The sequence below is a fragment of the Neoarius graeffei genome, chromosome 6, assembly GCF_027579695.1.
Source record: "Neoarius graeffei isolate fNeoGra1 chromosome 6, fNeoGra1.pri, whole genome shotgun sequence".
In the NCBI taxonomy this organism is placed as follows: domain Eukaryota; kingdom Metazoa; phylum Chordata; class Actinopteri; order Siluriformes; family Ariidae; genus Neoarius; species Neoarius graeffei.
The window spans coordinates 13738657-14027014 of NC_083574.1; the positions used below are offsets into that span (position 1 = coordinate 13738657).

A 288358-nucleotide genomic window follows, 5' to 3' on the forward strand; every position below is an offset into this window, starting at 1 on the left:
GAGGCAACAGCGCTAACCACTACACCACCGTGCCGCCCCCGAATACATAATATTACAGCATTTTTCTAAAAAATTAAGCCATTTTTCCATTACAGATAAACATATTTTAATTTTGTAAAAAGTATGTTGTTCTGTATTCAGTTCTGAATTCAATGAGAGCAGTTTCAAGCAATTTGGATTGAATTTGAATTTTCACCTGATATGTCTACCAGTTGTGTGACTGTATATGTCTTATGATTGATAATTTATTTAATTGTGTTCAGAAATGGTCGTTTTTTTTCCAAACGCTAAATAAATGGAATACTACAATGGTCATGATAGTCATTTTGACCATTTGAATTGAATGCACTTATTATAGAATAACACAATAACCTACTGTTCATTATACTAGTAAACATTCATGTACATTGCATTTATTTGTTTTTGTTTATCAAAGAAATAAACAATATGCAAATGCAGCTTTTGCAGATCAAGGCAGTTTGTGGCTTTAAAAAAGTAAATATTCCAAACGATCATATTTATCCATTGCTTGTTTTTCTTCATTTCAGATTTATTTTAGGGCTAAAATTAATGAACGATGTATGACCCGGTTGTGTATCAGCAATGGATATATTAAAGATTGCCATTAGTGTCAGATGCACAGCACACTATATAGATCACTATGTATTTTTTTAAAAATAGCAAGAGGGTGGCAGTAAAGGAGGATGGTATATTGGATAAAAAAATTAGCAAGCTGTTCCATGCACAGTGGTTTAAGAACATGTTTGTCACCAAAAACTTATTGCTCCATGTGTAGATCCTATTTTTAGATCCTATAATCATAGAATAGCCAACTTGTACTTCCAGTGGGTATTACTACAGTTTTTGTTTTCTTTCACAGATTTGGATTTGCGAATATTTGGTTTTGAGATGTTGCATGGTGGAAAAAAGAGGAACAAGTAAAATTAAGTGAATATTAAAAAAACAACAACACTTTTATAAAAAAATGTCTGCCATAGATAGATACAGTGGTGCTTGAAAGTTTGTGAACCTTTTTGAATTTTCTATATTTCTGCATAAATAACATTTTTTTGATATCAAAAAAATTGATAAAATATCATCAAATTTTCACACAAGTCCCAAAAGTAGATAAAGAGAACCCAGTTAAATAAATGAGACAAAAATATCGTACTTGGTCATTTATTTAGTAAGGAAAATGATCCAATATTACATATCGGTGAGTGGAAAAAGTATGTGAACCTCTAGGATTAGCAGTTAATTTGAAGGTGAAATTAGAGTCAGGTGTTTTCAATCAATGGGATGACAATCAGGTGTGAGTGGGCACCCTGTTTTATTTAAAGAACAGGGATCTATCAGAGTCTGATCTTCACAACACGTCTGTGGAAGTGTATCATGGCACGAACAAAAGAGATTTCTGAGGACCTCAGAAAAAGTGTTGTTGATGCTCATCAGGCTGGAAAGGTTACAAAACCATCTCTAAAGAGTTTGGACTCCACCAATCCACAGTCAGACAGATTGTGTACAAATGGAGGAAATTCAAGACCATTGTTACCCTCCCCAGGAGTGGTCGACCAACAAAGATCACTCCAAGAGCAAGGCATGTAATAGTCAGTGAGGTCACAAAGGACCCCAGGGTAACTTCTAAGCAACTGAAGGCCTCTCTCACATTGGCTAATGTTAATGTTCATGAGTCCACCATCAGGAGAACACTAAACAACAATGGTGTGCATGGCAGGGTTGCAAGGAGGAAGACACTGCTCTCCAAAAAGAACATTGCTGCTCATCTGCAGTTTGCTAAAGATCATGTGGACAAGCCAGAAGGCTACTAGAAAAATGTTTTGTGGATGGATGAGACCAAAATAGAACTTTTTGGTTTAAATGAGAAGTGTTATGTTTGGAGAAAAGAAAACACTGCATTCCAGCATAAGAACGTTATTCCATCTGTGAAACATGGTGATGGTAGTATCATGGTTTGGGCCAGTTTTGCTGCATCTGGGCCAGGACGGCTTGCCATTATTGATGGAACAATGAATTCTGAATTATACCAGCGAATTCTAAAGGAAAATGTCAGCACATCTGTCCATGAACTGAATCTCAAGAGAAGGTGGGTCATGCAGCAAGACAACGACCCTAAGCACACAAGTCATTCTCCCAAAGAATGATTAAAGAAGAATAAAGTTAATATTTTGGAATGGCCAAGTCAAAGTCCTGACCTTAATCCAATCGAAATGTTGTGGAAGGACCTGAAGCGAGCAGTTCATGTGAGGAAACCCACCAACATCCCAGAGTTGAAGCTGTTCTGTACAGAGGAATGGTCTAAAATTCCTCCAAGCCGGTGTGCAGGACTGATCAACAGTTACCGGAAATGTTTAGTTGCAGTTATTGCTGCACAAGGGAGTCACACCAGATACTGAAAGCAAAGGTTCACATACTTTTGACACTCACAGATATGTAATATTGGCTTATTTTCCTCAATAAATAAATGACCACATATAATATTTTTGTCTCATTTGTTTAACTGGGTTCTCTTTATCTACTTTTAGGACTTGTGTGAAAATCTGATGATGTTTTAGGTCATATTTATGCAGAAATATAGAATATTCTAAAAGGTTCACAAACTTTCAAGCACCACGATAGATAGATAGATAGATAGATAGATAGATAGATAGATAGATGTCTATTTCCCTGTTTTCCCATGTTCTTCAAAAAAAAAGTCTAGGTACACAGACTAATAAAGTAGCACCACTGGATCATTAATTGAACTAATTCACATAATTCTCTACACTAAAATCAGTAAACACCTATAAACAGCAAACACGCTTCATATATTGTGGGTTATTAAATATCTAGTTGAAATAATGAGCTAACATGAAAATAGTAAGATAATAACTCAAAATAATGATTTAAGCCACAATCATGAGATATTAAGGTCAAATTAAAACAGACTACGTTCAATACATTTAAATGAGTTTTTAAGTCAAACTAATGAGATATTAAGACAAAGCAGTGACATATGACTTTAATTTTTTGTCTCAATTTGTGATTCAGGGCTTCCTTACTGAACAAATAAGGTGCAATTAAAATACATTTCATAAGAAAAAACAAGAAGGATTTGATTTCAGGGAACATTTGATGTGCTTATTGCAGGTGTCAGTCAGTTCAATAATTCAAACTTTGTTAACAATGTTCCTGTGTGATTTGTTTTGAAATACATTCTCAGTTTTTTTCCCCACTTCCCGTTTGATTGAAGTCGAAATTTATTCAAGTTCCCGTAGTCTACACTTTACCATGCAGTTTTCTACTGCTTCTGAAGGCCAAGGTTGATGTAAAAGAAGGGTTGCATTTTGAAATGATGTCTGTTTTTGCCCAAGATCATATTTTTTTTATTCAACAAAATAAGAAGTATAAAACACAGACATCACTTTTCTACCCAAACAGCCGATACATATTGCACCAATAATGATAGACGTTAACGTTGGCCTTGAAGCAGTGCAATCTTATGTAAAGCCTCAAATGCTGTTTCATCTCATCTCTCCTTAGTTCATCACTAGTTAATAATATTCTCCAACCTTCTGCACATCGATCAGCACTGGAAGGCTTATTACTTCCTGTCTGGATTGGATTGCACTTTCCAATGAGTTTGCACCGCCAACATGCACTTCATTATATGTTTTAATTGGCTAAATAACCTCTCTAAGTTTTCCCAGCTGTGTTTTTGCTAGATACAAGCGAAGTAGGTATTGAGTCAGATCTCATAAGTAGTTGGTTCTGGGGAGATATTAAGTTCATCAGATGAAACAATATGTTGACTTATGTGTCTTATGATTCTCAGATCACTCATGATGAGCCAAACATTCTTGCACTAACAAACTGACATTTTCATCATTCATCTATAAAACGGATTTTTTCATTCTTTTGTCTATTTCAGTTGAATTCCAATATTAAGCCTATATCTGTAATTATTATCAACATATTTTTTCTTCTTTATGACCTTAGCTGAGGTGAAATAAAAAAAAAATCAAACAAATCATGGATGGGTGTAAGAGTGGCTAAAGCATGGCTTTTAGAGTCTGGCCTTGTTTCCATTCATGGTGATTGATGCGCTTTCTGCACGCCGATGCTGGTGCTTTGTTTGTTCATGTTAATGCATGTGCTGACCTGTTGGTCCTCAATCTAACTGAAGAAATGACAGGCAGAACAGCTGGGTGTAAATATTTTCAATTGTTATTCGATGCACCCTTCTCCCGGAGCGTCCCTGACATTAAATGCGCAAGACAAATGAAAATGTAAGCAAAACATCTACCTCTGCGTCTACTCAAGCCCCATGTTCAATTCTGCCTTAAAGATTATCACAATTTCTTGTCACCTTGACTACAACAGCCTTTGGTATTTCGTCATGATGGTAAATGATTGTCAAGTCATTCACTTGACTCTTCCTTTTGTACACTGAACCCCCCCCCCAAAAAAAAAACCTATATTCGATCAAGAAAATTGCATGCTGTTGACCATGTTAGATTGTACATCAAACTCATCTTTTCCTTTGCATGACTTCATATTGTTTTTTTTTTTAACATGTTCTTGACAAATAATGTGCAATGCTCAAACCATCACTGGAGGTGGAAACACACTGTAATCACATGGATATGTTTTAGATGAATCTCAAAAGAGTTAATTAAAGGCATAGAGAAGGGTCTAAATAAGCCTATCAAGAAGCGATTTTTACTTAAGCAGTTTAAAAAAAATTCTTCCTTTTTTGAAGTGATAAAAGTAAAACAATTTTTTTTTCTTATTTCTTGAAATCAAGAGAGACAATAATGCATTACAGTATATCGAGAGAAGTTTGGGGTGTGGGGTGTGATGCAATGAGAATATCTTTATCTGCGTCTGGCTCTGAGAATTCATAATTTGTATCAGAAAGAAATGTGCACAGTTGGGTTTTTTTAATCCCACTCATGCAGTTTTTTTTTTTTTTCATTCTTTGTAATGATGATGATGATGATGTTCTTTTTTTTTAAACAAATTTAGTTGGCTCTATTCCCCCAAATGTACAATTGTAAAAAAAGTAACAAACCTAATTTAAACAGCTATGACCCTGACCAGGCAGTTACTAAGGATGAATGAAGGCACAATATTCATCCATCCATCATCCATAACCACTTATCCTGTGCAGGGTTGCGGGCAAGCTGGAGCCTGTCCCAGCTGACTATGTGCGGGAGGCGTGGTACACCCTGGACAAGTCACCAGATCATCACAGGGCTGACAGATAGAGACAAACAACCATTCACACTCACGTTCACACCTATGGTCAATTTAGAGCCACCAATTAGCCTAACCTGCATGTCTTTAGACTGTGGGGGAAACCGGAGCACCTGGAGGAAACCCACGCAGACACGGGGAGAACATGCAAACTCCACACAGAAAGGCCCCCATCGGCCGCCAGGCTCGAACCCGGACCTTCTTGCTGTGAGGTGACAGTGCTAACCACTACACCTCTGTGCCGTCCCACAATATACATGCGTCACATTATTTGCATTCTATATAATTCAAATAACGCCTAATCTATATAATAATTTATTTGTATTTTGTTACTTCCCAAAGAGGAATAACTAACTGAGTTTTCAAAAAAAAATTAAAAAATGATAATTCAATTTGAGTATTGCCGAATGTACCAAATACTTCAGAGTTACTTGGATAACAAGTAGACCCTTATGGTTAATTACCATGGGATTCCCACTGACAATTTTCATAGGATTTCTATGGAAGTTGCCGGTGGATATTCAGTTGAAAATCTGTGTTCAGTTGCCACCCACTGATTGGGATTCATGCTACATTATAATAATGATTCTCACAATCCATTTGGGGGCAGCACGGTGGTGTAGTGGTTAGCGCTGTCGCCTCACAGCAAGAAGGTCCTGGGTTCGAGCCCCGGGGCCGGCGAGGGTCCTTCTGTGTGGAGTTTGCATGTTCTCCCCGTGTCCGCGTGGGTTTCCTCCGGGTGCTCCGGTTTCCCCCACAGTCCAAAGACATGCAGGTTAGGTTAACTGGTGACTCTAAATTGACCGTAGGTGTGAATGTGAGTGTGAATGGTTGTCTGTGTCTATGTGTCAGCCCTGTGATGACCTGGCGACTTGTCCAGGGTGTACCCCGCCTTTCGCCCGTAGTCAGCTGGGATAGGCTCCAGCTTGCCTGCGACCCTGTAGAAGGATAAAGCGGCTAGAGATAATGAGATGAGATGAGAAGATGTAAATATCCCAGAAACTACAGAGTCTAGGCAAATTAAACTGAACAGGTTTAATGGTGAGCAATATAAGATTTATTCCTCAAAATTTCAATGAGAAATTCAAAGGTATGTGGATTCCATGAACAATTTCACAAATTTTCAATATTCACGAACCCGCTCGACCGTCTCTTCCGATGCTGGTGGTCATCCAGATCCTTTTGTCCTGCACAGACAGCTTTCCTCTTTGAACTTTTTGTGACATGTCCAAATCTGCATTGCAGTTGGTGCAATTTTTAGAGAATTCTCTCATAAATGCATGCTGCAGTCTTGTTTGACTGTGTTTGAGCGTACTCTAACACACAAAACGCCTTTTCTTTTCCAGTGAATGGCATTTCTATACCTAAAAAGATTTTTTTTTAATTAAACATAAAATTTTGACCTGTTTCCACACGTTGTTAAAATATGAGGTCAATTGAATGAGAATTGGCAAAGTTATTAGATTGTGAAATGATATCAAATTTTTTGAAGCACCCTGTATAGTGCAGTTTGATTTCTGTGGTTTTCTATTGGGTTTCTACTACATGACTTATAAACAAGCTCATACTTTCATATACAGAAAATGCAATGTGAATCTCATATGGATGGACTTTATAATTTTACATTTTAATGGTCAGTCTGGGGTGGCATGGTGGTGTAGTGATTAGCACTGTCGCCTCACAGCAAGAAGGTCCTGGGTTCGAGCCCAGCGACCTGCGAGGGCCTTTCTGTGTGGAGTTTGCATGTTCTCTCCGTGTCTGCATGGGTTTCCTCTGGGTGCTCTGGTTTCCCCCACAGTCCAAAGACATGTGGGTTAGGCTAATTGGTGGCTCTAAATTGACCGTAGGTGTGAATGGTTGTTTGCCTCTGTGTCAGCCCTGCGATAACCTGGTGACTTGTCCAGGTTGTACCCTGCCTCTTGCCCATAGTCAGCTGGGATAGGCTCCAGCTTGCCTGCGACCCTGCACAGGATAAGCGGCTACAGATAATGGATGGATGGATGGTCAGTCTGGAAATTTCATGGACATCATATGGCATCTTTTGGGTTCATAAGATTAATGGAGCTGCCATGTGTGCTTCATGTAAGTTCCAAACACTCTCTAGGTCTTTCATGGCAGGATAAGTTGGAATAGCATCGACTTTCATGATCACATGGGTGCCATGGGGGCTCAGTGTGTTCGCACACAGTTCCAAATGATAACCCATGGACTGCAATGGAAATCCTATGGGATTTTTTTTTCATGTTGTTCCATAACTGGTTAAATTCAGAACAGTTATTGTTGGTTGGCTCAAATATTAAGATGTTCCTTTACCTCTGCTGAGTGGTGAAATCTGCCTGTATAAAACCCTTTAAGATGAAGCTTGTTCTTATAGATCACTGGGGAGGACCTAGTGCCTTTCCTATACCCCTAGGAGATGATTCAGCACTAGGTGATTGGAAAGCAAATGATCATGTTTGGGGAATAATTAAGACCAATCTGTCTTCAAAAGCTCTTTGGCTACTTTGCCCTTCATTTATAGTATTCCCCAGTCTCTCTCTTGCCGTGTTTCTCACTTTTTCTCACCATCTTACAATTCCTCACTTCCAGATCATCCCCCCCCATAGATTAAATACCAGGCTCTCTGATGGAGAGGTGCATTTTGTTAAAGAATCTCTGAGCACACACAGTAGAAGCCCACTCGCTGGGCCTTGAACCAACGCTATTGATTGGACGCTATTGGCATCATCCCTGTGAATAAAACACAGTACTATTGAGTCGCAACTCCCCACTGGGCCGCCGAATGGAGAGACATAACCTTTTGCATTTTGGCTTTGTGCTCTGGGTTTTAAGTCGTCACCCCCAACAACCTTGGCCTACAACTTCATGGAGAGGATAGGGGGTGGTGGGTAAGGGGTGGGGGTGGTAGCTAAATGTCACAGAGGAGAGGAGGCACTCGAAAATACAGGTTTTCAGCTATCCAGCCAGTTTCAAACTCAGCTGCAGTTGAAGGGATTCATTGCTGGAATGGTTTATAAAAATCAAGGGCATCAGCAATGGTCTAAGGTCAGCTTGCTTTTCTTATATCAGTGCTCAGGATAATATACCGCAATATGTTCGGTGTGCATAATACCCATGAGATACATAAGTGTGACCACTTAAAAATCTAAAAAAAATATTATACTGAGTTGTGAAGTATGGATCAAATTCAGAGAAGGTGAAAAAGATACAGTATGTCAATACTGATGGAGGGAAAGTTACTCATGTTTATAGTCTGGTCACGTCGGTACTTAAGTTAATATTCTAGGTGGTCCACTGGATAATTAAAATTTCTTGCCTGCAATTTGCAAGGTTACCAGAATTTATTTGAATAGAAACATTTGAAATGGGGTTATTCGTTAACATCTGGACCACCGCCTTGAAATACAACACTTGCCTTTAAGCCTGAAAAATCATTTGTAGAAAATGCATGACGCATGAAATGACATTTTTTGTACACTTTAAAATGTAATACAATATAACGTAAAAGCAGGAGATGATTTAAACATGAAGCAAAGAAATTTAATGATATATGAATGGGAAAATGTCAAGCATTGAAATAAACATTTGATAGGAGTCTAGTATAGTGTTATGAGTAGTATACTGCATGAATAGTCCTGCTTAACAATTATTCCACGAAATCGAGTTGTACATGAGCTGATAGCTGACGAGGTGTGTAGCGCTTAACTGTCTATAAGCCATGTATGACAAGATTGAGTGGAATAACTGTTTTATTCTATCCACATTCACTGGATTTTGAGAAACAGAGCATTTTTATTTTTATTTTTTTGCAAATTCGATAAATAAAAACTTTATACAAAATGTCAGACACAATCATTTCCACTTAGGCGGATTTCTTAAAAAACTATCGATGGCTGCACGAACTGATGAATTGAAAAGAAGAGCTTTAAGGCCCGGTCCCACAATACAGATAACTATAACTACAACTATAACAATAACCATAAATAAATTGGTCCCCTGCAGTTTATGCGATTACCAGACCAATAACGATACTGATAGTCCAGGCCTGGCTTTATCCGTATCGGTGAGATTGCTTCTGGAGCGATTTTTTTTTCCAGACCTGGACCTGATCCGATAAAACATCTGACCAATCAGGTAATTGTTTACATGTGACATTGTTTGAGCACGTGCTATTTTTCCCCGGGCATCTTTGTACATTCTTGTTGCATCATGAAGTCACGGAATCCGGATTCACAGAAAATAAAACAATCTAATACAAAGCACGGATCTTTTATTCACGGATATGTGACTTTTTTCCATGAAATATCAATAGTAAATTAATAAACATATAAATGCAGGTAAGATATTTTAATTATGAACTTCGGCAGTCCAAACATTTGTTTTAGACTTCTTAATTTTTTTTAATCTGTGATGCATCATCCGTATGAAAACGGTAACCAATCTGTAATATCCTGAAACATCTGTGACCAATCCATAAATTATTAGCATCCATGATGCATCCGTATTAAAATCCATAACCACGCTGGATTTTGTATCCTTTTTTATTATATTTCCGTAGTCCGTGACCTATCCGTATTATATCAACCACCAGAGTATGTACATAGGTAGTTTTGAAGTTCAAGCTGTACAGTATGACCTGGTATAATGTGCTACTACTTGGGGAAAAAAAAAAAAACTTCCATGGCTATTCCTAAATTGCATGTATTTATTTCCCTGAGTGGCAGGACCAACCGATATTATAGTCGGGATTATAGTTGTGGTGTTTCTGCTCCAGACTGGAACTAAATTCAGGCAGAGGTATAGTCAGAGTTGTAGTTATAGGCATAGTTATAGTTCTCAGTGTTGTGGGACCGGGCCCTTCCACATTTATTTAATTCTTCCTTGGACATTTCAGTTCTGTAAATTTCAAACTTCTTTGAGCTTTTGAACCAGTTTAAAAAATTCAACAAATTTTAATGCTTAAAAATGAAGAATGTAAACAAACTCGCGAAATGACAGTAGCAATTTGTGAAAAATTCTATAATAATAATAATAATAATAATAATAATTCTTGAAAAAATTAAAAAAAAGATATGCTCTTACCATCAAATACTTTCATTCCACATTTTGTTGCTTTTGTTTGTATTTTTTGGGGTTTTGTTTTCAAGCAGAGTTTTTATTTCGTCCTCGGTTGGTTCAGCACCACGTTCCGCCATTTTGTTTTACACTACTCATGGTGTATGAGCTGATAGCCTAGTCGTAGAGTAACCAATCAGAACGTGCGATTGCTCATACCCAGTGAATGTGGATAGAATAATTGTAATTATCATATTAATAACTGCAAATTTGGATGAACAAAATGGCTTCCACCATCATTCTTGTGAATAGCACTTCGTAGTCGCGGTCTCTGAGATCTCAATAGCAATGTGCACAATGTTAGTATGAAGTCTCACTCGACAAGTATAAACCAACTCTGGTTATAGTGTTTAAGCATGACTCAGTTACTCATTATGCATAGTAGTCGAGGATCTTTCTATATGGACATTATTAAATAAAGATATGAGATTCGTTCCACAAACGTTGGCACCATGTTTTACAAATTGGACCACTGCTTATTTCCTGAGTTGTAGAATGACTTCAAAGTCAGATTGGTTTCCCATATATTATTTATTTATTTAGTAATTCATTTATTAATTTGTGGCTTAATCTAGTATCTATGTATTTGATATTAAATAATATACAGTCACTCTAATATTCGTTCAGTTTGCTTTTCTGTTGAAGGTCTCCTTAGGGTTCCTTGCTTTTCTGTTTCGCTGGGATGTATGGCAATACTGTTTGCGTGCTTTTGTCTGATACTGTCTGAGTGCTGCTATTGCGCAGCAGTTTTTTCCTGCTGCCTGGTTTTAATGGACCCTTTCTAGGCAGAGTATGTGGCCCGAGCATGGTCATCTTCACAGGTGATGGCCCCGCTGAAGAGGTTTCCCGCCATTTGTGAAGAGTGGTTGAGCATTTGGAGGAGGAAAGAGGAGGGACAGGGGAAGAAGCCAAAGGGCTTGGCTCGCTGTCTGTGTCTGGCATCCCGCAGTCCACTTTATCATCATCCTCTCCTCCTTCCTCCTCCTCTGGTTCATCTTCATCGTCATCATCGCAGCAAAGCGCATGATAGAGGACCTTGTCACTGAAGCGAACTCGCTCTCTCGTCCCGGAGGTGCGTGATGTTTTCTGACTGTGCGTGGAACTCGATGCCTCCTCGCTGGAAGAGTCTGGAGTGACCATCAAAGGTCCGTTGGGGATTGGTAGACCACCGTTCATCTGCGAATATGTGTTGACAGTGGGCGTAGGGGTGGCCGAGGCGGAGCTCCCTGGCTCTTCCTCTTCCAGCAACTCATCTTCTTCCCGAGCCGTTTTGCGGTAGCCGCAGAAATCCCAGGCATCGGAAAGCACATCATGGCTGAGGAAGTCGAGCCTGAAGGCTTCGGTGAGGCCGCGTTCACTACTCGAAGTGCTGCTCGCCGTTGCCACTGTCCATTCATCTGGCTCTGGGTCGAAGTCAAAGTCCGCTGTGAGCTTGTCGATCTGACCCACCACCTGGCACAGAAAAAAAAAAGATAGAGATCAATGACCAGAGTTGGGAAATATATCTGAGGCAATTGTTATTTACATGTTTTATTGTCAGGAGAATAATATCTTGATAACATTTGGTTTACTTTGGTTTTTGGTTCACTTAGGCTTCAACTTTGCTTTACTACACATTTTAATTATTGATTTCCGTTCTCAGCAGTGTCCATGGCAAAAGTGTACTAAGTACTTGTAATCCCAAACTTTCTGTCCTAGTTTCAACTCCTTTTGTTCTCTGTCCTATTTAATTTGTGTTAGCAGACCTTTCTACTTTATTATTCTTATTCGTCTTATTATTATTCTCCTAACACTTTTAGGATGCTATTTCTCCCTCAGTTTTCAACCAATCATCACCAAATTTCACATGAAGAATACCTTTGGGCTGAATTACACAGCTATGACTTTTGGTGCTGATCTGGATCACTGAACTGGAATGATCCATGAAAAACGGGCTTTTTTTCAATCACAACTCTGTCAATTTTCATGATTTTTTTCAGTCATTTTTAAAATTTTGTTCAGGATGGCAGGGCGCAACTTTTCCTCACTAAGTGTCATTCTCTATCTCTTACCCTTCTGGATCTATAGGGTACTGTCACACCTGCGTGCATTGGCTGGCTCTGGACGGCGCACACTGTGAACTGATTCACATGACTCACACTGACACTGGATTAAGGCGCAATCAGCGCACCTATATAAGGATGCCAAAGACTAACTCAGGTTGTGAAGTATTGAGTTATTTTAACACATTTCCGAATTGTGTGTTTTGATTTCCTGGTTTCCAAATTCCTAGGTCCTGTTCCTAGCCCTTGGATGACACCTTTGTCTGTGCCGACAATATTCTGTTTGTGCCTTGCCTGACCTACTGCTTGTTTATCGTTTCTGATTTATGCCTGCCGATTTGGACTGTTTGCACTTTTCTTAATAAATATCTTCTGCACATACATTCATCTTCACCTATCCTTGACAGGTACGGTGACCTAGACATCCCCATTTGTAACAGCTAGCACAAATTACTGTGACTTTAGTCACAGTTTCTATCTAGTTCTATATTCTAGTCCATTGTGCTTTGGTATTATTGTTAAAAAAAGGCCTAAGTGCAAAAAGGGTGGTACAAGCCAATCATCATGAATGGTGTTAACTTTGGATGATGTTGTGTTAATTGCAAATATAAAGAAATAAATCAAAGGCTAGGACTATATATACAGTCTGTTCTCACTTTTATCCAATTTAATGAAAAGCTACAAGTCACTTGTCTGTCCAGCAGCTTGGCAATCCTAACTTAATTTCTTACTTTTATTGACTTCCTGCTTCCTTCTTTCCCAGTCCCTAGTCCTATGGACATAAACCTTTAGAACGGTTTCATCCAGCATCCAGAAGGGTTCTTTGGATTGTCTAAAGAAGAAAACTCTGAAAGATTGTGTGTTGAATGCTACAAGAGAGCACCTCACCAATCCATCCATAGAACCATGGAGGAAAATGTTTTTTCTTTTTGCTTGAAGTGTTGTAATGCCCCGGGCCCCTTTTCCTCTTTGTTCCTGCCAAACTAGCTCAAGACTACTGACTATCCTGGTTCCTCATTGGTGGAATGACCTTCCCATTGAGGTCAGAACTGCCTACTCCCTGACCACCTTCAAGCACAGACTGAAGACTCAGCTCTTCAGGCTGCACCTCTCCCCTGCTTCCTTGCCCACTGTACAACTGCGTTTTGGTGTCGACCAACCCAGGCTGTGTATGGTCTAGCCTGGGGTTAGCTGTATTGAATTCTCTTAGTTGTACTTTATATGGTTGGTTTGTTTCCTTGGCTGTCTGAGTGTTGTTACTTCAACAGCATACTGTATTACACTAGGTATTGCTGTCACTTGTTCAGCTGGCACTAGAACTTTCTTGTCTAGAAGTTCAGCACTTCTTGTACCTGACTTTTGCACTTGTTGTACATTGCTCTGGATAAGATCGTCTGTTAAATGCCATGTAATATAATGTAGTGTGTATTTTAGTAATATTGGCTACACAAGTGCAAAATGAATGAAGCAAAATGCAAATGAAAGCAATAGCAAAGGAAGGGAACAAATTGCTACTGCCATAGCTATAGTTGCAGCCATAATTGCAGACGATACCCTCTAGCCACCTGTGGTCAGTTTGGTATGAAGGTAGAAATACTTATGCACTCTTAGAAAAAAAAGTGTTTTTGAATAGTTAAGGGCTCAAAGTTGGGGCAGCACAGTGGTGCAGTTATTAGCACTGGCACCTTACAGCAGGACGGTTCTGGGTTCAGGGGGCCTTTCTGTGTGGAGTTTGCATGTTATCCTTGTGTCTGCATGGGTTTCCTCTGGGTGCTCCGGTTTCCCCCACAGTTCAAAGACATGCAGATTAGGTAAAAATACCCAGCCACTGGGGTTGCACAAGCCAGTGCATACTTCGTGCTGGTGGCAAGCCCGGATAGATCAGGGAGAGTTGTGTCAGAAAGGGCAGCTGGTGTAAAACCTACGCCAAACCAAATATGTAGAACAGATCTGCTGTGGCGACCCCTAACAGGAGCAACCAAAAGAAGGAGGAGAAGAAGAAGAGTTCAAACTTAGTTCTATAGAAAAACAGTATTTTATAGGTTTGGACATAAAAATATTAAGGGTGTCCCCAAAGGTACAACTAAAGAGCCCTTAAGGATCCTAGATTACACTTTTTTTTTCTGGGACTGTATATTGCTCCATAATAATACCAACCTACAATACTGTGCAAAAGTCTTCAGCCCCCAATTTTTTTTTTCATACAAACTTTGTTCTAGAGTTCTATTTGGATGACTTCTACACTGAGTCAGTACAAACACATTTTAGAGTTCCAAACGTTCATTTTCCAGCACAAAATTAAATGTTACAGGAAAAAAAAAATGTATCTGAGCAGCATATTCCATAAGACAGCACTTTTCAGATTAAAAAAGAAAACATCATGAAGCCTACTGGATTTTGGTGCAAAATTAAGAATCAAGTGTGACAAAGTGTCCAGAAGAACTGTGGCTGGTTCTGTAAGATGCTCAGTAAAACCTACAGCTCATTTCCTTATAAAACTGCACTCACTGTACCTGAAATTACTGTTTTGTTTTTTTTTAAGCAAAGGCTCATCTCACACCAAATATTATCCCCCGCCCAAACGAAGTTTGGCGGGGGATATAGAAATGGGTTCCGTCCGTCCATTTGGTCATGTTTTTGTTTCCGGGCCATATCTTTAAAATGACTGAAGATATCTTCATGAAACCTTGTATACATATAACACCACATGTGAACTTGTGCCTTTTGCTATTTTTTTTTAAAGCATTTTTCAAATATTTACGTAAAAAATAGATTTTGACTTAGTTTCTAAGAGCAATGTACATTTCCGGAGCATATATCCAAAACTATTCATGATACGGACTTGAGACTTGGTATACATGTTAACAAGGTGATGTAGATGTGCCTTTTAGAAACGGGTTCTGTCTGTCCATCCGGCTGTGCGTCCGGTCACGTTTTTGTTTCCGGGCCATATCTTTAAAACTACTGAAGATATCTTCATGAAACTTTGTATACATATCAAGCAACATGTGAACTGGTGCCTTTTTGCTATTTTGGATTTTTGAAAAAAAAAAAAAAAGGATTTTTCAAATTTTTACATAAAAAATTGATTTTGACTTAGTTTCTAAGAGCAATGTTCATTTCCGGAGCATGTATCCAAAACGATTCATGATACAGATTTGAAAATTGGTATACATGTTAACAAGGTGATGTAGATGTGCCTTTTCATACTGAGAAATTTGAGAAATTGTAATTTTTCATGTTTCCATGGACATAATTTCAGACTTAGTCTCTCAGGTTGATCTTAGGGGTAGGTTTTGTTTCTGGAGCAGAACTTGAAAACTACGATTGGTATGGTTTTGAAAGTTGGAATATGTGTTGATTAAGTAATGTATATGCACCTTTTGGTTCTAAGAAATATGATAATTTTTAATTTTTAGCTCACCTGGACCAAAGGTCTGGTGGGTTTATGCCATGGGCTGCTGAGGTCAGTGTAAAGAGGTGTAGGGTTTGTTTCCTGCAGCAGAACTTGAAAAATGTGACAAATAATATCTTGAAACTTGGTATATAGTTGGTAAATAGGGCGGGGGATATGGGTGACCGTCTACTTGTTGACTTTGTTTCATTTATTATGGCTTACTGCTTATAATATTTTTTCATGTTGAAAAATTTCCTTTCATTATATTTTTAGCCATTTTTGTTCTACAGCATTTCTTTACATGCGCCTAAGACTTTTGCACCATAGTGTAGTTTCCTGACTATTCTCTATGTGTTTTTGGTATTTTGTGTATTTTTTTTTTAATTTTCTGTTCAAACATGAATAAAATACATGTTTGCCAGTGATCTGTCCCCTGATATGTACCCTTATTACTTCAACGGCCTGAACACAGATGTAAAGTATAAGGGCATACATTCAGCTTCCTATAGATGCGATGCATTACAAGCACATCATTTGTTTCAGTATTCTTTGAATACAAAAGTGTTATAGTAAACGCAAGAATAATATTCAACAAAGGTTTATGTATGCATAATTGTAATTTTTCAGTTTGGATAATATTATTGCAACTTATGGAAGGATTCTGCATTAATAATAGAAATGATGGGAATTTAAAAAAGCTGGCTCTTGGGAGGAACGTCCCAATTTGTTCCCCAAGAAAAGTGACTCGAAAGGAGCAATTCCCATCTCTGAAGTCCTGTCTATGCCACAGAACAGATTAGAAATTGCACAATGTATCACTGATCAGTGACTTTTCAGTGATGTGTTAAATCAGTGATTTTCTGACTGATTTAACAGATGAATGGCCGCTGCGTGTGTCTCTCCTCTGAGTCTATAATCACTCAGTGTGCTTTTAATATGGTTTATGCACACATACACTGTATAACAATCAAAAGACAAACAAAGAACCTCAACAGGGAATTTAGTTGTTCATTATTTTTTGGCTGCCAGAGAAAATCTCTGTACCTTGTGGAGACAGTTGCTTCATTGTTTTATGAAGAGTGCTATTGATAGTTTTTGTTTGGCAGTGGAGAGAATGTTGGCCTGACGTGTCGTGTTTAAATGTGAGTCACGTGGAAGAGGAGGCTGATTAGTTTATGGCTATAAATAAGAAATTTGTTGTGGTTATGTTTTGTTTTGGACTCACACTTCATTTTACCACTTTTAACTCGCACCGTGGACTCTGAACTGATGAGACAAATCACTTTTGAATTTGACACAGGGAGAACAAACACATACTGTAAATGCTCTTTTCCCAATTCCCTCCCAATTTGCTCATTTCCCAATTCCCACCCACTAGCGCTCTCTCTCTCTCTCTCTCTCTCTCTCTCTCCACCCATGCTGAAGTCTAGCACATGCTCCCTCCCAAAGCCACATCCTTTCACAGGGTAGAAGAACAAGAACCCTTTATTTGTCACACGTACACACACGCGCACACACATACCCAGAGCAGTGGGCAGCTATGCTACAGCATCCGGGGAGCAGTTAAGGGTTAGATGCCTTGCTCAAGGGCACTTCAGCCCAGCCTTCAGGCCTATTGCTGCCCCATGTTAACCTAACCACATGTCTTTGGAGTCTGGGTAACGTAAGATACTTGGATAAAAGTGTTATCTACCATCTTCCTCATACACACGCTCACATGATTGGCTAGTGTCTCACTGATTGACAAGTGAGAAAGTTGATTTCTTCATCCATTCATCTAAACATGTTTTTAGATGACCAGAGAGGAGTAATTATAATGAAAAATTTATGAAAGTCTTTGAAAATGCACTCTTTTTCTTGCTACCTTGTAGATAGCCTCAAGTCTGATGCGTTCATTCGTTTATTCATTCATCTTCAGTAAGCAATTTATTGTGGTCAGGGTTCTGGGTTTGTACAGGGCATTATGGATACACATTCAAAGCATGGGGTGATTTAAAGTGGGAGAAAACTGGAGAACCCAGAGGAAACCCATCTGAATATGGAGTGAAAATAGAAAACTTCACACAGATCAGGATGGAACCCTAGACTCTGAAAAATATATTTTCATTCTTTCTGTTTCATTCGATAACTTTATAATGATGATGATTATTATTATTATTATTATTATGTCTGATAAAGCTGGGCATACATTGTGCGATTTTTGGCCTGATTTTGACACGATTTTCACTCGTGCGACTATTTTGGAGATCGGGCCGAGTTTTGGCTCAATCGTGCATCTCGGATTGTGTAGTATACATGGGGTAACGACAAGCGATTAACATCTCATGACCTCCTCCCGATCGATCTGATGAAAATCAAACCTGTTTGAAATCCTGAGCATCGCATCCGAGCATCGCATCTGAGCATCGGATCGTATAGTGTGAGAACAGGAATCGTAAGCTGCGTGCTGTTTACCCCTGCGATTCACTCGTACAGTGTGAGCAGCAGCTGAATACCGCGACTGAAAAAATCACACAGTGTATGCCCAGCTTAATGGGGACGGCACAGTAGTGTAGTGGTTAGCACTGTCGCCTCACAGCAAGAAGGTCCTGGGTTTGAGCCCAGTGGCCAGCGAGGGCCTTTCTGTGTGGAGTTTACATGTTCTCTTCGTGTCTGCATGGGTTTCCTCCAGGTGCTCCAGTTTCCCGCACAGTCCAAAGACATGCAGTTAGGTTAATTGGTGGCTCTAAATTGACTGTAGGTGTGAATGTGAATGGTTGTTTGTATCTGTGTCAGCCCTGCGATGACTTAGTGACTTGTCCAGGGTGTACCCCACCTCTCACCCATAGTCAGTTGGGATAGGCTCCAGTTTTCCCACAACCCTGCAAGGGGATAAGCGGTTATGGATAATGGATGGATGGATATCTAATAGATGATCTTCTACAGTAGCCAATCTGATTCAGAACAAGAAACAAGTTTAGAACCATCACTAAACAACAGACAGTTTTTATTGCACTGATGTGCTTTTTCAAGTTCTCACCAGTGATGAACAATAACTTCATTTATGACACCTACACTTCAGCACAGCGAAATTTCGGTTTGCATTTAACCCATCTGAAGCAGTGAACACACACACACACATACACACACACACACATATATATGTATACACACACACACACACACACACACACACACACACACACACACACACACACACACAGAGCAGTAGGCAGCCATGCTACAGTGCCCAGGGAGCAGTTGGGGGTTGCTCAAGGGCACTTCAGGCCATGGTTGCCCCATATTAACCTAACCGCATGTCTTTGGACCATGAGGGAAACTGGAGCACCCAGAGGAAACCCACACAGACACTGGGAGAACATGCAAACTCCACACAGAAAGGCCCCCGTTGCTGCTGGACTCAAACCCAGAACCTTCTTGCTTTGAGGTGATAGTGCTTACCACTCCACCACCATGCCATCCTCTTAAATACATTGCTCAGTCCACATCCAAAAACACCGTTGATAACCCCTGGCATCGAGATAGACCATGCTTCTAATTCCCTTCCATTTCATGTTATTGTTTTATGAACTGATGATACAGTGTATAAGAGGTTTGAAAATACTAATTCCCCACCACCACCACCACCCCCGAAAAAAAGGGATTTCAGTTAATCAGTGAATTTTCACACGGTCCAAAAGCTTACAGTTCCAAAATGATTTCACAATCCTCTGTCAATCAAACCAGTGACCTAATTTCCTCCTTGTCTAGTCTGTCATGACTCATGCTATTTTTAATATTAATTACTACCATAACACAGTAACACATTTTGCCGAGAATAAGTGAGCTGTCAGTCAAGATAAAGCTGCATTTAATAACATTATCGTAATCTACTTTTACAGCACAAAAACAAATAAGGACCCAACACCAGTCGCATCACGCTTATCTGAAACAGAATGCACTAAAATTTCTATGGCCATCTACAATGCTGCTTGAAAGTTTGTGAACCCTTTAGAATTTTCTATATTTCTGCATAAATATGACCTAAAACATCATCCGATTTTCACACAAGTCCTAAAAGTAGATAAAGAGAACCCAGTTAAACAAATGAGACAAAAATATTATACTTGGTCATTTATTTATTGAGAAAAATGATCCAATATTACATATCTGTGTGTGGCAAAAGTATGTGAACCTCTAGGATTAGCAGTTAATTTGAAGGTGGAATTAGAGTCAGGTGTTTTCAATCAGTGGGATGACAATCAGGTGTGAGTGGGCACCCTGTTTTATTTAAAGAACAGGGATCTATCAAAGTCTGATCTTCTCAACACATCTTTGTGGAAGTGTATCATGGCACGAACAAAGGAGATTTCTGAGGACCTCAGAAAAAGTGTTGTTGATGCTCATCAGGCTGGAAAAGGTTATAAAACCATCTTTAAAGAGTTTGGACTCCACCAATCCACAGACAGACAGATTGTGTACAAATGGAGGAAATTCAAGACCATTGTTACCCTCCCCAGGAGTGGTCGACCAACAAAGATCACTCCAGGAGCAAGGCATGTAATAGTTGGCAAGGTCACAAAGGACCCCAGGGTAACTTCTAAGCAAATGAAAGCCTCTCTCACATTCACTACGTTTACATGCACATAGAGAAAATCGAATTTCTGCCGTTGCTCAACTGAAATCGAAGTTCAAAATGCCATGTATACACCTTAATTCGGCTGAAATTGAACCGAACTTGATTTCTTGGAATCGAGCTACACGACCTAGTTTATGCGATTTCTGCCGAGCTACTTTGTGCATGTATACCCTATCGAGCTAGTTGTCGAGCTACTTCCGGAAGTGACGAGTGACGAGACCACAAGCGGGAAACACAACAGCCTCGGTCGGCATGACAACAGTAGTAGCGAGCAGCAGAAGAGGTCAGGAGGAACAAACGAAGAAGAGAAAATGGCGATGTAGAGCTCTCTGAAGTGTGGGTGGAGCACAGAGGATGGCAGGACAAAGCTTCTGGTACTAATAGGCTTTTTATTGTCAGACTTTTCAGTTTAACAGCCTACTTTTATTCTTGAGAGAAAAACACACACACACACGCGCGCGCTGTGTTCTAGTCCCGGGATGAGCTGTCCCCTCTGCTCTCCCTCTGCCTCCTTAAATAGGGCGCAGTTACTGGGAAGACACACAAACACAGGTTAATTACCGTCAGGTGTAGTGATTCTGCCACTCACCTTCCCTGGCTCCGCCCTCCTGTCACAGACCGGCGCTTGACCACGCCCCCACTGCCACAGGCAAGCAGAAACGTGCACTTCTGGAGCAATGAGGAGACAGAGTTCATGCTCATTCAGCTTAAGGAGTTGAATATATTAAAATCCATGGATGGGAGAAAAACGCGCAATGGAGAACACGGAACTGATAACTTTGTTTACACTCTTGAATAGCTCTTCTTCATGACGACAACCGGAAGTGTACCAACACGATGGGGTGTGTTGCGCCACCTGTGGTTCGGGTGCACAATGCACCTCACACAATAGCCCGATTTCATTGTGTGCATGTAGGACTGGATTTCTCTGGCACCCTGCTGGGACCTTCAGCTCGATTACCGACAGCAGCTCGATTTGGATGTGCATGTAAACGTAGTCATTGACTAATGTTAATGTTCATGAGTCCACCATCAAAAGAACACAGAACAACAATGGTGTTCATGGCAGGGTTGCAAGGAGAAAGACACTGCTCTCCAAAAAGAGCATTGCTGCTCGTCTGCAGTTTGCTAAAGATCACGTGGACAAGCCAGAAGGCTATTGGAAAAATGTTTTGTAGATGGATCAGACCTAAATAGAACTTTTTGGTTTAAATGAGAAGAGTTATGTTTTTGAGAAAGGAAAACACTGCATTCAAGCATAAGAACCTTATCCCATCTGTGAAATATGGTTGTGGTAGTATCACGGTTTGGGCCTGTTTAGCTGTATCTGGGCCAGGACGGCTTGCCATCATTGATGGAACAATGAATTCTGAATTATACCAGCAATTTCTAAAGGAAAATGTCAGGACATCTGTCCATGAACTGAATCTCAAAAGAAGGTGGGTCATGCAGCAAGACAACGACCCTAAGCACACAAGTCGTTCTACCAAAGAATGGTTAAAGAAGAATAAAGTTAATGTTTTGGAATGGCCAAGTCAAAGTCCTGACCTTAATCCAATCAAAATGTTGTGGAAGGACCTGAAGCGAGCAGTTCATTTGAGAAAACCCACCAATATCCCAGAGTTGAAGCTGTTCTGTATGGAAGAATGGGCTAAAATTCCTCCAAGCCAGTGTGCAGGACTGATCAACAGTTACCAGAAATGTTTAGTTGCAGTTATTGCTGCACAAGGGGGTCACACCAGATACTGAAAGCAAAGGTTCACATACTTTTGCCACTCACAGTTATGTAATATTGGATCATTTTCCTCAATAAATAAATGACCAAGTATAATATTTTAGTCTCATTTATTTAACTGGGTTCTCTTTATCTACTTTTAGGACTTGTGTGAAAATCGGATGATGTTTTAGGTCATATTTATGCAGAAATATAGAAAAATCTAAAGGGTTCACAAACTTTCAAGCACCACTGTACACAACTGTATTTATTCCTGCTCTGGAAACCCAGCTTAGCACAGAAATTATGTTGGACTGCAGTCTTTTCCTTGGATAAAACCAAATCACACAAATGAGCATGCATTTAACTTTGCCCTTGCACCCGTGCTATAACGTAGCCTGCAGCTCCACCAGCAATTCAGCTCGATAACTGTGCCAAAAGCTTATAGGGGATGTTAAAGCTTCCTAGGTCACAGAAGGGCTTAACAGAAACACAATGAGAAGAAATTCCTGAGCTTTTTTTTTTTTCCCTTCAAGAGGCACACTGAGTGGGTAGGCTATGGAGTAAATTATTGGGTAAACACATTGCCTAAGTGCAAAAAGGATAAATGAATACATCAGGAACAAGTCATAAGCAAAGGGACACAGTGTGTTCAAATGGAAGGAACACAATGAGGACCTGCAACGGTAATTGCAGCTTATAGACTAAAAATCACATCCTTTTGTTTTTGCAGCTGGATTTTTCAAGGTGGAAAAAGATATCTTCATCCTCTGGCTCTCAGCTATACGTAGATACAGTGTGAGCAAAATTATATGACACCACCTTGCATGAAAAAAGCTTTCGGGCCACGTGTGAAGCTTGGCAAGAGATACAAAAAGAACGGAATACGAATGTTTAAGTTACCTAATAGGATCAAATTGGAGCAAAATGTTAGCTAGGCAAACATTAACACCTTTAGCAGGAAAGAAACTCAATATATTTTTGTACGATCTCAAGTCCTGCTGGTAAAATACATGATAGGAAACGTCTAAGGTTTCCGGCATCTGTTTGTGCAGTGAAATGTGCAGCTTCATGTCCTTGCTGTGCTGTGTGTATGTGTGTGTAGTGGTCTGAGTGTGACTCCAGCTGAGCTCCATCTGCAAAGATTGGGCCGGGTAATTGCAGGTCAGAGTGTAGGCGGCCTCTTTCCACCATTTGGGGCAAGCGCAGGCTGCTGTAACTGAGAGTGACAGTTGACACTTTGACTAAGACAGCTACAAAATGGCATTGGCAGCAGCCATCCATGAACATAACCCACTGGCTCCCCTAAAACAATAGCATTGCACCATATACATCAGGTTCACACACTCTTTATGGATTGCAGGATCCCTAGGAGTCTGTGAAGCATAGGAAAGAGGGTCCATGGTTTATTTATTTTATTATCCACAACCCATAATTATCAAAGGTCTATTTATTATTGCCTTCTTATCACTATTAGCCTGTTTGACTTGAATTCATTGGGTCTCAATCATCAATAACATGATACCAGTTTGGACATAATGTATGCTCATGAGTGTTGATGTTAATCATGAACAGATTTTGATGAAATTTTGAGGAAAGGTGAACCATGGACCAAGGAACAATTGATTAGATTTTTATGCAAATCCAGATCTGTTTGCAGCTCCAAGATTTTAAGCTTGTTCAGCCATAGGCCAGGCTAGATGAGCTTATGCTCATCCATCGTCACCATCCGTCCACAATGTACAAAAATCGCTACTCCTCCAACAGGATTGATTGGATTTCGATCAAACTCACATCCAGTCTTCCCCAGGTGGGTGTGCATAAAAGTTGTCATGATGGTGGCGCCACCCGTCATATTTACAATTTTATGGACATCTGAAATTTTTGGGTGACTCATCACATTGAATGCTACTCTTCGTAAACTCCTGGGACGTTTTCACTGAAACTCACCCAGAAGACTCTAAAGACATATTCCAACAAGAATTGTTCACCAGGTGGTGCCACCTGCCATGGATGCAGCTACACAGGGGTCATATGCAATTTCACAAAAATCACTACTCCTCCTACAGGACTGATCGGGCTTCAAACTCACACCCAACAACAGTGGCTGGCATGAGCTGCAGCCTCATTGAGGCTATATTTTGTTTTCTTCTCAACATAACTCAAAAAGTAGTCAACAGATTTGGATGAAATTTGGTGGACAGCTTTAGTATTATCCTAGGTTCAAGTGATTTGATTTTGATGCTGATAATTTGTAGCTTGGTGGAGATATACACTATTGTGTGCCCTTCTATTTCAGGTTTGTCGTCTATCCTTCAATCCTGTTACTACAGTATATATGATAGACAGAGTGAGAGAGTACTGCATTTATCCACCATGCTCTGCTTGATGCTAATCTCTTGACTGACTTCATGACCTGAGGTTTGCCAGAACCCCAGCATGCCTACCTATATGAGAACTCTGATAATCCACAGCCAGAAATGCGACAAGGTATGCATGTGTGAAGGTAGGACAAGCTACTTAAGCCCAGATATCATTCAAATATCATCCTGATAATCAGGAGACTGCATTTTTTTCAACATGCTTTAAGGATGGGAAATCTGTGCTACTTTTTTTCCAGGCTAATGTCATGATGTGTACATCTTTTGTCATCCATAATCCCATTTCTCCTTCAACTGAAGACACTCTGTAGGTGGAGTGCATTTCACTTTCCACAGAGACGCATCTTCAGCACCACGTCCTGTCCCAGTAGACATGAAAGGAAAGTTTATCAAGCAAAGTTTTTAGGACTCTTTATATAATATCCAGCCGCTGGTGGGATTTTTCTCAGAACCTGACTGGAAACTGAACATTGTGCACATGACAATTAGACAGTGCACATGATTGCAGCGACATTCTTTTTGCATGCTGACTCCAAAATAACATCCCTGCGAACAGCATTCGAATGACTTTCACTCAGACAGTATCCCTGTTGTCTTCTTAGACGTTTCCTTGGCTTCCTCTGCTCAGTTTCACTCTTCTTTCCCCCCCGTGCCCAAGCAGAGCGGACTGTGTTGACTCTGCCTCTGTACTGTTTATTATATCCTGCTGAGGGGAATTCATCATCCTCCATATTTTTCTGAGCTGCAGGGATACTCCATTACTGCCGGTGCAAAATGTGGAGTAGGTCTTTAGTTGATTATGGATGCTCCTTGTAGAAAGTGTGTACTTCTGTGTGTTTTTCAATCATTTTCAGATGAATTTTATAGGGGGTACTCTCTATAAGTGTCTATGTGAGAATGTGAGAGAGAGAGAGAGAGATGTTGCTCTTAGAGCATGTATAGGAGCCTTATTTAGGCCTGCTTAGACCTCACTCGCACTTGGCTTTGGTATAAATAAATTGGGTCTTTGAAGTGCTCCTTCTGACCATTAGCAGCTAATTATCATGTCAGACATGGGAGTACCGGCCAGCGCATTCATTAAGAGCGCAACTCCTTCTTTTTCATCTCACCTCCAAAATTGCACTTCAGCCAAGACCTTAGTGTAGGTGTGAGGATTCTTAAAAAATAAACAGCATTATGATGAGTGTATGAACAGACCTCTTGAAAGGCAGCTAATCAAAGGCAGCATCAGAACGTTAGTGGGTAATGGGCATCGGGTGTCAGTTGGCTTGGCCAGCGTGGATTTGCCACAGAGTGTCTAATCCGCTGTATACGGATTGCACTCCTCCTAATTGCTTGTCAAAACAGGCCATTATTTTTGCCTCGATTTCCCTGGACCCTGGTAGTGTTTGAGAACTCGCACAGGACAGCTCACAGTTATTGTATGTGGGCCACTGCTATAGATATGGGTAAGACTATCTTTAGATATGGGTTTGACTATTTCAGGATGTGGGTTTGCTGGTTATTCATGGAAGTATGCAGATGGTAGTGAGCGTCAAAATCCTTTTACATAACTCCGGACCTGCAGGGGGCTTAAAGTAGGCTACGCATTAAGTCAACACTGAAAGCCTAAGAAGGTCATTGCAAAATATACTTATTTGCATGTTCTCGATTATTGAGTCATTTCATTCATCATGAAAAATGAACACCATTCCATTGAACAAACACATGAATGTCTACTATACATATAAGGGATATTAATTGAATTTCATTTGTATCAATCAGTTGTTAGTTGTTAAGAATAGACATGAAAGATTTCTCACTTTTGTATCTGTATACTTTGCAATAATTTTTTATCGTCATGCTGAACAAATCACATTGGTTACTGAATGAATAGATAGATAGATAGATAGATAGATAGATAGATAGATAGATAGATAGATAGATAGATAGAGTGATGCTTGAAAGTTTGTGAACCCTTTTGAATTTTCTATATTTCTGCATAAATATGACCTAAAACATCATCAGATTTTCACACAAGTCCTAAAAGTAGATAAAGAGAACCCAGTTAAACAAAATGAGACAAAAATATTATACTTGGTCATTTATTTATTGAGGAAAATGATCCAATATTATATATCTGTGTGTGGCAAAAGTATGTGAACTTCTAGGATTAGCAGTTAATTTGAAGGTGGAATTAGAGTCAGGTGTTTTCAATCAATGCAATGACAATCAGGTGTGAGTGGGCACCCTGTTTTATTTAAAGAACAGGGATCTATCAAAGGCCCTGTCCACACGGCAACGGATTCAGGTGACTCCGATACAATTGCTTATCGTTTAGGCCTGGCGTCCACACGGCACCGGCGTTTTGGGTGCCCAAAACGCAATCTTTTTGAGAACGGGTTCCAGAGTGTAAAGATCTGGCAACGTTGCCATTGTGAAGTCGTCTGGATGAGTAGAACGGATTTGTTTACGATGACGTCACAACCACATGACTGTGAGTGCTTCACGCCGGGTAGAAGTGTAACGAACTCGATGCGAGTTGTCAACAAATCCTATAACTTGGTTCATGAAATGCGCTTACAAAATATTTTCACTGTGAATATTTATTGTGTAATGGTGCAAAGTGAGAGAGAGAGAGAGAGAGAGAGAGAGACTCTGCCCTTAGGGCAGAGTCAATCCCGCCAGCAAAAATAGGGAAAAAAAGGAGCGATCTCACCTCTTCAGATGTTGATTTAAGTCCTACAATACATTCCTCAAAAAGGGCGTAGAAGAGCAAATTAATCCATCAATGTGTAGCATTCAATTTATTCCGGACCATTAAAGACGCCGCCTTCCGCGTAGAATCATACGTCATCCTCGCCGCCATATTGGATAGGTCAAAGCGGAGAATAAAGATTCATGTGCTGCGTTTAACTGTACCAACAGGTTTACCATCCAAACGAGATCACATGGGATTACCTTTCACAGGTGAGAAACAACAAATTAATCCATCAACGTGTAGCATTCAATTTATTCCGGACCATTAAAGACGCCGCCTTCCGCGTAGAATCATACGTCATCCTCGCCGCCATATTGGATAGGTCAAAGCGGAGAATAAAGATTAGCTGCGTTTAACTGTACCAACAGGTTTGCCATCCAAACGAGATCACATGGGATTACCTTTCACAGGTGAGACTGGAAAAATACTTTTCATTGAATTTGGTCATTATAATGTAATTTTACGAAAAGATTTTCCTGACTTTGTGGCTAATATGAAGTCTCGCGCATAATAGTTTATGCGCATGCGTCCTTACTACTTCTATTGTTCTGGTGTCTCCGAAGGGACCGTCTTACAGCGCCCCTAGAGGTGTGGCATGTGTATTGCATCGTTTTCAGCAAGCGTTGCGTTGCCATATGGACCTGATATTTTACTGATCGTTGCCCATTTGGACGCGATATATTTTTAAATAACATCTCGTTGCCGTTGTCGTGTGGATGTAGCCAAAGTCTGATCTTCACAACACATGTTTGTGGAAGTGTATCATGGCACGAACAAAGGAGATTTCTGAGGACCTCAGAAAAAGTGTTGTTGATGCTCATCAGGCTGGAAAAGGTTACAAAACCATCTCTAAAGAGTCTGGACTCCACCAATCCACAGTCAGACAGATTGTGTACAAATGGAGGAAATTCAAGACCATTGTTACCCTCCCCAGGAGTGGTCGACCAACAAAGATCACTCCAGGAGCAAGGCGTGTAATAGTTGGCAAGGTCACAAAGGACCCCAGGGTAACTTCTAAGCAAATGAAGGCCTCTCTCACATTGGCTAATGTTAATGTTCATGAGTCCACCATCAAAAGAACACAGAACAACAATGGTGTGCATGGCAGGGTTGCAAGGAGAAAGCCACTGCTCTCCAAAAAGAACATTGCTGCTCGTCTGCAGTTTGCTAAAGATCACGTGCACAAGCCAGAAGGCTATTGGAAAAATGTTTTGTGTACGGATGAGACCAAAATAGAACTTTTTGGTTTAAATGAGAAGTGTTATGTTTGGAGAAAGGAAAACACCACATTCCTGCATAAGAACCTTATCCCATCTGTGAAACATGGTGGTGGTAGTATCATGGTTTGGGCCTGTTTTGCTGCATCTGGGCCAGGACAGCTTGCCGTCATTGATGGAACAATGAATTCTGAATTATACCAGCAAATTCTAAAGGAAAATGTCAGGACATCTGTCCATGAACTGAATCTCAAAAGAAGTTGGGTCATGCAGCAAGACAACGACCCTAAGCACACAAGTCATTCTAACTAAGAATGATTAAAGAAGAATAAAGTTAATGTTTTGGAATGGCCAAGTCAAAGTCCTGACCTTAATCCAATCGAAATGTTGTGGAAGGACCTGAAGCGAGCAGTTCATGTGAGGAAACCCACCAACATCCAAGAGTTGAAGCTGTTCTGTATGGAGGAATGGGCTAAAATTCCTCCAAGCCTGTGTGCAGGACTTATCAACAGTTACCGGAAATATTTAGTTGCAGTTATTGCTGCACAAGGGGGTCACACCAGATACTGAAAGCAAAGGTTCACATACCTTTGCCACTCACAGATATGTAATATTGGATCATTTTCCTCAATAAATAAATGACCAAGTATAATATTTTAGTCTCATTTATTTAACTGGGTTCTCTTTATCTACTTTTAGGACTTGTGTGAAAATCTGATGATGTTTTAGGTCATATTTATCCAGAAATATAGAAAATTCGAAAGGGTTCACAAACTTTCAAGCACCACTGTAGATAGACAGAATGCTGTAAGTTTAAAGGATGTATAAGGATGATACACATCCTGGACAAACATTTTTAAAGAAGGAAAGAACAAAATGTATGTCCATATTTAATTTTATATGGATGAAATTTTGCAAATAGCAATATAACTAAAGACATGAATGTTAATAATAATTGACTAATTTTTCTTATTGTTATTTGTTAATTAATAATAATAATAATAATAATAATAATAATAACAACGAGACCGTCAATGATGGCGTAGCTCACTCCGGCCACGTCTAGTCCAGAAGGAACGATCTAAAGTGGGCCACCTTGCGCAATAACTGTTGCAAGATATATATAAGCTACCGTATTTACACCCTAGGAATACTGACCTATTTGCCAGAAAGAATCCAAAATGGCGAGGAATTGACCAAGAAGAAGCGATTTTTGTTGAACTGCTCATTAAGGCTTAATTAGTCCATAACTTCATTAATAATAGTCATGAAGCAAATCTGGGTAGATATTATATGCACCCTAGGTACCCCTACCTTCATGCCAGAAAGAATCAAAATCGGTGAAGTATTGAGGGAGCAGCAGCGATGTGTGGAAACTGCTCATTAGGGCTTAATTACTCCATAGCTTCATTATTAATTGCAATTATGCAAATTTGGGTAGAACCTACAGTATATGCACCCCTGGCAGACCTACCTTCCTGCCAAAAAGAATAAAAATTGGTGAAGAATTGAGAGAGAAGAAGCGATTTTGCGTGAAATGTGGACGACGTCCGACAGACGACAGACAACACATAATGGCATAAACTCATCACCTGTTGGCCGGATGAGATGATAATAATAATAATAATAATAATAATAATAATAATAATAATAACTAGACTGTATTTCCACAGAGAAAATGCAAAGTGTGCTTGCTGAGCTGTAGCAGAACAGCTATCATGCTAGCATGCTAAAAGCTAGCATGCCAACATGCTAACAACTAGCATGCTAACAGTTAGCATACTAACATGCTAAAAGGTAGCATGTTAACATGTTAATGCTAACATGCTAATAGATAACATGCTAACAGCTAGCATTCTAACATGCTAATGATTAACATGCTATTTGTTAAAATTCTCACACTTTAAGGCTAATATGCTGACAGCTATCATGCTAACAGCTAACAGGCTAACATGCTAATGGATAATATGTTAACTTTTAGCATGCTAACACGCTGAGGGTGACATGCTAACAGCTAACATGCTAACAGTTAGCATGCTAACATGCTCAGGCGAACTCGCTAACAGCAAACATGCGAACTCTGCATGCTACCATGCTAATCCTAACATGTTAACAGCTCTCATGATAACATGCTAATGGTGAACATGCTAACAACTCATGAGCTAACAGCAGGCATGATATCGTAATTGGGTAACATGCTAACAGCTAGCATGGTAACACGTGAATGCTTATATGCTAATTGCTATCGTGTGTGCGTGTAAGTATTCCTAATAAAGTGGACATTGAGTTGAAGTTGATTTGCTGTCAAAGTCTCAAATGAGCAGATCCTTGCCAAATGCATCATCACCTATGGGGGAAGGGAGGAATGACTCAGTCAAGCTTCCATTGATTAGCAGCAAAATGGAGAAAAAATGGACGGATGAAAGGCAAGACAAAGACGAGTGTGGGTCAGAACCGATATCATGTGTGTGATGGGTGATTTGGCCTGAGGTGCCGTATGAAGTTTGGTGGATGTGTCGTGAAGTGTTACTGAGCAAAACTCCATTCATTTGAATGGGGCCAAAAATCAATGGAAGCCTATGGAGGTAAAAAGAGATGCGTGAAAACCAAGGAAAAGATGAGTGCAGGTCTCAGACGAGGGGATGGATCTGTGCGGGGACTTGGGCTGAGGCATCAAGTGAAGTTTCTTGAAGTTTGGTCACTTGGTTAAAAAAATTGATGGAGAGTGAAAGTTTTTCTTCTGAAACACCATTCATATTCAATGGGGCCAAAAATCAATTCAAGCCTATGGAGGAAAAAGGGATGAGCAAAAAGAAAGGAAAAATATGAGTGCGGGTCAGAACCGATTGCATGTACACTATACTGCCAAAAGTATTTGCTCACCTGCCTTGACTCACATATGAGCTTAAGTGACATCCCATTCCTAATCCATAGGGTTCAATATGACATCGGTCCACCCTTTGCAGCTAGAACAGCTTCAAGTCTTCTGGGAAGGCTGTCCACAAGGTTTAGGAGTGTGTTTATGGGAATTTTTGACCATTCTTCCAGAAGCGCATTTGTGAGGTCATACACTGACGTTGGACGAGAAGGCCTGGCTCTCAGTCTCCGCTGTAATTCATCCCAAAGGTGTTCTATCGGGTTGAGGTCAGGACTCTGTGCAGGCCAGTCAAGGTCATCCACACCAGACTCTGTCATCCATGTCTTTATGGACCTTGCTTTGTGCGCTGGTGCACAGTCATGTTGGAAGAGGAAGGGGCCAGCTCCAAACTGTAAAAACAGTCTGCATGCCTAGGTGCTTGATTTTATACACCTGTGGCCATGGAAGTGATTGGAACACCTGATTCTGATAATTTGGATGGGTGAGCAAATACTTCTGGCAATATAGTGTATGTGTCGGGGGAGTTGGCCTGAAGTATCACATGAGGTTTGGTGCATCTGCGATGGAGCGTGTCCAAGTAGGACGATTCGATTCATGAGCCCTATTCATTCTCTATGGGAAAAAAAACAAAAGAAAAATGGCAAGAACAAGAGAACAGGCGTGTTGATCCAAAAGCTGTATACAAGCACACTACACCACTTCGGGCCAGACATCTCAGAGTTGGAACGGTGTCTCTATCTCGAACATCCTAGGAGGAGTAGTGGCTCCAAAAAACGTGTCGGAATAAGGCAGAATAAGTAAACTTAAGAAGAACAATAGTGTGCTTGCCTTTGGCACACAGCTGCCTTTGGCCTGCTGTGTGCTTGAGCAAGCACACTAATAATAGAGAGAGACGGGAGACTTGGGACAATTTGTATTCCCATAAATTAATTTCAACCAATTGGGTTTTAGATGACATCAGAAGTTAGATGTTGCCCCTGAGAGTAACCTACTTCCTTTGGAGCCATGAAGCTGGATGCTGCAGTAAGGTCTGTGCAGTTTAATATTTTTGTCAACCAAAATTGTATTTTCTACTTCGCCTCCACCTCCATTCTACAGTGTCATTTCCACTGGTGAATTGGGGATTTGTTAGGAATTAAAGGATGTCACCTAGAGTTACGAGGTACAGCATTATTTATTAAATAAATATTATATATTTATTTATTTATTATATTTATTATATTTATTTATTATTTATATCCAGATAGGGAGAGTTGGGACAGTTCATCATGTTAAAGGTTTTCTCTTGTGGTTTACAAATATAAAATTTGTTTACATTTTTTTGTTGAAAATGTGGGCATGTCCCTGCATGAGGATTAATCTCATTACATTTCTTCTTGAGAATGGAACTGTTTTATCGAGTCAGGTTTTTGGGTAAACGGACATTTTTCTATCGCTGTATCAGAATCGTGTTCTCATTTGTTACAAGTTTTGATCATAAATAAAAATTAAACATGTCAGATTAAGCTAGGTATTTTATTTTATTTTTGTTCCATGTCTCCCCACAGTGTCCCAAGTCTCCCAAGATAATGCCCCATGTCTCCTCTCAATGTCTTGTGTCTCCCTGCAAAAAATAATGACAGAAAAAGTGAAGCCTGAAGGCCAGTATATGTGATGAGCTGAGACGCTCATATTATGGTAAGAGGGTATAAGAAGTAAATACTGTCTAATGTGATATGAATGTGACACTACCTGCAAAGAATTTCACACAATCTACAAAATCTGAAAACTGGTCCCAAGTATCCCTGCTGTCCCCTAATAATGATAATAATAATCACAAAATTTATTTGTACAATCACATACTGTATTACTTTTGTTAGTTTTAGAAATAGAGCAAAGCAGCAAAGAATGTAAAAATTTGTCCATTTTTATCCTAATCAGTACAGAGGTTCACATCACATTCGCACCAATACCACGTAAATGACTCAGTCACTGTGAGCTTCTCTCCTACTCTCGCAGTGTGTGTGTGTGTGTGTGTGTGTGTGTGTGTGTGTAGGAGGAGAGTCCTGACCCCCTGAGTCATGGGTTCAGGAGGAGTGGGAAATAAAAGGCTTACGATCTGTATTTCTGAAGCATTGCATGCAAAAAGCTTGAAAAACATTCATTTTGCTAAAACGATTTACAACTAGATGAATATTTACAGGAGTACAGAATGTATCCTGTTTGCGCTCTTTATCTAATCAATTCTCATTCTCAGAATATGAGGGTAAAGGATAAACCTGTCTCTTAACACAATGCTCATGACACAGTTGAAGAATTTTCAGGAAGCCCCACAGAACAGATGTCACTGTATAACATTGCGGGCTCCTATACATTAAAAATGATTCAGTTATTTATTATTGCGTGCATTGTTTTTCTTCAGATTTTCTTCGAAAGTGCCAAGCCCTGGAAAAAAATAGCTTGCCCCACATTACAGCCAGTTGTGCTGCTATAGATTAAATATATCAATTATCATAATAAATACAAATGATTTAAATTATTTGGTTTGTCTTTGCATTTCATGGCATTGATTAGGCGTAGGGCAGCACGGTGGTGTAGTGGTTAGCACTGTCGCCTCACAGCAAGAAGATCCGGGTTTGAGCCCTGGGGCCTTTCTGTGTGGAGTTTGCATGTTCTCCCTGTGTCCGCATGGGTTTCCTCTGGGTGCTCCGTTTTCCCCCACAGTCCAAAGACATGCAGGTTAGGTTAACTGGTGACTCTAAATTGACCGTGAGTGTGAATGGTTGTCTGTCTATGTGTCAGCCCTGTGATGACCTGGCGACTTGTCCAGGGTGTACCCCGCCTTTCGCCCGTAGTCAGCTGGGATAGGCTCCAGCTTGCCTGCAACCCTGTAGAACAGGATAAAGCGGCTGGAGATGATTAGGCATATCAGACAATCACTGGCGGTGCTGTGAAAATTCTACATGCAGATGCTCATCTAAGTTTCCAAATCTGTCATTGCTTAACTCTTGAATATTTTCTATCATGAATACTATCATTAAAAATCTCATAATTTCTGCTTTCCAAAGAAATGTATCTCGTTGAGATCTGTTCAGTACTTTGGGAGTAACGGCAGGTTGAAATTGGCACAACAGAATTCACTCTCTGCTCATGTGACGTCAGGAAACTGCTGGTGCTTTTTGAGTCACAGGAAAGGGCTCAGGCACTCTTTCTTCTGATCGGTTTCCGACTGGATTACTCGTAAATATCAATCAGATAACTTTTATAGGAATGTTCTCTCACTCTCAGTTTCTGATGAAGTATTCAGCAAAATTTTCCGTCAGCTAGTTTTGATGTTATGCTTCACGGGAGACTTTGAAGGGAGTTTTCGTAGGTTTACCTACTTATTTTTTCAAATCAAACTGATTCATGTAAATGAATAACCATTTTAGAATATAACTGGAGTTGTTTTGATGAAAAATATTGAGATCTTAGTGATTGGAATGAGATAAAAAAACGGAAGTCAGAAATGCAAGTGTCGATTTCAATTCAGTAAACAATTGGAATTGTTTACTGGATGTGGCTCACACAGTTTTTTCGAGGTTAGCCTTGAAAGCTGTGAATATTAATCAAAATAATCATTTATATTCTTTCTTATAAAACACTAGTAGGCCCTACTTAGAAATTCAAAGGCCTACAGAGCACAAAGAGGGTATTAGAAATAATATTTTATTACTCTTTTTATTGATAGAGAATGGTAGATGTGAATGACAAAGCTGATTTATGCATATTTTAGAATTAAGATCAGATTTGTATTCCATAAATAAAGCCATTTGGTGAAGCTTTGAAGAAGAGAGTGTACTGATTTAACATTTTTACCTAATTGGCATAATTAATACTAATTAAATACAAATTTGCAGAATTTGTTTTTACTAATTTTTCAATCTTTGACAACCATCTATGTACTTGCCAATTTCCATGCAAATATCTTGAAAGGTTAAAAAAAAAAAAAAGTTAAGAAAAAACATTTGATCTCATTCATTAATGAGGCCCATTTTGGACCATGTGATCCTAATACAGAATATTACGGCAGTTTTCTAAAAATTAAGCCATTTTTTCAATCTTTGACTTGTAATATCTCAAGAACGGATAAACATATTTTAATTCTGTAAAAAGTTTGTTGTTCTGCGTTCAATTCTGAATTCAATGAGAGCAGTTTAAAGCAATTTGGACTGAATTTTCACCTGATAGGCATATCTTGTATAACAAATCATATTGAAATCACAAAAAGGTGCAGAAGTGCTTCCAGGGTCAAAGTTCAGAAGAATGTGCGGCCATTTTAACCAGTACCAGTCGCTGTATCTGAATTCTATGGATGTTCTAACAATTAAGTCCGTTCTATGAGTAGGCGAGTGAGTAGTAAGGACACAATTTGGATGTACTACACCACCACCATCGTATCTGGCCTCTTATCTGGATGATCCTGAATGACTTATACCCATGTATGCAGTGAAATAAAAAATATATTATCCAGTGTCTTGCAAAAGTATTCATCCCCCCGGTGTTTGTCCTGTTTTGTTGCATTACAAGCTGGAATTAAAATGGATATTTGGGGTTTAGTTGCATTCAAATGGAATTCATGAGCTTGTGATTGCAACATGGGAAGTCGTGTACATGAAATGCTCGGCACTCAAGTGGTGTCATCATGGGAACACTGCTGCTAAGCAACAGCAACATGGATGCCAAAAGTCTCCTCATTTAGGCTAATGTTACTACGACAATTTAACAAGCTAAGGAGCACATAACGTAATGTCGGAAATGCAAAAGCATAATAAAAAGATTAGGCCCTTGAGAATATCAACAATTTATATTATAAATACAACCCCCATTCCAAAAAAGTTGGGACAAAGTAAAAATTGTAAATAAAAACGGAATGCAATAATTTACAAATCTCAAAAACTGATATTGTATTCACAATAGAACATAGACAACATATCAAATGTTGAAAGTGAGACATTTTGAAATTTTATGCCAAATATTGGCTCATTTGAAATTTCATGACAGCAACACATCTCAAAAAAGTTGGGACAGGGGCAATAAGAGGGTGGAAAAGTTAAAGGTACAAAAAAGGAACAGCTGGAGGACCAAATTGCAACTCATTAGGTCAACTGGCAATAGGTCATTAACATGACTGGGTATAAAAAGAGCATCTTGGAGTTGCATTGGCTCTCGGAAATAAATATGGGAAGAGGATCACCAATCCCCCTAATTCTGCGCCGACAAATAGTGGAGCAATATCAGAAAGGAGTTCGACAGTGTAAAATTGTAAAGAGTTTGAACATATCATCATCTACAGTGCATAATATCATCAAAAGATTCAGAGAATCTGGAAGAATCTCTGTGTGTAAGGGTCAAGGCCGGAAAACCATACTGGGTGCCCGTGGTCTTCGGGCCCTTAGATGGCACTGCATCACATACAGGCATGCTTCTGTATTGGAAATCACAAAATGGGCTCAGGAATATTTCCAGAGAACATTATCTGTGAACACAATTCACCGTGCCATCTGCCGTTGCCAGCTAAAACTCTATAGTTCAAAGAAGAAGCCGTATCTAAACATGATCCAAAAGCGCAGACGTCTTCTCTGGGCCAAGGCTCATTTAAAATGGACTGTGGCAAAAGTGGAAAACTGTTCTGTGGTCAGAAGAATCAAAATTTGAAGCTGTTTATGGAAATCAGGGACGCCGTGTCATTCGGACTAAAGAGGAGAAGGACGACCCAAGTTGTTATCAGCGCTCAGTTCAAAAGCCTGCATCTCTGATGGTATGGGGTTGCATTAGTGCGTGTGGCATGGGCAGCTTACATATCTGGAAAGACACCATCAATGCTGAAAGGGTCTGAGTACTGAACTGGCCAGCCTGCAGTCCAGATCTTTCACCCACAGAAAACATTTGGCACATCATAAAATGGAAGATACGACAAAAAAGACCTAAGACAGTTGAGCAACTAGAATCCTACATTAGACAAGAATGGGTTAACATTCCTATCCCTAAACTTGAGTAACTTGTCTCCTCAGTCCCCAGACGTTTACAGACTGTTGTAAAGAGAAAAGGGGATGTCTCACAGTGGTAAACATGGCCTTGTCCCAACTTTTTTGAGATGTGTTGTTGTCATGAAATTTAAAATCACCTAATTTTTCTATTTAACTGATACATTTTCTCAGTTTAAACATTTGATATGTCATCTATGTTCTATTCTGAATAAAATATGGATTTTTGAAACTTCCACAGCATTGCATTCCATTTTTATTCACAATTTGTACTTTGTCCCAACTTTTTTGGAATCGGGGTTGTATATTAGTACAAATACGGAAGTGATTATTGAAAAATCGTATGCTGATTGGTCAAGAAATTTGGACTATTTCTCAATAATCACCTCCATTGACTCGGAAAAATGGCTGCTAATTGCTTTGTCACCGTAGGTGTGGAAGAATTTGAAATTATGAAAGAAAACGCTGTTCCTAAAAGCACTAAAGAAGCTACAAAGTTTGGTCTAAAACTATTTAAATGTAAGGTGGGATTGTGATTTTTTTTTACCGATTTCTATACAAAGTATTTTATGTGAATTGGCGTAGATAAGTGACAAGTCTGCACCACGCCTTTATTACATTTGCATGATGCTTTTGAAGTTTGAAATAAATTATTTTTAATACAATTTTTTTTTTAATAATCACCTGTGTATTTATACAAAAACAATTATTTGTCTCAGGCTCAGTGAATATCGGTGAATAATAACCTTGACTTCGTCTCAGTTATTATTCATCGATATTCACTTCACCTGGCGGCACGGTGGTGTAGTGGTTAGCGCTGTCGCCTCACAGCAAGAAGGTCCGGGTTCGAACCCCGTGGCCGGCGAGGGCCTTTCTGTGTGGAGTTTGCATGTTCTCCCCGTGTCCGCGTGGGTTTACTCCGGGTGCTCCGGTTTCCCTCACAGTCCAAAGACATGCAGGTTAGGTTAACTGGTGACTCTAAATTGACCGTAGGTGTGAATGTGAGTATGAATGGTTGTCTGTGTCTGTGTGTCAGCCCTGTGATGACCTGGCGACTTGTCCAGGGTGTATCCCGCCTTTCGCCTGTACTCAGCTGGGATAGGTTCCAGCTTGCCTGCGACCCTGTAGAACAGGATAAAGTGGCTGGAGATAATGAGATGAGCTTCACTTCACCTTTGGCGAATAATTGTTAAATACAAAATTACAAAGAAAACCCAATATGACTAAAATTACAATATATTCACTTATTGTCCACTGAAAAAATAAAATAAAATGCACTTCCATGGCCTCTGCCATTTGAGAAAACATCTCATGAACTTGGAGCTTTCAGAAAATTTCCACTTCCAATGTCGTGAATACCACAGGAGGGTGTTCATATGGAGTCTTCTTGTGAATACTAATAGGTTGCATTCAGTCATGTGACTTTTGCTTGCGAGTTTACTTCTGGTGAATAAAGTGGTGGTCAGACAAACCAATTTGGCTGTTGTTATTTGAAGAGCTAGTGAAACCGTCTCTGACTATTTTCACAGTTGAGAGGCTAATGCATGGTCAAGATCCCTTCAGAAAGTTGCTCTTTGTGATGGGATAAATCCTTCCATGTTATCAAAGAAGGATGTTTCCAAGGAGTTTAAAAATGATCCATCAGTTGAGTTCCCCAACATCTCAAACTACCTGGTGCGGCAGACATCATTCTACACGGACAAAGAGATCAAAACCTGGAAGAGCATGGAGGCAAAAAACTTTTTATACATGGCAGGTTTAAAGATCTGGGGATCAGGATGCTACAAGATAAATCCTGTGATGTTTATGCCCAAGTAAGTAGGAATTTTGGGGCTTTTTGTATGTATCTTTGCGATGATTGCTAGGATGCTACAAGTTTTAGCATCTGGTGTAAACAAACCATAGCCACTTGATTCTCAACCCTCCCTGCTGTTCTTTTCCAGCTAAATCATTCACAAAGGTCCACAGAAACACCTTTAAATAAGTAAAGTTATCAGGGCTCACTGTAACTGCATGGTCGGGGAAGCAATTTCGTTCTGTTAACTCGTGAGCTTTTGTGTTTCCGTGGATCGTCTCGATGATATTATCTCTCTAGTTCAGTGTAGGAGCCCAATCTACAGCATCACCTTTGTAAAGATTGCTCGGACATCCTGATAAATAAAGTGAAAACATGCGAGTTAGTTGACAATATGGCGACCATGATCAAACAGTAAACAAAAACACACAAGGACTTAAGCATCTCCTGAACTTCAAAACATCATGAAATAACAGAAAATGGTAATAAAAGTCATTTGCAAATCCAAACGAAATAAATCAAAGGAATTTACAAACATTTCACGAATTGATCACTGCAAACTCGAGCGTTGTTTGACTCTGCTCCCTTCCATCAGAGCAAAATGTTCAAGAGCCACCTTTCTAGTCATCTTTTGGGAAAATCCTTTGCTCTTTATCACTTCATGGGGAACCCAGAATAAACCTATCAGTTTTATGGTTTGTTTGATTTGAGCAGCCCAAACCAACGCAAGCATACAGCATTTTAATAAGTAGTTAGGCTCCCCAGGGATAGTAATGTCTTATGAACAGTGAGCTGACCACCACTTCATGTCTTGCATATCTAATGAGGCGGATGTGACATTGGATGTAACCCACCCATCCATCCATCCATCATCTGTAGCCGCTTATCCTGTTCTACAGGGTCGCAGGCAAACTGGAGCCTGTAACCCACCTATACCCCTACTAATACTATCGTCAATCAGCAATCAGTAACAGGAATGACTGGATCATAACATACCACCAGTGCTGAATGTTATGAAGATTGTTATAAAGGCAAAACTGTGTGTGTGTAGGGAGGCCCTTAGCCACTATTTTTTCCACATTTGAAGAAAGAGTAGAGTTTATTTATGCATTTTATGATGTCTTAAAAAATACTAAATTATACATTACAAGGAAAATCAACTGTCCTGTCTTTGTGCTCGACAGCTTTTATTGCACTTCTCTCTGATTCACACTGTGTCGTGAAGAAAATTGGAAGCAAGATGAGGTAGTGTTTAAGGAGAGACTTAATAAGACCTCATTGTCACTAATGAATTCACATGCATTTCCTTTCCCCTGATGCATTCATCAGCTTTTAAAACCTTCCGCATATTTCCCAGGAAGAGAGATTGACATGGATGAATTGAGAGAGAGAGAGAGAGCTCAACAAGAATTGGTTTGCTAGCTGATTTTTAAATGAACAGTGAAATCACTGCTGTGGTTTTGTACATTTTTTTTGTTTTGTTTTGTCATTGTTTTAACACAAATCACATCTAAACAAATAAGAACAACATCGCTGAATATTGGCCAAAAAAAGTATGAATGCTAACTCCATTCCTAACTTGAACATTACCCTCTTTAGCTTGTTACATTACTTGTATTGTTTCCAGTTTGCAATGATATTAGCTGAACATTAATGTCCAGATTTCATATCACATCATGTTTCCAGTACCAAAAGTTTGTATACCCCCTACTCATTCATGTTTTTTTTTTTCTTCATTTATGTATTTTGTATTTTCTACATTGTAGAACAATACTGAAGACATCAAAACTATGAAATAACTTCTGGAATTATGTGGTAAACAAAATACGTTTGATATTTTAGATTCTTCAAAGTATCCAGCATTTACCTTGATGACACTATTGGCATTACCTTAACCAGCTTCATGAGGTCGTCACCTGGAATGCTTTTCAATTAACAGGTATGTCTCGTCAAAAGTTAATTAGTGGACGAGTTTCTTGCCATCTTCATGCATTTGAGGTCAAACAGTAAATCGTAAATACATATACGGGCACAGTAAATATCCCTGTTCCACAACTGTAGTAATCCATATCACATCAATAACTGCTCAACTAAGTAAAGAGAAATGGCATCCATCATTACTTTAAGACATGAGGTGTCTTATTAATTAAAACAAAGAAAAACCATTGAATAAGAAGGCACGTCCAAGCTTTTGACTGGTACTGTATATGAAACGTGTTACACGTTGACTGTCAAAGTTCATGTCATATCATCTGCTACTCTAGAAACAAACACCAATACAGCACAGATGTAGATTAATTGCTTTATGTAATACACACTCATTGGCCACTTTATTAGGAACACCCATCCACCTGCTGTTTGATGCAGTTCTCTAATCAGCCAATCCCTTGACAGCAGCACAATGCATCAAATTATGTAGATACAAATCAAGAGCTTTAGCTAATGTTCACTTCAAACATCAGAAAGGGAAAAATTGTGATCTCAAACTGTGACTTTCTTTCACTGTGGCATGGGTGTTGGTTTGAGCCAGATGGACTGGTTTGAGTATTTCAGAAGCTGCTGATCTCCTGGGGTTTTCACACACACACACACACACTTTACACAGAATGGTGCGAAAAAAAAACAAACATTGGAGTTGAGTGAGTGACAGTTCTGTGGGTGGAAACAAACATCTAAGAGAGGTCAGAGGAAAATGGCCAGACTGGTTTGAGCTGCCAGGAAAGCTACAGTAACTCGTAGCAACTCTTTACAACCATGGTGAGCAGAAAAGCATCTCAGCATGCAACAGCAGAAGAACACATTGGGTTCCACTCCTGCCAGCCAAGCTCCTATTAAAGACGCCGGTGAGTGCAAGTCAATGTGGGATAAACCAGTCCTTTAGGCGAAGACAGGTGGGTGTGGCTTCATTCATGTATTAATTTAAAATAAACATTTTTGGTCATGCTTTTACAGGAAAATAATCAACGACAGGGTGGTTTGATGATAGTGTCAGGCATGATTTGCAACAGAAGAGTACCAGCAAGAGTGAAAGGGAAGGTATAGAGGATGGCAGTGAGATCAGTCATGTTATATGGGCTCAAGACTGTGGCATTGACGAGGAGGCAGAGTTGGAGGCAGCAGAGTTAAAGATGATAAAATTTGCTTTGGGAATGACCAAGATGGACAGCCCAGGTTGAATTGTTTGGAGACAAAGCAAAAGAGATGAGATTGAGTTGGTTTGGACATGTGTGGAGGAGATATGCCAAGTATATTGGTAGAAGGATGCTGAAGATGGAGCTGCAAGGCAAGAGGTAAAGAGGAAGGCCAAAGAGGTGGTTTATGGATGTGGTGAGAGAGGACATGCAGGTGGTTGGTGTGACAGAGGAAAATGTTGAAGACAGGATGAGATGGAAACGAATGATCTGCTGTGCCAACCTTAAATGTGAGCAACTGAAAGAAGGAGAAGGGTGGTTTGATGCAGCCTGACTTGAAACAGAGTTCCTGTTACCACCCCATAGTTAATTATTTTCTAATAACTGCACATCCTGACATGATTTATTCCTCGTATTCCAGAGCAATTTGTCAATTATGGAAAGTGTAGTTCCTGTTATCACTTAGGTTATAGCAGCTCTAAATACCCATTCCCTTACCAGCCTCCTCTCTCTCTCTCTCTCTCTCTCTCTCTCTGAGAAAGCTTCATCATATAAACAAATCTTGATTTCTCTTAGCTAAAGAACAGCATCCATTTATTATTAGGCTCAGATTGCTTTGGCAAATTTCACTGTACTAGCTGTTACTATAGAAATGATAACATATTAGAACAAGCTTGCTTATATAAACTAGCATTTGTGTTACAGCTGCTAGTGCTGGCAGAGCTGCTGTTATACAAAATGAATCAACACCTTCTGACCAGTGAGGTTTGATAACTGTTGTAGTATAAAGTATTTTATGGAACTGCATAAAAATCAGTGCTGAGCCATTACTATTAGAGCTGGGACTTCAGCTCAGCCAAACCTTAGCCAGACACCAAAAAAGCAACAGGGAAAAGGATTTTGCAAAGGATTAGCGGCAGAGTGCCAGGTCACTCAGTCATGTGTAGTTTTCAATGTTGATTTTAAAAATAACTAAGTAAATTACATAGGAAAATGAATACTTAAGTATGAGTGAAAAATACTGTAGCGAGCATGCATGGAAGAGGAGTCTGGAGACAGAAATCTTAGTTTCTCAGTCGTTAGCCTGTGCTACTTCCTCTCAATAGCACCGGCTTGACAGCTTTATTAGCATTCGCTAACACTACTGATGAATGCTACACTGGCTAGAAGGTGACTTCACTGCTGTGCTGATGGCACCAACTCACAGTTAAGCTAGGTTGGCCTTCGAGAAGGCCTAGAGCAATACATTTTTGGCCCTTCCCACTATAAATCAAAATCTGATTGGTTAATTCATCTGTCACTTCCTACATAACCATACACTGCCATGGCCTTCTGTCCCGGCAATGAAGTTCTAACCAATGAGTGAGCCAGCTCTAAACTCTTCTCAGCCTAGAGACAACAAATAAAAAAATCTCATTGGATAACTCTATTTTAATGTTTTCAGGACAGTAACCCTTTCATTTCTAAGCAAATTGGATAGAAAATGAGGCCACATTCAAATTAGAAGAGAATCATTATAATGAAATTATAAAATAAATTAAACATAACATTTGAAATGCTGATATGTTTGGACCTTTCCTGAAGGCCTAGAAGGCCCTGACGGTTCCTCTCTGATAAGCATTCACTGCATGCTTGTGATATAACTCAGTACTTTTTTTTTTTTAAAGAATGCCACATTGCTTGCTAACCAGCTTGACAAAAGAGCCAAGAGGAAAAAAAGAAAAGAAAAAAAAACAGGGGAAATAAAAGTCACATTAACCTCTTATGTTCCTTTACATTTCCAGAACCTAAGGCTTATCGCACAGTCACTACATCAGAAGCAATGCAAAAGGAGCAAGCTAATGTTCTAAATGTGGGGAAAGTGTGGAACTGTCAACAGTTTGTTGTAGGTTAGGAAGTCAAGTACCATTTACATTTATAGCATTTAGCGGACACACATCGAGAGCGATAAAAAGCATTCTCATGCTAGTACAATGCGTGTGAAGGTTCTCGGTCATCCAAGTCATCATAAACCGTAGATGCTAAAGAAACCTACAGGATGACTGAGAAGGTCAATGACCCATGTGACCTCAATGATTCTCCTTAGGGTTGCTTTTGGTCCACTAGAGAATAAATACCTGGAACTCCCCACTCGTCAGACAGAACTGAATTAGCCTTTTGGGTGAGAGGTGAAATGTCTTCAAGGATTTCAAACAAGTCCAGTTGCCTTCTTTAGCACCTACGGCATGCTAGTACAAATTGAACAGGATCTAAGAATCATTAAACATCAAGTGAAAACCATTTTAGAATGAATTAGTACAATGAGTCAGTGAAAAGTTGCTTGTTTAAGTGGATTTTCAGTCTTCTTTTGAACAGAAACAGTGACTCAGCAGTTTGGATATTCAAGGGAAGTTCAGTTTACCACCTGGTGCTAATACAAAGAGAGGTCCTGAGGGATCCTGGGAGATCTTGGGTCAAGTTGAGCCATGCTAGAGACTCAAAAGGGTGTGTAATGTCTTTAGGCAGGTGGAGGGTAAGACATATAACTGCGTATATACAGTGGTGCTTGAAAGTTTGTGAACCCTTTAGAATTTTCTACATTTCTGCATAAATATGACCTAAAACATCATCAGATTTTCACACAAGTCCTAAAAGTAGATAAAGAGAACCCAGTTAAACAAATGAGACAAAAATATTATACTTGGTCATTTATTTATTGAGGAAAATGATCCAATATTACATATCTGTGAGTGGCAAAAGTATGTGAACCTTTTTGCTTTCAGTATCTGGTGTGACCCCCTTGTGCAGCAATAACTGCAACTCAACGTTCCCGGTAACTGTCGATCAGTCCTGCACACCGGCTTGGAGGAATTTTAGCCCATTCCTCCGTACAGAACAGCTTCAACTCTGGGATGTTGGTGGGTTTCCTCACATGAACTGCTCGCTTCAGGTCCTTCCACAACATTTCAATTGGATTAAGGTCAGGACTTTGACTTGGCCATTCCAAAACATTAACTTTATTCTTCTTTAATCATTCTTTGGTAGAATGACTTGTGTGCTTAGGGTCGTTGTCTTGCTGCATGACTCATCTTCTTTTGAGATTCAGTTCATGGACAGATGTCCTGACATTTTCCTTTAGAATTCGCTGGTATAATTCAGAATTCATTGTTCCATCAATGATGGCAAGCCGTCCTGGCCCAGATACAGCATAACAGACCCAAACCATGATACTACCATCACCATGGTTCACAGATGGGATAAGGTTCTTATGCTGGAATGCAGTGTTTTCCTTTCTCCAAATATAATGCTTCTCGTTTAAACCAAACAGTTCTATTTTGGTCTCATCCGTCCACAAAACATTTTTCCAATAGCCTTCTGGCTTGTCCACGTGATCTTTAGCAAACTGCAGACGAGCAGCAATGTTCGTTTTGGAGAGCAGTGGCTTTCTCCTTGCAACCCTGCCATGCACACCATTGTTGTTCAGTGTTCTCTTGATGATGGACTCATGAACATTAACATTAGCCAATGTGAGAGAGGCCTTCAGTTGCTTAGAAGTTACTCTGGGGTCCTTTGTGACCTTGCCGACTATTACACGCCTTGCTCTTGGAGTGATCTTTGTTGGTCGACCACTCCTGGGGAGGGTAACAGTGGTCTTGAATTTCCTCCATTTGTACACAATCTGTCTGACTGGATTGGTGGAGTCCAAACTCTTTAGAGATGGTTTTGTAACCTTTTCCAGCCTGATGAGCATCAACAACGCTTTTTCTGAGGTCCTCACAAATCTCCTTTGTTCGTGCCATGATACACTTCCACAAACATGTGTTGTGAAGATCAGACTTTGATAGATCCCTGTTCTTTAAATAAAACAGGGTGCCCACTCACACCTGATTATCATCCCATTGATTGAAAACACCAGACTCTAATTTCACCTTAAAATTAATTGCTAATCCTAGAGGTTCACATACTTTTGCCACTCACAGATATGTAATATTGGATCATTTTCCTCAATAAATAAATGACCAAGTATAATATTTTTGTCTCATTTGTTTAACTGGGTTCTCTTTATCTACTTTCAGGACTTGTGTGAAAATCTGATGATGTTTTGGGTCATATTTATACAGAAATATACAGCCCCAATTCCAAAAAAGTTGGGACAAAATACAAATTGTAAATAAAAACGGAATGCAATAATTTACAAATCTCAAAAACTGATATTGTATTCACAATAGAACATAGACAACATACCAATGTCGAAAGTGAGATATTTTGAAATTTCATGCCAAATATTGGCTCATTTTAAATTTCATGACAGCAACACATCTCAAAAAAGTTGGGACAGGGGCAATAAGAGGCTGGAAAAGTTAAAGGTACAGAAAAGGAACAGCTGGAGGACCAAATTGCAACTCATTAGGTCAACTGGCAATAGGTCATTAACATGACTGGGTATAAAAAGAGCATCTTGGAGTGGCAGTGGCTCTCAGAAGTAAAGATGGGAAGAGGATCACCAGTCCCCTTAATTCTGCGCCGACAAATAGTGGAGAAATATCAGAAAGGAGTTTGACAGTGTAAAATTGCAAAGAGTTTGAACATATCATCATCTACAGTGCATAATATCATCAAAAGATTCAGAGAATCTGGAAGAATCCCTGTGTGTAAGGGTCAAGGCCGGAAAACCATACTGGGTGCCCGTGATCTTTGGGCCCTTAGACGGCACTGCATCACATACAGGCATGCTTCTGTATTGGAAATCACAAAATGGGCTCAGGAATATTTCCAGAGAACATTATCTGTGAACACAATTCACCGTGCCATCCGCCGTTGCCAGCTAAAACTCTATAGTTCAAAGAAGAAGCCGTATCTAAACATGATCCAGAAGCGCAGACGTCTTCTCTGGGCCAAGGCTCATTTAAAATGGACTGTGGCAAAGTGGAAAACTGTTCTGTGGTCAGACGAATCAAAATTTGAAGTTCTTTATGGAAATCAGGGACGCCGTGTCATTCGGACTAAAGAGGAGAAGGACAACCCAAGTTGTTATCAGCGCTCAGTTCAGAAGCCTGCATCTCTGATGGTATGGGGTTGCATTAGTGCGTGTGGCATGGGCAGCTTACACATCTGGAAAGACGCCATCAATGCTGAAAGGTATATCCAGGTTCTAGAGCAACATATGCTCCCATCCAGACGACGTCTCTTTCAGGGAAGACCTTGCATTTTCCAACATGACAATGCCAAACCACATACTGCATCAATTACAGCATCATGGCTGCATAGAAGAAGGGTCCGGGCACTGAACTGGCCAGCCTGCAGTCCAGATCTTTCACCCATAGAAAACATTTGGCGCATCATAAAACGGAAGATACGACAAAAAAGACCTAAGACAGTTGAGCAACTAGAATCCTACATTAGACAAGAATGGGTTAACATTCCTATCCCTAAACTTGAGCAACTTGTCTCCTCAGTCCCCAGACGTTTACAGACTGTTGTAAAGAGAAAAGGGGATGTCTCACAGTGGTAAACATGCCCTTGTCCCAACTTTTTTGAGATGTATTGTTGTCATGAAATTTAAAATCACCTAATTTTTCTCTTTAAATGATACATTTTCTCAGTTTAAACCAGGGCTTTGAACCAGAATTTTTTTCCTATTGGTTCGTTCCGAACAGAAACGGAATTTTAACGTTTCCGGTTTTGGGTTCCACCATTAAATAGACGTTCCCGAACCGGTTAGAACAAAAAAATTTCGTTCCCGGAACAGTTAATTACGTTCCCTGTCAGCGGTTTAACAAATGGCTATAAAATTATGTCTCTGTCTCATCCAGCTTAAGCCAAATGTAGGCTAATTATATTACAACCTTCATTAAATAAGACAAGAAATAATTCAAAACAATTATTATTTCAAATGTTGGTGATTTGGATTCTCAGTATGTCTTCCCATCTACACAAACAAAAAAGTGCCAAAAATGAAAGAGAATTCGTTTAGTGTGTTACCAAAGGCTAGTCAGGCCCTATAGAGGGCTACCGCATGACGTCACCGCGCCGCGAGATTTTGTTAGGCGCGATATTGGAAGTACACATCTATGCAAGTACATACATTCATAAACTACAGCTGAAATGTAGCCAGGGCCGGTTCTGCCCTAATCTGGACCCGGGTGCAACATCGTGCAACCCCCCCCCCCCCAAAAAAAAAAAAAACAACAGTCTAAATCAGGACAACCATCACATAACTATAACTATAAACATTTTATATCAACTATGTTAACTAAATGGGCTATAATAAATAAGCCTGCAGGCAGCCACGGCGGGCTGCCTCAGAAAAGTAACCATTTGTCCTACCTTAAAACTCATTTTGCATTTTCTGCCTCCTTCTTTGTATTTTCAACCCTCCGTTTATTTTCTTTCCTTTTCTGAAAACCCGATTTGTGTCCAGACATTTTGTTCTGCTACCAACGAACTAACTCGTCAGGTCTCGTCTCTCGAGCCCGCGATGATTCCCGTGGGAGGGGCAACAACTGATACATTTTTACAAACAGCCAATAAACAGCCAATAGGGAGGTTGCATCGTTCAGGCTCTTCTTTGCTCAGAGACACTCAGTAATGCACTTACTCACTAGTAGTCCACCTTCCCGCTCTCTCCATTCAATCAGCGAACGTCACACAGGAAGTGAACCCCAGCGGGTCATAGAAACTTGCGCAGGAGAAGAATGACTATTTGTAGGCTACAGAAACTTTGAGGAACGAAATAAAAACCGGTATTAACCGGTTACCATTATTTTTAATAAGCGTTTCTGTTCCGGAACATAAAAAATAATAAAGTTTCTGGTTTCGTTTCTGTTCCATGTGAAATAGAAAAAGTTCCCGGTTTTCGTTTTCGTTCCTTGAACCGGTTCAAAGCCCTGGTTTAAACATTTGATATGTCATCTATGTTCTATTCTGAATAAAATATGGAATTTTGAAACTTCCACATCATTGCATTCCATTTTTATTTACAATTTGTACTTTGTCCCAACTTTTTTGGAATCGGGGTTGTAGAAAATTCTAAAGGGTTCACAAACTTTCAAGCACCACTGTAGCTATATATGGGTGACACAGTGGTGCAGTGGTGAGCACTCTCACTTTACAGTTAGAAGGTTTTGGGTTCAAACCTTGCAGCCAACTGTGGCCTTTTTGTGTGCAGTTTGCATGTTCTCCCCAAGATTCCTCCAGGTACTTCAGTTTCCTCCTGCAGTCCAAAGACGTGGATTAGGTCAACTGGTTATTCTAAATTACCAACAGGTGTGAATCTGAGTGTGAGTGGTTGTTCGCCTCTGTGTTAGTCCTGTGATAGATTGGCGATCTGCCTAGGGTGTACCCTGCCTCTTGCCCAAAGTCAGCTAGGATTGGCTCCAGTTTCTCTGGCAACTCTGATGGATAAATGGTATAGGTAATGGATAAATATAGTTTAGCTGTATAACTATGTCATGATGGCACAAAAAGAAAAATTATTCAAATATATAATTATTAAGTTACAATAAGGGCAGCGCGGTGGTGTAGTGGTTAGCACTGTCACCTCACAGCAAGAAGGTACTGGGTTTGAGCCCAGTGGCCGACGAGGGCCTTTCTGTGTGGAGTTTGCATGTTCTCCCAGTGTCTGTGTGGGTTTCCCCAGGTGCTCCGATTTCCCCCCAATCCAAAGGCATGCAGGTTAGGTTAATTGGAGGCTCTAAATTGACCGTAGGTGTGAATGAGAGTGTGAATGGTTGTTTGTCTCTATGTGTCAGCCCTGTGATGATTTGCTGACTTGTCCAGGGTGTACCCTGCCTCTTGCCCATAGTCAGCTGGGATAGGTGCCAGCTTACCCATGACCTTGCACAGGATAAGCAGTTACGGATAATGGATGGATTAATACCACATTCATACAGTAATATTAACAAAGTGACACATTGTTTTTGGTAATAATACACTGCCCTGCTTAAAAAAAAAGTCGCACACACTAATATTTCTTTGGACTGCCTTTAGCTTTGATTACAGCATGCATTCGCCATGGAATTGTTTCAGTAAACTTATGCAGTGTCACAATATTTATTTCAGTCTAGAGTTGTATGATTTTTTTACCCAGATCTTGTATTGAGGATGGGAGAGTTGAACCACTGTGTGAAGTCTTCTTCAGCACATCCCAAAGATTCTCAATGGGGTTAAGATCAGGACTCTGTGGTGGCCAATTCATGTGTGAAAACAATTCCTCATGTTCCCTGAACCACTCTTTCACAATCTGAACCCTAATTTTATGCCTGTGCCATCAGGGAAGATAAAATCCATTGATGTGATGATAACCTGGTCATTCAGTACATTCAGGTCATCAGCTGACTTCATTTTATTGCCATGTAATATTACTGAGACTCGACCTGACCAACTGAAGCAACCCCAGATCATACCACTGCCTCCAGAGGCTTGTACAGTGGCCACTATGCATGATGGGTGCGTCGCTTCATGTGCTTCCCTTCTTACCCTGACACAGCTATCACTGAGGAACAGGGTAAATCTGGACTTATCAAACCACATGATCTTTTTCCGTTGCTCCAGAGTCCAAGCTTTATGCTCCTTAGTAAACTGAAGCCTTTTCTCCTTATTAGTCTCACTAACAAGTGGTTTTCTTATGGACATACAGCAGTTTAGTCCCAATCCTGTAAGTTCTCGTTACATTGTGAGTGTGGAAATGCTCTTACTTTCACTATTAAACATAGCCATGAGTTATACTGTCAATTTATTTTATGATTCGACTTCACCAAGCATTTCAGTGATCTCTGATCATGGTCAGTCAGGATCTTTTTCCAACCACTTTTTTTTTCCCCGAAAGTTGATGGCTCATCATGATCCTTGCAGGTTTTAATAATGCGTTGGACAGTTCTTAAACAAACTAAGGCCATTTCAGCTGGAATTGTTTGTTTTCTTTCTCCTTAGTTGTTTTCTTTGCTTGAGCCAGGCCGATAATTTGACCTTCTGAAACACAGTAACATCTTTTCCATGAGCATCTTCTGACATGCTTTTTTAAGAAATGAGAAGCTACTCACTGCATCAGTTAGGGTTAAAAGAATTGTTGCCAGCTAAAACACAATCATTGAAGTAATTATCCAGTCAAAGGCTCTAAAGTATTTGCTTATCTAAATCCAAATGGTGACTTTTTTATGGCTGGGCAATGTATTTCTTTTTGACTATATCTACTAGTTTATTCAATTAATTGTGAACATCAAGGCCACATAAATTGATATTAAATAAGTGACTAAGTAAATATTTGTGGTGTGCTGTTATAGGAAACTAAATTAACGATGGGGTGGTGTGATGCAGCCCAACATGAAAGGAAGTTACCAACCTAAAGTTGATTATTTTCCAAAACAGCATGTTAGAGTCATTGATACTCATACCAGCCTCTCATACAACAGGAAATCACCAACATTAACAACTATTTTAGCAGCTATAAGTCAACAATTATACATTTATTAGTCTATGTTCTTCGATTATTTTTAATGTCCACCATAGGAATTCCTATGAATGCGTTCCTACTCCAGAAATGCATTAGAATTAAAATTAACATGTTGATGATGAGGGCGGTACGGTGGTGTAGTGGTTAACACTGTCGCCTCACAGCAAGAAGGTTCTGGGTTTGAGCCAGTGGCTGACGGGGGCCTTTCTGTGTGGAGTTTGCATGTTCTCCCCGTGTCTGTGTGTTTTTCCCCCCCACAGTCCAAAGACATGCAGGTTAGGCTAATTGGTGGCTCTAAATTGTAGGTGTGAATGTGAATGGTTGTTTGTGTCTATATGTCAGCCCTGTGATGATCTGGCGACTTGTCCAGGGTGTACCCCGCCTCTCACCCATAGTCAGCTGGGATAGGCTCCAGCTTGCCTGTGACCCTGCACAGGATAAGCGGTTACGGATAATGGATGGATGGATGGATGTTGATGATGAACCATGAGCCGCATTTTCTCATCATGTTACAAGTCATAGCGATTTACTGTGCTCTCATTTCTGTAATTCTAGCAAATCTTTCATGAGAAAGGAAGCCAGGATTTGCATTATGTGTCCAGGGACCACAGTAAAACTTGCAGAGGCTGAAATAGAAACTAATTAATCAGGTTTAGACCTTACAATATGTTGAGGAAAGGTTGTGTTTGGCCATAAATATGCAAACATTGTAGCTAAGCAGCCTGAGGCCATAGCTTGAAAAGGAGAATAATGCTTGCAGTACAGCAAAAGTCATTTTTTTAATGCTCAGGTACTCAGAGAACCCAAATAGCTGAACATTAAGGAACAAATAAAGAGTGTATTATGCAATATTTATGGAGTATGGTAAAAGCTTTTTTTTTTGCCAAAAAGTACAAAAAGTTCTCTATGCTGGCGAGCCAAGCACCAAGTAATAAAAGACTAAAACTAAGAACCCTTTATTCGTCACATGCACACTTCAAGCACAGTGAAATTCATCCTCTGCATTTAGCCCATCTGAAGTAGTGAACACACGCACACACTCAGAGCAGTGGGCAGCCAGACCAGAGCGCCCGGGGAGCAGTCAGGGGTCAGGTACCTTGCTCAAGGGCACCTCGGCCCAAGGCCGCCCCACGTCAACCTAACTGCATGTCTTTGGATTGTGGGGGAAACCGGAGCACCCGGAGAAAACCCATGCAGACACAGGGAGAACATGCAAACTCCACACAGAAAGGCCCTCGCCGGCCGCTGGGTTCGAACCCGGAACCTTCTTGCTGTGAGGCGACCGTGCTAACCACTACGTGCCGCCACACTTGCTAATTCAAAAATATTCATTCAATCTCATTTAAAACCATTTTATGTTAGTTTCACAAAGTTTCACAAGCTTTTGTTACAGCACAACTTCTTCATATTCGAGCCACAGTTCTTCAAAGGGCAAAGCGTGGCCTTAAAATAGAATAATGACTACAGAGACATGGCAAAGCTCTTTCTCTTATTCTCGATTTCTTTTTTCCAGTCACTTATTCTCTCTCTGTCCAGTATAGGGCAATGGATCAATTGGACTCTGGCATTTCTTCACATTTTCTTCTCTTCCCTTAGCCTACAGTGCTGTTTTAATAGCACCCCTTTCCCATTCAGTTTTATTGTGCCGTTTTAAGTCCCATATATCATTACCCAACAAATGTAGCCAGCTCAACCATAGCAAAGTGGAAATACCAAAGCCCAGGGAGAAACAATTTATGCAATTTATTTTTATATTCACAGAGCTGCTTGCTTGTTTTGGGAGTTATGGCTGCTACGTTTTTTTCCCTCCATTTATTATATATTTTTGTATTATTATTGTTTGGCTATTTTGAAGTCAAGACCTCTATAAGCTACATACCTTTTTTTTTTTAAGAGTTCATAAGTGACAACACTCATTATAACATTGGACATCTCAGACAGATCATTGATTTAAAAAAAAAAGGGAGTCAGCAAAACGTCTTCTAACATTCAGTGAAACATACAACCCCAATTCCAAAAACGTTGGGGCGCTGTGTAAACTGTAAATAAAAACAGAATGTGAAGATTTGCAAAATCATGGAAACCCTATATTTAATTGAAAATAGTACAAAGACAAAATATCAAATGTTGAAACTGAGAAACTTTATTCATCTCATCTCATTATCTCTAGCCGCTTTATCCTGTTCTACAGGGTTGCAGGCAAGCTGGAGCCTATCCCAGCTGACTACGGGCGAAAGGCGGGGTACACCCTGGACAAGTCGCCAGGTCATCACAGGGCTAGAAACTTTATTGTTTTTTGAAAAAATATATGCTCATTTTGAATTTGATGTCAGCAACATGTTTCAAAAAAGTTGGGACAGGGGCATGTTTACCACTGTGTTGCATCACCTCTACTTTTAACAACAGTCTGTAAACTTTTGGGAACTAAGGAGACCAATTGCTGTAGTTTTGAAATTGAAATGTTGTCCCATTCTTGCCTGATATACAATTTCAGTTGCTCATCAGTTCAGGGTCTCCTTTGTCATATTTTGCGCTTCATAATGCGCCAAATGTTTTAAATGGGAGGCAAGTCTGGACTGCAGACAGGCCAGTTTAGCACCCGGACTCTTTTACTACAGAGCCATGCAGTTTTAATATGGGTAGAAAGCGGTTTGGCATTGTCTTGCTGAAAGAAAGAAGGCCTTCCCTGAAAACGATTTTGTCTGGATGGCAGCATATTGCTCTGAAACATATATCATTCAACATTAATGATGCCTTCCCAGATGTACAAGCTACCCATGTCATGTGCACTAATGCACCCTCATACCATCACAGATACTGGCTTTTAAACTGTGCACTGACAACAAGCCGGATGATCCCTCTCCTCTTTAGCCTGGAGGACATGGTGTCCATGATTTCTAAAAAGAATTTCTACTTTTGATTCATCAGACCTTGGGGCAATTTTCCACTCCGCCTCAGTCCATCGTAAAAGAGCTCGGGCCCAGAAAAGGTGGCGGAGTTTCTGGATATTGTTTATATATGGTTTTAACTTGCATTTGTGGATGCAGTAATGAACTGTTTTCACAGATGATGGTTTTCTGAAGTGTTCCTGAGCCCATACAGTGATTTCCATGACAGACACGTATCTGCTTTTAATGCAGTGTTGCCTGGGGGCCTGAAGATCACAGACATCCAATGTCAGTTTTCGGCTTTGTCTCTTGCATACAGAGATTTCTCCAGATTCTCTGAATATTTTAATGATATTGTGTACCATAGATGATGTGATCCCCAAATTATTTGCAATTTAACATTGAGGAACATTATTCTTAAATTATTGCACTGTTTGCCCACGCAGTCTTTCACAGAGTGGTGGACCCCTCCCCATCTTTACTTCTGAGAGACTCCGTTTCTCTGGGATGCTCTTTTTATATCCAATCATGTTAATGACCTGTTGCCAATTAACCCTTTTTTTTTTTTAAGCATTACACATCTTTTTCAGTCTTTTGTTGCCGCTGTCCCAACTTTTTGGAAATGTGTTGCTGACATCAAATTCAAAATGAGCATATATTTTTCAAAAAACAATAAAATGTATCAGTTTCAACATTTTGATATGTTGTCTTTGTACTATTTTCAATGAAATATAGGGTTTCCATAATTTGCAAATCTTCACATTCTGTTTTTATTTATGTTGCACACAGTGCCCAAACTCGAGCGGCACGGTGGTGTGGTGGTTAGCGCTGTCGCCTCACAGCAAGAAGGTACTGGGTTCGAGCCCCGGGGCCGGCGAGGGCCTTTCTGTGTGGAGTTTGCATGTTCTCCCCGTGTCCGGGTGCTCCGGTTTCCCCCACAGTCCAAAGACATGCAGGTTAGGTTAACTGGTGACTCTAAATTGACGGTAGGTGTGAGTGTGAATGGTTGTTTGTGTCTATGTGCCAGCCCTGTGATGACCTGGCGACTTGTCCAGGGTGTACCCCGCCTTTTGCCCGTAGTCAGCTGGGATAGGCTCCAGCTTGCCTGCGACCCTGTAGAAGGATAAAGCGGCTAGAGATAATGAGATGAGATGAGTGTCCAAACTTTTTTGGAATTGGGGTTGTATGAATACTCTACGTCCTTTCTATAATTTTGTGATATATACAACCCCGATTCCAAAAAAGTTGGGACAAAGTACAAATTGTCAATAAAAATGGAATACAATGATGTGGAAGTTTCAAAATTCCATATTTTATTCAGAATAGAACTTAGATGACATATCAAATGTTTAAACTGAGAAAATGTATCATTTAAAGAGAAAAAATAGGTGATTTTAAATTTCATGACAACAACACATCTCAAAAAAGTTGGGACAAGGTCATGTTTACCACTGTGAGACATCCCCTTTTCTCTTTACAACAGTCTGTAAACGTCTGGGGACTGAGGAGACAAGTTGCTCAAGTTTAGGGATAGGAATGTTAACCCATTCTTGTCTAATGTAGGATTCTAGTTGCTCAACTGTCTTAGGTCTTTTTTGTCGTATCTTCCATTTTATGATGCGCCAAATGTTTTCTATGGGTGAAAGATCTGGACTACAGGCTGGCCAGTTCAGTACCCGGACCCTTCTTCTATGCAGCCATGATGCTGTAATTGATGCAGTATGTGGTTTGGCATTGTCATGTTGGAAAATGCAAGGTCTTCCCTGAAAGAGACGTCGTCTGGATGGGAGCATATGTTGCTCTAGAACCTGGATATACCTTTCAGCACTGATGGTGTCTTTCCAGATGTGTAAGCTGCCCATGCCACACGCACTAATGCAACCCCATACCATCAGAGATGCAGGCTTCTGAACTGAGCGCTAATAACAACTTGGGTCGTCCTTCTCCTCTTTAGTCCGAATGACACGGTGTCCCTGATTTCCATAAAGAACTTCAAATTTTGATTTGTCTGACCACAGAACAGTTTTCCACTTTGCCACAGTCCATTTTAAATGAGCCTTGGCCCAGAGAAGACGTCTGCGCTTCTGGATCATGTTTAGATACGGCTTCTTCTTTGAACTATAGAGTTTTAGCTGGCAACGGCGGATGGCACGGTGAATTGTGTTCACACAATGTTCTCTGGAAATATTCCTGAGCCCATTTTGTGATTTCCAATACAGAAGCATGCCTGTATGTGATGCAGTGCTGTCTAAGGGCCTGAAGATCATGGGCATCCAGTATGGTTTTCCGGCCTTGACCCTTAAACACAGAGATTCTTCCAGATTCTCTGAATCTTTTGATGATATTATGCACTGTAGATGATGATATGTTCAAACTCTTTGCAATTTTACACTGTCGAACTCCTTTCTGATATTGCTCCACTATTTGTCGGTGCAGAATTAGGGGGATTGGTGATCCTCTTCCCATCTTTACTTCTGAGAGCCGCTGCCACTCCAAGATGCTCTTTTTATACCCAGTCATGTTAATGACCTATTGCCAATTGACCTAATGAGTTGCAATTTGGTCCTCCAGCTGTTCCTTTTTTGTACTTTTGACTTTTCCAGTCTCTTATTGCCCCTGTCCCAACTTTTTTGAGATGTGTTGCTGTCATGAAATTTCAAATGAGCCAATATTTGGCATGAAATTTCAAAATGTCTCACTTTCAACATTTGATATGTTGTCTATGTTCTATTGTGAATACAATATCAGTTTTTGAGATTTGTAAATTATTGCATTCTGTTTTTATTTACAATTTGTACTTTGTCCCAACTTTTTTGGAATCGGGGTTGTATCATCATGAGAGTTAAAATAGTCAAGGCTTATTCAATATTTATACCAAAGCACTATTGAATTCTCAAATCCAATGGGTCAGAAGGTCTTGACATATTTTCTATAACAGGTCTAATTCAGGTTTTTATTAAAGCACTTGTTCGAATATATTATAATTTCTATACCATCAAGTCCAGTGGAATGACACAGCCTGAAATTCAAATACAGTGTCTTGCAAAAAGTATTCATCCCCCTTTGTGTTTGTACTGTTTTGTCGCATTACAGGCTGGAATTAAAATGGATTTCTAGGGGGTTAGTGCCATTTGATTTATATAATATGCCTACTACTTTAAAGGTGAAAATTGTCTTATTGTGACAGAAACAATAATTAAAATGAAAAAAAAAAATCTGGAGTGTGCATCAGTATTCATCCCTCCACCCAATAAAAAGTCAATGCTTTGTAGAGCTAACTTTTGCTGCAATTACAGCTGCAAGTCTCTTGCGGTATGTCTCTATTAGCTTAGCACATCTAGCCACTGGGATTTTTGCCATTCCTCAAGGCAAAACTGCTCCAACTCCTTCAAGTTAGGTGGGTTGCATTGGTGGACAGCAGTCTTCAAGTTATGCCACAGATTCTCAATTGGATTGAGGTCTGGGCTTTGACTAGGCCATTCCAAGACATTTAATGTTTCCCTTTAAACCACTCCAGTGTAGCTTTAGCAGTATGTTTAGGGTCATTGTCCTGCTGGAACATGAACCTTCATCCCAGTCTCAAACAGGTTTTCTTCCAGAATTGCCCTGTATTTAGTGCCATCCATCTTTCCTTCAGTCCTGACCAGCTTTCTTGTCCCTGCAGATTAAAAACATCCACACAGCATGATGCTGCCACCACCATGCTTCACTGTAGGAATGGTGTTCTCAGGGTGTTGGGTTTACATCACACATGGCATTTCCCATGATGGCCAAAAAGTTCAGTTTTAGTCTTATTTGACCAGAGAATCTTCTTCCATGTGTTTGGGGAGTCTGCCACATGCTATTGCACAAACCCCAAACATGTTTTCTTATTTTTATTTCTTTAAGCAATGGCTTTTTTTCTGGCCACTCTTCCATAAAGCCCCGCTCTGTGGAGTGTATGGCTTAAAGTGGTCCTATGTACAGATACTCCCATCTCCACTGTGGATCTTTGCAGCTCCTTCAGTGTTATCTTTGGTGTCTTTTTTGCATCTCTGATTAATGCCCTCCTTGCCTGGTCTGTGAGTTTTGGTGGGCGGACTTCTCTTGTCAGGTTTGTAGTGGTGCCATATTCTTTCCATTTTGCTATAATAGATTTAATGGTGCTCCGGGGGATATTCAAAGTTTAGGACATATTTTATAACCCGACCCTGATCTATACTTCTCCACAACTTTGCCTCTGACCTGTTTGGAGGCTCCTTGGTTTTCATGTTCCTTGCTTAGTAGTGCTGCAGAGTCAGGGTCCTTCCAGAACAGGTTGATTTATACAGACCTCATGTGACAGATCATGTGACACTTTGATTGCACATAGGTGGATCTTAATCAACTAATTATGTGACTTATGAAGTGAATTGGTTGAACCAGCTCTTATTTTGGGGCTTCATATGAAAGGGGCTGAATACCTATGCACACTCCAGATTTCTTTTTTTTTTCTTCATCTTAATTGTTTGTGTCACAATAAAACAATTGGCACCTTTAAAGTGGTAGGCATGTTTTAAATCAAATGGTGCTAACCCTCCAAAAATCCATTTTAATTCCAGCTTGTAATGCAACAAAACAGGACAAACACCAAGGGGGGGATGAATACTTTTACAAGACACTGCAAGTTTAAATGTTCATTCCTCTGCCCAGTTTGTTGTCATGAATCATAAAAGCTTCAACTGAAATGAGCATTTGTGGGGAATAAAACAAAACAAAAAACAGTTGTGTGTTCATCAATCTTTTTAATAGTTTCTGCTGTTCTTGTTTTAAAGATTTTCTCATATTAGCAAGCATCAACGGATTATAAAAATGTAAAAACATCTTGTGGCAGCGGGGGTGTGGTCAAGCGCTGGTCTGTGACAGGAGGGCGGAGTCAGGGAAGGTAAGTGGCAGAATCACTACACCTGATGTCAATTAACCTGTGTTTGTGTGTGTCTTCCCAGTGACCGCGCCCTACTTAAGGAGGGAGAGCGTAGAGCAGAGGAGCTCATCCCCGAACCAGACGCCGGTTGTGTGTGTCTGTATAGTTTACAAGTTGTTCACTGAAAAGTGTGGCAATAAAACCCCTGGTTACGAACCTGATCTCTGTCCTGCTGTCCTCCTCCCACCCATAGTTTGTATGGGTGGGTGGAGCACAGAGGACGGCAGGACAGAGATCAGGTTTGTAACCAGGGGTTTTATTGCCACACTTTTCAGTGAACAACTTGTAAACTATACAGACACACACACACAACCAGCGTCTGGTTCGGGGATGAGCTCCTCATGCTCTACGCTCTCCCTCCTTAAGTAGGGCGCGGTCACTGGGAAGACACACACAAACACAGGTTAATTGACATCAGGTGTAGTGATTCTGCCACTTACCTTCCCTGACTCCTCCCTCCTGTCACAGACCGGCGCTTGACCACGCCCCTGCTGCCACACATCTGTACATAGTTTTGGCCTTTATTGACTACCATACAGGGACGGCATGGTGGTGTAGTGGTTAGCGCTGTCGCCTCACAGCAAGAAGGTCTGGGTTCGAGCCCCATGGCCGGCGAGGGCCTTTCTGTGCGGAGTTTGCATGTTCTCCCCGTGTCCGCGTGGGTTTCCTCCGGGTGCTCCGGTTTCCCCCACAGTCCAAAGACATGCAGCTTAGGTTAACTGGTGACTCTAAATTGACCGTAGGTGTGAATGTGAGTGTGAATGGTTGTCTGTGTGTCGGCCCTGTGATGACCTGGCGACTTGTCCAGGGTGTACCCCGCCTTTCGCCCGTAGTCAGCTGGGATAGGCTCCAGCTTGCCTGCGACCCTGTAGAACAGGATAAAGCGGCTAGAGATAATGAGATAATGAGATGAGATGAGATGACTACCATACAGACCATGCGTTATTCCACTGGACAGTAATTGTTGCTCAAGAAAACACCAGGCGAGTTAAAAATTCTGCTATTCTTCGTCATTTCTCGTTAATCTTTTTTTCTCTATTTTTCTTCATGACCAAATGTATAAATGGCCTAGCTATAAACAAAAACACACTTACTATAGAATAAACCATCTATATGATTACAACCAGGAACAGAAAGCTCAAGTGCTTCAATCCACTGGTTGGCATTGCAGTTACCAGCTCATTCACAGCATTGTAATATATGCTTAATGATAAATGCTGTTATTGAATAAATAAAACTATTATTGATATGGTGATGCTTTCTCTAAGGAGATGTTTATGCAGCATTCATGAACAAAGTCTCAATCAGCGCTTTGTAACAGACATTAAATTTTCCTCCATGGGGAAGACTTCAGAACAGATGACTTTGTAATAATAATAATAATAATAATAATAATAAATTACATTTATATAGTGCTATATATGTACGGTACACTCTATAGCGCTTTACAATTAAAAAAATGCAAACAATAATTACACTTCAAGTCTAAAATCACTACAAAATAAAAATAAATTTTAAAAAAATCATAAATTTTCAATAAACAAGTCAGAATCTAAGGTGCATAAGCAGATTTAAATTAGGTGGTTTTCAATTGTTTCTTGAAACTGTGAATGTTTACACGACTTAACTTCTCTCAGCAAGGTATTCCATAACTTGGACCTGTGTCGGCTAGCGTTCTTCCACCAAATGAACTTCTTTTGATACTAGCAACCGCTATATCATTGCTGTCATCTGCTCTAGTTCTCTTTAAGGGCCTCTTTGTTCTACATTCTTCAAGATATGGAATTTGTGATTTCTCACTAAGCTGCACTTGTGTCCTTTATTAACTGAGAGAGAGAGAGGCTCATGACTGTTTATAGCTACTATAAAGTAATTGATAACAGGAACTAACTTGTTCTTACATTTCATGACTATAAATGGATTAAAAGTATGACATGCCATGCTTTAATTAATACAAATTGTAATCCTCGGCAAATTGCTGTGCTATAAGAGGAATAAATCATTTAGGGACATGCTGTTAATGGAAAATAATTAACAATGGATTGGTGTAATGCTGATTTTCCATAACCACATGTCCCAAAGTGGTCTATTCCTGATCTCACTTGCTGTTGTTATGATCATTGCTCATGATCTTTCATTAACTGATAGCACAAACAAAAGATATTTCATTCATTTTCAAGATACTTTACCAAATACAGCTGTCCTTCAGCAATAAGGATTGAGATTTAGGACTTAGCATAGACATTACTTTTTTTTTTTAGTCCTCACATAGTGATGGTGTTTAAGGTTACAATAAAGTGATGAGAAATGCAAACCAATGGAATGAAAAGAAGTGTGGTGCAGTGAACTTGTAGTGAAGCAAACAGCTTTGGTTTGGTTGATTTTGTGATTGTTTCTTTGGTGTATTGGGATTTGGACAGGAGGCAGCACGGTGGCGTCATGGTTAGCACTGTCACCTCACAGCAAGAAGGTCCTGGGTTCAAGCCCAGTGGCCGATGAGGGCCTTTCTGTGTGGAGTTTGCATGTTCTCCCCGTGTCTGTGTGGGTTTCCTCTGGGTGCTCCGGTTTCCCCCACAGTCCAAACACATGCAAGTTAGGTTAACTGGTGATTCTAAATTGACCGTAGGTGTGAATGTGAGTGTGAATTTGTCTCTATGTGTCAGGCCTGTGATGACCTGGTGACTTGTCCAGGGTGTACCCCGCCTTTCACCCATAGTCAGCTGGGATAGACTCCAGCTTGCCTGCGACCCTGTACAGGATAAGCGGTTACGGATAATGGATGGGTGGATGGGTGGATTTGGACAGAAGTAGTCCTCTGTCCTACAGACTTTCCCATGTTGGGAAACTTTACAAAGCACCATGACCGTTGCAAAGCTCCGACACCCGGACTCCTTCCATTAAATGTTCAATAAAAATAAATAAATAAATAAAAAGGCTTTTATTATTTTTAGGGCTCTCAAACGATTAAAAAAATAATTAATTTCATACTCTAATCTAAATTAATTGCATACATCAATTTTTTGCTGTGAAAACATTTAAAAATATTTTAACTCAAATTATTTTTTGCCAGATGAGTGGCCATAAATATCAAAATATGATCTAATATGCTGAGGAAATAAATTCAAAAATGCTTCAGCAAGAAGAATTAATTTCACTGTACATACAAGGGCGGCATGGTGGTGTAGTGGTAAGCACTGTCGCCTCACAGCAAGAAGGTTCTGGGTTCGAGCCCAGTGGCCGACGAGGGCCTTTCTGTGTGGAGTTTGCATGTTCTCCCCGTGTCTGCGTGGGTGCTCTGGTTTCCCCCACAGTCCAAAGACATGCAGGTTAGGCTAATTGGTGGCTCTAAGGTGGGGTTTACATTAGACCGTATCAGCGGATCATCAGATTAACGTTTTTAAAACGATTAGCATGCACACAGCAACGCCAATGCACGATTCGCGTGCACACAGCAACGCCAATACATGGATACGCTCGGCTCCGCAGGCATCCTGCGCTCCAAATCACTCCGCCCTGAACAGCGAGTGCCCTCTGGAGGGTGTGCACTCCGGCCCTGCGCAGCTCACAGAGCGTGCGAGTGAAGCACACGAGCAGTGATTCGGGACTGAGCCGCTGTGTGTGTGATCTCAGTGCATATCGGGCATGCGCGTCACTTACCACTTGCAAGTGGAAGGATGGCAAGCCTAAAGACAATCATAACTACACAATGGGCAGTATTTGCATCAGCATTTGCAGTATTTTCATACTTTTATACTCTTTAATGAAAGGTGATACAAGGCGGAAGTCAGCGCCGTTTTTCAGTAGTCACGTCACATGACCAACGCCAGCGAATCAGGAAGGTGGATGTCACAGTGACGTTGTCCAATGACGACGCCAGCTAGAGCTCAGCACAGCGTATCCACGTATTCTCAATGTTTACACAGCACCGGACCAGACATGATCTGGATTGAATACGTGGACCCTGGCGGATTCCCGTTTCCCGGCGTTTCCAGGCGTTTTAATGTAAACGGACAGTGCATCCGCGAAGAAAATGAGACAGATACGGTCTAATGTAAACTTGGCCTAAATTGACCGTAGGTGTGACTGTGAATGGTTGTGTCTTTGTGTCAGCCCTGCAATGATTTGGCGACTTATCCAGGGTGTACCCTGCCTCTTGCCCATCGTCAGCTGGGATAGGCTCCAGTTTGCCTGCAGCCCTGCACAGGATAAGTGGTTACAGATAATGGATGGATGTACATGCAAGGTTTCTCAGGCCACAATTATAACCTAGACGTAACAATAACAATAGATTAACACTCCCCAGCATAGTGCCTGGTGTCAGTTTTTAGCATGGTTAATGCAAATGACTGAAGTTTCCACGCACTGTCAATGATGTGTGCAGTAACACCGTGACAACTGTGATTGTGCACTGAAGTCCAGTGAGCCCCAGTCAGCGCGATATATTCGGCTCCTGCCACTACATTATCTTTCGTTCTCTTTCTTGCGTTGTAAAGCTGCTTGATTATGGACACACTTGTGTTTCTCGATGGCGGCTTATAAGTTGTGTAAGAAGATGCTCTCTGTAAAGCCTCTGCGAACCCCCTGTCCTCAACAATCAAAACTGGTCTGCTGGCCATTGCAATCCATTTAGCAAGGGAGTTATTTAGTTGGTCACAGGTAGACTTGCTAAGTTTGCGTCCGAACGCCTGGTCAAGTGTGGCTTGACAAGGCTGGCTGCTAGCATTGGCATCAAGGGATGTGCTAGCTCATATCTCCAGGTTTGCTCCTAAATGCTTTGTGTTGAGGTGATATTTCAGACTTGACCAAGTCCTATGGTATGAAAATTCCTTATTGCAGAGAACAAAGCTCCTGTCAACCATTCCAGCTGAGTGTTTTTTTTTTTAACGTAAATATTCCATTCACTGGACCAAGCAGCATGTTCTCGTCTGCCTCCTTCATTTAACAGTCATTTGTGGCTAGAACGGCACTGGGTTAAAGGTCACTACGGAATGTGATTAATCAGAGTTAATTTTTTAAATGCGTTATTTTTTCTGATTAATTAATTGAAATTAACATGATATTTTGACAGCCCTAATTATTATTATTAGTTTTACAGTCTGCGGATCATACTGTAACATATGAGAAATGATAACGTTATAACGACCATGTTAATATCCACCTGTGATTTGCTTGATGGCCGAACTACCGTGAGAGCTGCTGTTCTAGAAAATTAATCAACACTTTCTCACCAATCAGATTCAAACATTCAGCAGCACTGTGGTATACATTTAATTAATTAATTGATTGATTGATTGATTGATTGATTGATTGATTGATTGATTGATTGATTGATTTGTTTGTTTGTTTGTTTGTACTGAGATGAGCTGAACTATCCTCAGGTTTGACTCTTTTGACCTTTTAAATATATGTAAATTCAGGACAGATTTTGAAATATATAAACCCCATCCATCACTGGCCAATAAATTACTCCAAGAAGTGCAGTTGTCATCATTTTCTGGTTTGCAGTTTGGACAACAGCTTCAGTTAGACGACAGAACGTTGATTACTTGTCAAGCAGATCCTCAATTAAGTAACTTTAAAATACAGGGAATAACATATTGTTGTCAGGGTTTTGCCTTCCAGCTGACAGCCTGCTCGGTGCTTTACAGCCCATAAACTGGCCATTAGTGTCATGATTCTATGGGCTGTGCCACTCCCGATGTCTTTGCACTACGAGCTGAAGATTTCAGACGACTTTCTTGTGAGTAAGCAGGTTTTCTGGACCTGTGTCTGGAACAGTACTGATTAATAACTACGGTATATAGATGTACACAGTTTAAAAAAACACTGTACACTGATTTCCAGGTTTCTCACAGGTCATTGGCAGTACCCAAAATCTGCTTCTTCTTCTTCCTTGTCCAGTACTGTTGCCAGGTCAGGGTCCATGTGGACCCTATTGATCCACATGTCCTATTAATTGGAGCAGAGTTTAACACCAGATGCCCTTCCTGCCACAAACCTCCCATTTCTGTGCTTGGGAAACAACCATTCACACACATGAGCAATTTAGAGTAGCCAGTTAGCCTAACTGCACGTCTTTGGACTGTTGGAAGAAACCCATGCACACACGAGGAGAACATGCAAACCCCACACAGAAAGGCCCCTGTCAGTCACTGGGCTTGAACCCAGAACCTTCTTGCTGTGAGACGACAGTGAGAACCACTACACCACCATGCTGCCCAGAACCCAAAATCTGCTACAGGACCAAGTTTTTTTATCATCAGCATATTTGACTTATGAAGTGTATGGCTTCGTATTCTTGTCATGAATTAATACATAGTTATGCAACAATAATAGATTAAAAAAATAATAAATAATAATAATAATAAATGAATAAATAAACCAAGCAGCAAAACCCAATTAAACATAGCAGTAATAAATATTTATAGATATATTTTTGAAACCATAGTTTTTGCCACTCAGTTTACAGCATTTTAAAATTTTATATATATATATATATATATATATATATATATGCCCTGTGATGACCTGGCGACTTGTCCAGGGTGTACCCCGCCTTTCGCCCATAGTCAGCTGGGATAGGCTCCAGCTTGCCTGCGACCCTGTAGAAGGATAAAGCGGCTAGAGATAATGAGATGAGATTATATATATATATATATATATATATATATATATATATATATATATATATATAGGGCAGTGGCTAGACCTGGCTTGGAGCCGGTCTAGAATGGAGAAGTAGGACGACTCCTTCCCTCCACTAGTCCAAGGGTTCACCTTGGGCAAGTGATAGTACCCTCTTGCCCTCCTACCTAGGATTACAGGTCAAAGCGCTGGCAGCAGGGCACTGGTAGATGCCAAAGGCAGATGAACCTATATTGGGTCAATGGCAGAGGCATCAGCTGGCATACAGAAGAGCCACTGGTTGGCCAATAAATACATATACACATATATATACACACACACACAACCCCAATTCCAAAAAAGTTGGGAAGCTGTGCAAACTGTAAATAAAAACATCTCATCTCATCTCATTATCTCTAGCCGCTTTATCCTGTTCTACAGGGTCACAGGCAAGCTGGAGCCTATCCCAGCTGACTACGGGCGAAAGGTGGGGTACACCCTGGACAAGTCGCCAGGTCATCACAGGGCTGACACATAGACACAGACAACCATTCACACTCACACCTACAGTCAATTTAGAGTCACCAGTTAACCTAACCTGCATGTCTTTGGACTGTGGGGGAAACCGGAGCACCCGGAGGAAACCCACGTGGACACGGGGAGAACATCCAAACTCCACACAGAAAGGCCCTCGCTAGCCACGGGGCTCGAACCCGGACCTTCTTGCTGTGAGGCGACAGCGCTAACCACTACACCACCGTGCTGCCCTGGAAAGTCTATATTTCATTGAAAAAGTACAAAGTCCACATACCAAATTTTGAAACTGAGAAATTTTATTGCTTTTTGAAAAATATGGTCATTTTGAATTTGATGCCAGTAACACGTTTCAGAAAAGTTGACACAGGGGCAACAAAAGACTGAAAGAGTTGTGTAATGCTAATAAATAAATAAATAAATAAATAAATAAGTTAATTGGCAACAGGTCAGTGACATGATTTGGTATAAAATGAGCATCCCAGAGAGTCTGAGACTCTCAGAAGTAAAGACGAGGAGGGGTTCATCACTCTGTGAAAGACTGCATGGGCAAACAGTGCAACATTTTAAGAATAACATTCCTCAATGTAAAATTTCAAAGAATTTGGGGATTACATAATCTATGGTACATAATATCATTAAAAGATTCAGAGAATCTGGAGAAATCTCTGAATGCAAGATACGAGGCTGAAAACTGACATCGGATGCCTGTGATTTTCAGGCCCTCAGGCAACACTGCATTAAATGCAGACACGTGTCTGGAGGGGAAATCACTGTATGGGCTCAGGAACACTTCAGAAAACCATCGTCTGTGAAAAAACAGTTCATTACTGCATCCACAAATGCGAGTTAATACCACATATAAACAATATCCAGAAACACCGCCACCTTCTCTGGGCCTGAGCTCTTTTACAGTGGACTGAGGTGAAGTGGAAAATTGTCCCGAGGTCTGACGAATCAAAAATAGAAATTCTTTTTAGAAATCATGAACACCACATCCTCCAGGCTAAAAAGGAGGGGGACCATTCAGTTTATCATCAGTATACAGTGCAAAAGCCAGCATCTGTGATGGTATGAAGGAGCATTAGTGTACATGACATAGGTACGGTAGCTTGTACATCTGGGAAGGCATCATTAATGTTGAATACATGTTTCAGGGCAATATGCTGCCATCCAGACAAAATCTTTTTCAGGGAAGGCCTTCCTTCTTTCAGGAAGAAAATGCCAAACCACTTTCTGCACATATTAAAACTGCATTGTTCCATAGTAAAAGAGTCCAGGTGCTAAACTGGCCTTCCTGCTGTCCAGACCTGTGTCCCATTTTAAACATTTGGTGCATTATGAAGTGCAAAAGCGCAAAATACTGCAAAGGAGACCCCGAACTGTTGAGCAAACAAAATTGTATATCAGGCAAGAATGGGACAATATTTCTCTTTCAAAACTGCAGCATTTGGTCTCCTCAGTTCCCAAGCATTTACAGAGTGTTGTTAAAAGTAGAGGTGATGCAACACAGTGGTAAACATTCCCCTGTCACAGCTTTTTTGAAACGTGTTGCTTACATCAAATTCAAAATGAGCATATATTTTTCAAAAAAACAATGAAATTTCTCAGTTTCAACATTTGATATGTTGTCTTTGTACCATTTTCAGTGAAATATAGGGCTTCCATGATTTGCAAATTATCACATTCTGTTTTTATTTACAGTTTACACAGCGTCCCAACTTTTTGGGAATTGGGGTTGTGTGTGTATATATATATCCACATGAAAATGTAAAAGCAATTTGAAAACAGTCATATGAGCATGCCCAGTCCAGTATGTGGTAACAGTATGTCATTAACCGTCATGTCAAACGCCTCAAGAAAAACATTAAGAGTTTGTGGATCGAGCAATAGAGAAGGCAATATGTGGGGGGAAAAAACAAAACAAAAAAGCAAAAAAAAAAAAAAAAACATAGCCAAAAAATTTAAAGTAAAAAAAAAAGACACAAGGATTCGAGGATTCAATGAGGTGAATCTGTTGCTTAAAATGCTAGTCTTACAAAAATGACATCACCCCTGGAAATTATACCTTATCAAATAAAACTAGACATGTTAAATAGTTTACTCTCTAAAGAGTATTTTAATACGAGACTGCATGTTCTATTTAGCCGGTAACATTTGTCTCTTCAAGTCTGCCATTACATGAATGTGTTCCTGGTAAGTTATTGCTAACTCAAAGGAAGTGACATCATACATGCAACGCTTGAAAGTTTGCAGCATTCCAGGCTTCGTCTGCTTGGCAAAATGTAGCACGTTTTTAACAATGTTTTATTCCAAAACAAAATTAAAACCAAAGCATGCCTCCTAAGAGGTGTGTCGTTCAAGGTTGTTCAAGTGTAACCGATAATAAAAAGCAAAATTTGGATCCATTATAACCCAAAGTCGGCAGGACACTTATGGAATGATAGGGTTTGATTTGTATGGATAAAGAGAGGTGACTTCAAGCCGACAGGGCAGTTTGGTGTCAGGTGGATAAATTTGTAAGGCAAATTCACATAGAAGGATTTGAGCAACATCTGGTATGTGGAGCAGTTCCTATGACCTGGAAAAAGAAGTCCGAAGCACCATCCCAAAGAGCTCACAGCATAGTAAATCTCAAGCTTGTGTTTAACCTGTTGCTTGAATTTTTAGTTGTCCTTTCATCAAAAACATTCTAAGGTAGTTTCTATGTGGCCAAATATAATACTTAGCTACAGTGTCTTGCAAAAGAATTCATTCCCCTTGGTGTTTGTCCTGTTTTGTCGCATTACAAACTGGAATTAAAATGGATCTTTGGAATGTTAGCACCATTTGATTTACACAACATGCCTACCACTTTAAAGGTGCAAATGTTTTTTTTAATTAATTTATTTTATTTATTTTTAAACTGTGACACAAACAATAATTAAGATAAAAAATAAGAAATCTGGAGTGTGCATAGGTATTCACCCCCTTTCATATGAAGCCCCTAAATAAGAGCTGGTTCAACCAATTCACTTCATGAGTCACATAATTAGATGATTAAGATTCACCTGTGTGCAATCAAAGTGTCACATGATCTGTCACATGATGTCAGTATAAATCAACCTGTTCTGGAAGGACCCTGACTCTGCAACATTACTAAGAAAGCAACATGAAAACCAAGGAGCCTCCAAACAGGTCAGAGACAAAATTGTGGAGAAGTATAGATCAGGGTCGGGTTATAAAAAATATACCAAGCTTTGAATATCCCAGGGAGCACCATTAAATCCATTATAGCAAAGTAGAAAGAATATGGCACCACTACAAACCTGACAAGAGAAGGCCGCCCACCAAAACTCACAGACCAGGCAAGGAGGCCATTAATCAGAGATGCAACAAATACACCAAAGATAACACTGAAGGAGCTGCAAAGATCCACAGTGGAGATGGGAGTATCATAGGACCACTTTAAGCCGTACACTCCACAGAGCCAGGCTTTATGGAAGAGTAGCCAGAAAAAAAGCCATTGCTTAAAGAAAAAAAATAAAAATAAGAGAACACATTTGGAGTTTGCCCAACAGCATGTGGCAGATTCCCCAAACACATGGAAGAAGATTCTCTGGTCAAATGAGACTAAATTAGAATTTTTTGGCCATCATGGGAAACGCCACGTGTGACGCAAAGCCAATACTTCTCATCACCCTGAGAACACCATTCTTACAGCGAAGCATGGTGGTGGTGGCAGCAGCATCATGCTATGGGGATGTTTTTAATCTGCAGGGACAGGAAAGCTGGTCAGGACTGAAGGAAAGATAGATGGCACTAAATACAGGGCAATTCTGGAGGAAAACCTGTTTGAGTCGGCCAGAGGTTTGAGACTGGGATGAAGGTTTGCGTTCCAGCAGGACAATGACCCTAAACATACTGCTAAAGCTACACTGGAGTGGTTTAAAGGGAAACATTTAAATGTCTTGGAATGGCCTAATCAAAGCCCAGACCTCAATCCAATTGAGAATCTGTGGCATAACTTCAGGATTGCTGTACACCAACACAACCCATCTAACTTGAAGGAGTTGGAGCAGTTTTGCCTTGAGAAATGGGCAAAAATCCCAGTGGCTAGATGTTCTATGCTAATAGAGACATACCCCAAGAGACTTGCAGCTGTAATTGCAGCAAAAGGTGGCTCTACAAAGTATTGTCTTTTGGGGGATACGTATGCACACTCCAGATTTCTGTTTTTTCATCTTCATAATTGCTTGTGTCACAATAAAACAAACAATGTGCACCTTTAAAGTGGTAGGCGTGTTATGTAAATCAAATGGTCCTAACCCTCCAAAAATCTATTTTAATTCCAGCTTGTAATGCGACAAAACAGGACAAACACCAAGGAGATGAATACTTTTGCAAGACACTGTAGACGACAGACAAGTACAGATCTAAAAGCAAACCAAAACATGCTTACTCTGAGTCACCTTGTTCTTGTTGTTGTAAAGGTGTGTAGAGAGCTTTACAAAAGAAGGCAGTGGCGCATATGACGTCACACATGCAGTGCTGCTGACCAATAAATCGCTCAGATCTAATGGCGGACAAGCTTTTAGTGATTTTTGGAACAGAATTCAGACACAAAAATTAGATAAGTAAGTAAATAAATAAACGAACCAATTTTTTTATTTATCGGTGCACTTTACAACCTATTTGAGCATATCGTACACAGAAAACCTGGAATTTTATGATACCATTTTTGTAAGACTGGCACTTTAAGGCTACACTTGAATACGAAACTGAAGTTCAAGGTATGATCTCAAGGTATTCTCTTGCTTCTGTACAAAGGTGTAATAATAAAACAAAATGAATTTAAATTGCAACACATTACCAAATAAGAAATGACAAACCAGCAAGCAGCTGCTATACCAGTGGTGTTGGGTTTTTTTAAACATACTTTCTTTTTTTCCTCTCATCAAGAAAACAGTGAAAACGGAGTGTTAAAATTTAAAAAAGCTTAATTTTCCGTGTCCAAAAGTGGACACAGGATGCCAAAACGCAGATAAAAACCCACGTTTAAAAATATATCCATATATGTGCTGATAAACACATTTCGGCAGTCCCGGGAGTTAGCTTGTATCTCTCCTGAGCTTGGGAACAGTGTAGGAGAGCGAGGTTTCTCACTGAGCCTCATGGGATGTTTCTACACAGCAGACGGCTGGCGACAAAAGCGAGAGAGAAGAGCTCTATCCTTCCGGGAAAGGCATGGAGGGAGCACTATAAGTGACGCCTTCTGGATGAGTCAATGAGTGGGACGGGCTTGTAGCCCTTGAAAAGAAGGAGGGAGGTGATGTGAGGCAGAGAGAATGAGTGGAGAGAAGCAAGATAGGGGGAGAGAGAGAGAGAGATAAAGGATGAGTGATGAGAGAGAGATAAAGAATGAGTGATGAGAGAGAGAGATAAGAAGGCGAGGAAGATACATGAACACAAGGAGATTAGGAGATCAGCTTGGCCACAAAGATGGTAAATATAAGAAAAAAGAAAGGATGGAGAAGGAAGAGAAAGGAGAGATTGAAGCGCGGTGGTTGAGAGTCTCACAGCGGGGTTTCATTTACGCACCACTGCCTCCATCTTGCCCCTGTCCGTGTGAGGAAGATGATGACATCACGAGGGATCACCGAAAGCTCAGTCAGAGCCAAGAGGGGAGTTAAAAACAGTTCAGAGTCACAGAATGAGGCAGGTTTGCTGTACTCCATCTCAGACTCTCCCTCTCTCTCTCTCTCTCACACACACACACACACACACACACGTTAAACCTGAAGTGAAATTTTTGTGTGTCAGGAAAGTACCGTTTGATAACCGTGGTACTGATAATGCTACTCCTCTGGCTGTATGCTGGAATTTTGCATTTGTAATTTGGCTGGTGATGGAATGACTGTTTTTATTTTATCCACATTCACTGGATATAAGCAATCATGCACTCTGATTGGCTGACCTGCTACTACAATATCAGCTCATATACCATGAGTAGAGAAAAACAAAATAGCAGAGCATATTGCTGAACCAACAGAGGACGAGATAAAAACTACTCGAAAACAACCCCCCCCAAAAAAAAAAAATCATCAAGTATTTAAAAGAAACAGAAAGCAAAACAAATATAGTCCATCCCCACAATATCTCCTGTTCTACACTCCAAGAAGAAGAAGAAACCTTTGTCACATGCACACTTCAAGCACAATGAGATTCATTCTCTGCATTTAACTCATCTGAAGCAGTGAACACACATACCCAGAGCAGTGAGCAGCCACACTACAGCGCCCAGGGAGCAGTCAGGGGTTAAGCACCTTGCTCAAGGGCACTTCAGCTCAAGGCCACCCCACGTTAACCTAACTGCATGTCTTTGAAGTGTGGGGGAAACTGGAGCACCCAGAGGAAACCCATGCTGACATGGACAGAACATGCAAACTCCACACAGAAAGGCCCCTGCCGGCCACTGGGCTCGAACCCAGAACCTTCTTGCTGTGAGGCGACAGCGCTAACCACTACACCACCGTGCTGCCCAGTCGCTGGCAATAATGCACCTTTAAGTAAAACATACATAAAAAAGGCAAGAAAATATGGAATAAAAGTATTTGATGGTAAGTACGGTACATATTTTTCAATAATTATTATTATAGCATTTTTCACAAATTGTTACCGGCATTTCGCCGCTTCAAAGCGGAAATTATTTTGTCGGATGTTTTGTATAAAGTTATGAAATTTGCAAAAAATAAAAATGTTCTGTTTCTCAAAATCCAGTGAATGTGGATAGAATAAAACAGTTATTCCATTCAATCTCGTCATACGTGGCTTATAGCCAACTCAGCACTATGTGCCTCATCACCTATCAGCTCATGTATGACTTGATTTTGTGGAATGACTTAAGTATGTAGTTGTTAAAAACACAGAATAAGTGATAATAAGGCCTAAGTTGTTCCACAATGTTGTAAAAAACTTAAATGTAACTATGACGAGTGACTGTTCTGTGGGTGTAAATGCTACGTTGATGACAGCGGTCACAGAAGAATGACCAACTCAACTAACAACTCTTTACAAACACGGTATGCTGAAAAGCATCTCAGAAAGCACAACACATTGAACCAGGAGGAAGATGGGCTACAACGAGAGAACCACATCCTCCTGTCAGCCAAGAAGAACAGACAGATTGGAAATATCTAGACCAGGTTACACTTTTCCGATCTTCATCTGTTCAGGTTTGATCAGTCTGCACCCACTGGAGAGATTCATGCACTCACTCAGATCGGTGCTTTTCTGCTCAACACGGTTCTAAAAAGTGGTTAAGTTACAGTAGCTTCCCTGTCAGATGGAACCAGTCTGGCCACTTTCCTCTGTCCTTCCTTTTTTTTTTTCCCCCTCTGCACCATTCCGAAGCTCTTGAACTATAAACTTATGATTTTATGATTTAGACAATTGCATGAATAAAGAGCTGCACATGTTCCTATTAAAGTGGCCGTCGAAATGTATGAAACTATTTAAACCTACAATATATAAACTATAAATGAATCAGAACTGTACTGTATATGTCTGTGTGACCATGTATTGTTCTGTGTGTGTCCTCTTTAAATAGCTCCTGATTCTAATCTGCAGACAGCAGCACACTCCTGACAGCTTCAGCCTCCTGCATGCCTCCTCCTCCCACCGCATGACACATTCTTTATTTATTTCTCCCGTTCTCGCTCTTTTTGTGTGTCTCTCTCTCTCTGTCTCTCTCTCCTCTTTGTCTATCTTTCTCTCTCTTTCTCTCGCAGCTCCTGTATTCCGCCCATAGTCCTCCAGCCCCTGAAGCCGTTGTCACTTTTATTCTGCTTCTCCGTCTGAAAAAAAACAAAAAAAACAATGGATTTACAGGCTTACTGTCCTCTCTCTCTCTCTTTCTGTATGCGTTCTCACTCGCCCGCTCTCTTTTTCTCTGCCACATGCGATTCCATTTTTCACGCCATCTTCTCAGTCTGTTGACACTGTCCTTATTCTCATTATGGTCTCTGAGCCACTGATGTCTAGCTCACTGGAGAAAGTGCCACTATCACTTGGATGTGTCTCGCATGTCTTGGTGTGTGTGTGTGTGTGTGTGTGTGTGTGTGCGCGCGCGCGCGCGTGCGTCTGGGTGTTTATGTATCTCCATGTGTCTATGTCTATGTCTGTATCCGTGACTAAGTCTGCGATTCTTCCCCTTGTCTCTTCCTCTGTCTGGTGTCTTAATAACCATCAGAGAGTGAAGAACTCACTCTACACCGATAAATACACCTCCACCTGATATTCCCGATGCTCTTGTCAAGTCTGTAGGTGACACAATCCTTGCAGGACACATCAGCCATAATGACAACTACAAAATGTCCCGCTTGGGTATATGGTGCACACAAAACAATTTTCAGATCACTATGAGTAAACATTCAAAATGAGGGTTGACTTGAGGATTTAAGATCTATAGTAAGTGAAAGTATTGGAACAGTAAAGCCAATTCTTTTGTTTTAGCTATACGCTGAAGAGATCTGGGTTTGAGCTCAAAGGATATCTGCTTGGGCGGCATGGTGGTATAATGGTTAGCACTGTTGCCTCACAGGAAGAAGGTTCTGGGTTCAAGCCCAGTGGCCAACAGGGGTCTTTCTGTGTGGAGTTTGCATGTTCTCCCCGTGTCTGCGTGGGTTTCCTCCGGGTGCTCCGGTTTCCCTCACAGTCCAAAGACATGAAGGTTAGGCTAATTGGTGGCTCTAAATTAACCGTAGGTGTGAATGTGAGTGTGAATGGTTGTCTGTCTCCATGTGTAAGCCCTGCGATGATTTGGCGACTTGTCCAGGGTGCATCCCGCCTCTCGCCCATAGTCAGCTGGGATAGGTGCCAGCTTGCCCACAACCCTGCACAGGATAAGTGGTTATGGATAATGCATGGATGGATTTTGGCTTCAAAATGGTTTACTTTTCTCCCATAGACAGCTTGCTGGTCTTCACATTGGTTTATCCTTTTGAACAAAAAATGCAGGAAAAACCTAGGGCTCAAACCAAGAATCATTCAGTGCTATTAATTGTTTCAACAACAAATCAAAATCTAGATTTAAATATCAAGAAATGAAAGCTCAAATTCTGATCTCTCATCTCATTCATATTTTGATCTCAAAACCAAATGTGATCTCAACCCATTTTTTGATCTCTAACCCAAATCTTCAGTGTAAAGGGCCGGGTCCCACAATACCAATGACTATAATGATAGCTATAAATAAATCCATCCCCTGCAGTTTATGTGGTTGGTGGTCACACCAGACTGATAACGCTCCCTACTGAGGTATTTCACTCACGTGACCAAGTCATGTGAGGCTGCCATTTTGGACGGCACGGCTCGAATCAGTTTGAATGCGAGGAAGGCGACAAACGAAAAACATAAAAGAAAAAGGAGCGAGATGCAGAAAACACCTTCACTATCCAGCGACGTAGGGCATTTACAGGGTGAGCAGAGGGAGAGGTATTTGCAAAAATTGAGGTTAGCAGGCTTAGAGAACGATGTTTACCTGCTTCCACCAGGATTGTTCACTGACAGCTAAGATTTGTTCACATTTTCATTTACTTTCGGTCCTCAGGATAAACAAAATGTTATTAAATGTCATTGAAATAACTTCTTAGTCTGTTGAGACATGGCCCGTTATAAGTTTTTCCTTTACTGTATTTACTAGTTTACTGAGCACGCTCCGGGGCTGGCTGGCCGGCTAGCTAGCGCTCCGGGGCTGGCTGGCCGGCTAGCTAGCGCTCCGGGGCTGGCTGGCCGGCTAGCTAGCGCTCCGGGGCTGGCTGGCCGGCTAGCTAGCGCTCCGGGGCTTGCTGGCCGGCTAGCTAGCGCTCCGGGGCTTGCTGGCCGGCTAGCTAGCGCTCCGGGGCTTGCTGGCCGGCTAGCTAGCGCTCCGGGGCTGGCTGGCCGGCTAGCTAGCGCTCCGGGGCTGGCTGGCCGGCTAGCTAGCGCTCCGGGGCTGGCTGGCCGGCTAGCTAGCGCTCCGGGGCTGGCTGGCCGGCTAGCTAGCGCTCCGGGGCTGGCTGGCCGGCTAGCTAGCCTCCGGGGCTGGCTGGCTCAGTAAACTAGTAAATCCAGTAAAGGAAAAACTTGAGACTGAAAGGTTTTAACAGTCATCCAAATGACTGAACGTAAACATTGTTACAGTAACATACTAGCTACTGTTGTTGACATTAGCTAGCTTGCCGTCCAAAATGGCGGACACCGGGGCGTCACGTGACCCTGTGACGTCAGGTGAAATACCTCAATAGCCCAGGCCTGGGTTTATCCGTATCAGTGAGATTGCTTCTGGAGCGATTTTTTTTTTTTCCTGGCCTGGACCTGATCCGATAAAACATCTGACCAATCAGGTAATTGTCTACATGTGACATTGTCCGAGCATGTGCTATTTTCCCCCGGGCATCTTTGTATATCCTTGTTGCATCATGAAGTCATGGAATACAGATTCACGGAAAATAAAAAAAATATAATACAAAGCACAGATCTTTTATTCATGGATATGTGACTTTTTTTGTGAAATATCAATTGTAAATTTAGAAAGTAAACATATAAATGCAGGTAAGATATTTTAATTATGAACTTCAGCAGTCCAAACATTTAATTGTTTTAGACTTCTTAATTTTTTTTTATCCAGGATGCATCATCAGTATGAAATCAGTAACCAATCTGTAATATACTGAAACGTTCATGATTATTCTGTAAATTATCATCATCTGTCATGCATCTGTATTAAAATCCGTAACCACGCTGAATTTTGTCTCATTTCATTGCATTATCTCTAGCCGCTTTATTCTATTCTACAGGGTCGCAGGCAAGCTGGAGCCTATCCCAGCTGACTACGGGCGAAAGGCGGGGTACACCCTGGACAAGTTGCCAGGTCATCACAGGGCTGACACATAGACAACCATTCACACTCACATTCACACCTACGGTCAATTTAGAGTCACCAGTTAACCTAACCTGCATGTCTTTGGACTGTGGGGGAAACCGGAGGACCCGGAGGAAACCCACGTGGACACGGGGAGAACATGCAAACTCCGCACAGAAAGGCCCTAGCCGGCCATGGGGCTCGAACCTGGACCTTCTTGCTGTGAGGCGACAGCACTAACCACTACACCACCGTGCCGCTCGGCCGAATTTTGTATTCTTTTTTATTATATTTCTGTAGTCTGTGACGCATCTGCATTATCTCAACCACCGGAGTGTGTGCATGGGCTGTTTTGAAGTCCAAGCTGTACAGTATGACCCAGAATACTGTGCTACTACTTGGAAAAAAACTTCCATGACTATTCCTAAGTTGCATGCATTTATTTCCCTAAGTGGCAGGACCAAGTGATATTATAGTCAGGATTATAGTTGTGGTGTGACTGCTCCAGACTGGAACTAAATTCAGGCAGAGGTATAGTCAGAGTTGTAATTATAGGTATAGTTAGAGTTCTCGGTGTTGTGGGACCGGGTCCTTACACAGTGTATAACAACAATCCAACTATCTCAAACTAAAGAGGAACATCACCACCAGAGACAGCTGTAGAACTTCCCAGCTGGTTCTGTTTGACAGGAAATGAACTCTTCTACCAAAAATACAGCTACACAGAGAAACGCAGCATACAAGCATCGGTTCCATCACAAACCCATACACAGTACTGTGCAGGAGTCTTAGGCAACCTTTTTTTTCATACGAACTTTATGGATTTCTATTTTATGATTTCTACAGTGAGTCAGCACAAAAACATTTTAGCGTTGTTTGTTTTCCAGCACAAAATGAAATGTTACCGAAAAAAAAGTTTGTATCTGAGCTGCATATTCCAGAAGAGAGCACTTTTCAGATTAAAAATGAAAACATAATGAAGGCTGCTGGGTTTTGGTGCAAAACTAAGAAGCGAGTGTGACAGTCAAAGTGTCCAGAAGAACTGTGGCTGGTTCTGTAAGATACTCAGTAAAACCTACAGCTCATTTCCTTATAAAACTGCACTCATTGTACTTGAGACTACTGTTTTTTTTTTTAAGCAAAGGATTGTCTCACACCAAATATTGACTTTCATTTCATTATTTTATTTTTCAAGCCATTTTTGATCTACAGCATTTCTTTACATGCACCTAAGACTTTTGCACAGCACTATAGATCCTCTGGTTGACCCTTTAGAAGACAGTTTGAAGTCTCAAAGTTTTTCACCTGTAAAATAATTTCCACAGGCCACCCAAGTACTGATTTATTTTAGAAGCAATATAATACACTCGTTAATTTGAAGTGTCTGGTCATCCAGGCTAATAATTATAAGACCTGTATAATAAAAATAATTGCTTTCAGGATGGTGCATTGTGATTTCCACCACTCTAACAATAAATGGATAAAATGAAATAATAATAATATTTAAAAAAAAAAAAATCACTGATCCCCTGGCGAGGAGTGGGTGATCTGACAAAACTTTATCAAATTTTTTTTTTCAGTCTGGATCACGATCCACAACATTATCAGAATTATCATGTTGACACAGAGCAACAAAGCAACCAAACATATCCCTTTTGATGAAAATAAAGCTCTACAAAAAGAGAAGAAACAGAAGAACAGAAACCACTTAGGCCTAAGTGCCTTTGTACCCTTTAAAAAAAAAAAAAAGCATTTCCCAAGAAATTGCAAATAATTATTTCTAAAATGAAACTAAATCAAGCATGGCTCGAAGATTTTAAAAAAGTTGAAATAGAAAAGTCCATGACCTCTACTAATGTCCTCAGTATTTAATTGTGTGATAAATGGAAAGGTTTGAAATGTTGAAATACTGGCTGCATTTGCCAAGTTGGTTTTATGTTTTTACTTTGGGCTGGACAATTTCACACTGGGTTTTGAATTTCATTATTTTGGCTTTGATTGCATTTCTCACAACATCAGTGATGTCTTTCCAGTGCCTACACATTTTCTCATCAGCAGTACCTTTTGGAAACACGTTTGTTCTTACCTACGCCGACTTTGTTGGAGGACCTTTTTGTTTTCATCTCCATTTGTTATTTGTTATTACGAATGCTGGTTCGGAAGTTATGGGCGATTAGGTGTTTTTACAAGATTTGACCTTGGTGACCTTGACCCACCAAAAACTAATATGATGTCTATGTGTGACCCTAGTGAGTTGTCCTGTGCATCTTGGTGAAGATTGGTCAAGAAATGACGATGCTAGAGCACCAAAAAACAAACGGACAGATCAACATACTTGCAAAAATCTCTGATTTTCGGAAGTAACAAATGGAGATGAAAACAAAAGGTCCTCCAACAAAGTCAGCGTAGGTAAGAACAAATGTGTTTCCAAAAGGTACTGCCGATGAGAAAATGAGTAGGCACTGGAAAGACATCACTAATGTTGTGAGAAATGCAATCAAAGCCAAAATAATGAAATTCAAAACCCAGTGTAAAATTGTCCAGCCCAATGTAAAAATATAAAACCAACTTGGCAAATGCAGCCAGTATTTCAACATTTCAAACCTTTTCCATTTATCACACAATTAAATACTGAGGACATTAGCAGAGGTCATGGACTTTTCTATTTCAACTTTTTTTAAAATCTTCGAGCCATGCTTGATTTAGTTTCATTTTAGAAATAATTATTTGCAATTTCTTGGGAAGTGCTCTTTTTTTTTTTTTAAAGGGTACAAAGGCACTTAGGCCTAAGTGGTTTCTGTTCTTCTGTTTCTTCTTTTTTTTTTTAGAGCTTTATTTTCATCAAAAGGGATATGTTTGGTTGCTTGGTTGCTCTGTCTCAACATGATAATTCTGATAATGTTGTGGATCGTGATCCAGACTGAAAAAAAAAAAAAAATTGATAAAGTTTTGTCAGATCACCCACCCCTCGCCAGGGGATCAGTGATTTTTTTTTAAATATTATTATTTAATTTATCCATTTATTGTTAGAGTGGTGGAAATCACAATGCACCATCCTGAAAGCAATTCTCTTTATTATACAGGTCTTATAATTATTAACCTGGATGACCAGACACTTCAAATTAACGAGTGTATTATTTTGCTTCTAAAATAAATCAGTACTTGGGTGGCCTGTGGAAATTATTTTACAGGTGAAAAACTTTGAGGCTTCAAACTGTCCTCTAAAGGGTCAACCAGAGGATCTATAGTGCTGTGCAAAAGTCTTGGGTGCATGTAAAGAAATGCTGTAGATCAAAAATGGCTTGAAAAATAAAATAATGAAATAAAAGTCAATATTTGGTGTGAGACAATCCTTTGCTTAAAATAAAAACCAGTAGTCTCAAGTACAATGAGTGCAGTTTTATAAAGAAATGAGCTGTAGGTTTTACTGAGTATCTTACAGAACCAGCCACAGTTCTTCTGGACACTTTGACTGTCACACTCGCTTCTTAGTTTTGCACCAAAACCCAGCAGCCTTCATTATGTTTTTGTTTTTAATTTGAAAAGTGCTCTCTTCTGGAATATGCTGCTCAGATACAAACATTTTTTTTCGGTAACATGTAATTTTGTGCTGGAAAACAAACACTTGGAACACTAAAATGTTTTTGTACTGACTCACTGTAGAAGTCATAAAATAGAAATCCATAAAGTTCGTATGAAAAAAAAGGTTGCCTAAGACTCCTGCACAGTACTGTGTATGGGTTTGTGATGGAACCGATGCTTGTATGCTGCGTTTCTCTGTGTAGCTGTATTTCTGGTAGAAGAGTTCATTTCCTGTCAAACAGAACCAGCTGGGAAGTTCTACAGCTGTCTCTGGTGGTGATGTTCCTCTTTAGTTTGAGATAGTTGGATTGTTGTTATACACTGTGTAAGGACCCGGTCCCACAACACCGAGAACTCTAACTATACCTATAATTACAACTCTGACTATACCTGTGCCTGAATTTAGTTCCAGTCTGGAGCAGTCACACCACAACTATAATCCTGACTATAATATCACTTGGTCCTGCCACTTAGGGAAATAAATGCATGCAACTTAGGAATAGTCATGGAAGTTTTTTTCCAAGTAGTAGCACAGTATTCCGGGTCATACTGTACAGCTTGGACTTTAAAACAACCCATGTACATACTCCGGTGGTTGATATAATACAGATAGGTCACGGACTACGGAAATATAATAAAAAAGGATACAAAATACAGCGTGGTTATGGATTTTAATACGGATGCATCATGGATGGTAATAATTTACGGAATGGTCATGGACATTTCAGGATATTACAGATTGGTTACCGTTTTCATATGGATGATGCATCACGGATAAAAAAATTAAGAAGTCTAAAACAATTAAATGTTTGGACTGCTGAAGTTCATCATTAAAATATCTTGCCCACATTTATATGTTAATTTGATTAATTTACTATTTATATTTCACAGGAAAAAAAAATCAAAGATCCGTGCTTTATATATATATATATATATATATATATATATATATATATATATATATATAAAATACTTTTTTTTTCCCTCTGTGAATCTGTATTCCGTGACTGCATAATGCAACAAGGGTGTACAAAGATGCCTGGGGAAAATAGCACGTGCTCAGACGACGTCACATGTACACAATTACCTGATTGGTCAAATGTTTTATCCGATCAGGTCCAGGTCTGGAAAAATTGCTCCAGAAACAATCTCACTGATACGGATAAACCCAGGCCTGGGCTATAGGTATCGTTATCAGTCTGGTGTGACCACCAACCACACAAACTGCAGGGGACGGATTTGTTTATAGTCATCGGTATTGTGGTACCCGGCCCTTTACACTGAAGATTTGGGTCAGAGATCAAAAAATGGGTTGACATCACATTTGGGTTTGAAAATAAAATATGAGTATGAGATGAGAGATCAGAATTTGAGCTTTCATTTCTTGATATTTAAATCTCGATTTTGATTGTTGAAAAAATTGATAGCACTAAACCACTCTTGGTTTGAGTCCACAAAACAAAGTTTGTATGAAAAAAAAACCCCAAAACAAAACAGGGTGCCGAAGACGTTTGCACAGTACTGTATGTTGTGTAATAGCTGTGTGATTTTACTTAATTTATCCATCACTTTGACCTTCCAGAGGTGTGTAATTAAAATTAAATATTAATAATGAACAGAGGGGCGGCACAGTGGTGTAGTGGTTAGCGCTGTTGCCTCACAGCAAGAAGGTCTGGGTTTGAGCCCCGTGGCCGGTGAGGGCCTTTCTGTGTGGAGTTTGCATGTTCTCCCCGTGTCTGCGTGGGTTTCCTCCGGGTGCTCCAGTTTCCCCCACAGTCCAAAGACATGCAGGTTAGGTTAAGTGGTGACTCTAAATTGACCGTAGGTGTGAATGTGAGTGTGAATGGTTGTCTGTGTCTATGTGTCAGCCCTGTGATGACCTGGCGACTTGTCCAGGGTGTACCCCACCTTTCGCCTGTAGTCAGCTGGGATAGGCTCCAGCTTGCCTGCGACCCTGTAGAACAGGATAAAATGGCTAGAGATAATGAGAGGAGATGAATAATGAACAGAGAGAATGGTATCTTTTATTTATTTATTTATTTAACTAGGGATGTAACCAAATCTGAATATACAGATTATCTGTATTATCTGTTTGTTCCAAATAATATGTCCTACAAATTTATTTGCATTTTGGTGAAGATAACCAATAGATGTGTGAGAAAATAGTGTATTGAGGCATCGACAAAAGTCTGAACGACAAGCAGGGTTAAGGCTACTATCACACTGTCTTGTATCTTGCCACGCAAGCGGCGTGTAGGTCAAATGGCAAGAAATGAGGCGTATTTTATCCAAAATTAAAGTCCTTTGACATACACGGCATGTGTGTGTGACTTTTCCATGGTGCTTCTGTGGCGTATTTGGGGTGTGTATGAGGTTCAAGGGATATAAAGTTATGGCGTATGCATGGCATATGATGTGTTGCCATGGTGTAACCATTTCGTTGCTTTCGTTGGCATGACGTTTCATTCTTACATGTGATGCTGCTGCGTACCTGTGGCATTCACAGGTGGGTATAAAAGGGGTCCCTACACTGCATTCGTTATTTTTCACAGTCAAAAAAAGCATTGTGCCAGCGAAGAAGGGCAAGGGAAGATATCAACCGCATCCACCCAGCCAGCCCCAGGGCCACCTTCATCAGACACATCAACTAAAGCGTTCGCATGGCATAATAGAGTGGTGCTTGAAAGTTTGTGAAACCTTTAGAATTTTCTATATTTCTGCATAAATATGACCTAAAACAACATCAGATTTTCACACATGTCCTAAAAGTAGATCAAGAAAACCCAGTTAAACAAATGAGACAAAAATATTATACTTGGTCATTTATTTATTGAGGGAAATGATCCAATATTACATATCTGTGAGTGGCAAAAGTATGTGAACCTTTGCTTTCAGTATCTGGTGTGACCCCCTTGTGCAGCAATAACTGCAAGTAAACATTTCTGGTAACTGTTGATCAGTCCTGCACACTGACTTGGAGGAATTTTAGCCCATTCCTCCGTACAGAACAGCTTCAACTCTGGGATGTTGGTGGGTTTCCTCACATGAACTGTTCGCTTCAGGTCCTTCCACAACATTTCGATTGGATTAAGGTCAGGACTTTGACTTGGCCATTCCAAAACATTAACTTTATTCTTCTTTAACCATTCTTTGGTAGAACAACTTGTGTGCTTAGGGTCGTTGTCTTGCTGCATGACCCACCTTCTCTTGAGATTCGGTTCATGGACAGATGTCTAGAAGAAGAAGAAACCTTTGTCCACCGGCGCGGGAACCGGGGGTGCGGGGGGTGCGGCAGCACCCCCTGGTGGTGGACCCTCAAAACTGACATGAACATAAAACAAAACTTACGTGAAAATATATTTGTTTATTTATTTGTTTTCATTTGGCTCTGCTGATTTTATGTCATGTTTTAGATGTAGGATGATGAGGGCTACATTTTAGTTATTTAAAAAAGGATTTAATTAAAACTTATAACTTAATATGTAGCCTAGTGGACCATCAGAATTTTTTTTGTCGTGACGTTGACGTTCAGCTTTTCAGCGCGCGAAATTACAACAGGAAGCGAGTACGAGTCGACCGTCTGTAGAGAAATACAATGTTAGCACATTTCCAGCTTGGTATCTGCGTTGGGTGTGTTAAACCGTGTGGATTTAAGTGGAATAATTGCGAGAAGTCATATGATCAAGACAGCGTTTTAAGGTAAGGCCATTTGGTTATTAATTTCGCCCGCTGTGTCGTGTTCACTTGAGCCTATTTGGTATGCCTTGAGCAAGTGCCGGTGTTGCTAGCATCGTGCTTTGAAGTTGACTCAGATGTAACTACAGTCTTAAAAAATGTTTGTTTAAAACGGTGTGTCCATGCTCATCATGTTTTACTTTTACTTTTCTTAATGGAGAGTGTGAAATACCGCTGCATCACTTTTATGAGTGATTTTTGCAATAGAACACTAAGTTAGTGTCACTAACCCATAGTAGTAGGATGAGTGGGTTCATGGATTTCGGTCTGTTGATTGAGAGAACCATGGGGTTTGTGTTGTTCCAGCGAGAGTGTTGTTCTGTTTCGTGTGTGTGTGTGTGTGTGTGTGTGTGTGTGTGTGTGCGCGTGCGTGCGTGCGACTAACTACTGTATTTGAAATGCACACTCGCTTGACTGGATCTGGGTATGTAAGGCTGTAATCGGGTGGAATCCGCGTCTCCTTCAGTTTATCTAGAGCAGATGTAAAACCTGCGACTGTTAAACCACAGCTGTGCGCTTCTGCTTCTAAAATAACCTGTCCTTCGTAATCATGTTAACTGAGAATTGTCATTGACAGACAGGCTTCAGATTCTTCCGTCATCACTCAAAAAAAAAAAAAAGTCGTTTTTACGGATTAGGCCTATAAGTAGTAAGCAGTTTAACGAAATATTGCAATTGCAAGCTTAAAAGGATTTCGGACGCCTGATTGGTTAAAATGCAGGAAATTGCATCTAAGAAATACAAAATTTTCTGGGGGAGGACCCCCAGACCCCCTGTCAAAAAAATGTCCCAGGTCACGTCACAGCACCCCCTGCCGACAATGTCTTCCTGCGCCGCTGCCTTTGTCACATGCACACTTCAAGCACAGTGAAATTCATCCTCTGCATTTAACCTATCTGAAGCAGTGAACACACCCAGAGCAGTGTACAGCCACACTAGAGCGCCCAGGGAGCAGTCAGGGGTTAGGTACCTTGCTCAAGGGCACTTCAGCCCAAGATCGCCCCACGTTAACCTAACTGCATGTCTTTGGACTGTGGGGGAAACTGGAGCACCCAGAGGAAACCCACACAGACAAGGGGAGAACATGCAAACGCCACACAGAAAGGCCCTCACCGGCTGCTGGGTTCAAACTTTTTCCAGAACCTTCTTGCTGTGAGGCGACCGTGCTAACCACTTACACCACCGTGCCGCCAAGAGAGGGAGATTTCCTGACATTTTCCTTTAGAATTCACTGGTATAATTCAGAATTCATTGTTCCATCAATGATGGCAAGCCGTCCTGGCCCAGATGCAGCAAAACAGGCCCAAACCATGATACTACCACCACCATGTTTCACAGATGGGATAAGGTTTTTATGCTGGAATGTAGTGTTTTTCCTTTCTCCAAACATAACGCTTCTCATTTAAACCAAAAAGTTCTATTTTGGTCTCATCCATCCACAAAACATTTTTTCAATAGCCTTCTGGCATGTCCACGTGATCTTTAGCAAAATACAGATGAGCAGCAATGTTCTTTTTGGAGAGCAGTGGCTTTCTCCTTGCAACCCTGCCATGCACACCATTGTTGTTCATGAGTCCACCATCAGGAGAACACTGAACATTAGCCAATGTGAGAGAGGCCTTCAGTTGCTTAGAAGTTACCCTGGGGTCCTTTGTGACCTCGCCGACTATTACACGCCTTGCTCTTGGAGTGAACTTTATTGGTTGACCACTCCTGGGGAGGGTAACAATGGTCTTGAATTTCCTCCATTTGTACACAATCTGTCTGACTGTGGATTGGTGGAGTCCAAACTCTTTTAGAGATGGTTTTGTAACCTTTTCCAGCCTGATGAGCATCAACGACGCTTTTTCTGAGGTCCTCAGAAATCTCCTTTGTTTTTGCCATGATACACTTCCACAGACATGTGTTGTGAAGATCAGACTGATAGATCCCTGTTCTTTAAATAAAATGGGGTGCCCACTCACATCCGATTTTCATCCCATTGATTAAAACAGCTGACTCTAATTTCACCTTCAAATTAATTGCTATTCCTAGAGGTTCACATACTTTTGCCACTCACAAATATGCAATATTGGATCATTTCCCTCAATAAATAAATGACCAAGTATAATATTTTTTGTCTCATTTGCTTAACTGGGTTCTCTTGATCTACTTTTAGGACTTGTGTGAAAATCTGATGTTTTAGGTCATATTTATCCAGAAATATAGAAAATTCTCAAGGGTTCACAAACTTTCAAGCACTACTGTAAGTGTGGACTTAAAAACACGGCTCATCCTGGCATACAAGGAGATCGTGTTCTGCATCCTAGAATATTAGCTACGTAAGCTGGCGATGTTGTGACGTTCCTTTCTTACCGCCACGTATCCTGATATGCCGTACATACGCAAGACTTAAAACACCAAGGTGTGAACCAAACATAAGAGAAAATCATCCAGTGTACATCTCAACATGAGTCCAATTATGGACTCAAGTGATGTAGCTGAGGTTGAGAAACTTTCAGAACCAGAATTTACACATTTCACAAATTTCTACCTCTGGGATTTTGCTCCCTCAGCGTTTCATTGAACAAAGTGGTCAGGTTTATAATAATAATAATAATAATAATAAATCTGCTTTAGACTCCACTTACTGTACTATACTTCAGGTTTAAATTGAAATATAGAGAAGGATTTTGGGTCACTGTACAGATCCACATACAGATTGTGGCATTGTGTTACACCCCTAATTTTTATTTCGTGGCTGATTTGTTGTCAGTTATTAAAACATAGAGGATGTCACCACTCTGCATAAATCGAAATCCTGTCTCATTTCTATTCTACAGACACATCAATGAAACTACTGTCACTTCTTTCATTGCAGTGTGGTTCAGCTCAACACTTTCTTACACTAAAGACAAACAAGTGCCTATTGTTCCCATGACAGAAAGTCTGACTGCCAGAAGCAGCTCTCAAGTAGGACCAGAAAAGATCATGCCAACTGACACATTTCTGTTAAAATGTAGCCTTTGCCTCTCATTTGCTGGGGAAAATAAACACACATAAATATGACACACTACATTCCTGGAGTCAACAGGCCAGTCGCTTGATACTTACCTCCAATGATATCAATATTGCAAAACTCAACATGTTGCAAGGTGAGACATCAGACCTGAAACTATGTGACCCAGATTCTCTCTCAGGACCAGATAACAAACATAAAATCCTATTAACAAAAATAAACCAGTCTGAAATCTAGCTTTAAGGGCAACAGAATTAAACTAAACTAAAATGCAGAGAGAAATGTGGGAACAAAAAATCTAAATGGTGATGAAAACTGCAGGAAAATGTGCATACAGTAGGCTAGTCATTAAATATCTTAACAATAAAGACACATATAACAATAATTGCCCTGACCCATTTCTCATTACAGATACTATTGTACTGGGAGAGAAGACAACAGCCTCCACGCGGCCTCCCCTGCAAGTAGTGAGAAATGGTGCAAGACTAACTCATGAAACTAATGTCGCAGAAGAATCATCGAGCTGGCAGACCAAGGTACAAGCCAAGGTCAAGACCAAGGCAGAGAATGTCCTCCTTAGGATGGGTGGATACCCCCACCGTCAAAAACCAAGGCCTGTCAGTGCTCCAACTCAACGTCGAGGGCCTTACCATTGCCAAACTCGAAGTCATCAGACATCTCACCGATTCCAATAAAGTGGCAGTTGTTCTCCTGCGAGAGACATACTGGGTTTCTGACGACAACCTCAAGCTGTCTGGGCTCCTCCTCACTCGGTCCATCCACAGCAAGACGCATGGAATGGCAACCTTTGTCCGGGAAGGATTAAGTTGGTCAGCCACCAGCCACTCTCCACCTGGTTGCAACATTGAGTGGCTGGTCACCAAAATCCAAGAAACATCTGTTGTGAATGTATACAAGCCCCCACCAACAGTGCTGACTGTATCATCACTTCCACCTGTGCCTGCTCCCGCCATCTATGCAGGTGACTTCAACTGCCAACATACAGTACAGATTGGGGTTACAACTACACATCACATGATGGTGAAGTGCTGAGTGAGTGGGCTTCTAACATTGAAGCACTGCTGCTCTTAGACCCAAAAGAGCCCCCAAGCTTCTTTTCTGCATGCTGGAACTCTTACACCAACCCAGAGCTGGCCTTCGCTGTATGCCACAGTAACAACCTGAAACTGGAGAGACATGTCTTGGAGAGGTTCCCTCGTTCACACCACAGGCCATCCATCATCAAAGTACCATTGCTGGTACAGCCGGTAGCTGGCAAACTGGTCAGGAGATGGAATTTCAGGAAGGCAAACTGGCAGTTGTTTATGGCAGAAACAGAAAGAAGAACTGCTGGTCTGCTGGACCCAGAAGCAGCTGATGTGGACACTGCATACGCCACCTACTGTAAAGTCCTCCTAAGGGCAGCAAAGCACAACATCCCGCATGGCTACAACAAGAACTACATCCTGGGCTGGAATGAGGAGTGCAGCTGCCTGCTGCACCAACACCAGCAGGCAAGCTCCAGGGAAGAAATGGACGCAACAGCAACATCCTTACTGCAGAAGCTGGATGACACCCGAAGGACGAGGTGGACTGAAGTAGTGGAATTTATTGACTTCACCCACTCTAGCCGGAAGGCATGGCAGACCATCAACCTGCTCTCAGGGAGAAAAACAACACTCTGCAGGTGTCAAGTGACAGCAGATGCCATTGCTTCCCAGCTCCTGAAAAATGGCCACTTCCAAGATGCAGACAAAAACCTCACACGACTGATTTCGTGTGAGGTATCGTCTCTTTCCAGGGCAGCCAGCGTTGATGCCAACCTCTCAGGAGACTTCACAGCAGCCGAACTAAGTGCAGCAATTAACAAACTGAAGCCAGGCAATTCACCAGGTCGAAACAATATCCACCCAGAGTTTGTCATACACCAAAGTGAAAGAACATCTTGCTGGCTATGCTCGCTCTTCTCAGCATGCTTCCGGAAATCCAAGCTTCCAAAGACCTGGTGCCGTGATTCCATCATAGCCTTGCCAAAGCCGAACAAACCCACTGAAGATCTGAAGTCCTACAGGCCCATCTCTCTGCTTTGTGTCCCATATAAGATCCTGGAGATGCTGATTCACAGCTGCATTGAGCCAGTGGTGGACCCACAACTCCCACCGGAACAAGCCAGCTTCCACAGAGGCAGGTCAACAGTGGATCAGGCAACCCTACTCTCTCAGGACATCGAAGACAGCTTTCAGGATAAAGAGAAAGCTGGAGTAGTATTCCTGGACCTGACAGCCACCTATGACACCGTGTGACACTGTGGACTACATCTGAAACTGTTGAGGACAATCCCGGACCAGCACATGGTGAGGTTCATCATGGAGATGCTATCGAACCATAGCTTTATCCTACAGACCAGTGATGGCCAGACCAGCAGGCTCCGAAGGCTGAAGAACGGTGTCCCGCAAGGCTCCGTCCTCTCACCAATGTTGTTCAACATCTACATTCATGACCTGCCGGATACAATTTCTACCAAGTACGGCTATGCGGATGATTTGGCCATCATCAAGGCGATGGAAGATGGTCTCAACCGAGACTTGGGCATCCTGGCAGACTACCTCCAGAAGTGGCACCTTCAGCTCAGCGTGGGCAAGACAGTGTCTGCAGCATACCACCTCAACAATTGGGAAGCAAGAAGGGAACTGGACATGTACAGTTAGGTCCATATATATTTGGACACTGACACAAATTTTCTTTTTTTACCTGTTTACTGAAACATATTCAAGTTATAGTTATATAATGGACATGGACATAAAGTCCAGACATTCAGCTTTCATTTGAGGGTATCCACATTAAAATTGGATGAAGGGTTTAGGAGTTTCAGCTCCTTAACATGTGCCACCCTGTTTTTAAAGGGACCAAAAGTAATTGGACAATTGACTCAAAGGCTATTTCATGGGCAGGTGTGGGAAATTCCTTTGTTATGTCATTCTCAGTTAAGCAAATAAAAGGCCTGGAGTTGATTTGAGGTGTGGTGCTTGCATTTGGAAGGTTTTGCTGTGAAGAAAACATGCGGTCAAAGGAGCTCTCCATGCAGGTGAAACAAGCCATCCTTAAGCTGTGAAAACAGAAAAAAAAACATCCAAGAAATTGCTACAATATTAGGAGTGGCAAAATCTACAGTTTGGTACATCCTGAGAAAGAAAGAAAGAAAGCACTGGTGAACTCATCAATGCAAAAAGACCTGGACACTCACAGAAGACAACAGTAGTGGATGATCGCAGAATAATTTCCATGGTGAAGAGAAACCCCTTCACAACAGCCAACCAAGTGAACAACACTCTCCAGGAGGTAGGCGTATCAATATCCAAATCTACCATCAAGAGAAGACTGCATGAAAGTAAATACAGAGGGTTCACTGCACGGTGCAAGCCACTCATAAGCCTCAAGAATAAATGGACTAAATTGGACTTTGCTAAAAAACATCTAAAAAAGCCAGCACAGTTCTGGAAGAACATTCTTTGGACAGATGAAACCAAGATCAACCTCTACTAGAATGATGGAAAGAAAAAAGTATGGCGAAGGTGTGGTACAGCTCATGATCCAAAGCATACTACATCATCTGTAAAACACGGCAGAGGCAGTGTGATGGCTTGGGCATGCATGGCTGCCAGTGGCACTGGGTCACTAGTGTTTATTGATGATGTGACACAGGACAGAAGCAGCCGGATGAATTCTGAGGTCTTCAGAGACATACTGTGTGCTCAAATCCAGCCAAACTGATTGGTCGGCATTTCATAATACAGATGGACAATGACCCAAAACATAAAGCCAAAGCAACCCAGGAGTTTATTAAAGCAAAGAAGTGGAATATTCTTGAATGGCCAAGTCAGTCACCTGATCTCAACCCAATTGAGCATGCATTTCACTTGTTAAAGATTAAACTTCAGACAGAAAGGCCCACAAACAAAGAGCAACTGAAAACCGCTGCAGTAAAGGCCTGGCAGAGCATTAAAAAGGAGGAAACACAGTGTCTGGTGATGTCCATGAGTTCAAGACTTCAGGCAGTCATTGCCAACAAAGGGTTTTCAACCAAGTATTAGAAATTAACATTTTATTTACAATTATTTAATTTGTCCAATTACTTTTGAGCCCCTGAAATGAAGGGATCGTGTTTTAAAAAATGCTTTAGTTCCTCACATTTTTATGCAATCATTTTGTGCAACCCACTGAATTAAAGCTGAAAGTCTGAACTTCAACTGCATCTGAATTGTTTTGTTCACAATTCGTTGTGGTAATGTACAGAACCAAAATTAGAAAACTGTTGAAAAATATTTATATAATAGAAAAATATAATAGAAAAATATTTATGGACCTAACTGTATGTTGGCAACAACCACCTGGAGTTTCAGCAAGCCCCCAAGTACCTCGGTGTATGCTTGGATCGGACACTGTCCTATAAGCAACACCTGGATGAAGTGAAGGCCAAAGTAACAGCAAGGGTCTCGCTCATCCGCCATCTGGTGGGTTCGACTTGGGGAACTTCCCCCCAGACCCTTTGCATACCCATGCAAGCCCTTGTCCTGCCCGTAGCCGAATACTGTGCCCCTGCCTGGAGCAGAAGTCCACACGTGAACAAGGTAGATACTGCCATCAACAGCACCCTCCGGATAGTAACTGGTTGTCTGAAACCCACCCGTGTCCCACCTCCCAGTCCTTGCTGGAATCACCCCGGCCAGTCTCCGACGGGATGCAGCTACCCTCACCCTGGCAAGAAAAGCCCAGAAGTACGACTGGCACATCCTGCACAAAACCATAATAACACCGGCTCCACCAAGTAGGCTCAAGTCTCGCCATCCTGACAACAAGGCAGCACAAGAGATGCTACAGCCTATCCCTGAGGACTTGTCCAGAGACACCTGGCTGGCAGCATCTTGGAAACAGACGTGGGAGATGGCTGGGCCCTCCCGCATCCAACGATACATCAGGGACCCAGGAGGCGGTGTAAAAGGAGAAGACCTGCCACGCCACCTGTGGACCTTGCTGAACTGGGGTGCACTGTGCACTGGGGTCGGCCGCTTCAAGTCATCTCTGAAGAAGTGGGGCCTATTGGACAATGCAGCATGCGAGTGTGGCGAACCTGAACAGGCTGCCAAGCACATAATCACCAGCTGCCCCCTATACAGCCCACCCTCAGAAGCTGGCCTCTTTGACTTAGGACCAGAGACGAGGGCGTGGCTGCATAACACTGAGTTGGCCATCTGATGATATACGAAAAAGAGAGAGATACTATTGTACTGTATACACTACTATAAAATGTTAATAACACTGTCTATGATGTACATAAAATATTTTAACTGTTTTCATTTTTGTTTGTTTGTTTGTTTGTTTTATCATTCTATGTAAGTAGGTAATAATTCAGAAATACCTCTAATAATATTCCATAAATACAGTAATTTTTGATAACTTATAATCATATAAGACAAATGTCACTATCACAAAGCCATATCACGAACGGCACATTTCCATTAGAAAGCAATTATAAATGTTTAGGAAAAATATATTTTAAAAAAATAAAACATTTTATTTAATTCCAGATTAAAACAAAAAAAAAGCCAAATTAAAAAAAAAAAAAAAAAAAATAAATATATATATATATATATATATATATATATATATATATATATATATATATATATATACACATAACGTAAAATTTAAAAACACCCATTACAAAACAAACAAAAGCACAAACAAAAAAAACCATAAATACATATACATAATGTCAAATTTAAAAAAGCACAAACAAAAATATACAAATAAATAAATGACACAAACACCTATTTGAATATAAAATGTGTAATGCAATTTAAACAAACAAACAAACAAACAAACAAACAAACAAACAAACAAACACCTTTTAATTCCAGATTATTTTCTTTCAAGAAATAAATGCTTAAAACAGCTGCCAATAGAACTTATCTATCTATCTATCTATCTATCTATCTATCTATCTATCTATCTATCTATCTATCTATCTATCTATCTATCTATCTATCAGGTGTGTTCTCAGGTCACTTTCCTATCACATACCTAAATTATCTAATTCTAGAATTTTTTCAACCCAATTCTTGCAGTTTAACCTAAAATATAGAGCAGGATGTTTAAAAACTGTTGGCTGGCAGTGAATAATGAACCCTCACAGTTACAGTACATGGTGGAATCGTTAGCAAGACTGCTTGTAGAAATGAAACTCTAAACAGACTCAAGGTCTGTAGCACACACATCCGTAAGAGCCTGGTTTTCTCTTCAGAATGATATGCAGTCACTGGCAGACTGCACTACACTTTTTTATCCTCCCGATATCCTCAGTGTTGGTGGGAAACAATAAGCACATTGATCAATACTTTGATGATTTCACTTGAATGAATTAATGACACAACATCACAGCTTCGCTCATCACTCATGAGACCATATTGGTGGAGCAGACATTGGAATTCCAAACAAACTAGAAGGGCACACTGTAGAGTGCAAATCTCCACTACGTTACATATTATCAACATCAAAATTAAATCTTTTGAACTTAGGATAATACTAAAGCTGCCCACCAAATTTCATTAAAATCCGTTCACTACTTTTTGAGTTATGTTGAGAACAGACAAAGAAAATCCTGGATCCACATACTCATACATATCTGGATTTGCATCATGGGCCCTTGTTCCTTGGCCCATGGTCCATGTTTCCTCCAAATTTCATCCAAATCTGTTCACTACTTTTTGGCTTATGTTGGGAAAAGACAAGCAAACAAACAAACAAATGGAGGCGAAAACATAACCTCCTCCAACAAAGTGGGTGGAAGTAATGGCTTGACCAAAGATGCATGAAAGGTTACCAGGGTTGGAGGTTGGGGTTCATGGTTGGTTTGAAGCTTGGACATTGTAATTTTAAGTTTGTTTAAATGAATAAAATATCACCATTTGCTCATTTGGATAAATTGTTCATCTTATTACACTTTAATTTTGGCACCTGCTGCACTCTCTTATCTCATGTCACCATATGTTATGTAAAGAGCAAAATACAACAGGGCATGCTGTTATGGGAAAATAATCAATGATGAGATGGTGTGATATAGCTTGGTGCAAAGTGAAGGCTAACAGGACAATCACGTTTATTTTTCTGATACCACAGCAAATTGTGAACACTTCAAATTTTAATTGATTAATTCAATTTTATCCCTCTATGGTACGCATTATGATCGCAATGGGTAAAATATACATTTGTAATGGTTTTTTTTTCCTGCTTAAAAATGGACACAAACAAGATCAGTAAACATTTATCATATTTGAGTTTATTTATTTTAAAAAAATGTGTTGCCTCAAAGCAACATTGTACTATAACAGATAAAACTCAACATGAATCCATAAACTTTCTATGGCAAGCTGAATAGAACTAGAACACAGGTGGCACTGCCAGTTGATGAAAGTGAGGATGAGGAGTAACCTCATCTTTCTCATCACTATAAGACACCTCCTCATCCTCATTTTCATCAGCTGGCAGCCCCACCTGTGTTCTAGTTCTATTCAGCTTGCTGTAGAAAGTTTATGGATTCATGTCTTGCATTAAAAATGTGCACATATGTATTATGTGATTTGGACATCCTTACAGATACATTAGAAACTCTTATTCATGGCAAATACATGTACATAATTCAAAATCTTCATATCACTTCATAATTCAAACTGTATCCTGACTAATTTTGCCTGGTATGGCCTTATGCGAGTCTATTATGGTACAATGTTGCCTCAAGGCAACATGCAGTTTTTTGTAATTTTCTGAGATATATTATTATTATTATTATTATTATTATTATTATTGTGTAAAATTCTTGAAAATACATCTTTACTTACCAATGAAGGATGGTGATTTTTTTTTTTTGTAGAGAAGAACTAAAGGAAAATTAGTGAAAAAGACACTTAGAGAAAATATGGCACAGTGCAACATGTGCTGAAAGAGGAAACCAATTGGCTGCCTGTGGATGATGTGACCACCGTTTTGCATTTTCATTGGTTAGTACTGGGGCATCCAGCTCTTAAAGTGCATATCACGGGTAAATTCAGGAGCAAGATCAATGTAATTATCCTATTTTAAATTAAACTTTGGCCAAATATCTGCCACATTTTGCATTTTGTGCAATTTTTTTTACCTTGCGCAATACCAAAAAAATTCAGTTGAAATCAAGCCATTTGAGGTGAATTGTTTCACCTCTGAAAAAACTTGGCATTTGGATTTCCTGGCAAACATTGATTTTCATGACATCACGTGCGGGACGCCTCCTTCTGAATCCTATGTCAGTGCTGGTTTGTTTATGAGAAAACGACCGTATTATTTACATCCCTGGTGTTGTCTCCGTCGTCTTCACTACTTGAATCATCATCAAATCCAAACAGATGAAGCCCCAATTCTGACATCTCATTATATTCTTCATCCAAAGGTGAAGTAACATTGCACTCAGGTGACAATTCCATATTTCAATGCAAAATTGCTAGCTGCTAAACTTGGTCTACACAGGCTGTGCACTGAAACCGTGCAAAGCTCTCGCAGCCTGCTGGCGGTTCCACAGGTGACGTCACAAATCTGGCTCCAGACTCCCTTGGGATTTTTCCAGACGCGTTTTGTTATTTTATTTTTGTCTGCTGTAGACAGATGGCCTTGTGCAAGATTACCCTTCTAGATGAGTGTGTAAAGGGGCATACTTTCATATAAAAAAAAAAACGAAATTGGTCCAGGATATGCACTTTAAAGTGATATTGACCAATGTAAGGGATGTCTCATTTTCTTTAAACAAGGTAAAATAATCTATGTTGCCTGAAGGCAACACCATACCATAGAGAGTTATCTGTAAACAGTCACCTTATAGACCCCTTATGGACAGCACCTACAGACAGTCCTATTGACAGTCGTTCCCACACCAGTCTCTCTTTTTTTTTCTCTCACACTCAAAGGTAATTAGACAAATTGCAACTTATGTTACTCATGTTGGAAGATTTCAAGGAACAGCTTTACCTCAGACTGTTCCAAAACACGAGTTGAGTTTATTGTGGTTCATCACAAATACAAACCAATAAACATGGTGGCAAGGGACAAGAAGAGGGCTCGCGTCCCAATTGAAAATCATCCCTTTTGCTAAAATACAAAGGGAAAAATATATAAAAAGCATGTAAATATCAAAATACAAATGTACAGGAAAATAACAATATTAGTAATGAAATAATGCTGCAATGTGTGTTGCATGGAAGAATATAAATAGCCTATGTAATTCTATTTTATTCAAAAATTGGGATGCTGTGTAAACTGTAAATAAATGCAAAGTGTGATAATTTACAAATCATGGAAACCCTATATTTCATTGAAAATAGTACAAAGACAACAAATCAAATGTTGAAACTGAGAATTTTTTTTTTTGAAAAAAAAAATGCTTATTTTGAAAATGATGTCAGCAACACATTTCAAAAAAACTTGGGACAGGGGCATGTTTACTATTGTGTTGCATCACCTCTACTTTTAACGACACTCTGTAAATGTTTGGAAACTCACGAGACCAGTTGCTCTAGTTTTGAAAGAGAAATGTTGTCCCATTCTTGCCTGATCGACAATTTCAATTGCTCAACAGTTTGTGGTCTCCTTTGTCATATTTTGCACTTCATAATGTGCCAAATGTTTTAAATGGGAGACAGGTCTGGACTGCAGGCAGGCCAGTTTAGCACCTGGACTCTTTTACTATGGAGCCGTGCAGTTTTAATATGTGCAGAAAGCAGTTTGGTCTTGCTGAAAACAGGAAGGCCTTCCCTGAAAAAGATTTTGTCTGGATGGCAGCATATTGCTCTGAAACATGTATATATCATTCAGTGTTAATGATGCCTTCCCAGATGTACAAGCTACCCATGTCAAGTGCACTAATGCATCTTCATACCATCACAGATGCTGGCTTTTGAACTGTGCACTGATAACTAGCCGCATGGTCCCTCTCCTCTTGAGCCTGGAGGACGTAGTGTCCATGATTTCTAAAAAGAATTTCTACTTTTGATTCATCAGACCTCGGGACAATTTTCTACTTCGCCTCAGTCCATCGTAAAAGAGCTCGGGCCCAGAGAAGGTGGCAGTGTTTCTGGATATTGTTTATATCTGGTTTTAACTTGCATTTGTGGATGCAGTAATTAACTGTTTTCACAGACGATAGTTTTCTGAAGTGTTCCTGAGCCCATACAGTGATTTCCATGACAGACACATGTCTGCTTTTAATGCAGTGTTGCCTGAGGGCCTGAAAATCACAGGCATCCAATGCCAGTTTTCAGCCTTGTCTCTTGCAAACAGAGATTTCTCCAGATTCTCTGAATATTTTAATGTTATTATGGACCATAGATGATGTAATGTCCAAATTCTTTACAATTTTACATTGAAGAATGTTATTCTTAAATTGTTGCACTGTTTGCCCATGCAGTCTTTCACAGAGTGCTGAACCCCTCCCCATCTTTACTTCTGAGAGACTCCACCTCTCTGGGATGCTCTTTTTATACCCAATCATGTTACTGACCTGTTGCCAATTAGCCAATTTAGGGTTGTTGTTATTGTTGTTTTTAGCATTACACAATTTTTTCAGTCTTTTGTTGCCCTGTCCCAACTTTTCTGAAACTTGTTACTGACATCAAATTCAAAATGAGCATATATTTTTCAAAACACCCAATAAAATCTCAGTTCCAACATTTGATACGTTGTCTTTGTACTATTTTCAGTGAAATATAGGGTTTCCATGATTTGCAAATCTTCACATTCTGTTTCTATTTATGTTTTACACAGCATCCCAACTTTTTTGGAATTGGGGTTGTAGTATTAAGGACGCTGGTAATTACATTGTTTGCATGAATACAAAAATGCAAAATAAACATCTCCTCATGGAAAACCTCACCATATCAACCTCACAAATCACACATTTTGTTGAGCTTTATACTGCACATAGCGCGATGGTTATAAAAATTCCTGTGTACAGTGTTACTAGCCAGAACTACTGCCTGAGCTTCAGTTATAGAAAATTAATCAACACCTTCTAACCAATCAGTATTGAGAATTCAAAAACAATACTATTTGTCCATTTGGTTCCATCTGGACTAAAAATTGATTGCATCAACACTAAAAATGTATGCATGTGTTTGTACGTGCTGTACATATTTCAGCATTCTAAGAAACTCATTCTTCCACAAAGAGTCTTTCCTCCATTGCAGCAGTAATCATGTGGCTTATGAAACACGCTCATACAGGTGCTCGGCACTCACAAAAGCTGAGCCAGGAAGAAAGCAGCTCTTTCCAAGCAGCGTCTGACTCACACAGGTCTAATTTAGCCTGTATTAACTACACATCCAGCGTTTACACAGGGATAAATGTCTCATCCAGAGCGGAAGCCCTTCATCACAACAACAAATAGCGAGCGATACAGAAGCATGTAGGCTGGGGAGTTTGTGAGGATCATTCACCTGAGATGCCTATGTGCTTATCACTCCACAAATGTTTATAGAGGAGAGGAAATCTCAATGCATCATCAAGTGCATGTGACGTTTAGAATGAAAAAAATCAGTTGTTGAATGAAATTAAGTTGTTGTTTGTTGTGCAAATTACATATTGTACTTTGACATCTCTATTAATAATTTTATCTGCGGTGACATTTTGAAAATTATATATATATATATATATATATATATATATATATATATATATATATATATATATATATACACACACTTTTTTTTTATTTAGAATGCATTCTAAGCCGTACACAGAATACAAAGTTCTATGTTGTAATAAATAAATAAATAAATAAGCCAATAATCAGAAGAAATCTGAAGTACTATTCAGACAGGATAAGATTTGCAGGCATACTTTTTGCACGATGTTGCTTAAAGCTAGACGACCTTTCGATTTCATACAAAATCAGTGAAATTTATTTCCTTCTGAAATTTGGTCATTGTGATATATGTTTATTTCTGTAATATCTCAAAAATATCAGGCCATTCTGCAGCGAGGAAGTTATTTAATTTGAGGGGATTAAAGCAAATAAATAATGTGCATGAAATTGCTTGCTTCACACAGTCAAGCAGACAGAGGAAGTCCATTTGCGCATATGTAGGTTTACCTTGACCATGCACTGACAGTTACATCATTCTGTCACTAAACGAACAGCTGATCACACCGAGGTGCTCGCTGAGCGCCAATATTTATTAGTTTGGTCCTGCGTTTCCTTTTCTTCCTATATAACAATGTTTTTTCTGCTCGCTTTCCATTACTGTAGTCAGTCTTTCACGTTTCATTCACACACTTACATCCTCCATTTTTCTCTCCTGTTTCAAATTTGTATCCCATAATGCCTTGCGCAAATGGGAAAGCCCACCACGTGATGCATGATGTAGTATCTTGAATTGGGTCATGGTGAAGAAGGAAAAAATAGTGGAGAATTTAGGGCCACGTGGCCCTGAATTCATTAATTGTTCTATTGAAAGAAAACTTATAAAATTGGAAGTCTGTGATTCGAATTCAGTAGCTTTCGGTCAACTAAACAAAAATAATTGGGTGTCAGGGAAAGTTCTTTTCATGACCTACACTTGAAAAATCTGAAAGGTAGTCTAGCTTTAAGGAATGTTTCAGCTTGCTCAAGAGATGCGATCTCCTTATAAATCACAGAGATGTGACATGTTCTCTATAGTGGTGCTTGAAAGTTTGTGAACATTTAGAATTTTCTATATTTCTGCATAAATATGATGTACACTGCAACAAAAAAAATCTTAGCAAGTGAAAATATCTTGAAAATAGTTGAAATGATCTAGCATTTCCTATTAGAAGAATACAAGACACCAATTCTAAGATTATTAAACCTAGTTCTAGATGGCAACCAACTTATTCTAAGATGTCTTATCAAGTAAAATTATCTGTCCATGCAGCAAGATAATGTCACTAGTATTGAGTAATTTTCTCTTCAAATTCAGTTTTCAATTTTTTTGCAGTGTAAAACATCATCAGATTTTCACACAAGTCCTAAAAGTAGATAAAGAGAACCCAGTTAAACAAATGAGACAAAAATATTATACTTGGTCATTTATTTATTGAGGAAAATGATCCAATATTACATATCTGTGAGTGGCAAAAGTATGTGAACCTCTAGGATTAGCAGTTAATTTCAAGGTGAAATTAGACTCAGGTGTTTTCAATCAGTGGGATGACAATCAGGTGTGAGTGGGCACCCTGTTTTATTTAAAGAACAGGGATCTATCAAAGTCTGATCTTCACAATACGTGTTTGTGGAAGTGTATCATGGCACGAACAAAGGAGATTTCTGAGGACCTCAGAAAATGCATTGTTGATGCTCATCAGGCTGGAAAAGGTTACAAAACCATCTCTAAAGAGTTTGGACTCCACCAATCCACAGTCAGACAGATTGTGTACAAATGGAGGACATTCAAGACCATTGTTACCCTCCCCAGGAGTGGTTAACCAACAAAAATCACTCCAAGAGCAAGGTGTGTAATAGTTCGCGAGGTCACAAAGGACCCCAGGGTAACTTCTAAGCAACTGAAGGTCTCTCTCACAGAAGGTTCCGGGGTCAAACCCAGCAGCCGGCGAGGGCCTTTCTGTGTGGAGTTTGCATGTTCTCCCCGTGTCTGTGTGGGTTTCCTCCGGGTGCTCTGGTTTCCCCCACAATCCAAAGACATGCAGTTAGGTTGACTTGGGGCGGCCTTGGGCTGAGGTTCCCTTGAGCAAGGTACCTGACCCCTGACTGCTCCCCAGGCACTCTGGTGTGGCTGCCCACTGTTCTGAGTGTGTGTGTCAGATGGGTTAAATGCAGAGTTCACTGCTTCAGATGGGTTAAATGCAGAGGATGAATTTTACTTTACTTCAGGTGTGCATGTGATGAATAAAGGTTTCTTCTTCTAATGTCAATGTTCATTAGTCCACCATCAGGAGAACACTGAACAACAATGGTGTGCATGGCAGGGTTGCAAGGAGAAAGCCACTGCTCTACAAAAAGAACATTGCTGCTCATCTGCAGTTTGCTAAAGATCATGTGGACAAGCCAGGAGGCTATTGGAAAAATATTTTGTGGACGGATGAGACCAAAATAGAACTTTTTGGTTTAAATGAGAAGCTTTATGTTTGGAGAAAGGAAAACACTGCATTCCAGCATAAGAACCTTATTCCATCTGTGAAATATGGTGGTGGTAGTATCATGGTTTGGGCCTGTTTTAGTGCATCTGGGCCAGGACGGCTTGCCATTATTGATGGAACAATGAATTCTGAATTATAGCAGCAAATTCTAAAGTAAAATATCAGGACATCTGTCCATGAACTGAATCTCAAGAGAAGGTGGGTCATGCAGCAAGACAACGACCCTAAGCACACAAGGCATTCTACCAAAGAATGATTAAAGAAGAATAAAGTTAATGTTTTGGAATGGCCAAGTCAAAGTCCTGACCTTAATCCAATCGAAATGTTGTGGAAGGACCTGAAGCGAGCAGTTCATGTGAGGAAACCCACCAACATCCCAGAGTTGAAGCTGTTCTGTATGGAGGAATGGGCTAAAATTCCTCCAAGCCGGTGTGCAGGACTGATTAACAGTTACCGGGAACGTTTAGTTGCAGTTATTGCTGCACAAGGGGGTCACACCAGATACTGAAAGCAAAGGTTTACATACTTTTGCCACTCACAGATATGTAATATTGGATCATTTCCCTCAATAAATAAATGACCAAGTATAATATTGTCTCATTTGTTTAACTGGGTTCTCTTTAGCTACTTTTAGGACTTGTGTGAAAATCTGATATTGTTTTAGGTCATATTTATGCAGAAATATAGAAAATTCTAAAGGGTTCACTAACTTTCAAGCAGCACTGTATTTTATAGAAGGTAACATACTGTATGGAGTGACATTCCCAGGCACATGTACGCACAGTGTGTAAAAAGTGACTGACATGATGGATCCTGGAGATACTCCAGTAATAATTACATTACTCCACCTCCCAATGTAAAACTAGTCAAATCTAAATGCGTCTTAATGAATCAGTGATTATTTGCCCATCAACGTTAGTGTGAAATCAGTCGAGTGAAGAGACGATGATGAATCTTGTGTTTAAATGCTATGAGTGACATTTATGTCAGGTGATGAGACAGAGACTGATGTAGCAGCCTTTGTCTCATCATGTAACATTTTATACACACTTACTGGCCACTTTAATAGGAACTTGTTCTTGATTCTAAGATTCCTGTTCTTGGCTGCAGGAGTGGAACCCAATGTGGTCTTCTGCTGTTGCATGCTGAGATGCTTTTCTGCTCACCACGGTTGGAAAGAGTGATAGTATGAGTTACTATATCCTTCCTGGCAAAAAAGCTCAAACCAATCTGGCCATTTTCGTCTGACCTCTCTTATCAACAAGACGTTTCCACCCACAGAACTGTCGCCCATTTAATGTATTTTGTTTTTCACACCATTCTGTATAAACTCTAGAGACTGTTGTGTGTGAAAACCCCAGGAGATCAGCAGTTTCTGAAATACTCAAACCAGTCCATCTGGCTCAAACCAACACCCATACCACAGTGAAAGTCACACTTTGAGATCACAGTTTTTTCCCATTCTGATGTTTGAAGTGAACGTTGACTGAAGCTCTTGATTTGTATCTGCGTGATTTTATGTATTGTGCTGCTGTCAAGGGATTGGCTGATTAGAGAACTGCGTAAAACAGCAAGTGGATGGATGGATACACACACACACACACACACACACACACACAGCACTAGTCGAAAGTTTGGAAGTTTGTACACCCCTAATCATTCATGTTTTTCTATTTTGTTTATTTTCTACATTGTAGAACAATACTGAGGACATCAAAACTATGAAATCACATCTGGAACAGATATGAATTTTGTGGTAAACAACAATATGTTTCCTATTTTAGAAATTATTTTCTTCAAACTAGCGACCGTTTCCCTTGATGATGCTTTACACGCTATTGGCATTATCTTAACCAACTTCATGAGGTAGTCACCTGGAATGCTTTTCAATTAACAGATGTGCCTCATCAAAAGTTAATTAGTGGACTCGTTTCTTGCCTTCTTAATGCGTTTGAGATCAAACAGCAAATAATAAACATACAGTAAGTAGCTCTGTTCCACAGCTGTATTAATCCATATTACATCAAGAACAGCTCAAGTAAGCAAAGAGAAACAACATCCATCATTACTTTAAGACATGAAGTGTCTTTTAATTAATAAAAATAAAGAAAATTCACTGAATTTGGACGTGTCCAAACTTTTGACTGGTACTGTATATATGTATATATGTATATATAATATAGATTTTCTGGGTCATAATCTGATCCAAATCTGAAAATATGATCACATCATTCATCAGATATATGGCACTGAAAGATGGCGGTCATGTAATCTGACCTTCCCTTGACCCTCAGGGGTGTGTTAGGCTGAAAATCCCTTGAAGCGCAGTCTCTAATCTCATGCAATAACATGTACAACAGCAGGACATGCGAGCGCGCACACACACACATTTGCAACCTGAGCTTTTCCATTATCTTTGTCCCTTTGAGTCATGCAATTTCTCAAACACAGTGAATGACTTCCCTGCCCTGGAGGAAAGCCAGTAATATTTAAACACTCCCATGCGCGAGCATCTACTGGCACTGTGTGCATCGTCGCAGTATCTTTTAGCATGTTAATTCGGAATATATTCCACACGAGGACAGATGAGTGAAGTGTGTGGAGCATATTTTCTAGCAATAGCACGAGAGCAAGGTGAAATCCATTTCTGTAAGTTATTCTCCTTGCCCTGTTGCCAGTATGTGCAATTAATTTAATACAAGCCTGCAACATAAATCCCTTGATGATTATTTGGTGTTCAGGAGAGACGAGTGGCGGATATTCCAATCTGCTTCCACAGGAAGAAATTGTTTTTGTTGTATTATGCAAAGGTTGGTGCATTTGGCAAGTTCCCGAGAAGAGGAACGGTGGAGGACGGCGCACAGAAGGAGTAGATATTAGATTAAAAAGGACATAATTCATAGCACTCTGGTTTGATGATGCATACCAAAAGGCAATTCGTGTTCGTGTCCGTGTTCATGTTTTTCCGCTCGCTGCTTCAACACTTTAATAGTAACCCCATTTTTGTCTCCAATGTTGCAGGTTGGAACACTTTCCTTTCTTCCTCCATTAATAGTGTGTGACATGGAGCCTTTCTTTTATTCATCTGGAGCACACTTCTGTTCTTACCTTAACAACTCAAAGATTGCTCAGTTGCTTTGAGTGTTTCTACGATTTTCCACACTGCAGTGCAGTAAATGCTTTAAAAGGTGCTTTTCTACTCTGGAGACTTATATTCCGTGAATGCTCTGGGAGACAGAAAACTATTAAACCATTACAACTTCATTAGCAAGGATGTATTTTGATCACTGTCGCAGCTTGGTAGTATTTTGCCTTGGAAATTATTTCCGATATATACAAGGTGTCCCAAAAAAAAAAAAAAATAGACTCATATTTTGACTCCTCATAACTCATTGGATTTTTCATTTCTTTTCAGATCAAATTAACCCTAATAATGGCAGAAGTACGACTAAGTTTTGAAGAAAGAAATTTTATCATAAAGTGCTACTGGAAGCACAAAACATCATGGAAGTGCAAGGACAATTTTGAAGACATTTTTACAAAGATCCACCAACATGACGCACCATTGCTCGCATCCTAGATAAGTTTAAATCAGATGGAACTGTGCATGACGTCCATAAGGAGGGTTCAGGAAGACTACGGTCATCAATCTTGTTTCTAAATCAATAAACAATGCATTTATTGTAATTTAAAGAGTGAGTAATTTTTTTTTTTGGGGGGGGGGCACCCTGTATTTATGACTTGAAAAGAATCTTTGAATGGTTATTTTGATTTGCAGCACAATTCTTGGTTCTGATTGGTCAGAAGATTGTGATTAATTTTCTATAATAACAGCTCTACAAGCAAAAACAGCTTTATATCCATTCGCTTGTTCACGTGTATTTAAATTGTTTGTGAATTGGTAAAACGTTCGTTGAGATTTTCTGCTAATTTCAATTTTCAAAATGGAAACAACGTCCAGGTTCAGAGGTAAAGTTAATTTACAGCTCATTTACTATGATCTAAAGGCACTGAAAATAATTAACAATACAGTATGATTTCATAGAAGTTTTCTTAAGGCATAGTAACTATATTGAAACATGCAAATCAAACTAAACCTAATCAAATAAAACATAAGTGTGAAGAACAGAACTGCTAGGATGGTCATTGGCTTATCCGTCTGGCATTGTCCATGTTTCACGGAAATCGCTTCTTCTCTCTCAATTCTTCATCGATTTTTATTCTTTTTGGCAAGGAGGTAGGTCTGCCTGGGGTGCATATACAGTATGTCCTACCCAAATTTGCATAATTACAATTAATAATGAAGATACGGAGTAATTAAGTCCTAGCGAGCAGTTTCCACACAAATCACTTCTTCTCCATCAATTCTTCACCGATTTTGATTCTTTCTGGCATGAAGGTAGGGGTACCTAGGTGTGGCAGAGGGGGCGTGGTCAAGTGTCAGTCTGTGAATGGAGGGCGGAGTCAGGGAAGGTAAATTAATTCATCTGACGTGAATTAACCTGTGTTTGTGTGTCTCCCCCAGTGACCGCGCCCTATAAAAGGAGAGAGAGAGCAGAGAAAGGGAGCTCTCTCCAACCTGGACCCTTGTGTGCATGTGTGTGTGTGTGTGTGTGTGTGTGGGCAAGCAAAGTAAGACGCTGAAAAGCACAAATAAAAGTATTTTTGAGAGAACTCAATTCTGGCCTGCCGTGCTTCTGTGCTCCACCCACCTTCAACTATTTCTACAACAGGTTAATTCATGTCAGGTGCAGTGATTCTGCCACTTACCTTCCCTGACTCTGCCCTCCATTCACAGACTGACACTTGACCACGCCCTCGCTGCCACACTAGGGTGCATATAACATCTACCCAGATTTACTTAATTCCAATTATTAATGAAGTTATGGACTAATTAAGCCTTAATGAGCAGTTCAACAAAAATCGCTTCTTCTTGGTCAATTCCTTGTCGTTTTGGATTCTTTCTGGCAAATAGGTTGGTATACCTAGGGTGTATATAGCTTCTATATATAGCTTGTATATAGTGTATATAGATGGCAACATTTACTGCGCAAGGTGGCCCACTTTAGATCATTCCTTCTGGACTAGACGGGGCCGGAGTGAGCTATGCTGTCATTGACAGTCTCATTAAAAATTGCCACCATGAATTGCACCTTGACCCTAGAGACTGAATGAACAGCAAGTGCGCATGGTTTAGTGCTCAGTGCTCGCAGAATTGAACTCCTCGCTTTCATGTGCATCAGGTTCTCTGCATGCTCGCTTCACTGCTTCATGCTCATGAATGCTGATTATACACTCACTGGCCACTTTATGAGCTACACCCATCCACCTGCTGTTTTATGCAGTTATCTAATCAGCCGATCCCTTGGCAGCAGCACAATGCATCAAATCATGCAGATACAAATCAAGAGCTTCAGTTAATGTTCACTTCAAACATCAGAATGGGAAAAATTGTGATCTCAAAGTGTGACTTTCTTTGACTGTGGCATGGGTGTTGGTTTGAGCCAGATGGACTGGTTTGAGTATTTCAGAAGCTGCTGATCTCCTGGGGTTTTCACACACACAACAATCTCTAGAGTTTGCACAGAATGGTGCAAAAAACAACAACAACAAAAAAAAAAACATTGAGTGAGCGACAGTTCTGTGGGTGGAAACAAACGTCTTGTTGATAAGAGAGGTCAGAGGAAAATGGCCAGATTTGTTCGAACTCCAGGAAGGATATAATAACTCATAGCAACTCTTTCCAATCGTGGTGAGCAGAAAAGCCTCTCAATATGCCAAGAACAGGAATCTTAGAATCAAGAACAATTTCCTATTAACGTGGCCAGTGAGTGTATGTTTGCATGCAGTTCAAGGCACTTTCTGCTCATTTTTTTAAGGATCACACTTGCTGATAGTGATCAGCCATTCTCATGCTCTCTATTAAAGGCATTGTTTAAACACCAGATGTTTCATGGCATCTGCTTGTTTGGACAACAGCATACATGGTTGTACTGAATGTAGTCGGAGTAGTAGAGCGTTGGTATCGGAGCAGTTTTTATTCTATACATATGAGTAAATGAGGACCAGAACCAGCACCTGATACTGGTATCATTATCAATACATCTGTAGATAAAACCATTAACCTTAGCCCTCTTTAACCTTTACATCATAACAGTTGATGCAAGTTGGTTTGTATAAATTCTTCCAAATTTGCACTCGCAAGACCTTGTATCTCATGGAAAAGGTCACAATTGGACGCTTTTGATACAATTAAAAGCCAGATGTTGAGAATAAGGGGCGGCACGGTGGTGTAGTGGTTAGCGCTGTCGCCTCACAGCAAGAAGGTCCGGGTTCGAGCCCCGTGGCCAGCGAGGGCCTTTCTGTGCGGAGTTTGCATGTTATCCCCGTGTTCGTGTGAGTTTCCTCCGGGTGCTCCGGTTTCCCCCACAGTCCAAAGATATGCAGGTTAGGTTAACTGGTGACTCTAAATTGACCGTAGGTGTGAATGTGAGTGTGAATGGTTGTCTGTGTCTATGTGTCAGCCCTGTGATGACCTGGCGACTTGTCCAGGGTGTGCCCCGCCTTTCTCCCGTAGTCGGCTGGGATGGGCTCCAGCTTGCCTGCGACCCTGTAGAAGGATAAAGCGGCTAGAGATAATGAGATGAGATGAGATGTTGAGAATAAAGCAGATTCAATTGGAAGTAAGTAAACTCCCACCAACGAACATCCATATGGCCAGGCAAACTGCCGTGAAAGCTGGCACGTGTTCAGCTGGAGGTTTGAGAGGATTTTCAGTGACCCTTTCTTCATCATCATCCACATGATCATGACCCAACCCATGAAAATGTATTGGAGGGAACAGGGACAGGGCTGGAGCTGAAACCTGGATGAAGGCCAGATATTGGAGAATGAATGGGTTTTGGCCAGACGGAGAGTTGACCGCTGGCGATGTTACTCCAACGTAAACACACAGAGACACTCAAACACAGACACATCGTCACACACTGCATAACTGCTGTGCTTGTCACTCGAGATGATGAAGCACCTGGACACTCCCTTTCTCTCGAACTCATTCCCTGACTCACTCTCGCATCTGAATCTCGCTCTTTCTCCACTCTTTTGTAATTCATTGTCCTTTCTGCTGCCTCTCATGCCAGGGTTCTATCTGGATTTCTCTTTATCCTGGTCATCTTTCAACATCCGTCAACTTTCTTCGCTTCGTCTTTGATTCTCCTTCACCAACTCTGTTTCTTTTTTGTCCTTTTCTCTTTTCTCACTCTTTGATTTCGATTTGTCTTTGACCAACCCCCTTTTTACTTCCTTTCTCTTCAGGTGTTTTTGTGCAAACCTGTTTGATCTGTATCCTGGAGCGCTCGAGCTGCTGAACAGCATCTCTGAAATTCAATCCAGTGCTACAGTGATCTGTGGGTACTTTAAATTATCTATGCATGTGATTTCACTGGATTTTTACAAACACAAAATGGCAACTACAGTATTTCCGTCAACCCAAGACTAATCTTGATAATCTGTAACTGCCCATCTACAAATTCTTACACCAAATGGATAATTGTATCACTGGTTTAGAGTTTCAACTTTAATGAAGGAGAAAATCCATCTGAGCATTCCATGGTTTTGGCCTAATTATTACTAAACTTCAGTGGGTTGTAAAATACCCAAAGGACATGAAGAAGCCCATCAGCTTTTGAGAAGTTAAAAAAAAAACATTCAAAGTGAGATGCATTGCACAGCATTGTCAAATATCCATAAAAGCTCAAGGGAAATGCACAAGGGAACATGATATCTTAAGTCAAAACACCTTCACTATATACATTTTCAGCCCTTTCTTTCTGATTTTTGACAAATCATTTTCAAAGCCGCAAGGCAAAAATGTCTATTTCATTGTGCGTGTATCACTTGTATGCCATAACTCGAGTAAACCCCTAACATCATCTGCTCAGATGGTTTTACGCAGATTGCATAGTAAACCACGCTTCTGAAGCCTGAAGGTTTTCCTATGCACAATAACCCATTGAATAACATTCTAGAACAGGTTGTGATAATATTGTTATGGAGTTACGGTATATTATGATTTCATCTAGAAAAAAAAATTATATATTGTTGATGCTATGCTTTACGACTATAGATTTTGACATCACGACTAAAGTGACTTTCAGGTGGAATTATGAAACGATCTAAATAGACTACATAATACAGAGTTGTTCAATCTTATGTAAGTGTGGGTGCAGCTTTTCATTCCAGCCAAGCAGAAGCCACACATGAAAGTCTATTGAAAGCCAAGATCAACTGATGAAACAGGTGGAATCAGGAGGGGCTTGTGCTGGATTATTGGAATGAAAAGCTGCATTCATGCTTTTGCACTCCAACACCAGCCCTTACCCTGTGGATAAGATTGGACACTCCTAGCAGAAGGGGAAAAGAAAAAAAAACCCACAGGGTGCACAGTTATTAGGTATTAGCATAAATATGCAGGTGATTATCGATAATCTCGCATGCTGATTGGTCAAGAAATTCGGACTACGTATTTCTCGATAATCACCTATAGTGACTCGGCAAAATAGTGGCCAATTGCTTCATCACCGTAAGTGAGGACGAATTACAAATTTTGAAAGAAAATGCTGTTCCTTAAAGTACTAAAGATGCTACGAAGTTTGGTCTAAAACTATTCAAAGGTAAGGTGGAATTGTGATTAATTTTATTGATTTCAAAGCAAAGTATTTTATGTGACTCAGTGTAGATAAGTGACAAGTCTGCACCGCACCTTTATTACATTTGCATACCGCTTTTGAAGTTTGAAATATATTTTTTTTAAATAATCACTGGTGTATTTATACTAAAACAATTATCCGCCTCAGGTTCAGTGAATATCGGTGAATAATAAACTCCACTTCATTTTGGTTATTATTCAAAGATATTCACTGAGCCTTCAGCGAATAATAATAATAATAATCATAATAATAATAATAATAATATAACAGCAAGTCTATTGATGGTGTGGTCCATAGCAGCCACAGAAATAACAGACCAGAGAATGCCACAACTGACCAGTCAAAATCTTTAATTTATTTGATTAGTCACATATTCACAACAGGGGAAGAACACAGGGCAAAGCCCCAACTGATTTTCAACCCCGTTAAGCATAGATTTTTATACTAGATGCCCTTCCTGACACAACCCTCCCCAATCTATCCAGGCTTGGGACCAACGTTAAGTATACACTCACTTGTGCAAACCCAGTGGCTGGGTATTTTTACCTAATCTGCATGTCTTTGAACTGTGAGGGAAACCAGAGCAAACCCATGCAGACACGGGGAGAACATGCAATCGGTCATGGGGTTTGAACCCAGAACCTTCTTGCTGTGAGGCAACAGTGCTAACCACTACATCACTGTGCCACCCTAATTGTGTATTCATCAAAGCCATGTAACACTGTACTGCCAGATTTGCTGTTGTTATAATAATAATAATAATAATATTAATAATAATAATCAACACCTGACTAATCAGAACCAAGAATTGACCATTCCTGTGTTATAAACCACAATTATGGCTTTTCATTTGCATATGAATGTATCAATTTTGATGTAATATCTAACATCAGCTTCGATATAAACTCCCTCTTCTGAATTTCCATATTCAACATCTCCATGCTGACTCTTGTCTGGCTACAGCATCAGGCATGCAGGTGCACTGGTATCTACAGCTCTGCCAAATGTTGCTTTTTAGTATTCCTTTGTCAGAGAGAGAGAGAGAGAGAGAGAGAGAGAGAGAGAGAATATTGGAGACCAGAGATCAGCCAGACTCAGGGAAGAAACAGCTGAGGTAGACTGGGACTGTAAACATTGTGAGGAGTTGTGTTATCTGAAGACAATAAAAACATGCTGAACCAGCCAGCCACATAGCACACAGCTCTATATCCAAATACACTACATGGCCAAAAGTTTGTCAAGACCTGACCATCACACCCAAATATAAATCTTCCCCAAACTGTTCTCACAAAGTTGGAAGCACGCAATTGTAATGAATATCTTTGTATGCTGTAACAGTACAATTTCCATTCAATGGAACTGAGGGGCCCAGAACCTGTTCCAGCATCACAATGCCCCTGTGCACAAAGTGAGCTCCATGAACAAATGGTTTGCCAAGGTTGGAATGGAAGAAATCAAGTGTCTTGCACAGATCCCTGACCTCAACCCCACTGAACACCTTTGGGATAAACTGCAATGTCAACTGCACCCCAGGCATCTTCACCCGACATCAGTGCCTGACCTTATCAATGGGCTTGTAGCTGAATGGGCACAAATCCCCACAGCAATGTTCCAAAGTCTAGTGGAAAGCCTGGAGGATGTAGTAGTAAAGCGGGACAAAATCTAGAAATGGATATTCAAAAAGTGCATATGGGTGTGCACATATGTTCTCTGATTCTACATAATTCTCAAGAGAATTTGTGAATTTGGTCTGGCAGGTTATAGAAAATTGAAGTAAAGGCATAACCTTGAAAAGGATTTGATGATTTTTGGTCTTGACTCAGTGTCATTTTCAAATGGAATCGATCTTGACTTGGCTAGTCCTGGTCTTGGACTGCTCTTGAACTTGACAATGGTGGTTTTGACAACAACCCTACTAAGAACACTTAACTGTCCAAAGAACTGTTGAGGAACCCTTGTCTTTTGGAAAGCTCATTCGTTCATTCATTCAATTTCAGTAAGCATTTTATCCTGGTCAGGGTAGGTGGTGATCTAAAGAACACTGGGTGCAAGACTGGAATGCACCCTGGTTGAAGCACCAGTCCATCACAGGATGAGGGTAATACCATCTTGCTTTTATTTACTTACTTAGGCCCATAGCCCCTAGTGGGGCATAGGCCATCAACGACAACTCTCCATTTGTCCGGGTCTTGGGTAATCTTCTCCAGTTCCGTCCAGTTGTGCCCTGTTTTTGTCACCTCCATCTCTAGATCCCTGCACCAGCTGATCAGTGGTCTTCCTTATTTCCTTTTTCTATGGGGAATCCATGTCAGGGCCCTCCTGGTGATATTGTTTGGAGGCTTCCTTAGGCTGTGTCCCAGCTATCTCCATTTCCTTTGCCAGATGTCTCTCTCTACTTAGTTCTTGTCCTGTCATTTCCCCTAATACAGCATTGCTGACCTTCTGTAACCACTAGATGTTTAGTACCCTTCAGAGGCATCTATTGATAAAAGTCTGTACCTTTTCCATGGCTTTCTTTCCATGGCGTCTTGCTTTTACAAGCTTTTAATTTTAACTGGATATTATTATTATTATTATTATTATTATTATTATTATTATTATTATTAATCCAACAACACATACTATACTACATGTCACCTCAAGGTGGTGAACAACAAGTCAGGCTTGTAGTACTTGAGTCCAGGACTTGGACTTGAGTCTGACTTGTGCCCTAATTTTAAGGACTCATGACTTGACTTGGACTTGAGCACTGATGACTCGGACTTGGACTTGGGCTTGTGCATTAACTGCATTCAGACTTGTAAATTGGAGATGAGGACTCAGATTTTTTCTTTTTTTTGTTACATGCCATAATAATTTGGCATAAGATATTTATAATTACATTAATTTGTATACTAATTTCGTGCAAGAGAATGCACATTCACCTGTTCACACGTTATGTTCAGGAACAAACTAATGTTAATGACGCTAAAATGCCTGGAGAGAACGCCCCTAGGATTGTCCGCTTTGCTTATACAGACTTCTCGTGCAGTGGGGAAAAATGCACTATTGAGGAGACGAACAGGACAACCTCGAACTTCAATCGTCATTTGGCAAGACTCCACCCAGAGAAGTAAGTGACATGCTATGTTCATTGCTTTGTTGATAGTGGGGCTTGCTTGCTGAGTGATGAACTAGCTAGTGTTAACCCTCTCTCATGTTATTTGCCCTGTTGATAGTGGGTGGGGCTTGCTGAGCAATGAACAAGCTTTTTATCTGTAGCCTATTAACTAAAATGGGGCAGTCAAGCAGTAACGTTAGTCCAACACAGTAGCAGAGACTGTTTCACATAAAGGCAGCAACAGCCACCGTCAAATGGTGCAGTTGGAGTTTTGTTCTCGTACTCGACTCGGATCAATAGTGGACTTGACTTGAAATTTTCTTTAATGACTTGTACTTGAACACTGGGGACTCAAGACTGGGCTCGGACTCAAGTTTAGTCACTTGACTACAACACTGCAACAAGAACTACAGCATAACCAGTGACACTAAGGCCCTGTCCACGCGGCAACGGATTCAGGTGAATCTGATAAAATTGTTTATTGTTTCGGCCTGGCGTCCACACGGCACCGGCGTTTTGGGTGCCCCAAAACGAAATCTTTTGAGAACGGGTTCCAGAGTGGAAAAATCTGGCAACGGCGCCATTGCGAAGTCGTCTGGATGAGTAGAACGGATTTGTTTACGATGACATCACAACCACATGACAATCCCACCAGCAAACATAGGGAAAAAAAGGAGCAATCTCACCTCTTCAGATATTGGTTTAAGTCCGACAATACATTCCTCAAAAAGGGCGTAGAAGAACAAAGTAATCCATCAACGTGTAGCATTCAATTTATTCCGGACCATTAAAGAATTCTGGAGGATCTCAGAATGTTGGCGTACCGGCTTCCATCTACCCCCGTTCATTCCTCTCTCTCTCCATCTACCCCGTTCATTCCTCTTTCCACGTCTCCATTCAAAAAACGAGCACGTGATTTAAAGGGACTATAGCCATAGGACAGGGAGTGAGAAGGTGTGCGCGTGTGACAGTGACAGGGAAGAACCTAGGCTCATGCTCGCCCTGAATTTCTCTTAAAGTGAAGGCAGAAGAACGTTCAGCGCCTGGCCAAGCTTTCTATGTATTAATTTACATAGACATTTTAATATGAAATATAAATAAGTGTCTTAGACAATAGATACTATTTTACGCTACTGACTAATAATCAAAACTTTATGTGGTTGATGCTACAGAAGAAGGGGTTTATGCGCATGCGTCTACTTCTTCTATTGTTCTGGTGTCTCCGATGGGACCATCTTACAGTGCACGTAGAGGTGTGGCATGTGTATTGCATCGTTTTCAGCAAGCATTGCGTTGCCATATGAACCTGATATTTTACTGATCCGTTGCCCATGTGGACGCGATATTAAAAAAAAAAAATCTCGTTGCCGTTGTCGTGTGGATGTAGCCTAAGTGTTTAGCAGCCAATTAAGTTAACAATTATGTTTTCTCTAATTCACTGACTGAAACCATTTCCTGTGCTTGCATCAGAATCATCCTACACACCTTTGGGGTTGTGCTATTTAGTCATACTAATTAGGATGTTAGCATGTGATATTCGCCGTGTCCACAGAGAGCTTTGAACACACATTTCATCTGTCTCTCTGCATTTTGGACAAATGTGTTCATCATTGTTTATAGCGTCATCTCTATAAAGGTTGATCGATATTCCAATTCCGTTAAGTATAAAACCATTTTTGCAATGTTTATCCTTTTTTTCTTGCTTTTCTGGAATTCCCTTCCAGTCTTGTTGTAGATCAGTGCAAAATTTACAACTAAACAGGTGGATGGAAACCCCACTTGAGCCTCTGTTTAATTCTCCCAACCATATTGGTGAATTTAGCATGTGAAGTGAACATTATTGGGCTGGGAGATTATAGCACACTTGGTGTGTGTGTGTGTGTGTGTGTGTGTATGCATGAGCTTAACGGTGCAGAAAGACGAGTTTGCCACTTGCTATCCACTCTGGCTCTGGCTTCGCACAGCACTCATTAGTATTCTATCTGCAGAGGAGCAGGCCACTCTAAATATAGCCAATGAAAACAAGTCCAGCGGCACGATGCTGTGTGTAGCAGAACGCCTGACCGCCTGAGCGTGTGGAGCCATCCAAAAAATCCGCACATTTCAATATTGATTTCAGGATTGTCCTCCATTGTCCCTAACAGGTTATATATTATAAAACACTAAACAGTGATTTGTGTAATAGGTAAGCAAAACCTGGGCCAAAAAAAGCTTGGAAGAAAAGAAAGATGACATCATAACACAATGACATTATGGACTCACATATTTCATGTTGTCCTTGGAAAAAAAAAAGGGAGTTATCTCAATATTCTAAGAGGTTCTTTGTGGAACACTACAAGTAGATAGACCCCATCCATCCATTATCCATAACCGCTTATCCTGTGCAAGTTTTACTATGGTCCCTGGACACATAATGCAAATCCTGGCTTCCTTTCTCATGAAAGATTTACTAGAATTACAGAAATGAGAGTACAGTATATCGCTATGACTTGTAACATGATGAGAAAATGCAGATCATGGTTCATCATCAACATCCATCCATCCATCCATTATCCATAGCTGCTTATCCTGTGCAGGGTCATGGGCAAGCTGGAGCCTATCCCAGCTGACTATGGGCGAGAGGTGGGGTACACCTTGGACAAGTCACCAGGTCATTAAAGGGCTAACACATAGAGACAAACAACTATTCACACTCACATTCACACCTATGGTCAATTTAGAGCCACCAATTAGCTTAACCTGCATGTCTTTGGACTGTGGGGGAAACCAGAGCAAACCCACGCAGACACGGGGAGAACATGCAAACTCCACACAGAAAGGCCTCTGTCAGCTGCTGGGCTCAAACCCAGAACCTTATTGCTGTGATGTGACAGTGCTAATGACTACACCACCGTGCTGCCCTAGATAGACCGTTTAAACATTTTTTTTTAACTTGCTTGTCTTTGTGCTGGTTCAGAGTTGCAATCCTTCTAAGAACTGATTTGCTTTTCCATGGGCTTGAGATGCACCACACAGCCATGTCATTATGTCACTGATTGCAAATCTGCTTTTCCAGCAATGCTAGTGTCAAGCACAACAACAACAGTAGCAGACTATTGGATTAGGCAGACTAGATGTTACACTAGTTCTGTCTTCTTTTTTTTTAAACAGTGGTCAGAAAGTTTTACTTTGTCCCGTTGGTCAAGATTATCCCACCCCCAGCCTCAGACAGAAGTGATTCTTGGTTCTAAACCAGCAAAGTCTTGGTGCTTCTCTCCGACAGCCAGCTCTTTGGCTGTTGAAATATAAAGATCTGGGTTGAGATTAGGCACCAACTCCGAACCAGCCCTCAAACTACCTTGGTGGAAAATGGGTACTCAAGAGTTCTTTGGATAGTTAAGGGTTCTTAGTTGTCTCAACGCTAATAACCTTAGCTTCATAGATCTCTTAAGGGTTCCCCAAAGTGACAGCCAAAGAACCCTAAGTGTTCTAGAGGAACAGGAAGAAAAACACAAAAGGGTGTTGAATAAAAGCAGAAAGATTAAAATGATCGATACATTCATGATAATGACCTTTAAAGAAATAATCCAGTCATGAAGGAGATAAGTATCAATATATGAAAATAATTAATATAGTATGTCATGAAAAAATTAGCAACATAAGCAGGATGCTTACAACAGACCAAGTTTAAAGGTATCTGGATTGTAAAAAAAAGGTAAAAATAAACAGTGGTGAGCACTGTCTCATCACTGCAAGTAGGTTCTGGGTTCAAACTTCATGGCTGATATATATATATGTAATTACTGTGATAATTACAGTAAGTATATATTTTTTGTTCATGACTTTTTCATTGTTTATACAGTTTTTGTCAATTTATTATTCATCTCATTATCTCTAGCCGCTTTATCCTGTTCTACAGGGTCGCAGGCAAGCTGGAGCCTATCCCAGCTGACTACGGGCGAAAGGCGGGGTACACCCTGGACAAGTCGCCAGGTCATCACAGGGCTGACACATAGACACAGACAACCATTCACACTCACATTCACACCTACGGTCAATTTAGAGTCACCAGTTAACCTAACCTGCATGTCTTTGGACTGTGGGGGAAACCGGAGCACCTGGAGGAAACCCACGTGGACACGGGGAGAACATGCAAACTCCACACAGAAAGGTCCTCGCCAGCCACAGGGCTCGAACCCGGACCTTCTTGCTGTGAGGTGACAGCGCTAACCACTACACCACCGTGCCGCCTCAATGTATTATTGTCTCTTATATTTTATTGTTTCCTGCTGTCATCAAGAGGACCACATTGGAAATAAGTGTATTTTATACTTTGTGTTGTCCTCGGTGCTATTTATACCATATCTTTTACATGTATGAATGTTACCAAATAAATCCATACCATACCAGCAGCTCGGGTGTTTCTGGCAATATTTCTGCCTTTTTTCATACAAATGCATCCCGCTGTAATGCTCACATGAATCCTGTATCGTAAAGCAGTGTTTGTTTACCCTCTTTCTGCATTGCCACGGGGATTGGACTGCCTACTATGATAATTACGGTAGGCTAGCCTGGGGACGTCTTGATGAAGTTTTTCATGAATGAGTCGAGAGCATGCTAATGAGTAGTATAATGCATAGTTTCAGCCTCGTTTTACAGGTAAAGAGTTCAGGTTTGTCCATAAGTCAAGGTTGCAGCTAATTAATACACTATTTCAGATGTATAGTGAAAAAAAATCAACATTGTCACCTTAGTAGACCTTTCGCTTTGTCCCTTCAGTACTGAAGCATACACTCTGCCTTGGACCCAAATGATGTCATGCATCGCCCTTCCAACAGGCAACATGGCAGCCTCCTGGTGGCATTAGAGTAGTGATACAAAAACGCTCACAACTTTCTTATAAATGGTCAAACATGCCTGAAACTTTTCTTACAGGCTCTCAAGATTACAAGCTACCAAGCCATGCATGTATTTACATTGCATTTCCTATTCCTTTAATGTCTTAAAGTAATGATGGATGTCGTTTCTCTTTACTTAGTTGAGCGGTTTTTGATATAATATGGATTACTACGTTTGTAGAACAGAACTATTTACTGTCTGTTTATTATTTACTATTTACTGTTTGATCTCAAACGCAATAAGATGGCAAGAAACGAGTCCACTAATGAACTTTTGACGAGGCACCTGTTAATTGAAAAGCATTCCAGGTGACTACCTCATGAAGCTGGTTAAGATAATGCCAAGTGTGCAAAGCATCATCAAGGTAAACGCTGGCTACTATGAAGAATCTAAAATATCAAACACTTTGTTTTTATTGAACACCTAATTCATGTATGTTCCAGATGTTATTTCATAGTTTTGATGTCTTCAGTATTGTTCTACAATGTAGAAAATAGTCAAAACACTGAAAAACCTATGAATGAGTCGGGGTGTAAAGACTTTTACCTGGTACTGGAGGTGTAGCATAGCATTAATTAGCTGCATTAATAATTATGTCAATGGACAACCTTCATAAAGATGATACACTTATGGAAACTGAATTGACACTTGACTCTGTCTTGCATGTCACGTGTAGGGACACTACATAACTGTGTTACAATAAAGCGTTCATTAAATGATCTGCATGGATGTTATCAGTTTGAGTATTAAGTTTGACAAATTAAGATGTTCCATGTCTTCTACACTGAGATGCTTCATGACATGGAAAACGTGTACACCTGTTATCCTATTGCATGAACTACACTACAGCAAACTGTATATCACAGTAAGCATTGGAAGATCTTTATCCACTCTTGATGTTTAATAAACTTGTTGATTGGATAATTTATATATATATATATATATATATATATATATATATATATATATATATATAAATATAAATAATGGCTTGATTGAGAATTCTCAATCATGCATCGATATATATATATATATATATATATATATATATATATATATATATAATGGCTTGATTGAGAATTCTCAATCATGCATCGATGAGTAAGCCAGAAATGTGTGACATACCTAAAAAAATAAGTTCAGTTCAGATCAGTTTCATTTGTCATATGGATGTTAACACAGGGTCTACTTTATAATTAAATGTGTTGGATGAGATTGGAACCAGAAACAAGTTTCTCAGCATTGGAGCCCTACAGGAGTTTAAGAGTATATAAATATAAAAATTCAAAGTCCTAAATATGAAATAGAACTAAAACTAAAGTACAAATGTGCACATGAAGTAAAATTGTGTAAAATTAAAGTAAAAATAAATAAATAAAATACATAAAAACTTAGCCCTGTGATGACCTGGCGACTTGTCCAGGGTGTACCCCGCCTTTCGCCCGTAGTCAGCTGGGATAGGCTCCAGCTTGCCTGCGACCCTGTAGAACAGGATAAAGCGGCTAGAGATAATGAGATGAGATGAGCCATAAAAACTTAGCCCTGTGATGACCTGGTGACTTGTCCAGGGTGTACCACGCCTTTCGCCCGTAGTCAGCTGGGATAGGCTTCAGCTTGCCTGCGACCCTGTAGAACAGGATAAAGTGGCTAGAGATAATGAGATGAGATGAAATAAAAACTTGACATGATTAAAAATGACTTCTGTATGAAATCAAATGCTTGGGGTTGTGCTTTTATAAGAAAATAATCAATAACACCACATTGTCAGAAACAGGGTAGAGTCGGAGTTAATTTCTGTTCCCCAAAGTACACTAATGTGGGCTATTATTGGACCTCAAGGTCACTATGTGTTGCTTTTTAGAGTCAAAAAGGTACATATATGTTCCCAAGCTATATTTTATATATATATATATATATATATATATATATATATATATATATATATATATATATATATATATATATATACACAGTCATTTTTGTTAGCTGTTATAAACTGGGATGTCTGGTCACTGTACCCAATAGATCCAGACTGGTAAGGGATAGAGAATGATGCTTAGTGAGGAAAGGTTGCGTCCTGCTGCCCTGAACAAAATAAAATTAAAAAAACCTAATTGAAAAAATAATGAAAATTGACACAAGTGATTGAAAAAAATCCCATCAGTGATCCAGATCAGCACCAAAAGTCATAGCAACTTAATTCAGCCCAGAGGTATTTTTGATCTGAAATTTGGTGATGACTGGTTGAAAAGTGAGGGAAAAATAACATCCTAAAAACATTAGGAGGATAATAATAATAATAATAATAATAATAATAATAATAATAATGTAGAAAGATCCTGAGAGAAAATAACAATTTGCGCCAGCACTGCTAGTGCAAATGAATTACTCCCCGAAGGCTTAGTGAATAATAACTGAGACAAAGTCGAGGTTATTATTCACTGATATTCACTGAGCCTGAGGCAGATAATTGTTTAAGTATAAATACAAAGGTGATCATTTAAAAAAATAATTTATTTCAATCTTCAAATGTGGCGTGTAAATGAAATAAAGGCACAGTGCAGACTTGTGTCGCTTATCTATGCCGAGTTACATAAAATACTTTGTTTTGAAATCAAATAAATCACAATTCTGCTTCACCTTTGAATAGTTTTACACCAAACTTTGTAGCATCTTTCGTGCTTTTAGGAACAGTATTTTCTTTCATAATTTGTAATTCGGGGCGGCACGGTGGTGTAGTGGTTAGCGCTGTCGCCTCACAGCAAGAAGGTCCTGGGTTTGAGCCCCGGGGCCGGCGAGGGCCTTTCTGTGCGGAGTTTGCATGTTCTCCCCGTGTCTGCGTGGGTTTCCTCCGGGTGCTCCGGTTTCCCCCACAGTCCAAAGACATGCAGGTTAGGTTAACTGGTGACTCTAAATTGACCGTAGGTGTGAGTGTGAATGGTTGTCTGTGTCTATGTGTCAGCCCTGTGATGACCTGGCGACTTGTCCAGGGTGTACCCCGCCTTTCGCCCGTAGTCAGCTGGGATAGGCTCCAGCTTGCCTGCGACCCTGTAGAAGGATAAAGCGGCTAGAGATAATGAGATGAGATGAGATGAATTTGTAATTCTTCCTCACTTATGGTGACAAAGTAATTCGCCGCCATTTTGCCGGGTCGCTCGAGGTGATTATTGAGTAATAGTTTGAATTTCTCGACCAATCAGAACGTATCATTTTTTTTAAATAATCACCTCCGTATTTATACTCATCTACTTTATTTTATTAGCGTGCCTGGAGTGTTATTTTCCAATAACTGTATATCTAGAAGTGTTTTATTCCTCTTATACTACAGTAATTTACCTGTAATTACATTTGTTTATTTGTTACAGAATGCAGTGTCATACTTTTTATTAATTAACAAATCAGCTCCTGTTATTGCTTCCATTATAGGAGCTATAAACAGACTTTCCTTGATTAGTGTCCCCTTTTGTCTCTCTCTTAAAATTAATTAGACAAAAACAGAGTGCTTATGCTGCTGTGAAACCACAAAAGTAAGTCTTCGGCCATGAAGATTTTCCTATGGTGGTGGGGGACGACGACAACAACAACACTTACTGACTGTTCCAAGCTTCAACACTGGAGACTCCTTCCACAGTTGATAATTAAGCATCTCCTTATGCCATATGATTCCCTGTGTAAGGTTTGACTCTTGAAATGATAATCCATTAGAACAAGTGGATTAATATAAACCTTGCAGCTGGAACAACTGTCAGAGCTGCTATAGAAAATTAATCAACACCTTCACACAGCTCTCGTCAGCCAGTGCTGACACACACACACACACACACACACACACACACACACACACACACACACACACACAGTCAGTCTATTTAAACGATAGCAGCAGTGTGCTGTTAAATCAGAGCGCAGCGATTACTCTCTGGAAAGGCAGCGTGAATCACACGTGTGAGAGCTAAAAGATAATCACTACCTTTGTAACCAATTTAGGCATTTTAATTTATTTATTTCAGCCACACTAGACAGGCAGGTAGGCAATAAGCTCAAATTCTTGCCTATGAATGCAGCTGTCTGTTCAATGTGCCTCAACCCCCACGAGGATTTACTCACTTATTTACCCATCAGTGTCATGAAGCAGTTTTCAACATGTTGACGCGTTGAAATGTGGTGAGATCAAGCTGGCGTCATGTGCCTGTCGTTTTGTTTTTGACTATTCAGAAATCAGTTAGCCGTTACCCACGATGCTCTTCTGTCAGTTATCGTGAATCATCTCCACCTTGGAGAGGGAGCTGTTCTGAAATCAGCTTCCATCCACTTCAAGCGGCTGCCAGTCTTCCCAAGGCAGGAAGCACTCCTGACAGATTTTTCATAAAGCACTGCCAGTTTGTCCTTTTAGAAAAAAAAAATCTACTGTTTCTATTGCTCTAAAGCAGCTTCATGTACAGAGATGATGCCATGAGCGTAATCGTGCTTTGCCATCGATTCTTAACTACTTTCTCTCTTTCTCAGCATGCCTTTTATAAAAAATATATTCAATCCATTCAAATAAAGTACTAGGAGAGTAAAGTCCGGAGGCTTATGGGTTGGAATATTTACAGAAAGAAATGTCCACACTAAGTGGCCCTGAGTTAGTGGTCACTCTCCAAAGGATGCCGCTTCTCAAATATTATCCGAGCTAGCCTTTAGCATTTTCCAGTTGGCTTCCGAGGGGTTTCAAGACAGCACACATACACACGCAAAGCAAATTCACTCAGAGAGAACAGGCTGTCATGCTGGCCTTTCCTGCAGTGCTTAAATACTCACAGCATTGTGTTCCCCCATTTACTATAACACTTATTATGACTTGAGCAATATTACATTTATCATTTTCATGACTCAGAGCTTCACTTAAGCATTGGTGCTTTTTGAAAAAAAGAAAAAAAAATCCAGGAAAGGCTTCAGGCTCCTAGGTTCTAGATTTTAACTGGATAACTATAGAAGTACTGCAAAGTACCAAAACATTTTAAGAGAAGTATACTGAGATATAGGATATGAAGCAGGTAAATGGGTGAAGCCATGACCTAAAGGTTAGAGACATGGCTTTGGGACTAAAAGGTTGCTGGTTCAATTCCCTAGACCAGCAGGAATGGCTGAAATGGCCATAAGCAAGGTACCTGCTCCCCAGGCTGCCCTGTGGGTATGTCAGGGTCCTATTATACATCGCTCTGGATAAGAACATCTGCTAAATGCCTGTGATGTACAATAAGTTTTATCATTTTTAGATCATCTGGTCAACAGGCGATGAGCTTATGCTATCATGTGTTGTCCATTGTCCATCTGTTGTCTGTCGTGCATCCAGCATCGTCCACATTTCATGAAAATCGCTTCTCCTCTCTCAATTCTTCACTAATTTTTATTCTTTTTGGCAGGAAGGTAGGTCTGCCTGGGGTGCATATAGCTTCTACCCAAATTTGCATAATTGTAATTAATAATGAAGATATGGAGTAATTATTCAATCCCTAATGAGCAGTTTCTACACAAATCGCTTCTTCTCCCTCAATTCTTCACCGATTTTGATTCTTTCTGGCATGAAGGTAGGGTGTACCTAGGGTGCATATAACTTCTACCCAGATTTGCTCATTATAATTAGTAATGAAGTTATGGACTAATTAAGCCTTAATGAACAGTTCAACAAAAATCGCTTCTTCTCGGTCAATTCCTCACCATTTTGGATTCTTTCTGGCAAATAGGTCGGTATTCTTAGGGTGTATATAGCTTCTATATATACGGTAGCTTGTTTATTGTCTCTATAACTTGCAACATTTATTGCGTAAGGTGGCCCACTTAAGATCATTCCTTCTGGACTAGACAGGGCCGGAGTGAGCTATGCCGTCATTAACAGTCTCTCTTTTTTTTTTTTGCATCAACACATTAACCTCAAAGCAAGACAAAATTCCATAAACATCAGGTGAAGCTACATCGCTGCACTGCACATGCTGCACTTTTCTACTAAATGCATTTTCATGAAATATCTGACTGGTTTGTAGAAAAAAATATTTGTTTTCTGAGTGCCATAACAAAACCGAGTTCACCCCATCATCGGGAAATTGCAAGTACAAGAATCATGATGATGCCACATCCATCTGTAGCCAAGAGTTTTATAAAAAGAATTACGTGAAAGAGAGAAGTTGCCCATGTTATCTGGGTGAGAAGGATGTGTCTGTGAGCGTGTGTATGTGGAAGAGGGTAGATAGCGCTTTCCTCCATGTGTGTAATGCTGCACTGAGCAACATAAAAAAAATGTAAGATGACATGTAGTCTGTGTGTTTTAATTACATTTGCCAACCATGAGGTATTTAATAATGTAATTTCATACATTATTATTAATACATATTTTACCTTAACACTTTACATGAAACCAATGTTATTGGGCATTAATTAAAATAAACATGAATTTCAGCAATAATACTTTTGAAATTTATTCACACTGTATTTTTTATAACCATTTTTTTTGGTGGGTGGCATGGTGGTGTAGTGGTTAGCGCTGTTGCCTCACAGCAAGAAGGTCCGGGTTTGAGCCCCGTGACCGGCGAGGGCCTTTCTGTGCAGAGCTTGCATGTTCTCCCCATGTCCATGTGGGTTTCCTCCGGGTGCTCCGGTTTCCCCCACAGTCCAAAGACATGCAGGTTAGGTTAACTGGTGACTCTAAGGCTACATCCACACGACAACGGCAACGAGATTAAAAAAAAAAATATATATCATGTCCACATGGGCAACGAATCAGTAAAATATCAGGTCCATATGGCAATGCAACGCTTGCTGAAAACGATGCAATACACATGCCACACCTCTAGGTGCGCTGTAAGACGGTCCCATCGGAGACACCAGAATAATAGAAGTAAGGACGCATATGCATAAACTATTATGCGCGAGACTTCATATTAGCCACAGTCAGAAAAATCTGTTCGTAAAATTACGTTATAATGACCAAATACAATGAAAAGTATTTTTCCAGTCTCACCTGTGAAAGGTAATCCCATGTGATCTCGTTTGGATGGCAAACCTGTTGGTACAGTTAAACGCAGCACATGAATGAGCCATCTTTATGCTCCGCTTTGCCCCATCCAATATGGCGGCGAGAATGACGTATGATTCTATGCGGAAGGCGGCGTCTTTAATGGTCCGGAATAAATTGAATGCTACACATTGATGGATTAATTTGTTCTTCTACACCCTTTTTGAGGAATGTATTGTAGGACTTAAACCAACATCTGAAGAGGTGAGATTGCTCCTTTTTTTTCCCTATTTTTGCTGGCGGGATTGACTCTGCACTAAGGGCTATTCTCTCTCTCTCTCACTTTGCACCATTACACGATATTTACAGATTTGACTGTGCCACCCCACCCTCCCCCACTCACCATAGTCCTGACCTGTCTGTGATATCACTTCACCACCCCCCGTCCCCTCATAATACGTCTGACACCAACAGCTCCCTCCTCACACCACATCATCCCCCTCCGCTCCCTGCCAGACCAATCCACACACTCCACCCCCAACCTCACTCTACAGGAGTCACACCTCAGCTACACCCCTCGCCTCTCCATAACAGCTGATCAGGTGTTGAAGGAGCTGAGGAGGATCAAGACAAGGAAAGCTTCTGGCCCTGATGGTATCAACTCCAGACTGCTTAAGGACTGTGCAGATCAGCTCTGTGGGATACTTCTGTACATTTTCAACCTGAGCCTCAGTCTGGAGAGAGTTCCACGTCTGTGGAAAACATCATGTGTGGTTCCATTTCCCAAGACTGTGCACCCCAGGGAGCTCAACCACTTTAGGCCAGTAGCTTTAACATCTCACCTGATGAAGATCATGGAGAGGATTGTTCTCTCCCACCTCCGACACCTGGTGAACAGCGAGATGGACCCCCTGCAGTTTGCATATCGACCGGGCATTGGTGTGGATGACGCTGTCATTTACCTGCTACACTGGTCACTTTTACACCTGGAGGGTACTGGGAGCACTGTGAGAGTCATGTTCTTTGACTTCTCCAGTGCTTTCAACACAATCCAGCCATCACTGCTTAGGGGGAAGCTGGAGGGAGCTGGTGTCGACTGCCACCTGGCTGCATGGATCATCGACTACCTCATTAACAGACCGCAGTATGTGAGGCTCCGCGACTGTGTGTCTGATGTGGTAGTCTGCAGCACAGGGGCTCCACAGGGTACAGTGCTCTCTCCTTTCCTCTTTACACTTTACACATCTGACTTCAGCTACAACACGGACGGCTGCCACCTCCAGAAGTTCTCAGATGATACAGCCATCGTTGGACATGTGTCAGAGGGGGACAATCTGGAGTACAGAGAGGTCATCACCAACTTTGTCGCCTGGTGCGAACTGAACCACCTGCACGTCAACGCCAGCAAGACAAAGGAGGTGGTGATCAAGGAGGTGGTGATCGATTTCAGAAGGATGGCTCCTCAAATTGCACCAGTGAACATCCAGGGTTTGGGCATTGAGATCGTGGAGGAGTACAAATACCTGGGTGTTCACCTCAACAACAAACTGGACTGGACTAACAACACAGATGCCCTGTACAAGAAGGACCAAAGTCGTCTCCACCTGTTGAGAAGACTGAGGTCTTTTGGTGTGTGCAGGACACTGCTTAGGACTTTTTATGACTCTGTGGTGGCATCAGCGATTTTCTACGCTGTAGTCTGCTGGGGCTGTGGAAGTTCAGAGAGGGACAGGAAGAAACTTAATAAACTGGTCAGAAGGGCTGGCTCAGTCTTGGACTGTTCTCTGGACTCCACTGAGGAGGTGGGTAAGAGGGGGATGTTAGCCAAGCTGACATCAATCATGGATAGCCCCTCTCACCCCCTATATGAGGCTGTGGGGGCTTTAAGCAGCTCTTTTAGTAGTAGACTGCTACACCCACGGTGTAAAGGCCAATTTATGCTGACAACCCAGTCCTCGCAGACGGTGTTGCAGATAGTGTCTGCGTAGCCCCCCCACCTTCGCAGACGCTCTGCGCGCACCTCCCAAAAATTGTGACCACCGCAGAAGCCTCGCAGACAAGAGGGCTCTGATTGGTCCACTCTACCCGCTGTACACACACTTCCGCTTCCCTACTTTCCCGGTTTCTTTTGTTTTCACGACCGGCATTTTTAAAAACACGAGCGAAGATGGAGCAGCATGAAGAGCGGTTGATTAAGGAAGTGAGGAAGTACGTACATCTATACGACTCCAGTTCTAGTCATTATAAAAAAAAAAAAGTTCTAGTCATTATAAGTAACCGGAGGATAAACACTCCACTAACCACACCCACCAACTACTCCTAGCGACTTCGCGCCCCCTTGCGTTGTGCCAGTGAATAACATCGCGCACGCCTATTACTCCCCGCTCAATGATAAATTACAACTGTCTGCGAAAAGCTATCTGCGAAAGCCTTGTTGCAAGAGCATGCAGAGGCCTTTAGAAGGAGAGATACTGCAGGTCATTCATACCTGCTGCTGTCAGACTGTATAACACCCACAACTTGGAATGTAGCACCAATAACCTGTTTGTCGTTATATTTGCACTACTTCACCACTACTACCTCTGCCATCTCTCATCGATGCAATTATTATGTGCAATAATATAGGCCTTAAACTATTTTTATACATACTTTTTACATATATATATACACACAGAGTCTACCTGTAATGTGCAATTTTTCTGAGCCTCTCAATAAGGCAATATTTTTATACTTTTTCACGGTAGATAATGCAAATATCCCTCTGTATTTAATCTTTCGTTTGTCTAATTTTTATTTCAGTTTTATTTGTCATCTGTATGACATTTTCTTGCTACTGTAACACGTGAATTTCCCCGATGTGGGATGAATAAAGTGAATCTAATCTAATCTAATCTAATCTAATCTAATCTAATCTAATCTAATCTAATCTAATCTAGCAATAAAACAGTGCTCTTGACATTTTACATTTTATCTTCTATTTATATTCCTTATATTCATTTATTTACTTGTACACAATTTTACATTTTGTTGATGCATCCTGGATCATTTCCATTAACCAAAATGCCATTTTGATTCTGATTAGGTTATATTTGTGTTAAAGGTGATTACGGCGAAACACAGTGTTTAGCACTGGCACATTCTGCATCACTGAGACTCATTCACCAGTTGTTAAATGCTTCTCTCCTGTCTGAATTATGCAAAACGCTGAGTCCTTTTAGCACCGCATTATTATTTTACATGATGAATTAGATGTTACAAACAGCAGCTTGGCGATTGCATGACTAGCAGCCGCTATTGCCTCATACTGCCACACCTCATTGGAGTTCTACCACCATCTATCCCCCTCCCGCTATCTCTGAATGCCAATATCTCAAAACATCCTTCTGGAAACGGTACCATAGGGACCCTTCAGGCCATCACATCAACCTGTCAGTCAAACCATGAGGGAAGTCTAGTGAGACGATACGACACCAGTATGGGAAGCTTTTTGTCTCCCTTCATATTAATTATCTCTGATGTCTTGAAACATGAATAATACAACCAACAATAATGTAAATACTGATTATTTGTGTCTTGAAAGAGATAAATTACAGGAATTTACATTTAATGATGAAAGGTACAGTTGTGGTCAGAAGTTTACATTCAGTGACATGAATGTCATCTTGGATATGAATGTCATGGCAATATTTGGGCTTTCAGTAATTTCTTTGAACTGTTCTTTTTCTGTGGCAGAATGATTGTACAGCATACATCTTTAATAAAAAAAAACACTAGAATTTGATGCACAAGTTTTAATTTTCTTTGGGTTTTCTGAAATCAACACAGGGTCAAAATTATACATAAAGGGTCAAACATTTACATATGCTTACTTAGATTATTAATTCAGTGGTGCTGAAACTTCCAAAATGTCTCTTATCTTGCCAAGGCTGAGGTCTCTTAACTTCCTGTTAGTGATCATGATTGACTACAGCTGGTAGCCTCTCTGTGCTTCACTGCCTTCATAAAAAAAGGGTTTGTTTACAGCACTCATTGGATTGACCAACATACAGTAAAAATGGGAAAGTCCTAGGAGCTCAGTGCAGATCTGAGAAACAGGATCGCAGATGTACACGATGCCGAAATGTCTCTTGGAGCCATTTCTAAACAACTGTAAATTCCAAGATCAGTTCAAACAATTGTATGCAAGTTATTGTGAAGTGCAGTCACTTTGCCAAGCCACTTTGCTTCAAGAAAACCCAAACTGTCACCTTCAACTGAAAGGAAATTGGTTTGGATGGTCAGGAACAACCTGGGAACCACCATGGCACAGCCCTGCCATGAACTAGAAACTGATGGATCACTGTCTACAGTTCAGATCACCATAGACTAAGAGGCTGCTATCCAAGAAATAATCCCCTGCTCCAAAATTGACACCTTCAAGGTTAACTAAAGCTAACCACACAGACAAAGAAAAAGCATTCTGGAGGGCAGCTGTGTGGCCAGATGAGACAAAGATTGAGTTGTTTGGCCACAATGACCACCATGTACAGAGGGACACTGTACCAACTGGTGATGGTGGTAGGATCATCATGCTCTGGGGCTGTTTTACTGCCAGTGGAACTGGTTCATTGCACACAGTGGATGGAATAATGAAGGAGGAGGACTACCTCAGAATTCTTCAGCATAAACCATCAGAAACTTGAACATGACTTGGGACTTGGGAGTTACAACAGAACAATGAACCCAAACATGCATCGGAGCTGGTTGTGGAAGATAACGCAGGCTAACATTAAGCTTAAAACAAGTCCTGACTTCAACCCTATTGAAAATATATGGACCGTGCTTATAAGTCGAGTCCATGCCAAGAAAAAAAAAAATAATTGAACTTGACCAGTTCTACCATGATGACTCATGAAATATCCAACCAGAATTGTTCATGGTCAACAAAAATATTTGGTCAAGGTGAATCTTGCAACCCAAATATTAGGTGTGCTGTGTGTGTGTATATATATATATATATATATATATATATATATATATATATATATATATATATATATATATATATATATATATATATATAACCCTGTATGTATAATTTTGACCTTATGTTCTACCCACATTCATTGGATATGAGCAATCATGTGCTCCGACTGGCTACTCTGCTATGAGGATATCAGCTTATATACTGTGAGTAGAGAAAAACAAAATGGCTGAGCATGTTGCTGAACCAACCGAGGACAAAATAAAAACTCTACTCGAAAACAAAACCCCAAAAAATTGGTATCCAGTATTTAAAAGAAACAGAAATAGCTAAAAGAATATAGTTTTTTTGTTTGTTTGTTTTTCTTTCCCTCCCCAAATGTTGCCTGTTCCACACGCCAGCCCACACAGTGGCGGTAATGGACTTTTAATTTGGTTTGCCAGCCGCCAAAAAACCCTGAAGAAGAAGACCCCAAAAAATACAAAACAAAAAAAAAGCAACAAAAATATGAAATAAAAGTATTTAATGTGAAGAAAGTTTTTTTTTCAAGCATTATTATTATCGCATTTTTCACAAATTGCTCCTGTCATTTCACCAGTTTGTTTACATTCTAAGCAGAAATGATTTTGTCCGAAGGTTTGTATAAAGCTTTTATTAATAAAATTTGCAAAAAAATAGAAATAAAAATGCTCTGTTTCTCAAAATCCAGTGAATGTGGATGTAATAATTAACAGTTATTCCACTCAGTCTCATCGTACATGGCTCATAGCCAACTCGGTGCTATGCTCCTCATCAGCTATCAGCTAATGTACGACTCGATTTTGTGGAATAACGATTAAAAATGTAAAAAAAAATATAGAGAGAGAGGGTGGCATGGTAGTGTAATGGTTAGCACTGTGGCCTCACAGCAAGAAGGTCCTGGGTTCGAGCCCAGCGGCCGGCAAGGGCCTTTCTATGTGGAGTTGACATGTTCTCCCTGTGTATGCGTGGGTTTCCTCCAGGTGCTCCGTTTTCCCCCAAAGACATGCAGGTTAGGTTAATTGGTGGCTCTAAATTGACCGTACAGTGCCTTGCAAAAGTATTCATACCCCTTGAACTTTTTCACATTTTTCCACCTTACAACCACAAACTTAAAAGTTTTTTATTGAGATTTTATGTGATAGACCAACACAGAGTAGCACATAATTGTGAAATGAAAGAAAATGATAAATTGTCTTCAAAATTTTAAACAAATAAAAATCTGAAAAATGTGGTGTGCATTAGTATTCAGCCCCCTGTCCTCTGATACCTCTAAATACAATCCAGTGCAATCAATTGCCTTCAGAAGTCATCTAATTAGTTAATAGAGTCCTACTGTGTGTAGTTTACTCTTAGCATAAATACACTTGTTCTGTGAAGGCCTCAGTGGTTTGTTAGAGAACACTGAAGAACAAACAGCATCATGAAGACCAAAGAACTCACCAGACAGGTCAGGGATAAAGTTCTGGAGAATTTTAAAGCAGGGTTGGGTTATTAAAAAAAATATCCCAAGCTCTGAACATCTCAAGAAGCACTGTTCAATGTATCATTCAAAAATGGAAAAAGTATGGCACAACTGCAAACCTACCAAGACATGGCCGTCCACCTAAACTGACAGAGCAAGCAAGGAGAGCACTGGTCAGAGAACCAGCCAAGAGGCCCATGATCACTCTGGAGGAGCTGCAGAAATCCACAGCTCAGGTGGGAGAATCTGTGCACAGGACAACTATAAGTCGTACACGCCACAAATCTGGCCTTTTTGGAAGAGTGGCAAGAAGAAAGCCATTGGTGAAAGACAGGCATAAGAAGCCATGTAGGAGACACAGCAAACATGTGGAAGAAGGTGCTTTGGTTAGATGAGACCAAAGTTGAACTTTTTGGCCTAAATGCAAAGCACTATGTGTGGCGGAAAACTAACACTGCTCATCACCCTGCACACACCATCCCCACTATGAAACATGATTGTGGCAGCATCATGCTATGGGGATGCTTTTCTTCAGCAGGGACAGGGAAGCTGGTCAGAGTTGATGGGAAGATGGATGGAGCTAAATACAAGGCAATCCTGGAAGAAAAGCTGTTGGAGGCTGCAAAAACTTGAGACTGGGAAGGAGATTCACCTTCCAGCAAGACAATGACCCTAAACATACAGCCAGAGCTACAATGGAATGGTTTAGATCAAAGAATATTCATGTGTTAGAATGGCCCAGTCAAAGTCCAGACCTAAATCCCGTTGAGCATCTGTGGCAAGACTTGAAAATTGCTGTTCACAGACGCTCTCCATCCAATCTGGCTGAGCTTGAGCTATTTTGCAAAGAAGAATGGGCAGAAATTTCAGTGTCTAGATGTGCAAAGCTGGTAGAGACATACCACAAAAGACTTGCAGCTGTAATTGCAGCAAAAGGTGGCTCTACAAAGTATTGACGCAGGGGGGCTGAATACTAATGCACATCACATTTTTCAGATTTTTATTTGTTTAAAATTTTGAAGACCATTTATCATTTTCGTTTCACTTCACAATTATGTGCTAGTCTGTGTTGATCTATCACATAAAATCTCAATAAAAAAACTTTTAAGTTCGTGGTTGTAAGGTGGAAAAATGTGAAAAAGTTCAAGGGGTATGAATACTTTTGCAAGGCACTGTAGGTGTGAATGGTTGTTTGTCTCTGCGTCAGCCCTGCGATAACCTGGCGACTTGTCCAGGGTGTACTCTGCCTCTCGCCCAGAGTCAGCTGGGAGAAGCTCCAGCTTGCCTGCGACCCTGTAGAACAGGATAAGTGGCTACAGATGATGGATGGAATATATATATATATATATATATATATATATATATATATATATATATATATATAATGTACAGTGGTGCTTGAAAGTTTGTGAACCCTTTAGAATTTTCTATATTTCTGCGTAAATATGACCTAAAACATCATCAGATTTTCACACAAGTCCTAATAGTAGATATAGACAACCCAGTTAAACAAATGAGACAAAAATATTATACTTTGCCATTTATTTATTGAGGAAAATGATCCAATATTACATATCTGTGAGTGGCAAAAGTATGTGAACCTTTGCTTTCAGTATCTGGTGTGACTCCCTTGTGCAGCAATAACTGCAACTAAACGTTTCCGGTAACCGTTGATCAGTCCTGCACACTGGTTTGGAGAAGTTTTACCCTATGCTTTAATTCCTAGCTAGCAACACAGTTAAAGTAATACTATGATCAAGTTTTCAGAAATGATATAAACACCAGCTGTCAAATAATCTGCGATCAGCACTGTTGCTTACGCTGTAGAAATAGCAGCGTATGGCAAGTTGTAATTTTTGAATGCTAATCAACAAAATGGTAATTTTAGTCCACAGAACAAAGCTCACTCATTCAGCAATTATTTCAAAACAGATGTTAGCATGAACAGTGATCAGTCAAGTCAAGAGCGATTATGAGGCTCCTGTTCCATGAAGGCCGATCTGGACGATGCTTATGATCAAAGCTATACAAGATTTGTTTTCTATCATTATTGGTTTGATATATTTTTATATGACATGCAAATTAAATCAATAAACACTAGTTGCTTTTAGACAATCCATTGGCGTCTTTCAATTGAATCTTTAAATAGCATTTTCTCCCTTTTTCACTGTTACTTGTGATTGAGATAATGCTCATAAAATATAATGTACACTCACTGGCCACTTTATTCGGAACACCCATCCACCTGCTGTTTTATGCAGTTATCTAATCAGCCAATCCCTTGACAGCAGCATGATGCATCAAACCATGTAGATACAAATCAAGAGCTTCAGTTAATGTTCACAATGTTCAAACATCAGAATGGGGAAAATTGTGATCTCAAAGTGTGACTTTCTTTCACTGTGGCATGGGTGTTGGTTTGAGCCAGATGGACTGGTTTGAGTATTTCAGAAACAGCTGATCTCCTGGGGTTTTCACACACAGCAGTCTCTAGAGTTTATACAGAATGGTGTGAAAAACAAACAAACAAAAAAACATCAGCTGAGCGACAGTTGTGTTGATGGAAACAAACAACTTGTTGATAAGAGAGGTCAGAGGAAAATGGCCAGATTGGTTTGAGCTGCCAGGAAGGTAACTGTATAGTAACTCATAAAATAACTCTTTACAACCGTGGTGAGCAGAAAAGCATCTCAGCATGCAACAGCAGAAGACCACATTGGGTTCCACTCCTGCAGCCAAGAACAGGAATCTTCGAATCAAAACCAAGATACTGTTTATAGCCTGAACTTTTTGTCTCGTTGTTGGATTACAGTGTTACACAAGCAGTGTTAGTCAACCTGCAGTATTATAATGTACATAATTATACACAAATTACACACGAATGTATTTATCCTCATGCATTTAACTGAGAGTTGCAGAGTCAAGTCCACTTATGTGATTAAGTTGATACATGATTGATTTGCATAAGATAATCATTTGCATAGTGCAGGCATCTGCACGAGTTACGCTATAGTTGCATGTACAGTATAATCCGTGAGACGGATTTTTTTTCTTTGCCAAAAATACAAATGTAAAGGTAGAAATTTACATAAACAGTGACACTTTGTCATATTATATTACATTCACAATAATCTAGACATGTTTAAGTATAGCAGAGACCGAGGTAGAATGAGCACTGCACTGCGTAATGAGCCACAGTTAGAAATGCTGCCATTGGTCAAGCTTTGAAAGAGGCAGAGTTAAGGGGGAGGGAGAGGGATCAGTTGTTGTAGCGATGGATGAGAAATTCAAGATGCCGGTTCACAAAGGAGACGCCAGCTTTAAAGTGCATATCACGGGTAAATTCAGGAGCAAGATCAATGTAATTCTCCTATTTTATATTAAACTTTGGTCAAATATGTGTCACATTTTGCATTTTGTGCAATACCAGAAAAATTCAGTTGAAATCAAGCCATTTGAGGCGAATTGGTCCGCCTCTGAAAAAACTTGGCATTTGGATTTCCCGAGAAACATTGATTTTCGTGACGTCATATGCAGGACACCTCCCTCTTAATCCTACATCAGCGCTGTTTTTTTATGAGAAAACAACCTAGTGGTTTTCTGCAAATTTCTTCAACGTTATCGCGTAATTATTAAAATGGTTAACAGATGTATCGTACGAGGGTGTAGCAACATTACATTCTTCATCCAAAGCTGAAGTAACATTGCGCTCAGGCGACAATTCCATATTTCAATGCAAAATCGCTAGCTGCTAAACTTGGTCTACACAGGCTGTGCACTGAAACTGTGCAAGCTCTCGCAGCCTGCTGGCGCTTCTGCAGGTGACGTCACGAATCTGGCTCCAGACTCCCTTGGGATTTTTCCAGACGCATTTTGTTATTTTATTTTTTTCTGCTGTAGACAGATGGCCTTGTGCAAAATTACCCTTCTGGATGAGTGTGTAAAGGGACATTCTTTCATCTAAAAAAAAAAAAAAACTAATTTGGTCCAGGATATGCACTTTAAGGAAATACTTTTGGTTGCTTGGAGTGAGCTGAACAAGAACAGTACATAATTAACCCGAGAGAGAGAGAGAGAGAGAGAGAGAGAGTGAGTTAGCTTATTATTGTAAATCCTCATACCTGTTCAGAAATAGTTTTTTCCCCCAAAATGTATTACTCCCTACTTTTGCCCCATTTTAACAAAATTAATTTTGTCACAATATTAACTCTGTGCCTTATTTCACTTCCTGCAGTGCTCTCTCTCTCTCTCTCTCTCTGTGTCTTTTTTTTTTCCTGGCTTCACTCTCCCCCAGGTGTCTGGCTGTCCCCTGCATGCCCAGTTTGACTAAATCATCTCATAGTGTGAAATTTCCTGCAGGTGCACCTTTAACAACTCAAGACCGCACGCTGGAGTGACACACTGAGACACATTTTGTTTATCTCAGCCCGAGGCATTAATTAGTGGTGATGCAAAAAAAAAAAAAAATCCAGTAAAGATTCTGCATTCTATGTGTGGAGAGGAAGAGGAGAGAGGCTTTGTTTAAAGTCAGAGCTCCATCCAGAAGGCACTTCAAACTTACATGTGCTGGGTTCTGCAGTCTCTCAGTTTGACAAATTAGTGTCCTTTTTTTAGAAATCCACTTTAACCATCTAGGTCATCATGGCCTCCTGCAAATTCAATGACTCACCAAGATGTCCTATCATGTTATGAGATAATAATTGATTAGTAGAATTGTAGCATAACATTCCTTGCACGTGTGCTTAAGTCTCTTGAGTCTGCTTCCCCTCAAAATTTCTTCCTCGTGACGCCATGTCACTGTCATCGTGTCACCCCAGCTTTCTCATGTCAGATCTAAATCTATACCTATATGCTTTTCAACAATATCCATACAAACACTGGCTTGCATAAGTATACACACCCTTGGGCTTTTTCACAATTTTGTATTGTTTCCACCTGGAACTAAAATTAACTTAATCGGGATTATAAAATGTACATAAAATATCCCATAATATTGGACGTAGTTGACAGGAGTGGGGTGATTTAGGGAATCATTATAATTTGCAAAATTACTTACAAATAATTACAGTTCAAAGACATGCAGATTAGGTAAAATATCCAGCCACTAAGGTTGTACAAGACCGTGCATACTACTGTAATGCCGCTTTTCCACTACAAACGCGGCTGAGTCGGGCTGAGCCGTACCGTGCTGAGTTGGGCTGAGTCGAGCTGAGCGGGGCTGTTGGAGTTGCATTTCAACTACAACCGCGCTGAACCGTGCTGGCTGGAAGTGGGTGGACACATTGGGTGGAGTTAGCGAAAGTGGGTGGACGTCACGTGATGTCGTTAAGCAGCGCAAACAGTGACATCAGTGAGCTTTTAAGCGGTAGTCTCACGACCCGAATAGTAAACAATAAACATGGAGTCGTTAGTGTTGCTGGTCTTGGTGCTGTGGCTTGTTGTCACCGACAACGGCAACAGATACTGGCAAGAGTGTATAGATGAGGCGAGGCGCATAAGGCTTCAGAAATTCTCGTAATTCGTAATTCTTCTTCTTCCGGGTTTACGGTGTTTACAGATCCCAGCGTGCTCGCGGGGCGTGTGTGGGCATGTGAGGACACTCCTCCTCACCAATCAGTGCACAGGGGAGTGTCTGCTCACGCCCCCAGCCTCACTCAGCTCGGTTTGGCTCGCTTCAGCCCCATTCCAAAACGGTGCGAGTTTTAGGGGCTAAGCAGGGCTGAAGCGAGCCGAGTCATGCTGTTCTTTGGTAGTCGAAACGCGAGCCGTGTCGGGCTGAAGTGAGCTGAAGCAAGCTGAAGTGAGCTGAAAAAGGGTAGTGGAAAAGGGCCATAAGTGCCGGTCCCAAGCCTGGATAGATTGAAGGCCCAGTGTAAGATTAGCATGAGCTAAAGTGGTTATTAACCTTCTGAAAATAAACTCAAAAAAAAAAAACACAGAAAAGTATTGAGTGCAAAAGTATTCCCCCCCCTTTTTCTGTGAAACCCCTGTATTAGTCACATCATAAGCTGAATGGAGTTCATGTGTGTAATGAAAGTGTCACATGACCTCACGCTTAAACACTGCTCTTGGAAGATCCCAGAGTTTGTCAGAGAGAATATACCTAGACGGCATCATAAAGAACGAGAACATCTAGTCGTGTCAATTATGGTTTGGTAAAAACTTGAACATCCCACAGAGCAGCATGAAATCTGTTATTTAAAAAAAATAAAATAAAAAAATTAAAAAATAAACACCTGAAGGAAGGCGGCACGGTGGTGTAGTGGTTAGCGCTGTCGCCTCACAGCAAGAAGGTCCTGGGTTCGAGCCCCGGGGCCGGCGAGGGCCTTTCTGTGTGGAGTTTGCATGTTCTCCCCGTGTCCGTGTGGGTTTCCTCCGGGTGCTCCGGTTTCCCCCACAGTCCAAAGACATGCAGGTTAGGTTAACTGGTGACTCTAAATTGACCGTAGGTGTGAATGTGAGTGTGAATGGTTGTCTGTGTCTATGTGTCAGCCCTGTGATGACCTGGCGACTTGTCCAGGGTGTACCCCGCCTTTCGCCCGTAGTCAGCTGGGATAGGCTCCAGCTTGCCTGCGACCCTGTAGAAGGATAAAGCGGCTAGAGATAATGAGATGAGATGAGAAACACCTGAAGGAATATCAACTTTGCCATCCACCAAAAGTCCGTGACTGGGTAAAGAGTGGATTTGTTAAAATAAATAAATAAAAATCCTAGTTAAGTTTGTAATACTACAAAGTTCTTGAATACAATGTCAGCGGGGGGAATATTTGTGCAAGGCATTATAAATGTGCCATCCAAAAAAAAAACCCTTGATGTCTGGGCACAGCCCGTCCTATCGATGGAAGACCATGTGACTATGTGATGGTCAGGGAGCACCGTCTTGATGTGGTGGACACCTAATGTTATCTAGGTGACACTCTTTGTGCTGATGGGGGCTGCGAAGTTGCCACCATCACAAGAGTTAGAGAACTTTTGTCCCATCTCTCCATACATGCGTCAGAGTATACGGTACAACTGCTGCATCAGGGGTGCCATGCTCTATGCCAGTGAGTGTTGGCCTATGAAAAAGATGGACTTGGCAAGCCTTGAGAGGAATGAGTGAGTAATGCTCCAGTGGATGTGCGGCATGGAGCCTATGGATGATGGAAGCTCAAACATCCTGTGTTCAAGGCTTAAGCTAGTGGACTTTGAGACAAAAATCAGATGCAGGTGCCTGCGCTGGTTTGGTCATACTCAGCGTAGGTCAGCCTGTGTCAGCGCCATCCAAGGTTTCCAGGTGGATGGCCACAGGCATAGAGGGAGACCTCAAAAAACTTGGATGGAGGTGATCAAGGACCATCTGTGTTTAACGGGCCTCACTGTCAAGAAAACCCTGATTTTCTTACCATTTAGCGTTTTCCATTTATAATCCATTCTCAATGGACAGTTACTCTGTACATACTTACATGTTGAGTGGAATGGATTAAATGACGATTATACACAATCTTGGTTTTCTAATATTGCAATAATGACAACAAGGATTTATCTGAGCACCATCTCTAACAGTAGGATGGAGTATTTGATCTGACGTGAAGATATGTATGTATAACAGCAAGTACAACAGTGTAACACACAGTAAATATACTTAGCAAAGTCCTCTGAGAATTCTCCTGAGTTCAGTGAGTGCACATGAGGTCAGTGAGATCCTGGAAGAACATGCCTCCAGTGTGTTGGGAAGTGTGTGTATTTCTATTTCCTAGACTTGTTTCCAGAAAAGATGAGACAGAGCCACAGGCGAACAATGGGATTAAATGCCAAATTTGACTTTCAAAATGTATTTCTGACCTTTTTTTTTGTAGTTTCTCTTTGCTCAAAGTGCAATTCACTGCCTTTGTCGACAGACACCATTTCCACCCACCATTAGCTACTCTTAACATCACTGAAATGATCAAAAGACAACAAAACCATAATACAAAATAGACATTTTTACCATTTATACTATGATGTGTGTTTTAAAAATTTGTCTTTTGTGATATTCATAAAGCCTCGGTCACAACCAGCCGTACGTGCTCCTATGGCCGGTCTACGTGCAAAAAACGCAAGAAACGCACAGAGGGCGCGCGTGAAACGCACGGAGGGTGCGCGTGTGACGAGCCGTAGACTGGCCGCAGACCGGCCGCAGAGGTTCTTTGTCACGTCAAACAAATTCTACGGGCGCTTACTTTTTTTTCAGGTTGCAAGACAAACTTACGGCCAACATGCGTCTTTCTCCACGAACAAAAAAAACGCAGCGATTTGGGAAACGCCAAAAATCGCACAGCCAAAAGATCATACGTCCGGTTGTGACCTAGGCTTTACACAGAAATGTGAAGGAGTTTAAATTTGACTTTTAATATGACTTTTTAGACTGTGTTTTGTTAAACAGTGTCAATTGCGATGTGGCCATTTTGTGAAGGAATTTCCACACGTTATCTTTAACATATGTACTATTTAACCTCCTAAGGCCCAAGCTGTTTTTTACATGCATTTTTTATTTCTCTTTGCTATTTGGGCTTATTAGAACCTGATTAGAATAAAAACTAAGCATCATCTTTTGATAAGATGTACTTTTCGAGAAAAAGTATGTCCACATATGTGGATTCTTGTTCCGAATTTCCATAAAGTGCTGTCCACGCATGTGACCGCTAAGCCCTAGGAGGTTAAATATTATGTGTACCATTTTCTGTAAAAAAAAAAAGTTTATGAGACAAAATGGAAAGTGTAGGATCTTTTTTTTTTATTTCAACAATTTCTTGTACAACAAAACACAAACAACCAAACAAACAAACAAATAAATAAATAAATAAATAAATAAATATTTCCGCCGGCTATCAGGTCATGTATGACTCAATTTCATGGAATTACTGTTTTATTCTATCCACATTCACTGGAATTTGAGAAATTAAGCAGGTTTTTTTTTGTTTGTTTTTTTGCAAATTTGATAAATAAAAACGATACAAAACGTCCGATAAAATCATTTCCACTTAGAATGTAAACAAACCAGCGAAATGACAGAAGCAATTTGTGAAAAATACAATAATAATAATTCTTGAAAATAAAAAAAAGATATGTTCTTACCATCAAATACTTTTATTCCATATTTTGTTGCTTTTTTTTTGCACTTTTGTTTTCAAGTTGAGTTTTTATTTTGTCTTCGGTTGGTTCAGCAAAATGGTCCACCATTTTGTTTTTCTCTACTCACAGTATATAAGCTGATAGGCAAGTAGTAGAGTAGCCAATCAGAGTGCTCGATTGCTCATAGCCAGTGAATGTGGATAGAATAAATTATTTTATGTAAACATGTGATGTGTGACTAACTACAAAATATGAAATAAATCTATTAAATAATATAATGCTGAAAACATGAATCTACTTTGACCTCACTGGGAGCCAAAATTCATATAAACATTTCATATGCTTACAGTATACTGTATGTATGCTTACATTATGTGTATTTGACAAAAAATATATATATTTACAGTATATGCACCGCTTAGACTTGAACTTAAAAAGTTTAGACTGTTTCATTAAAGCATGGAGCACAGAGGTCTTATTGATCTTTGTGGTGTGATATTAAGTAGCAGCATAAAGATGTGGCTGTAATTTACATACCAATTGGTTATGAGATAATGTTGTGGTGCACATCAGGGCTTGTTAAGGAACACTTTAATTAATTAGCGAATGCAGCAACATAACAGAATGTGTAAGTTTCCATAAGAGTGCAAATGTCAACTCAGACTCACGTGTACCGTAAGCTGAAATTAAGCCACAGCATGTGGTGAAGCTGTCACTGCAAATGTCACCGCAGCCAACAAATCACGATTGATTGCAGTCATCAAGGCTGTTTGAGTGTGAGTACTTATCAAAAGAAAGGTTCAGCCTTTTGGCTCATTATGACAGTGATCAAACATCAGTGGGGAATGATCCTTGATAAGCATATGTAGTGTCATGCTTAAGAAATACAGTGCATATATTATATATATATATTTATATAGCAGTGGCGAATCGTTACTATTAGAGCTGTGACTTCAACTCAGCCAAAACTTAGCCAGACACACCAAAAAAAAAGCAACAGGGCAAAGGATTTTGCAAGGGATTAGCGGCAGGCTGCCAGGTTGCTCCATTGTGTGTAGTTGTCGATGTTGATTTTAAAAGTAACTAAGCAAATTACACAGGGAAATGAATACTTAAGTCTGAGTGAAAAATACTGTTGTGAGCATGCATGGAAGAGGAGTCTGGAGACAGAAAACTTAGGTCGTTAGCCTGTGCTACTTGTTCTCAATAGCACTGGCTTGACTGCTTTACTAGCATTCGCTAGCACTACTGATGAATGCTACACCGGCTGGAAGGTGACTTCACTGCTGTGCTGATGGCACCGACTCACAGTTAAGCTAGCGTTGGCCTTCGAGAAGACCTAGGGTGATAAATTTTTGGTCTTTCCTACTATAAATCAAAATCTGATTGGTTAAATCGTCTGTCACTTCCTATATAAACATACACTGCCATGGCCTTTTGTCCCGGCAATGAAATCCTAACCAGTGAGTGAGCCAGCTCTAAACTCTTCTCAGCCTAGAGTCAACAAACAAAAAAAATCTTATTGGATAACTCGATTTTAAAGGTAGACAGCCTTTCAATTTCATAAAATCCATGAAATTTAGTTCTCTCTGAAATTTGGTCATTGTGATATATGTTTATTTCTGTAATATCTCACAAAATATCAGGGCATTCTGTGGCTAGGAAGTTATTTAATTTGAGGGGATTCCCGAGCAAATAATCAAGCAGACAGAGGAAGTCTGTGTGCGCAGGTTTACCTTTGACCGTGCACTGACAGTTACATCATTCTGTTACTAAACGAACAGCTGATCACACCGAGGCGTTCGCTGACTGCCGATATTTATTAGTTTGGTCCTGTGTTTCCTTTCCTTTGTATATAGCATAACGTCTTTTCTTCTTGCTTTCCATTACTGTAGTCGGTTTTTCACGTTTCATTCGCACACTCATGTCCTCCATTTTTCTCTGCTGTTTCAAATGTTTTCCCACAATGCCTTGCGTGAACAGGGAAAACCCACCACATGATGCATGACGTAGTATCTTGAATTGGGTCATGGTCTCATCTCATCTCATCTCATCTCATCTCATTATCTCTAGCTGCTTTATCCTGTTCTACAGGGTCGCAGGCAAGCTGGAGCCTATCCCAGCTGACTACGGGCGAAAGGCGGGGTACACCCTGGACAAGTCGCCAGGTCATCACAGGGCTGACACATAGATACAGACAACCATTCACATCTACGGTCAATTTAGAGTCACCAGTTAACCTAACCTGCATGTCTTTGGACTGTGGGGGAAACCAGAGCATCCAGAGGAAACCTATGCGGACACGGGGAGAACATGCAAACTCCGCAGAGAAAGGCCCTCACCGGCCATGGGGCTTGAACCTGGACCTTCTTGCTGTGAGGCGACAGTGCTAACCACTACACCACCGTGCCGCCTGGGTCATGGTGAAGCAGGAAAAAATAGCGGAGAATTTAAGGCCACGTGGGCCCAAATTCATTAATTGTTCTATTAGAACAAATAATAATCATAAAATTGGAAGTCTGTGATTCGAATTCAGTAGCTTTCGGTCCACTAAACAAAAATAATTGGGTGTCAGGGAAAATTCTTTTTTTGACCTACACTTGAAAAATCTGAAAGGCATTCTCACTTTATTGTTTTCAGGACAGTAACTTTCATTCCTGAAGAAATTTGACAGATAATGAGGCCAAATTATAATTAGAAGAGTATAATTATAATGAAATTATGAAAGAAATTAAAGAATGAAAGAAATTAAATATTTTTGACATGCTGATATGTTTGGGCCATCTCTGAAGCCCCTGACGGTTCCCCTCTGTGTATGTGTGTATATATATATATATATATATATATATATATATATATATATATATATATTTATACACACACACACACACAGAGGGATCCCGCATGACGTCACCGCGCCGTGAGATTTCGGTAGTCGCCATATTGGAAGACCAAGCACACATCTATGCAAGTACATACATACATAAAACAAACTACACCTGAAATGTAGCCCTAATCTGGACCCGGGTGCAACATCGCGCAACCCCCCCCCCCCAAAAAAAAAAACACACCAGTCTAAATCAGGACAACCAGTGTTCGAACTACGGGGGTACTCGGGGCATCCGAGATCCCCTGAAACAGACATGAGATCCTTTGAAAACATGATTTGGGAAATGTTGGGGGGTCTCTAAAATATTGGCAAAATGATGTTTATTGACATAGCAATCGTGTGTAACGGGAAGCATTTGCATATCCGAAGTGTTGTGTTTACATCAAAGATAAAATAAACTGATATGACAACGACTGCTGCTGCCAGGTTGGTTGTTGAGTGGCCTGACTGTTTTTTTTCTTGCGTGTGGTATCATTGTTGACACGAGGTTGTTTTTTGAACATGCCAATGCAGACACGATTTCCCCTGATGAGTTATGACTTCAGATGCGATGCGTGTGTGGAGGTGTGGAGTCCGCGTGATATGTGCGTAAGATAGGCTTCTCATGTGTTTGGAGATCTGCGCTCCGAGACAAGCGCAAGCACCCCCCCAGGGAAAAAAAGGGACCCCCCGAAAATATCGGCATAGTTCGAGCACTGAGGACAACCATCACATAACTATAACTATAAACATTTTAGATCAACTATTTTAACTAAATGGGCTATAATAAATAAGCCTGCAGGCAGCTACGGCGGGCTGCCTCAGAAAAGTAACCATTCAATGACACAACTGAAAGCCTGCAGCCATGGTGGGCTGCCTCAGAAAAGTAACCATTTGTCCTACCTTAAAACTCGTTTTGCATTTTCTGCCTCCTTTTTTGTATTTTCGACCCTGCGTTTATTTTCTTTCCTTTTCTGAAAACCCGATTTGTGTCCAGACATTTTGTTCTGCTACCAACGAACTAACTTGTCAGGTCTCGTCTCTCGAGTCCGCGATGATTCCCGTGGGAAGGGCAACAACTGATACATTTTTACAAACAGCCAATAGGGAGGTTGCAACGTTCAGGCTCTCCTTTGCTCACAGACACTCAGTAATGCACTTATTCTCTGTCTCCTGGCAGAAAGCTCCTTAGTTTGTTCCCCTTGTGTCTCAATCACAGCTGGTATTCTGAAGAACGACTTCTTTTCACCTTTCCCATCAGCTTTGTTGGAACACCCTAACACAGCACAAAAGTTTACCGTTGTAGTTTTATGATGAATCAAGTGCCTCGTGGGGTTAAATTCCGCGCGCTGCCGTTATTTCCCCCTGATCACGAGTTTGTTGGTCTTCCAATATGGCGCAGGGTCTGTTTACTTCCGGTTTCCGGTGACGTCAGTAGAAAGGGTCTATACACACATACTGTATTTAGCTATTTTGTGTAGATTCATGACAAAGTGTGTAATCCCAATGATGTTCCTTTCCTTTCAGATCCAGGTTGTAATCCGCAATATAACATGTAGAAAAGTTCAAGGTTCGATTCCCTGGACCAGCAGGAATAGCTGAAGTGCCCTTTAGCAAGGCACCTCAGCCCCAACTGGGTACATCAGGATCTTCTTGTACATCACTCTGGATAAGAGCATCTGTTAAATGTCTGTAATGTAATGTATCTCATAATGTAATGTATCTTCAGGTGGGTGAAAGCCAAAGTAGAAGCTCTCGACAATCGCTTTGCTTGTGTATTGTTTATCCTCTTTCTGTTTGAAATTGTGTGTGTGTTAAACCTTAACACCATACTTGCCCACTTAACATCCATAAACCATATACCACTGACCTTCATTCTTTACCTCAAGGCTATTGTCTTTATGGCCATCGCTAACACACAGCACTTTTTACAACCGTGTCAGACTGGGCTCCGAGTCCAATAAGCACAGGAATTAATGTCTTCACCCATTAGTCATTTAATTGCCTTTTGTGAGTGTGGCATGCATGCAGAATTAGAGCAGAGTAAGAAGAAAAGGGTTTATCAGAGATAACAGGACTGCAGCCTGCTATTTACTCCTAGTTCCCATCGTACTGCTTTCTCATGTATTTGAGCTAGAGTTGCAGAGTAAAGTTGAGGAAATTCTTCACCTTTTCTTGGCAAATTATCAGCATGACTAGCTTGCGAGGTACAGCAGAGCTCAACATGATCACGGGACCAAAGGCAAAGCAAGGTGACAGCATTTGAGGTGACAGACAAATTGCGTCAGAGTTGAGCCGAGGACAAAATGCGTTTCTCCTGTCACTCAGATGGATCTAGCATGCGCGTGGCCTGTAAATAATCACAGCACGCTCTATAAACTGCTCCAAACCTCAGCTGTTGATCCCTGAGGAAAACCAGCATCATCTGCCCTGTCACCTGGAAATGAACATCCAGTACTGGTAGAACAGAGAGCGAAGAGGCCAACAGGACTGAGGCGTTTTCAGAAATACCATCTTAGCACACGTGCAAGCTCTGGAGCTTCATATCAAATTTAGATGGTTGTCAGTGGCGTATTCCCAGCACTTGGGTAGTTATTTTAGAAGTTATTCTCTTGATCTAGAAGTAGAAGGTATAACAGAGCAAGAGAAGGAAAAGCAAGCCTCAGACACCCTTTTATAAACTGGTATCTTGTCAAGCTGTCCCCTCTGGGTCCCTTCAGCACTGGAGGATGCAAATACATCAAGTCGAAAGGAGACTCTGCCACATCATGTCCTTTTGCCTTCCACGGTGCAGCGTGAATAATGAATCTGTGCTCGGCTCTGCAACCTTTTTCATCATAGCCTGCCCAAAGCAGACATGCGAGCGCCAGATCTGTGACATGGACAGAGACAGGGATGCAGGCTGGCCACCTCAGGATTGACATTCATGTATACACAGCCAGCTGGCACAAAAACACCTCACAAGGTGACAGTAACATTGGGCCTGATTTATCAATCTTTTTGTAAAGCTATCTGTTTTTGTCTGTGACCATGAACTAAAAAATGCATGCCAAATTTATAAAGTTTTCTGGCTGATTTTCACCAGACTCACATGCTCATAAATTTTGATAAATGCAAATTAACTCCCAACCCAAACTTGGGAGCTCCATCAACACTTAATAGCTCTCAAAAGTGTACTTTCTTACTCCCTGTGCTATCATTAGTCAATTAGATTGATGCGAGCCTGGACGATTAGAGAGACCAAACAAAGATATGTCATTCATGCTATCTAAAAGCTTATCTTAGATTATCTTAGGTTTATCTTGTAGTTACAATGGAATAGTTGGTAAACTCCATCAAAACCTGGTAAAATAAATCCCCCCAAAAAACTGCCTGAAAAACACTTACCACACCGTTAGACATACAGGGGCCAGTAGGAGTCCATTTCTGTCACTCAAAGTACAACCAATGCTAATGTATCCCCCAGGTAGGCTTGTAGTACTCAAATCCAGAACTCAGACTCGAGTCTGACTTGTGCCCTAATTTTAAGGACTCGTGACTTGACTTGGACTTGAGCACTGATGACTCGGACTCGTGCATTAACTGCATTCGGACTCGTAAATTACAGACAAGGACTCTGATTTTTTCTTTATTATTTTTTGTAACATGCCATAATAATTTGGCATAAGATATTTATAACTACATAAATTTTATACTAATTTCGTGCAAGAGAATGCACATTCACCTGTTCATACATCATGTTCAGGAACAAACTAACATTAATGGCGCTAAGGCCCTGTCCACACGGCAACGGATTCAGGTGACTCCGATACAATTGCTTATTGTTTCGGCCTGGCGTCCACACGGCACCGGCGTTTTGGGTGCCCAAAACGCAATCTTTTTGAGAACGGGTTCCAGAGTGGAAAGATCTGGCAATGTTGCCGTTGTGAAGTCGTCTGGATGAGTAGAACGGATTTGTTTACGATGACGTCACAACCACATGACTGTGAGTGCTTCGCGCCGGGTAGAAGTGTAACGAACTCGATGCGAGTTGTCAACAAATCCTATAACTTGGTTCATGAAACGCGCTTACAAAATATTTTCACTGTGAATATTTATTGTGTAATGGTGCAAAGTGAGAGAGAGAGAGACTCTGCCCTTAGGGCAGAGTCAATCCCGCCAGCAAAAATAGGGGAAAAAAGGAGCGATCTCACCTCTTCAGATGTGGATTTAAGTCCTACAATACATTCCTCAAAAAGGGCGTAGAAGAGCAAATTAATCCATCAACGTGTAGCATACAATTTATTCCAGACCATTAAAGACGCCGCCTTCCGCGTAGAATCATACGTCATCCTCATCGCCATATTGGATAGGTCAAAGCGGAGAATAAAGATTCATGTGCTGCGTTTAACTGTACCAACAGGTTTACTGTCCAAACGAGATCATATGGGATTACCTTTCACAGGTGAGAAACAACAAATTAATCCATCAACGTGTATCATTCAATTTATTCCGGACCATTAAAGACGCTGCCTTCCGCGTAGAATCATACGTCATCCTCGCCGCCATTTTGGATAGGTCAAAGCGGAGAATAAAAATTAGCTGCGTTTAACTGTACCAACAGGTTTGCCGTCCAAACGAGATCACATGGGATTACCTTTCACAGGTGAGACTGGAAAAATACTTTTCATTGTATTTGGTCATTATAATGTAATTTTACAAACAGATTTTCCTGACTTTGTGGCTAATATGAAGTCTCGCGCATAATAGTTTATGCGCATGCATCCTTACTACTTCTATTGTTCTGGTGTCTCCGAAGGGACCGTCTTACAGCGCCCCTAGAGGTGTGGCATGTGTATTGCATCGTTTTCAGCAAGCGTTGCGTTGCCATATGGACCTGATATTTTACTGATTGTTGCCCATTTGGACGTGATATATTTTTAAATAACATCTCGTTGCCGTTGTCGTGTGGATGTAGCCTAAAATGCCTGGAGAGAATGCCCCTAGGATTGTCCACTTTGCTTATACAGACTTCTCATGCAGTGGGAAAAAATGCACTGCTATGTGTTCCATGTGTAGAAGAACTATCGAGGAGATAACAGGGATGACCTTGAACTTCAATCGTCATTTGGCAAGACTCCACCCAGAGAAGGAAGTGGCATGCTATGTTCATTGCTCTGTTGATAGCGGGGCTTGCTTACTGACCGATGAACTAGCTAGTGTTAACTCTCTCTCATGTTATTTGCCCTGTTGATAGTGGGTGGGGCTTGCTGAGCAGTGAACAAGCTTTTTATCTGTAGCCTATTAACTAAAATGGGGCAGTCAAGCAGTAACATTTGTCCAACACAGTAGCAGAGATAGTTTCAGATAAAGGCTGCAATAGCCACCGTCAAATGGTGCGGTTGCAGTCTTGTTCTTGGACTTGGCTCAAAAGTGGACTCAACTTGAAATTTTCTTTAATGACTTGAACTTGGCTCAGACTTGAACACTGGGGACTTGAGACTGGACTCGGACTTGAGGTTTAGGTGGGGTTTACATTAGACCGTATCAGCGGATCATCAGATTAACGTTTTTAAAACGATTAGTGTGCACACAGCAACGCCAATACACGGATACGCTCGGCTCCGCAGGCATCCTGCGCTCCAAATCACTCCGCCCTGAACAGCAAGTGCCCTCTGGAGGGTGCGCACTCCGGCCCTGCGCAGCTCACAGAGCGTACGAGTATAGCGCACGAGCAGTGATTTGGGACTGAGCCGCTGTGTGTGTGATCTCAGTGCATGTCGGGCATGCGCGTCACTTACCACTTGCAAGTGGAAGGATGGCAAGCCTAAAGACAATCATAACTACACAATGGGCAGTATTTGCATCAGTATTTGCAGTATTTTCATACTTTTATACTCTTTAATGAAAGGTGATACAAGGTGGAAGTCCGCGCCGTTTTTCAGCAGTCGCGTCACATGACCAACGCCAGCGAATCAGGAAGGTGGATGTCACAGTGACGTTGTCCAATGACGATGCCAGCTAGAGCTCAGCACAGCGTATCCGCGTATTCTCAATGTTTACACAGCACCGGACCAGACACGATCTGGAATGAATACATGGACCCTGGCGGATTCCCGTTTCCCAGCGTTTCCAGGCGTTTTAATGTAAACGGACAGTGCATCCGCGAAGAAAACGAGACAGATACGGTCTAATGTAAACTTGGCCTGAGTGACTTGACTACTGCACCGCTCCCAGGGCTCATTAACCTCAAGATAACCATGTGTACCTTTTTAGGGCCTTAAAGGTATATACATGTTTCCAAATAGTATATAATAGGTACAAATAAGTACTTTAGAGGGTACTGCCCCAGTGACAAGCCATTATACCCCTAAAGGTACAATATTTAAATAAGATTAGCTGGCGTTGAGTGGTATATCAGATATATTCCATTAAGCGAGCATGATATTGTCTGAGTCGAAGACAAGACCAGCCATTATTATTATTATTATTATTATTATTATTATTATTATTATTATTATTGATACACATTCCTTTCGGGTGTTCAACAAGTCTTTCTCTTTCAAAATTCTCTCAAAAACTCCCGTATTTAACGACGCGAACCTGGTGGCCATGTTTGATTACAAATTGTCACAGTTGCTCACTAGTGTGGAAGCTTTCTGTGTCCAATGTGTGATGTCATGTTGTTTGGACAACCATGCAATATCATAAACCATATTCAACACTCATTTTCCTTTGGGTAGAGTGACGTAATACACATAGGATAAGCGATATGCTAACAGTATTGCATGCTATCAAACCAAATGAATGAAACCCACTAGAAGAGAATAGAACATGTTTTTATTACATCAAAAAAGTGTCCTGTATGGATAATGAAGTACTTTATTTTCTGAGAGTACAGAGGAAAAAAAACAAGAACAGATTTTTGATATCTTTTAAAGTTTTGGGTTTGTGTATGGAGTAAAAAGTTTGCATTCTGATTTAGAGGCTTTTGTATACATGCCCTACTTGTATATAAGTGTGGATGGTTTTCAGGATAATCACATTACCAGGAATTCTTGGCATTTTGGAAATAACACACGATTGCACAACTGAAATAACTCTAATAAGAAAGGCATATTGGCTGGCATATTGCTACAGTGGTTGGTACAATTGCCTCATAGCAAGAAGGTTCTGGGTTCAAACCTCACAGCTGACCAGCATGTCCTTTCCATGTGTAGTTTTCATGTTCTGTCTGTGCTTTGTGGGTTTCCTCAGGGTGCTGTGGTTTCCTCCCACAGCCCAAAAACATGCAGATTAGGTCAATTGGCTACTCTAATTTGCCATTAGGTACGAATGCGAGTGTGAAAGGTGGTTCAAGTCCATGTTAGCCCTGCAACAGTTTGGTGACCTGTCCAGGATGTACCCTGCCTCTCACCTGAAGTCAGCTGGGATTTCCTCCAGCTTCCCCCGTGACCCTCACGGATAAGTGGTATAAAAAATGGATGTCAATACGATGTGATTTCTGCATTTCAATGTGTTTATCTTGTTATACAGCTGTACATTTATGCTCAAAACAAATTTCCCTCAAAAGGACAAATAAAATATTTCTGAAATACCAGCCAGACCTGAATAGCTTTTACGTGTGGTGTGAGGATAGAATACAAACTCTCAAATCTGAAACTTTGGTTAACACTTATTTTTATTTTATTTTATTTTATTTTTTTGAGGGCACAAACACTTTGCAATTATTCCACGAAATTAACTCATACATGAGCTGATAGCTGATGAGGTGTGTAGCACTGAGTTGGCTATAAGCCATGTACAACGAGATTGAGTGGAATAACTGTTTTATTCTATCCACATTCACTGGATTTTGAGAGAGGATTTTTATTTTTTGCAAATTCAACAAATAAAAACTTTATACAAAACATCCGACAGAATAATTTCGGCTTAGAATGTAAACAAACCGGCAAAATGACAGGAGCAATTTGTGAAAAATGCTGCTATAATAATTGAAAAATAAAAATATACATTCTTACCATGCAATACTTTCATTCCATATTTTGTTGCTTTTTTGTATTTTGGGGGGTTTTGTTTTCGGGTAGAGTTTTTATTTCGTCCTTGGTTGGTTCAGCAACACGCGCCACCAATTTGTTCTTCTTGTTCAAGGTTTTTTGGTGGTTCGCAAAACCACTTAAAGGTGCATCACCGCCACTAATGTGGGGTGGCACGGTGGTGTAGTGGTTAACACGGTGGCCTCATAGCAAGAAGGTTCTGGGTTTGAACCCAGCGGCCGGTGAGGGCCTTTCTGTGTGGAGTTTGCATGTGCTCCCCATGTCTGTGTGGGTTTCCTCTGGGTGCTCTGGTTTTCCCCACAGCTTAAAGACGTTAGGTTAGGCTAGGTTAGATTAATATGGGACGGCCTTGGGCTGAGGTGCCCTTGAGCGAGACACCTAACTCCCAACTGCTCCCCGGGCGCTGTTAGCATGGCTGCCCACTGCTCTGGGTATGTGTGTGTGCTCATTGCTCACGTGTGTGTGCATGTGTGTGTTCACTGCTTCAGATGGGTTAAATGCAGAGAGGAAATTTCACAAGTGTGTGATGAATAAAGTTGTGCTTTCTTTCTTTTTTTGCTTTTCTAATTGGGCTGGAGCATGGAACAGGAGATATGGGGGGGAATCAAAAACAAACAAAAAAAACCCCTATATTCTTTTAGCTATTTCAGTTTCTTTTAAATACTTGATAACAAAGCCGCCATTTTGTTTTTCTCTACTTATGGAATATTGAGCTGATATACTAGTAGTAGAGTAGCCAATCAGAGTGTGCGATTGCTCATACAGTGGGGCAAAAAAGTATTTAGTCAGCCACCAATTGTGCAAGTTCTCCCACTTAAAAAAATGAGAGAGGCCTGTAATTTTCATCATAGGTACACTTCAACTATGAGAGACAAAATGGGGGGAAAGAATCCAGGAAATCACATTGTAGGATTTTTAATGAATTAATTGGTAAATTCCTCTGTAAAATAAGTATTTGGTCACCTACAAACAAGCAAGATTTCTGGCTCTCACAGAGCTGTAACTTCTTCTTTAAGAGGCTCCTCTGTCCTCCACTCGTTACCTGTATTAATGGCACCTGTTTGAACTCGTTATCAGTATAAAAGACACCTGTCCACAACCTCAAACAGTCACACTCCAAACTCCACTATGGCCAAGACCAAAGAGCTGTCAAAGGACACCAGAAACAAAATTGTAGACCTGCACCAGGCTGGGAAGACTGAATCTGCAATAGGTAAGCAGCTTGGTGTGAATAAATCAACTGTGGGAGCAATTATTAGAAAATGGAAGACATACAAGACCACTGATAATCTCCCTCGATCTGGGGCTCCACGCAAGATCTCACCCCATGGGGTCAAAATGATCACAAGAACGGTGAGCAAAAATCCCAGAACCACACGGGGGGACCTAGTGAATAACCTGCAGAGAGCTGGGACCAAAGTAACAAAGGCTACCATCAGTAACACACTATGCCACCAGGGACTCAAATCCTGCAGTGCCAGACGTGTCCTCCTGCTTAAGCCAGTACATGTCCAGGCCCGTCTGAAGTTTGCTAGAGAGCATTTGGATGATCCAGAAGAGGATTGGGAGAATGTCATATGGTCAGATGAAACCAAAATAGAACTTTTTGGTAAAAACTCAACTTGTCGTGTTTGGAGGAGAAAGAATGCTGAGTTGCATCCAAAGAACACCATACCTACTGTGAAGTATTGGGGTGGAAACATCATGCTTTGGGGCTGTTTTTCTGCAAAGGGACCAGGACGACTGATCCGTGTAAAGGAAAGAATGAATGGGGCCATGTATCGTGAGATTTTGAGTGAAAACCTCCTTCCATCAGCAAGGGCATTGAAGATGAAACGTGGCTGGGTCTTTCAGCATGACAATGATCCCAAACACACTGCCCGGGCAACGAAGGAATGGCTTCGTAAGAAGCATTTCAAGGTCCTGGAGTGGCCTAGCCAGTCTCCAGATCTCAACCCCATAGAAAATCTTTGGAGGGAGTTGAAAGTCCGTGTTGCCCAGTGACAGCCCCAAACCATCACTGCTCTAGAGGAGATCTGCATGGAGGAATGGGCCAAAATACCAGCAACAGTGTGTGAAAACCTTGTGAAGACTTACAGAAAACGTTTGACGTCTGTCATTGCCAACAAAGGGTATATAACAAAGTATTGAGATGAACTTTTGTTATTGACCAAATACTTATTTTCCACCATAATTTGCAAATAAATTCTTTAAAAATCAGACAATGTGATTTTCTGGATTTTTTTTCTCATTTTGTCTCTCATAGTTGAGGTATACCTATGATGAAAATTACAGGCCTCTCTCATCTTTTTAAGTGGGAGAACTTGCACAATTGGTGACTGACTAAATACTTTTTTGCCCCACTGTATCCAGTGAATGTGGATAGAATAAAATATGCTATTTTCAATAGGGTATATTAATACATTTAACTGGCAAATAAATGAGCCATATGCCCATATTTTATTCGAATCACGTTTCAGTCACCAAAACATACTGAGCAGCATGCGATATCTTTCTCTTGAGCAATGAACTAGGTAATAAATTCATCATTTGTGCACCCATGCAATATATTCAGTGAATATACCTTGCCTTGCAAGTATTACGCCACTGCTTATGTATATCAGCCTACACACACCTATATATATATATATATATATATATATATATATATATATATATATATATATATATATATATATATATATGTTTACCTCTGAATTTGGACTTTTAATCTGCATTGATAGCTCACCAGATAGATAGTTCACAGTGTTCTGCTGTGTTTTTACTTTTTTTTTCTGAAAAATATGTTTGCTCTGCGAAACCTCATCATGGATTCAAGCCTTAACACAATCCTACTCGACGCTGATAAAAGCATCCTTTCCCCACTCTGTGTTAAGCATGCTTGAAAAACAATTAACTCGTGTAAAAGTCAGAGTGCCATTTTTCACTCCATTAAGTCCAGTTCAGTGGTTTAATTCATAGCACAAAAATGAGGCAGAACCATTCCTGAACACGCCCATCGCTACAACTGCTGTAATTGATCACAGCCTGCGTGCACATGCTGTCAGCATCCGGTTCTCCGTTCGAATGAGAACGGGTGGAGGATGGAAGGACGAGCTGTTATCTCTTCAAGTCCTGGATGTACCAATATTAGCTCTCCCCTGAGAAGTTGCTGAACACAGTGTAGTAGCCTTTTGTTATGACATAAACATGGTGCTAAGCTTATAGTTAAGTCTTCGGTGTAAATATGAACATAACCATGTTAATTAGAGCTACCATGACACTTGGATTGTCACATAATAATAAATGAAAAAAGCTTTGCTGTCATACCTTGTAAAAAGGTCGTCTGGCTTATGATAGTCAATAGTTTCAAGTTTCTATCTATTATTCATTATTATTGCGAGAGGTCCAAGCACTTGGTTGTGGAAGAATTCTGCAAGAATCTGTAACCCCCCTGCCATTTAACCATTGGCGTTGCCACTGTACAGCAAAATAATACTTTTTAACCTAAATCAGGAGACCATGTTCGACAGTGGCACAAGTCAGCTGCTTTCATGTGTCTTTCATATCAAAATTGGCTTTTCAAACCATTTTTACCTGTTTCTTATTGTTATGTACACCAATATGATAGTAATCAAATATACCATGCACTGAAAGACTCTGGTTGAAATTATGGATTCTCTGAGGTAACTGGCATAGTACTATTTTATGAATGGGCAGCCTTGAAGAAAATAGTGCTATACCAGTCACCTCAGAGAATCCATAATTCCTGGTGCCTCTCAGTACATGGTATAATAGATTTATATCCTTCATCAAAAAATTTCTAAACTAAAAGTGTTAAGATTGAATCTCAGCATAAACTCACTGGAGGCAGCAATGTTTGTTGTTTATGTGGGCGCAACCTTCAACCTGCACATGTGCAACGTACCATAGGCATGATCATGACATGTAGATCTACACACACAGAAATGCTTGTGGAGCCACAGCTGTGACTCGAGTCGACCATATAGCTTGAAATTGTGATGTGTAGTCATGGTATATCCAGGATATACCATGACTGACTCACAACATAACCATCCATCCATTATCCGTAACCATTTATCCTGTGCAAGGTCGTGGGCAAGCTGGAGCCTGTCCCAGCTGACTGTCGATGAGAGGCAGGGTACACCCTGGACAAGTCACCAGATTATCGCAGGGCTGATACATAGAGACAACCATTCACACTCACACAGTCAATTTAGAGCCACAAATTAGCCTAACCTGCATGTCTTTGGACTGTAGGGGAAACCAGAGCACCCAGAGGAAACCCACACAGACACAGGCAGAACATGCAAACTCCACACAGAAAGGCCCCTGGTGGCCATTGGGCTCGAACCCAGAACCTTCTTGCTAACCACTACACCACCATGCTGCCCACTCTATATTAAAAAAAAAGCAAAAATAGTTTTGGAGCTGTTCATTTTCTTTATAGTTTGTCACATTTTTTGTTGACTCATCTTGTACTCATCTTCTGTTTGTCCAAATTAAAGCTCTCGAGAATAGACAGTATATGTCCCACCCCTAGGGGCAGGCATTGCTCTGCAGTAGCTGCTCATTAGCAGTAAACATGGTTCTTCAATGTGTTTTTGGCAGGGCATCTTCCTGTCCTTTACTGCATTTTCCAACCATCTCTTGGTTGATTTTTAACAGGTGTGAATTTGCGCAAGTTGATGGTTATGTAACAGGGACATTTCAGAAAAAGTAATTTACCGTACCAAATTTGGTCTTGTTACCTCAGACTGATCAAGAACATACAGTAATTCCAGGGCTATGAACTACCATTCAGACACATCCAGTGCGTCCTGGTGATGACCCATCACCATCAACGCCTCTAATGGCCAACCTCAACTTAAACATGTATAGCATAAGTCACCATCTAGAATAATGTCTTCATTAAAGTCAACAGGCATGGATGAAGACGATAGTGAGGAATCTTTGACAGTTCAAAAATGCTCTCAAACTCTTTACCATTCATTATATTTAGCTAGTCTGCTAATCTACTGTTTGGCATATCTCGAATGCTATTAGATGTTGTCGAAATGATCCAAGCACTTCAACATGCCTGACATGCTTTTTTAAAAGGTCATTTGTCAATATACAGAATCAAATAATGCCTGTGAAGCCATTTCACAGGGATCTGGATTTGATAAAAAAATGCAGCATCCAGTCAGTTCATGGTGTACCATTATTGCCTTTGGGCTGAGACAAATACACTGCAGTGTAGTGGATCTACAGGGTCTTGGAGAAGGAGATAAGCAGACACAGAAGGCTAATCCTGTGGATTTTTCCCAGTGTGAAACTAGGCATAACAGCCTGCCTGGGATGAAGCAGGAAATTTGGAGCGCTTGTATTTTCTGAAATTCAGGCTCATTCTTAAGATGGTCTTAGGATTCACTCAAACCAATCTGCATGTAATGTTACACGGTTGTGGGTAAGGTCAGGATTGGGATTAGTATCTGGAGATTTTCTTAATGGTACACAATATATCAGAATCATTTTCACTCATGAGAAGTTGTACTGGACCTGACTGACATTTTTATCCCCTGCTGGCCGAAAGGCCAGAAGGGAGATTATGTCTGTCTGTCCGTCCATCCATCCATCCCAGGAAGGGTACTCAACTTCGGAAATCAACTCCTCTCACAATTTTTGGAGGAATTTCATAAAACTTGGCAGGATTCTTTGTTATATGTCAGTAATATGCATATTACAATTTCATTCAATTCAGTCACATTTTACCAGAGTTATGGCACAGTTGCCAGCAGGGAATATTGTGCTCTCAGAGCACTCGTTTCTTTTTGCTTGTTCTTCTAAATAAAGATACAGTTAAAATAGAGGTAAGGAAATTGAGGCAAATGGCATTTTCTTTCTTGTACTTGCATATTTTACCACAAGCTGGCCTAGTGGATAGCGTGTCTGCCTCTCAACTGGGTCGGGTCATACCATATACCATCATAAAAATGGTACCTACTGCCATCTGGTGAGGCACACCACAATACAGATGTGAGTCGGGAGACAAACTTTTGCAGTTACAAAGGGGACTAGCCCCCACTGCAATCCTAGCTATGTCATATGGGAGAGCCCAAGGGCTATAGAAACGGAGATTGGCACCACCCAATTCGCCTTAAGGGCCTGGTTAGTACTCGGACGGGACACTGCCTGGGAAGACCAGGTCCTGGCATGGGAGGGACTTTGCTTTGCATACTTTAAACCCATTTCAGAGTTTCTGCTTTAACTTGAGGCAAGATTTTGAAGTGGTACTCCAAGAAAATTTATTTCGATGAGAAAGATTTTACTTGAAGATTATTGCTAATTTTAGCACATGTACTGGAAAGTGTAGCAAATGTTTAAACATTCATCTTAAACTACCCTCAAAGGTATTCACTTTATGACATGACAATGTCATTTTGACCATTTTGACCTTATGTCCAAATGATTGTCTGTGTTTTCTCAGAAAGTGCTGAAGAAAATGCTGAACAGAAAATCCTTAAAAAATTTTCTTTTTGATGAGATGCACCTGCTGAGAAGCATTCCAGGTGACTACCTCATGAAGCTGGTTAAGATAATGCCAATAGTGTGCAAAGTGTCATCAAGGTAAATGATGGCTATTTTGAAGAATCTAAAATATGAAACTTTTTTTTTTAAACACCACATAATTCCATATCGGCAGCATGGTGGTGTAGTGGTTAGCACTGTCGCCTCACAGCAAGAAGGTTCTGGGTCAAGCCCAGTGTCCAACAGGGGCCTTTCTGTGCGGTGTTTGCATGTTCTCCCCGTGTCCGTGTGGGTTTCCTCCGGGTGCTCCGGTTTCCCCCACAGTCCAAAGACATGCAGGTTAGGTTAACTGGTGACTCTAAATTGACCGTAGGTGTGAATGTGAGTGTGAATGGTTGTCTGTGTCTATGTGTCAGCACTGTGATAACCTGGCGACTTCTCCAGGGTGTACCCCGCCTTTCACCCGTAGTCAGCTGGGATAGGCTCCAGCTTGCCTGCGACCCTGTAGGACAGGATAAAGCGGCTAGAGATAATGAGATGAGATTTGCATGTTCTTCCCATGTCTGTGTGGGTTTTCTCTGGGTGCTCTGATTTCCCCCACAGTCCAAAGACATGCAGGTTAGGCTAATTGGAGGCTCTAAATTGACTGGAGGTGTGAATGGTTGTTTGTCTCTATGTGTCAGCCCTGCGATGACCTGGTAACTTGTCCAGGGTGTACCCTGCCTCTCATCCATAGTCAGCTGGGATAGGCTCCAGCTTGCCCACGACCCTGCACAGGATAAGCGGTTAGAGACAATGGATGGATAATTCCATATATGTTATTTCATAGTTTTATGTCTTTAGTATAGTTCTACAATGTAGAAAATAGTCAAAATAGAGAAAAACCTATTAATGAGTAGGTGTGTTCAAACTTTTGGGACTGTATATATTATACTCTGAACTCAATCACCTTCATTGTGTAGCCTGGTGTGATTAGCCTGGATGTTTGCATTTCAGTTGATGTTCAGTTCTGTGTTTTTAGTCCAGCACTCCTGCCATTTCAAGCCATTTGTGCATACTGACATTGCCACTGGGCAGAGAGCACAATTCTTTTGAAGCACTTACAGTAGGTCAAGCTTCAAAATCGACTGAACCCAAGCCATCATGAGTTCTGCAGTTTAATGTAGAGTCTGTACAAAGAACCCATCTGTCACACTGCACATAACCAAATACGAGCATTTAATTATTTGTTTTTGGTTATTTTAGAATTCGTTAACATAAATATCTTGTATGATCTCCTTCCCAGTGCTTGGCTGACAGGATATTATCACATGAAAAAAAGAACCTTAAAATAAGCATTTTTAGAAGAGCAAAAGGATCTGGTAACAATTTACTTAAGAGCTACGTTCATAGAGCGAAATAAAAGCTATATTACAACATTCATATATGCTTACTACAGGTGTTAGCTGTCATAAAAGCTGATTATGTAATGACAGACTTCTTGAGATTTTGGTTTTGATGTTTGCTATGTCGCATTATGACTATTATATGACTCTGATGTACACAGACATCCAAAGCCAACTGTCATAACACAAACATGTGCATGTTACAACATCTGAATTGACCCAAAAAAATTTTACCTCATGACATCCAATGTGTGTTGTAATAAGGCTTTATAATTATTTATGTAGATTCATGCCAGCTGTTACAAAGTAGTTATGCAATTGTCATGTAGACTTATAAGCACTGCCATAAAACAACTAAAGTTTCAGCAAAGATCTTCCATGTATACTCTAAGTACACAAGAATCAGGGTATCTGGACCTTCATAACATTCATAATCACTGTATGAATCTTATAATGCAATGGTTGGGACATTATTTTTTGTGATAGTCCTTGATTATGCTCTTCAGAAGGCTATTTGTGGCAGAGAAGCCAACCTCGGGTTTACTTTAACATCTAGATGCTCTCATAGACACCTGGAAAAGGTAATCATGGACTCAGACTTTGCCAATGACATTGCATTGCAATCTAATGATGTCCAGCAGACACAGACATTGCTTGCTAGCATTGAGAAAGAGTGTAATCACATCAGACTTGTTCTAAATGACAAGAAGACCAAGGTGATGTCTTGCATTGTTACATCTCCAGCACCTCTCTCCACAAGCAATGTGATGGTGCTTGATGAATATGATGAATAGATGAATAGATATTTTAAAATATCTAGGCTTGTGGGTTAATTCAACTGAGCGGGATATCAAAGTCTGCAAGGCACTAGCCTGGCAGGCACTGAATAATATGAGTAAGATCTGGAAATCAAGTGTCTCTCGCAAGCTGAAGTGTAGGCTCTTTGTGGCCACCATCGAGTCTGTCCTTCTGTATGGCTGCAAATGCTGGTCCCTTACCTCTACCTTGGAAAGATCTCTTGATGGCTCTTACACTCAAATGTTATATGCGGCTCTGAACATCAGCTGGCAGAGCTATGTACCAAATGAAGATTTATATGGTACCCTCCCCAGAATTTCTGGCAAGGTGGCCTGGAGGAGACTTGGGCTTGTGGGCCACTGCTTCAGGCACAAGAATCTGCCTGCCGGTGAGCTTATACTGTGGGAGCCTCTCCACAGTTGCAGAAGTCAAGGCCATCCCCCACAACCTTCATCGACACCCTAAAAAGGGATGTGGACGCAGCCAGTACTGCTGAGCTAGCCAACTGCATGGCTGATCAACAGGATTGGGGCTCTAGGCGTGCGACTTGGCTGAAGCCACCATGAATGAGTGAGTGGGACATTATGCAAGTCTGCAATTATGCAAGCCATGAAATGACATAACATACGTATACAAGTACTTTGTTTTTACATTAAATAGAAAAGCAAGAAGACTTAACATTATGCGTCAATTAATTGAGAGTGGTGTGTCTGTTATTCTGTCATTTTCATCCTCATCTTTGATGTTTTTAATTTGTCATTGCTAACAGAACATTCATGATACACTGTATTTAGATATCTTACAAAGTGTCCACTTACCAATGTCACTCACATGAGCATGGAGGTTTATCTTTCATGTGGGTGGTCAGATATGGAGCACCCACGAGCAGCACGGTGGTGTAGTGGTTAGCACGGTCGCCTCACAGCAGGAAGGTTCCGGGTTCGAACCCAGCGGCCGGCAGGGGCCTTTCTGTGTGGAGTTTGCATGTTCTCCCCGTGTGTGCATGGGTTTCCTCCGGGTGCTCCGGTTTCCCCTACAGTCCAAAGACATGCAGTTCGGTTGACGTGGGGCGGCCTTGGGCCGAGGTGCCCTTGAGCAAGGTACCTGACTGCTCCCCGGGTGCTCTGGTGTGGCTGCCCACTGCTCTGAGTGTGTGCGTGTGTTCACTGCTTCAGATGGGTTAAATGCAGAGGATGAATTTCACTGTGCTTGAAGTGTGCATGTGACAAATAAAGATTTCTTCTTTCTTCTTCTTCTTTTGAGGGACAAACTAAGACCACCTTCATTAAAATTAATTTACAGTGATCATTCATTCATCGTAAGTAACTGCCTGGTTAGAGTCACAATGGCTGAAATTAGGCTCCTAGTTTATTAAATTCCTATTGAAGAAAATATCTCAGGCCGGTACAAATGAAAATAAGAGGGGCACTCAGTCGAGTACATGCTTCTTCCAAGCCATATAGTCAGATTTGCTTCAACATCTAATAAATTGTTCCTTGGCCCATGGCCCACCATTTCACCAAGTTTAATCAAAATCCAGTCACTACTTTTTGAGTTACATTGGGAATAGCCAAACAATCCTGGATCTGCATACATATCTGGATTCTAGATCCATATATGTATCTGTATTTGTATCAAAATCTAACCAATTGTTTCTTGGCCCATGGCCCACCTTTCCATCAAATTTCATCAATATCCGTTCAGTACTTTTTGAGTTACATTGGGAATAGTCAAAAAGTCCTGGATCCGCATACATATCTGGATTCTGGATTCATATACATATCCAGATTTGCATCAAATCTTGTCAATTGTTTCTTGACCCATGGCCCACTCTTCCACCAATTTTCCAAGTTTCATCAAGATCCATTCACTACTTTTTCAATTACATTGGGAAGAGACAAAAAAAAAATCCTGGCTCCACATACATACTGTATCTGGATTCTAGGTCCATATACATATCCTGATTTGTATTGAGATCTCATCAATTGCTCCTTGGCCCATACCCCACCTTTCCTCATAATTTTATTAACATCATTTCATTACATTTTGAGCTACATTGGGAATAGACAAAAAAGAATCAAATAAATCCTGGATCTGCATATGTATCTGGATTCTGGATCCATATACGTGTCCAGATTTGCATCAAAATTTCATCAATTGTTCCTTGACTAATGACCCACCTTTCCACCAAATTTAATCAAAATCCATTCACTACTTGAGTTACATTGGGAATAGCCAAAAATCCTGGATCCGCATATATATATTATATATGGAATCTAGATCCATATACATATTTGTATTTGCATCAAAATCTAAACTATTGTTCCTTGACTCATGGCCCACCTTTCCACCAAATTTCATCAAAATCAGTTCACTACTTTTTGAGTTACATTGGGAAGAAACAAAAAAATCCTGGATCCATATACATATCCAGATTTGCATCAAAATCTCATCCACTGTTCCTTGACCCATGGCCCACTCCACCAAATTTCATCATAATCAGTTTACTACTTTTTGAATTACATTGGGAATAGACAAACAATTCCTGGATCCACATACATATCTGGATTCATCTGGATTTGCATCAAAATCTATCCAATAGGTCCTTGGCCCATCACCCAGGTTTCCACCAAATTTCATCAAAATCAGTTCACGACTTTTTGAGTTAAGTTGGGAACAGGCAAACAAACCCAAAAACAAACAAATGGATGTGAAAACCTAACCTCCTCCAACAAAGTGGGTGGATGTAGTAGTCAGTATACATATTGAGTGCCTCCTGCAACAAAGTCCTGAACACATCTGTAGTTGAGATCAATTATGAACTGGAGTGATTAGTTGAGGTAGGTTGAGGAACTATCAGGGCAATAATTCACAGACTATACTGACAGTTCTACTGAAACCATTGGGTTTGTTTCTAGTGCCTTCCAGTGATTCTGGGTGCACAGTTGTAGGTTGTTTTTTTTATTAATGTCTCTAGAATTTTGTCTTTTCAGGTATGTAATGCTACTAAATTATATTTATATTAGCATTGACATGAGTCAAAATAACTTCCACTTCTGCCTCTGAGAAATTCCAGACCTAAGCATCTGCTGATAGAGATATCTGTTTGACATGCTTGCAACTGGTACAAGCTGGTTTGATTGCTAATAGCTTTGTCTAGTTCTAGTGAAATCCTTGCAAAAGTTATCTTCACTTGCATATCTGCTCCTTGTTTCCATAAGGTTATCCTGACCAGTATTGTATTGCTTCATCACCCATTGACATACTGTCATACACAGATAACTTAGCTTCATAAATCACATATTCCAATCATTTCACTACAACACACTCTTTATGTTTGTCTTTCAATAAACAAGGTGGCATAGTGGTTAGCACTGTTGCCTCACAGCAAGTAAGTTCTGGGTTCGAACCCAGCGGCCGACAAGGGTCTTTCTGTGTGGAGTTTGCGTGTTCTCCCTGTGTCTGCATGGGTTTCCTTCCACAGATATGCAGGTTAGGTTAATTGGTGGCTCTAAATTGACCATGAGTGTGAATGGTTGTGTCTTGATGTGTGTGTCAGCCCTGCGATGAGCTGAGCTCGCTCATGGTCAGCTGGGATAAACTCCAGCTTTCCCCCTGTGACTCTGCATGGGATTAGCAGTTACAGATAAAACAAACTTTCAATAAACTGAGAAACATCTCGGAACAGCTGTGTCTGCATCAGTGACTGTTGCGCCTGGATATCCATGAGGTAGTATCTCCTAGGCAGTGGAGGTTTACATTCCTAGATCATGGTTTGTCAATTCAACCTCCTTCATACAGACAGATCAAAACCTATCATCTGTATACATTACATTATATTAATGGCATTTAGCAGACGCTCTTATCCAGAGTGACATACAACATGCCCAGAGCAGCCTGGGGAGCAGTTGGGGGTTAGGTGCTTTGCTCAAGGGCACTTCAGCCATTCCTGCTGGTCCAGGGAATTGAACTGGTGACCTTTTGGTCCCAAAGCTGCTTCCTAACCATTAGCCCATGGATTCACCCACTCAATATGTATAATACATATCATGTGCATACACATTACAGGTTACAGGCATTCATCAACATACACACATATGAGTATAAAGAAAATTATCCATCCGTTATCCATAACCGATTATCCTATGCAGGGTCGCGGGCAAGCTGGAGCCTATCCCAGCTGACTATGGGCAAGAGGCGGGGTACACCCTTGACAAGTCACCAGGTCATCGCAGGGCTGACACATAGACACAGACAACCATTCACACCTACTGTCAATTTAGAGCCACCAATTAACCTAACCTGCATGTCTTTGGACTGTGGGGGACACTGGAGCACCCAGAGGAAACCCACACAGACACGGGGAGAACATGAAAACTCCATACAGAAAGGCCCCTGTTGGCCACTGGGCTTGAACCCAGAACCTTCTTGCTGTGAGGTGACAGTGCTAACCACTACACCACCGTGCCGCCTAAAGAAAATCAGCATTGTGAAAATATTTGCAAATCTGGAGGACCTTTTTTGTTTGGTTTGGTCTGTGAAAATTTTTACACACATTTTGCCAAAATATCGATAAATGAGACCCATTTTTTCCAAAAAAGATTTATGTAGTACTTATGAAAAGTCTGTGAGTACCAATCCCAGAATTTTCAAAGATCCATTACTGGACTTACTTAACTGGCCTGAGTTTCCCAAAAGCCTCGCAGCACAAAGATCATCATGAAATGTTAGAGCAAGCAACACAATGAATGCTCTTTCTCCTATTTAAGATGCTCTTAGTGTTAAGAAGGTTTTGTGAAACCCACCTTGTTAACGCTTCTTCACTTGAATAAAAGTGTATTATAAAATGCAGTGTCTATGTTCCTTTAATGGAGTTATGCCATTGTCAATATCAACATCGACCAGCAGTTGCTGGTGATGGTTAGATTGTTCTGAAACATCATTAACACAGTCTGTTTTGACAATTGGTATATGAGAAAAGAACAAGATCAAAACCGCTGATGTCCACCGGCAATGATGTAATAGTACGAGTTAAATATTGAACAAAACACAAGTTATTGAAACAATCAGTGGGTTTCTGTCCTGTAATGTCTTTACAGTAAAAAAAAAAGAAGTTTTCTACTTAACTGAAAAGAAATCAAATCCAATCAATCCATATCATTAATTCTGCTTTTCACTTAGAATTATACAGTATAAGAAGAAAAAAAAATCTTTAGCTTAGTCAGGCTACAAAATGGAGGTGACTGGGTTCAGAGAATAATAGATACAGTACCAGTCAAAAATTTGGACACACCTAGTCATTCACTGATTTTTCTATATTTTGAAATAACTATGAAATAACATATTGAACTTGTGTGGAATTCTGTGGTCGACAAAAAAAAAAAAGTGTTAAACAAAATGTGTTTTAGATTTGAGATTCTTCAAAGGGGATACTGTTTATCTTTGTGACAGAGATAGAGATAAATAAATATTTAGATAATTTGATAAATAACTAGCCCAATACAACCCTGATTCCAAAAAAGTTGGGACAAAGTACAAATTGTAAATAAAAACAGAATGCAATGATGTGGAAGTTTCAAAACTCCATATTTTATTCAGAATAGAACTTAGATGACATATCAAATGTTAAAACTGAGAAAATGTACCATTTAAATAGAAAAATTAGGTGATTTTAAATTTCATGACAACAACACATCTCAAAAAAGTTGGGACAAGGCCATGTTTACCACTGTGAGACATCCCCTTTTCTCTTTACAACAGTCTGTAAACGTCTGGGGACTGAGGAGACAAGTTGCTCAAGTTTAGGGATAGGAATGTTAACCCATTCTTGTCTAATGTAGGATTCTAGTTGCTCAACTGTCTTAGGTCTTTTTTGTTGTATCTTCCATTTTATGATGCTCCAAATGTTTTCTATGGGTGAAAGATCTGGACTGCAGGCTGGCCAGTTCAGTATCCGGACCCTTCTTCTACGCAGCCATGATGCTGTAATTGATGCAGTATGTGGTTTGGCATTGACATGTTGGAAAATGCAAGGTCTTCCCTGAAAGAGACGTCGTCTGGATGGGAGCATATGTTGCTCTAGAACCTGGATATACCTTTCAGCATTGATGGTGTCTTTCCAGATGTGTAAGCTGCCCATGCCACACGCACTAATGCAACCCCATACCATCAGAGATGCAGGCTTCTGAACTGAGCGCTGATAACAACTTGGGTCGTCCTTCTCCTCTTTAGTCCGAATGACACGGCGTCCCTGATTTCCATAAAGAACTTCACATTTTGATTCGTCTGACCATAGAACAGTTTTCCACTTTGCCACAGTCCATTTTAAATGAGCCTTGGCCCAGAGAAGATGTCTGCGGTTCTGGATCATGTTTAGATACGCCTTCTTCTTTGAACTATAGAGTTTTAGCTGGCAACGGCAGATGGCATGGTGAATTGTGTTTACAGATAATGTTCTCTGGAAATATTCCTGAGCCCATTTTGTGATTTCCAATACAGAAGCATGCCTGTATGTGATGCAGTGCCATCTAAGGGCCCGAAGATCATGGGCACCCAGTATGGTTTTCCAGCCTTGACCCTTATGCACAGAGATTCTTCCAGATTCTCTGAATCTTTTGATGATATTATGCACTGTAGATGATGATATGTTCAAACTCTTTGCAATTTTACACTGTCAAACTCCTTTCTGATATTGCTCCACTATTTGTCAGCGCAGAATTAGGGGGATTGGTGATCCTCTTCCCATCTTTACTCCTGAGAGTCGCTGCCACTCCAAGATGCTCTTTTTATACCCAGTCATGTTAATGACCTCTTGCCAATTGACCTAATGAGTTGCAATTTGGTCCTCCAGCTGTTCCTTTTTTGTACCTTTAACTTTTCCAGCCTCTTATTGCCCCTGTCCCAACTTTTTGGAGATGTGTTGCTGTCATGAAATTTCAAATGAGCCAATACAGTAGTGCTTGAAAGTTTGTGAACCCTTTAGAATTTTCTATATTTCTGCATAAATATGACCTAAAACATCATCAGATTTTCACACAAGTCCTAAAAGTAGATAAAGAGAACCCAGTTAAACAAATGAGACAAACATATTATACTTGCTCATTTATTTATTGAGGAAAATGATCCAATATTACATATCTGTGAGTGGCAAAAGTATGTGAACCTCTCGGATTAGCAGTTAATTTGAAGGTGAAATTAGAGTCAGGTGTTTTCAATCAGTTTCAATTCAATTTGCTAAAGATCACGTGGACAAGCCAGAAGGCTATTGGAAAAATGTTTTGTGGACAGATGAAACCAAAATAGAATTTTTGGTTTAACTGAGAAGCATTATGTTTGGAGAAAGAAAAACACTGCATTCCAGCATAAGAACCTTATCCCATCTGTGAAACATGGTGGTGGTAGTATCATGGTTTGGGGCTGTTTTGCTGCATCTGGGCCAGGATGGCTTGCCATCATTGATGGAACAATGAATTCTGAATTATACCAGCAAATTCTAAAGGAAAATGTCAGAACATCTGTCCATGAACTGAATCTCAAGAGAAGGTGGGTCATGCAGCAAGACAACAACCCTAAGCACTCAAGTTGTTCTACCAAAGAATGGTTAAAGAAGAATAAAGTTAATGTTTTGGAATGGCCAAGTCAAAGTCCTGACCTTAATCCAATCGAAATGTTGTGGAAGGACCTGAAGCGAGCAGTTCATATAAGGAAACCCACCAACATCCCAGAGTTGAAGCAGTTCTGTATGGAGGAATGGGCTAAAATTCCTCCAAGCCAGTGTGCAGGACTGATCAACAGTTACCGGAAATGTTTAGTTGCATTTATTGCTGCACAAGGGGGTCACACCAGATACTGAAAGCAAAGGTTCACATACTTTTGCCACTCACAGATATGTAATATTGGATCATTTTCCTCAATAAATACATAACCAAGTATAATATTTTTGTCTCATTTGTTTAACTGGGTTCTCTTTATCTACTTTTAGGACTTGTGTGAAAACCTGATGATGTTTTAGGTCATATTTATGCAGAAATGTAGAAAATTCTAAAGGGTTCACAAACTTTCAAGCACCACTGTATTTGGCATGAAATTTCAAAATGTCTCACTTTCCACATTTGATATGTTGTCTATGTTCTATTGTGAATACAATATCAGTTTTTGAGATTTGTAAATTATTGCGTTCCGTTTTTATTTACAATTTGTACTTTGTCCCAACTTCTTTGGAATCGGGGTTGTACATTTTGTACAATACATCCAGCATTATTATTTCCACATTCACTGGATGTAAGCAATCGCACAATCTGATTGGCTACTCTACTGCTAGGCTATCAGCTCATATACCGTGAGTAGAGAAAAACAAAATGGCAGAGCGTGTTGCTGAACCAACCAAGGACGAAATAAAAACTCTACTCAAAAACAAAACCCCAAGAAATACAAAAAAGCAACAAAATATGGAATAAAATTATTTGATGGTAAGAACGTATCTTTTTTTATTTTTTCAAGAATTATTATTATTATAGCATTTTCCACAAATTGGTCCTGTCACTTGGCTGGTTTGTTGACATTCTAAGTGGAAATGATTTTGTCAAACGTTTTGTATAAAGTTTTTATTTACTGTATCGAATTTGCAAAAAAAAACTCTGTTTCTCAAAATCCAGTGAATGAGGATAGAATAAAACAGTTATTCCACTCAATCTTGTCGTACATGGCTTATAGGCTATCAGCTCATGTACGACTCGATTTCATGGAATAACTGTTAAATATATTTTCAGCCCAAATATCCAGTACGTTTCTGTAGAGCTACTGCTCTTTGCTTTAGATCAGTTTTTACCTCACAGATCAGATTCATATCATATCTAAAATAAATAAATAAATATTGCCAACAAGTACAACACACGACATGTTTGGGTCAAGTTCCATTCCCAAACCAGCCACACTAATGGGTGAAAATGCAGCAGAGTTTGATTCAAATGGACCAAAGCAACCAAAGAGTCAGAGTCAACAGAAGTCATGTACATTGTGAATGCTCTTCTGCTTCAGCTGATGAACTCAATTCTGAGGAGGCACTTATTAATTTTAGAATTTAATTTCAGCAAAGAAATGAGGACAAGAACAAAGAGAAATAGGTCTGGATAAGTAACATATATAAAGACACTGAGGTGACTTGAGGTTAGCTACAGCAAAAACATCCACGAGTCTACAGAGAGAATTCTGATTTATTTGGGTCAAACTGGATTATATTATATTATATTATATTATATTATATTATATTATATTATATTATATTATATTATATTATATTATGGTAACAAGATCAAGTGAACTAATTTTTTTTGTCTTATTTGTTATTGAATGTTAATGTTATTTGTATTAAATTTTAAATTTAAGTACTCAAAATCTTTCCTTAATCTCCAACAAATTGAGCCTGTAACCCACTGCTGAGGACAAGACAGTATGAAGCACTGATTTGGAACAGAGCAGGCAGTCGGATTTGGACACAGCCATAACACATGGAGAATGGGACAAAGGGGAAACTGGCTTACATCTGTCAAGGCAGTTAGTGATTTGGTGGTTGGTAATCACTATCTGAGGTGCAATAGCTTGTTCTGGCTGAAAGATCATTAAATGAAAAGTCTTGCATTATGTGTGCTCAGCTCAGTTGATGAAGGTTTGAAAGCTTTATTTTAGTCTTTTTTTTAATTAGGTGAGTTTCCATCCACTTACACAGTAAAACCAAATGTAATACCACATGTAGACATTTTACATGTACATTATTATTATTATTATTATTATTATTATTAATAATAATAATAATAATAATAATAATAATAATAATAATCACACACATCACATCACATTATCTCTAGCCGCTTTATCCTTCTACAGGGTCGCAGGCAAGCTGGAGCCTATCCCAGCTGACTACGGGCGATTAATAATAATAATAATTTAAATTTAATTAAAGAAATTTGAATATTGATGTAATACAATTTCATTTAAAAAAAAAGTCACTAACATGATACTAGATGCAAGATGAGAGGACTGGCACTGAGTATATTAGTTTCAAACCATTCACAACAACAGACTGCAGATGCAAACCAAAATCTGTTGCATAACTATGAACGTCATTGTTCCCTTTTCACATTTTCCTTCATTCTTTCTTTAAGCTGCTTGATCCTGGTCTTAGGCACAGTAGATCTGGATGTTGGTTGGTATTAGGCATGTAACAATATGTCATCCTACAATAAGTCAGATACGAATTTATGATGATTTGAATCGATGAAATAATAAATGAATCACGGTTATTATCAGGCTGCATAATCTCTTAGTGTTTCCTAGCTGGAATTGCATTGTTTAGGCAGGAGAAGGCTAATAATTATAATGTAAAATAATAGGAATACATGTGACTTAACCCAGGGCAGATGTAACACCTCTCTAATACTGTGAAAACACACAAAAACAGATCTAAAATGGGAAAGAGTTGGAAGACAAATAAATAAATTTCACCGTACAAATAGATTTCACAAGAAATTGGAGCTCTCTTTTTACAGACTGTTGAAAACTCAAGAAAAGAGAAGCAAATGCAGGGAGTACAAATGTTCATAAATATTTATTAAGAAAAGGCCTATTTTACAGTTATTCCACAAAATCGAGTCGTACATGAGCTATAAGCCATGTATGATGAGATTGAGTGGAATAATTGTTTTATTACATCCACATTCACTGGATTTTGAGAAACAGAGCATTTTTTATTTTTATTTTTTGCAAATTCAATAAATAAAAACTTTGTACAAAGCATCTCACAAAATTTCTGCTTAGAATGTAAACAGTATAGCAAAATGTCAGTAGCAATTTGTGAAAATGCTATAATAATAATTCTTGAAAAATAAGAGACATTCTCACCATCAAATACTTTTATTCTATATTTTGTTGCTTTTTTTGTATTTTTTGTGGTTTTATTTTCAAGCAGAGTTTTTATTTCATTCTTTGTAGGTTCAGCAACATGCTCTGCCATTTTGTTTTGCTCTACTCATGGTATATAAGCTGATAGCCTAGTAGTAGAGTAGCCAATCAGAGCACTTGACTGCTCCTCTCCAGTGAATGTGGATAGAATTTTTTTTTCCTTTTTAATAAAAGGAATATTTTAGATATTAGGCTATTATATTTTACTAAAACCTTTACAAATTCGGGTAAAGATACTGTTGGTTATTAAGAAAATGAAATAAAATTTGTTTTCTTTTTAATCTAACAAAAGGAAGATTTAATTTGATATAGAATAGGAAAATAAATGCTGTATTTTTGAGGATTAATATTTTATTTATTTGTTTGTTTTCAAATATATCATGAGAAAATGGAAACAGGAACCCAATATCGTGAATTGAATCAAATCAAATCAAGAATCAGGTGAATTGTTACATGCCTAGTCGGTATACTTTCAAGGATAAAAATACATCATTATAAGGTTTCATTTTTGTCATCAGATTACTTCCTGTTAACAAATGCATTAAGCTGGATTGTTTTTTATTTGTGTGGAACAAAGCGATGATGGAAAATACACAAAGATGTGAGGCTGGGGCTCATTTAAAATAAATAAAATCTAAAAAAAAAAAAATCAAAATTTAGCAACTTGTTTGCCGTTAGATTTGTGTGATAGTTTGCCCCATGTAATTCTTATTATGTCATCACTGATGCTGCTTTATGTACTGCATTGCTCAACCCTAATATTGAAGCAAAGCTCCATACTGAAGAGAATACGGTCATGCATTGACCTGATTTTTATGGCATTTGAGACATCTGTACATATGAATGATGTATATGTACCGCCACAGGAAACCTGATCGTAAGTGCAAGGTCGTGTATTTCATAAACACTTGACCACCAGACAATGAAAAGTGCTTCTTTATTTATACAAGATAACTGGGTTTTATCCAGTGCTTATTTTTAATTTACTTTAAAAATATAACTTGGGCTTATTTAATAACACATTTTGCACTCATTGGAAGCTCCACTTTTTGGCAGTGTGTAAATATATACATTTGTTTTATTCTCAAGATATTGACAGATGTTCGTAAGTGCACATCTAGAAGTGCGCATCTAGGGGGAAGCCATGGCCAAATGGTTAGAGAAACAGCTTTAGGACCAAAAGGTTGCTGGTTTGATTCCCTTAACCAGCAGGACTGGCTCAAGTGCCCTTGAGCAAGGCACCTAACCACCAACTGCTCCAGCAAGAGTGCTGGCATACCTTGTGTCTGATTAGCCAGAGAACAACTGATGGTGTGATTATCAGTACGGGCAAGAACCCAGCCATAACTAAGATGTTAGATTTTAGACTATCTAATATCAAAACCATCTGTCACTGCCGTGATGTGTTTCCAGTCCATACCAAGAGGAAACCAAAAGGGAAATTGAGAAAACATGTTGTGAATATGTCTACAGGATTATTACCATATATTTCCTTTTGAAGAAGAAGAATGCCTTTATTGTCACTGCACAAATGTACAATGAAATTTAATTCATCATAGGAGAGCAAAGCCACTGTGTACATGTGCACCACCACGCTTGGGCACTTAAGCCCAAGGTCATCCCATGTTAACCTAACTGCATGTCTTTGAACTGAGGGGGAAACCGGAGCACCCAGAGGAAACCCACGCAGACACGGGGAGAACATACAAATTCCACAAAGAAAGGCCCCCATCGGCCACTGGGCTCGAACCCAGAACCTTCTTGCTGTGAGACAACAGTGCTAACCACTACACCACCGTCCTGAATATTATTACCATATATTCCTGTATAATAAAGGAAATGCTTAAATATATATTATTAGGGGCGGCACGGTGGTGTAGTGGTTAGCGCTGTCGCCTCACAGCAAGAAGGTCCAGGTTCGAGCCCCGTGGCCGGCGAGGGCCTTTCTGTGTGGAGTTTGCATGTTCTCCCCGTGTCCGCGTGGGTTTCCTCCGGGTGCTCCGGTTTCCCCCACAGTCCAAAGACATGCAGGTTAGGTTAACTGGTGACTCTAAATTGACCGTAGGTGTGAATGTGAGTGTGAATGGTTGTCTGTGTCTATGTGTCAGCCCTGTGATGACCTGGCGACTTGTCCAGGGTGTACCTCGCCTTTCGCCCATAGTCAGCTGGGATAGGCTCCAGCTTGCCTGCGACCCTGTAGAAGGATAAAGCGGCTGGAGATAATGAGATGAGATGAGATATTAGGTTCTGCAATGCACAGTTCCGGTTTGGGTGGGGATCCATGGAAAATGCATTTCTAGAGATATATTTGATATATTTTCTGTTAAACAGAATTACCGTGGCTGAGCACTCAAATGCAAATGGCAACAAAATGTTCTTCCAGGAAGCTCATTTCAACTCACATCTCTGTTAGAGCCTGAAGATGAGATTTTTAGTGGTGCTAACATGGAGATGTGATTTTAGTGATCATGGCAGTCAAGCATTTTTGCATACTACTGCAGAGCATGATTACTTTCCACTCAATTCCACCACGGCAGACATTTTATGGAATTCAAGGTTTGGAATCAAGGACACATGCACTCAGGACCGGGCTGGCTTCCCCCTGTGCTGGAAGAAGCGAGATGTACCAGACTAAACCCTGTAACAGAGGAAGCAACAGCCTTTGATTCAGAGTTTAAGGCGTCCTGTGGCTCTCTATGTGCCCTAAGCTGATTCCCGCGGGTGCAACACCTCTGCTGGGCAAAACACAGGGGGGGTGAAAGACTTTCTACTTGGCATTCTTTTTCTGTCTGCCTGTATCCTCACACCCCCTCGATGCTGCTTGCTTTCTCTCTTTCCCAGAACGAATGTGGTCTACGGTGCTATGTGATCCGACTCCAGATGCATGCACCCCCAGTCTCTTGTTTGCAAGAACATGCCACATGCTGCTTATGGACTTCCTCGAGGTGGAACATTTTTCCCTTGTTCTCTCCATCTGCCACCATTTCTCTCCTGACTTTTCTTTGTTCTTCTCATTCATGTTATTCGCTCCAAAGGACATTATGTTTTGACATTGCATGCATACAATATGTCACACAGGGTTGCTATTGTGTTCTGTTTCTGCCTGACTGTTTTACTTGATTAAGATCTGAGGCGTGTCTCTGATCACAGAGTGTTTATCGAACCAGAAGGTACTCAGTGTGAACTGGAACACATCAATGCTGGTGGTGCAGTTCTGCCTGGGTTTTAATTCAGAGCTGGAAAAACAGCCCATAATCCATGTACTTAATATGCATTACACTGCAAATATGTCCTAAAACAATGCTACTATCTGTATCTGTGTCTCTTAAGTGCTCTAAATATTAATATCCATATCCAGATTGTCAAAGTGGCCACACTGGTGGTTTTATTTCTTTGTTTGTCCCACAACTTAATATACAGTATGACCACTCACTCATGCATGCATATGTTCTGGACGTGATCCCTACAACATTAATGGAGAACATACTACTTAAAGATTTTTACATTACACTACACAAGTACTTAACCTTTGTGCCAAACTTATGGCTTTGAAACACAAACGAGACCTTCAGGGACTAGACCAGATGAAGAATTATCTATTGAAATGTGAACTCCAGCCTTCAACTCTTACCAACCTACTATCCATCCATCCATTTTGGCATATCACTACAGTGATGTGGCTGCTCTGATGGCTTCAGTATTCAAAGTCTCTAGGGAACATTACAATAGTGGTTTCCTGTTGCCTTTGACTGGATTATTATAGAGGTTTTCTTCTCTCAACCGTTCACACTCACGTTCACACCTACCGTCAATTTACAGCCACCAATTAGCCTAACCTGCATGAACCCAGAACCTTCTTGCTGTGAGGCAACAGTGCTAACCACTACACCACCGTGCCGCCCAACCTACTATACCAAAACGAAATAATAATAAAAAAGTCGAAATTCTCATTCTACACATCACTAACAAAGCCTGAAATGAGAAAACTCATCTATATACATGCAAAACCAATCGAGCAAGCACTGAACCAAGCAAAAGCACAAACTATCAATCTTCTGTGCAAATTTATACTGTAGTTTGATGACAGAAGGAAATGGACCACATTGACAAATTGGGCTTTGCTAATGAGACCAATAACCATTGTTTCATATAAAGAATTGAAGAGATAAAGCATAAGCAGAAATGAAATGCGAGTTTTCCCATCTGCTTTAAGGGTACCAATTCAGATCCAGTATCTGGTTGCACCAGCAGGATGTATGTTCTATTATAGGCTAGTTTGAATGACAACAGCCACTGGCTTCATTTTTGCTCACTACTGAACCGAGTGACAGTTTTAACATCCGCCTTAACCAAAACTAACTACTAATTCTGTTTAAAGCAAAGTCTTTGTCTACTGGTTATTCTTTTCTTCTGATTTTGTGACTAGTTTTAATATAGGAAGGATTGTTTTGGTCTGTAATCACCAAATAGGGCCAAATGACTAAAATACAGTTGATAGCAAAATTATAATTATATGAATTAAACAGTTATATGAAGCCAACCATGAATAATTAGATGAAGTCAAACTACAAACTGGCTATTTTTATGTACAGTACCAGTCAAAAGTTGGTGCACCCCTACTCATTCATAAGTTTTTCTCTATTTTGACTAATTTCTACATTGTATAACAATACTGAAGACATCAAAACTATGAAACAACATCTGGAACATATATGGAATTATTCTATCCACATTCACTGGATATGGGCAATCGTGCGCTCTGATTGGCTACTCTACAACTAGGCTATCAGCTCATATACCATGAGTAGAGAAAAACAAAATGGCAGAGCGTGTTCATGAACCAACTGAGGACGAAATAAAAACTCTACTCAAAAACAACCCCCCCCCCAAAAAAAAACAAAAAAAAGCAACAAAATATGGAATAAAAGTATTTCGTGGTAAGAACGTATCTTTTTTAAATTTTTCATGAATTATCACATTTTCCACAAATTGGTCCTGTCATTTCGCCAGTTTGTTCACATTCTAAATGGAAATGATTTTGTCAGATATTTTGTATAAAGTTTTTATGCAAAAAATAGAGATGCTCCGTTTCTGAAAATCCAGTGAATGTGGATAGAATAAAACAATTATTCCACTCAATCTTGTCATACATGGTTTACAGCCAACTCGGCCATCAGTTCATGCACGACTCAATTTCATGGAATAGCTGTTAAATATTATATGGACACGAGTGTTTTACTGGGAAAGACGCCACTCATATTTTTCATACAAGCTCCATCTGGGACATGGAGAACCAAAACTGACATATTTCTCTATATTTCACTCATAAAAAATTAATGAATTGTTTTGATAAATTTGGGTACTTTTTGTTTGTGAATGTGTCAATATAATAAAAGAAAATCACACGTTGGCGCAAAGATATGAAGTTTATCTTCTCGTGTTGAAAAACCCACATTTTTCAGACAAAATTCATTGCAGATCTGAGTGACATATTTTCCTGATATTTCACTCCAATGACGTCACTCCCAGTGTTTTCCCGCTGACTAGATGCACGTTATCAAAATGATGAATCGAAATTTATCAAAATTAAAATTCTTTAGATTAACTTGCATTTTTTTTTTTGTGGATGTGTCCATATAATATAAAGAACATTACATGGTGGCGTGAAGATATCAAGTTTTTCTTCTCATGTTGAAAATATTTTCACTCGTTTGCTTCTCTCGCTTGTGATATATCCATTCACCACTTGAAGATAAACTTCATATCTTCGTGCAACCATGCAATATGCTGTTTATGTGGTAAACAAAAAAAAGTGTCAAAAAACAAAATAAGTTTGATATTTTAGATTCTTCGAAGTAGCCAGTGTTTACCTTGATGATGCTTTTTACACACTACTGACATTATCATAACCAGCTTCATGAGGTTGTCACCTGAAATGCTTTTCAATTAACAGCTTTGTCTCATCAAAAGTTAATTAGTGGACAAGTTTCTTGCCTTCTTAATGCGTTTGAGATCAAACAGTAAATAGTCAATAATAAAAATACAATAAATAGCTCTATTCCACACCACAAGTGTAGTAATCCATATTATATCAAGAATCGCTCAACTAAGTAAAGAGAAATGACATCCATCATTACTTTAAGACATGAAGTGTCTTTTAATTAATAAAGATAAAGAAAAAAAATGAATTAAAAGGTATGTCCAAACTTTCGACTGGTTCTGTATATTTTTACTCAGCTAGAGGTCAAATTGAGAGGAGTATAAGCAGGACAGATGACAACAATATTTTTAAACAACTCACCAGTAATGCAATTCTGTTGTTCAGCATATTCAGATTTGCATCCTCTTCATTATCTTTTCTTACTATGGTTCATTACGTTTATTGCATGAGAGCTCAAACAGAACAAGTACAAAAACAAGAAACGGATCATTTGAGTCACCGCTTTATTGCAATCATGAGAAACAGGCCTTGATTGAAGTCACTGTTACACTGAGAAAGACAGACGCTAACTACTACCCTGCGTCTTGATCATGCATGTAGCATTACTGGTTTATGTTCAAATGTGTTTCTGATCTTTTGGTGATGGTGGAACATTGAAAGTGTGATAAAAATGTTGATTTCTGATCACGTCACCCAGCAATAGTTATGACAAAGTAAGTGTCTGTGGTGCAACTGAAATTCGACGCCACACAAGTTTTGAACTAAAGCTGTGTTTGAATAAAATGTGTAACTTGGAATTTCCAACCTCTGACAAGGAAAACAACAACAACAACAAAACATCACTTCAGCTTGGAAAACTCTCGAAGGAATTCTCAACCCTGAGTTCAGTATGTGACATCAAATCAACATGGCTTCTCAAAGTATTAACAGTAAACAAAGTAACACTTTTTTTTTGCATATTTAAATGAGTAATGCTGTATATAAAGGATATTACACTGTTGCGTGAAGATATGAAGTTTGTTTCGAGTGGTGAATCTATATATATTTTCAACACGAAGATAAACTTCATATATTTGCAACACCATGTAATGTTCTTTATATTATATGGACCCATCAAAAAAAAAAAAAAACTTGCAGGTTAATCAAAACAATTTTAATTTTGAACCAGTTCACCATTTTGACAACGCTCACCTAGTCAGTGTGAAAACACTGGGAGTGATGTCATTGGAGTGAAATATCGGGAAATATGTCATTCAGATCCACGATGTATTTCATATGAACAAAGTGAGTTTTTCAAGACAAGAAGATAAACTTCATATCTTCAAGACAGCATGTGATTTTCATTCTATTATATAGACACATTCACAAACAAAAAGGACCCAAATTTATCAAAACAATTCAATGATTTCCTTACAAATGACATCTAGAGATTTATATCATGGTTTTGGTTCTCCATGTCCCGGATCGAGTTCGTATGAAAAATACAAGTGGCATATTTCCCAGTAAAACACTTGTGTCCATAGGATATATACTATTATTATACATACAGGACGCTTTTTCCATGGAATAAAAACATGTATTCTATTCCCATCTAGCGGGTTTCATTCGTTTGGTTTGATAGCGTGCAATATTATTAGCATATCACTTACCTTATGTGTATTATGTCACTCTACCCAATGGAGAATGAGCATTGAATATGGTTTACAATATTGCATGGTTATCAAGACAACATGATGTCACATGTCGGAGATGTAAAACTTTCGCGCTAGCGAGTGACTGAGAATTTGTAAACAAATATGGCTGCCAGATTTGCTTCATTAAATGAAGAAGATTTTGAGAGAATTTTGAAAGAGAAAAACATGTTGAACTCCTGAAAGAAATGTGTATAGTAATAATAATAATAATAATAATGTTTTTCTCATGGTATATCAGATATATTCCATTCAGCTAGCATGATATTGAACTCATCTTTAGCTTGCAGCTGAATGGAATATATCTGATATACCACTCAATGCCAGCCAATATTATTTAATTATTATACATACAGGCCACTTTTTCCATGGAATAAAAACATGTATTCTATTCCCTTCTAGCAGGTTTATTGATGCCATGCAATATTGTTATCATATCGCTTATCGTCCATGTATTACGCCACTCTCCCCAATGGAGAATGAGCATGCAATATTGTTATACAGTAATATTGCACATTGTCAAGACAACACGGCATCACATGCGAAGATCCAATGACAAAACTTTTCTATTGCGCATGCACACAATCATTTCTTTGTCGTCCAGGAGAGAGATAAGATGGGGTTAATTCAGTGCTTGGTTTAAGCACTAAATAAATAAACTGAATCTAAAGACATTCTGAACACCCAAAAGGCTACCAAAACTTCATTATATATTCTTCATGCATATTTACAAGAGAAAAATATACCAACGGACATCAAAAAACTGGAAAAGAGACATCGGAGATGTAAAACTTCCATGCTAGGGAGTGACTGACAGTTTGTTCACAAACATGACCGCAAGGTTTGCTTCATTAAAAGCCAAAGATCTAAAGAGAAAGATGCACTGAACACCCAAAAGGCTACCAAAACTTCCCTGGATATTCTTCACGCATTTAATCTTCTGCACTAAATATATGGAAAAACTGGAAAAGAGACATGTCAGAGATGTAAAACTTCTGCACTTGTGAGTGACTAACAGTTTGTAAACAAAAATGGCTGCGATGTTTGCGTCATAAAAAGTGGAAGATTTAAAGAGAAAGACACGCTGAACACCCGAAAGGCTACAGAAACTTCACTGGATATTCTTCATGCATATTTACAAGAGAAAAACATACCAACAGACATCAAAAAACTGGAAAAGAGAGCAATAGCGGAAATATAAAGTTCTACTTGGAGGTGAGGAAAAGTGACGGAGACTTTTACAAGAGGACTTCACTCGTGGACTTCACTCAGCAAAGCCTTTTTGGCTTGAACAACTGCAATGTAACAATTAACTATGACCAAAACTAACTTTAAGTGTCACCCTGTATATTAGCTTGGATATAAGTTGGGTTGTTGTTCAGGCTTTTTCTACTTGTACCATTTTTATTGTTAGACCTTTGACTTTGTACATGTACATTGGATTGACAGAACATTGAATTACATTTGATCAGAATCAACATTCGATATTGATAAGTTACCCCCCTGTTCTTAACTTTTTGTAAAGTCTATAATTGTTCCATTGAATGTGCATGTATAATAATAATAATAATAATAATAATGGCTTTTTTGTGGTATATCAGATATATTCCATTCAGCTAGCATGATACTGAATGAGTCAAAGATGCGTAGTTGAATGGAATATATCTGATATACCACTCAAAGCCAGCCAATATTATTTAAATATTAGCTTAAGATCAGTCCACATACAGACATATCAACTTGTGAAATTTATAGTAGAAACTGTACAGTTTGCTGTTTGGTACAGATACATATACAACACATCACTCATCACTAACATTAGCTGGCTAGATTCTTGCGAACAAAAGACAAACAAAAATGGAGGCGTCCATTTTTCTAGCACTTTGTAGCTTGAGCACAAGGAGGTTGAAAATGGCATAATTCCAAGTTTTGACTTGTGAGGTAAGTCAAGACAACATACCGTAACTACACCTTGACTTACGTTCAGCAGGTGAAACTGGCTGCAGATGTCTGTCTGGATCTTAATTTCTGATTCCGAAATGTTTATACCTGAGTACTGTTCATACTTGATGCTCCCAGCAAGAAATTTTTGACCTTTCAGAAAATAGTTGTATCTCAGATCTTTAACCTTTTTCCTACCATGAGACAGCAAAGATCTAAGGTTGTCTGTGCAAGTGTTATTACAGGATATGCTTAGTAGAAGGTGTGACTGAGAACGCAGTTTTCCAGAGATAAAATTCACAAAGTGTGTCCTGTTATTGTGTATTTTCTTGAAGGACATTTTCCTTTTTCTGACTACCTGGGAGTTTGTCTCTGGGAGTGCAACAATATTGAGAAAAGAGCTGCATTATTTACTAGTTAATGAAATGTATTGATTATTCAATTCCTGTGTAACTACTGCAACCCCTACCGTACCTCTCTTTTGTTAACATTCATTGTCGCAATGACAACAAATTACTTATCCTTTAACCACAAAAGACTCTTTGGAGAGATAGTATCATGCAGTGTTGGAGTTTATCAAAATTCTAAAACAATATAATTTTAGATAAAGCAAGGCTTTTGGGCTTGTCTGAGGTAACACGTCATCAATGGAGGATTGTTTTCATAGATTAGTATTCAATGGAGCTGGAAACCAATGTAAAGTTGTCTTACAAAAGTATTCATCCCCTTTGGTGTTTGTGCTTTTTTGTCACATTACAAGATGGAATTAGGTTAACCTGGGGCAGACTTGGGCTGAAGTGCTCTTGAGCAAGGCACCTAACCCCGAACTGCTCCCTGGGTGCTGTAGCATAACTGCCCACTGCTCTAGGTATGTGCTCATTGCTCACTTGTGTGTGTGTGTGTGTGTGTGTGTGTGTGTGTGTGTGTGTGCGCATGCGTGTGTTCACTGCTTCAGATGGGTTAAATGCAGAGGACTAATTTCAACATGCTTGAGTGTGCATGTGACAAAGGCTTCTTCTTCTTCTTATAAAATGGATTTTTTTGGGGGGAGTTAGCACAATTTGATTTACACAACATGCCTACCACTTTAAAGGTTTGATTTTTTTTTTTTTGGGTTGTGACACAAACAATAATTAAGATGAAAAACAGAAATCTAGAGTGTGCATACCGGTGGGTATTCACCCCCTTTCATATGAAGCCCCTAAATAAGAGCTGGTCCAACCAATTCACTTCATAAGTCACATAATTAGTTGATTAAGATCCACCTGTGTGCAATCAAAGTGTCACATGATCTGTCACATGATGTCAGGATAAATCAACCTGTTCTGGAAGGACCCTGACTCTGCAACACTACTTAGCAAGCAACATGAAAACCAAGGAGCTCTCCAAACAGGTCAGAGACAAAGTTGTGGAGAAGTATAGATCAGGGTTGGGTTATAAAAATATCCCAAACTTTGAATATCCCAGGGAGCACCATTAAATCCATTATAGCAAAATGGAAAGAATATGGCACCACTACAAACCTGACAAGAGAAGGCCACCCACCAAAACTCACAGACCGGGCAAGGAGGGCATTAATCAGAAATGCAACAAAAACACCAAAGATAACACTGACGGAGCTGCAAAGATCCAGAGACGAGATGGGAGTATCTGTTCATAGGACCACTTTAGCTGTACACTCCACAGAGCGGGGCTTTATGGAAGAGTGGCCAGAAAAAAGTCATTGCTTAAGAAAACATGTTTGGAGTTTGCCCAACAGCATGTGGCAGACTCCCCAAACACATGGAAGAAGATTCTCTGGTCAGATGAGACTAAAATGGAACATTTTGGCTATCATAGGAAATGCCATGTGTGGCGCAAACCCAACACCCTAAGAACACCATTCCTACAGTGAAGCATGGTGGTGGCAGCATGATGCTGTGGGGATATTTTTCATCTGCAGGGACAGGAAAGCTGGTCAGGACTAAAGGAAAGATGGATGGCACTAAATACAGGGCAATTCTGGAGGAAAACCTGTTTGAGTCAGCCAGAGGTTTGAGACTAGGACAAAGGTTTACATTCCAGTAGGACAATGTCCCTAAACATACTGCTAAAGCTACACTGGAGTGGTTTAAGGGGAAATATTTAAATGTCTTGGAATGGCCTAGTCAAAGCCCAGACCTCAATCAAATTGAAAATATGTGGCATAACTTGAAGATTGCTGTACACCAACGCAACCCATCTAACTTGAACAAGTTGGAGCAGTTTTACCTTTAGGAATAGGAAAAAAAATCCCAGTGGCTAGATGTGCTACGCTAATACAGACATACCTCAAGAGACTTGCAGCTGTAATTGCAGCAAAAGGTGGCTCTACAAAGTACTGACTTTTTTTTTTTTGGGGGGGGGGAGATACCTATGCACACTCCAGATTTCTTCTGTTTTTTCATCTTAATTATTGCTTGTCACAAAAAAAAAATCACCTTTAAAGTGGTAGGCATGTTGTGTCAATCGAATGGTGCTCACCCCTCAAAAATCCATTTTAATTCCAGCTTGTAATGCAAAACCCAGGACAAACACCAAGGGGGATGAATACTTTTGCAAGACACTGTATTTGCAACTTGCAACTGCTCATTATTAGAAGTGTCCTAAGTATAAAATACATTCATTTTGCACTTCAACGTGACCATGCATGTTCCGGAATATCAGATGAAAGCACAACTGGACCAACAGGAGTTTGTTATTTAGCCACTGTCAGAGGGTTTTAGCTCTCACTGTGACTGTCTGATCCAGGAGCAGTGCCCATGTTACCCATGCTCATTCTGCATGGTCACAAATAGCACCCTGCCTACAGAACAAACTAGTCAGCTAATGTTAGCATGCTTGATATAAACTCTGGTTGTAATCTTGCAGCACACTGCATGTTTCCTACACCAGAATAAATGCAGGCCTTTCTCTTCAGCTCGGTACATCTTGTACTGCTTTTTAATAATAAAATAATAATAAGTTAAATTTATATAGCGCCTTTCAAGAAACCCAAGGACGCTTTACAATTATAAACAAGGGAAAAAAATAAATAAAAAATTTAAAAAATTAAAATAATAATAAATAAATAAATAAATAATTTAAAAAAAGTAAAAAGTCCACCAAGTAGGGGTCAGGATGTAATTCCCGTGGTGTAGCAGCCACAGTCCCACCAAAAGGCGCATGAAAACGAGTCCCGCATCTCCAGCACCGCCGCTGTGACGCCGCCAGCAACATCGTTCGAACACCACGCCATGGATCCACAAAGCGAGCAGAGAAGCTCCGCCATGCAGAGCGCTGGTATGTCCAAACCGCCTGCACAGCTGCCGCGACACCACCAAGCAACATCGCTTGGAACATCACGCCAAGCGTTAAAGTGCAGAGCGCTGGACAACCATGATGTAAAATGAGCAACGAGCTCACTGCAGTCCATAGCTGGGAGCACAGGCATCACCCACAGCGAACAAAGGCCTGAAGGGAACCAACACCCAAATTAGGTCGGGAGCTACACCACAACCGGCGGACAAAACACTCAAACAAATATCAAACTACACAAACACACAGAAAAAATAAATAAATAAATAAATAAATAAATAAATAAAATGAAAATAGAAAAAGAAAGAAAAATAAAATAAAAGCTCTGGTGAGAAGTGGCAGCCAGAATGCGCACGACGTACTCTCAACCGGAAACATAAACGGAAAAAATAAATAAACAAATAAATAAATAAATAAATAATTTTTTGACCAACAGGGAATAGGTTCTTGAAACGGTTCCTTTCAGGATTCTTTAAACCTTGCTGCCAGCTAGTCAGCTAGCCCATGTGTTCACCAGTTTTGAATGGAACCGGTGTAATTAAGGATGCGTCATGAACGGAGGGCATTGCACAATGCATAATGGAAGTAAACAGCAGTAACAAGATTGTGGTGTGCATCAATTACCTGCGAGCTTTTGTTCTGTTATTGCAGATATTTGTTTTCATTCTCTTTTTTTCTTAAGATGTATCATTTTCCATTGCATTCTCCATTGCTGCACTCTGCTTCCTCTCCAAACTAATGACACACATAGTCCATGCTGGAAAAAACAGCTATATTTTGGTTCCAGCTGGGAACCATCTTTTCAAGGTTTCAAACCTTTTTTTTTTGTCAAAATGCTCTGAATGGTTCAAAATTTGGAGTGCAGACCAGAACAGAACCCACTCCCTGTTGATGGAAAAGGGATATCAGAGGCTACCTCTAGCTAGTTGACTGAAATGTAAGACATTGGTGCAAGCTTATCAAGCTGTCAAGGGGTTAGGGCCAGCATACCTCCAGAGTCTGATCTGCCCCTATGTGCAGCCAGATCCCTATGCTCTGCTACTACTGGTCACCTGGCCCCTCCTCCTCTCTGCTCCTACCCAGCCCACTCAAGACTATTGTCTGTCCTGGTTCCCCGTTGGTGGAATGACTTTCCCATTGAGATCAGAACTGCCAACTCCCTGACCACCTTCATGTGCAGACTGAAGACTCACCTCTTCAGGCTGCACCTCTCCCCTGCCCACTGTGTGACTGTGTTTCGGTCTAGACCAACCAGGTTGTGTATGGTCTAGCCTGGGGTTAGCTGTTTGAGTTCTCTATTTAGTTGTACTTTATGTGGTTGGTTTGCTTCCTTGGCTATTTGAGTATTGATACTTCAACAGGATATTACACTAGGTATTGTTGTCACTGGTTCAACTGGCACTAGAACTTTCTTGTCTAGAAATTCAGCACTTCATGTACCGGACACTCATTGTACTGTACGTCGCTCTGGATAAGAACATCTGCTAAGGCCAAGTTTACATTAGACCGTATCTGTCTCGTTTTCTTCGCGGATGCACTGTCCGTTTACATTAAAACGCCTGGAAACGCCGGGAAACGGGAATCCGCCAGGGTCCACGTATTCAATCCAGATCGTGTCTGGTCCGGTGCTGTGTAAACATTGAGAATACGCGGATACGCTGTGCTGAGCTCTAGCTGGCGTCGTCATTGGACAATGTCACTGTGACATCCACCTTCCTGATTCGCTGGCGTTGGTCATGTGACGTAACTGCTGAAAAACGGCGCGGACTTCCGCCTTGTATCACCTTTCATTAAAGAGTATAAAAGTATGAAAATACTGCAAATACTGCCCATTGTGTAGTTATGATTGTCTTTAGGCTTGCCATCCTTCCACTTGCAAGTGGTAAGTGACGCGCATGCCCGATATGCACTGAGATCACACACACAGCGGCTCAGTCCCGAATCACTGCTTGTGTGCTTCACTCATGCGCTCTGTGAGCTGCGCAGGGCCGGAGTGCGCACCCTCCAGAGAGCACTCGCTGTTCAGGGCGGAGTGATTTGGAGCGCAGGATGCCTGCGGAGCCGAGCGTATCCGTGTATTGGCGTTGCTGTGTGCACGCGAATCGTGTATTGGCGTTGCTGTGTGCACGCTAATCGTTTTAAAAACGTTAATCTGATGATCCGCTGATACGGTCTAATGTAAACCCCACCTAAATGCCATGTAATGTAATGTAATGTAAAATCTAGTGTAGGGAAAAAAAAAACTATAATGCTTGGTTAATGCCATTTTTTTAGTTTATTATCTAACCTGTGTATTTGTATAACTTGTCCAAAAAAACTGTCCAAAAATATGGAGAAACTTACCAAGATGTCCGATTAGTCAATAGTTGGGTATCTCGCTACTACTTTTCAACAATACAAATTCCACAATGAGGACAAATCAGCTGAATCATTCACAAGCTTCCCAGTGAATTACTAATAAATGCCTTGTATGTTCAGTCAGAAAAGGACTGACTTCTTTTTCCTCTTATAATATTACACTTGCGCATGCCTGTTTGTTTATCTTCGCTCTCTAGCTCTCTCTTTGGCCATCTGTCTTTGGCTTCTGTCTGTCACCATGAAGTCTGACTTCTTTTCTGCTTAAAGTTTGACTTATCTGAGCTAGTTAACAGTTATTCCATGAAATCAAGTCGTACATGAGCTGATATATGACGAGATTGAGTGGAACAACTGTTTTATTCTATCCACATTCACTGGATTTTGAGAAACGGAGCATTTGTATTTTTTGCGAATTCGATGAACAACTTTATACAAAACATCCAACAAAATAGTTTCAGCTTAGAATGTAAACAAACCAGGAAAATGACAAGAGCAAATTATGAAAAAAATATTTTGTTGCTTTTTTTTTTTTGGTGGGGGGGAGGGGGGTTGTTTTCGAGTAGAATTTTTATTACATCCTTGGTTGGTTCAGCAACACGCTCTGCCATTTTATTTTTCTCTACTCATGGTATATGAGCTGATATCCTAGTAGTAGAGTAGCCAATCAGAGCACGTGATTGCTCATATCCAGTGAATGTGGATAGAATAATATATGATGTATGCATGACAAAACTCCTAGATACACAGTACACTATATGAACCAAAAGTGTGTTGAGACCTGACCATCACACCCAAAGTGCTTGTTGAAAATCCCATTAAAAACCATGGCGTCTAATATGGAGTTAGTCGCAGCCTTTGCATCTATAACAGCCTCCAATCTTCTGGGAAGGCTTTCCAGTAGGTTTTGGAATGGGGATTGGTGCCCATTCAGCCATAAGGGAATTAGTGATGTCAGGTGAGAAGGCCTGGGGTGTAGTCTGCATTCCAATTCATCCCAAAGATGTCATTTAAACATCACTTTCAGGTGGACGGTAGATTTAAGAACACTTGAGCAAATGTACCAAACTCTTTCAGCAAAGAACTTTTTTTTTTTATCTAACCAATGAATAATAATAGAAGATCCAGTCTTGACCTTTAGATATTTGTGTTGCAAGTGGCTGAAAGGCAGTGTCCAAATTAAGTTCTCGTAGAGAGAGAGTGTGTGCGTTGCAGTAGAAATGTAGCAACACGAGTAGATTTCTGCCATGTGTGAGATTGCACACTCTTCCAGAATGGCAGGCTTGATGACTAACTCCCAACTGCTTGTGTTATTTTATGTAAGTTGCCGGCTGAGTTGCATAAGTCTTCTCTCTCAATTTCTCTCTTTCTCCTACACACAGACTTTATTTTACTGCTTATTTTATTTTATTTTTTACCTATTTCATGTCTGAAGGGACATCTAGGTCAACAACAATCTAGCCATGCTGTTAAGCCAGGCATTCAGTCAATATTTGATCAGCAGCGGAGCAACAAGTCATTAAAATAGACAATATATGGACTGAGAGGCCAAAGTGAGGTTCACCAGTCGTCGTCCCCCTCCCACACACATCATTAAATGTATACAAGCGATACCATCCTGCTTATATGCATGCAATCATTAATCACCGATTTAGCTGACACATGCAATACATCTTACTCCTCATCTCATATGGAAAAAGATTAAAGATTTTCTGGAACATTAGTAATCGGTACAATGGTCACAGTCACTCTGAACAAGCAGCCCATGGCTGTAACTGCCATCAGGATGATGCTACGATGTCATCACCAGTACAGCAGGCAGTATTTGTCTACTATTTCTCAGAGTTCCTTTCAAATTGAACATGTTCCTGTTCTGGGTCTATTTATAGTGCTTATGCATATGTGAATTAGGAGCGTGTGCAGGACAGTGGTTAGCTCTGGGGTTTATAAATAGCTGGAGCTAGCATTATTTCCACTGCTTGCCTCTGATGATCATCAATCATGTTAACGTCTGGAGTGAGTGTGTCACGGCGGTGTTGTACAATGCGCTGTAACGTGCCCTTTTCCTCTCTTGACTGAGACACACTCTGGTGAAAGGGATGATGGGATACAAAGGGGATCAGCATGACAGAGTGGGGATGCGGAGGTCCGGCTGCCTCAGGGGGTCCTACATGAGGCTATGTGTTATTGCTGAATAGAGAAAGGCATTGCAGGTGATGAAATGAGAAGGAGCACATAGATAAAATGATATAATGATACAGAGATTTCAGATAGAGGTGAGACACTTCTCCTGAGAATGCCCTCTCTGTCTTACTCTCGCTATCTGTCTTTTTTCTGGTTCTGTCTGCCGCATACACATATACTTTGGTTCTTTTTATTAAGCTTTACAGCACCTTCAGCGAAGGACAGAACAGAGTCTAGGACAAGCAGATCTTATTCTGACATTCAGGGTCAAACATGCATTGCTATTCTATACACACACACACACACACACACACACAACCCAGTCTCTTTTTCATGTAGAGTAAGTAGCTGACAAACACCTACGCACAAAGACAAAAAAAAAATGGAATCGGCTCCTTTTATTTAGTGTCTTACATACCTCAAGAGACTTAAATATGCACATTATGCCATCTTACATAAGCCATATGAACTTCCTCTTCCGTAACTGTTATCCTACCACCTCCATCATAGCTTTAAACAAACACTCTTGCATCAACTTATTGCTTTTTGTCATGCGTGAATACTCTCTCTCTCTCTCTCAGCTCAAACATAACATTGACACAGACACACAACATATTTGTAGGTTTTTTCACACATGCAAACACATACAATGGAATCTTTTAATCTTGTTTCCATGGCAGTTGGTAGAATACAGTAGGAATCCAGCTGATAGCAAAGTGCTTACATAATGATTGCTGTGCCAAAACCTACCTAGCACACCTCAGTGTTCTACCTCCCTTTCCCTGTTGCACATATTTCCCTGCCTCACATTCTGTCCAGTCTAAAATCCAAACCATTTTGGCAAATCCCCGCACGCAAATCCTGTCATGTGGTCAAGTAACAAATTAATCTCGCCTTTCTGTCAAACACTCACTTTTCCCTCACCCTGTGAGTCTGCACCTTCACCAGCACCCCTCCAATCATCCCGGGAATTATCAGCAAGTCACAACAGAGAGAAGGACAAACGCTTGTATATAATTGTAGCCAGGCAAACCATGTTCTCTGTTCTACCCATTTAAATATTTAACATCAAGAAACTATTGATTGATACCATCAAGGTGATGTTTTCTGGCCATCCAGATACATAATTGTCCCACTAATTGAGCTATTGCAGAAATGCTTTCCACTGCAAGACAACTTTGGTTACTTTACCTCAGAATTACGACTAAATGGGTCATATTTGTGAGGGTGCTCAGGGGGATTAGTTTTGGTGTTTGTTTGCTTGTCCAAAAGGACAGTGTAAAATGGAGGAGTGATTTCCAGTCTCCATCCTCAAGGACCTCTTGTGTTTTCCCTGCTCAAACACAGGAAGAGACAGAGGAAAAACAGCAAAATAGGCAGGGCTGGTGTCGTCCAGGACTAGGGTTGGAAACCACTGATTTTGGATTTTTCACATGTTACACCTCAAACCAGGTTGCCAAAATCCACAAGAGTTCCCACTTTCCTATTCCCTTTCTGAAAAGGTATAAAGTGGTCTATGTTTTGGATAATTTGTATGTCTTAAGGGCAGTATAACCTTGAGGAGTCACCAGTTGGATAAGGCATGTTAGAGCAGGGACCAGTATGAAATATCCCAATATACTCCTGTACCAGATCAAGGAACCACTAATCTAGAAAACCTTCAATTGCTGAACCTCAACCCAGCTTGTCAGAATACCGAAACCAAATTCCACAAGCATCCCCACTTTCCTGTACCCTTTCTGTAAAGTATATGGCAGGTTGTATTTTAGAGGGTGACCAGGGCTGGGTTGGATTTCTGGGTTACCTGGAGACCAAAATCCTCAAGTGTACCCACTTTCCTGTGCTTTTTCTGCAAAGTGTTTTGAGGGATGCATTTTAGAGGGTGAACAGGGTTGGGTTGTCTTTCTGGATTACCCTGAGACACTTGGCAACTAGACCAAAGTCACAAAATCCTAAAGCATCCAACTTCCTGATTCTTAGGTTAAATGAGTGAAACACTTTAGACAAGCGGGTATAAGTGTCTAAGCAATTCTGCAACTTGTATACAAGACCAGAACACAAATCACTCAGAAGATCCCAAAAAGCCCCTCCAATTTCCAAGCAGTCTTACCTCCCGCAGCTCTTTGGCGACATCTTTGAGCTCTATGAGAATGCCTTCCAGCTGCTCGATCACCATCTTCATGTGGCTGCGGATGCGCTCTCTCTGGCTGGGGATCTCAGAGGGTTCCTGGGCAGGAGCTCGACTCTTGGACATCCTTCACAGGCGGAGCAGGGGCGGGTGGGAGGAGGGCTGAGCGCGGGGGCAGGCCGAGCCGCGGCCCATGTCTGGAGCCACCAGGAGCCGCAGTGCTACTGATCCGATCACTGATCCGATCTCGGGCTCGGGCCACGCAGGCGGGCTCCAACATCTTAAAAACACCCGCAGAGCCAGGAAAGCTGGTGGGGCCTGGGCACAAGCCTCCTCCTGCACAGCACTGTGGGATGTCCAAGAGCACCGCAGGAAGAGGATGATAGAGAGGAGAATGTCGGAGTCATTTAAAATGTCTTAAATCCGAGAAAGTGCTGAAGGGTGTGATCCAGGTACATGGACTCTAAGACAAAAAAAATAAAATAAATAAATAAAAATTGCCATAATGTGGAAGGAGAATTAGGTTTTCTTACAGCATATATTTCTCACCCTGCCTTTATTGACTAAAATCTGTTGCCACTGTCTATCTAATGAAGTTACCCTAAGTGTAGGTGCTACAAAAGATCATTTTCAGCTGAATAGATGGCTCATGAAAAGAAAGAGGCATTATGATTGTCAATGGTCCACTTTGAACACCCACACAAAATCCTGACCAGAAGGAAATACCCCATTTTTAAACAAAGCTCTGCATCAGAATTATTTTTTTTTCTTTCAAAGGTCTGGAGAGGCTAAAATTTGCTTACAAATTCCTGCTTTGTTCAACTAACACCTTTTTGTATAAAGGGAGGAAAAGGCAACAGACTCCAGTAGAGGAGATTTCCCAAGGCGTCCTGCACACGCCTTCTTTAAGCAGAGTGTGGGTTTAAAAGACCTAAACCAAACAGAGAAAACTGGCAGTCAGATTCAAGGTTTGCTTATATAAAAAAGCAGCTAGTCAGGTGTTGCAGCAATTCAACCATTTCACACAAACGATTCAGAGATGTCCTTCCTCATTTAAAGAAAGAATTGCATGCTTGTCTCTGTGTAGGTGTGCTTTTCTCTAAAACCTAATTCATCTCCAGATCACCAGCAAAACAGAAGGAAAATGTTACTTACAATGGGAGCCCTCTGAGGATGAGTATGATGAAGACTTTTTGGACAATGACATGTGTATCCCACTCCAGCCTTGAGCACCATTAGCATGTCCTTGAACCAAAATCTCTTCGAATGTCTCTCCTCATGGTGATGGAACTGTGGATTTCCAAAAATCTTTATAAAACACTTCAAATTGTTGCTTCCAATTCAATTCCATCTAAAAGTGAATGACATCCAGTCCACGTGGAAATTGTTTCCCTGGGGAGAAAAGCTGTTTTCTTTCTTTTTTTTTTTCAGAAGTGGCCAGAGGAGGTAAATCTAATATCTGCTCCCCGAGGGTGATTAAGAGGAGAGGACCATTCACTCGTCACATGGCACCTAAGGAGACACGAAGGAGAATGGTTCATCCTCTTTCTTTCTTTTACCCCTTCTGTCTATCCACCTATCCATCATTGCCATACCTTTACCTACACTGTCTCACTTATCCTGCTTTCTTTCTCTATCTCTTTCAGAAGCAACTACCCAACTTTTTCAGCACTGGGATGGCGAATGGAAGGCAGTGCAGGTTTAAAGACAAGAAATAAGATGATTTCACTGCCCCGGCCTCAGATGGAAAGTAGAATGTGTCCTCACACAGTACGCTCAGGTGGAGACAGGATCAACTGACTTGATCTCTGCTCTGGTTAGCAGCGGAACCAGAGCTAATTCTGTCTCTTTCTCCCAGTGAGGCAAGAACGGAGTTCCTTACCCTTCATCCTGCCAGCACTATTACGGACTACCTCATTCTGTCTGACACACACATGCACATACATACACTCATGCTCTTTCCTCCTGTCATACTCTGTTTCTGTATCTTTTCTAGACCCTCTCATACCTCTCAGCCTTTCCAGCCAGCAGGAGAATTCCTTCCATCAGTAAGAGGAGAAGAGGAAGAAGACGACAACAAGGCACAAGAAGAAGAAGAGGAAGAAGAAGAAGAGGCAGAGCAGAACCCTGGGACTCCCGTCCTCGAGGAAGCTTGTGTTGCTGCGGTGACGGTTGATCCAGGGTGTTGAGGCTGCCGCTGCTGCCTCCCTCTCTACAGCGACGCCTCCCCTTCTCCGTGACGACAGCCAGGGTCTGAAGAAGAGATGTACCCTCTGCCTTTATGTGTAAGCCTTGTAGCTCACACACATATACATATACACACAATCGTCGTCCTTCTCTCTCTCTCTCTATCTCTCTCTCTCTTTCTCTCTCACTTGCTCTCCCTCTCTCTCCCTCTCTATCTCTCCCCCTCTCTCTCTCTCTCTCTCCCCCTCTCTCACTCGACACTCTCTGTCCCTTCCTCTCGCCCCCTCACTCACTGGCGGATGCAGGTTGCTAGGAGCAGGAGTTTATTGAGTGGCTCAGGTGGCTGCCAGAAATGACTCTCACTCTCTTTCTCTCCCTCTGTCTCTCCCTCACTCACCAGTCGTGATGGGAGGAGCCAAAGAGTTTAAACAGACAATAACAGCTAACAGTATTTGTTGAGCGCACAGTCTCTCTCTCTCTCTCTCTCTCTCTGAATTCTCAATTCACAATCTGTATCTCAGTATATCCCAAATGACATGTTTCTCTTTCATGCCTTATATCGGATTATCCATATTCATGTAATATATGCTATTCAAAGAACAACTTGCAATTTAAAACAAACAAACAAACAAACAAACAAACAAAAAAAGCCTATTTCCAAACCACCTAGTAGTGTACATATGTATACATGGCACCTTATTTGATATACACACTTTTTACACTCTGCGCTCATTGGCTTATCAGGTATACCTGCCATATATACTAACTGGCCACTTTATTAGGAACCCCATACACCTGCTGTTCTATGCAGTTCTCTAATCAGCCAATCCCTTGACAGCAGCACAATGCATAAAATCATGAAATTACAGATCAAGAGCTTCAGTCAATGTTCACTTCAAACACCAGAATGGGAAAAATTGTGATCTCAAAGTGTGACTTTCACTGTGGCATGGGTGTTGGTTTGAGCCAAATGGACTGGTTTGAGTATTTCAGAAACTACTGATCTCCTGGGGTTTTCACACACAACAGTCTCTAGAGTTTACACAGAATGGTGCGAAAAACAAAAAAACATTGAGTTGAGTGAGAGACACTTCTGTGGGTGGAAACGTCTTGTTGATAAGAGAGGTCAGAGGAAAATGGCCGGAGTGGTTCGAACTGCCAGGAAGGATATAGCAACTCATAGCAACTCTTTACAACCATGGTGAGCAGAAAAGCATCTCAGCATGCAACAGCAGAACAGCACATTGGGTTCCACTCCTGCAGCCAAGAACAGGAATCTTAGAATCAAGAACAAGTTCCTAGTAAAGGGGCCAGTGAGTGTATACTTTGTAAGTATACTGTAGGTATACCATAGTGGTAGTGTGGCCGAGCGGTCTAAGGTGCTGGCTTTAGGCTCCAGTCATTCGATGGTGTGGGTTTGAATCCCACTGCTGCCAAACCCTTGGGTTTGTAAGTGGTTAGCATGGTTGTCTCACAGCAAGAAGGTTCTGGGTTTGAGCCCAGTGGCCGGCGGGGGCCTTTCTGTGTGGAGTTTGCACATTCTCCCTGTATCTGCATGGGCACTCTCTGGGTGCTCTGGTTTACCCTGCATGTCTTTGAACTGCAGTCAGGTTAATATGGGGTGGCTTTGGGCTGAGGTGCCCTTGAGCGAGGCACCTAACTCCCAACTGCTCCCTGGGTGCTGTTAGCATGGCTGTCTACTGCTCTGAATATGTGTGCGTGCATGTGTGTGTTCACTGCTTCAGATGGGTTAAATGCAGAGAGGAATTTCACAAGCGTGTGATAAATAAAGTTGTTGTTCTTCTTTAACTGACCTTAGCCAATTTGTCATTTTATCATCGGTCTTATTGTCCATCCATCCATCAAGAAGTCAACTGAATCAATTGTTCATGAGCATAGATTATGGTGACACAGGATGACATTAATAATGAGATAACCACAAACAAATTAAAAGTCAAGAACAACCCTGCGATTAACTGTCCTGTCCACTGCTCCTCCTCTAATGAAAATGTTCATAAAGTAAGCATGGGACAGCATGATTCCCTCCCAAAGAGGCCTCTATTAACATACAGTACTTTGCAAAAGTCTTAGGTACCCTTTTTTCATACAAACTTTGTTACACATTCGTATTTTATGACTTCTATATGATCAAATCAGTAGAAAACCATTTTCGAGTTCCAAGCGTTCTTTTTCCAGCACAAAATTAAATGTTACAGGGGGAAAAATCGTTTGTATCTGAGCAGCATATTACATAAGAGCCCACTTTTCAGATTAAAAAAGAAAACACAATGAAGGATACTGGGTTTTGGTGCAAAATTAAGAAGCAAGTGTGGCAGTCAAAGTGTCCAGAATAACTGTGGCTGGTTCTGTAAGATGCTCAGTAAAACCTACAGCTCATTTCCTTATAAAACTGCACTCATTGTACCTGAGACTACTATTTTTTTTAATGGTTGTCTCACACCAAATATTGACTTTGTTTCATTAATTATGGCTTATTGCTTATAATGTTTTTTAATGCTGAAACATCTCATTTCATTATTTTTAGCCTTTTTTTGTCTACAGCATTTCTTTACATGTACCTAAGACTTTTGTATGCTACTGTAGGTTGCAGTTCCCATTATTGACCAGTAGGTGCAATAATAAATCTAAGGCAAACATCTCATCTCATCTCATTATCTCTAGCCACTTTATCCTGTTCTACAGGGTCGCAGGCAAGCTGGAGCCTATCCCAGCTGACTACGGGCGAAAGGCGGGGTACACCCTGGACAAGTCACCAGGTCATCACAGGGCTGACACATAGACACACACAACCATTCACACTCACATTCACACCTATGGTCAATTTAGAGTCACCAGTTAACCTAACCTGCATGTCTTTGGACTGTGGGGGAAAACGGAGCACCCGGAGGAAACCCACGCGGACACGGGGAGAACATGCAAACTCCGCACAGAAAGGCCCTCGCCGGCCATGGGGCCCGAACCCGGACCATCTTGCTGTGAGGCGACATCGCTAACCACTACACCACCGTGCCGCTAAGGCAAACAAATTTATGGAATATCATCTTATACCTATTGTGGCAGCGGGGGCGTGGTCAAGCGCCGGTCTGTGACAGGAGGGCGGAGCCAGGGAAGGTGAGTGGCAGAATCGCTACACCTGACGGTAGTTAACCTGTGTTTTGTGTGTTTTCCCAGTAACCGCTCCCTATTTAAGGAGGCAGAGAGAGAGCAGAGGGAGCGCAACCCGGGACCAGAGCAGAGTGTGCGTGTGTGTGTGTATGTGGGCTTATGCCGAATTTAAAACTGAAAAGTTGTCTAATAAATAGCCTTCTCTGCCTCTAAGCGTTGTCCTGCCGTCCTCTGTGCTCCACCCACACTTTGCAAGCGCTACAGTGGTGCCGAAACCCGGGAAAAAGGTGGAGCACCAACTTTGCAGCCCCATGGAATCCTCCCCGTTCGCGGACTTGGTCCACGCCCTCGCCACGGCTCAGCAGAGCCAGCACCAGGCACTCGTCACGCTCCGAAAGGAGCAGGAGCGACGCTTCGAAGCCCTGGTGCTGGCCCAGCAGGAAGATCGAGAGGCGTTCCGGCATCTCCTCGCGTCGGCGGGGTCCACCAGCGCCCCGGCCGCGGGCCCGTCTCCCCTCACCATGACCAAGATGGGCCCGCAGGACGACCCAGAGGCGTTTATCACCTTGTTCGAGCAGGTCGCCGAAGCCTCGGGGTGGCCGATGGAGCAGCGCGCGGCGTGCCTCCTCCCCCTCTTGACGGGAGAGGCGCAGCTGGCCGCACTACAGCTCCCCACCCACCGCCGGCTGGCCTACGCCGACCTTCGCCGGGCCATCTTCCAGCGCGTGGGGCACATGCCCGAACAACAGCGCCAGCGCTTCCACGCGCTGCGGATGGAGGAAGTCAGCCGGCCATTCGCGTTCGGCCAGCAGCTCCGGGACGCCTGCTGGCGGTGGCTGAGGGCCGACGATCGCGACACCGAGGGAATCATCGATCAGGTGGTGCTGGAGCAATTCATCGCCCGCTTACCAGCCGGAACCGCGGAGTGGGTCCAGTGCCACCGCCCGGCGTCGCTGGATCAGGCCGTAGGACTGGCGGAGGATCATTTGGTGGCTGTTCCGGCGGCAGGACGGCTGACAACGCCGTCTCTTCTCTCCTCTTCTCTCTCTCTTTCTCCCCCCCTCCTGTGTCCCGTCCTCGCCCCATTCCCCCACCACGGAGGCGGGGGCCGGCTCCACCCCAGCCGGCCCGCCGCACCCGTGGTGCCCTCCTGTCTCTCCCTTCTTTGTCTGTCTCTCCCCCCCTCAGGTGAGTGAGCCTCAGAACACAGCTGCAGAGGGAAGGCCCGGGCCGGTTTGCTGGCGCTGCGGGGAACCGGGCCACCTGCAACAACAGTGCGCAGCTATGGAGGTGGGGGCGGTGGTGCGGATCCCCGATGCGCCAGAAGCTGCCCTCGATCAGGCCGGAGCGTATCGCATACCGGTGAGTGTACAAGGGGCTACATATCAGGCATTGGTGGATTCAGGTTGCAATCAGACCTCGATCCGCCAAAGCCTGGTGCAAGACGAGGCATTGGGGGGAGCACAGGGGGTGAAGGTGTTGTGTGTGCACGGGGATGTTCACAGATACCTGTTGGTGTCGGTCCACATATATTTCAGAGGGGAAAAATCTATAGTGACGGCGGCGGTTAATCCTCGCCTTACCCACTCTTTGATTTTGGGGACTGATTGGACGGGATTTCAGGGTTTAATGACACGCCTAGTAAAGAGTGGGTCCTGCCGGTTGACAGGGGAGGGTCCCGGTGTCGCTTTGGCTGGAGCTGCGGTCGCAGAGCCGTCTACGTCATCTCCGCGACAGAGTGAGGAGCCGCCGGCTCCTCCTCTTTCTATTGGGGAATCCCTCACGGATTTCCCACTAGAACAATCGCGAGACGAGACTCTGCGACACGCGTTTGACCAAGTGAGAGTAATCGATGGTCAAACGCTCCAGCCGAACGCCACCCCGTCCTTCCCCTATTTTTCCATTTTGAAGGATAGATTATACCGAGTGATGCAGGACACTCAGATGAAAGAGCGAGTCACCCAGTTATTAATTCCAAAGAGCCGCCGGGAATTGGTATTCCAGGTGGCTCACTTTAATCCCATGGCTGGACACCTTGGGCAGGATAAGACACTAGCCCGAATAATGGCCCGATTCTATTGGCCGGGGATTCGCGGCGACGTCCGTAAGTGGTGTACGGCGTGCCGCGAATGCCAGCTAGTAAATCCAGCGGCCATTCCAAAAGCGCCCTTGCGCCCCCTACCATTAATCGAGACCCCGTTCGAAAGAATTGGGATGGATCTCATCGGGCCATTAGATCGGTCAACACGAGGGTACCGCTTTATATTGGTTCTGGTGGACTATGCAACGCGATACCCGGAAGCAGTGCCTCTTCGCAATATCTCAGCACGCAGTATTGCAGAGGCCCTCTTCCACGTCATCTCCCAGGTTGGAATCCCGAAAGAGATTCTGACTGACCAAGGCACCTCGTTTATGTCACGAACACTGAGCGAACTGTATGGGCTACTGGGTATTAAGCCGATCCACACCAGCGTTTATCACCCACAAACGGACGGTTTAGTTGAACGGTTCAATCGCACCCTCAAGAATATTATCAAAAAATTCGTAAGTGAGGACGCACGTAACTGGGATAAGTAGCTCGAACCCTTGTTATTTGCAGTGCGAGAGGTCCCCCAAGCCTCCACGGGGTTCTCCCCGTTTGAATTATTATATGGGCGTAAGCCACGCGGCATCTTAGATGTACTGCGGGAAAATTGGGAGGAGGGACCTTCACAGAGCAAAAACGAAATTCAGTCCGTTATGGACCTGCGCACAAAACTCCACACACTCACCCACCTAACTCAGGAGAATTTGCGGCAGGCCCAGGAACGGCAAACCCGCCTGTACAACAAGGGCACGCGCCTTAGAGAGTTCACTCCGGGAAATAAGGTACTCGTCCTGTTGCCCACGTCGAGCTCCAAATTAATCGCCAAGTGGCAAGGACCCTTTGAGGTCACACGGCGAGTCGGGGACGTCGACTATGAGGTTAGGCGAATGGACAGGGAGGGGGCACTACAGATCTACCACCTCAATCTGCTGAAACTCTGGAACGAGGAGGTCCCCGTGGTGTTGGTGTCGATAGTTCCGGAGAAGGCGGAGCTGGGGCCAGAGGTTCAAAAAGGGACATTGGCATCACGTACCTCTCCGGTCCCCTGTGGAGACCACCTCTCCCCGACCCAACTCACGGAGGTCGCCCAGTTGCAGGCCGAGTTTTCGGATGTGTTCTCGCCCCTGCCCGGTCACACTAACCTCATAGAACACCACATAGAGACACCCCCGGGGGTGGTAGTGCGTAGCCGCCCTTATAGACTACCCGAACACAAAAAAAAGGTGGTTCGGGAAGAACTTCAGGCCATGCTCGAAATGGGCATCGTCGAGGAGTCCCACAGTGACTGGAGCAGCCCGGTGGTCTTGGTTCCCAAGGCCGACGGCTCGGTCCGGTTCTGTGTGGACTATAGAAAAGTCAACGCGGTGTCTAAATTCGACACGTACCCAATGCCTCGTATTGATGAGCTGCTCGATCGACTAGGCATGGCTCGCTTTTACTCGACACTGGATTTGACGAAGGGATATTGGCAGATCCCCTTGACTCCATTATCCCGGGAGAAAACGGCCTTTTCCACACCGTTCGGCTTACACCAGTTCGTCACACTTCTGTTTGGGCTGTTTGGGGCTCCCGCTATGTTTCAGCAGCTGATGGACCGGGTCCTCTGGCCCCACGCCACCTATGCAGCTGCTTATCTAGACGACATTATCATTTATAGTAACGACTGGCAGCGGCACCTGCAACACCTGAGGGCCGTCCTTAGGTCGCTGAGGCGGGCGGGGCTCACTGCCAACCCAAAGAAGTGTGCGATTGGGCGGGTGGAAGTACAGTATCTGGGCTTCCACTTGGGCAACGGGCAGGTGCGTCCCCAAATTAATAAGACAGCAGCGATTCCGGCCTGCCCGAGGCCCAAGACCAAAAAGGGGGTGAGACAGTTCCTGGGGCTGGCTGGCTACTATCGTAGGTTTATACCTAATTATTCGGACGTCAGCAGCCCGCTGACTGACCTCACCAAAAAGGGGGCTCCAGATCTGGTCCAGTGGACGGAGCAGTGCCAGCGGGCTTTCTCTGAGGTAAAGGCTGCACTGTGTGGGGGGCCACTTTTACACCCCCCTGACTTCTCTCTCCCTTTTATGTTACAGACGGATGCGTCGGACAGAGGGCTGGGGGCCGTTTTGTCCCAGCAGGTGGAGGGGGAGGATCGCCCCATCCTATACATCAACCGGAAGCTGTCAGTGCATGAGGGGCGCTACAGCATGATTGAGAAGGAATGCCTGGCGATCAAGTGGGTGGTCCTCGCCCTCCATTACTACCTGCTGGGGCGCCCTTTCACCCTCTGTTTGGACCACGCGCCCCTCCAGTGGCTCCACCGCATGAAGGATGCCAATGCGCGGATCACCCGTTGGTATCTGGCACTCCAACCCTTCAACTTCAAGGTGGTCCACAGGCCGGGGGCGCAGATGGTCGTGGCAGACTTCCTCTCCCGTCAAGGGGGGGGGGGGGGGGGAGTCGGCTGCAGGCCGGACAGGCGCCTGGCCTGAGTCGGGCGGTGGGGGTATGTGGCAGCGGGGGCATGGTCAAGCACTGGTCTGTGACAGGAGGGCGGAGCCAGGGAAGGTGAGTGGCAGAATCGCTACACCTGACGGTAGTTAACCTGTGTTTTATGTGTTTTCCCAGTAACCGCTCCCTATTTAAGGATGCAGAGAGAGAGCAGAGGGAGCGCAACCCGGGACCAGAGCAGAGTGTGCGTGTGTGTGTGTATGTGGGCTTATGCCGAATTTAAAACTGAAAAGTTGTGTAATAAATAGCCTTCTCTGCCTCTAAGCGTTGTCCTGCCATCCTCTGTGCTCCACCCACACTTTGCAAGCGCTACACCTATCAATTAGCAACATTTTTTTTTAATTGGTAACTCAAAATAGACACTTGGTATTCCAATGCAATTTATGGATGGAGTTGTCAAGTGGAGTTTGCTTGTTCTCCCCATGTCCGCGTGGGTTTCCTCCAGGTGCTCCGGTTTCCCCCACAGTCCAAAGACATGCAGGTTAGATTTACTGGTGACTCTAAATTGACCGTAGGTGTGAGTGTGAATGGTTGTCTGTGTCTATGTGTCAGCCCTGTGATGACCTGGCGACTTGTCCAGGGTGTACCCCGCCTTTCGCCCATAGTCAGCTGGGATAGGCTCCAGCTTGCCTGTGACCCTGTAGAACAGGACAAAGCGGCTAGAGATAATGAGATGAGATGAGTTGTCAAGTTTAGGACTATGAAGATGAACATCTGTTGAATACTTGATGGTGGGCACAGTGGTACAGTGGTTAGCACTGTTGCCTCACAGCAAGAAGTTTCTGGGTTTAAACCTGGGGGCCAACTGGGGCCATTTTGTGTAGAGTTCGTATGTTTTCCCCATGCCTGTGTGCATTTCCTCCTACAGTCCAAGGACATGCAGATTGGATCGAATGGTGACTCCAAAGTGTCCAGGAGTGTGAATGGTTGTTTGTCTCTGTGTTTGCTCTGTGATAGACTGGTGACCTGCCCAGGGTGTGCCCTGCCTTTCACCTGAGGTCCAGCTTCCCGGAGAAGCGGTGTAGATAATGGATGGATGGATGCCTGATATAAATGGTCGTGCTTGGTTGAGTCACTACTGTACTTATGCATATTAATAATCATCTGTCAAATGAAACTCTTCTTGGACCCTTATACCAATTGTCTAGGGAAGACAAGAATGATGTCATTTTTTTTCCCCGAATTGATTGCACTACTTGGTGTAAATAATAATAATAATAATAATAATATAACAGCTAATTCACATAGACTTGTATGATGGACATTTCACATGATTCTATCCACATTCACTGGATATGAGCAATCGTGTGCTCTGATTGGCTACTCTACTACTAGGCTATCAGCTCATATACCATGAGTCGAGAAAAACAAAATGGTGGAGCGTGGTGCTGAACCAACTGAGGATGAAATGAAAACTCTCCTCAACGGCCCCCCCCCAAAAAAAGCAACAAAATATGGAATAAAAGTATTTGATGGTAAGAATGTATCTTTTTTGTATTTTTGAAGAATTATTATGATAGCATTTTTCACAAATTGCTACTGGCATTTCGCTGGTTTGTTTACATTCTAAGTGGAAATTATTTTGTTGGGCGTTCTGTACAAAGCTTTTATTTATCAAATTTGCAAAAAGTGAAAATTAAAATGTTCTTTTCCTCAAAATCCAGTGAATGTGGATAGAATAAAACAGTTATTCCACTCAATCTCATCGTACATGGCTTATAGAGGTTTTCGACTTGACGTCATAAGGTCACGTGATACTGTTTACGCCGCCATTTTGGAGGTACAAAGCCACGCTTATCAGCAAACAACGCTTGTAATATCCATCTTCTTCATCGCTTACTTTTATCGTAGAATGCCTGATATGTGTTGTGCAGTTAGCTGCCACAACAGAAGAGGGGATAAACCTGGATTAACGTTCCATAGGCTCCCGGCCGATCGACAGCGTCGCGAAAAGTGGATCGCAGTGATCAGGCGAGAGAATTGGCAGCCCACCGAACACACGCGTTTGTGTGGTGAACATTTTGTCTCAGGTAACTTTCCAAAAGTTTAAAGATATCGTATGCGAGATAAATGACAAATTATACATGTAGCCTAGCACCTAGCCTGCACGTAAGCCCTGTTAGGTGGTGTCCAGGCTACCTGGCACCGAGCCCCACTAGTCAGGCTATGATGGTTTTATATACGTGAGACGGGGACCGCTCGGTCTCATCAATGGGGCTACCTGGCACTGGGCTTCTTACTAGTGTCTGGGCAGCTTACGTGTAGTCTAGGTTTAACATACACGGTGCCCTCAGGCAAGGCAGAGCCATGTTGTTGGGTGGGTTGTACTTTTTAGATGTGAATATGCAATGGACACAACTAGAATTTGATACTAGACATATTAATTATTATGCGGTTTTCTATATGATTTAATGTAACTCTCTGTCTCTCTCTCAACCTGGACACTATTTTTCTAACTGCAATGAATTTACTTTTATTTGGTATCACGTTGAAGTAGACTGTTATGGAATTTGTTTTTGCCACAGAATGTTGTTGGAAATCTTTGCATATGTTGTCATGGCAACCATTCAAACAATGCATGCTATGAAAAGGAAAAATACATATTTTTTGACAAATCTTTGACATGTTGGGCTAGCGGGAGTCGCCATTGTTGTGACCGCCAAAATGGCGCCATCTACTTGTCGACATGGCAACGGTCATGTGGGTCGAAAACCTCTATAGCCAACTCGGTGCTATGCACCTTGTCAGCTATCAGCTCATGTACGACTCGATTTCATGGAATAACTTAATTATCTAAGACTAATAATAAACAGATAAAAAGTGCTGCTATTTAGCAAAGATGAACATCTCATATGGTGATGTATTTAACATTTACAGTATAGAAAGAGTCTCCACTGTCAGTGCTTTATTACAATTAGTAAGTGAAAATCTGAGTTTATACCTGCTATAACATAAGCAATAATAGGAACTAACTTGTTTTACGGACATTCCATAACATTGCATATGATTAAAAAGTTTAATATAATGTTTTTTAATTAATAAAAACAAAATAAATAAAAACACCTTCGCTAAATAGCTGTGGTCTCAGCAGTAAAAAGCACTTCAAGATGTGCTGCTATAGGAAAAGAGTCAACTTTTGAGTCATAACACATTATTTTCCTATAACAGAATGCCATTTTCTCCTTCCATATACAGCGTTCATTGTGTATTCATATAAAGTGTTTTTACAATAATTTAACATTTTTCTATGTTGTCGTGTTTTAAAGATAAGTAACCTACACATAGTGCATCATTGTTGTTATTCTTTTCTTTACATGTTTGTGTTAATTAAAGCGTTATCGATCGGCAGCTAGGAATCATCTCTTGGGTTCATTCTTCATTTCCAAAGGGAAATGCGTCCCAGTGGCTGTGTTCTGGCACTCTGTGAAATAAGCCTATCAGCTTTTCTAAGCAAATGCAAGGGTGCATGACTGTGCATGTGTGTGTGCATTTGAGAGAGAGAGAGATCTACACACACCCACTTACTCAAACGTGTGTAGGAAGAGGCAAAATCAGTCCTATTCACTCTTAGTGCTAAGCTACAGTGAACAGATGTGGTTCTTTCAGGCAACGCTATTAAACAAAACACAGAAATCAAGTTCTGATGTCCTTGGGAGAGTCTCTGACTTGCTGCCTGTGTGCATCCTATTTTATTTATTTATTTATTTATTTATTTAGTCACAGATGATTGCAGTCATTCTTTCATATTCATTTACTGTCTTCTGCAAGCCTGAATGGCATAGTTTTATTGCTAGATAATAAGTATTGAAAATGTTAGTTGTTTGCACTTTATTAAAGGCCATCATGGCAAAGGACCACAATGTGAATAAGGATTGTGGTGCATGCATTCAGCATTCTCTCTCTCATCTTATGTGTGTGTGTGTGTGTGTGTGTGTGTGTGTGTGTGTGTGTGTGTGTGTGTGTGTGTGTGTGTGTAAAAATGTTGTTAAGGTCATTTGACTGGGGGTTTTTACTAGGCGAGCTGGAGAGGTGCCAGGAAATATTGGCCCCATTTAATATTTCTGCCATGGATTTATTGCACCTCCCCATTTATGGCAAAGTTTTATAGAACACAATATTTTCCTTGCAGGTCTCCTGCACATGCATTCACAGGTATACCGTGAGAGGAAATCACCCAGGTAATGTGATAGTACAGCAAGAGAGAGAGAGAGAGAGTTAGTTGATGAGCCAGCCACTGCTTATTTGGGTATTGAGGTGAGCACTGAAATTGGGATCCCATGGGATGCAAAGTTAAAAAAAAAAAAAGTATCAGCAGGTTTTACTTTCATGGCGGCATAGGTAAATAATTTTGTTTATAATAATAATAATAATAATAATAATAGATATGTTGGGCAGCACGGTGGTGTAGTGGTTAGCACTGCCACCTCACAGCAGGAGGGTTAGAAGTTCGAGCCCAGTGGCTGACAGAAGCCTTTCTGTGTGGAGTTTGCATGGTCTCCCCGTGTCTGCGTGGGTTTCCTTCAGGTGCTCCGGTTTCCCCCCACAGTCCAAAGGCATGCAGGTTAGGTTAATTGGTGGCTCTAAATTGACCGTAGGTGTGAATGATTGTTTTCTCTATGTGTCAGCCCTGTGAAGGTCTGGTGACTTGTCCAGGGCATACCCCGCCTCTCGCCCATAGTCAGCTGGGATAGGCTCCAGCTTGTCCGTGACCCTGCACAGGATAAGTGTCTATGGATAATGGACGGATGGATAATAGTTATGTTCACGTGCTTAGTTATTCTCTCCACATTCACTGGAAATGAGCAATCACACACTCTGATTGGCTACTCTGCTATTAGGCTATCAGCTCATATACTGTGAGTAGAGAAAAATAAAATGGCGGAGTGTGTTGCTGAACCAACCAAGGATGAAATAAAATGTGTACTCGAAAACAAACCCCCCAAAATTATCAAATATTTAAAAGGAACAGAAATAATTAAAAAATATATAGTCAGTCATCCCCCCCACACACACCATATCTCCTGTTTCACACTCTAGCCCAGTCGGTAGTGGTAATGCACCTTTAAATTGGTTTGCCAACTGCCAAAAATTCCTAAAGAAGATGATGAAGAAAACCCTCCAAAAATACAAAAAAGCAACAAAATATGGAATGTTAAAAGTATTTGATGGTAAGAATGTATGTTTTTTTTTATTTTTCAAGAATTATTATTAAAGAATTTTTCATAAATTGCTACTGTCATTTCACTGGTTTGTTTAAATTCTAAGTGGAAATGAGTTTGTCGGATGTTTTGTATAAAGTTTTTATTCATCAAATTTGCAAAAATTAAAAATGCTCTGTTTCTTAAAATCCAGTGAATGTGGATATAATAAAACAGTTATTCCACTCAATCTCATTATATGTGGCTTACAATGAGCTGGCCTAGTGGTTACTGTGTCCACCTTTTGACTGGGAGATCGTGAGTCCTACTCGTGGTTGGATTATACCAAAGATGATCATAAAGAAAATAGTACCTACTGCCATCTTGTAATGCATGCTGCAATACAGATGAGAGTAGGGAGTCAAACACTTGTGGTTACCAGAAGACTAGACTCCCACTATAACCCTAGCTATATAATCGGCGAGAGGCCGAGGGCTATAAAAATAGAGATCTCACCGCACCCATGCACCTCAAAGAGCCAGGTAGTACTTGGAGAGGAGACGGCCTGGGAAGGCCAGAGCTTGGCATGGGAGGAACTTTGATGTTTGTATTTGGAGGGGTACACTTCTACTTTATGCCTCACCCACTTCAGGGTTAATGCTACATTCTACTACTGTAGATGTCATACTGTAGCTGGTAATTCCCAACCTCCGACCACAACTTCTACTTGGAATTCCTACTCGGGAACTGTGGCTGGGCTCCTCAACACCGAGTTCCTCCAAATCCAGCAAGTAACATCAAATCAACATCACTGCAAACAGAGTCATCAGTAAACAATATAGCATTAAGGGCAGCCATGGCCATGGTTAGAGAAACAGCCTTGGGCACAAAGGGTCGCCGGTTTGATTCCCTGGACTGGCAGGAAAATCCATGGCTGAAGTGCCCCTGAGCAAGGCATCTAACCCCCCTCCGCTCCCTAGGCACTGGGTATGTATGCGCATGTGCTCATTGTATGTCGCTCTGGATAAGAGTGTTTACTAAATGACTGTGATGTAATGTAACAAGTATTTGCTTTAGAGCAGATCAACAGGCAAACATTTGATTGTTAAATCTAGAACAATGACGATACAGTAGGCTGTTTTGAGAAGGAAAATATACATCACTTATTACTACAGCACTGGGTAGCTTGTTGCTAACAAAAGACAAACAAAGGCTTCTTGCTTTGTTTTGTTTTTCTCACTTTGTAGCTCAAATGCACAGAGGTGGAAAATGACGTCATTCCAAGCTCCGACTTCTACTCCAAGTGTGTACAGATTTGTGCTATGACATCATTGGTGGTGCCAAGGAAATGCTAGGGGGGCACTAACCCCTGTAATATGCTAGCCCAACCAACGCATCCCCAGAAATGTTAAGTCTTAAAAAAATCAATACTGTTGATGGTTTCATTGCAGCTGCATGGCTAATCTTCAGCTCTCTTTGAGTGTCTCTTTTTTTCCTCCTCCCTGCCAGAAGCCAATTAAATTATGCCTTGGGGCACAACCAATCATGCTTAGTTAAGCATGACCACCACTGAAAACAGAGAAGAGGAGGGACTTACTACACTTTCACCTTTAAAGGTGAAATCTACTATTTTTAAACCAGAACACTGCAATAATGTATTGGTGAAATGCTTTTCACATTTTAGCAGCCTCAACAAAAATCTGGACCAGGAGGCACCACCAAATAAATGGCTTGGTCTGATGAATAATGCTTTCTTTCACACCATGTGGACGAGCTGGCACCAGGATGCACTATGAGAAGAAGGCAAGCTGGGAGAGGCAGTATGGTGCTCTGCTGGGAAACCTTGGGTCCTGGCATTCATGTGGATGTTATTTTGAAACATTTAGTTATATTATGGCTAGGTTCTTGCCCAAACTGATAATCGCATCATCAGTTTTTCTTTGGCTAATCAGACACAAGGTATGCTACCACACTTGCCAGAGAAGTTGGGGGTTAGGTACCTTGCTCAAAGGCACTTGAGCTAGTCCTGCTCGTTCAGGGAATCAAACCAGCAACCTTTTGGTCCCAAAGCTGTTTCTCTAACCATTTGGCCATGGCTTCCCCCAAACTATTTGAAACCTACCTAACCTACCTAAACATTGTCTCAGACCAAGTACACCATTCATGGCAATGGTATCCCCTAATGGCAGTGGCCTTTTTCAGCAAGATAATGTACTTTGGCACAATGCAAAAATGGTTCAGGAATGGTTTGAGGAACATAAAGAGTTCAAGGTGTTGACTTGGCCTCCAAATGATCCAGACTTCAATCTGACCAAACATCTATGAGATGTTCTGGACAAAACAATCCAATCCATCAAAGCCCCACTTCAAAATTTACATAACTTAAAGGATCTGCTGCTCGCATCTTGGTATCAGATGCCATAACACACCTTGAGAAGTCTTGTGGAGCCCATGCTTCGATGAGTCAGAGCTGTTCTGGTGGCAAGTGGGACCTACACAATGTTAGGCAGGTTGTTTTAATGTTATGGATAATCAGTATATGTCTGTGGTGGCACGGTGGTGTAGTGGTTAGCGCTGTCGCCTCACAGCAAGAAGGTCCTGGGTTCGCCTTTCTGTGTGGAGTTTGCATGTTCTCCCCGTGTCCGCGTGGGTTTCCTCCGGGTGCTCCGGTTTCCCCCACAGTCCAAAGACATGCAGGTTAGGTTAACTGGTGACTCTAAATTGACCGTAGGTGTGAGTGTGAATGGTTGTCTGTGTCTATGTGTCAGCCCTGTGATGACCTGGCGACTTGTCCAGGGTGTACCCCGCCTTTCGCCCGTAGTCAGCTTGGATAGGCTCCCGCTTGCCTGCGACCCTGTAGAAGGATAAAGCGGCTAGAGATAATGAATGAGTATATGTCTGTGCATTTGTTCAGCCACCCACTATCAAATGTTCCTGACTGATCCATACATATTTATATTTTTGTTTCTTAACTTTGAACCGATCCAGCTGAAGATCATCTCGAGTAAGTGTAAATATTTCTTCTATTCATTATGAGCAGATTGGTTGATATGCATGCACTGTAGTGTATACACAGGAAAAATAACTGAGCAGTTTTTCCAGAGTTAAAAATATTTTCCTCAAAAATAGTTAATTTTGCTCTATTTTGAGTTTAGAGAGTAAAATCTGGAGTTGGAATGGGAGCAAAATTACAGAGTAATTGTGTAACAGAGTTGGTTGTGTCTCTGAACTGAGTAAAATAGTACAAGAGTTAATTTCAAGACACACTGAAAAGAGCTAAATACCAAAATAAAGTCAAATACCAGATAAATGAAGGAGTTGTAAAAAGCAGTTTTAGAACTGGGTTGGAATGTGTGAAAAAACATGACCTTACCAATTGTGACTTGACCTGATGGGATTAAGAGTTGGCAGTGAGAGGGGTTTTCATGCTTCTCATTGAATGGAATGGAAATTTTTACCCTTCTCATTAAATACCCCTCCCACCCCTAACCCTTTATCCCAAAACAATAGGACATACATTTTTTTTGACGTCCAGTTAATTGTCCAAATCAATGGAGCAGATTTAAGTTAAGACTGAACAGAATCACCTCAAGTGACCAAAACAGTTCGACAGAATGGGTAATGTAATGCTTTTTCACATATTCCAACACAGTTCTAAAACTGCTTTTTAGAATGTATTCATTTATCTGTTATTTTTTAAAGTACAATCATGACATACATACTACATAGATATTATTGTAGCTGAACTTGTGCTGAATACAAAAAATGTCGCATGACTTTGAAAATACTGCTTAGATTTGTTGAAATTGACAACAAAATCAGAGCATGCCAAAATTATTAGAGTGCCAGAAAATACCCTTAGACCCCAGAGGGTTAAAATGGCTGAATTTCTACAATTAAAACACAACATATACACACCATCAAGGCTCTATCAAATGTGATTTAAACCAGAGTTCTCCGTGTAAATGAAGCATCTGCTTCAAATGAAATGGTTTACTAAGACTGCTGTTCTGCTGCTCAACACCATGTGGCACTGTGGTGTAAAAACATCTCAAAACACAAAATACCACACTGATGTAATGTGTTAGAACAGTGCTATAAAAGAGTGCATTCAGTACGAGTAGAGTAAGATCTGACGCATGCAGGGATACCCTGTAAATCCCTTAAAGGCTCGGCTTGAACTATCATCAATTACTATAAATTACTCATAAACTATGATGAAAGTAAGCAGGATAGGTACAGTATGATATCTAGATCTGCTCATGACTGGTAGGAGTTTTAAAGGGTTAAATGTAGAGAAAATTATGTGAGGCATTTGATAATGGGAATAAAAGTGCCAAATAATAAACTGCACATATTTGATGGTGTGTTTGGAGCGGTGTATGGATTATATGCCAGCCCGTATAATCACACTGTAAAATTCAGAAAGATTAAGGAACTGTAGCTTTAGATACTGCATATTCAGAGTGAGCGTAGCTGTAAATACAGAAATGTATGCTCTCTCTCATATATATATATATATATATATATATATATATATATATATATATATATATATATATATATATATATACACACACACACACAGCAATGGGTGATCATATTAGATATTAGATAGGAGGGCTACAATCTAATATCTATCAATACCTTGCCAATGAAACCTATTAGTTTTGAGCAATAACATCATAAGAATGATACAATTTGTGTATCAGGCAGTACAATGCATGTTCATGTGTTTTAGAGGAGTCGCTTTCAAGGGAGGCCTGAAGGGAGGGGGTGGGATTTTCGGTTGTATACTTTCAAAATCTCACTTTCTCTCGATGGTTCCACCAATGTTGCCTTGACAAGATTTAATTGGGCAATGTGTACTTAGTCTGTCGACTTTTACTTTCTCCTTCAAATACATTTTGAGGAAAAATTATGATAATATAAATACAAGTAAACCAGCTCATTCGTATTCATCACATCCATGTCTGTATTTCACATGTACTTTCTCAATCTAAAGCTACAGCTGACAGGCATTTAGCAGACACTCTTATCCAGAACAATGTACAACAAGACCCTGACATACCCACAGCAGTGGGCAGCCCAGGGTTGGGGTTTAGATGCCTTGCTCAAGGACACTTTAGCCATTCCTGCTGGTCCAGGGAACTGAACCAGTGATCTTTTGGTTCCAAAGCTGCTTCTCTAACGATTACGCCATGGCTTCCTCCAATCACTGCTGATGACATGTTGTGGATATGTGAGCAAAGCTGGCTGAAAACTATGAACCCAATTGGAGTTCAAACCCCTGAATGGTATGTCACTATTTACAGTCTGGGCTAGAAAGAAATCAGCCCAAGCCTCACTTCTTTATAGCATTCTTTTATTTATTTATTTATTATTATTTTTACAACCATTGGTGGCACTGCTGTGCTTAGTTGCATACGAGTCCAACTAAGGCCAAGTTTACATTAGACCGTATCAGCGGATCATCAGATTAACGTTTTTAAAACGATTAGTGTGCACACAGCAACACCAATACACGATTCGCGTGCACACAGCAACACCAATACACGGATACGCTTGGCTCCGCAGGCATCCTGCGCTCCAAATCTCTCCGCCCTGAACAGCGAGTGCCCTCTGGAGGGTGCGCACTCCGGCCCTGCGCAGCTCACAGAGCGCGCGAGTGAAGTGCACAAGCCACGATTCGGGACTGAGCCGCTGTGTGTGTGATCTCAGTGCATATCACTTACCACTTGCAAGTGGAAGGATGGCAAGCCTAAAGACAATCATAACTACACAATGGGCAGTATTTGCATCAGTATTTGCAGTATTTTCATACTTTTATACTCTTTAATGAAAGGTGATACAAGGCGGAAGTCCGCGCCGTTTTTCAGCAGTCGTGTCACATGACCAACGCCAGCGAATCAGGAAGGTGGATGTCACAGTGACGTTGTCCAATGACGACGCCAGCTAGAGCTCAGCACAGCGTATCCGCGTATTCTCAATGTTTACACAGCACCGGACCAGACACGATCTGGATTGAATACGTGGACCCTGGCGGATTCCCGTTTCCCGGCGTTTCCAGGCGGTTTAATGTAAACGGACAGTGCATCCGCAAAGAAAACGAGACAGATACGGTCTAATGTAAACTTGGCCTAAGCCACTGACATTTGTTGCCAGCAAATAATCAGATGTGGAGGCCAAAAATCAAGCTACATTCTAATGTAATTTTATCTTTGAAAGACAGGGGCCATAGTGATCCTGTTCATGCACACAACTGCAGCATAAGTAGTACACTTCCTTTTCTCATTTTCACCTATGACACTCGACTTTGCGCCTCAGGCATGTGTCTGAGTGTGCGAGAACAATTTGGAAAAAAAAGAGAGGTCAAAAGGGAAAAAAAAGAAGAACATGGACTTGTGTTTCCTCTTCTGCCTTTTCTCTTTTCTGCTCTTTGAACTCCCATGCTACCTCTCTCACTCTATTTCCATTTTCCTTCCAGCTCTTTGTAATCACCACCCGCTTTTCTTTGCACTCCCTATCTGTCTTATTATACTATGCTAAGCAGTGGCCATCCACTATCACACACATTTTCTCCCAGAGCTAAAGTGCTAACATATTGCACAACCTTTATTCCTCAGCTAGAGTATTGTTATGGCACCATTTGCCAGCAGACATAAACAAGTGTAATAGAATTGCAGTGGAATTAGCAGCCATGCTAGCTGATTAACTGCACATCCCCCATCCCCTTCACTTCCCCAGTGGGGTGCTAACGGGGCAAAATGTTTCATTGTGTATTCAGTAGCTGTTGTTCCAATGTGGGTCATCATGGCACTACTCTCATCCTTCACTCCTCTCTCTCGCATGGTCAACTCATACAAGGCTTCAGTTTTACGAGTCTTAAGGTTCATCAGTGAGGCTTCAGCTTGCATTGCTTTCATGATAATTCGGTAAAACCTGGTGTTTTATATATATATAATATACACACACACACACACACACACACACACACACACACACACACACACACACAGCCCTGTACAAAAGTATTAGGCACATGCAATGAAATGATGTAGAGCAAAGAGGCCTTCAAAAATCTCATCTCATCATCTCTAGCCGCTTTATCCTGTTCTACAGGGTCGCAGGCAAGCTGGAGCCTATCCCAGCTGACTACGGGCGAAAGGCGGGGTACACCCTGGACAAGTCGCCAGGTCATCACAGGGCTGACACATAGACACAGACAACCATTCACACTCACATTCACACCTACGGTCAATTTAGAGTCACCAGTTAGCCTAACCTGCATGTCTTTGGACTGTGGGGGAAACCGGAGCACCTGGAGGAAACCCACACGGACACGGGGAGAACATGCAAACTCCGCACAGAAAGGCCCTCGCCGGCCACGGGGCTCGAACCCAGACCTTCTTGCTGTGAGGTAACAGCACTAACCGCTACACCACCGTGCCGTCCGCCTTCAAAAATAATGAAAGTAAATCTTTCTACATTAAAAAATACCAGAAATATCAGTAAGCAGTAATGCATGGGGGAAAAAATGTTTGGTGTGATGACCATTTGCTTAAAAAAAAAAAATCTTAGGTACAGTTCATGCAGTTTTATAAGGAAATGAGCTGTAGGTTTTACTGAGCATCTTGCAGAACTGGCCACAGTTCTTCTGGACACTTTGTCACACTTGCTTCTTCATTTTGCACCAAACCCCAGTGTCTTTCATTAAGTTTTTGTCTGAAAAATAGTCTGTTATGTAATATGCTGCTTTCTTTCCTGACATACAAACATTTTTCTGTAACATTTAATTTTGTGCTGGAAAACTAATGTTTGGAAATCTGAAATGTTTTTGTACTGGTTCCATAATGTAGAAGTCATAAAATAAAAGTCTATAACAAAGTTTATACTTAAAAAAAAAAATCCCAGCAATATTTTACATGTTCAATGGTAGCTAAACTATATAGGGCAAGGAATACTTTAAGGGATCCTCCAGCAGATTGATTTTCAAACTCTCTGTTAATGTCCCCAGCATCAACCATAGATCATTAAAAAAAAAAAGATTTAAGACCGCGAAGCAGGTCTTAAAAGCGAGTCCGACTCACGCCCTAATTTTAAGGACTTGTGACTTGACTTAGACTTCAGCACTGATGACTCAGACTTGGACTCGGACTCGTGCATTAATTGCGTTCGGACTCGTAAATTGGAGACGAGGACTCAGATTTTTTTCTTTATTTTTTGTAACATGCCATAATAATTTGGCATAAGATATTTATTTATACTAATTTCGTGCAAGAGAATGCACATTCACCTGTTCATACATCATGTTGAGGAACAAACTAACGTTAATGGCGCTAAAATGCCTGGAGAGAACGCCCCTAGGATTGTCCGCTTTGCTTATACAGACTTCTCGTGCAGTGGGGAAAAAATGCACTGCTATGTGTTCCATGTGTAGAAGAACTATCAAGGAGATGATGGGGACAACCTTGAACTTCAATCGTCATTTGGCAAGACTCCACCCAGGGAAGTAAGTGACACGCTATGTTCATTGCTCTGTTGATAGCGGGGCTTGCTGAGCGATGAACTAGCTAGTGTTAACCTTCTCTCATGTTATTTGCCCTGCTAATAGTGAGCGGGGCTTGCTGAGTGATGAACAAGCTTTTTAACTGTAGCCTGTTAACTAAAATGGGGCAGTCAAGCAGTAATGTTAATCCAATACAGTAGCAAAGACGGTTTCACATAAAGGCAGCAACAGCCACCGTCAAATGGTGCGGTTGGAGTCTTGTTCTCGGACTCAACTCGGATCAATAGTGGACTCGACTCAGACTCGACTTGAAATGACTTGGACTTGAACACTGGGGACTCAAGACTGGACTCGAGGTTTAGTGACTTGACTACAGCACTGCTGCGAAGCATCATGTCATGCTGTGAGTTGAGCCATTTTAAACCGAGATTTTAGAGCGCGCAGCCACACATGCTAAACACACACACACACACACACACACACCACACACACACACTTTTTCTGTAGCTCATGTGTGTGTGTGTGTGTGGGGGGGGATTTTGCCATGCAAGGTCTCATGTCTCATCCAATTTCTGTTCGTGACACTCTGTTCCAGCTGATCAAGCACACTTTGCATTTTCTCTGTGGAAATGCAGTCTAGTTCCAGCTTGTGCTTTCTTTTTAGCATCATTGTGGCATTTATATACTCATTTAAAAACTGATACATTCATTAAAATACTTGTAAAACTCACAAAACTATGATGCAAACAGGGAATATAAATCGCCGAGTTGCTCCAAGCGACCACTATATGACGTCATCGCATAATATGTCACTACCGCAGGAAGCCCATCCGGTATAGATAGTTTTCACTGACGTCACGGCATTCCGGGGAACGCCCCCCAGCTGCCATCTTGGAGGGCAAACAAAACAGACCATCGCCACTACCGGCTACGTTATCTCGGACGAATTTATGAAGTTATATAGTCAGTTTTCTAAAATAAAGATCAATGTCGGCAAAATCAAGCAAACAGAAGTATATAGATACATTAGACGACATCTCACGACAATGGTATGCAGCCAAACTGGCCTTGATTGGGGGAATTGACCCCTACAAAGTGGATAAAGATGCATTTTCAAGTGACTATGCAGGGGTGCCAAAGCCTGAAACTGACTTCATCAAACTTTAAAGGCTGTCTGATATATACACCTTTATATATTCACAGTGCGCCTTTTGGCGGATGCCGCCTGAATCGCGCAGATCCGGGGTTTTTTTTTTAGGGGGGGCGTTGGGAGTGTCTGATTGTAAATTCTGTATTAAAATTACTAAATAAGCAAATCCGTTACAGTCCATGAAACAGGAAGTATAAGGATGAGAAAAAAACAGTTTAAATCGGGAAGCTGCGCACATTTGCACAGTCCTGCACACCGCTCGGGCTGCACAAATGTGCACAGCTTCCCGATTTAAACTGTTTTTTTTCTTATCCTTATACTTCCTGTTTCATGGACTGTAACGGATTTGCTTATTTAGTAATTTTAATACAGAATTTACAATCAGACACTCCCAACGCCCCCCCTAAAAAAAAAAAACCCCGGATCTGCGCGATTCAGGCGGCATCCTCCAAAAGGCGCGCTGTTTGCATCCCAAACACACATTAAATCATACAGAATAGACCTAAAATGTTTTTCAAAAATGACCCTTGCATGAGTGAAGTGACAAGTTTCAAATAGAAACGTGACAAACGAGCGATATTAAGTGTACATTACAATGTAAACGTACACTCAGCGGTTCCAGTTAGGCATTCTCCAGAGATTGTTTACATGATGTTTTGCTTTCCAAAAACAAACTTAAACACAATTGATTGTTTATTTAAACAACTTACCACTTATAAAATGATTGGAGCAGACTTTGCTATGTTTGGAAGGCTGATAATCCTTGCAGTTGATTCTCGCAAGCCATAGATTTCTCCTTTGTATGCTGAGTTTTTTTGTTTGCTCGCCTTCGTGCTCCCGTACAGTGGGAATTCCATAAAAGCTCCGCTTGACTTCATCATCTGACCTATTACGACAGCCGTGAATACAACAGGTGTGCACCATTGCTAGCTTTAAATAGTAGTAATGTAACTATAAATGTAAATAATATATAAATTAATGTAACTCGCGCACTACAATGTGTGCCCAGTGACCCGTACGGTAAGCTAGCCCTCCAAGATGGCTGCCACCAGGGAATCCCCGACTCTGTGACGTCATGTGAAAACTATCTATTCTTAAAAAAATACATTTTTCTCCACAGTTATTTGGTGTCTGAAAATGAAAGCATGATTTTTGAAATCTATGACTAATTTTACATAAAAATAAGTTTGAAAATCAATCTGCTGGAGGATCCCTTTAAAGTCAAAGATACTGTATGTGATGTGAAAAAGTAGGCGAGTGAAACAGAGTTTGGTTTAAAGTGAGATTTATGAAGTGGTAATGAAGCCCTTCTTCTATCATGGATGCTAATAATATGTGAACTGTAGCATTCCATCTGATTCTATGCCTGGGCGCCATTTGTGCCCCACTATTAATACATTTATAAATATGTATGGAAATTAAATGTAAAATACGCCTTTCAAAATGAGGTAGTGTCCTTCACAACAACATCCTACATGTTTCAGATCATAAAACCACCTACAGCAGCCATTTGCTTTGACATATATTCATCAAAATGCTTCAGTAATGTTTTTGTGTTTTGCATTAATGTGCAAACCAATTTCATACAACATGGTTGAAACATCCTTTGCCCGAAAGTCATCCATTATAAATAATGAGAAACAGACATTTTAGTCCCACAAACATTTCTTGTTACCTTAAAAAGTCTGTTCTATCTGTTCAATCTGAATAATGTATTTGTATTCAGTTACATCCCTAAAAAAGATGCAGTGCCAAAAACTGTCAGGGGTTTGAACAGTCAGGGAACAATAGAAAGGACATGGTTGAGTGCATTGGTTCCCACTTAACGTATCTATTGTAAGATAATCTATTTACTGGCAAACTACCAAAAATAGTATGGAGACTCTCCAGTTCCTATTTATTGTTCATAGTCCAAAAATACCTGTGACTAAAAAGAGTTGAACATTTGCAAAATCCGAACATTGAACAATATTGACAGATTTCAGATGGTCTTGTTTGGTAGCTGCAGATCCTCAAAGAACCCATGACATACAGTATTTCCAAAGAGCTGTCAACCTTTTCCTGTTTTGTTCCTGTTTGCTTCTCCAGCTCTTTTTTATCAGTGTCACCTGATCCCACAGGGACCTAGTCGTTGGTCAATAGTTGTGTCTCGGTGTTAAGAACGAACCCAAAGCAGGCTGTATTTCTTGAATGTTACATCACTTAAGACTATTGCACTGGGGAAGATTCTAATAATACATGCAGAGAAATACAGCTGAGAATTTCAGGGATGCAGCCAGAGTACACTTTCAGTCCTTCAGTTAATTACAAATGTTTATATGCAGCAAAAGTTTTCAGAATAATTTGGGAAAAAAGTAGAAATATTGATGGAATACCAACTGAACTGTTCTGAGATATACACTGTATGTGATCTCATTAAAAATACATTGTATTAAAAGGACATATAATAATAATCAACAACAACAAGACAGTCAATGACAGCGTAGCTCACTCTGGCCCCATCTTGTCCAGAAGGAACGATCTAAAGTGGGCCAACTTGTGCAATAAATGTTGCAAGCTATATACAGTGCCTTGAAAAAGTATTCATACCCCTTGAACTTTTTCACATTTTTCCACCTTACAACCACGAACTTAAAAGTTTTTTTATTGAGATTTTATGTGATAGACCAATACAGAGTAGCACATAATTGTGAAGTGAAATGAAAATTATAAATGGTCTTCAAAATTTTAAACAAATAAAAATCTGAAAAATGTGATGTGCATTAGTATTCAGCCCCCCTGTGTCAATACTTTGTAGAGCCACCTTTTGCTGCAATTACCGCTGCAAGTCTTTTGTGGTACAACCCCGATTCCAAAAAAGTTGGGACAAAGTACAAATTGTAAATAAAAACAGAATGCAATGATGTGGAAGTTTCAAAATTCCATGTTTTATTCAGAATAGAACATAGATGACATATCAAATGTTTAAACTGAGAAAATGTATCAATTAAAGAGAAAAATTAGGTGATTTTAAATTTCATGACAACAACATCTCAAAAAAGTTGGGACAAGGCCATGTTTACCACTGTGAGACATCCCCTTTTCTTTTTACAACAGTCTGTAAACGTCTGGGGACTGAGGAGACAAGTTGCTCAAGTTTAGGGATAGGAATGTTAACCCATTCTTGTCTAATGTAGGATTCTAGTTGCTCAACTGTCTTGGGTCTTTTTTGTCGTATCTTCCGTTTTATGATGGTCCAAATGTTTTCTATGGGTGAAAGATCTGGACTGCAGGCTGGCCAGTTCAGTACCCGGACCCTTCTTCTATGCAGCCATGATGCTGTAATTGATGCAGTATGTGGGTTGGCATTGTCATGTTGGAAAATGCAAGGTCTTCCCTGAAAGAGACGTCATCTGGATGGGAGCATATGTTGCTCTAGAACCTGGATATACCTTTCAGCATTGATAGTGTCTTTCCAGATGTGTAAGCTGCCCATGCCATGCATAATAATGCAACCCCATACCATCAGAGATGCAGGCTTCTGAACTGAGCGCTGATAATAGCTTGTGTCATCCTTCTCCTCTTTAGTCCGAATGACACGGCGTCCCTGATTTCCATAAAGAACTTCAAATTTTGATTCGTCTGACCACAGAACAGTTTTGCACTTTGCCACAGTCCATTTTAAATGAGCCTTGGCCCAGAGAAGACGTCTGCGGCTCTGGATCATGTTTAGATACGGCTTCTTCTTTGAACTATAGAGTTTTAGCTGGCAACGGCGGATGGCATGGTGAATTGTGTTCACAGATAATGTTCTCTGGAAATATTCCTGAGCCCATTTTGTGATTTCCAATACAGAAGCATGCCTGTATGTGATGCAGTGCCGTCTAAGGGCCCGAAGATCACGGGCACCCAGTATGGTTTTCCGGCCTTGACCCTTACGCACAGAGATTCTTCCAGATTCTCTGAATTTTCTGATGATATAATGTACTGTAGATGATATGTTCAAACTCTTTGCAATTTTACACTGTCAAACTCCTTTCTGATATTGCTCTACTATTTGTCGGCGCAGAATTAGGGGGATTGGTGATCCTCTTCCCATCTTTACTTCTGAGAGCCGCTGCCACTCCAAGATGCTCTTTTTATACCCAGTCATGTTAATGACCTATTGAGGTTTTTCACCCACATGACCAAGTCATGTGAGGCTGCCATTTTGGACGTCACAGCTCGAATCAGTTTGAATGCGAGGAAGGCGACAAACGAAAAACATAAAAGAAAAAGGAGCGAGATGCAGAAAACACCTTCACTATCCAGCAACGTAGGGCATTTACAGGGCGAGCAGAGGGAGAGGTATTTGCAAAAATTGAGGTTAGCAGGCTTAGAGAACGACGTTTACCTGCTTCCACCAGGATTGTTCACTGACGTACTGAAGTACACAAAGCCCTCGTCTTTACCTGACTTCGGCCCACATGATCTGTATACCTATGTCGTTAAAAACCCATCGCCATACACAGGTATTGATCTGAAAGCATATAAGAGTTTGGATACCTACAAATATTTTGTGTCAGGCTGGGTAACATGCCTATATCAGCGGGTCGTCCCTGGAGCTGGTGGTCGCCATCTTATTACAGCTAAGGTTTGTTCACATTTTCATTTACTTTCGGTCCTCAGGATAAACAAAACGTTATTAAATGTCATTGAAATAACTTCTTAGTCTGTTGAGACATGGCCCGTTATAAATTTGCTGTTACCAGGCAATGACCAAGAACTGTATTATTAGGGTCGGTGTCTATGTTGTAGCAGTGCACTAGCAGCTAGCTGTTAGCACTAGCTAATGTCAACAACATCATAGCTGGTATGTTACTGTAGCAATGTTTATGGTCAGTCATTTGGATGACTGTTAAAACCTTTCAGTCTCAAGTTTTTCCTTTACTGTATTTACTAGTTTACTGTAATTATGATCTGGCAGCTATTTACACCGGATCCAGTGTAAATAGCTGCCGGAGTGTGCTCCGGGACCTCGGCCGGAGCACTCCGGGGGCAAGCCAGAGCGCGCTCCGGAACCTCGGCCGGAGCACTCCGGGAGCAAGCCGGAGCGCGCTGCTTAATTTGAGGGTGAGCAAGCCGGAGCGCGCTCCAGAATCTCGGCCAGAGCACTCCGGGAGCAAGCCGGAGCATGCTGCTTAATTTGAGGGGAAGCAAGCCGGAGCACGCTCCGGCAGCTATTTACACTGGAGCCGGTGTAAATAGCTGCCGGATCATAATTACAGTAAACTAGTAAATACAGTAAAGGAAAAACTTGAGACTGAAAGGTTTTAACAGTCATCCAAATGACTGAACGTAAACATTGCTACAGTAACATACCAGCTATGATGTTGTTGACATTAGCTAGCTTGACCTTCAAAATGGCGGACACCGGGGCATCACGTGACCCTGTGACGTCAGGTGAAAAACCTCAATTGCCAATTGACCTAATGAGTTGCAATTTGGTCCTCCAGCTGTTCCTTTTTTGTACCTTTAACTTTTCCAGCCTCTTTTGCCCCTGTCCCAACTTTTTTGAGATGTGTTGCTGTCATGAAATTTCAAATGAGCCAATATTTGGCATGAAATTTCAAAATGTCTCACTTTCGACATTTGATATGTTGTCTATGTTCTATTGTGAATACAATATCAGTTTTTGAGATTTGTAAATGATTGCATTCCATTTTTATTTACAATTTGTACTTTGTCCCAACTTTTTTGGAATCGGGGTTGTATGTCTCTACCAGCTTTGCACATCTAGACACTGAAATTTTTGCCCATTCTTCTTTGCAAAATAGCTCAAGCTCAGCCAGATTGGATGGAAAGCATCTGTGAACAGCAATTTTCAAGTCTTGCCACAGATGCTCAACAGGATTTAGGTCTGGACTTTGACTGGGCCATTCTAACACATGAATATTATTTGATCTAAACCATTCCATTGTAGCTCTGGCTGTATGTTTAGGGTCATTGTCTTGCTGGAAGGTGAATCTCCTTCCCAGTCTCAAGTCTTTTGCAGCCTCCAACAGGTTTTCTTCCAGGATTGCCCTGTATTTAGCTCCATCCATCTTCCCATCAACTCTGACCAGCTTCCCTGTCCCTGCTGAAGAAAAGCATCCCCGTAGCATGATGCTGCCATCACCATGTTTCACAGTGGGGATGGTGTGTGCAGGGTGATGAGCAGTGTTAGTTTTCCGTGACACATAGCGCTTTGCATTTAGGCCAAAAAGTCCAAGTTTGGTCTCATCTGACCAAAGCACCTTCTTCCACATGTTTGCTGTGTCCCTTACATGGCTTCTGGCAAAGTGCAATCAGGACTTCTTATGCCTGTCTTTCAACAATGACTTTCTTCTTGCCATTCTTCAAAAAGGCCAGATTTGTGGCATGTACGACTTATAGTTGTCCTGTGCTCAGATTCTCCCACCTGAGCTGTGGATTTCTGCAGCTCCTCCAGAGTGATCATGGGCCTCTTGGCTGCTTCTCTGACCAGTGCTCTCCTTGCTTTTAAGTTCGTGGTTGTAAGGTGGAAAAATGTGAAAATTTCAAGGGGTATGAATACTTTTTCAAGGCACTGTACTTTATATACAAGCTTTCTATAGAAGCTATATACACCCTAGGAATACCGACCTCTCGTCTCTCGTCTCATCTTCTTCCGCTTATCCGGGACCGGGTCGCGGAGGCAGCAGTCTAAGCATGGAAGCCCAAACTTCCCTTTCCCCAGACACCTCGGCCAGCTCCTCGGGAAGAACACCGAGGCATTCCCAGGCCAGCCGAGAGACATAGTCCCTCCAGCGTGTCCTGGGTCTTCCCCGGGGCCTCCTCCCGGGGGGACATACCTGGAACACCTCCCCAGGGAGGCGTCCAGGAGGCATCCGAAAAAGATGCCCGAGCCACCTCAGCTGGTTCCTCTCGATGTGGAGGAGCAGCGGCTCTACTCCGAGCTCCTCCCGAGTGACTGTGCTTCTCACCCTATCTCTAAGGGAGCGCCCAGCCACCCTGCGAAGGAAACTCATTTCAGCTGCTTGTATCCGCGATCTTGTTCTTTCTGTCATTACCCAAAGCTCATGACCATAGGTGAGAGTCGGAACGTAGATCGACCAGTAAATTGAGAGCTTCGCCTTTTGGCTCAGCTCCTTCTTCACCACGACGGACCGGTAAAGCGACCGCATCACTGCGGAGGCTGCACTGATCCGCCTGTCGATCTCACGCTCCATCCTTCCCTCACTCGTGAACAAGATCCCGAGATACTTAAACTCCTCCACTTGAGGCAGGACTTCTCCACCAACCTGGAGAGGGCAAGCCACCCTTTTCTGGTCGAGAACCATGGCCTCGGACTTGGAGGTGCTGATTCTCATCCCAGCCGCTTCACAATCGACTGCAAACTGCCCCAGTGCATGCTGAAGGTCCTGGTTTGAAGAAGCCAACAGGACAACATCATCTGCAAAAAGCAGAGATGAAATCCTGTGGTTCCCAAACAGGATTCCTTCCGGCCCCTGGCTGCGCCTAGAAATTCTGTCCATAAAAATTATGAACAGAACCGGTGACAAAGGGCAGCCCTGCCGGAGTCCAACATGCACTGGGAACAGGTCTGACTTACTGCCGGCAATGCGAACCAGACTCCTGCTCCGTTCGTACAGGGACCGGACAGCCCTTAGCAAAGAGCCCTGAACCCCATACTCCCGAAGCACCCCCCACAGAATACCACGGGGGACACGGTCGAATGCCTTCTCCAGATCCACAAAGCACATGTGGACTGGTTGGGCAAACTCCCATGAACCCTCGAGCACCCTATGAAGGGTATAGAGCTGGTCCAGTGTTCCGCGACCAGGACGAAAACCGCATTGTTCCTCCTGGATCCGAGGTTCGACTATTGGTCGAATTCTCCTCTCCAGTACCCTGGAGTAAACTTTCCCTGGGAGGCTGAGAAGTGTGATTCCCCTATAATTGGAGCACACTCTCCGGTCCCCTTTCTTAAAAAGAGGGACCACCACCCCAGTCTGCCACTCCAGAGGCACTGTCCCCGACCGCCATGCGATGTTGCAGAGGCGTGTCAACCAAGACAGCCCCACAACATCCAGAGACTTGAGATACTCAGGGCGGATCTCATCCACCCCCGGTGCCTTGCCACCGAGGAGCTTGCAAACCACCTCAGTGACTTCGGCTTGGGTAATGGACGAGTCCACCTCTGAGTCATCAGCCTCAGTCTCCTCAGTGGAGACCTTGCGGCCACAGCTCTGAACAGCTGCGTCCACAATGGAGGTAGAGAACATGGTCCACTCAGACTCAATGTCCCCCGCCTCCCTCGGAAGCTGGGAAAAGCTCTCCCGGAGGTGGGAGTTAAAGACCTCCCCAACAGAGTGCTCAGCCAGACGTTCCCAGCAGACCCTCACCATACGTTTAGGCCTGCCAGGTCTGTCCAGCTTCCTCCTCCGCCAGCGGATCCAACTCACCACCAGGTGGTGATCAGTTGACAGCTCAGCCCCTCTCTTCACCCGAGTGTCCAAGACATAGGGCCGGAGATCAGATGAAACGACTACAAAGTCGATCATCGACCTCCGACCTAAGGTGTCCTGGTGCCACGTGCACTTATGGACACCCCTATGCTCGAACATGGTGTTCGTTATGGACAAACTGTGACTAGCACAGAAGTCCAATAACAAAACACCACTCGGGTTCAGATCGGGGAGGCCGTTCCTCCCAACCACGCCCCTCCAGGTGTCACTGTCGTCGCCCACGTGAGCACTGAAGTCCCCCAGTAGCACAATGGTGTCCCCAGTCTGAGCACCCCTCAGTACCTCTCCCAGGGACTCCAAGAAGGCCGGATACTCTATACTGCTATTTGGCCCGTAGGCACAAACAACAGCAAGAGCCCTCTCCCCAATCCGAAGGCGCAGAGAGGCGACCCTCTCGTTCACTGGGGTAAACTCCAACACATGGCGGCTGAGCTGGGGAGCTATAAGCAAGCCCACACCAGCCCGCCGCCACTCACCACGGGCGACTCCAGAGAAGTGGAAAGTCCAGCCCCTCTCGAGGAGCTGGGTTCCAGAGCCCAAGCTATGCATGGAGGTGAGCCCGACTATCTCTAGCCGGTACCTCTCAACCTCCCGCACAAGCTCAGGCTCCTTCCCCCCCAGCGAAGTGACATTCCATGTCCCAACAGCCAGCCGCTGTGTCCGGGGATCAGGTCATCGAGGCCCCTGCCTTCGACTGCCACCCAATCCACATTGCACCAAACCCCTACTGCTACCTCTGTGGGTGGTGAACCCACAGGAGGTCGGGCCCACGTCACCTCTTCGGGCTGAGCCCGGCCGGGCCCCATGGGCAAAGGCCCGGCCACCAAGCGCTTGCATACGAGCCCCAACCCTGGGCCTGGCTCCAGGGTGGGGCCCCGGCTGCGTCCTACCGGGCGACGTCACGGTCCTGGATTTTTTCTCCATAGGGGTTTTTTGGTGAACTGCTCTTGGTCTGGCCTGTCACCTAGGACCTGTCTGCCTTGGGAAACCCTACCAGGGGCATAATGCCCCCAACAACATAGCTCCTAGGATCATTCAAGCACACAAACCCCTCCACCACAATAAGGTGGCAGTTCTAGGAGGGGGGAATACCGACCTATTTGCCAGAAAGTATCCAAAATGGCGAAGGATTGACAGAGAAGAAGCGATTTTTGTTGAACTGCTCATGAAGGCTTAATTAGTCCATAAGTTCATTAATAATTGTAATTAAGCAAATCTGGATAGAAGTTATATACACCCTAGGTGCCCCTACCTTCATGCCAGAAGGAATCAAAATCAGTGAAAAAATTAAGAGAGAAGAAGCGATTTGTGTGGAAACTGCTCATTAGAGCTTAATTACTCCGTATCTTCTTTATTAACTGCAAATATACAAATTTGGGTAGAAGCTATATGCACCCCAGGCAGACCTACCTTCCTGCCAAAAATAATAAAAACCCATGATGGTGTAAGCTCATTGCCTGTCAGCCGGATGAGCCGACAAGGCAACTCTTTCATGTCAAGATATCCTCCACTGTAGCAAATCCATGAGCACTGTATAGTGCTCAGCGTAAATGAGTACACCCCCTTTGAAAAGTAACATTTTAAACAATATCTCAGTGAACGCAAACAATTTCCAAAATGTTGACAAGACAAAGTTTAATATAACATCTGTTTAACTTATAACGGGAAAAAGTAAGGTTAATAATATAATTTAGATTACACATTTTTCAGTTTTACTCAAATTAGGGTGGTGCAAAAATGAATACACCCCACAACAAAAACTACTACATCTAGTACTTTGTATGGCCTCCATGATTTTTAATGACAGCACCAAGTCTTCTAGGCATGGAATGAACGAGTTGGCGACATTTTGCAACATCAATCTGTTTCCATTCTTCAACAATGACCTCTTTTAGTGGATGCTGGATGGAGAGTGATGCTCAACTTGTCCCTTCAAACCATAGGTGTTCAATTGGGTTCAGATCAGGAGACCTACTTGGCCACTGAATCACTTTCACCCTGTTCTTCTTCAGAAATCCAACAGTGGCCTTAGATGTGTGTTTAGTCATGTTGGAAAAGTGCACGACGACCAAGGGCATGGAGTGATGGTAGTATCTTCTCTTTCAGTATAGAGCAATACATCTGTTAATTCATGATGCCATCAATGAAATGCAGCTCCCCAACACCAGCAGCACTCATGCAGCCCCACATAAGGACACTGCCACCACCATGTTTCACTGTAGGCACCATGCATTTTTCTTTGTATTCCTCACCTTTGCGATGCCATACAGTTTTGAAGCCATCAGTTCCAAAAACATTTATCTTGGTCTCATCACTCCAGAGTATAGAGTCCCAGTAGTCTTCATCTTTGTCAGCATGGGCCCTGGCAAATTCTAGGTGGGCTTTTTTGTGCCTGGGCTTTAGGAGAGGCTTCTTTCATGGACGGCATCCATGCATGCCATTCCTCTGCAGTGTACGCCGTATTGTGTCACGGGAAATAGTCACCCCAGTTTGGCTTTCTACTTCTTTAGATAACTGCAGTGAACTTGCATGCCGATTTTCTTCAACCCTTCTCATCAGAAGACGCTCCTGTCGAAGTGTTAACTTCCGTGGACAACCTGGACGTCTCTGTGTGATGGTTGCAGTTCCATCTTTCCTAAATTTTTGTACCACTTTTGCTACAGTATTCTGACTGATAAGTAAAGCTTTGCTGATCTTCTTGTAGCCTTCACCTTTGTGGTGTAAAGAAATTATTTTCTTTGGGGAATTCTGAAGAGACAAGTTGAGCATCACTCTCCATCCAGTCACTAAAAGAGGTCATTGTTGAAGAATGGAAAAAGATTGATGTTGCAAAATGTCACCAACTTGTTCATTCCATGCCTAGAAGACTTGGTGCCATCATTAACAAATCACGGAGGCCATACAAAGTACTAGATGTAGTAGGTTTTTGTTGTGGGGTGTACTCATTTTTGCACCACCCTAATTTGAGTAAAACTGAAAAATGTGTAATCAAAGTTATATTATTAACCTTACTTTTTCCTGTTATAAGTTCAACAGATTTTATATTAAACTTTGTCTTGTCAACATTTTGGAAATTGTTTGTGTTCATTGAGATATTGTTTAAAATGTTACTTTTCAAAGGGGGTGTACTCATTTACACTGAGCACTGTATATTATCCTGTGCGCTGACTCAACTCAGCGCACAGACATTAAGCAGTGGTGGCTCAGTTGTACTGATCAGAAGGCCATGAGTTCAGGCCCTGGCACCACAGAGTCCCACTTATGCAGCCCTTTAACAAGGCCTTAACCTTCTTTGCTCCAGGGGGACCCCACGCTCTGATCCCAGATTTCTAACAAGCCAGGATATGTACAAAAACAAAGTCACTGTACTGTATAGGTGCATGTGATAATCAACATTGTTTTGTCTTATCTGTCTGTGTAATAATCTTGCATAGGTCTAGTTTGTTCTCTTCTAGTGTGATAGACCTAGTTTTGACTTTTGTCTATTTTTAGATTTTGTTTGGTGGCTTTATCTATGTTGAGCATGTCTGACTACGTTTTTAACCCCTGCTACTGGTTGTTCCTTTCAGAAAAGAAAAGAAAAAAAATGTTTGCTGTATTGACAGGAAAGTGCAAGTTCAAATAATGATTATGCCATCCATGGCTGGGAGTCCAAGAAAGCAAAATTGGCCATTCTCTCTGGGTGGGAGGGATGGCAAACTCTTTTCCCTATCAATCAGAGGGACACGAGCCAATTGTGAGAAGTTGTGATCTCATGCCTGCAGAAGCTGAAAGTTAGGGCTCTGAGTGTATTCAAGTACACTAATGTAGCATGAACAGCAGTTAAAAAAAGTGAATGGCTTCAGGGGAAGCATGAGCTTGCCTTAACTCTGCCTGGTTGGCAGTTGTTGTGAGATAGCGTGCATGGGTATTGGCAAAGGACCAAATTGGTAGAAAATGTGGTTGAAAAAAAGACTTACATCCAACATCAGCAGGTTCAACGATGTTACAAGACCAAAAACATTCACTTGAAACATTTAATCTGAAACCGAATCTTTTACTGTCCAAGTATAAGTGAACATGGAATGTATCTTGGTGCTGTAGGCATCAACAGAGAACACAACTATAAAAAATACAATATGCCAACAATGATTTACAAAAGGGCAGCACGGTGGTGTAGTGGTTAGCCTCCCAGCAAGAAGGTTCTGGGTTCGAGCCCAGCGGCTGACAGGGGCCTTTCTGTGTGGAATTTGCATGTTCCTCCAGGTGCTCCGGTTTCTCCCACAGTCCAAAGACATGCAGGTTAGGTTAATTGGTGGCTCTAAATTGACCGTAGGTGTGAATGTGAGTGTGAATTGTTGTTTGTCTCTATGTGTCAGCCCTGCAATGATCTGGTGACTTGTCCAGGGTGTACCCCACCTCTTGCCCATAGTCAGCTGGGATAGGCTCCAGCTTGCCTGTGACCCTGCACAGGATAAGCAGTTACAGATAATGGATGGATGATTTATTCAACGTACAGTAATGTACTGTAGATCTGTAGCTGCTACATACAATTACAGTACAACGGTTTGTTAAATGCAAGTCCAATTAAATGTCAGGTTAAAGAGATGGGATGTGGTTCTTATTCAAGAGAATTACGGCTTGTGGAAAGCTTGTATTCGCTTGCATGTTTGGCATTATCCATTCATCTTCAGTAACTTTATTCTGGTCAGGGTCTGAGAAGGTCTGGTGCCTGGGAACACTGTGTACAAAGCAGTAACACTGCTACTGTCGTCCCAATCCCTTTTTCAGTCACATAAATAAAATTCCAAAGTACTTAAACTCTTTCAAGATGCCAAAATATAATTAACTTTTGTTTTACTAACATGTCATTTGAGGATTTTACACCCTTAAAGCCTACCTTTTATATTAACTACAGAGAAATTACCAATGACCAATGGTGCCATTGTTTTATGAGCTCTCTCAAATCCCTCACAGGTAAATGTGCATTAGATTATGTTCATACTTCCAAAATCACATCATATAGCAGGAAAATATCACACAGATTACAGGAAACAAGAAAATGGCCAGCAGCAAGAGTAGATTTCAGTCATCTGGGAAGCAATAAAGTTCACCTTCAATGATCTGTAGCTATGGGAACCTGAAATATCGAAATATCAGTTTAAGCATGTGCCTGTATGAAAATATGGTGGATGGAAAACTGGAATAAGATAATAGTCTTCCTGTTGTCGTCTCAGGACATTTTTCTTTGCCACTGGCATATATATATATATATATATATATATATATATATATATATATATATATATATATATATATATATATATAAAGCCCAGCTTTGGGACAATGCCCATTATTAAAAGTGCTATACTAATAAAAAATTTACTTGATTTGAATTGAATAATGGATATGGTGGTGATGATTTACAATATGCCTGACAGTAGTGACCATGGGATGATTTCAGGTTTCACAAATTGGAAGCAAATATGCACACCACTATGCCATTATCCTGTTAAATACTGGCCATATAATGTGATCAGAAAACAATGATAGTAATAGATTTTACTGTATTTAATGTATCAAAGACAATACAGGTAAATAACATAAAAAAATAGTAATCAAATCAATCAATGGCAGTTGTTTGAGGAAACTTTGACAAGTACCTTTTGTTTTTGAATGTTTTACAAAAAAGTTTTTAAACATGAATTCATTTCTATAAAATCTAATTTAATTTAAGGAATTCAAGTTTTAAAAAATAGCCTTAATGAAGCTGTAGCTCATACTGGCCACTGTTGTTGTATATGAGTTTGAAATCCGATCACTCATGTGAGAGGAGTAGCAATTTTTGTGAAATTGCATATAATGACCCCTGTGTAACTACATCCATGACATTTGGCCCCGTCTGGTGAACAATTCTTGCTGGAATATGTTTTTAGAGTCTTCTGGGTGAGTTTCAGTGAAAACATCCTAACAATTTACGAACAGTAGTGTTTGATGTGACGAGTCACCCAAAAATTTCAGATGACCATAAAATGTTAAATATGACAGGTGGCACCACCGTCTTGACAATTTTTATACATCCCAACCTGAGGAACATTCCTTATGAGTTTGATCAAAATCTGTTCACTCCTGTAGGAGGAGTAGCAATTTTTGTGAAATTGCATGTGACCCCTGTGTAGCCTCATCCATGGTAGATGGCACCACCTGGTGAACAATTCTTGTTGCAATAAGTCTTTAGAGTCTTCTGGATGAGTTTCAGTAAAAATGTCCCAAGAGTTTACGAAGAGTAGTGTTTAATGTGACGAGTCACCCAAAAATTTCAGACACCCATAAAATCGTAAATATGACAGGTGGCACCATCATCTTGATAACTTTTATGCACACCCACCTGGGGAAGATTGTATGTGAGTTTGATCGAAATCTGATCAATCCTGTAGGAGGAGTAGCGATTTTTGTAAATTGTGGTTGGACGACAGACTGACTATGCGTGATTGCATAAACCAGTTTTAAAATGCAAAGTGATTTAATGTTTTTCCACAGTAGTATGTATGCTTTATATTTTAAAAATACACTTCATATGTTTATAAAAGGAAAATGAGACACGTATCAGGAAACAAGTTTTTTAGGGAGCAAGTGGGTGGAGCTTAAGTCCTTGTTAAAAGTTTCAGCTAATGTGCTGGTCACAAATAGACAAAAACCCTGAAATATTTCAACTAAGTTTTGATAATTATTACTACTACTATATTATAGTGTCGTCATACATGAGACCAGTCTTGGTCTCGAGACTGGTCTCAAGACCACTTTTTGAAGGTCTCAGTCTCGTCTTGGAATCGATTGCATTTTTCCTTGGGCTTGTCTCGGTCTTGGACATAGAGACTCTGGATTTTATTTCAAGACTGGTCAAGACCATAACTGCAGGGGTTATTTCACTCAATTGTCTGTGCATTGTCCAATTTATTTAACATCTTTACTATGATTGGATGTAAAACTTCCTACTTCAAATGCAACCAATAATGTGACTCATTGCTAATTCAAAATTTTCATTACTATTAATGGCTGTCATCCCTCCCCACCCCCCTTCACATACACTGGTCCGGACCTGGTCTTGACTCAGTCTCACCCTGCCTTGGTCTTGACTTGGTCTCAGTTCCTCAGAATCTTGGTCTTGTCTCAGTCTCGAAACACTCTGGTCTTGGTCATGACGTGGTCTCGGTTTTGGTGGTCTTGACTACAACACTAGTGTATTATAGGAGAATAAAGATGCTTTTGATCCAAATATTTGAAAAATCTGATTATCAAAACAAGAACTATGTTAAAAAGAGTACAGTAGAACAGTTATGTCTGGGAACCCATAATCTCATTCTCCATATTTAACCAAGCATAACTTTCTGCCAAGTTGGTTTGTTTGAGTTTGCACACATTTGCAGTTGTGGGACAGTGTTGGGTCATCAAAACATTTACTGAGCTGGGAGTGAGGCTGATATTCTCTCTCTCTCTCTCTCTCTCTCTCTCTCTCTCGCTGTCTGTGTGTTTACATGCTACCAGGGACCAAATGTTTTATCTATTTTACAAAGATAGTAAAATCTGACAAGTTTTATCTTATGGGGACATTTGGATGGTCCCCCACAAGGAAATTGCTGTTGTTGTTTTTTTTTTTCAACAAAAAATAAATAAATAAAACCAGTTATAATAACAAAACAGCCAAAAAATTTCCTTTTCATTACTGAGGTTAAGGTTAGGTTTACGTTCAGGCACAGCATTAATTAACTGCAATAATAAATATGTCAGTGGAAGGTCCTCACAAGGATAGTGAGACGTGTGTGTGTGTGTGTGTGTGTGTGTGTGTGTGTGTGTGTACTTGCTACATATTGAGGATGGGAAATTTTTTTAACCAACAGTTTTGACGCTTTTGGGAAGTGAGGACATTTTGGCTGGTCCTCATGTCTTCAAGGGGCTGTTTGAGGATTAGGACTTAGTTTGAGGGTTCAGGTTAGAATTAGGTTTAGGTTAAGTAGGTTAAGTTTAGGTATTTAGTTGTGATGGTTATGGTGAAGATAAGGGGCTAGGGGATGCATTATATCAATGAGTGTCCCCACAAAGATAGAAATACAAGTGTGTGTGTGTGTGTGTGTGTGTGTGTGTGTGTGCGTGTGTGTGTGTGTGTTGGATCACATCACCAATCACCAAGACAGAGGGAAGACATAGACTCATCAAGGCCTTCTCAGTGCCTGTCATCCCTGCTGCAGGTTCATATCTGTTAGCTTAAAGCCAGTCAACCATGTCTGTAGCCTCGAGCGCAGACTCCTTCTCTCTCATACACACACACACGCACATAGCAGAAGAGGACCCATTCTCAAGACAAAAACATTATGCCATGTAGCTGATCCCCTAGAGAATGAGAACTCCATTCTGGGTGCACAGAGTTTAGCTGAGCTGAAGGAGGAAAATAATGGCAGAGAATAGATTCAGGCTCAGCACTGGGGGAAAACTGATACAATCCCCCCATTAGTCACTGCTCTCCTCCACTCGACACATGGAGTACACACTGATGTAGTATGTGTGGAGAGAGAGATCCAGAACACACTCACAAGATACTGCAGTGCCAAACGCAGAGAGAAATAACAGATCAATTGATAAACCACCTGGAATGAGTAATAACTGCTGCTACGTAGGTTGTGCGTGTAGGAGAGATTAAAGTAAAGAGGACACCAAATATCTAAAATCCTTCTGCCATTTCTAAATCTGTGTCTGTTACAAGTGTTATTACAAATATTGTATTCTTGGAAATTAGACTGAAATGGCATATCAAAGGTCTGCAAATCCCCAGTTATTTAGCAAGCACAACATTTATGTTTAACTGCATTTGACAGATTGACAAAGCAATCACTTGTTTGCTCACATCAGCATGACATCAGATGATATTTTACTTCCCAACCAATCAGGTCACAAACTGGAATTGCAAGTAAGAAAAACAAGCATGGAGGCCAAAGTGCTGGTCAACAATTCACCTTGTTAGTGTGTGAATATATGGAGATTTATGATTTGTTGAATTAAAAAAAAATAAAAATAATAATAATAATAATAATAATTTCCAATATTTCAACCTTGCAAAGCAACTAACTAATTATAATAATGTCTATTTTTGGGACCTTCTCTGGTACATGGTTTGATGTCCCACTTTAACTGTGGCTGTGTACAGTCAAGTCACACAAGCTGCCCAAATTCTCTTGCTACAGCAAAAACAAACAACCTCCTCATTGCCAGAGTTAAAACCAATCTTTATTACAAATCTACTCCAGATAGCCTGTGGCCATAGTTCTCTGCCGGAAAACGGTGGAGTGCTCCCTCAAGGTTGGGAGTGAGTTGCTGCCCCAAGTGAAGGAGTTCAAGTATCATGGGGTCTTGTTCACAAGTGATGGTAAAATGGAGCATGAGATGGACAGGAGGATTGGGGCGGTGTCAGCAGTAATGAGGGCATTGTACCTGACCGTCGTGGTGAAGATGGAGCTGAGCCGGAAGGCAAAACTTTTGATTTACCACAATCTACGTTCCAACCCTCACCTATAGTCATGAGCTTTGGGTAGTGAACGGAAGGATGAGATTGTGGATACAAGTGGCTGAAATGAGGTTTCTCTGTAGGGTGGCTGGGCTCACCCTTGGAGATAAGGTGAGGAGCTCAGACATCTGGAGGGATCTCGGAGTAGAGCCGCTGCTCCTTCATGTCGAAAGGAGTCAGATGAGGTGGTTCGGGCATCTGATTAGGATGCCTCCTGGGTGCCTTCCTTTGGAGGTTTTCTGGGCACATCCAACTGGGAGGAGACCTACGGGTAGACCCAGAACACTTTGCAGAGATTATATATATCTCATCTGGCCTGGGAGTGCCTTGGGATCCCCCAGGAGGAGCTGGAAAGTGTTGCTGGGGAGAGGGACATCCCTCTCCAGAGGGGTCCATTCCCAGAAAATGGATGGATGGACACTTAGATAGCAAGCTAGGCTAGTTAGTTTGCCAATACTGGGCAGTGTGCACTATTAATGTCCTCTACAAATGTGCCCACTACAGCTTGGTGTATGCAACAATTGAAGACAATAGAAGAGGTGTTTGTTGTAAGTATTAAACAGTAAAGATTTTTTTTAAATAGAATAAGATACAAGCTGGAGAAATTCTTCAAAAAGAACACCAATAATGGCCTTCTCAGCTGCCATAGTTGCAACACTTACAGAACATAACAGGGTGTTCAACACACCACTGTTTCTCTTTCAATAAATGTTTTATTACGTTTTGTCAGGCAGTGTTTTGCCTGTCCAGTTTTGGTGCCTACTGTAGCCTCAGATTCCTGGCTCAATGGATTGAAACCCGATGTCGTCATCTGCTCTTGTAACCCATCCACCTGAAGGGGCAACATGTTGTGATGCAGAGATGCCTTTCTGTTCACTACTGTTGTAAAGAGTGGTTATTTGTCTTAGCTGTAGCCTTTCTGTCAGCTGGAATCGGTCTTGTGTGTGAAAATCCCAGGAGATCCTGGCCCGTTTGGCACCCACAGCCATTTTGAAAGAGACAGAGACTGAAGTATTGCCTTGACATAAAATGCTGCTAATTGTGGATGCAAGGTTGAAGGGGAAATATGCTTTTTTCTACAACCCCAATTCCCAAAAAGTTGGGATGCTGTGTAAACTATAAATAAAAACAGAATGTGATAATTTGCAAATTATGGAAACCCTATATTTAATTGAAAATAGTCCAAAGACAACATATCAAATATTGAAGCTGATAAATTGTATTGTTTTTTTGAAAAATATATGCTCATTTTGAATTTGATGTCAGCAACACATTCCAGAAAAATTGGGACAGGGACATGTTTACCACTGTATTGCATCAGCTCTATGTTGAATTGAATTAAAATCTTTATTTCGAACATGTGTGAACAGTGAACAGTAAAATCAAAACCAAACAAACTAAATAACCATAATCATAGAAAAAATAAATAAATTTTATATATATATATATATATATATATATATATATATATATATATATATATACACACACACGACTAATTTTACTACTAATTAACTAATGATAATAATTAAAATGAACTTAAACATGTTCGAAAAGGAGTAGGAAGAAGTAAAAACTTATTAACTCCTACCCCCACTCTCTATTTCCCTATGATCTTGTATGATACCAATTATTATTTCATGTGAATATCCATATAATACTAATGATACTAATAATAAAAACAACAACAAAATAACACACACACACACACACACACACACACATATCAGTATAATACTACTACTAATAATAATAATAAAATAATCACTAAAATGACAACATCAGTATATATCAGTATGATACTAATTGATAATAGTACAAATAACAACCAAAATAACAACAACAGCAACAACAATTAATAATAATAAATAATACAGAGCAGCAAGCCCCATCCTAAGAACATCCAGATTCCCCCTCAAGCCCCTTCCTCCCAGTATTTTGTAAAAAATAATTTGTTTGTATTCATTTTTAAACTGCTTGATGTTTGGACATTGTTTCAGCTCCACACTCAGTCTGTTCCATAGCTTTACTCCAGTATTTGCTATACATATAACATGTTTAACATATACATATAATATATACTTTATGTTTAATATATAATATTTAATGTTTAATATATACATGTTTAACAACACTTTGTAAATGTTTGGGAACTGAGGAGACCAATTGCTATAGTTTTGAAAGATAAATGTTGTCCCATTCTTGCCCGATATACAAATTCAATTGCTCAACACTTCAGGGTCTACTTTGTCATATTTTGCGCTTCATAATGCACCAAATAATTTAAATGGGAGACAGGTCTGGAATGCAAGCAGGCCAGTTTAGCACATGGACTCTTTTACAACAGATCCATGCAGTTTTAATATGTGCAGAAAGCAGTTTGGCATTATCTTGCTGAAAGAAGGAAGGCCTTCCCTGAAAAAGATTTTGTCTTGATGGCAGCATATTGCTCTGAAACATGTATATATCATTCAGCATTAATGATGCCTTCCCAGATGTACAAGCTACCCATGCCATGTACAGTAATGCACCCTCATACCATCACAGATGCTGGCTTTTGAACTGTGCACAGATAACAAGCCGGATGGTCCTTCTCCTCTTTAGCCTGGAGGACGTGGTGTCCATGATTTCTAAAAAGAATTTCTACTTTTGATTCATCAGACCTCAGGACAATTTTCTACTTCTCAAGATTCTCTAAATCTTTGAATGATATTATGTACCATAGATTATATGATCCCCAAATTCTTTGCAATTTTACATTGAGGAACGTCATTCTTAAATTATTGCACCTTTTGCCCACACAGTCTTTCACAGAGTGATGAACCCGTCCCCATCTTTACTTCTGAGAGACTCCACCTCTCTGGGATGCTCTTTTTATACCCAATCATGTTACTGACCTGTTGCCAATTAACCTAATTTTTTTTTGTTTTTTTGTTTTTTTAGCATTACACAACTTTAGTCTTTTGTTGCCCCGTCCCAACGTTTCTGAAATATGTGTTGCTGACATCAAATTCAAATTGAGCATATATTTTTCAAAAAACAAATTTCTCAGTTTCAATATTTTATATGTTGTCTTTGTACTATTTTCAGTGAAATATAGGGTTTCCATGATTTGCAAATCTTCACATTCTGTTTGTATTTATGTTTTACACAGTCTCCCAACTTTTTTTTGGAATCAGGGTTTTTAATATCTAATGCCGCTTTTCCACTACAAACGCGGCTGAGTCGTGCCGTGCCGAGTTGGGCTGAGTCGGGCTGAGCGGGGCTGTTGGAGTTGCATTTCGACTACAACCGTGCTGAACCGTGCTGGCTGGAAGTGGGTGGACACATTGGGTGGAGTTAGCGAAAGTGGGTGGACGTCATGTGATGTCGTTAAGCAGCGCAAACAGTGACATCAGTGACAGTGGCGGAACAAGTCAGAGCCGGGCCGGGGGCGGGGCAAATGACCGGGCATTTTATTAAAGCTTATCATAACATCATTTTAGGCTACAAAATGTCCGCAACTGCGGTGTTTACCAATTTCAACACTACCGGGTGCAACTATGTTATTTAGTACATCATGTCCTTCAAACGAACATGTAACTCAGAAACAAAAAACATTAGGATACCGTACATGGCTCATAATAAAACATCAATAGCCTATACTGCGCACATTATTTGAAGGGCATACGAATGAGCGCTCAGAGGTTGCAACGCTGACAGGAAGAGTCAGAAATAAAAGGAGGGCGGTGCAAACCTCACTGAATGCACTGTGTTTACCAATTTCAACACTACGGGGTGCAACTATGTTATTTTGTACATTAAGTCCTTCAAACGAACATGTAACTCAGAAACAAAAAAAAAACATTAGGCGACATACTGTACATGGCTCATAATAAAACATCAATAGCCTACTGCGCGCATTATTTGAAGGGCATACGACGAGCCTTGCGCTCCGCGAACTCGTCCACGATGCTCTGTATGTCACTGATTCAGTGAGCTTTTAAGCGGTAGTCTCACGACCCGAATAGTAAACAATAAACATGGAGGACATGGAGTCGTTAGTATTGCTGGTCTTGGTGCTGTGGCTTGTTGTCACCTACAACGCCAACAGATACTGGCAAGAGCGTATAGATGAGGCGAGGCGCATAAGGCTTCAGAAATTCTCGTAATTCATAATTATTCTCCTTCCGGGTTTGCGGTGTTTACAGATCCCAGCGCGCTCGCGGGGCGTGTGTGGGCATGTGAGGACACGCCTCCTCACCAATCAGTGCACAGGGGAGTGTCTGCTCACGCCCCCAACCTCAGTCGGCACGGTTTGGCTCGCTTCAGCCCCACTCCAAAACGGTGCGAGTTTTAGGGGCTAAGCAGGGCTGAAACGAGCTGAGTCGTGCTGGTTTTTGGTAGTCGAAACGCGAGCCGTGTCGGGCTGAAGTGAGCTGAAGCGAGCTGAAGTGAGCTGAAAAAGGGTAGTGGAAAAGGGCCATAATACTAGACACTAGACTCAATTGGCTAAACCCTGCAGACAGCGATCTCATTGGTTTATTCCACCCCCCATGAATATTCTCTAAACTTGCTTTGAAATACTGTACATGTTCTTCTCCAGAAAAATAGCCAAATATGACCATTTCCCTTTAAACAAGCCAAAACTGACACATGCCCAAAGACATCAATGGACCAAATGAACTGAAAAGTGTTCAGAGTCTTCAGACCACTTGGAATAAGTGCTAGTCTTCAAGAGTACTACTGTATAAACACTTTTATCATTTTTTTCATATTATCTATCTGTTATTTTTCATTCTGATTCATTCAGCATGCAGTACAAGGGCAAGGATATTCAAAACTGTAGGGTTCCTGTATTTAATCTTATTTCTGTACCATGGGGGGATTGGGATCTGAGAAAAATATTTCACTAGTTCATGCCACAGGTCATACTGCAACTCAGAATTTTATTCACATTTAACTGTCACACCAGTCCTGTTTCAGCAGATCTTTATACAAAAATATAATAAAAGGTAGAATGCATTGAAATATTTAATGTTTTATCACCACAAATGCCATGTGCATTATTCCCTTTGCTCTTTACAGGTAAATCATCCTTCGTTCATGGTGTATTTTCTACTTCTATGTATTATGGATTAAGGGATAGAGAGCTAGGTAGATACTGCAATTATCTTTTTGCTAGGTGCTTTTTGCTTTCTTCTTTTTTGACCCCTTTTGGAATCCATATGCCTGGTTTATGATTAAAGAAAAATGCTACAAAGCTATAAAGTTATACACCTGGAGCTAGGAAACTGACATTAAAAAGGCAAGTTTTATTCCCAGCTTGAGAGGAAAAGAAAACCAGATAAACAAATTTGAACAGCATAAGCTTCGAGAAAACCTTAATTATAAACTGCTAGCAGTGATTTAAGGTTTTAAAATTAAGTCAAATATTCACAGTTCTCATTGCATTTTGTTTCTGGGAACAGCAAGGTTAATGAGTTTATGTGTAATATAAAATTATGTGAAATATAATGTGCTGGCCTTGGAAATAATCGAATGTCACTGCAGTTTAATTGTTGATCAGTTGTGTGGTTTTTCAGTCATAATTAAATCTCTACTTGAAGAAAACCAATACAAGGTATTTTACCAAATTGACATTCTCTAGATTCAGTGTGGTGTGTTTGAAGATGTGTTTCTGCTCAGCACAGTTGTAAAGAGTAATAATAATAATAATAAGTTGAACTTATATAGCACTTTTCTCACATCCAAGGTCACTATACAATTACAAAAAAAAAAAAAAATCCAACAAAAGATAGTCAGGATGTAATCCCAGTGGCATAGCTGCTCACAATCCCACCAAAAGGCACACAAAGTAATGTCCCAAACCATCTGCACAGCCACCACAACACTACTGGGCAACATCACTTGGAACACCATGCCATGGATCCACAAAGTGAGTGCAGAAGGACCACTGCACAGAGTGCTGGCATGTCCCAAACCAGTGGTAGTGGGCATGTGCCATCCTTGACTGCCATGCAATGGAGTAGTAAGGCATCTCCTTCCCTCCACTAGCTTGGGGTGGTGCCTTGAGCAAGCACTAGCAACCCTTCACTCCCCCTGTTCAGGGTTGCAACCGAAGACTGGACTTGACAGACTGTTCGAAGAAGACCACCACCTGCTAGTTCAACAGGCAGGAAGGCAGACCCAGCAAAATGTTTGTGGAGTACAATCAGGACACAATACAACATGTAGAACACGGCCATCCACTGCATCCTGATTTAGCTCCAGCCATCCTGATTCTGTCTTGCCCCTGGACACAGTTAGGTCAGGACAAGTGAGTGAGGCTGATGACTGCGCAACTCTCCCTCACTTGAATCCAAGTCATGATTTTCAAATTCAAGTCCTGTGGTGATGGACAAGTGGCAAAGCAGCAGGTGTGAAAACACTGGAAGCTGTAGTCACAAACCTGCACACAGGTGGCCCAGTGTATACAGTCACTCTCTACTGGAACAAAGCAGCAGCGGAGTTTGGCAGCCCCCTGGGTGTCTGAGCAGCCCTTTTTAGGATTTCTCTGCTCATCTTCTTGGAGCAAGGGACTAGAAAAGGTGTCCCAAACATAGCCTGCTTCACCTCACCCTGGCCAGCACACCATGGCTGGTGGGTATCCTACTCAGTGGTCAAAATACAACAAAAAGATAGTGAAGGTACTCAACCTTGGTACATGGAACATCGACATATGGGCATACCTTCAAAGCCCGGATCAGCCTCAGTGACCTCTGGACCCACAACCACCACTCACCAAACTGAAGTCATGGGCGACCCTGAAGGACAAACATCATGTCCCAAACCACCTGCACAGCCACAGGCAACATCACTTGGAACACTGCACCAAGCACCACTGCACAGAGTGCTGGACAATTCCAATGTTAAAGAGAGCAACAATCTCACTGCAATCCATAACAAAGAGCACAGGCATCATCCATGGCAGACCAAGGCCTGAAGGGAACTGACGCCCAAAACTGGGTCTGGCTCTATGCCACAACAGGCAGACAAAACATTCAAACAAAGTACAAACATCAAAGTGGCAGTCAAAATGCACACAGCATACTTTCAACCAGAAACTGAAAACTTTGTTTGGAGTGGTTATTTAAGTTACCATCGCCTTCCTGTTGACTCAAACCAGTCTCACCAACCAGCCTCTCTTATCAGTAAGGTGTTTCCTCCCATAGAACTGCCACACAAACTCTACAAACAGTTGTGTGCTGATCTCAGAAGATCAACGGTTTCTACATCAGACAAACCAGTTCGTCTGGAACCAACAAGCATGGGATCATCTTTTCCCCCATTTTGATGTTTTGACATGAACAATAACTTGTATCTACATGGTTTTGTGCATTGCTCTACTGCCATGCATAAATTAACAGGTTTCCTGGTGTTCCTAAGGTAATGGTGTTGCTCAAATGTCCTCTGTCAATCATAAAAATCAAGCTCACAACCATGTTGTTATTAGCACAGACCTCTAACCTCTGAATATCCACTATCCTCATCATAAGGGTCTTTCATAGAAATTGAAGTAAGTGGAGACAGTGGTGGAGAGAGTAAGTCAGCTCGAAGAGCAGTAAGAAAAGTTTTCCATGATGCACCATGGGATGGCTGAAGGCTCTTCAGGATGACTTCAACTGAAGTCAGCAGCACAATGGTATGAATGGCAAAGAGAGATGAATTACAGAGAAATGGAAACAGATCAGTTTGTTCACGTTCTGTCTCAGAAAATGTGCTTTGAGTTACAGCCAGACCTGGGGGTTTTCTGAGAAAAGAATTGGTTTTATTAAAAAAAAAGAAAGAAAGAAAGGAGAAAAAACCTATGAGGAGTTGCAATTGCTTGGATTGACAGACATTACAACAAGCAAAATTAAATAAAGTAATAGAATATTTATAATTTTACCACAACACTGCTGAATTCCCAATTCTGTTTTCTGTTCAAAAGGTGTTGATTACTTTTTATTGATTTTTTTTTTTTATTAATAGCTGCTACAACATAAGTGATAACTCCAAATGGTTAAAAAGTACAACATATCACCTATCCATCCATTATCTATACCACTTATCCTTCATGGTCGGGGGAACCTGGAGCCAATAGGTTCTTTGCAGCTAGAACTCACGTGCTTGGATACTGCTTAGCAACATGAAAGTGGAGAGCAAGTGTTCAGGTAAACAAAACCCTCAACAAGGTCAAGCACAAAAGTTTCTGCAGTTTATAGCGCTTAATCTCTTTCATTTTCTTGAAGAATTGTCAACGTAGTTTTCAAAGCTTACTTTAGGCTCATTTTACAGGAAAATATGCTTTTATCATGAAGGCATTGACTTTCAGTGGATGGCATTTGGATCTTCATAGCTGAACAACATGGCGACTTTGCAAAGTATATATGTACACCAAAAAAACCTTGTAAAAACACTTGTTTTAATTATAACAACTCAAAGCAGCTGTATAATAAAAGTTTTCAAGGTATATGGTTGTTTTTGAAAGGTTTGGCTGCAGCTTGAAGATATAAATGAACAATTTACCGCAATGATAACACACTTATTACAGCACATCAACGGCTCATTGATTGTTTTATGTGACATGCTTTTGTTCATTTTTATTCACTGAGAAATGTCTTTTTAGACAGCAAGAATTGTGTTGCTATGGCAACAGGATATTTACTAGCAACTGTGTCCGGACTTTGTATGCGTTATCTGGCTGAGTGAGATTTAAACTTCATAAAAGTGAGGTCTGTTGATTCACAGATTTTGTTGCCAGGAAAAATCACATGGTGACAGAACATTTCTGATTAGATTTTTAGAATTAGAAGCCTTTATCAGTCACATATACACACACAGCTGATAAGAGGGAAAGATCTGAGAAGAGGAAGAGCGAAGCCGAGCTTTGTGTTATCATCATGGTAAATTGTTTGTGGATCCCCACAGTTGTGGTCTTGACCGGTCTTGAAATAAAACCCTCAGTCCTCTATATCTGAGACCAAGTAAAAAAAAAATGCAGTCAATTATGAGACGAGACAAGACCAAGCCCTTCAAAAAGTGGTCTTGAGACCATTCTCAAGACCAAAAGCAATCTCAAATATTACCAAACTAATTTCAGCAGCAGTAGTGGAATATCAGTGCTACTGGTGCTCTTAGGGGCTCATTTCACTGAGTACGATCTGGAAAAATTGCACGCGACCACGCACAACTATGATTGCAGCTATGTTTTCCCGTAGTTGCGGGCAAAATCCGTGCGACCTAAACCCATTATTTTCTGTGTACACTCTATGTTCGATGTTATCTCGTTCTACCTTCGATGTGTACGCTCTACCTGCGTCCTTTATGCTCTGTAGATGCTTTACATACGCTCTACTTGCGTCTATCCACTCGATCTGATGCGATCTTAACACAACCAAGGCTCATTCTGTTCGACCAATCTGCGACATAGCGTCGCAACGTACCCTCGATCAATACGATTTAGCCTGCAATATAAACATTCTAGCCTCACTCTGTACGCTCAATTCTTGATCTTTTCTAGACAGATTGTCGCCTGAGCTACGTGCAAATTTGTCACGGTCGCCTGGATTTGCGTGCGACCCACTGCGACCATATAAAAAGGCCCGGTGATCGGTGGCTGACCATCAGTTTTTGACCAGCCTCCGAACGAACAACATGGACCCAACCGATCTGCATCATGCTATTTTATTACAGCACCGTCAGGGGTGAAAATAACTTTTATTTCTTGCCGGTGTATTATTTTGAGTCATAGTGCACACGCACAGCACGCGCCGGAAAATACACCTAATTATTTATTATTATCTACAGTGGTGCTTGAAAGTTTGTGAACCCTTTAGAATTTTCTATATTTCTGCATAAATATGACCTAAAACATCATCAGATTTTCACACGAGTCCTAAAAGTCGATAAAGAGAACCCAGTTAAACAAATGAGACAAAAAATATTATACTTGGTCATTTATTTATTGAAGAAAATGATCCAATATTGCATATCTGTGAGTGGCAAAAGTATATAACTGCAACTAAACATTTCCGGTAACTGTTAATCAGTCCTACACACCAGCTTGGAGGAATTTTAGCCCGTTCCTCCATACAGAACAGCTTCAACTCTGGGATGTTGGTGGGTTTCCTCACATGAACTGCTCGCTTCAGGTCCTTCCACAACATTTCGATTGGATTAAGGTCAGGACTTTGACTTGGCCATTCCAAAACATTAACTTTATTCTTCTTTAACCATTCTTTGGTAGAACGACTTGTGTGCTTAGGGTTGTTGTCTTGCTGCATGAACCACCTTCTTTTGAGATTCAGTTCATGGACAGATGTCCTGACATTTTCCTTGAGAATTCGCTGGTATAATTCAGAATTCATTGTTCCATCAACGATGGCAAGCCGTCCTGGACCAGATGCAGCAAAACAAGTCCAAACCGTGATACTACCACCACCATGTTTCACAGATGGGATAAGGTTCTTATGCTGGAATGCAGTGTTTTCCTTTCTCCAAACATAACACTTCTCATTTAAACCAAATATTCTATTTTCGTCTCATCCATCCACAAAACATTTTTCCAATAGCCTTCTGGATTGTTCACGTGATCTTTAGCAAACTGCAGACAAGCAGCAATATTTTTTTTGGAGAGCAGTGTCTTTCTCCTTGCAACCCTGCCATGCACACCATTGTTGTTCAGTGTTCTCCTGATGGTGGACTCATGAACATTAACATTAGCCAATGTGAGAGAGGCCTGCAGTTGCTTAGAAGTTACCCTGGGGTCCTTTGTGACCTCACTGACTATTACACGCCTTGCTCTTGGAGTGATCTTTGTTGATCGACCACTCCTGGGGAGGGTAACAATGGTCTTGAATTTCCTCCATTTGTACACAATCTGTCTGACTGTGGATTGGTGGAGTCCAAACTCTTTAGAGATGGTTTTTTTCACCTTTTCCAGCCTGATGAGCATCAACAATGCTTTTTCTGAGGTCCTCAGAAATCTCCTTTGTTCGTGCCATGATACACTTCCACAACCATGGGTTGTGAAGATCAGACTTTGATAGATCCCTGTTCTTTAAATAAAACAGGGCCCCCACTCACACCTGATTGTCATCCCATTGATTGAAAACACCTGACTCTAATTTCACCTTCAAATTAACTGCTAATCCTAGAGGTTCACATAATTTTGCCACTCACAGATATGTAATATTGGATCATTTTCCTCAATAAATAAGTGGCCAAGTATAATATTTTTGTCTCATTTGTTTAACTGGGTTTTCTTTATCTACTTTCAGGACTTGTGTGAAAATCTGTTGATGTTTTAGGTCATATTTATGCAGAAATATAGAAAATTCTAAAGGGTTCACAAACTTTCAAGCACCACTGTACTTATCAAGCATTCACTAGGACTTCTTATCACTCAGTAGTACTAGTATAGTACTTTTTTATCACACTATCAGTCTTTCATCCACCTGTATCAGTTTTTGATTATAAATAAATTGCAAACACATCATTTCAACAACACAATTTAATAACATATTTTTTAGCTGAACAGTTGAAAACTCACTTTTCATTTTGGACATTGGACACAGAACAGAAAAGTGAAAGTTTTTAGGTAAAACACATAAAATAAATTCCAAAGAGGCTTGAACATTTGAGAAAGTGCATGCATTCTACAGTAAGTGCGTGTGTTCTCAGTGTGCATGCCATGCATTGGTAGCCTAGTTACTCGCTCCAACCAGACAGTAGAATCTTTGCCCCAACTTCCACTCGATTTACGAATTCTGATCAAAGTAATTTTTAAATAGTCTATCATGAAACATTAACATGTTTCTATGTTTCTTTATATGCCTTTTTATTTGGGAGACTTTGCAACTAACGTCTGTCTGCTAAAACACTTTGATTACCAGCTGCGCACATTATAGCACAAGATCTGGTTTTTTTTTTAGTTTTCAATTTTTTTTTTTTCAGAGACAGTATATTTTTCTTTCCGGTACAGCCAAATCTTTTAGTGGTACGCCGGACCGGCCAGGACCGGCTTACTTTCACCCCTGAGCACCGTGCCCTGCAACTGCAGCAAGACTCTCTGGTTATGCTTAATGCGCCCTATTTATATGACATTCAGTATGCGTAGCTTTAATAGGATTAGGCGAAGGTAGGTCACAACTTAAGCGATGGTCGATCTTTATTGGTTGAAGAAGGTCGCACCTTAATCCTCTTTAGAATCCAATTGTGCCCATGGGAAGAATAGGGAGCGTACGGGTCTAGGGAAGGTCTGGGACAGGTTGCGCGGAGCGAGGCTTGATTGCAAAAGAGTGAAGCTAGATCGCACGGATCGAGTGAGTGTCGAGGACGGGCCAAGCAGCACAACCATGCGCGCAATCAGTTCTCGCTCGAGAAGACTGAGCATCGCTCATCCCCGTTCTAGCCTCGATTGTCTCTCAACCACTGCGTCCTTTCTTCGACCTTGTTCGCTCTTTCGATGCTCTCTGTGCGACTTTTAAGTCGAGGCTCAGTTTTTTGACATGTCAAAAAAACGAGCTACAATCTCTTTGTCGGGGAGACCATTCCTCGACCACATACAACCATGGAAGACCAAGGCGTGACCAACCCTCGGTCAACCGTCGACTGCGTACGACCTGCAGCGACCAAGCCACGCTCTGAGATCGGCACTCGGTCTTCCGGGAAGATTTCTCGGTGAAATGACCCCCTTACATACCTACACCATGTCCATCATCTTTGATCAATAGATTCATCCTGATCCATCGGGTTTTAACCACCAGTAACATCCAAAGTGTATTCAGCAGTGACATCAACATGCACTGAACACCATGGTGTCTTAAAGCAAGGCAGCAAATCAGATTGATTCTGAGGTCAATCTCATCAATAGCAGTAAGAAGAGACTTTCACTCAAAAATAAATGTCACTCATTCATGATTTTTTAAAAAATGTCACACTTTAGATCAATTGAAATTTAGACTTATGATAGATGTGAAGGAAAAAACAAACATCTGCTTAAAAATGTTAGAGGAAGTGCAATCTTGTGCAATCTTGGGGCAATTTTTTGGCTTTGTTTGTTCTTGGATTTATGAGTCAAATCAACCTTTAACAACTTTTATTACAGTGCAGACTTCAGGGAGTCGCTGACTGCCTTAATGAACATTAGAATAACGGAATAAATGGTTTTGAAATAGAGATGAAAATGACCAGTGAGACAAAAGAAAAGGAGAGAGAGAGAGAGAGAGAGAGAGAGAGAATATGATTACACACCTAATGGTGAAGATGGTGTACACTGCTCAAATATTAAATTCTCCATCCTCTGCATTTTAAGGTCTAGAACATTCGCCATACTGTAAATCATAACATTTAATGTGGTGCTGGCTCTATGTTCATTTTACCTCAATGTCATACATTATATAACACATCATATTGATGCTGATTATGGTTAAAAATTTAGGTTCATGACTAAATTACATTATGACCATATGACTAAATGATTTGTGTTTTCGGCAGGTAGAGGATTATAGCTTGGGTGTATTGTCTTATGACTAATACCTGAACTTTGGCAAATGCATAAGTGGAGATAGAAGGGTGACTAAACTGGACTGCATCTGAAATGCAAATGGGGTTGTAATAAAAATCTAGTATTTTCAGTAAATACACCAATAACTTATGTCATTCCAGTTACCATGGAAATCCAGTCGAGCAGTACAGATGTGAAACATTTAAAAATATAAAAATTCAGATGCCTATCTGCTGTGTGTGTGTGTGTGTGTGTGTGTGTGTGTGTGTGTGTGTGTGTGTGTGTGTGTTAAGCAGTTTATCTAGCATCATTCTTGTTACATTGATGAGACTATGACAATAATAATTTTAGTCCTTCTATATACACTCATCAGCCACTTTAATAGGAACTTGTTCTTGATTCTAAGATTCCTGTTCTTGGCTGCAGAAGTGGAACCCAGTGTGGTCTTCTGCTGTTGCATGCTAAGATGCTTTTCTGCTCACCATGGGTGTAAAGAGTTGCTCCGAGTTGCTATATCCTTCCTGGAAAAAAAAAAGCTCAAACCAATCTGGCCATTTTCCTCTGACCTCTCTTATCAACAAAGCGTTTCTTCCCACAGAACTGTTGCTCACTCATGCCCCTTTTCCACCAAAGCAGTTCCAGGGCTGGTTCGGGGCCAGTGCTTAGTTTGGAACCGGGTTTTCTGTTTCCACTGACAAAGAACTGGCTCTGGGCCAGAAAAACCGGTTCCAGGCTAGCACCAACTCTCTGCTGGGCCAGAGGAAAGAACCGCTTACGTCAGCGGGGGGAGGGGGGGGTGTTAAGACCAACAACAATAACAAGACCGCGAAAGATCGCCATTTTTAAGCGACGAGAAGCAGCAGCTGTACAAATGCGAAGTCATCCATTATTATTATTGTTGTTGCTGCTGCTTCTTCCATGTTGTTTTTGCTTCGATATTCGTGCCAAGGTTTATGCAAACGTAGCGACGTAACTGACGTATACAACGACGTAACTGATGTATACAGCGACGTCAGGGGCGGACTTACTATTAGGCAAACCAAGGTGGTTGCCTAGGGCCCCCAAAATTTGGGGGCCCCCTAACAGTCAGCCCCGTCACGGTAAACACCAAACAATATATATGTAATCTTAATTTGTCTCTGATATTAAGTAGTCAACCATATAAATGGAAAAACACACCAAAATAGCATCAGAATATCGAATTCATGTGTATATAGTATTTGTCCCAGCACGCACCCCCCCCCCGGTTGTTTTACATTGGACTAGTCCATGATCTGACGATGTAGACAGGTGCGCGACGGAAATTCAAACCGAAGCAGAGGGAACTGTAAACAAGATGAAGTGCAGTTATGAGAGTGGTTGTGCTAAACGAAAAAAAGGGCACAAAGCAAAAAGAATGCAGCTGCACTTCTGAAACTTACTGAAGTGGAGACAATGTCATATTAAGCGATGATCCGGCACTGTGGCCAGCAACGTTGTCAGACTCAGAGAGGTGTTCAATTGTCCAAAAAGGTCCAGTACAAATACGAGGAGTAGATTTTCCCAAAAACAAGTAGGACTTTCTTTCTCATATGATTATGATGAACAATGGACATTTGGAGATTAAAGACTTTTCAGTAATGTACTGGCTGCAAACTTTAAAAATTCATACCTCTCTCTTTCTCTACCCCCCCGCGCACACACAAACACACTCTCTCACACACAGAAACTCTCTCTCTCTCTCTCTCTCTCTCTCTCTCTCTCGTACATTTATCTTGGCATCAGTCTTATCACACTGAAATGTAGAGGTTTCGATAGAGTAATATCTATTTGTGTTGTAGTTCTGATAACAGTAAGATCATTTTATATCTCTGGTAATGTGTATCTGGTAATATGTATCCATTTGTGTTCTACTTCTGATAAGAATAAGATCATTTTATATCTGGTAATATGTATCTGTGGAGTAAAAATAATAATTGGATTTCAGATAGGGCGGCACGGTGATGTAGTGGTTAGCGCTGTCGCCTCACAGCAAGAAGGTCCTGGGTTCGAGCCCCGTGGCCGGCGAGGGCCTTTCTGTGTGGAGTTTGCATGTTCTCCCCGTGTCCGCGTGGGTTTCCTCCGGGTGCTCCGGTTTCCCCCACAGTCCAAAGACATGCAGGTTAGGTTAACTGGTGACTCTAAATTGACCGTAGGTGTGAATGTGAGTGTGAATGGTTGTCTGTGTCTATGTGTCAGCCCTGTGATGACCTGGCGACTTGTCCAGGGTGTACCCCGCCTTTCGCCCGTAGTCAGCTGGGATAGGCTCCAGCTTGCCTGCGACCCTGTAGAAGGATAAAGCGGCTAGAGATAATGAAATGAGATTTCAGATATCCTTGTTTTATTAAAATATGGAGATTGACTCTTAAAATTGACTATCTCTCTCTACTGTCTCTTCTTCTGTTGTTTGCCTTGTCGCTCTCTCTCTTTCTGGTTTGAGCTGAGCAATAAACACTGTCAGAATTTTGGTAAATGCTGGAGTAATCTCAAACCTGTTTCACTGTGGAGCTTATTTGGGGCACATTGTTATTGGCAGTTTGCTATCTTTTTTTCTGAATTTACAGCAAGGAGATATGGCATGTGCCAAGTAGGGATGACCATTATTATGTATGTGTGTTTCAAGACTGACTTTTGAGGGCCCCATGTCTGTATTTCGCCTAGGGCCCCAAAATGGCTAGAACCGCCCCTGAGCGACGTAATGACGTGGCTTCCCTTAGCACCGCGAGCTATGGAAAAGCAAAGTGGTTCTCAGCTGGCTCGCGAGTTGAACGAGTTGTGAAACAGCACCAGCCCTGGAACTGATTTGGTGGAAAAGGGGTATCAGTGTTTTTTGTTTTTCACACCATTCTGTGTAAAATCTAGAGACTGTTGTGTGTGAAAACCCCAGGAGATCAGCAGTTTCTGAAATACTCAAACCAGTCCATCTGGCTCAAACCAACACCCATGCCACAGTGAAAGTCACACTTTGAGATCACAATTTTTCCAGTTCTGATGTTTGAACATTGTGAACATTAACTGAGGCTCTTGATTTGTATCTGCATGTTTTGATGCATTGTGCTACTGTCAACAGATTGGCTGATTAGAAAAACTGCATAAAACAGCAGGTGGATGAGTGTTCCTAATAAAGTGGCCAGTGAGTAATATCACATTACAATAATTAGTCAGAGTATAAGGATCTACTGGAAAGAGAAGTGTGTTTTTCAAACCTGAGAGGTTCAGTACAGAAATTCAGACTTTTAATATTAACTGATGGGTAAGTTTGGATTTTGGATGGTAAATTGGATTGTCATTGTTCATTATTAAAAGTGCTGTACAAATAAAATTTAATTGGAGTTGTATTAAATTCACAGTAGTTTGGATTTGCTCAAAAATAAGAGTTCATTAAATTCAAGTCTTGCATGAACACAGTTTAATGCTGCCATTCAATTCCATTATTAATCCAGGCTAAGTGTTACCTAATTTACCATACATTTACTGATGGGTCACACTTTTCTGAAATTCATTGAAATTATAGCAAATAATTATGAATTTATTTCTTTGAACCTCTGACAAATTATTCAGAAATTGTATAACTCTAAAATCAACCTAATTTAATTAACACCAAATTAAGACTATTTACCAGAGGGAAACTGTCACGGCCTTCTAGGCCTTCAGCGAAGGCCCAAACATATCGGCATTTCAAATGTTATATTTAATTTCTTTCATAAGTTCTGAATAATTATTCTCTTCTAATTTTAATTTGGCCTCATTTTCTATCAAATTTACTTCAGAAATGAAAGGTTACTGTCCTGAAAACACTGAAATCGAGCTATCCAATGAGATATTTTTTGTTTGCTGTCTCTAGGCTGGGAAGAGTTTAGAGCTGGCTCACTCACTGGTTAGGACTTCATTGCTGGGACAGAAAGACCATGGCAGTGTGTGTGTTTATATGAAGTGACAGATGAATTAACCAATCAGATTTTGATTAATAGTGGGCGGGACTAAAAATTCATTGCCCTCAGCCTTCTCAAAGGTCAATGCTAGCTTAACCATGAGTCTGCACTATCAATGCAGCAGTGAAGTAACCTTCCAGCCGGTGTAGCGTTCATTAGTAGTGTTAGCGAATGCAAATAAAGCAGTCAAGCCAGTGCTATCGAAAGCAAGTAGCACAGGCTAATGACAGAGAAACTAAGATTTCTGTCTCCAGACTCTTCTTCCATGCGCGTGTGCCACAGTATTTTTCACTCAGACTTAAGGATTCATTTACCTATGTAATTTACTTACAGTGGTGCTTGAAAATTTGTAAACCCTTTAGAATTGTCTATATTTCTGCTTAAATATGACCACCTAAAACATCATCAAATTTTCACACAAATCCTAAAAGTAGATAAAGAGAACCCAGTTAAACAAATGAGACAAAATTATTATACTTGGTCATTTATTTATTGAGCAAAATGATCCAATATTACATATCTGTGAGTGGCAAAAGTATGTGAAACTCTAGGATTAGCAGTTAATTTGAAGGCGAAATTAGAGTTAGGTGTTTTCAATCAATGGGATGACAATCAGATGTGAGTGGGCGCCCTGTTTTATTTAAAGAACAGGGCTCTATCAAAGCCTGATCTTCACAACACATGTTTGTGGAAGTGCATCATGGCACAAACAAAGGAGATTTCTGAGGACCTCAGAAAAAGCATTGTTGATGCTCATCAGGCTGGAAAAGGTTATAAAACCATCTCTAAAGAGTTTGGACTCAACCAGTCCACAGTCAGACAGATTGTGTACAAATGGAGGAAATTCAAGACCATTGTTACCCTCCCCAGGAGTGGTCGACCAACAAAGATCACTCCAAGAGCAAGGCATGTAATAGTCGGCAAGGTCACAAAGGACCCCAGGGTAACTTCTAAGCAACTGAAGGCCTCTCTCACATTGGCTAATGTTAATGTTCATGAGTCCACCATCAGGAGAACACTGAACAACAATGGTGTGCATGGCAGGGTTGCAAGGAGAAAGCTGCATCTGGGCCAGGACGGCTTGCCATCATTGATGGAACAATGAATTCTGATTTATACCAGTGAATTCTAAAGGAAAATGTCAGGACATCTGTCCATGAACTGAATCTCAAGAGAAGGTGGGTCATGCAGCAAGACAACGACCCTAAGCACACAAGTCGTTCTACCAAAGAATGGTTAAAGAAGAATAAAGTTAATGTTTTGAAATGGCCAAATCAAAGTCCTGACCTTAATCCAATCAAAATGATATGGAAGGACCTCAAGTGAGCAGTCCATGTGAGGAAACCCACCAACATCCCAGAGTTGAAGCTGTTCTGTATGGAGGAACGGGCTAAAATTCCTCCAAGCTGGTGTGCAGGACTGATCAACAGTTACCGGAAACGTTTAGTTGCAGTTATTGCTGCAAAGGGGGTCACACCAGATACTGAAAGCAAAGGTTCACATACTTTTGCCACTCACAGATATGTAATATTGGATCATTTTCCTCAATAAATAAATGTCCAAGTATAATATTTTTGTCTCATTTGTTTAACTGGGTTCTCTTTATCTATTTTTAGGACTTGTGTGAAAATCTGATGATGTTTTAGGTCATATTTATGCAGAAATATAGAACATTATAAAGGGTTCACAAACTTTCAAGTACCACTGTAGTTACTTTTAAAATCAGCATCGACAGCTACACACAACGGAGTGACCTGGCAGCCTGCCGCTAATCCCTCACAAAATCCTTTGCCCTCTTGCTTTTTTGGTGTCTGGCTAAGTTTTGGCTGAGCTCAAGTCCCAGCTCTAATAGTAACAGTTCACCACTGCTATGTACAGATGCAATTGCTATGATGAAATTGAACCTATGATGACTGATCCCTGTTTTGAATTAAATTAGTGCTTTATCAATATTTGAGATCAGGCATGAGATCAGCATTGAAACCCAAACACATTCTCAGTAATTTAATGTCATAGTGGTTATTCTGACTTATTCCTATACAGATTATAGACAGTAGTTCATTTTGGTCATTAATCTGTGTATCCTGGCAACAGTTAGCCTATTCAGTAGCACATTTGCTTCATGTGGTTTCCTTCAGAAAATAATTGGAGCAAAAGAAAAAAGAAAGAAAGCCTGACAAATAAATCACAACTTACAAATTACAAAAGTGGAATTACTCGTTGAGAGTAAGTAATCCAGCTGTATGTGAGGCACCACAATGTGCAGTATTTTTATATTTTGTAGATGATTTTATGAATACCTGAACTAATTTTAAGCTGGTTTTTCCTTGAATCCTTTCATATAATTTCCTGTCATGATCAGTTTGACTGCTCTAGCCATTTAATATGTGAAATACACATTCTTCCATTTAGCTAGTTTCACATGGAGAAAACAAACATATATTCTGGTCCTTCAGAGTGTTCCAACAGAACAGCATTCACCCTTTCATCAGGTTTGAATCCTGATGATGTTGCCGTCATCTGTGGAGTCCAAGAGAACATAACTGGTCATGCTGTCTGGGTGGGACAGATGGCATTATTGTGTCCCCATCAATCAGAGTGACACTAACCAATAGTGGCCAGCTGTGATCCCATGTATGTGGAAGAGGGTAGATAGCTCTGTCCTCTGAGTATGTGCAGCTGCACTGTGACACATCATAAGAAATGGTTTGAAAAGATGCAGTGGCTGATGTGGTCTTGGGGGAAGCATGTTTCAACCTTCACCCTCCTGAGTTGGAAGCTGTCAAGTGATAGTGGAGGGCTAGCTAATGGGTGGGAATTGGCAAATGACCAAATTGGGCAAAAATAGGGGTAAAAAAATAATTTAAATGATCAAAATAACCAATATTGTTATGAAATATACTATATGGCAGGCTTGTAGTGCTGTATTCCAACTCGTGGCCTAATTTTAAGGACTTGTGACTTGACTTGGAATTGAGCACTGATGACTCGGACTCGTGCATTAACCGCAGTCAAACTCGTAAATTGGAGACGAGAACTCTGATTTTTTTCTTTATTTTTTGTAACGTGCCATAATAATTTGGCATATTTTTATCTACATTAATTTTTATACTAAGTTCGTGCAAGAGAATGCACATTCACCTGTTCATGCATCATGTTCAGGAACAAACTAACAGTAATGGCGCTAAAATGCCTGCAGAGAACGCCCCCAGGATTGTCTGCTTTGCTTATACAGACTTCTCTTGCAGTGGGGAAAAAATTCACTGCTATGTGTTCCATATGTAGAACTATCGAGGAGATGATGGGGACAACCTCAAACTTCAATCATCATTTGGCAAGACTCCACCCAGAGAAGTAAGTGGTATGCTATATTTATTGCTTTGTTGATAGCAGGGCTTGCTTGCTGACCGATGAATTAGCTAGTGTTAACCCTCTCTCATGTTATTTGCCCTGTTGATAGTGGGCAGGGCTTGCTGAGTGATGAACAGGGTTTTTATCTGTAGCCTATTAACTAAAATGTGGCAGTCAAGCAGTCACGTTAGTCCAACACAGTAGCAGAGACAGTTTCACATAAAGGCAGCAACAGCCGCCATCAAATAGTGCAGTTGGAGTCTTGTTCTCGGACTCGACTCGGCTCAGTAGTGGACTCAATTTTCTTCAATGACTTGGACTTGACTTAGACTTGAACACTGGGGACTCGAGACTGGACTCGGACTTGAGGTTTAGTTACTTGACTACAACACTGCTATATGGCCAAATATTCATGGACATACCGTATGACCATCACACCTATATGTAGCTATTCACCAAACTATTGCCACAAAATTGGAAGCACACAACTGTATAAAATGTCTATGCATGCTTTAATATTTTCTTTCACTGGAGCTAATGGACCCTGAAGATGTTCTAGCATGATATTGCCTTTGTGCACAAACCAATGTCCATAAATGCATGGTTTGGAGTGGATGAACTTGAGTGGCTTGCACAGACCCCTGACCTCAACCCTACTGAACACCTTCGGGAAGAATTGGAATGTTGACTGTGCACAAGGCCTCCTTACTTGAAATCAGTTCCTGACCTCTAACATCTCAAGGTTTTGGACACCATGAACATACTCTAAAATCTAGTTGAAAGCCTTCCCTGGAGCTCTACAAAAGGGGGAGCAACTCCATGCTAATGCTCATGGTTTTTGATTGGGTTCGGTGTCCACATACTTTTGGCCAAATATAATGTCTCCTTTAAGTTTTAAACTATTCCCTGAAATGCTAAGAGCCGCAGACTCGTCAAGCAGAATGTGTGAAAGTCAATTGGCTGTCTGCTGACTGCTGACAGCTGAAATAGGAAGGCAGCATAGTGTCAGGATCAGAGCGACAGGGATCTCCAGGCTGATGAGAATAGATGACCTGACGACCGTGCGCCTTCTAGCAATTATAGTAAGTTGTGAAATGAGGAAACACGGGGGGAGGGTTTAAAACAAATGAATATTTAAAAAGGAGAATGAAAAGGCCAACTCGGCTAAGGAGAACGAAGGGACAGACTCAGCTGTTTCACACAGGCAGGGGGTCTCAACCTACAATTTGGGGAGGACATATACTGTATAAATTACATACAAGGACAAAAGGAGTCTCAAAAAAGAGCAGTTTATATACAAAGTAAGGATTTGAAGGATTGGAAAGCTGACCATTCTCTCTCGGCTGGGGGTTGCCATTGGCAGACTGAGGTCTACTGAGTACATGAAAAAAATACTGCAGCAGAGCTGATAACTCTATGAAAGACATTCTGTATTACCAGGATAAAGAAATGACTAAAAATGAATGAATAATCTCTTCACATTTTTCAAGCATAAATCCTGTCCAAAATTATGGTTTAACAATTGCGATGGAAGAATGATCTGTCTGCCATTGCTTGAATGACAGTAACTATCTTACTTTTTTTTCTCTCAATATTATTTAATCTTCATCTGACATTAATGGGGCACCAGGTGTGCTGCTGCGAATGTGGATAAGATTCTTGTTCACCTTTCTGGAGACAAAGGTAGGATATTTAGAGCCTTTCCCTCTGGAGCTGGACAGAATCGAGATGTTCCATTCCGGTTGGCCAAGCAGGAGAGAAAGACAGAGCCACTTTTGGAGTTTGGAGGGAAATGCACCCTGCTTGGACACTGATATTTAAATGAGGCTGCTGCATCTGTGTGAGCTCCGTTCTGAGGTGCTGTGAGTGTCTGATGAATGAGTGATATGGAGATTGAAAGGGTGGAGAGTATAGTCTGGATGGACGAGAGGGGGAAAAAAAAACTTTTATCGACAATGACTGTACTTTCTTTCATCTCTCTTCTTTAATCTTTAACTTTCCTTTTCTCTTAAAGCTCAAACTTAATTCCATGATTTGCTTCTTACTATTAGCTATAGCTTCTATGGGGATTATTAATATTTATTATCAACAGCAAAAGAAAGAATGACTGTCTTTTCAGTTGTGTATATTAGTATAATTAACTGTTATTCAATGAAATTGAGTCGTACATGAGTTGATAACTGACGAGGCATGTCGCGCCGAGTTGACTATAATGCTTGTGTCACACTGTCTCGTATCATGCCACGTAAGCAGTGTGTGGGTCAAACAGCAAGAAACGAGGTGTATTTTGTCCAAAATTGAAGTTCTGTGACTTACACGGCATATGTGTGGTATTACTGTGGCATATCTGGGGTTTGTATGGGGCTCAAGGAACGTAAAGTTATGGCGTACTGAGGCATACAGTATGCATGGCATATGATGCATTACCACAGCGTAACCATTTCATTGGTGTGGCATTTTGTTCTTATGTGTAACGTTGCTGCTGCGTACCTGCGGCATATCTGTGGCGTTCACAGGTGGGTATAAAAGGGGGCCCCATGCTGCGTTCGTTGTCATTCGTCACAGTAAAGAAAGCATCATGCCAGCAAAGAAGTCAGGACCCAAGAAGGGCAAGGGAAGACATCAGCCGCATCCACCCAGCCAGCCCCGGGGCCACCTTCATCAGACGCATGTCAGCTAAAGCGTTCACACGGCGTAATAGGTGTTCAAGCAACATTTCCGCTGCGTCACTGCTGCGTAGCTTTTGTTTTTACGGCGTACACATGACATATGTGTGATGTATCAAAGCTGCTACATATGTGCTATGGATTTTTAAGTGCAAACTTAAAAGAAACGCCATACCCTGGCAAACAAGGAGATCGTGTTATGCATCCTAGAGTATTAGTTACATAAGCTGGTGATGCTGTGATGTTCCTTTCTTATTGCCATGTACGTACCCTGACACGCAGTACATACGCAAGGCTGAAACGCCAATGTATGACAGAAGCATCAGCCATGTACAGTGAGATTGAGTGGAATAGCTGTTTTATTTTATCCACATTCACTGAATTTTGAGAAATAGAGCATTTTTATTTTTTGCAAATTTGATCAATAAAAGCTTTATACAAAATGTCCAACAAAATAATTTCTACTTAGAATGTTAACAAACAGGTGAAATGACAGGAGCAATTTGTGAATAATGCTATAACAATTCTTGAAAAAAAAAATACATTCTTACCATCAAATACTTTTATTCCATATTTTGTTGCTTTTTTGTATTTTTTGGAGTTTTCTTCTTCCTCATCATCTTTAGGGTTTTTTGGTGTTTGGAAAACCAACTTAAAGGTGCATTACCACCACCAACTGGGCTGGAGTGTGGAACAGGTGATATTGGGGGGGGGACTAAGGCCCACTTTACACGGGGACGGTATAAAACAAAAACGCAAAAGTCCGTTTTCGTTCTCACTTTTTTCCGCGTCTACATGACCGTTTTCAAGGAGGAAATCTGCGTCTATACGGTGACGCATAAATGTCTCCGCTATGTCTGCACGCATGCGCAACATCTTCCGTCTTGTCTGATCTGCACATCTGCGCCGCTGTTCTGTCGTTATCCTACCAAGCCTACTACACATGCGCGAAATCCAGGAGGGTAGGAAAATTTAACAGTAGTTTTGTCCCACCGATCAGCTGGGCTGATAGAAAATCGGTGAGAATTTCACGCATTTGCCGATTTTTATGTTTTGTGCGTATTGGTCAAGTCTTTGGCCGAGTCAAATAATTTGTAATGACTTGTTTTAAATAATAAAACGGTCTGTATGAGAACTTGCTAGGATAACTTTACAGAACACCGGTCCGGCTGAGGTACTGTAGTGCTCGAGGGAGGAGCAGGAGCAAACCGAAACTCTTTTAATCTGCCTTTATTAAGTAACACTCACTCTTGTTTCGGTGAAGAAGAGAAAAGGCAGTGTCCATCTCAGCAAAATAAACCCGTTCGGCTGCTAGTTTTGTTTTCAGTCTCGGGTTTATGGTTTCACGAGTGGCTTGAATAGGCGGCGCGCGCGTGCGTGTGTGTGTAACTTGGCGACACCAAACTGAGGAGCTCCAGCCGGGCGGGTGAGCAGGAAAACACATCTACTGCATTAAAACACAGAGCAGCTTGAAGGTCCGTTGGATTGATGTAATCAGACATGCTCTTACTTTTTTACTTACTTTCTTACTTCCCGGGCTGGCATGTGCAGTATATAACATATGTAGGACGTAAACGCGTACCCGACGTGAGCAGATCCAAGCAGAGTTTCGCGTATTGGGTAGTTTAGACGGATATGCAACGGGGGCCGTTTTTAACTTATCCACTTTGGAAGGCGTTTTCAATTTTATCCGTTTTTCAGCCTCGGAAACGCCGTCCCCGTGTAAACGAAAGGCACTTCTGATAAAATATTTAGTCGTTTTTACCCGACAGCGTCCTCATGAAAACGGGCCCTAAAACAAACAAACAAAAAACCTATATTCTTTTCACTATTTTTGTTTCTTTTAAATACTTGATAAAATTTGGGGGGGGGGGGGGGGGGGTGATTTGAGTAGAGTTTTTATTTCATCCTCAGCTGGTTCAGCAACACGCGCTGCCATTTTGTTTTTCTCTACTCATGGTATACAGTGGTGCTTGAAAGTTTGTGAACCCTTTAGAATTTTCTATATTTCGGCATAAATATGACCTAAAACATCATCAGATTTTCACACAAGTCCTAAAAGTCGATAAAGAGAACCCAGTTAAACAAATGAGACAAAAATATTATACTTGGTCATTTATTTATTAAGGAAAATGATCCAATATTACATATCTGTGAGTGGCAAAAGTATGTGAACCTTTGCTTTCAGTATCTGGTGTGACGCCCTTGTGCAGCAATAACTGCAACTAAACGTTTCCGGTAACTGTTGATCAGTCCTGCACACCAGCTTGGAGGAATTTTAGCCCATTCCTCTGTACAGAACAGCTTCAACTCTGGGATGTTGGTGGGTTTCCTCACATGAACTGCTCGCTTCAGGTCCTTCCACAACATTTCGATTGGATTAAGGTCAGGACTTCGACTTGGCCATTCCAAAACATTAACTTTATTCTTCTTTAACCATTCTTTGGTAGAACAACTTGTGTGCTTAAGGTCGTTGTCTTGCTGCATGACCCACCTTCTCTTGAGATTCAGTTAATGGACAGATGTTGTGACATTTTCCTTTAGAATTCGCTGGTATAATTCAGAATTCATTGTTCCCTCAATGATGGCAAGCCATCCTGGCCCAGATGCAGCAAAACAGGCCCAAACCATGATACTACCACCACCATGTTTCACAGATGGGATAGGGTTCTTATGCTGGAATGCAGTGTCTTCCTTTCTCCAAACATAACACTTCTCATTTAAACCAAAAAGTTCTATTTTGGTCTCATCCATCCACAAGACATTTTTCCAATAGCCTTCTGGCTTGTCCACGTGATCTTTAGCAAACTGCAGATGAGCAGCAATGTTCTTTTGAGGAGCAGTGGCTTTCTCCTTGCAACCCTGCCATGCAAACCATTGTTGTTCAGTGTTCTCCTGATGGTGGACTCATGAACATTAACATTAGCCAATGTGAGAAAGGCCTTCAGTTGCTTAGAAGTTACCCTGGGGTCCTTTGTGACCTTGCCGACTATTACATGCCTTGCTCTTGGAGTGATCTTTGTTGGTTGACCACTCCTGGGGAGGATAACAATGGTCTTGAATTTCCTCCATTTGTACACAATCTGCCTGACTGTGGATTGGTGGAGTCCAAACTCTTTAGAGATGGTTTTGTAACCTTTTCCAGCCTGATGAGCATCAACAACGCTTTTTCTGAGGTCCTCAGAAATCTCCTTTGTTCGTGCCATGATACACTTCCACAAACATGTGTTGTGAAGATCAGACTTTGATAGATCCCTGTTCTTTAAATAAAACAGGGTGCCCACTTACACCTGATTGTCATCCCATTGATTGAAAACAACTGACTCGAATTTCACCTTCAAATGAACTGCTAATCCTAGAGTTTCACATACTTTTGCTGCTCACAGATATGTAATATTGGATCATTTTCCTCAATAAATAAATGACCAAGTATAATATTTTTGTCTCATTTGTTTAACTGGGTTCTCTTTATCTACTTTTAGGACTTGTGTGAAAATCTGATGATGTTTTAGGTCATATTTATGCAGAAATATAGAAAATTCTAAAGGGTTCACAAACTTTCAAGCACCACTGTATGAGCTGATATCTTAGTTGTAGAGTAGCCAATCAGAGCACACAATTGCTCATATCCAGTGAATGTGGATAGAATGTTTGTTTTTCTGGCATTTTCTTTTGTCCAGCTTGATCTGGGCAGGACTATATGATGTCAGGTGATGCCATGTACAAATCCATCCATCCATCCATCCATCCATTATCTGTAGCTGCTTATCCTGTTCTACAGGGTTGTGGGCAAGCTGGAGCCTATCCCAGCTGACTATGGGCAAGAGGCAGGGTACACCCTGGACAAGTTGCCAGGTTATCACAGAGACAAACCATTCACACTCACATTCATACCTACGGTCAATTTAGAGCCACCAATTGACCATGGGGGAAACCGGAGCAACCAGAGGAAGCCCACACAGACACGGGGAGAACATGCAAACTCCACACAAAAAGGCCCTCACTGGCCGCAAACCCAGGACCTTCTTGCTGTAAGGCAACAGTGCTAACCACTACACCACTGTGCCACCCCATGTACAAATCAGAATTTGCAATATGTTTATGTCAGCTACCCACTGTACCCCACACACAGAAACCTACATGACATCTTTCCTGCTCATTCAACCTTTCTTCATTAAAAGCTCTGATCAAAAGTACATTCTGCTAGTATTTTTATAAACCATGTTTAGTGCAGTACTTATGGTGAATACTTGCTGCATTATGGCACATAGTTCTACATCCTTATGTTCCAGACAACCAGAATAGTTTCCTTTGGAGCGAGCTGAAAATTATTGAACAGACTTCAACAATTGCCTGAAATTTATGAAACTGTCAAACACTAGAATTAGCCTGACCTGAGATGTGGGTCAAATTTAATAAAAGAAAAAAAAAAAGGAATTAGGATTGGAGCAGTGCATTTCAAAATATTTCAATCCTAGCGTTTAGCTCCTCAGAAAGACTAGAGTGGAAAAGAAGACAAATGCTGTCTACTGTAACAAGGTCATATTATTCAAGATTCACAATTCATTTTTACTGGTTATCCACATCAGGTCAGGATTGCAAGATGATGGCTTTGCTATTGGTACTTGTCAAGGAAAGAAGCACACAGAAAGACTCCACTAGTTCCATGGCAGTCCTTCATGTCATGATAAAATCCTTCTTTTTTTTTCCTTCTGCTTGTCCTGATGGGTTCATGGTGGCCACAGACTAAGGTCAATTTGGACTGGACTGTAGCTCCTCCTGGGAAATCCCTAGATGTTTCCAATCCAAGTGGGAGATATATAATCTCTCCCACAGGTCCAGGGTCTGCCCTGGGGTCTTCACCCATTGGAACATGCCTCATACAACTCCAGTGGGAGCTGACTAGGGGGCATGCTTGTAAGTTGTCCAAACCACCTCAACTTGCTCCCCTCAATTCAGGATGCTCTGCTCAAAGGCTTGTCAAGCTGCTCACCCTTTAATGGAAAATAAGCCCAGCAACTGTGAAGAGGAATCCAATTCCCACCACCTGTACCCATGACCTTATTCTTTCAGTCACTATCCACAGCCAGTGACTAGATGAGAATGTAGATTCACTGGGAGACAGAGAGCTTTTGTCCATAAACTGAGCTGCTGCTTCACCAGTACAACACTGCTGCCACTGATCTGAACCATTTGTCAGTCTCATGGTCTCTTGTGAATAATATCCCAAGATACTGAAACTCTTCCACCAGAGGCAGGGTTTCTCCCTTCACTTGTGGGGAGCATCCCACTATTTTCCATAAAAAAAAAACATTTCCTTGGAATTGGAGGTGCTGATTTTCAGTTGCATGTTCATATGTTCAAGTGCATGTTGGATGTCCACTTGGGGTGTCACCAAGAGAACATCACCTGCAGATAGCAGCAATCTTACCCCTTGTCCTCCATACAAGACATCTTCCATCCATCTATTATCCATAACTGCTTATCCTGAGCGGGGTCATAGGCAAGCTGGAGCCTATCCCAGCTGACTATGGGAGAGAGGCAGGGTACACCCTACACAAGTCATCAGGTCATCACAGGGCTGACACATAGAGACAAACACCCATTCACACTCATGGTCAATTTAGAGCCACCAATTAGCCTAACCTGCATGTCTCTGGACTGTGGGGGAAACTGAAGCACCCAGAGGAAACCCACGCAGACACAGGGAGAACATGCAAACTCCACACAGAAAGGCCCTCATTGGCAATGAACCCAGAACTTTCTTGCTGTGAGGCAACAGTGCTAACCACTACACCACTGTGCTGCCCCACAGAATAACTTTCCTCATGTATACTTTATTCAAGATTCAAGATTGTTATTTGTCATATACACAATAACAGACACAGTGGTTTATTATTGAGTATTGAAATTCGTATTTTGCAACTGCCCGACCAAACTACGCTTACCAATATAAAAAGAAATATATATATAAAATATGAAATATAAAATATAAAGTGCATATGGAATGCAAAATATAAAGGTAGAGTGAAAAATGAAGATAACATTTAAAAAAAAGAGGCAAACAAAACAGTGTGCAAATATAGAGGTAGATATACTGTGCAATCGGTGGTGTAGTGGTTAGCGCTGTTGCCTCACAGCAAGAAGGTCCAGGTTCGAGCCCTGTGGCCGGCGAGGGCCTTTCTGTGTGGAGTTTGCATGTTCTCCCCGTGTCCGCGTGGGTTTCCTCCGGGTGCTCCGGTTTCCCCCACAGTCCAAAGACATGCAGGTTAGGTTAACTGGCGACACTAAATTAACCGTAGGTGTGAATGTGAGTGTGAATGGTTGTCTGTGTCTATGTGTCAGCCCTGTGATGACCTGGCGACTTGTCCAGGGTGTACCCCGCCTTTCGCCCATAGTCAGCTGGGATAGGCTCCAGCTTGCCTGCGACCCTGTAGAACAGGATAAAGTGGCTAGAGATAATGAGATATGATGAGATACTGTGCAATGTCTTTAAAAAAAAGGGGGGAGGCAAACAAACAATGTGCAAACATAGAGGTAGATATATTGTGCAATGTCTTGTGCAAAATTGCTAATATAATCCATGGTTCAAAGCCTGATGGAAATATAGAGGTAGATGGTGATTATAATCCGTGGTTCAAAAGCCTGATGGCCTGGGGGTAAAAACTGTTTGTCAGTCGAGTAGTCCTTGCTTTCACACTCCTGTAGTGTCTGCCAGATGGTAGGAGCGTGAATAGTCTATGTTGTGGGTGTGTTTGGTCCCTGATGATGCTCTGTGCCCTTTTTGCGACCCGGGTGTTGTAAATGTCCTGTAGTGGGGGGAGGACAGCTCCACAGATGAACTGTGCCATTTTAATGACACGCTGGAGAGCCTTTCTGTCCTGAGTTGTGCAGTTCCCATACTACACAGTGATGGAATTTGTCAGGACGCTCTCCACTGTGCACCTGTAGAAGTTGCTGAGGAGTTTGGTGGACAGTCCAAATTTCCTCAGCTTCCTCAGGAAGAAGAGTCTCTGTTGAGCCTTCTTGATGGTCTGCTGTGTTGTGTGTCCAGGTGAGATCCTCACTGATGTGAGTTCCGAGGAATTTAAATGTTTTCACCCTCTCCACCTGTGTCCCGTTGATGTGCAGCGAGGCATGCTGGTCTCTCCTCCTCTTCCTCGGGTCAATAATCATCTCCTTGGTCTTCTCAGCATTCAAGGAGAGGTTATTTTCCCGGCACCAAGAGACCAGCTGAGCCACCTCCTCCCTGTAGGCGCTCTCATCTCCGCCGGTGATCAGCCCAATGACAGTGGTGTCATCAGCGAACTTGATGATGGAAGTGTTGCTCTGGGTGGGGGTGCAGTCGTAGGTGAAGAGGGTGTACAGGAGTGGACTGAGCACACAGCCTTGGGGGGTCCCGGTGCTCACTGTCTTGGTGCCATGAAAGTAACAGAAATTGGCAAAGACTACAATGAGGTAATCACAAACTTAAGCAGTTACCATACACCTTGTTCTGTAAAAGCCAGGCTTCTGGTTAACTACATTGCAGCCATTTAGCAGACACTCTTATCCAGAGTGATTTAGAATATACCCAGAGCAGCCTGGAGAGCAGTTGGGGGTTAGGCTCCTTGCTCAAGAGCACTTCAGCCATTCCTACTGGTCCAGGGAATTGAACTGGCAACCTTTTGGTCCCAAAGCTGCTTGCATCTCTAACCTTTTGGTCATGGCTTCCCCATGTTTGGTTTGTTAGTACCTTGATGTCTTTAGTGTGATAATAAGTGGGTGGCATTGCTGCTTTACAGAGTCCCCAGTTCAATCCTGATCTTAGGGTGATGTCTGGGTGGACTTTTCTATGTTCTCATGTGGGTTTCCTCTAAGTTTTCAAATTTTTCTCCCACCTCCCAAAAACACATTGCACTGACTACTCCAAATTGCCCGTAAGTATGAATGAGCATCTGAATGCCCTGCAGTGGACTAGGGTATAGTCCAGTCTCCTGCTCGGAGTTCCTGGGGTAGATTCCAGATTCACCATGATCCTGAGCAGGATAAAGCAGTTACTGAAGATGAAATGAAATGTATTTCTTGAATTTACTCCTGTTAATTATATTTTGAGCTGTGACAGATTTTTAGTATCCCAAGGGATTTCTTTTTCTGTCCCCCCCAAATTTGGAACCATGTTAACAGAAGCTTTAGCATTCATTCATCCCTCTTTTTCCCTTTCATAAGCTTTTCTGCAAAAGTAATTTAATTTTTATTACATGCCCAACTGGCATGCTTGGCTATTTTAAACAGGGAATTTGCAGAAGCATTTCTTCCTTTTCTGTACACTACTATTGGGTGTGAAAAGTGCCAAGCTCTATTGGGTGAAGTATGGAACAAGAGTGTGAAGTCAATGCTGCAGCTATTTTGTCACAAAAGCAAAATTACTTTCAATTTCTCTGCAGTTCTGCTGTACCAGGCTGTGGCTTATAGAGGGGAAGACAATGAGATGGGATCGTTGAGCTATTTAGGAGAGAACATATTTTACAGGATTCTGGATCTCTATTTAAAGGCTACTCCCCTCCCTTCCTGCCTCTCTCTCTCTCTCTCTCTCTCTCTTGCTCTCTCAATACAGTGGCACCTAACACAGCCTGACATAAAAGAGCATTAGGCCAGAAGTTGCTGTTCACCCAGTTGATTGAACCTGTCACCTCCTGTTGTCACACAGCCACTGAGTCCTCATGGCATCAAGTTGGCAGCGCCGTTGATTTCCCTCTCAATGAAACTCTGCCCTAGTGTATGTGTGTGTTCACCTCTCACCCACAGGTCTCATAAACAGCGCCAACATTTTATGGCCAGCATATCTACTAATCAATCAATGGCAAAGGTTCTGTAAACCTGGAATCTCTTCACAAAACTGGAATGTGAACCACAGCTCAAACTATAATAATGCAGCATGATCTGTGTGTAATTATGGATGTAATAATTTGCAGTTTATGAATGTACATTTATTACTTACAGGGTGGCATGGTGGTGTAATGGTTAGCATGGTAGCCTCACAGCAAGAAGGTTCTGGGTTCGAGCCCCAAGGCCGATGAGGGCCTCTGTGTGGAGTTTGCATGTTCTCCCCGTGTCTGCGTGGGTTTCCTCTGGGTGCTCCAGTTTCCCCCCACAGTCCAAAGACATGCAGGTTAGGCTAGTTTGTGGCTCTAAATTGACTGTAGGTGTGAATGGTTGTTTGTCTCTATGTGTCAGTCATGTGATGATCTGGCAACTTGTCCACGGTGTACCCTGCCTCTCACCCATAGTCAGCTGGGATAGGCTCCAGCTTACCCATGACCCTGCACAGGATAAGTGGCTATGGATAATGGATGGATGGATGGATGGATAGATAGATTTATTCTTTACATATTAAACTTTAACATACATTCTTCAAAGTATGCCTAATTTCTTGCCAACAAAAACCTCTTCTACCCAATACACCCTTTATTTGTCTTTATAATTTTTAAGAACTTCTTTGATCAACACATTTATATCTTCAGTACTGAACTTCATCTGAATTTGAACAATACTGAATTTCATCTTTAGTCCCAAGCTTTGACAGTCCTGTAATTGCACATTTACAGTGAATTTTCAATTGCAACTTATGCTTCATGGAGAGGGAATTTAGGTGCAATTTGCATAATGAGCTATAACCTTAGTAAACTGAACATTGTCAGATGTATTACAAGTGCAATTTGCAGCTGCATCAAGTCCAGAGGTGGACAAAGTACCCAACTTCATTACTTAAGTCAAAGTACAGATGCCACTGGTTAAATGTTACACCGATACAAGTGAAAGTTGTACAGTCAAATTTTTACTTAAAGTACTGAAATACTTGCTTTGAAAAATACTTAAGTACAAAAGTACATTTGTCAATGCATTGTTGTATTATTGCCACAACACTTACAACACCTAATGGCTCTGAAGCAACCAACTGGATCTACTGACTAGTTTGTAGAACCTGTCAAATAAATGTGTGGTAGAATGTTACAAAATGAAACAGCTGAATTGACAAAAAAAAGCCATTGTCTTTAACATTCCTTCATTTTAACCTGCTTCAAGATAACTGGCCAACACAAGACAGCAAAACAAGTCATACTACATTGTTGGAAAATGTTTTGTTGTGAACTCACTAGGATACTGTCCATCTCATAGGTCTCTAACACATGCTTGCATGCATGAATATGCACATTTGAATCAGGCTGACAGTGGAATTACTATAAATACAGCTTGTTTGGGGGGGGGGGGCAACAACATCCACAGGACATGTCCACAACTGTAGCTTTATAACTAGCCAACAGCAACACTACTTTAAGCCAGAAAATGCAAAATGGCAAGACTTCAACATCAAAAAAAAAAAAAATCTTCCAACAATTTGATTACAATACTGTCCATCTCATGATGACCGAGACAAATCTCAATGTGGTCAGATTAGTCAAACTTGAAAAAGTCTTTATTCATCTTAAGCAGAAGCTGGTTGTCAAAGTTGTGTGAATGTTCCCCTTCTTGGGCTGAAGATCAATCCAGCTGCACTAAAAAGCCTTTCACATGCCATTGAGGCAGGCAGAGCTGTGTTTAGCTTGAGCAACAAGTTACATACAGCATGATAAGAGATCAACATAGTCACACCTTCAGCTGTACACATTAGGTATATGTCTAGTTGTTTGGTTGTCTCCTGTGCGTTTGTATGCTTGATATTAGAGAAGAAATCCTGTTCATCAGAAGTGCTCGAGGAGTTGTCAGCAGGCCAAAGACCCTCATCATGGTCAGAAAGGTGTTTCTTAATGTAACTGAGGCCTAAAATCAGAAACAATTATAGGTTTACCATTGTTTATCATCTTTTCATTGTGATTAAGCTGTAGGCCCATGCAAGTTCAATTTGTTTTTAAAGAGTAAGCTAAATGAGGAAAAAACAGGACATTTTTCTGACCAAGTTTAAGGATATCATCACTGGTCCAGGATGTTTTAAAGTTTGGATGAAGAATGGCTGCAGCAACTGGCTCGGTTGATTCAAGTCACATTATACATTATGTATATCTAGGCCAAAATCTATCATTCCACCCTATGTACTTTGTAGTGTTCTACTTAGGTTTGCTGTTTTGTAGTTGCTTCTAAAACACAGTGGAGAACTCTTCTATACAGTGAAACAGATTAGAGTTCAAATGATAAATGTTAGCAGGCACATGATTTGAATACCCATAATGGGCTTAGGTTTAGAAGACATTGTGAGTAGTGTACCATTTGGGACACAGGGTTACTTTCTACCTGTTTTACAATGACTGGATAAACAATGGGTGGCATGGTGGTGTAGTGGTTAGCAATGTCGCCTCACAGCAAGAAGGGCCTGGATTTGAGCCCCGCGAACAACGAGGGCCTTTCTGTGTGGAGTTTGCATGTTCTCCCTGTGTCTGCATGGGTTTCCTCTAGGGATGTGACTTTTGATCAAAAACACTATTCGAAATTCGCTAAAAGATATTCGAAATTCGATTCGAAAATCGACAGAACCCCGCCCGCCCCACCCAAATGCATGCACACATGACAAACAGGGTGAAAGTGGTAACGGTTTAATGAGTCATCAAAAAACAAACTTCCATTCACCTCACATAGCCTACAGTATCAAACAATAATATAGGCTTCCAATTTTATTGTACATTTCTATGCAGCCACGACTATTTTCGTCTGTTAGAAGGAACCGTGGGTGAAACTGCCCGTTTAGGAAACGATAATGAAAGCATTCGAACAGTCAGAGCAGTATAAACTTAAGACATATTTTTGTTCAAAAAAATTAACATGTCGACGTGGTCGGGATGGAGACGGGTACGCAGCCTATTGACAATTAGACCGGCTGCGGAGAACACACGCTCCGATGGCACGGACGTTGCAGGCACACACAGGTAGGCGCTGGCCAACTTTGCCAGGCGAGGGTATTTCTGTTGATTGTCTTTCCACCATGTCATCGGGTCAGTGTGGAGCGGTGGGCATGTATCCTGGCAGTACTGAGTCAATTCAGTCACGCATGTTGCCCTCTCTGTGCTGTAATCCTCGCCAAATATGACGGCAATTGCTGCTGTTAATGGGCCATCCTTTCGGGAATGTTTCGGTTCGCTGGGCCCTTCATGCGATTCCGCCGCCTCTCCGGCCTCTTCATCATCTGCCATGGACAGAAGGTTTCTCACCTCGGCCTGCACTGTGTTTCTCACCTCGTCAGTTGCGAACCTCAGGTGTTTGTGTCTGGGATCCAAAAATGAGGCAATGTATGCGACCTTGCGTGCGCTGCTGGCATTTTCAGGTGCAAGGCTCTCTTTCAATGAGGCAGACACTGCTTTTTTGAAATCGGTGACTTTGGAAGATTCTTCTGGGAGTTCTTTGAGATGTTTGGACAGTAGGTTTGCAACCACTGGAAAAATCATAGAGAGCGACACATTCGACTCTCCACATAACGCAGTGGTGGCGCATTTGAGTGAGTACAGCACAGGCAAAATTTCCTCCATCACACCCCAGCTATCATCGGCCAATTCCAGGGTGCGCGCATCCAATAATTTGGTGACATTTCTGTCTGACAAGACAGCGCACACAGCCCATCTCTGTTCTAACAAGCGCTCGAACATGTCATGTATCGAATTCCATCTCGTCCGGCAGCTTTGCACTAACTTGTGTGCAGGCACGTTTAGGAGCTGTTGCTTTTGCTTCAGAGCTTCTGTTGCCACCGTGCTATGATGGAAGTGAGACACCAGACGATTGGCAGCTTTTACGACGTGGTTTATGTTTTGCAGTTTGAAACCATCATTTGTAGCCAGTTGAAGAGTGTGTGCAAAACAAGGCTGCGAGTCCCACCCCAGCCCGGCGTCGGAATTGGCTAGAACCATGTTACTGGCGTTATCATGCACGCACGCGATGACTTTTCCAGTGAGACCCCAGTGGTCCCTCGCGTTAGACAGTACATTTGCGAGATTCTCAGCCGTATGTCTCTCGGGCATGGCTTTGGTCTGCAGAACAGCACTCTGCATCTCCCAGTCTAGCATGTAATGGCAGGTGATGGTGACATAGGATTCCGTTGTCAGCGCCGTCCACGAATCTGTAGTTATGGACACTTTATGGGCATTCGCTAATTTCCTTTGTAGGATGCTTGCATTTTCATCACGAAGTTTTTCCAGCCTGCTAGTGATTGTTTTTCGACATGGAACTCTGTATTCAGGCTCAAGAAAGTTCATCAACTCTCGAAAGCCTTCTCCTTCCACAAAGCTAACAGGCAGCATATCTTTAGCTATCATCTTAGTGAGGAGAGTTGATATTTTTTCGGCACGGGCGGCATTCAACTTAGATGACCTCACCATGAAAGCGGCAACCGACTGCTGGCCCGAAGTTACTTCTACTGGATGTCTCGCTTTCAGGTGGTTGTGCATGGTGGTGGTTGATCTGTGGTATGCCAGCTTTACCTGACAGATGTTGCATTCCACTTCATTTTCATTTATCAAAGTAAATGAGGACCATACGGAACTTTTGCTACCTCGCTGCATCTCTGCATCGCACCGCATGTTGCAAATTGCAATTCTTCTTCTGTTATTTTGACTACCTTTACTGTACGATAGCGGCACCCTCTGGCCGAATTAATGCAACAGAGTATGTTAGGAACAAGGAAACACCTTTCCGCGCTCATTTTTTTTTTTGTGGAATGTAACGTAAGCCAAAACGGCATTCGAAATTACTATTCATTATTCGAACTCGTCACGAATATTCAACTATTCGAAAATCATGTCCCATCCCTAGTTTCCTCTGGGTGCTCTGGTTTCTCCCACAGTCCAAAGACATGCAGGTTAGGCTAATTGGTGGCTCTAAATTGACTGGAGATGTGAGTGTGAATGATTGCTTGTCTCTGTGTCAGCCCTGCGACGACCTGGTGATTTGTCCAGGGTGTACCCTGTCTCTTGCCCATAGTCAGCTGGGATAGGCTCCAGCTTGTCTGTGACCCTGCACAGGATAAGCAGTTATGGATAATGGATGGATAAACATCATGCGATCAGGAGTAAACCAATCGTGTGGGAAGTGTGATTTTATCCTTTACCTATAAGCGCACAAGACAGTGTCATAGCAACATTTGTAAGGTTGGATGCATGTGACAGTGGGGGTGTGGTCAAGTGTCGGTTTGTGAATTGAGGGCAGGGCCCGGTAAGGTGAGTGGCAAAGTCATTACACCTGTTATAAATTAATGCCGTGCGTGTGTCTGTTGCAGTGATGAGGGGGCAGAGAAAAGGAGGGAGAGAGTGAAGAAGCGAGGTATCTTCCGACCAGAGCACCTGTGTTGTGTGTGTGAATAAGTTAGTAAAGCTGAAAAGCAACAAAAGTAGTCACAATAAAGTCTGTGTTGACAAGTTTCTGCCTGTCCAAGCTTCAGTATTCCTCCTACATCAGAGCTGTACTACAGTGGTGCCAAACACTAATGGCTGGCCGTCTTCCTCCAGTGTCAGCTTGCGGAAGTGCTGATGGTGTTGTTCTGGGGAGTGGCCGACACACTGCAGGATGGCTGACTTCAAGTCGGCATAATCGAGCTGACTGTTGGTGGGGAGCTGTTGCGGGGCGAACTGGGCCTCTCCAGACAGCAGTGGTAGTAAACGAGCCATGCGTTGCTTGACCTGCCACCCCTACACTTTGGCCGCTTGCTCAAAGAGCTTGATGAAGGCTTCTGAATTGTTGTGCAGCCCCATATTCGTGAGTGCAACATGGGGCGGGTCCGCAGAGGTGGCAGTCAAGAACCCCGCCAATGCAAGCAGGTGCCAAAATGCCTGGTGATCTTTCTGCTGGGCCAGCAGCAAGGCTTCAAAGCATTGTTCTTGCTTCTTTCAGAGGGCCATCAACACTTGGTGCTTGCTCTATTGGGTGGCAGCGAGGACATGGATGAGGTCCTTGAGTGGGGAGGACTCTATGGGGTGGTTCTCTTCAGTATCCCGGCTTTTGGCACCACTGTAGTACGGCTCTGACATGGGAGGAATACTAAAATGCGGACAGGCAGGAAATGGTGTCACAGACTTTATTGTGACCACTTTTATTGCTTTTCAGCTTTACTAAATTACACACACACACACACACACACACGCGCACGCGTGCGCACTCTGGTCGGGAGAGACCTCACCTCTATGCTCTCTCCCTCCTTTTCTCTGCACCATCACTGCAATAGACAACATTAATTGACAACAGGTGTAATGACTTTGCCACTCATGTTCCCTGGCCCCACCCTCATTTGACAAACCCACGCTTAACCATGCCTCTGCTGCCACAACACGTTCCATCAAAGGTGTATTCCCATCTTGCCCCCAATGTTCCTAAAATATGTTTCAGATCCACTGTGACCCTGACCAAGATAAATTGGTTGCTGATGAATGAATATACCTGAGGTTTCTTTGAATAAGATTATTTATGTCATTAGTTAACATCAACAAACCAAACATAATGTTCACAAAGTACAACCCCGATTCCAAAAAAGTTGGGACAAAGTACAAATTGTAAATAAAAATGGAATGCAATAATTTACAGATCTCAAAAACTGATATTGTATTCACAATAGAACATAGACAACATATCAAATGTCGAAAGTGAAACATTTTGAAATTTCATGCCAAATATTGGCTCATTTGAAATTTCATGACAGCAACACATCTCAAAAAAGTTGGGACAGGGGCAATAAGAGGCTGGAAAAGTTAAAGGTACAAAAAAGGAACAGCTGGAGGACCAAATTGCAACTCATTAGGTCAATTGGCAATAGGTCATTAACATGACTGGGTATAAAAAGAGCATCTTGGAGTGGCAGCGTCTCTCAGAAGTAAAGATGGGAAGAGGATCACCAATCCCCCTAATTCTGCGCCGACAAATAGTGGAGCAATATCAGAAAGGAGTTCGACAGTGTAAAATTGCAAAGAGTTTGAACATATCATCATCTACAGTGCATAATATCATCAAAAGATTCAGAGAATCTGGAAGAATCTCTGTGCATAAGGGTCAAGGCCGGAAAACCATACTGAGTGCCCGTGATCTTCGGGCCCTTAGACGGCACTGCATCACATACAGGCATGCTTTTGTATTGGAAATCACAAAATGGGCTCAGGAATATTTCCAGAGAACATTATCTGTGAACACAATTCACTGTGCCATCCACCGTTGCCAGCTAAAACTCTATAGTTCAAAGAAGAAGCCGTATCTAAACATGATCCAGAAGCGCAGATGTCTTCTCTGGGCCAAGGCTTATTTAAAATGGACTGTGGGAAAGTGGAAAACTGTTCTGTGGTCAGACGAATCAAAATTTGAAGTTCTTTATGGAAATCAGGGACGCCATGTCATTCGGACTAAAGAGGAGAAGGATGACCCAAGTTGTTATCAGTGCTCAGTTCAGAAGCCTGCATCTCTGATGGTATGGGGTTGCATTAGTGCATGTGGCATGGGCAGCTTACACATTTGGAAAGACACCATCAATGCTGAAAGGTATATCCAGGTTCTAGAGCAACATATGCTCCCATCCAGACGACGTCTCTTTCAGGGAAGACCTTGCATTTTCCAACATGACAATGCCAAACCACATACTGCATCAATTACAGCATCATGGCTGCATAGAAGAAGGGTCCGGGTACTGAACTGGCCAGCCTGCAGTCCAGATCTTTCACCCATAGAAAACATTTGGCGCATCATAAAACAGAAGATACGACAAAAAAGACCTAAGACAGTTGAGCAACTAGAATCCTACATGAGACAAGAATGGGTTAACATTCCTATCCCTAAACTTGAGCAACTTGTCTCCTCAGTCCCCAGACGTTTACAGACTGTTGTAAAGAGAAAAGGGGATGTCTCACAGTGGTAAACATGGCCTTGTCCCAACTTTTTTGAAATGTGTTGTCATGAAATTTAAAATCACCTAATTTTTCTCTTTAAATGATACATTTTCTCAGTTTAAACATTTGATATGTCATCTATGTTCTATTCTGAATAAAACATGGAATTTTGAAACTTCCACATCATTGCATTCCGTTTTTATTTACAATTTGTACTTTGTCCCAACTTTTTTTGGAATCAGGGTTGTAATCAAGCCCATTAAATAGTTAACAGCAACTGCAATAACTAGCATTAATTCCACCATTTTTAAAATGAACTAATGCCTTAAGGTTTCCTTAATTAAAAATATTTACTGCACCAATTAATATTAATGAGCTGCATCATTAATACACCATAAGTAATAACAATGTAATTACAGCATACACTTATTACAGCTTATATTAACTGATATGTTTAAATATTAAACACCTGAATTAATTGACTGAAAGTCTATAATATATTCATAAGCATGCATTAAATTGCAACTAAATAAAGAACAGAATCCAACAGGGTCTACTGTTATTGGAAAATCATCAACCATGAGATTTTAACTGTGGAACAGATTCATCCCTGTTATAGATTGCTCACACTGGAGACTCCTTCCATAAATATTAAAAACCATTCAGCTCACAGAAATGTTCATTATAGCAACAGTTATTTAAAAAATGAACACTAGATATAAGTCACTATAGAAACAAGAAACATACAGCTAACAAAGTTGTAATTTATGTCAAATTTGACATGAATGTCTAAGCCATAATGATATAGAGAATTAAATAAAACCATCGAACTGATCAGAATCAGGAATTGAACAGTACAACAGTATAAATGGTGATAACTAAACTCACTTGGTGGAAACTGTATTTTTTAAAGTTTCCCAATTAACCATTTATAACATATGGATTAAAGTGCTGAGAGATGAATTAAGACTTATTGGTGATGATGGAAATGGATTGTTAAACAGGTCTCATTGTTGACTCATGTAAAATGATACATGTATAATAATAATTTGATATGTAATGATATCATGCAAGGATAAATTGCAATACAAATTTATGTGGGGAAGTCGTGGCCTAAAGGTTAGAGAAGCAGCTTGGGGACCAAAAAGTTGCTGGTTCGATTCCCTAGACCAGCAGGAATGGTTGAAGTGCCCTTGAGCAAGGCATCTAACCCCCAACTGCTTCCCAGGCTGCTCTGGGTATGTTGTATATTACTCTGGATAAATAAGAGAGTCTGCAAAATGTCTGTAATGTAATGACAATTACAATCCATGAAATAAAAATGAACTGATTACCACCAGGCTGTGTAATCTCTTCAATTTTCCAAGCTATAATTGAGTTGTTTAGACAGCAGAGGGTAAAAGATCATACAATAATGGGAATGTACATGACTTCGCATTAGGCGGAAGTAACACAGCTCTAATGCTATGAAAACACAATAGATCTAAAATGAGAAAGAGTTGTGTGATTGACTGTACAAATAGATTTAACATGAAATTGGAGCTCTTTTTTATAGACTGCCGAAAGCTAAAGAAAAGAAGCAACTGCAGGTAGTATACAGTAAATCTTCCTAAGTTAATTAAGAAAAGACCTACTTGTTAATAACTTTCATTTTTATGTCTCCGCCACAGTAAGGTGCAGGAGGCATTATGTTTTTGGGTTGTCCGTCTGTCCGTGCATGCGTCTGTCCCGAAACCTTGTGAACGCGATATCTCAAAGACTAATGAAAGGAATTTCACCAAACTTTCATCATTTGTGCATTTGGGGACACAGATAAACTGATTAGATTTTGAGATCAAAAGGTCTAAGGTCAAGGTCACTGTGAGGTCAAATGTCTGTCTGCGTGCGTCCGTCCCGAAACTTTCTGAACGTGATATCTCAAAGGCTAATGAAAGGAATTTCACCAAACTTTCACCATTTGTGCACTTTGGGACAAACATGAACTGATTAGATTTTGAGATCAAAAGGTCTAAGGTCAAGGTCACTGTGAGGTCAAATGTCTGTCCGAAAACCTTGTGAACACAATATCTCCAAGGCAGATGAAAGGAATTTCACCAAACTTTCACCATTTGTGCATTTGGGGACAAAGATAAACTGATTAGATTTTGAGATCAAAAGGTCTAAGGTCAAGGTCACTGTGAGGTCAAATGTCTGTCCAAAAACCTTGTGAACACAATGTCTCCAAGGCTGATACAAGTAATTTCACCAGGTCACGATTACTGTGAGGTCAAATGTCCATCCCCAAATCACAACTTAATAAGGTGTGTAGTCTACCGGGCGGAGGCATCCCCATCTATATAGTTAATAAAAGGAATATTTTAGTAATAGGCTCTTATATTTTACTCCAACCTTTATAAATGTGTATAAATATAGTACTGTGCAAAATTCTTAGGCATATGTAAAGAAATGCTGTAGACCATAAATGGCTTAAAAATAATGAAATGGAATGTTTCAACATATAAACAGTAAGCAGTAAGCCGTAATAAATGAAACAAAGTCAATATCTGGTGTGAGACGACCCTTTGCTTAAAAAAAAAAGTTGTCTCAGGTACAATGGGTGCAGCTTTATAAGGGAAGTGAGCTGTAGGTTTTCCTGAGCATCTTGCATAACCAGCCACGGTTCTTCTGGACACTTTCACACTTGCTTCTTAATTTTGCAGCAAAACCCAGTAGCCTTCATTATGTTTTCTTTTTTAATCTGAAATGTGGTCTCTTATGGAATATGCTGTTCAGATACAAACTTTTATTTTCTGTAACATTTAATTTTGTGCTGGAAAACGAATGCTTGGAACTCTAAAATGTTTTTGTACTGACTTGATAATGTAGAAGTCATAAAATAGAAATCTATAAAAGTTTTGTACAGTACTGTAATTATTGTTGGTTAAGAAAATGTAAAGTTTTTTTTCTTTTTTTCCTTTGAACAAAGGGAATGTTCAAGTTGGGAAAGAATAGGAAAATAAACATTGCTTTTTTGGGGATTAAATTTTTCTTCATTTTTTTTCCCAAAAATATTCTGGGAAAATCAAATTGTGAACCCAATATTGTCAATCAAATCAAACTGAATTGGGTGAACTGTTACATTGTCACAAAGCAGCTTTACATGAATCCGAATATCAATCCAAGCGAGACTAAACAACAGTAGAGAAAAGCTCTTGTAATGACATGAGGAAGAAACATTGAGAGGAAATGGCAAAGACATACAGGACTAAGAGGGTTGAAAGGATTTTCAGTATGAGCAAATCTACAGTATCCAGAATCTTTAATGTATAAAGGCATTCGCAGTTAGTTAACTTTAATGTAAAGGTATTAGCTGTTAGTTAAATTGGCAAGAGCCTTCAGCAGGTCCTATTAGTTTCACTGTAGCTACTGAATAATTTATACCCATTTTCTCCTGGTTCTTTCATGTGCCTTTTATCTGTATTGCATAAAAATACTTTAATGATATGCAGGAGTTAATAAGCAAATCAGCTCACAAATTACAATTGAACAACCCTGCTCATTGTAATGTCTTATTACAACCCCGATTCCAAAAAAGTTGGGACAAAGTACAAATTGTAAAAAAAAAAACGGAATGCAATAAATTACAAATCTCAAAAACTGATATTGTATTCACAGTAGAACATAGACAACATATCAAATGTCGAAAGTGAGACATTTTGAAATTTCATGGCAAATATTGGCTCATTTGAAATTTCATGACAGCAACACATCTCAAAAAAGTTGGGACAGGGGCAATAAGAGGCTGGAAAAGTTAAAGGTACAAAAAAGGAACAGCTGGAGGACCAAATTGCAACTCATTAGGTCAATTGGCAATAGGTCATTAACATGACTGGGTATAAAAAGAGCATCTTGGGGCCCGTTTACACGAGGACGCTGTCGGGTAAAAACGACTAAATATTTTATCGGAAGTGCCTTTCGTCTACACGGGAACGGCGTTTTCGAGGCTGAAAAACGGAAAAAATTGAAAACGCCTTCCAGAGTGGATAAGTTAAAAACAGCCCCCGTTGCATATCCGTCTAAACTACCCAATACGCGAAACTCTGCTCGGATCTGCTCACGTCGGGTACGCGTTTATGTCATAGTAAGAGCATGTGTGGCAGCGGGGGCGTGGTCAAGCGCCGGTCTGTGACAGGAGGATGGAGTCAGGGAAGGTAAGTGGTAGAATCACTACACCTGATGTCAATTAACCTGTGTTTGTGTGTCTTCCCAGTGACCACGCCCTATTTAAAGAGGGAGAGCAGAGAAGCTCATCCCCAAGCTAGACGCCAGTTGCGTGTGTGTCTGTTGGTTTAAAAATATTGTTAGACTGAAAAGTGTGGCAATAAAGCCTATTTGTAAACCTGATCTCTGTCCTGCCATCCTCTGTGCTCCACCCACTCATATAGAACGGCTACAGCATGTCTGATTACATCGATCCAACAGACCTTCAAGCTGCTCTGGCAACCTCACGAGTAGCCATAGCCAGAGTAGTCAAAGTTTTCGCGGCTCAGATGTGCAGATCAGACAAGACGGAAGATGTTGCACATGCGTGCAGACATAGCAGAGGTATTTCACAGCACCACTAAGCCGCCTGGCATGCACATCCAATTGAATTCCACACATTTATGCGTCACCGTATAGATGCAGATTTCCTCCTTGAAAACGGTCGTGTAGACGCGGAAAAAAGTGAGAACGAAAACGGACTTTTGCGTTTTTGTTTCAGACCGTCCCCGTGTAAAGTGGGCCTTGGAGTGGCAGCGGCTCTCAGAAGTAAAGATAGGAAGAGGATCACCAATCCCCCTAATTCTGCACCGACAAATAGTGGAGCAATATCAGAAAGGAGTTCGACAGTGTAAAATTGCAAAGAGTTTGAACATATCATCATCTACAGTGCATAATATCATCAAAAGATTCAGAGAATCTGGAAGAATCTCTGTGCATAAGGGTCAAGGCCAGAAAACCATACAGGGTGCCCGTGATCTTCAGGCCCTTAGATGGCATTGCATCACATACAGGTATGCTTCTGTATTGGAAATCACAAAATGGGCTCAGGAAAATTTCCAGAGAACATTATCTGTGAACACAATTCACCGTGCCATCCGCTGTTGCCAGCTAAAACTCTATAGTTCAAAGAAGAAGCTGTATCTAAACATGATCCAGAAGCGCAGACGTCTTCTCTGGGCCAAGGCTCATTTAAAATGGACTGTGGCAAAGTGGAAAACTGTTCTGTGGTCAGACGAATCAAAATTTGAAGTTCTTTATGGAAATCAGGGACGCCGTGTCATTCGGACTAAAGAGGAGAAGGACGACCCAAGTTGTAATCAGCGCTCAGTTCAGAAGCCTGCATCTCTGATGGTATGGGGTTGCATTAGTGCGTGTGGCATGGTCAGCTTACACATCTGGAAAGACACCATCAATGCTGAAAGGTATATCCAGGTTCTAGAGCAACATGTGCTCCCATCCAGACGACGTCTCTTTCAGGGAAGACCTTGCATTTTCCAACGTGACAATGCCAAACCACATACTGCATCAATTACAGCATCATGGCTGCGTAGAAGAAGGGTCCGGGTACTGAACTGGCCAGCCTGCAGTCCAGATCTTTCACCCATAGAAAACATTTGGACCATCATAAAACGGAAGATACGACAAAAAAGACCTAAGACAGTTGAACAACTAGAATCCTACATGAGACAAGAATGGGTTAACATTCCTATCCCTAAACTTGAGCAACTTGTCTCCTCAGTCCCCAGACATTTACAGACTGTTGTAAAGAGAAAAGGGGATGTCTCACAGTGGTAAACATGGCCTTGTCCCAACTTTTTTGAAATGTGTTGTTGTCATGAAATTTAAAATCACCTAATTTTTCTCTTTAAATGATACATTTTCTCAGTTTAAACATTTGATATGTCATCTATGTTCTATTCTGAATAAAATATGGAATTTTGAAACTTCCACATCATTGCATTCCGTTTTTATTTACAATTTGTACTTTGTCCCAACTTTTTTGGAATCGGGGTTGTAATTAGATGCACATTTTAAATTGGAAACATTCCTTGTTTCTGACTTCTGCTTGGAATTATGACTATGATTATTAGCTCATCCGGCTGACGGGCAATAAGCTTATGCCATCATGTGTTGTCCGTCGTCCAGCCGGAGTCATCCATGTTTCACGAAAATCACTTCTCTCAATTTTTCATTGATTTTTATTCTTTTTGGCAGGAAGGTAGGTCTGCCTGGGGTGCATATAGCTTCTACCCAAATTTGCATAATTGTAATTAATAATAAAGCTGCAAGCGGCCTCGACGGGCCCTCGCGCCAGCGGCCAAGGGGGGCAGGGGGCATGCGTCCCCGCGAAATACCTTCCACAGCTTCTTTGGCAAGAGACATTACTCCCACAATGGTGACAAAGCACAGAATTGGACACAGAGTACACGGTGCGCTGAGATGTTGTCATGGACAGAACATTTTATGCCATGGCTTCCCAACCAAATTAATGTATTTACCTCATCAGTCACCAAGCTATAGCTACATAGGATTGTCTTCTGTTAGACATCTATTAGTCTGTATGTAACGCTACAACACTTGCTCCCGACTGCCTACCCATTCCCCACAAGTCATGTGTGTTTAAGGCAACCAAAACAACATACTCCTGGTGCCTCATGATTGTAAACACCTCTCCTGGAACTGCTACAGCGCAATGAGCGCCCCCAGTGGTCCACAAGTCATGTGTGTTTAAGGCAACCAAAACAACATACTCCTGGTGCCTCATGATTGTAAAGACCTCTCCTGCAACTGCTACAGCGCAATGAGCGCCCCCAGTGGTGAAAGTTCACCAAATTTGGTATACATGTCAAGGGACCTATGAAGAGTTGTTTTGTAAAGTTTGATCAAGTTTGACCAATCAGAAGCCGAGATATAAATTGTTGCCTGAAAACAGCGCCCCCAGTGGCAAAAGTTCACAAAATTTGGCACATATGTCAGGTGACCTGTTAAGAGTGTGCCTATCAAGTTTGATCAAGATTGAGAAAATAGAAGATGAGATATTGATTTTTGAAGAATAAATTTTTTGGTTTCTCCCATGTCAGTAGGTGGCGCTATGCTGCACATGAGCGATTATGAGTTGGAAAAATAAGTGTCTACAACAGCAACGTACTATCACAAGGTAGTGGTGTGAAGGAGAAGCGTTATGGAATTATTTACCAAAAACCTGTTTCGGAGCAATTGCGTTGGCCAAAAACAGCGCCCCCCATGGACGAAAATTCCCAAAATGTGGTGTCCATGACATGGGAGGTAGTAAGAGGGTGGCCGTGAAGTTTGACCAAATTTGAGGAAAGATTGGATTTTTTGCCCAAAAATAGCGCCCCCAGTGGCGAAAAATCACAGAAATTGGGTAACATGTCAGATGCCCAATGAGTGATTTGCGTGTGAAGTATGAGCAGTTTTGAGCAATTTGAAGATATGTTATGAATTTTTAAGCATGTAAAATTTTGCATTGAAAATTGATTGACGTATAACTTCTGAACGGTTTATTCTACATGAAACGTATTTAGGAACTTTTGTCAGCCGTGTCTGTAGATGATGTGTATCAATTTTGGTGACATTCCTATGAACGGTCTAGGAGGAGTTGCGCCGTCTTCGTGGCCATGCATTTCGCACAAAAGTGAAATTACCTCACTTCCTGTAGGGCGTGGCTAATGCATAGGCATTACATTTTTGTCCGGCTTAGTGAGATACATATGCGTACCAAATGGCATGCCACTACTACAAACTACATGGCAACCAGGCACCTTAATGCGGGAGGCCAAAATCACAATGAGTGAGGGGGCGCTATAGAGGCCCTGAGGCCCGCCTGGATCTGGGCTTCTGGTTCTCAGTAGCGGTGGGAGTCTAAGAAAAAGGAGCCAAATTTCGTGCGATGTCGACCATGGCAAGCGCCCCAAAAAGGGTCTTGTAAAGAGTTTGCTTGCCAAGTTTGACAAATCAGAAGCTGCAATATCATTTCTGCCATAACCAGCACCCCCAGGGGCGAAAGTGCACAAAATTTGGCGTACATGTCAGGTGAGCTATGAAGAGTTTGCATATGAAGTTTGATGACAATTGAGTAAACAGAAGATGAGATATAGATTTTTGAAGAATAAATTTTTGGTTTTTCCCATGTCAGTAGGTGGCGCTATGCTGTTCATGAGTGATTATGAGATGGAAAAATAAGTGTCCACAACAGCAACGCACTATCACAAGGTAGTGGTGTGAAGGAAAAGCATTATGGAATTATTTACCAAAAACCCGTTTTGGAGAAATTGCGTCAGCCAAAAACAGCGCCCCCCATGGACGAAAATTCCCAAAATGTGGTATACATGACATGGGAGGTAGTAAGAGGGTGGCCGTGAAGTTTGACCAAATTTGAGGAAAGATTGGATTTTTAGCCCAAAAATAGCGCCCCCAGTGGCGAAATATCACCGAAATTGGGTAACATGTCAGAAGCCCAATGAGTAATTAGCATGTGAAGTATGAGCAGTGTTGAGCAATTAGAAGATTTGTTATGAATTTTTTAGCATGTAAAATTTTGAAGTGAAAATTGATTGACGTATAACTTCTGAATGGTTTATCTTACGTGAAACGTATTTAGTAACTTTTGTCAGCCATGTCTGTAGATGATGTGTATCAATTTTGGTGACATTCCTATGAACGGTCTAGGAGGAGTTGCGCCGTCTTCGTGGCCATGCATTTCACACAAAAGTGAAATTACCTCACTTCCTGTTGGGCGTGGCTAATGCATTGGCATTACATTTTTGTCCGGCTTAGTGAGATACATATGCATACCAAATGGCATGCCACTACTACAAACTATATGGCAACCAGGCACCTTAATGCGGGATGCCAAAATCACAACGACTTAGGGGGCGCTATAGAGGCCCTGAGGCCCGGCCAAGTGTGGGCTTTTGGTTCTGAGTAGCGGTGGCAATTCTCGGAAGTGGCGCCAAATTTCGCGCGTTTTCGCCCATGGCAAGCGCCCCGAAAATGGCCCAACAGCGGAGAAAAATAAAGAAGAATAATAATAGTGAACTCTTACAAGAACAATAGGGCCTTCGCCCTATAGGGCTCGGGCCCTAATGAAGATATGGAGTAATTAATCAATCCTGAACGAGCAGTTTCCACACAAATCGCTTCTTCTCCCTCAATTATTCACCGATTTTGATTCTTTCTGGCATGAAGGTAGGGGTACCTAGGGTTCATAACTTCTACTCATATTTGGTTAATTACAATTATTAATGAAGTTATGGAGTAATTAAGCCTTAATGAGCAGTTTAAAAAAAAAAGCTTCTTCTTGGTCAATTCCTTGCCGTTTTGGATTCTTTCTGGCAAATAGGTAGCTATTCCTAGGGTGTATATAGCTTCTATACATAGCTTGTATATAGCTTATATATAGTGTGTATATAGCTTGCAACATTTATTGTGCAAGGTGGCCCACTTTAGATCATTTCTTATGGACTAGATGGGGCCAGAGTGAGCTATGCCGTCACTGATGGTCTCATTGGCTTTTCCCAAACAAACAACTTACCCATTTTGCACACTTGCCTCCTGTCTCATCAAGACCCAGCAATGTAATTTAGCAAATGAAACCATGAACTAAAAATATACTGTATATTGTAGCAGACAGAGCTGATCAGTGTGTGAAAAATAACTAGTCATATTTCAGTTTTTTAAACATGAACCACTCCAAGATATGTTGCAGATCCTGTTTGGGCTTATCCAATCACATGCATTTATAACAATTATGCAAGAGGGGATAACAAAGAATTAGTTAACCAAAAATGGGGAAGCCATGGCCTAAAGGTAAGGGAAGCGGATTTGGGACCAGAAGATTGCTGGTTTGAGTCCCTGGACAAGCAGGAATGGCTGAAATGCTCCTGAGAAAGGCACCTTTCCATCAATGAAGAGTTATAACATCAACAAAACAGACTTCATGTTGACAATGTTAATCACATTGGCTTATCACCCAAATGAGGATGGGTTCCCTTTTGAGTCTGGTTTCTCTCAAGGTTTCTTCCTCATGTTGTCTGAGGGAGTATTTCCTTGTCACTGTCACCATAGGCTTGCTCATTGGGGATAAAATTAGCTCATGTTTAAAGTCATTAAAATTCTGTAAAGCTGCTTTGCGACAATATTGTTAAAAGTGCTATAAAAATAAACTTGAAACTTGACCAAACCCCAACTGGGTTATGTTGTACGTGACTGTAGATAAGAGGATCTGCTAAATGCCATTAATGTAATGGAAAAACGGTATATTTAAGGACAATTGGACAGAGAAGTTTGTATTGATTCTCCAATTCAAAACATTTGTCATCTGTTTGGGGTTCATGGTGCTACTCAGAAGTGGTAACGTGAAGCACCACTACAAAATAAAACAAGCACTTCATGCTGAATTGCTTTATTTATAGCCATAAACAAATCATTAATGGTTAAGCATGAAATGGAAACAGTTCAGTCACGCTAGTTGCTTATCTAGACCTTTTTAAGCATGGGGTATTATGCAAGATAGAAACTGCCTAAACTGCACACTCATTGAGGTTGTTTAAGGCTGTAGAAAAAAAAGAAAGCAATCAAAATGATTTAACTTAAAGTTACTTGACTTAACTTAAAGTCAACATAAATTAGCCTGGTCTCTTGCTCTCTTCCTAAACTCCCACTTGTACAGCTCCTATTTATTTCATTTTACTCTTATTGAATATTTGGGTGGCAATAGCCACCAAAGGAGTGTCTTTCCAATAATACAAAAAATGTGACCTCATCTGGCTTGGGGTCAGAATCAATAAACAGGAGCCACAGGAGAGGAGCGACAGAGCTGCAGATTCTAATTTTCTGACTGGATGGAGATCTCTGAACAAGAGGTCACATCCCAACCTCTCCCTCATTGACTCCATGTCTGCTTGTTCGAGTTATTCCCCTCCCCCCCCCCCGCTTCTATTTCTGCCGTTATTAAAACTGACCTTTTGCTGAAATTAAGCTCACCAACACCTCGTCATTCAGGACAAAGTTTAAACCAATTAATGAGCATTTCAGCAATCAGCCTGCAACAGGAACTGTCATAGCAATGGGCATGGTGACATAAGGACAATTTGTTCAATCTCAAATCAATGCTACAAGGGTGGAGAAAAAAAAAACCCACAGTGGCCTGACTTGGATAAATGCTTTTAAATGAGGTGCAAGTGGTACATTGTGAGCTTTTAGCATTCAACCTGATATGGCAAATCACATCCACGGCCTGTTCTCCATCACCTGCATGTTCGTTTACTGCACAACACATTTCATACTATAACTCCCATCATGCTTCACACCACTCTTTGTCACCTGAGTACTAATTATGGGCACCTGTTCTCAATCACCGCCACACACACATACGCACTCAGACACACTTTGTGAAGTATTGCTCTGGTTTATGTTGTTCATTATTAAGCCGTTGTTTATGTTTGCCATTTCCGTTTATGACCTGTACCTGTTCATTGACATTGCCTCTTGGATTATCCTGTTTATGCCTGTTTGCACTTTGCTTGAACTCTGCCTGGTTGTTGACTCTGCTTCTGTTTGGATTTCTTTGCCTTTTTGAACTTTTGTTAAAACACCATTCATCTGCACTTGCATCCTCCCATTCCATGCCTGGTATTCATGACATCTCATCTCATCTCATTATCTCAAGCCGCTTTATCCTTCTACAGGGTCGCAGGCAAGCTGGAGCCTATCCCAGCTGACTACGGGCGAAAGGCGGGGTACACCCTGGACAAGTCGCCAGGTCATCACAGGGCTGACACATAGACACAGACAACCATTCACACTCACATTCACACCTACGGTCAATTTAGAGTCACCAGTTAACCTAACCTGCATGTCTTTGGACTGTGGGGGAAACCGGAGCACCCGGAGGAAACCCACGCGGGCACGGGGAGAACATGCAAACTCCACACAGAAAGGCCCTCGCCGGCCCTGGGGCTCGAACCCAGGACCTTCTTGCTGTGAGGCGACAGCGCTAACCACTACACCACCGTGCCGCCCCGTATTCATGACATGACATGGCAATTCAAATTAAAAAAAAAAAAAAAAGCATAGTGGAGAGTGAGGTAGGGCCATGATTTCAGGGATTGAACATGGATGTTGGCTGGATGCCATACAGTAGTATAAGTGGTGATGGCAGGAATTTGTTATGAAATAATTTAAGGCACCATATTGGATCAGTGAACCTTGCGACATTAATAATGTTGCAATAACATACTTTCAATAACAGTTCCACTGAAAATGATTGGATAGGTTTGGTTTGAAAATGATAAAACTCTTGATACACAAATCTAGGGTTCTAACTAGGCCTTAAAGTTCTCATTTTATACAGCTTAAAAAAAAGCATATACAAATAATCTCATTGGTTAACATGTCACGTCATACTGCTTCAACATTTTCTACTGAGCAGTACATCTCCCGCTTCTCATATTTTGTATCAGCTGAGCCAAGTTTTCCAGTATGAATGGTCAATTCAGGAAGGATCAAAACATATGATAGGAAGTGATACGTCATGAACAACACAGCATTCAGAATGTACAATACATGATTCAAAATGACTGGAGTCAAATCAGGTTAAAAGATTGATACAGGCTGCAGGTGCAAACAAGCACAACACTCGTGGCCTTAGCCAGTCGACTACACCATAGGATTAAAAAAAAGAAGAAAATGCACATTGCAGCTTGTAACAATACCCAATTCAGAATAACTTGATAAAATGTATTACGTTAGCATGCAAAACACTCCGGAACGAATAATTGTTTAATTCAACATGCTCTTGGCTAACTCATTACAACATATGATAACACTGCAGGTGCTGGAGTTAGAATAATACACTTTCTGAATAGGCCTGTGATTTAGCAGAAAACAACCTTCAGTATAAACAATCTCAGTGTCTACTGTATTTTACTGTAATTATGATAATTCATAAATCAATTTCAGCTAGAGATAATGAGATGAGATGAGAATTGATTATTACTTTTAATCGAATCAACTTCATTTACTCTTTACTGAAAATCAACACACTTGGCTTTGAATTAAAATGTAATGAGCATAAGATGAAATCAGTGTATGTGTGTGATTACATATGTCAGATTGCAGACACTTATGGATGTATGTGCAGGGGAGAACAGGGAGCAAACTGAAAACGAAGCCAAAGCGCCAGACAAGAAGCATGATCAGAAAGCAGGCAAGGGTCAGTCGATCGGCAAACAGGGCAATAGAGGCAAGATAGGTAATGTAAACAAAGAGAACTAGCGAGGGTCAGAAATACTTGGTATGGACTGGAGAAACACAGAACGATATTTTGCACTGAAGGTGTGTGTGTGAGAGAGAGAGGCTTAAGTCATGTGGCTGATGAGTTTGTGAATGAACGACAGCTGATTTCAATAAGCAAGTGACAGGGGGTGCTGTGCTCTCTGGGAGTTGTAGTTCTTAGTATCAATGTTTGTAGTTTGGCTCGTGCTGTCATTCTCAATGGCTTTACTGACAATATGAATCAAAACATAATCATCATAAACCAAATTATTGCTTATGTGGTGACATCAAGGCACGTGTGCATGGTTACATTTAGGATATAAAATCACCACACTCAGAGCATGTAGAACCCATCAGCTTTTAGGGGCCTAAGGCGGCCCCCGAACCCCCAGCTGTTATGGCTGGTGCCACTATGCTGATAGTGGCACTAGTGAGAACCCTGAAACCTATTACAGCATCACAATAAATGAATTCATGGAATCAATGCACCAGGATTTAAGACATGTTTCTCTCTATTGAACATCCTAATCTTTGTCTATAATGTTGCTTGGCAACCAAAGCTTA

The 288358-nt window shown here is 41.1% G+C and overlaps 2 protein-coding genes across 2 annotated transcripts; both read right to left on the reverse strand.

Annotated features, from left to right (window-relative positions):
- Positions 1-10940: 10940 nt before the first annotated feature.
- insyn1 (inhibitory synaptic factor 1) lies at positions 10941-191530 on the reverse strand. The gene is made up of 2 exons (XM_060923338.1): positions 191426-191530; positions 10941-11823 (listed from the first exon to the last, which is right to left on the reverse strand). Exons 1-2 carry the CDS (start codon positions 191495-191497, stop codon positions 11023-11025), a joined length of 873 nt encoding a protein of 290 aa, XP_060779321.1. The 5' UTR covers positions 191498-191530; the 3' UTR covers positions 10941-11022.
- Positions 191531-269419: 77889 nt separating this feature from the next.
- LOC132887641 (E3 SUMO-protein ligase ZBED1-like) lies at positions 269420-270931 on the reverse strand. The gene has a single exon (XM_060923107.1). It carries the CDS (start codon positions 270929-270931, stop codon positions 269420-269422), a length of 1512 nt encoding a protein of 503 aa, XP_060779090.1.
- Between the last annotated feature and the right edge of the window lie 17427 nt (positions 270932-288358).

Coding starts and splice junctions, on each gene's coding strand:
- insyn1 (XM_060923338.1), bottom strand. CDS start 191,497: ATGAAGATGGTGATCGAGCAGCTGGAAGGCATTCTCATAGAGCTCAAA. Junction 11,824..191,425: donor TCGCCAAAGAGCTGCGGGAG/GTAAGACTGCTT, acceptor TTTCTGTGCCAG/GTGGTGGGTCAGATCGACAA.
- LOC132887641 (XM_060923107.1), bottom strand. CDS start 270,931: ATGATAGCTAAAGATATGCTGCCTGTTAGCTTTGTGGAAGGAGAAGGC.